We start from the raw sequence: 288358 nt of genomic DNA, 5'->3' as shown, positions 1-288358 counted from the left end.
TCAAATTTTTTCTTCTATACATGTTTTTTGTATCCTAGGAAGATCTTGCCTACCCTAAATTCATAAATATTTTCCCTTATAATTTTTCTTAAAGTTTTATACTTTTAGGCTTTCATATTTAGGTTCATAGATCCTTTCAAGTTATTTTTATGTATGGAAATAAAGGGTTGAGGTTAATTGTTTATATACGCTTACCAGGTGTTCTAGTGCCATTTGCTGAAAACACTATCTTTTCCTCTGCTCTTGAATTGAGTTTATATTCTATAAAATGCTAATGTTAAATAATCTTTCAAACCTCAGTGGACCATATATGTGTGGTTCTATTTCTAGATTCTCTGTTTTATTCCAATGATCTATATGTCTTTCCTTACACCTACACTGCCTTGATTACTGTAGCTTTAGAAGAAGTCTTAAAATTAGGTACTAAACGTCTTACAGCACTGTTTTTTTTTCTTTTTACTTTTCTAGGTCCTTTGTACTCCTACATAACTTTTAAATTTCAATATCCAATTCTTCATTTACATCAGGTATACATAGACCTGAATTTTTATATATACCTTGTGTTTTCTAATCCTGCTAAATTCAAATACAAGTTCTAGGGGCTCCTAGAGATTTCTTAGTATTTTCTCTGTAGATGATCATTTCATCTACATATAAAGATTTTGCTTCTACCTTGCCAATCCTATCCTAATTGTGTCATTTCATTGCCAGACTACTTTGGTTTAGGCCTATGTTTCAAAGTTTAATGGACAGATGAAGAGTAGGCATATCTGCCTTTGTTCTCCACCTTAGGGAGAAAGCATTGTATCTTCTCCATTTATATAAGGCATCTTTGCTGGAAGCATGGAGTACATGTCTTCAATCTGTTGAGAAGGTTCTGTTCTACTTCTAGTCTCCTGATAGCTTTTACCATGAACAGCTGTGGAATTTAGTCCAATACTTTTTCTCCACCTAGTGACAGGATCATATGCTTTTTCCTTTCCTCTGTTAAAATGCTGACTTTTGGGGGTGGATCTTCCAATGCTGAACCAACACTGCCATCCCTATAATAAACCTACTTTCTACATACTGCCAGATCTGGCTTCTAATAGTTTGTTTTGTCACATTTCTATCTATGTTCATACTTTTTTCTTCTATTATCTTTATCCAGTTTTAGAATTAGCACAATGTTGGTTTCCTAAAATGAGGGGAGAAGTGTTCCTTTTTCTTTCTGCTTTAAATATTTGATATAATTTATCAATTAAAATGTATACAAGCCTGCTGTTGTCATATAGGTAGGTTTTCAAGCTAGAAATATACTTTCTTTAATAGGTCCTATTCAAATTTTATATTTCCTCCAGAGTTAGTTTCATTACTTTGTCTTCCAAGATACTTCTTAGAAGTTGTCGAATTTATTTCAAAAAGGATTTTTGTAATATGCTTTCTATATCCTTTTAAATTCTGTAAAATCTGTGGTAATATCTCCTAGATCTTGATATTGTAATTTTAAAAATGTATAATTGATATTGTGAAATAGGAAGTAAAGGTCTAAAGGAGCAGGGGAAGTGGGAGGGGTAGGGGAAAGGAAAGAAGGAAAAAGAAAAAATATGAGAAAAGGAAAAAAATGGAAACAAAATCTTTGCAAAAAGAGAAGGATGGAGGGGGTGAAGGGAGGGCAGAGGAAGGGGGAAAAAATAAGAACCAAGATACTCATGTAATGGTACAAGATCCCAATGATGAATGTAACTGCATTTTATACCTAAAATGTACCAATAAACTTAATGGGGGGGAAAAAAGATCCAGGACACAAAGGAAACTTCCCTACAGAATCCTACATCTTTGGTAAGTCACTCAACCTCCTGAGCAGGGAGATTCTTGGGCACCAGAGGACAAATGTACCATGTGCAAAAGGAAGGTCACAACGGGAAAAATCTCCCATTCTCTCACTGAAAGCAACATGGTCAAGCAAGGCCATGACCCATCCTGATGGCTGACACTGACAGAGGAACAAAGAGGCTCTGTGCATGGTTCCAAAGTAATCCCTGAGGAGACTTAACTGACCTTGATAGAAAGCAAGAGGTTCAAACTGATTGACACAGGTCTCACTTTAACTTGGTCTTAAATACCCAGCAGAAAAGAATAACCAAAAAAGGTATAAAATAATGCCATAGTAATAAAACTAGACATAAAAAGGGGCTCCAGTTACTGACCCCTTCTGGCAGTTTCTAGCTACACCAGTATCTGATCACAGTTATGGATCATTAGGAAAAAACTATGGTAAAATGTCTAAGAGCTCAGCTAGAGTTTTCAATTTTTAAGTGAGATTTGTTCTTCAAAATGTCTCTTATCTTCTTACAGCTAAAACTAGAGAGATTTATGACAAAGTGTCAGACGTATACACAATGTTTATTAATGAAAAAACTCTAAGAGACACCAAGTTACAATCACTATTCCAATTTCTAAGTGTGACTTTCTCCCCAACCTGACCTTCCATTCTAGTGTGCTCATACGTAGATTACACATGCTCTAAGTCTTAAACATTATGTTTATTTTTGCCTAGAGGCTGCCAAATTCCAAGCAGTCATACAAATGGAACCAATGACAAATGTGCTAGACTTCTTTTCCCCGGATCCACCAGATCAACCTTATAAACAGCTTATAGCTGCTAAACTATACAATACGACTTCTATGTTGGGTTCTGAAGTCCCCTGGACTTTCTCCTTATCCTCTTTGTGGGAGGCTATTACTAGTCCTCCCAGTGGAAACCCTTGTTGGCCATATTCATAGCAATCCTGCTGACCTTATAATTTGTTCCATGTATTAACTGTTTCTTTGGCTTTGTCTCCTCCAGACTCAAAGCTATACGGCTACCAAGATGACAATGCCTGGCACCTGTTGAGGGCCTTTAGATAGACTCTGTAAAGTAATTAGCTGCTGATCACAACTACAACCCTCTTCAGATGGAAGTAGCCATAACAGTCTCTGCCCTTTGCCCCCTCTCAGCAGTTAGGGGTCCTTCTTCAGAGGGGGGAATATTGCAGATAGGTAAGTTAATTAGATATCTTGAAGGCAGTTAGACAGGACCAGCCCTTCAGTAGCCAACACAGCAAGGAGCCAACATGGAGAACAATTGAGCCACAATCACTGGTTAGCATTATATAAAGAAAAAGAAGTACTACTTCCCCTAGAAATAGATAGCAGTGATTGATATTCTAAATGGGAAATTCCCTGTATGTGACTTGTCTTCCCATTGGATCCCCATTTAATCACTATTACCTGGGTGACTGCACTTGTAATCTTATTGGTTGGTCATGGTTTTGTCCCACCTCATGCCCACCTTGTAAATATCCTTTGGGTCTTATAGTTTTGTGCCACTTTGTACCCGCCTCACCACATGGCTCTGCTGCATAAAACATCTTTGAACCATGGGGTGGGCGGGCAGCCCACTTTCCCATCCCCCTTCTGTCTCAAGCAGAAGCTTTCTTTCTCTCAATAAATTTTTCCTACTCTTAAAAAAAAAAAAAGAAAAGGTTTGAGAAGCCCAAAAGGAAAGATATTGCAATACCCTTCCCCTCCTTGCTCACCACAAAGAAACACCACAGTCACCAGGAATGAACCACTCTGCACATGTTGTCCACTTGCTTTCTTCAATCAGCCTGCTCCTGTGCAAGGGACTCATGAAAAACACATCTTTATTGATGCAGTGGACTTAACAATGTCTTGATTATAACGAAGGTTACCTCCCAAGGCTAACCAGCTATAATCCTGCAAGTTCCCTTTTCCAGCAACAGTAACCTACTCAGCCCTGGGACAAGACCCTGTCCTCAAGGGGATGAGTTCTCATGGCAATCCAGAAAAACAGAGGTTTTCTGCCATAGAGTAGTCATTTGGGTTTACCTCTCCCTCTCCTGTCCCATGGAATCGCCATCTGAGGGCTCATGAGGCTCTGTGTAGCACATGGAATTCCATGCAGTGTTGGCTCTCACCAAGGGTTCACCTCAAAGCTGGAGAACTGACCTGCACGGGATTCACTGGCTTCACTCCTGATCCTTCTGAAATAGGCAGTGTCATTAAATGCAACAACAGACCAACCACAAATAATATGTACTTCGAGAATTTCAGGCAACGTTACTTAGACCTGTTCCCCTAATGACAATAACAGAAGGAAGATTTGGCTAAAACATTAAATGCACCAATTATCAGGCCAAAATCTAGAAGAATGCCTGAATTTAGCCTATATTGAAAATTAAAGTGTGAAAATAACTTTTGCCCCAAGGGCATTTTTAGTACAATCCATTTGGATTTCAGCTCTAAAGGCTCAGAAGAAGAAGGATACAAGCCAAGGTCCATGACCCGCCCAAAGTGAGAAGTTTTATAGGAAGCACTCTCTACACTAAGGTAAAAACCCGAAAGGAGTTTGCTTGCAGAGCAGTAATGAACTTGTATTAAAGCCAGTTCCCCTGTCATGCCTCAGAAAACCGCAAAGAATGTTGTTCTCAAACTGGGCACACAGTTCTCATCCTGAGAAATGGTGACCACATAACTAGTCCTGGTGTGGTTTCACTTGAATAAGCCAGAGAACCTCAGACCATGAACTGAGTTTGAGAGGAAATTTACAAGAAGGTTAGTAGCTGACCCAGATGCTAGTAGCACAAAGAAAAAGCTTCTCTGTAGGAGGAGACATGTTGTACCTAGACTTGGAGAAGTCCCGAAAAAATAATTTTTCAAGAATCATGACCACCATAAAGTCAAAGATAACCAGGCACACAGAGAAACATGAATAACACTTAGCAGGAGAAAAAGTAGGCACCAGCCATAAATTCTCTCAAACTTCACATATTAGAATCATAAAATATACATTCAAAAATAAGTATTACATACATCATGTGTTTGAAAATATCTGTAGGGGAAAAAGGAAAATATTACATAACAGACTTGAAAAGGAACAAGTAGAAAATGAAGAAAATAAAAAATATAATAGCCAAAATAAAACACAAAATTAATAAACAAATTTACTTGATATCAGACAGGGCATAGTAAAAGAATGAATTAATGAATTAAAAGATAGATCTGAATAAATTATTCAGGCTATGTTACAAAAAGACTAAAAAATAACAAATCATAAAACAGAGTAAGATAAATGGAATATAGAATGAGAATGTCTAGGAGTTATTTGATCAGAATCCTAAATTGCATGGAGAGAGAGAAGAGACATAGAACTGTTTGAACAAACAACAGCTGAGTATGAGAAATGATAAAAAGTACTGATCCCAAAATGGAAGCTTCCCCAGAATAAAAAGAAATAAATCCACACGCTCTCTCTCTTACTCCCATTACTCCGTACCATGGACATAACACACTTAGTCAAAACTCCAGGATCTTTTTCTGCATTTGTGCAGGTAAAAGTGTGTATGCAGATTCTAGAATGTAGATTCGAGGGCTGTGGAAGAACCACGCTTCTGCCTTAAGTATTGCCTGTGTCAGTTAAACCTTTCCCAAGAGCGCTTTGTTGCTATGTCAGGGTTACATCTGTGATTGCTAATTGAGAAGTGAGAGGAGCCCCAGTCTGACACTGAGAGTCACAAACCTTTGGGGACATGTGGACAAGGGAAGAAGGCAACATCTTTAGATTATGACTACAGTACCACTTCATTACTGCAAAAGCTTCCCTTCCAACACCAAAAATCCTACAAACACTGATATTATCCCCTTCCTACCGGTGGAGAAATGGAGGAGTAAATAAAGCCCTTGAGTCACACCGTGTTTATGGTTCAGTAAGCTTCAAGTGCAGTTCACTCCTGCTCCAAAATCTATGCTCTCAAGCCACTCAAAATTTTATTCACAAGTCCCTCATTTCTGTGACCCAAAGGGAGGAAATACCACTCTGAAAATCCAAATAAATAACTTGCTTTAATGACTTATTCTATACCAATGTGTAATAACTTGTAAATCATTTCTATTATTCATGCTAAAGACCTTAATATGGTTTATAAAATACAGTCAGATCAATTTGCCACTGTTCTCAACTCAATACATCTTCATTTTACAGCTGTTTATTTACACCATGCTTACTCTAGGTCCACATGATAAACTCCCTTTTTGATTTAAGCAGCAAATAAAGAGGCTTCAACTAATAAAAGATAAAAAATGTGTTATGGATGGATTGCCAACTCTAAATATTGGGGGATGCAGAGAAAAGAAAATTTCCCCAATGCTGGCCTATTGCAAATATTCACTATATATTGAATTCCAACATAGGAATAGGACTCCAGGGGTTCAGGTTCATAGGCTAAACCAGCATGGCCAGAGAGGAAAAGTGCTGTCGTTTTTCAGAACTGGAGGTCTTGCTCAGCTGTTATTATTACACTGTGCATCCTTCACCTCTCTGAAGTGTTGCTTTCCCATCTGGAAAATGTTTTAGAAATCTCATTCTTACCAACTCAAAGCTAGTAAGAAAACAAGGCAAATGAAAATGTTGTAGTCAGTATGTATGATAAATGACAAATGAATTACACGGTGGAGGCTGTGGAAGAATGAGGTCCTGGGGACAGCAGGAAAAATAGAGACAAAATCTAGGCATCTCCACCTGCAGGTAGAGCCCCTCCCGCCTTCAGAGCTCTTGCCTGGGACTCTTCTCCTCTTGAAGAAGCAATGGGAGACGTGGAAGCAAATTTTGTTTTGCTTCTGAATTGTTTACTTTTCTAGAGACCTCTGGAGTGCATTTATAGACTTTGCCCTTGAAGATGGATTTTATTTCTTGATTATTACTCAAAAGTATCACCCTTCCCCAGGAAACCACTCCATCCACCCTTTCAGGTTTTAGATTTCCATTCTCCAGAACTAAGGGATTTCTTTCATATTAAAACTGTACTTTCTGTGGTTTTTAATCGCTGTAACTTCTGTGGGGATATGCTACAGTAGTCATAGAAAATGAATCCAGTATCATTCAAAACATTGAGACTAGATGAAATCACCAAGATGGTGAGTATTGATACAGAAGAGAAGAGGGTTTAGCACTGAGCCTGAGGCCATGCTGCTTTAAATGGCCGAGGAAAGAGCAGGGTCCAGAAAAGGACAGGCCTGTAGGAGGAGGGAGGGGAGGCCGTGTCCTGGGAGTGTGTCAAAAAGAGCAGACGTGTGTGTCAGGTGCTTGATGACGCTGGGACTCACCAGTGGGTTTAGCAATGCCAAGGTCATTGGAACTTTGACAAGAAAGGTCTCAAGGAAGCACAGGCTGATTTGGGTTGACTGAAGACAGAACTGGAGTGAAAAACTGGAGACCACAAGTACACACATAACGAGAAATGAAGTGACAGCTATGCGGGAAGTAAGGCCAAGCCCAGATTTTAAGATGGAAAGTGTTTCCATGGCGTGCTTATATGCTGACAGGAATCAAGATAGCATGAAACACATATTACATGAGAGAAAGGGGAAGTTGATGGGATCGTGTACAGAAATTTTTCTAACATTTTCATTACTCCATTCTGCCAAAATAACAACTAGGTAGTGAATTTTCTTAGTTATTTTTTTTCTCTGTCATTTTTACAAGAGAACATGAAAAAAACCTGCATATTGTCAGATCATAGTGCAATGAAACCAGAAATCAATAGCAAAAGAAACCACAGAAATTAAGCAAATGCATGGAAATTAAACAATACATTCGAGTAATCAGTGGGTTACAGAAGAAATCAAGGAAGTAATTAGATTCCTAGAATCAAATGATAATGCCAGCACAATGCAATCAGTATGAAGATTCCTCCAGAAGCCAAACTTGGAAAACCACTTGACCCAGCCATTCCCCTTCTAGGTAACATTCCCAAAGAGTTAGACGTCATATTACAGTGGTACCTGCACACCCATGTTTACTACTAAGAATAGCTAAGTCTTGAGAGCAATCTGTGTCCAGAAACTGATGAACTGATAAAGAAAATGTGGATTTATACACCATGGAGTACTACTTTGCCATAAAGAAGAATAAATTTTAGCCATTTGTAGGAAAATTAATGCATCTTGAGACCATAATGTTAAGTGAAATAAGTCATACACACAAGTTTAAATATTCCATGGTTTCTTTTATATGAGAAGCTCAGCCAGGGATTTAGCTCAGTGGTGGCGCCACCTGCCTTGCAAGCACAAGGTTCCAAGTTCAATCCCGGGTTAAAAAAAAAAACAAACCTCAAAGTATAAATAATTTAAAAAGCAAAACAAAAGATAAACAATAAGTAATAGGGAGATAGATCTTTGGCAAATGGGAAGGTGATCTGGAGAGGCAGGGAAAGGGAAGAGGATGAGAAAAGAATTAAGATGTGTTATGTACTCCCTATGATGAATACGATGATTATTAAAGTACTGAAAACATGTACTAATAAAAATTTTAAAGAAAAATCTTTTGGTAATCTTTATGATAAAATTGTTTCAATTAGAAAAATAAAACATTTTGTCTCAAAAAACTGAAATCACCAGTCTGTTACTGATACTGTAATGTTTCAGATACTCCTTATTCTAATTACTTATTTTTGGCAGTGTTGCAGATCAAACCTAGGGCTTTTTGTATGTTAGGCAAATACTACTACTGAGCTGCATCCCCAGCCCCTTATGTCAGATACTTTTGAATATTATAGATACTTAGCATAACAAATTTATAAAAATTCATCAACATTGTATTTCTATTTTCTTTATATCTCTATTTAATTCTAAACCTCCCAGAATGAGTTAAGGAGGCATCCATTCAGAGAAAAAAAATTATGTCACCTCACATAATTTTGAGCTTCCTGCCCCAAGGGAATATTAAGGTTTCTTGGCATCCTGAGACTACTCATTAACCAGACAAACTCTGGGTGTTCTATGTCCAGATCTATAAACATCCAGGGCAATACTTTCTTCCCTCTTGGTGCCAGGCTAGAGACAGAGAGAGAGAGAGAGAGAGAGAGGAAGAGAGAGGAAGAGAGAGAGAAGAGAAGAGAGAAGAAAAAGGCAAGAATGAGAGTATAACTGTGCTGTAAGTGAGGAGGATTAATGAGTGTCTTTTACTGTAACAAATTTTTATTTTTAATTTAAATGCTCAGCACCATATATTTTGGTTACACCTGGTACATCCCACCTTTTCAGAGGGAAGCATTTTGTGGGCACAGTACTCCATTCGAAACAAAAGAAGACCCAGAAAGAAGACTCAGTTCCTAGGGTGTGACTGCAGGACTGGCAGCTGCAAGGCCCTCTCTGTGGCCCAGGGCACTCCGGGTTCCCTGTAGGGGAACACAGTGGGTGCAAGTCCAGCTGCTTCACAGGCCAGCCCCGCAGCCTGACTACAGGATTCCACCTCTATTCTGCACCTCTAGTTGGCACATGGGATGGGCCAGAAGTATCCTCTTCCTTCCCCGGAAATAAATAAAGAACAAACAATTAGAACATGCACAGTCTACTTATTTAGAACTTGCTATAGCAAGGGAATTGGCTGCCATTATTTCTGCATCAGCAGAGAGTAAGGAGAGGAGAGCTTTATAGATGAAAACAGAGGGCTTTGGGTGTGCCTTGGGTCTTTTTTCTTTTCTTTCTTTCTTTCTTTCTTTTTGTACTGGGGATTGAACTTAGGGCCTCTCTCAGACTAGGCAAGTCCTCTGCTTCCAAGCTACACACACACACACACACACACACACACACACACACACACCCCTACCTCTTTTTAATTTTATTCTTCAGAGAGTTTCACTAAGTTGCCCAAGATGCCCTCAAACTTATGATCCTCCTGCCCCAGCCTCTCAAGTAACTAAGATTATGAGTAGTGGATCTTTTGTGATTAACTAAGAGTACATATTTGGTTTCCTCTGGTTAGTCCTACCTTGCAGATACCAAAAGTGTCAATTATTAAGTCCTGGCCATTTGGGACCAGTTGTTCTGGGAGTTATGCTTGTGTTTCCCAAGTTATTGCTAGAGGTAGGAATTTGACTCCCTGTACATAGGACTTAGAAGGTAGGCTGTCTCCTGGGCTGCTCAGCAGGCTGCAGGTCTGAGTTCTGCTTTTCTATATGGTCTGACCACGGTCCAGCTGTACACACAGACTTCCACGCCTATGCTGAATTCTGCTCGGAAGCCAAGATCAGAGCTGCCTTTAATTTTCATTTCTTTCATCTTCATTTCACTATGAGGCTTAGAACAATAGAGCTCTCGCATGTGACTTGCTTCCTGTTAAACATTTGTCCCCTTTGAACGTGCTCAGAAAAGAGGGCTGAGATGAGAACTAATTTGAGCATCAAGAACTCACAATTGTGACCAATTAGCGTTGCTCCAGGAAGAACTTGGGCAGCTCTCTTTCTCTCTGGAATGAACATTCTTCCCATCAGCAACTGTACCTTAAGCAGACCCTGGGATGTGCTGGCCAGATCTCCACTTGAGGAAGGATTTGTTCCCACTGGAGGAGCTCAACAGACAGAGCCCTGCTGTGAGCTCGCTTTGGGTCTGCCTCTCTGCTGGGAGCCCCTTGCCCTTGGTGACATGCTTCCCAGTAGATGCCAGCTCCTGATCCAAGCAGGTTTTGAAGGCACCATTTTGGCCTGAGGAAGACCACATCCCAAGACTTCTCAGGCCTGCAGCCCAGTTTCTTTGTTTCCTCTACTCAGACCTCACCTCTCCTTTCATAGTTGCAAGCTCCCAAGAAAACCATGCACCCCAAATTCCATATAGGCAGCTCCTCTGGAGACCACAACCTGTGAGTTTACTTAAGAGCCTTTCTGTAGTTGGCTCCAGGGTCTTGTCCCAGCAAGTGAGATTGGTCAGCATAAAGATGAACATAGTTTTAGCTCACAGCCGCGGTCCTCACTGCCTTAACCTACCTGTCTGAGAGCAAAACACACACACACACACACACACACACACACACACACCCAGAGTCTAACCATTGTGATGTAACCTGTTTTCCGACTAATTGTGTATGCAGACAGAGCCTTAAAAGAGAGAGCTCATTGCTTCCCTGGCTCTCACTTGCAGGGGTCTAACTGTAGCCCGGGGAACAGACTCCCCGTCCTCTGGCTAGAAGGGATGGGCAGCTGGTGCCCTGGTAGCACTCTTTCATCTGCCATGTGAGTGCCCAAGATGGTCTGGTCAATAACAGAACAGAAAAATAGAAGAAAAAAAAAGTCAATAGAAAGAGGAAGAAGATTGGATTTAGCAGATTTGTTGGTTTGTGTCATTCTTGATTTACAGTTTAACCCCCAGGCTCGGAGTCTCAGCCTAAAGCGAGCATTTAGCAAATCCTCGGTGGAGTGCAGAGCTGGTTTGGGAGCTGGCTGTCCAGGCTTCACGCGGGGCATGCTTAAAGCCATTGGTAATTGCAGGTCATGGCTCCAGACAGCTACTGGATTAAGGAGAAAATTTTTTCATCAGCGCTAAATTAAACATGATCCAAATCCTCACATGGCTAATATTTTGTACTTTTTCCTCATCAAAGGGTGATTTATGAAGCGGAGGAAGAGGACATTTGGAGCAAATAGCAAAGGAAATGAGCATGAGTATGGAAAGGAAATAAAATGTGTGGATTTAGCCTCCATTTGCTGGCAAATCGCCCCCTATAGAACTATCAGCAGCAATGAGCAAACACATCCATCAGGCAGACAGTGTGGCAGTGAGTCTGTGAACAGGAGCCAAGGAAGCAGCCACTGTCCCCTGTGCACCCAATGGGAAAGCATTCCAAAATTCAGAGAGCAAAGGCAAGAGTCCCTAGTTGTCCAAATGACCCTCAAGTGAAACCTCATTATTGCGAGCCATTATATTCCAGGCTTTGTCTGTCCTGCCATTAAGCTACAAGACTGTGAATATTTCAACTGACACGAACAGGCCCAGGGCAGCTTATAGTTTGAGGCATTGTAGAATCACAAAAGCAATCCAACTCCCTTGAAGAACATCAAATCAAATTAGATCAAGATGGCAGACAGAGTACAGCCTGCCTCCTCTGCTGCCCATGTACCCAGAAAATGGGGAATTGTGTGCGTGTGTGTGTGCAAGAGAATAATTGTTCCCCAGTGTCTTAGTCTACTTTCTCCTGCTATAATAGAATACCTGAGACTGAATAATTTATTTTTTTTTAAAGTTCATTTTGCTTCCCAGGTTTGGAAGCTGGGAAATCCAAGGTCAGGGGGAGGCATCTGGTAAGACCTCATGCTGTTTCCACTCCAAGAAGTAGAAGATTAGGCAGGTGTGTGCAAAAGAGAAAACACAAGAGGAAAGTACTGGCCTCACTTTATGACAATCCATTTTGTGATCATTAACCCGGTCCCCTAAGAATCAACCCAGTCCTGCAAGAATGGTATTAAACCCTCTTACTACCTATGAATACCCTTAATATCCTCTTACAACTCTTAAAGTTTCCACCTCCTGGAACCCCACAATCGCAGTCAAATTTCAACATGAATTTCAGAGAGAACAAGCCATATTCGAACTACATCAAGCAGCATTTAAAAAGAGAAGTAGTGGTAGCAATGGACTGGAAATATGACTAATTTCCAAGAGATAGAAAATAAAAAAAGATCAGTTTGGCAGAGTAAATGAGGGCCCAAAACTCAATTAAGGAGAGGAAACTATGAAAAATAGCAGAGGTAAGTATTTTTTAAGTCTGAATGTTCAGTTCTGGGGAGTTAGGGACGCTCCAGGGTTATGGAAACACTCTTGGAGCAATTTGAGAACCAGGTGAGATCACTTTGCCTTCCCCGCCTGGTCACTCAACACCTCCATTTCAACCAGAGGAAAGCATTTCCCCAAGACTGTAGCAGTTAGTTGGAACACTTGGGTTGAAGTGGCTAGTGTGTACCAATAGTGATTTCTGAAAAATAGGAGAATCAGAAAGTCTCACACTCAGAAGACAAAATATCCACATGTTCCACCAAGAAGCACATCCTGCTCCTCTCCAAAATCACTGGAGGCAGGCAGCTCGCAGCAAACATAATCACACAGATGCGTGGGCAAGTAACAGAAAGTACTGAAAACGAATACTTGGACTGAGAAGCATAAAAGACAAATAGAACGACTGACACACAATGAAATTAAGATAAAATATGGGGTTTTCAATGAAGTATAATTATAAACCTCAGAGTTCTAACAGAAGCTATTTCATCTATGAAATACAAATTAGTTATTTTGACAGAAAACAATTACAGATCTTAGAAAGAAAAGTATGTGATTATCAAAGTAAAAATCTTAAATAGACCAAATATCAAAATATGCACCACTAAAGAGTAAGTTATTATGCTGGAGGATAGAGTTGAAAAAATGTCTCAGAATTCTACACAAAAAGGAGAAAAAAGGGCCAGGGATTTAGCTCAGTGTTTCCGCCGCCTGCCTCGCAAGTGCAAGGACCTGAGTTCAATCCCCAGTACCAAGAAGAAAAAAAAGGAGAAAAAAAAGAATATGAGATAAAATTCTACAAGTATGAAGGATGCTTGTAAGAGTCTCAAAGTCCACTGAATCAGAGAGATTCAGTGTACTATAGATTAAACTTTTAAAAGACCTTTTATTGACCCTGACAAGTGAATGATAAAAGAGAAGAGGAAAATGTAGGAGGAAAAGAGCAAAGAACATCCTCTGAACTTGACTTACCAAATACTGAAACAAGCTATAAAATTCTAATAACATATGGTTATTAGATATTGGGTTTTGGTATATGAACAAACAAACACAGGTTGAAAAGAGCTATAATCACTATATTACATGGGGATATACAATGTGATTAATCTAGGGATTTAAACTATTCTCCTTTTGAGAGTGTCTGGCTTATTACCAGGGCTTCATGAAGACCGATTACCAGGACTTCGTGAAGACTGAGGACCTAACCATGGAGCATCAGGGGACCATGTATCCTGAGTTTCCCGTCATGCACCAGGTGTTGTCTGGCCCATCCAGCAATGAGACTGGGCATGATACTCAGTATCTACTATCAAATGGAAATGGTATTTATAATGGCTTTGAAATCTGTCGGGTGGGATAGGCTGAGGGACATTTTCCACAATTCCCTTCCTTATATGCTCCTGGTTAGGATAGGCCAAAAGAGAAATTCCTGAGATATTTGGAAGGCAGAAAAGAAGAAGCAGTAATCTGTGGTGCAAGCAGAATTGACTCACTTCATTAGTAAGAAGCAGCCCCTGGGCCCGCAAGTGCTCTACCTATCCTACTTCCTCCTTTAACTTTCCTGTGTGTGAGGCCAGATATCACTCATCACCTCCAGGATAAAGGGCCATCAAGGACAGAGGCTTTAGTTCATCCTCATGGAGATGCAGGTCTCAGAGGCCAAATTTCAGTCTACTCCAGATCTTCTCTTTCTAATTGCCTGTTACCCAGACATGCAAATACCATGGCCTTACACGAACTGTTTAACCAGCTTTCATACTGTACAACCAATTCCCTATAACAAATCTCATATGTATTAAACCCCTTCTGGTTCTTGTCTGGCCAGATCCTATTGATACAAGGATATAAGAGACTGAGTTCAAGAAAATCCAGAAGGTACAAATAAATTTCATGAGCAGGTGACTCAGACTCCCTCAACACGAACTCCAGTTACAACTGTCTCTTGTTCCTCGACCCACTCCAGTGATGTTCCTTACAACCAGTTGGCTACAGAGGAAAAACTTCAGTGGGATATGCTGGTACCACCAGAAATTGGAAAGCTGCCGCTCTACAGCCCTGCTCGGGAACAACACTGGAGGACAGGTGATGGGGAATCCTCCCGGGAAGAAGTTTGAGTAGCATATGTCCAACATTCCTGAAGTGAGATGGCCAGAACATGGATCTACACTGACTCATAGGCACTAAGTTATGGGTGTTGGTCAGGGATTTCCATGTTTCGAGGATAAGTGACAAAAAATCTGGGAAAAACAAATCTGGGTAATCTAGAAAAACCTCTCAGGCTATGAAATATTTTCATCTCCTCTAAATGCTCACCAAAGGAAATTCACTATAAAGGTAACTCTTAACCAGGTGAACAAAAAAGACATGCTCTGTGATGTCAGTCTTCTTCAGATCCACAGTCACTTGTAATTTCTCCATTCTTCTACTGTTTTTCTCTCTAAAATTGTGATACTCAAATTGAGATGAGTTTTCCCCCAGGGGTGCACATTAGTATGTATAAAAACTCAAAAGTCCAATATATTCAAACTCCAAAGTAAACAGTGTACACCTTCCTTGAACCAATTTTTTTCAATGATTAACAATTTCAAATGTTATCCAATTTTTTTGAGTGACATGCGACTGGGAATAAAATTCTCTACTTATGGCTTTGCCTGGCTCCCACTTCCCCTCTTCTGACCAACATGGCAGCTGCACACAACCAAGGATGTCATTGCCCACTAAATTGCTCTGAGTACCATAACATGCAATACTGAGCAATAAGCCAGAATTTTCCTCAATCTCTTCTAAAATACTGGATAATGTTTTAGATGTTATTTTGTTGTAATTTGGTCTGTATCTGAGGATCATTTGAATTTACAAAAGAAATTTGAAAACGTTTTCTTCATTGCTTCCTATTATAAGGTTCTTAACACTATTTTTAAAAGGGTAAATTGTTCAACAAGTACATGTTATTGTACAGTAATAACTCTGAACAAACTGACAATAAATGAGACCCATTAAGAATGTAAAACATAATTAATGTCATCCATTTCCTTAACTGGTCCCTGCTGCTACTAAAGGAGATGGGCAATAAGTAAAAGAAAACAGATTAAGTAGAGCAGAGTCTTTCAACAGCCCCACAATTGTTATTTGGGGCTGGATCTTTGGAGTAGGGCATTGTGGGACATGTAGCTGTGTCCTTGTCCTCTACCCACTAAATGCTACCAATACCTTCCCTGCCCAGTTGTGACAAAATATGTCCAGGCATGGTCTCCTGGGAGGGAAAACTGTCCCACACCTTCAGCTACTAAGAACCACAGATGTTCTACAGAACACAGATGACATAGAGGCAGAAGCTAATAATGTCTTTTTAAAATAGATACATGTTCTATTTTGACCCTTCTCTGGCTTCAAAAAACATCTCATGGGCTAGGTGTATATCTCAGAGTGGAGCACTTGACTAGCAACACAAGGCCCTAGGTTTGACCACCAGCACAGCAAAACAAAATCATTTGGCTATAAAATAGTTGCCTGTGTCTGCCGACAAAAAACATACAGTTGGTCCTCACCATAGAGTTGTTTTTAAGTGAAATAAAGAAGAAGTGTAATCTCCTTTCTCTGGAGCCCTCACTCTTCTTTGATAAGAATCTAATTCCATTCCTTTGAAAGAAGCTACTTGGAAAGGCTGCTTGCTTTTTTCCCCCACATACCAGAAGGGATTTGGTAGGTAAAGTCTTGTAAACACTACTAGTCTCAAACAGCAGCCAGTTACCCAGTCACCCCTGAGGTGAGACCCATGCTCTTTCCTTTCCCTGCCATGGCATGGTGGGAGTCTTAGGTGGCATCTGACCCTGCACACTAAGAGACTAGGGCTGACCCAAGGACACGTTTACAGCACACCAGAACACCAAGAGCAGACCTTGCTTCAAGAGTCAGTGGTGTCATATCAACAATGCACTTACTCAATTCCAACTAGGTGGATTGTGCTGAAAATGTGTATATCCCACACGTCCAAAAGTAAAACCAAAGTCCACAGATAAGGAGCCAAAAACCCTTGATTTTCCATTTAAATTCCTTTTACTTGAAAGGTCTGCACTTTTTGCACTGCCCAAGACAGTGTGCAACCCTAGCATGGCTCACCGTGTCCCCAGGTTCCTTTACATTCTGTTCTTATTTTTAGGTTTTATTTCAAACCTGAGGAGCCCAACTTTTCCAAGGGGAAGGGAAGAAATCTGCCTTGTAGGTGTGGAAAGGAGGGAAGGAGGGATAATTTACAGCAGAGAGGGAGCACGACCTACCAAGGTCCCAAGTCACGCAGAACACGCCAAATCAGCCCGTGCCCCGGCAGCAGTCCACTGGACCCCCCACCCCCACCCCCACTCCTCTGTGCGGCCACCTGGTTCCACACTGCAGGGACACAGAGGACACTGGACCACCAGACCATGGTACTGAGTCCCGCTGCTACTGGCCCAGAGGTAGGGGCTTCTGAGCCGCCGTCCCACTGCTCCTGGTCCAGAGGAAGGGGCTTCCCAGCCACGATCCCTCCCGCTGCTCTCAGCCCACAGGAAAGGGCTTTTGGGCCACCTTCTGTCCTGCCACTCCTGGCCCAGAGGTAGGGGCTTCCCAGCCACCATCCCTCCCGCTGCTCCCAGCCCAGAGGAAAGGGCTTTTGGGCCACCTTCTGTCCCACTGCTCCTGGCCCAGAGGAGGGGGCTTCCGGGCCACCATCCCTCCCACTGCTCCCAGCCCAGAGGTAGGGGCTGCTGAGCTGCCATCCCACTGCTCCTGGTCCAGAGGAAGGGGCTTCCCAGCCACTAAACCTCCCACTGCTCCCAGCCCACAGGAAAGGGCTTTTGGGCCATCATCCCTACAGCTGCTCCTGGCCCCTGTCCCACCTCTCTCAGCTCAGAGGAGGTAATCCATGCAGGCGCCAACAGCCCCCAACCCAGTTGAAATGAGTAAACACTTAAATAAGTCTCAAAACCAGACTTCCAGATCACCTACAAGCAACCCCAAAGGGAAATGAGATGGAACACTCTGATACTCAACCACCTGGACCCACTCAACAGGCAACAAAAGGGGATCTGGAAAAAATGAAATCAGAAATAATTTCTCAGAAAACAGGAGAAATTCTGTCCCTAGTGCAAGACATGATTAATAAATCTAGAGAGGAGCTCAGGAACATGATGGAATCCCAACATAGGAAACAAATGGAATCCATACAACACATGCAAATAGATTTCCAGGACATGAAAAACTCCACTGAAAGTCGACACAGCAGAATGAGCCAATGTGAGGACAGAATTTCAGATATACAAGATAAGATTGCACTTAGTGACCAGGAAAAGAAAAATTGCTTCAAAATTATAAGGGAACATGAGAAATCAATCCAGCAGCTGCTAGATGATGCAAAAAAGAATAACATAAGACTGATTAGAGTCAATGAAGAAACAGGAGAGAGTGCAGATGACATAAAAAAATCTCTTCACAGAAATAATGGCAGAAAACTTCCCAAGCAGGGGAAAAGAGCTTGACATACAGATAAGTGAGCCATATAGGACTCCACATAGCCTTGATCAATACACATAGGCATATAATTGTTAAGATTCCAGAAACACAACAGAAGAACAAAGTTCTACAAGCAGTTAAAGAAAAGAAACAAATCACATCAAAAGGAAAGCCCATCAGAACTTCTCAACACAAACCATCAAGTCAAGACAGCTTGGAGTGACATATTCCAAGCCCTAAAAGAAAACAGCCTCCAACCCAGATTGATGTACCCTGCAAAACTATCTTTCAAAATGGATGGAGAAATAAGATACTTTCATGACAAAGAGCACCTTAGGAACTTCGTGAATACCAAACCAGCACTCCAAAGAATTTTACATAATATCCTAGGAACAGACATTGAGGATCACAACCCCAGGAAGCAAAGCAGAATGAACCCATCTGGCATGACAAGAAATTAAATGGAAAGGGGGAGAACCCAATAAAAAGAAAAAGTCATGGCAATGACAAGTCAATACGTTTCAGTTATAACCATCAATATTAATGGTCTCAGTTCACCAATCAAAAGAAATAGACTGGCAGAATGGGTCAAGAAGCAAAATCCAACAATATGCTGCATACAAGAAACACACTTAATTCAAAAGGAAACTCATAGACTGAAAGTTAAAGGGTGGAAAACAATACTCCATGCTACAGGAACCCAAAAAAAGCAGGAGTAGCTATCCTCTTTACAGATCAAGTAGATTTCAAATCAACACTGATTAAGAGAGATGAAGAAGGACACTACATTCTTGTGAAGGGAACAATCCAAGAGGAAGAGATGACAATCATAAATATCTATGCACCAATCACTAGTGGGCCCAACTATATAAAACAAATACTAATGGACATGAAAAGTCATCTATGCACTAATACAATTGTAGTGGGGGACCTCAACACCCCACTGTCACAAATAGATAGATAGATCAACTAGACAAAAAATAAGTAATGAAATACTAGAACTCAATTGAACTCTTGAACAAATGAACTTAACAGATGTTTACAGAGTCTTCCACCCCACAAAATCAGAATACACATTCTTCTCAGCTGCACATGAGTCATTCTCAAAAATAGACTACATACTCACACATAGAACATGTTTAAGTAAGTGCAAAGGAATTGAAGTTATCCCCTGTATAGTATCAGACCATAGTACAGTGAAATTGGAGATCCATAGCAAAAGAAACTCAAAAAATTTCATAAACACTTGGAAATTGAACAACACACTTCTGAATAACCAATGAGTCACAGAGGAAATTGAAGAAATAAGACAGTTCCTTCAATTAAATGACAATGACAATACAACATATTGGAATCTACGGGACACAATGAAAGCAGTCTTATGAGGGAAATTCATAGCAGTGAATACCCATATTAGGAAAACAGAACAAGCCCAATTAAACAACCTGATGCTGCACCTCAAGCTTCTAGAAAAAGAAGAACAGGACTACCCCAGAGTTCATACAAGGGAGGAAATTATAAAGATCAGAGGAGAAATCAATTCAATGGAGACTAAGAGAATGATACAAAAAAAATCAATGAAGCCAAGAGTTGGTTCTTTGAAAGAATCAACAAAATTGACAAACCCTTAGCCAACCTTATCAGAAAAAGGAAAGAAAAGACTGAACTCCATGCAATTAGGAATGAAAAGGGTGAAATTACAACAGATCCAGCAGAAATCCAGAGGATCATCAATACCTACTTCCAGAACCTATATGCCAATAAGATGGACAACACAGAAGAAATGGACAGATTCCTAGATACATATGAATTACCAAAGTTGAAAGAAGAAGACCTAAAATTCTGAACAACCCAATATCAACCAATGAAATTGAAAATGTAATTCAAAACTTATCAACTAAGAAAAGCCTGTGCCTTGATGGCTTCACTGCTGAATTCTACAAGACATTTAGAGAGGAACTGCTGCCACTACTGTTTAAACTTTTCAATGAAATTGAAAGGGAAGCAGTACTCCCAAATTCATTCCTGGAAGCAAGCATCACCTTGATCCCCAAAGCAGAGAAAGACCCAACTGAAAAAAGAGAACTATAGGCCAATCTCACTAATGAGCATACATGCAAAAATCCTTAATAAGATACTGGCAAACAGAATACAGAAGATCATCAAGAACATCATACACCCTGATCAAGTGGGATTCATCCCAGGGATGCAGGGATGGTTCAATATATGAAAATCAATCAATGTAATACACTATATCAATAGAGCCAAGGATGAAAACCATATGATTAACTCCATAGATGCAGAAAAAGCATTTGACAAAATCCAACATGCATTTATGATTAAAACCCTACAAAAAATTGGAATAGATGGTCTCTACCTCAAACTGATAGAAGCCATCTATGAAAAACCAACAGCCAATATCATACTAAATGGTCAAAAACTGAAATCCTTCACACTCAAATCAGGAACAAGACAAGGATGTCCACTATCACCACTCTTGTTCAATATAGTTCTGGAAACATTAGCCATGGCAATTAGACAAGAGAAAGAAATAAAAGGAATAAAGATAGGAAATGAAGAAGTCAAATTGTCATTATTTGCAGATGACATGATACTCTATATAGAAGACCCCAAGAACTCCACCAAAGTCTTCTAGACTTAATAACCAAATTCAGTCAAGTAGCTGGTTACAAGGTCAACACACAAAATCAATAGCTTTCCTCTACACAAATGACAGACTCACTGAGAGAGAAATAGGGCAAATAATTCCTTTCACAATAGCATCCAAAAAAATTGAAATACCTAGGAATCAACCTAACAAAAGAAATAAAAGACCTCTTCTCTGAAAACTATGGCACTCTGAAAAGAGAGACTGAAGATGATATCAGAAAATGGACAGACATCCCCTGCTCCTGGGTAGGAAGGATTAATATAGTGAAAATGTCCATACTTCCAAAACTGCTATATAGATTTAATGCAATTCCAATTGAGATCCCAGCAGCATACTTCATAGACCTCGAGAAAACAATCCAAAAATTCATTTGGAGCAAGAAGAGACCCAGAATAGCAAAGGCAATTCTAGGTAACAGAGACATGGCAGGGGGTATCACAATCCCCAACCTGCAACTCTACTACAAAGCTACTGTGATAAAAACAGCATGGTACTGGCAAAGAAACAGACCTAAGGACCAGTGGAACAGATTAGAAGATGCAGGAACAACGCCAGACACAATCAGCCATCTCATCTTCGATAAAGGAGCCAAACACCCTCACTGGAGGAAAGATAGCCTCTTTAATAAATGGTGCTGGAAATATTGGGCTTCAACTTGCCAAAGATTAAAACTAGACCTATATCTCTCACCATGCACTAAACTAAAATCAAAATGGATTAAATATCTAAATATTAAAATAGAAACTCTGAACCAGTTGGAACAGAGGTTAGGTAGAACCCTTGAAGACATCAGTGTAGGAAAAGATTTTATGAACAAAACCTCCGTTGCCCATGAACTAGCACAAACAATCAACAAGTGGGATCTCTTCTTATTAAAAGGCTTCTGCACAGCAAGAGAAACCACCAGCAGTGTGAAGAGACAACCCACAATGTGGGAAAAAATCTTCACCTGCTCTTCCTCAGACAAAGGTCTACTATCTTGAATCTATAAATAACTTAAAAAGATCAGACCTCCCAAATTTAAAGACCCAATCCAAAAATAGGCATCTGAAATGAACAGACATTTCTCAGACAAAGAAGTAAAAATAGCAAATAAATACATGAAAAAATGCTCCACATCACTGGTCATTTGAGAGATGCAAATGAAAACAATGCTGAGATTCCACCTCACTCCAGAAAGAATGGCTGCTATCATGAAATCAACCAATAACAAATGCTGGTGGGGCTGTGGGGAAAGAGGAAGCCTGCTCCACTGCTGGTGAGAGTGTAGACTGGTGCAACCACTGTGAAAATCAGTATGGAGATACCTCAAAGAACTAGGACTGGAAGTCCCATTTGACCCCACTATTCCCCTGCTGGGAATCTTCCCCAAAGAATTAAAAGAATCATACCACAGTGATATATGTGTGCCCATGTTCATAGCAGCACAGTTTGTAATAGCTAAAACTTGGAAACAGCCCAAATGCCCATCAACTGGAGACTGGATCAAGAAAATGTGGTTTTTTTATAAAATGGAGTACTACTCAGCCATAAAAAAATGAGAAATTAGAGACATTTATAGCTAAATGGATGCACATTGAGGCGACACTCTTAGGTGAAATAAATAGGACACACATGAATAAATACTGAATAATTTCTCTGGTGTGAGAAACTGAAAGTGTAAATAAAGACTAAAATGTATGATAGGTAATGTGAAATAGGAAGAAAAAGGGGAAGGGTTAGGAAAGGGGAAGGAAGTGGGAGGGCTAGGGGAAAGGATAGAAGAGAATGGGATTAATATGAGAAAATGGAAAAATAGGAACAAAATCTTTGTAAATAGGGAGGAATGGAGGGGCAGAAGGGAGGGCTGGGCAAGGGTGAAAAATAAGAACCAAGAGAGAATATGTAAAGGTGCAAATTTCCGATGATGAATGTCATTATATTGTATACCTAAAATGTACCAATGATTAGAATGAATAATCAATAATGCAAAATAGGAAGAAAAGGTCCAAAGGGGTAAGGGTAGTGGGAGGGGCAAGGGAAAGGAAAGAAGGGAAAGGAAAAATGCTGAGAAATGGAGAAAATGGAAATAAAGTCTTTGTAAATAGGGAAGAGTGGAGGGTGTGAAGGGAGGGCTAGGAATGGGGAAAAAATAAGAACCAAGATACATTATGTAAAGGTACAATTCCCAGTGAGAAATGTAATTGTGTTCTATACCTACAATGTACCAATACAAGAATTTAATTAAAAAAATTTTTACAGCAGAGAAAGCACAAGCACTGTGTGCCACTCAACACACCCTTCTTTGATGTTTGACCTTCACCTTGTCCCGTGAACATGATTTGAACCCAGTAATCTGGAGAATAAATCAGGCTATATGTAGACTAGACATATTTTTCCAGAAGATCCTTTTTTAAGGAAGCTACTCAGTTTGTTCCATTAAATTCATCTGATGATTACTTTGGCTCTGTGATTTTTTTCCGTAAAACTCTGGTACCTCTTATTTCACATGTATTCTCTATATCAGACATCGGGAAGCTGGCCTTGCTAATAATTTTACAAAAAGGAAGACTAATAAATAAAAGGTCTCAATGGTTGGCGTAGTTCTAACTGGATCTCAGCTCTCCAAAGTTTCTCTGAGGGTTCTTAATATTGGGTTTATTCTCCCTCTCTGCTGCTCATGATGTGGTTATAATGCTGCTATGGAGAACTATGCCATGTGTTTTCTCCGTCGCTCCATCTTCCAAATGAAATGCACATTTGAAATAAGAATTCAAGGATTATTCTTTGACAAAGCTAACAAAAGTTCCTCACTATAAATCTTTATTTAAACTGAATATATAATGTTTAATAGATAAGGATGCCAAGTACCAATTACTTCTACAGCCCCAAAAGTTTAAAAAAGATAGGACTTTGCAGCTAAAATATGTGATTATATGGGGGAAAGTGCTGAAATCTAAATGTAATCTTTCCATGAACATCTTATAAAAAACTCTATTTAAGGAAAATTGATTTTCAGTGGAAAACTGAGATCCCAGGGGAAAACAGTAGTCCTGATTTACTGTCCATCTGAAGGGTCTCGGTTTTGTGAGGAGTTTGCTGACACATCACAAACATGACAGTGACAGAAAGGTATGCAGGCTCTCAGTGGTGAGCTGAATGGGAGAAAACAAAGCACAGTCTCAGGAGGAATGTTCTTCCTGAGCATGAATATTGACTATTTGAGTCCTTCTAAGCCAGGAGAATAGTAGACAGAAATCTAACTTCTAAAAGGTTTTATCGTCTTCAACTCAACTGTACAATGATTCTGCTTTGCAGAAAAAACCCTCAGATTATCACATTGTCTTTCAAGCAAACCTGCTTTGATGCTTCTGTTATTGTTTTCTTCAGAGATTTGGCCCTCACAACAGTGCATTAAATGCTTTATATAGCTGGAATCTCAAGAGTTAGATATATGCATAGGGCCTTGGCCTCAAAAATGGGAAAGCCATAGGGTCACCATATCATTTGCCTTAAACTCGGTGCTGTCAAGAGATAGCAAATGAGCACAAAGAGAAATCTTTTCCCTCTCGTTCCCTTCAGGTCCCAAGTCCTGACCCAAAGCTGATAGTAAGAAGACATTGAATTAAACACTGATAAAACTTCCTTCACAAGCCCAAGTCATCAAGGTCTCAGGAGAATCCAGAACAATACATGACCTACAAACCTACAGGAGTGACTTAGAAAATAGAAACCAAATGACCCAGCACTGTGGGTCAGAGGACACGGACAAAAGCCCCATTACAAACTGAAGTGGACTGCCAGGAACAAAGAAGGATCACAGCGGCTGCTGGATGGATTTCATTGCCCTCTGGATCAACTGAGCTCGGACCACTTCAAGCCAAAGGACATGTTTCAAATCCTGGTGATGATTCCGTCTCAGCTCACTCATTCAAAGCCCCAGACAACAACTCTTTATCAGTATTATTTTTTTTTTGAGAGGAAAACAGAGTCTTTCTTCCCATAACTTCTGTAGTTGCTGAGGAACAAGCAGGAGGGTCACTGTCTTGATTATTATGAAAGTGGCCTTGACTTCTCTCAATAAAAATCTGAGCTCCACAAAGGAACCGCTCTGGAGCAGCCCAGCGTGGGCAGAACCAGATGCCCTGCCGAGTGTAGGTGGTGACTCTGGGCATAGGGAGCCATTTGCCCATGCAAAAGGGAAGGGCCAAAATGAGAGGAACAAAGTCTGGAAGGACACGAACTGAGGACCAGAGCTAGCTTCCTGGATGCAGAACTAAAGGAATCTTAGGGGCCTTGTTTCTGAGCATCTAATGCCCCCTGGTTACTGTCTTGAAATTCTTAAAACTTTATCTTTGAATTTTGGATTTGGTAAGTGAAGTCCAGAGCAATAATAGCTCATGGAGAGGGGCTTGGAGCCTCAGCTCACCTGCAATCTCTCCTCGTACTTTCCCAGGCTGTGCTTGACCTTCTCCTCCCCACTCACAGCCAGCCACTGCTGTCACCCTCTGCCTGCAGTGGGGCCTGGGCCCGAGCAGGGAGAATCAGGTAGAGCCCAGAAGCATGTATGCTGTGGCGCCTCAGAGCAGCCTTGTCTGCGGCTGCCTTTAGCCAGTGGCATTGCCACAGCACATTAGGCAGTCTCTTGGGCCCACTCCCATCAAGGATGCTATTACAGAGCACCTGGCGTGGAGCTTGGGGCCACTGACTGTGAGAAATGGAGATGGACCTACTTCTCTCATGCCTCATCCTCCCAAGCTTGGCATCTGGTCCAGTGGGTGATGCAGCTGATAGGTCCTGGAACTTAGCAAGGTGAGATTCCCAGTCTAGGGTCCCACGAGAAGGTCTAGACTCACCTGGCCAGTGTTCCCAGGCCCAAGAGAGTGTGACATTAAATAGAAATTTTAAAACATCACAAAAAAAGGAGAAAAATCATAGAAGAAAGGAAAAATAAGGCTTATCTTTTAGTACCTTTAATTGCACTTGTTTTCCTGCTTTTTGACATAAAGGGTCTTGCGTTGTTATTGTACATCAAGTCTTGTGAATTGGGTGGCTAGCCTTGTCTAGAGCACTCAGAAGCTAAAGATTCCCCACAGCAATAACTGTTCAAGGAATTCCTGGGAGATCGGGAAAGGATACAGTACTAGATTTACTGCTCTCCTGGAGAATGAATCCTAAAACACGCCAGTGGAGACAAAATTGTAACTGTATATTCCATACAACAGACATAAAACAAACTGGCCAGTCCTAGGCAGAATCCTGAGACTAGTAGTTGAGTAGCTAGATCAAGGTATTTCCAAAGTTGTATCTATTTAGACACTTGAGTCTCTCAAATCAATAAATTCCCTTTACTGCTCAAATTTGAATTGGAGCCCTGTAGCATTCAACGGTAAGTGTCCTGAGTTACACAGGGATCATGGTTGCTGGAAAGGTGATTGGCCATCTCAGCCCATGTCTTGATGGAATTTCCATCAGCTCTAAGGAAGGGGCAGAGTAGGGGAGACACACACCACATGTGACCACCCTGGTTCTACCTCCATGGGACCATTCCTGTCTGACTAAAGACCATATCCAAGAAAAAATTTAAGTTAATTGAAAGTTTGTTCCAAAGTCTATAGATATGATGGGAAGATAACTCTGAACAATGGATCGACCGGAAGTTAAAAGGCAAACGGAGTCTAAAGAATAAGGGGAAGTAATAATAGTCATGAGGAAGGGGAGCTTGACTCCTGTGGAAGCTTTGCCCTGAGGTGCATAAATGATTCATGACTTTGGCAATCATTTCAGAGCAATTTTGGAAGGAACAGAAAAGAGTAAGCTGCTCGGTCCAGGGAACAAAAATTATGACTGGTTTGATGACACAGACAGAAAGAGGTGTTCACAGGTTGAATTATGCAAGTTGCTTAGGACCTTGACTGTATATTGATATCGCTGCTGAAAATAATCCCAGAGGCAGAACTGTGTTTTCATTTTACCCTGAAGCACCCTTTTATGTGTTAGCAGACCTTGCTCTTGCAAATGATCTGTGGTATGTCGTGTTGTCCTCAGTTAGTGATTAACACATGCCATGCTACATGCTGTGCTAAGTGCTTTACATACTTTAGATTACTCTTCCCATTCTTCAGAAACTGGGCCTTGGAGAGTTTAGGCATCTTGCCCAATAGCTCAGCCCAAACTGTCAAGACCAGGTTTGTCCAAATGCCCCCCTTGGGAATCTCCGTGTTCCATAATTTCTCACAAGCCAAAGAGGCCCAGGGTGCTCACAGCTTCCACAGGAAACTTCTGTTATCCTTTCAGCCTCTTGACTTGTCAAAAATATCCCTGTGAGTTCAAAATAAAAATTTACTTCATCCTAACAAGACTAGAAAAATAAAGCTAGAAGGGCTTGTGGGAGCTGTTTTTTTGTTTTGTTTTGTTTATTCTTCTCGCTTTGTTTTGTATTTGTGTGTGTCCTCGTGTGTGTGCGTGCGTGTGTCTGTGTGTGTTACTGGAGACTGAAGCTACAGCCTTCACACTGAGCTATATCCCCAACCCTTTTTGTTTTTTACTTTTTATCTCAAGATAGGGTCTCACGAAGTTGCGAAATTGCCCAAGCTAGGCTGGAAGTTGCAATCCTCCTGCCTCAGCCTTTCAGAGTGCTAGGATTACAGGTGTGCACCACCATGTTATTTTCTTTCAAGAAATTTGTTTTAGAAGACTGATTTTAATAAAAGTCAAACTATACTTACTGAGCACAAAATTTTGCTATATATATTTGAAATCACCTCAAAGCAAATCCTGAATATTTGACAGATGCCTGAAAGTAGTGTAGACCACCTGTGGTGGTCGCTGGATGTTAGATGGCTCTAACTCTCCATAAAAGACTATGCAAGACTCTTTTGTATCCAATACTCCTTTATCTGGGTACACAAGCTTTCTGCCATTGTTCAAAATGGTCTTTTTCCTGGTCTCCTCCAATTAACAGACTTATTTTTAATAACTAAAGGAAAGCACTAGTTATGTTTTCAGCTTGGTGGAAATTGAAAATTTCACTTACTAAAACGCCACCAAGACCCAAAATCATGTGAATTTGCCTAGGCGTGGCCCCTTCACCACCTGCACAGAGTGAACACTAGAGGGCAACGTTGATCCTCAAATAAACGCTCAAGAGAAAAACTAGGGATGTATAAAATTGCTCAGTATTCTTTCTTCCCTTTAACATTCCCTTTTGGAAAAAATTTTCCATTTTCCAGTGGCAGTAAGAAATAATATGTTCTGTATATTCCACCTTCAACCCAACGTAGCCGAAAACCCGGTCTTACTGTCCTTTCTGCTTTCTGGGCTTCTAACTCGGTTGGCAATACCAGCAGATGCCAAGGCAGAAATCTGGAAGGCGTTCCCCTGTCACCAGCTTCTCTCCCTTCATTTGAAATGCGTGTTCAGTTGTTTTCCATCCTCAACTGACTTTGGTTCTGGGAGCGAGCGCAGGAACCTGATTGATCTCACCCACCGTTGTCTCCTCAAAGTCTGGCGCCTCAGCTGCCAGGAGCTAGGAGCTGAGAAAAGCTTGGTAGACAAATGTCACTGAATGCACTCTAGACCCCTTCCTTTCTCTCATTCCCCACTTTCCAACAGGCATCTATTGATTCTACTTCTAACTATGTCTTAAATTCACCTCCTGCCTCCATAGACAAAAATTCTTTGCTTAACCAAACTTTTAACAGGCTCCTGACTCTTCTCCTTGGCCCATCTGTGTAATTCCTTGTAAAATCCAGTCTTAGTGAGATCTCTGCTAAGTCAGTTTGCAAGAACCCTGAATCCTCTACATCTGAGCAGGATCCTCATCACCTACCAACCCCTGCTCTCCCTGGCCTGTCTCAGCATGACTATCACTAGGTCATTCTTGCTGGAATCCCCTAATTCTTGATGCTACCTCTTAGCAATTTTCTATCCACCAACCCCTAAGCTGCTTCTTGGCTCTCAACTCTCACTTTCCCAAGCTGTATGCAGAGTCGAGCCCAACTTCTCTCCCCCACCGCAAAGGTCAATTTCTAGGCTTTCTAAAGCCATTGCCAAGGTGCTGAATAAAGTCGTCCTTATTGTGCTCTGACAAGCATCTTTGAATAACATTTCCTTTAACACTACCTCCAACAATCTGCCCAAGCCTTACTCATCCTTTGCATTAACTCTTGCAGTAACCTATTAACCAGAACCTCCTTCCACACTGTCTAGCTCTCCCCCATTCTTTTGCATAACACCTCCCCTTTACGAGTATCAGTTGTCAATCTTAAAAGGTTTCCCCCAATGTATCAGAGTCTGGCCTCCTCTGCTAGGTCAGAAGCCCACCAGCCTCCACTCTCCCTGCCATCTGTGTCTGCCCAGTTAACTGCCACTCACCCCCACTGTGTGGGGCACACCTCCAGGACAGCTCCCGCCCACAGCTCAGGAGCTCTGCCCAGCTGTCTTCCCACCTGTGTCTTCTCTTTGTGTCCCAAGAGCCTCTCCAGTGCTTCTGTGGTGACAGGCCCTTTCAAAAATGCTTTCTGAACTACAGTTTGTGCAGAAGACATCTCAGATCTGACTCTGCAGGGCTAAGTCCCGAAAGTCAGGCTCGCCCTGGAAGTGCTAGGACATGGGCGGCCATCTTTTGTTACTTTTCATGTCTGCTTTTCATGTCTTTTGAAGGGCTTGAATTTTTATTTTCATAAGAATGTCTAAGCAGTCTTTCTCTACATTATACATCAAAATTTTGTGGTACCTCAGTTAGGAAAATTGAAATCCAACCATTGCCTGAATTTTCAGTTTACCAAGACCTGAGGGTTTCCAGCTTCTTGATTGGGAGGGGGTGAGTGAACTCAGTGAATTCTCCTTGTCCAGACCCGGAGCGCCAGGTGGATATCCAGGGTGTTTGCTATGAGCTGACTTTGCCCTCCAAAATTCACATATTGAAGCCTAATTAGTACCCTGAATGTGACTGTGTTGGTCAGCCTTCCATTGCTGGGACAAAATATCTGACAGGAGCTGGGATTTATTTTGGCTGTTTCCAAGGGTTTCGTCCATGGTTGGCTGTCTCTAACATCATGGCGGAGGAAAGCTGCTCAACTCAGGCAACAAGTAAGCAGAAAGCAGTGGAAGAGCCTGAGAGGAAGGGGTCAGGGACCAGATATAGTCCCCAGGCCACGTGCCCTTGACCGACTTGTTCACCTCCTGATAGCCCATTCAGCTCCGATGGAGTTGACCCATTGAAGAGGTCAGTGCCCACACAACCCAGTCACCTCTGAGAGTCTCTTAATCCAGTCACCTGACAACCAGGATTAAGTGGCACAGTGATCAGAGTCAGAGATAGGGTTGTTATAGCAGTGATTAGGTTCTGATGATATCCCCAGCCAATCCGGTGTCCTTATAAAAAGGAAATCTGAAGACACAGGTAGAAAATGAAGCAAAATGGTAGCCATCTACCAGCCAAAGACAGAAGCCTCAGGAAACATCAACCCTGCTAACATCTTATCTCAGACTTCTAACCCCCAGAAGTGCTGTTTATGCCACCCAGTCAGCGCTACTTTGTCACGACAGCCCTAACAAGCTACTTACCTCACCAACAGCTACCTTGTCTGTCCTGTCCACTCTATGCCTTTCCCAACAGTGGGATCTTACTGTGCACACTGTTCCACCATGGCATTGTTCATCTACCAATAAGTGATCATCTCTCTCATGGTGGATTGGCCATTTTGGAGGTAACAGAACATTCTACAGTCTTTTCTTAAAGGAAGTGTGCCTTATCTTTCCAGGACACTAAACAACACAGGGTCACAACAGAATTATTTTGAAAGGGGCTCCATGGATGCCTCAAGCCCATCAACCCACCTCCCCACTTTTATTTTTTGGATTGGGAAGGATGAGAGGGAAAAACGGGTAGACCTAACACCCTCAAACTCTCTTTCATGATCCTCCTCTACCCTTTAACGTCCCCTACTCCCTCCTGTCTGTGTCAGAAGTAGAGATTAATAATCCCTCCTTGGTGGGGAACACAAAAGCCTAAACTGTTCAATTGCCATAGGCCTTAAGAGACTCTATTTTAAATATTGTAGAAAGGAAAGGTGTAGTCTAAGTAGTAGCTTGGTGCTTATTTGGGGCTAACTTGCAAATATTATGTTTGTAAACCACAATGCTATGTGGCTTCCTATATTGTTATTATCTATAACATAAAATGTGACTTACTGGATCCATGTAAGCTGAGGTAAAATGTGATGTATTATATTGATACTACTCTTCTGCATATCTGTTTGTTTTACATTTGGGTTTGTTTCCTAAATTAGAAAGAAAACATCTTATAAACTTATTTTATGCCTTATGTAAGGTTTTGCTTGTGAGAGACACTATCTCAAAGTCAGGCGGCTTCCAGAGCCCTGTTCAAATCTCAGCTCTGCCACCAACAAACCAAGACACCTGGGGCAAATCTCTGTCCTCTCTGGGTCTGTTTCCATATTTGGATATCTATAACATGTCCAGACTAGAAATACATTTCTCAGGCATTTGAATGAAAAGATGAAATACTAAGTATTCTGTACAGTGCCTGACACATAGTAGATAAGTATAGACATATAAAAAATATAGATATTTAGACATGATAGAGATAGATAGATAGATTACTACTACTGCCCCTACAACTCTCCTCTTAAGGAAATCTCACATTAAAAATAAAGTTTATGTCTTAGGTATATAGAGCATGCAATATCTTGTCTTACTCTTCATTCTTTAATTGGTAAGAAGAACATGACTTAGAAAACAAAATTTGTAAAAAGTAAACTATAGTGTGAACACAGAAATTTTTAACATTCTTTATTGCTGCAACAAGAAAGTGTCAATGAATGCTTTAAAAATTCCTTTTCTGCTCAAGAGAACGCCTTTTTATGAACAAATCCATTAACTGCTGCTGCTCAGTTTTATTTAGCCCATTACTAAATGTCAGTTTTGGAAAGTAAAGACAGATAAGAAGCAGAGAGTGACAAAGGTTGATGTCTCTTGGGCCTAAGGCCATAGGGACTGACTCACCACAGATAAAGCTGAGCAGACTGCAGCTCTACTCATTGATATTAATGGTCTATACTTTTGGGTACCATAGGCATTTCCACCATGGCTCTGTAAAGTCACCTGTGTCTGTGTAATTTGGAGGAGCAACCATTTTAAACAAAGGCACACTCCTCTTACCAAAGTTTATTTTAGTATTTTAAGAACTGAAATAATTTAATTGCACCATTGAAATGTAAGTCAGCCATATTTCCTAGCTAATCTGAGCTTTCCTTTTGGGGAAAAATTATATCTCACACTTCCTTTGCTTATGAAACCAACTCATTTTTGTTGCCTCTTAATTTTAATTTCCACCTCCTTTCTCTAGTCCACACTGTGGTTTTGAAGGATTCTGTCCCCCTCAAATCACCTTTTATTATCATGTCAAGTTGTAAGACCAAGGGCCTTACGCTCCGAGGAGCTGAAGTGGAGCACACCCGGGGATCCCAGCGGTGCCTCCAGAATGTAAGACCAAAGGCCTTACCAAACGCTCCAAGGAGCTGGAGTGGAGCACACCCGGGAAGGAACACACCGGCCATGTTGGGAAACAGACCTTTATTAGTCTGGCCAGACGGCACTCCCGAAGCAAAATAACTCAGAGAGGCACCTGGCTCAGAGTCCGAGGTTGTTTTATAGAGGGTTAAGGGGGGGGGTTAACATGTGGATTCACAGAAAAAAAAAGAACAAAGGTTAGTGGCTCATTGTCACATGCTGATGTTCAGCAGACATCCTGACTGACAGTTACGACCACCCTGTTTACAGATTGTCCTATAGATACTGGGCCCGGGGACATTTGGATTTAGGGCAAACAGATGGCTGAGTAACCTCGCCCTATTACTGATTGTCCGTTGTCCCGAGGCAAACACACTCCAACCATCAAATTTACAACAGAATCTAGGGGAGTAATTAACTTTTGAATCACACAGTCCCACATTCCCCACTGATTTTTTTTGTAATTTAAGTAATCTTACGCATAAATGTAGGCATCCATTGTATACAACAGCATGATAATAATAAGCTAATACATATGATTATAATGGCAACAAATAGCTGTTTCAACCATTGTAGATTGGGTAACCACGAAGTCAACCATTTGAATAAGTCCCCGCCATCTTTACCATGTACTTTTTGAGCCAGATCTTCTAATTGTTTTATCTCTTTTACAGGTATAGAACCATCCCATTTGCAAGGAAATATGGCAGTTGTTATATACAATTTTTTTGTTTTACACGGCAGGACATTTCTTTTAACCGTTTGATCCTTAAACATTTAGTTGTACAATTTTCGTATGCAGCACATTCAGTTTTATTTGACATGATCACTTTAGGCGTATACAATTTTACAGCATTTTTAGGCTTATGACATGTGACAGGTCCCCAATTATAACTATCTATATAAGTAAGGTTCTTTTTTTTTGGAATATCTTTAAACAGAGTATAAGGCCGTATTGACTCTAAAGGGGTGCATACCGGGATAAGACAATTTCCTAATACATAATGGAAATTTACATCAACATTTAAACAGAATTTAGATAGATTAAGGGAGTTTGCCAATTGAATCTATATATTTTTTTGTGTAATCTAACTCTCCTGAGGGCAATACTGTCAATGTCTTAGAAAATATTATCATGAAGGCGAAGCATATCCAACCCACTCCAATCTTAGCTTTTGGTCGCCCGGTTGGCTGATAATCTTCCATTTGTCCTTTTTGCTGTCCGCGGGGGTCCTGGTTTTAGATGGTTGCGATGTATCCAGGCAGAATGTCCAGCCACCTTTACCACCAAGGGAGTTGACAGGACAATAGGACCCGGTCCCTTCCAATGAGGTTTCAGGGTCTTGGAACCAAACTTGTGAATAAAAACCAAATCTCCCGGCTTAGCTGTCTATAATAAGCATAATTTCTCTCCATTGGGGCTGTAAAAGGATTAAAAATCTAACAATTTGTTTTAAACATTGGGCTTAAAAACTTAAAACTTTTTTGAACTCAAATAACTATTGTCTTTAGTTATACTTTTCCACTGGGTGTTTAAGACCAAGTTACGGTGAGACCTATATTAAATAAATCAACCTCTTGCTCTCTAACAAGGTCAATTGAATCTCTGTAGGCGCTGTCTTGGAACCATGTATAGAGCCTCTTAGCTCCTCTGTCAGTGTCAGCCATCAGGATATGTCACGGCCTTGCTTGACCATGTTGCTTCCTGCGAAAGCATGGGAGATTTTTTTTTTTCTCCAGGTGACATTCCTTTGGCACACTTTCTGTTGGATCTTTTACTGTTTTGGTGTTCAGCAACCTCCCTGCTCAGGAGGTTGGGTGACTCACCAAAAATGTAGGAACTTGGAGATGGTTCCCTTATGTCCTGGATCTTATTGTTGTAGTTGACCTTGGAGGGCCAGGGCCAAAATATTGGCTGCCTTCTTAGCCCAGATACCTCTTTAGTTTTGGTCTCTAAACTTTGGTTGTTGAACACCCAGAAGAGAAGATCAATAACATTAGCATTGTAAGAGGAGTAGTGAACTCAACTATTATAATTTTACCTGGATATAAGCATTTTGGAATAAAAATATAAACTGTTATTATTGCCAATGATAGTTGTTCTTGTGGTTGAATCCCTGAGTAGCTTTTTATAGGATGTCATCTAAGGAAAATATATCAGCATACAAGTGTGCCTATTTTCATAGGTGGCTGGAGCATAAGAGAAGGGCAAATACCTGAATCAAAAGGTTTTTTTTTTACCATAAACAATGTTAGAAGACCCATACAATTAGATGGCATGAATACATTTTGTACACCAGAAAAAGAGCAGTAATAAATATCAGAGTTACATAAAACCTTATGTTCTTCACTGTGGTTTGGTACCAAAACCATCTTTCTAATAACACTCTTTTTTATGACACAGAAATTAAGCTTTTGAAGATGACCAATGTGGACATATTACAATAACATATTCAGAACGTAACCAATGTAAACATTTTACAATCACACATTTAGCGCTTAAACATCAATGATAACCAATGTAATCAATTTATAACATATTTAGAATTTAAACTTCAATGATAACCAATGTAATCAATTTATAATAACACGTTGAGACAATATTTGTTGTGGTGTGTCTCCCATAAGATTATAAAAATTACTAGGGGGTCCCTTTAGTGAATTAAGACCAGATAATTATTTTCTGGGTGGCCACTTCTTTATTCACCAAAGGGAATACCCACAGTCTCTATTTATTTTGACAAACAAAGAATAAGAATATATATATATCTTTTAATTTTACAACTGTTTATTGCAATTTGATTATTGTATGTAGGTGACAATATATATTACTTTTATAAAATAAATCTCGGTGGCACTTTGATCAGTTAGCAACCTGGGAAGGAGGGCATGGCTTTAATTTAATAACATTTATCTGTAAGCCAATTTCTGGAGATTTTCCTTTTTCGGGAAGAGGAGGGGAGAGAGAGTTTCGAGCTCTGGGCCCTGCTTTATCAGAGGAGAGGATGGCTCCACATAGGGTGGAGGTCTTATAACAAGATCTAAGGGGTCAGGATCTTGTGAGAGCACCGGCTTGGGAGCCCGGGTTTTGGCCTCTTGGGGTTCCCTTGGGGCCATAACCAGAATGTGAGAGTTTGTTCGCAGGGAACAACGCTGCAACCATGCCGGAGGCTCTTGACAAGCCCGAACCCAGATATTTATATATGGAAACTGATCAGGATGGCTAGGGTGCCCAGTGACCCTTTTCCATACCGCCCTGCAGAGACCTGGGTCAAAAGAGCCCTCAGCTGGCCATCCAACTCCGAAGGCTGGCCATTCCAATTGACACAGGGAGCGAAGTTTTTGGCTAGAAAATTTAACCCTATATTCGTTCTCCTGTTGGGGGGGGGGGGAAGCCAATTTAAAATTAGTGAGAAAACAATCCAATGGGGTATTTTTGGAGCAGGATCCTCCCATCTCGGTCCTGATGGTTTGGAAAGAAATACAAAATTAAACACACAACAGACAGGACACTAACGCACGAATGACAAGACGAATAGGCGCCACAACAAAACTGAAATTAAACCTTCCCTTATTCCTCGTCAGGAACCTCGGGGTCAGGGGAGGCTTACCGGCCCGTCAGCCACCTCACTCCTGACAACAAACGGTTGCAACCGGCCAAAAACTTACCTCCGGAGGTTTTCTGAGGTCTGTGCCTGAGTCTCCTGCTGGATCCCGCCATAGAGTCTCGGCTGAACCGGGGTTCCTTACCCGGGCATCTCGCTGGGGCCTCCAAAATGTAAGACCGAGGGCCTTACCAAACGCTCCGAGGAGCTGAAGTGGAGCACACCCGGGGATCCCAGCGGTGCCTCCAGAATGTAAGACCAAAGGCCTTACCAAACGCTCTGAGGAGCTGAAGTGGAGCACACCCGGGGATCCCAGCGGTGCCTCCAGAATGTAAGACCAAAGGCCTTACCAAACGCTCCAAGGAGCTGGAGTGGAGCACACCCGGGAAGGAACACACCGGCCATGTTGGGAAACAGACCTTTATTAGTCTGGCCAGACGGCACTCCCGAAGCAAAATAACTCAGAGAGGCACCTGGCTCAGAATCCGAGGTTGTTTTATAGAGGGTTAAGGGGGGGGGGGGGTTAACATGTGGATTCACAGAAAAAAAAAGAACAAAGGTTAGTGGCTCATTGTCACATGCTGATGTTCAGCAGACATCCTGACTGACAGTTACGACCACCCTGTTTACAGATTGTCCTATAGATACTGGGCCCGGGGACATTTGGATTTAGGGCAAACAGATGGCTGAGTAACCTCGCCCTATTACTGATTGTCCGTTGTCCCGAGGCAAACACACTCCAACCATCAAATTTACAACAGAATCTAGGGGAGTAATTAACTTTTGAATCACACAGTCCCACATTGTGTCTAGCTCTTACCCAGAATTCCCTAGATTGATGATATGTCTGCTGAGCCCAAATAGTCTATCCATAACTCCGGGACTTCTGAAACACATCTTCCACAGAGAACAAAGAATCTGGGCCTGACCTAAGACAGCATTCCCCCCAGAATCACACTAACCCAGAAAAATTCCTGACCATTTTTGCTAAGTGATTTCCTATGCTCCTCTCCTCTCAGAAGGTGATTTAAGGAATGAAGTGTAAGATAGTATATTTTTTTAAATATAAGGAAAGAGGAGGCCTGGAAGAAGTCTGGCTTTTATTGTTGAGAAATTACTTTGGGCTTCACTCTGTCCCTTCTCCTTGCCTGCCCACATCACTGCAGCAGGCAACTACAGGAGTCCGATAGAGCCAAAATCCACTGACTACACAGAACCACAGTGCTTCTGGACAAGCACCACACTCAGCCTTTGGGTGACGCAAGACAGTGGTACAAGTTAGTCATGCACAAACAAGAGTGGCCTTTGACTAGCTTTATTTGCTTGGATTCCAAGTATCACCACCTACACTGTACCAAGCCTAGAATGGTAATGACAGTCCTCTTTCCTTTCTTCCTTGACCCAGCAATCATTTATTGAAAAACACTTGCTAGGTACAGCCAGAGGATGAATAAATAAAGCAGTATCCGTGGTGGTCAGTAACTCAAAGTCAACTCTAAAATAAACAATATGGATGGACAGGATGGACAGGAAGTATCAAAGAGGAACTTCTAACTCAGAGAGCGCCGGGAGGAAGGGATGTTCGTGAAGACTTCCTGGAAAAAGGAAGAGCTTGAACTGAATCTTATACTGGAAATCTCAGAGATCCAGAAAGATCAAAATCTGTTTAAATGTGTAGTGAAGTCCCAGTGATTTGAGGAAATGACCTCTGCAGCCACCAGACTCCACAAACATCCTCAATTCCCATTGGAAACTGGGCTCCAGAGCTGTAATTTCTCTCTGGGATTAATTTTTGGCCACTTGCTTTCATTTCTTCTCCTCATAGGAATAAAGCCATAAATCCAGTTCACAAAGTAAGTATTTCTTGACTTTGAAAACTTTGGTAAGGAAAATATCCATTTCCAACTCAGTCAAATAATGTCCTCATAGATGCATGTTATCACCCTTCTGCCAAAGCTATTATAGACGTAGGCTGTGCTACTTGGACAGACTTGAAATAGGAGCATTAATCCCAACAGGTGTGTCCTGATGTGATAATTGCTTTGGGGGCAGGTTATTGTCTGCAGCTCCTGGTCCTAATTATTCAGTTTAAAACACATTTTGTGTATCACACAAATCACTTGGAAAAATAAAGCCTTGGTGAACTGCCTATAAAATTCCCAGCACAAGCTAAGTCATATCCTTAAGTGTTTCATTTTTCCACTGGACCCAACTTCCCTACAGCTTTTTTTTTTTAATTGAGACTTTTAATTAAAGGCAAATTTTATTACTCTTCCTCTAAGGATGGAGAAACTGAGCCACTAGCTTACACTGAATCACCATAGTTTCAGACTTAGAAGCAAAATCTCCTGGTAAGTACTAGTTCGGATGTCTATCCATTAGATGTTATTTCCTCTTACATTCTCTTTTAGTCAGATGTGTTTCAGTATTTGTAAAATAATGCAGCAACTCTCTACAGGGGAAGGCAAAAGAAAATATATATTATTAAAATGGGTTTGAGGACTGTTCTATCGTTGCGCATTTAACTATACAGTGCACTATACATAAAAATCATGTCTTTTTTTAGTCCTTCTAAGCAAATATGTATGATGCCCTCCAGATTAGCATACTGGGGGTATAAACTAAGCTTATTTCCGTTCTCCGTAAAGTCACATTTTAGGGTTCCATTAATATTACTTGGCTATGCTCATGCAAATACATTGGCCCATTAACTTCTAATCTGTCTTCAACAGTGAGTATTCACCAAGAAATACACAGTCAAAGGGAAAAGTCCCTGGGGACAGGGCAGCTCTCTGGGAGCTCTGTGACCCCTCTCTCCCCTGCCTTTCAAGAAGCCCCACCTAAATGGTTAAATTGATAACTGCTAAATCTTTCTTTAGATTCCCAGAACTCAAAGTATCTATCTGACAGCCTTTGTCCTTAGGCCTTAGCTAACTAGCCACAGGAGGTCGAAGTCCACCGCAAGGTTCCAGCCAGATAAAAAGAAAAGGACGCCCTTCAAAGGGTAGCAAAGACCCACCTTCCGGCCCACTGTCTCACTGTATCTCTTTCTCCTCCCCACCAAAACTCTTGTGCCCTTGAGCCAGCTTTCCGAGTAAAGTCTCCTTTCTTGCCTCAGCACCTTGCCTTTCAGCTGTCATAGGGGTTGGCCCGGCGACACTTCCGCTGTTGAGTGCTGAAAGTGTATTCCCCCGCCATCCCACTTCCTATCCTCCGCCCTCCCGATCTGGATCCCCCTGAACCCCTCAACCCACACTGACAGCCCCTCCAGCAGCAATCCAGGCTGTGTTCAATGACCAGCAGCTATAGAAGCACATGGAAAGAAGCAACATTTCTCTGCTGACCCATGGTGCTCACCAGCTCCAGTGCCCTGAAAATCAAAAGTGAAAGCCAAGTGCCTCCACCGGGACTGCAGGGGGGACCCTTGACAGGGAGAGGAGCTTGCCCCAAACCTCCTCCCCCACCTCTGTCCCGGCCAGCAGGACAAGCCACCTGACCGCTGGGTGAACCTTCTCTGGTCTCCGTGTGAGCAAGATTTGCCAGCGGTGGCAAAGCTGTGGTTGTGAGCAGCCCCCTCTTTCCTTCATGATAAGCAACACAGCAGGTACAGGCTTATACCTCTGTCTTCACCTATGATTTGCTGTGAACCCCAAACAAATCCTTCCATTGTTCCATCTCTTCCATCCATAAAACAAGGTTTTGAAATCCTAGTAGAAAAGCAGAGGACTAACGCTGCCAGTGATTTTGTTGTTCATTAATTAAAATATGAATGTTCAAGATGTTGAAAGAAAAAGTTAAAATAAAATAGATGTCTATTCTTTTTTTCTTTCTTTCTTTCTTTCTTTGCTTTTTGGGAGGCAAGATCTTGCTGTATAGCACAAGTTGGCATCCAACTTATGATCATCCTGCCTCTAAAATAAAAATCTTATCATAACCCCTCAAACGCCCTTATGAGACGGACTCTGTGCACACAGAGCTAATGGTACCAACCCCTCCTCCATTAGTAGCACATTATTACCTCAGTTTCACAGAAACAGAAGCTGAGGTTCTGGGAGGATACTGTAATTGGCCAAAGACACAAAGTCAAAACTGACTGGGCTGGGACTCGAACCCAGGTCTGGGACTTGGGAGCATGCATTTTCCATCAATATGCCCCACACCTCCCTTTCTGCTGAGGCTTTGCAAAAGCTTCAGGACTCCACCCACTCCACAATATCCTGGTGACACTGCACTGACTGGAGCCAAAAAGGCCTGAAAATTTCATATCAGGAAGGTTGCTGTGCTCTACTGCAAGCGTCACATAGGCAAGTTATTTAAGCTCTCTATGCCTCAGTTTCTTTACCTATAAAATGTAGATAAAACGGATAACATCTACCTTATAGCACCATACAAGGATGGAATAAAATAATTATGAAATGCACAGTACAAAATAGACCACATGGTTAGCGATCACACGTATCAGTGCTTCCTCCATTATTGTGTTTATCATCATTTCAATTGGCAGCACATTTCTACAAGGTTTTTTTACTCCTTCTGCACAGCAACTTTAACTTTCAGAGTGGAAAGAAGCAACAAATTTAGATCAAAGTCTACTTACTGAGTATAATCCGCTGGTTTTAGCTGATTTGCTCAACCGAGGAGGGGCCGAGGGTGGTGGAGAGAGACCTCTTTGGTCATTACCACTAGATGGTGCTAATTTATTACAACCCACCCACAATGCTTTCCATGTAAATTACACAATAAAAAATGGGCATGAGGGCTGGCAGGCACCAGGGAGTTATTTTCTAAATGTTGCCCATTATTCAATGTCTGGCACAAAGGTTCCATAGTAGTTCTCACATTAGGCCATGCATTACCCTGCGAAGAAGAGACTGTTCCAGTCGCTTTACTAGATTGAAGACAGCTTGAATTGCTGTCTTTTGATTTCTAATTAGGGTCACACAGTCCATGTAATAAATCTGTATATTATTTTTTTGCCAAATATAAAGTACAATGAATTCCTGCTGTACAAAAAGTGAATTGATGTAAGCAGAGATTTGTGAAGAGTCTTAAAAGTTTTACAGTTCATTGTTTCCTCTATTAAGAAAAAAAAAAAAAAAAACACGCAATGTCCTGGAATTAAAATGTCCTCACAGATTATAATTGGACAATAATTTGTGGTGAATTTTCCCTGCTTAATTTGAGGAGTGAATGCCGGCCATGTCTCAAGTTTCCCGTATCAACAGTCCCCTATTCCGCCCACAGATGCAAGCCCAGAACACATCGCAGGCTTGTTTCCCTGGAAAGGTCATCCCAGGATCCTCGCTGGTTGCCGCATTCTCTAGACCATGAAATGCTTGTTGTTGCTTCCTGGGACCCACAGGTGGGAGGGCTCCTCAGTGTTCCCTGTCAGCTGGGACTCGGCTTCCCCAAATTGCACCCTTCTTACTTCTAAATGGAAAAGTTCTCTCTCCACACCCACTTCTGATTGCACAAGAGGTGTTTGGGTATCTCTCAGTCACAAGTATTCCTGATGAGGACGGGGCTATTTGCCAAAGGGAAATATCTTTTCTGTTCTCAAAGCCAAAAATAATTTCAAAAAGAACCTGTTTTTAATTTCTTGTTTTCATTTCCATTCGGGCATGGCGCAGAGCTTTTCAAAGCCGTTCTATTGTAGATTCTAAGTAGGAAGGAGATAGGCTTGCCTGGGCAGCTCCAGCAAGATTCCACACTTCCTGTCTTTTGTCTTCTAGCTCACGGTCCTTTGCACATGCATTTTTCTCATGTGGATCTCCACACCCACGCTGTTGCTAGACATGACAGGCAACTGCTGTGATTCCCTATCAATAAATAGGATCTGATTTGTCCAAGACAGAAAGTTAGCTGGTGTTGCAGCTGGGACCCGAATGCAAGTCTTTGCTCTGGTTTTCACCCTCACCCGTCACAGGTTGCTTTTTAATCACTCTCCTCCTTTGGTTTTCACTAGAACTGCCTTCACAGGTATGTGTAGTCTCTGTCAACTAAATTTTGAGCCTAAAGATAATGACCATGGCTAATAAACTTACTGTTCCTATAAAGCCTACAATACTCAATATGTAATCTCTGGTTGGGCTTATATTACACAAAGAATGAGATATTTTTTAAATAGGAATTTTATAAATAAAAGGATGACAAAGTCTATAAATAAAAAGCTATCTTATGTATATACCTTGAAATCTACATAAAACTGCATTCTTAGCTTCCTCTAAGAATGCGGGAAAAACGCATCACGGGTGTATGAGGGAAAAACACATCTGAAGGGGGAAATCAGCAATTTTTTCTAATTTATTTTAAATGGAAAAAGTATGTCAGTTCAGGGCAGACTCATTTCCTATTCTATATTCATTGTGGGTTTAGGTTATAATTTAGGACGACAGCAAAGAAACTGGAGTGTTTTGCTGTTTTCCTTTGCTAAATGACATGATTTAAGTACAAGTAAAACTGTGTTTCTGTGGGTTTGCCTCCATATTTACTCTCTGCCTGACTCCCATTTTCCAATGTCTCATAGTCTGGAGAGGAAGTGTGGTCTGGTGGTCAGAAAAACAATTTAGGAGACTAGAGTTGTGGCTTCTATTCCTGTCTCACTCCTTGACTCATTATAAGATCTTGAGAGAGCCATTTAATCATCATGAGCCTCAGTTTACCCATTTTCCAACTTAAAGATGTTACTCAAATATAATCAGATCATCTGACAATGTAAAATTAAAAAACAAGTTAAAATTTAAAAAAATAATAATACCATATGAATATGGAGCTTCATGAAATGGGTGGTAAGGGCTACAGAAGAAAAATAGGGTCCTCTGATTAATTTATGAGTTGAAAGGAGTCATCAAAGATGTTTCTGGTCAGTATTGATTCTGCTGGCTATGGATACTGACTGGGATCTTAGCTATAAAGCTATTTATGTAGAAAGAACATCCAATAACCAAGAGTTTAGGTAGGAGGAGTTTCAGGAATTTGGGAATTTTTTCCCTGGCCTCCAAGGGAAAATGTAACTGAGTGCAGCACTGAAATTTCAGTTGGGGTTCACCCTGATAGCCATACCAATAGACCCTCTTGGGAAATGCCATCTGGTTGGGCTATAAATTCAAGAGGTACTTGAGATCTTGGTTTCTCTTCATTCATCATTTTCTCCATATTACCCTACTTCAAGAAGAAAAGCTATAGTGGATGGAAACCCTGTTGAGTCAAAGGAGAGTACTTTACAAAACAAAAATCAAAGTCATTCCAGCTACTCACACACAGAATCATTCTGAGCTAACAACAGTCACCCAAGAGAATGGAACAGAGATGCACTTAGAATATACTGTTGGCTCTAGTATTGGTGTCATCACGCTAGGATTTATCACCTCCCTAAGGTAAATCAATATTTCACTATATTTCTGACACTAAACCTAACATTAGTAGTTATTATAAAAATAACAACGATTTACTAAGTAGACACTAATTTCTAGGTGCCGTGCTCTGCATATTCTATACATGACCTCATTTAAGTCTCTCTCAAATCAGGTAAAGCATGAATGTTTATCCCCATTTTACAAACAAGGACACTTAAGAGTGAGGAATGAAACGCAAAGTTGAGTCTGGAGGACATGACCTTGACACCAAGAGATGCCACCTCCTGCCAACTCGAGCAGGTCAGAAATGAGCTTCCTCCAGCCCTTGTGATGGGAGAGGCAAAGGACTTGAGGCTCAGTTCACCTTCCGTTCCAGGAAACAGTCACAGACGAAGGCCTCAGTGGCCACCAAGTGCCCACACTGTTCTCACTGCTGAAAGAGCAGGTGAAAGACTAGAGAGAGTTCCTGTCTGCTGCTCCACACAGCAGAGTATTCTGGGATGAAATAAAGAAAATGATAATTTAGGATGTCAGAGATTTGTAGTATTCAGGTTCGTGGAAAAGAAGAGAAAGGGGAAACAGTGCTAATTCATCTGTACACCTACAAATCGTGAATTACGACCTGCTGAGAATTATCCATGACCACGAATCCTACATGAATCATGAGAGCCAGCATGTTGAAACTAAGAGGTCAAAGAACACAAGAGGGAAAAGACACATGGGGTGAACAGCCATATGGAGCCTCAAATAGCAGGGAGCATACGCCTGGAAAAATCACCAAGAGCCCAAAGGGAACTCAAGGGCCAGAGTACACAGATGCTGTTTTTATCTTTCTTTGCAAAAGAAAGACTTTGAGACAAAACACAGAATGTAGGAAGGAAGCTTTGATAGAGCCCAAACCAGTACGTTTGACAACAAATGGAAGAAGTGTTAATTATTAATTATTCCAGGAGCAGCAGGTAAACCAACCCAGGCAAACGAAGGCATGCAATCAATCTAAGCTGTGGGAAAATATTTAAATACAAGAATAAGTTATGGTAGAGGAAGCTGAATAGTGATGACAGGTGTACATCTGTAAATATACATGTATATATATACGCATATGTGTATGTCATAGAAAGGAAGAAAAGGGTACTATAAGGAGATTATGTTGGAGAAACTGGTTAATGTAATCCTGGAACTGATTATAAAATTGGCACATTGGCAAGTTATGGAAGTAAGAAAAGGCTTTAATTCCCCAGAAACACTGGAAATTTCCATCTGAAAATCAAATCACTTGACAGATGTCCAGATTTAACTTCCTTGCTTACAGTGTCACTTCTCAGAAAGTAAAGGAAGTGAAAAAGAAATGACTTCTTCAGATGTAATTCTCCCCAATAATGAGGAACCTCTGGGGGATGCAGATCTGTGTCTTGCTGCAGATCCCAACAGTTTCCAAAAAGAGTGGGAGGATCACTCAGACCACCAGGGTGGCTGAAGAGGGAAGAGAAACCTGTGACAGTGAAAAGCAGACAACACACAAGCCCTGCAAGCTCCATGGCACAAGGCTAAAGAGGCAAAAATAGAGCTGAAGACACATAAACCAACCTAAGACCAGGGAAAAGGTCTAAAGCTATGAAGAAGACTATCTGTGGAGCAAGATGGAAGACATTCTCAGACATGTCCACCCCTGACAGGACTGTCCCACAGGACAAGGATAGAAAGTGGAAGAGCCACGGGATTCCAGAGAGACAAGAGAGCACTTCGCTTCCCTACTCTTTCTCAATAGAAATGCTGCATAGGCAACAGGGAAGAGTGATGGTTTTATACACGTACATCAGGCTGTGTCCCAAATATGAAGTTTAAACTTTGAGGAAAGTGTGACAAACTGAATATTGTTTAGAGCGCAATAAAGAGCATGAAGAGTATCTCAAATGAGGCTATTTAAACTGGAGAAGAAAACCCCAAGGGAGAAGATGATCCTTGCCTTAAGAATCTTTCTGAAGGAATAAAATTACTTTACAGGCACCAGAAAACAAAATTCAAAGGTCACTTTTTGACTTTATAGACAGCCACACATCCTGAAGGTTAGCATTCTCCCCAAAGTGGTTTAAACGCATAGCATAGCCCCCCCACCCCGACATTAGACAAAGGCTGAAAAGAACATTTTGTGGAGAGTTGGTTACCTCAAATACTCTTTGTCAAGAAGACAGGCTACAGGTATGAATCCGAGAATAGACAAGATGGTTTGGAAGAGATCAGAGCATTTATCAAATGGCTAGACTTGATGATTTCAGCTCTCAATCTCTACCTTCTTACTCTAAGGGGAAAGTCAAACTCTATGGGTCACTGTACCTGGCAGGGACCCTCTCTTGCCTTCTGGGAGGCACAATAGCATCATCAAGAACCTGGACATGGAAGTCCATCACTCTGCCATGAATCCCAGCCTTACCTCTTAGAGCTTTGTGACCTTGGAGAAGTTACTTAACCTCCTCCAGTGCATCTGTATTCTCATGTCTGAACTAGGAGAGATGATACAAGTGCCCACCTCTTAATACTGTTATAAGAAACAAATGAGGCGATTATGTAAAGTGTGTCAATGTCTAACATGTAATAAGTACTCGATAAATTTTAACACTTATTATTGGTTAAATTAATAACTGAGCTTGGACAAAGGAGTATATGTAGCTACAATTTCACTTTTGTGCTTTGTCTATAAGTTGAGAATCATTGTAAAGTGCAATCAATTTACATTCCAAGGTATGCATTTGTGCTATCATTGGTTTTGACTGTAAAATATCTAGAGCACTGAGCCCGATGAAATGTCTAAATTTCTTGCTTGGCAGATCACAAGAAGTTTATGGTGACCGAGTAGCTTCTGCTTTCAGGGTCAATGACCAAGCTCTTGGAGGAGCCATACAGAGTCAACCTTTATGTGTGGAAGAGGATGCCATAGAATGGAATGGCTACCACTGTTTTCTCAACTTCTTAATATCAAACGGATTCAGGGAATTATTTCAGCTATATCCTATTAAAAACATTACATAAAGAAAAGGTTAAGTGCATTTTTAAGCATAGGTCATAGGCATTTTGATGATTTCCAAACCTTAAGCATCTTTTTAAAACCAGGTTAGAAGAGTCTCTGGTACATTGAATGATGTTTTAGTTACTTTCTCATTGCTGAGACAAAATACCCGACACCCAAAGTTAAAAGGAAAAAGGTTATTTAGCTCACAGATTGTAGAAGTTTCAGTCCATACTCGGTAGGCTCCAAGACAGGGTGGCACATGACAGATGGGCAACAGTTCATGGTGGCTGACAGGAGATAGCAAAGCAACAAGGGAACCTTAACATCGTCTTTCTTCCCCCTTTTATCTTATCCAGTCTACGAGGATTAGGGTGGCACCAAACTAATCAGTGGACTGGTTTAGTTATCACACTCCCTTAATCACAGCATCATGCACTTTAGATTCAGCCATCTCTGAAAAAGTCATCTGTGATCACATGAGGCTTTGGGGGGGGACATCTAGACCCAAACCATAACGAACGAATACACGAAATAGAATTATATAATGTTCTATGTCAACAAAATATTTTAAACCATTTTAAGGGCACCCTAAATTAAGGAATGATATCTTCTTGACAAGGTATTTATGTGGAAACTTCCTAGAGATTTTTGCATGGTTATATTTCTGGACTTCCTCTACTTTGCTCGAAGCCCATTGCAAGTGCCTGACTTAGCATGTACAAAGGGACTAAAGGCTATGTGCTGCTTCCCTCAATTGGTCTGGAACTATGACTGATTTTGGATAAAATGGAAATAGTCTAATGAAAGAGAAGACCCTGAAAAAATAGTGACAGTCATGCAGGACACCCAGGTTGGACACCATCTCAAGTACAGTTGTGTACCATTTTGATGACAGGAACATATGCTGAGATATGTGTGGTTAGGCTACTGTATCATTGTGCAAATATCACAGAGTATGTATTTGCACACACCTACACTACATGAGATGTGTGTGTTTGTATATATGGCACAGTCTAATGCTTCTAGGATCATGATAAGCAAAAGAACTCGAGGTTAAACCAGGCACAAGAGAAAATGAATGAACATGAGATACAGTAACCATGAGTTGTACGAGCCTGCTGCTAGAACAACACTGCATACTCTTCTATAATAAACTTGTTAAATAAGTATAAGGGCTACAATCTAAAATAACAATTAAAAAGTACAGTAAATACATAAACATAGCTGTTTATTATTATTATCAAGTATCATGTGCACAATTGTATGTTCCACACTTTTTATACAGGTGGCAGCAGCTGGTGTTTACACCAGTATCAACACAAACATATGGTAATATGTCCAGCCATGACATTACAACTATAACATCAGTAGATGACAAGAATTTCTTAGCTTCATGTTTACTCTTATGGGACCACTTTTGTATTTGTAGTCCATCATTGACTAAAATGTCATTATTCAGAACATGACCATACAAATAGAAGTGTGTGGAGCTAAAAGAGATTTAAGTTTCACACATTGTTTACTAATATAGCAATAACTAATTGTGTGAATGTTCATGCAACAAAAATATTTAAATATATGTTGTAAAAATGTTTGACCTGTCTTAATTCAGTCATTCTATGAGTCCCTGAATCTTCTGATGAGTTGCCATGCTGGATCTGACCCCTGCTATTTTCATATCTAATCCCCTTTGACATATGGTTTTATCTTTCATCATGATCATTCCTATAAATGGATTATTCCATGGTGCCATGAACTTTACTCCAGTGGCCTACATTGGCTAAGGAGAGCCAAGTGTGCATGTCCCTTTGCGTCAACAGTTTCAATGAGAGTATGTGGGTAGCTTGATATAAGTCCTAAAAGAAATATTGAAAAGAAGAAATCAACAAAGGCTACAAATCAGTTAGTCCTAAACATTTGCGTGAACACCACTGTCTTTGCTTCCTTCCCTGTTGTTCTTAGGAATGGTTATATGACTGAAGAACCCAATGGATTGTCACGTTCCCCTGACCTGCCACTGCTACTGGCAAACTCCAACTAAGACCTGTCCCATTGGTGAGGATCCTAAACTGATAACAATGTGGTGGTTCAGACCTGAAGGCGCTGAGTCAGTGTGTGTGAACATATAATTCGAGTGGGAGCATGAGCAGCTGTGTTGTTTAAAATCACTGACAATTTGGTATTGTTTATTATATAGCATAATCTTGCCTATTCTGATTGATTGTATCTACTCTGTTGTCTCAAATAAGTTACTCCATGGTGGTGGGAATGTAAACTAGTACAACCACTACGGAAATAAGTATGGAGAGTCCTCAGAAAATCAAACTTGGAAAACCATTTGACCCAGCCATTCCCCTTCTAGGTATCTTCCCAAAATAGTTAGATGTCCTATTACAGTGGTATCTGCACACCCATACTTATAGCAGCACAATTCATAATAGCTAAATATGAGAAGCAGCTCTTACGTCCATCAACAGATGAACGGATACAGAAATGAGGTACACAGTGGACTATACACAATGGCATACTACTCTGCCATAAAGAAAGACAAAGTTAGGTCATTTGTAGGAAAATGGATGTACTTTGAGACCATAATTTTAAGTGAAATAAATCAGGCACACAATCTTAAATATCACATGGTTTCTCTTACATGAGCAAGCCAAAGTAAAAATAAAGGGCAAAAAAAGAGATAATGGGAAATAGGAAGATAGCTCTTTCTCAAATGGGAAGGGGTTCCAGAGATGGAAGGAGGAAGAGAAAGGACAGAGGATGAAAAAAGGGGTTGAGATGTTTTATATACATGTACCAACTGCACACAAGGAACGTAAACATGGTGTACTGCAAACATTACTAATAAAGTAAAAATTGAGAAAAAATTACTTCCTCAACCTCGTATTGAATACTAACATCTCTTCTTTTTTTTTGGTACTGGGGATCGAACATGAGTCCTTGCGCTTGGGAGGCAGGCAGCGGAACCACTGAGCTAAATCCCCAGCTTAACATCTTCCCAATATAAAATCTGTGAGGAATTTGCCAGAATTAACATTTAAAATGTGGAGAGACAATACATTCTAATAGAAAAAAAATCTCACTAGCAGTTATGAGCCCTGTCTCCAAGTCCAGTTCTGTATGGTACTGAATCTCTTTGAACTCTAATTTTTTTCCTCTATGAAATGAAAAAGTGAGACTAAATAACTTGTAAGTCTCCTTCAAGATGTAAAAAATTACTTGATTTTATTGAAAAACTTCAAGGGAAACAAATACAGGGCACGCTGATACTTTAAATCAGTTCTTTTCAAACTTTATTAAGCAATTTGAATCACTGGAGACCTGGTTCAAAGGTGGGCTCAGATATAGCAGGCCTGGGGTGGGCTAGAGTTTCTGCATTTAGTTTCTCAGGTGACGCTAATGCTGCTGACTGGTGGGCCACATCAAGCCTTCCCTGGAATGAATGTAGCCTCCTTTATTCAGGAAGGAAGACTCATTTACTCCAATGAGAGATAGCTCAATTGTAGGCAATCATACAGAACAAATAAGACAAAAATGGACTTCACAGAGATTAAAGCATTAATATTTCATTCCTCATTCCTCAACAAAGCAATTAACCCACAATAATGTAAAATATTTGTTTTGATTTTAGGAAAACATCATGAAGGGGATCCGTGCTTTCATCTGCTTCATCACATAATTAAGGAACATGACGCTCATTACAGTAAGTGGCATTCAAAGGACAATGGCAAGTGGGTGGCAATACTGAGCGTCCCTGAAGGACGGCCTCTCTCTCTGTGAGCCCTCCTCCAATGGCTGCCCTAAGTCACTCAGCTGGAATTCTGAACATGAGAAAACAGTCAGATTAGTGATACCTGGGTCCTCCAAAGTAGAGCCTGAGTTCCACTTTCAGCTTTGTAGCCCCTAAATCTCTCAAAAGACTGAAAATGTGCTCAGCTTAATAATCTTATGGATGTTCCTCTAAGTCACTAAACTCTGTGTCAATGCAAAGAAAATGACTAGTGTCTCCAAGAAAATCCAAATCTGCCAAACACAAGTTATTCTAATTCAAATGATTTCCCCAAATGAATTAAGATATGTTAGGCACATCTACCAACTCCCTATGATGAAAGTAATCACTATGTACTACAAACGTGTACTAATAAAATTACAAAAATTAAAAAAGCAAAAGATGCTTTATTAAGTAGCAGAGCCTACAGGTGTTTTAAATGACAGTTTACAGATGCAGGACTATTTGACAGACTTCTGCCTGGTTGCACAGGCTTGACCAAACCATACCCCTGACTTCACAGTAATGCAAGACCTTATTTATTTTATGGGACTGAGTTTCCAGACCCCAGTTAGCATTATGGTATGCATTTTCCATATTTGTCACAAAGTGAAGTACAGTTGAATCTCATTATTCATAGGTTTCACATGTTCAAATTTATCTACTACTTAAAATCTATTTGCAATCTCACAATCAATATTCAAGGCACTTTCTTGGTCACTTCTGGACATGTGCACAGCAGCAAAAAATTTGAGTCACCCAAGGTCCTATGAGGTGACATCTGCCTTCATTCAGTTCTCACACTGTAAACAAATATTCATTTTATGGTTTATCTGGTCCAGCTTTTTTCTTTCTATTGGTAATTTTGCTATTTAGTATGACATTCAAGCATAGTGCAGAAGTGCCATCCAGGGTTCACAAACCCAAGAGTCTGTGGTGAGCCTCTTGGAGGAAATACAGCAAGGTCTGCTCAGCCATGAGCTGCAGTGCTATCGGTCAAGAGCCCAGCTGATGAACCAACATTACATTTTTTTCATTTGGAGTTTTGAGACAAAGTCTTGCTTTGTAGTCCAGGCTGGCCTTCAACTTTCTATGTAGCCCAAGCTGGTCTCAAACTTGTGATGCCCCTGCCTTGGCTTCTTGAGTGCTGGGATTGCAGGCATGCACCACCACACCCTACTTACCTGAGGTCTTTTACCTGACTGTAAAACACACAGGCCAACAGGAAGTACAAAAGCATTCAGGCCCCTGGAATTGTTCCCAACCAAACCTTCCTCAGGACACAAGACAGGTGCTGTCCAGGATCCTGGAGCTGCAAATAGGATAAGACAGGCAGGTTCCATACGTCTTCCTAGGGTCTCCTAAGAAGAACTGGCCTCCAGCTGCCAACCGAGGTAACTGGTTTGACAACACACCCATTAGTGGCTTCATTCCCTTTCTGTCTCACTTCCTCCACCGCTTTCCTACAGTCATTTCTCAGGTAAGCTACTTGCGCTCAAGTCCTTGTCTCAGGGTCTGCTACTGAGAAACCCAAACCAAGATGCACCTTTACCCCCAAACTGTCAGAGCATCTCAACTGAGGTGATTCAACAGCATCCAACATCACTGAGTATAATAACAGGCAGCTTACGACATACTCATGCCGGTGACACAAGGTGGTCCCATCACAGGGCTCCAGAAGCTCACACTGGGGACCTACCTGTGGGCAAATCCCTTTGTGACCCCTCCAAGCTGCTATAGAATCTATAACAAGGGAGACCCTCACTAGGCCTGCCACATGGTATGTGCTCCAATATCAGTTGTTCTGTGAAGGAACACACAGGAGACTTTTAACCTCCTTTCATAAGTAGTGCAAAGCCATAGTGAGGTTTTGAGCAATAAAACAATATAAATTGTGTTTATGAAGTTGATCTAATGTTGACATAGTGGATGAGTAGGAAGGAAGATAAACTTTGTTTTCCAATTAACTGAGAGAATGAAGAATTTATTTAGATATTTTAATCTAAATAGATTTGGAAGCCACAGGGGGAGGAGATGAGAATGTACCAGAAGAAAATCTCATAATGAACAGAGCACATATCTACTGCCCACCCTGGTCACTTGTCACCCTCGACCCAAAGCTCTGTAAATAAACCTGGAGAGCAAAGGTCCAGGCAGGCCAGGGATGGAGGAGCAGGGAATTTAGCCTCCTCCAGGCTGTTGATGGGCAGCACAGTAGCAGACAGCATCCTGTGTGAGGGGAAACCACTGGCAGGAAGCAGCCTCTGTCTTTAGGACTTTCTAAGATATTTATACTCCCCACTGTGGCCAGCAAACACAACTGGTGTAACTTGGATGAAATTGTAATTATACAGGATTTTAATGATTTAAATTGCTGTGGGTGGAGAGGGGAAGCCAATAAGGAGGGACCAAAGGTTCACCCAAGTATAGCTCCCTGCTCGCCCTGGCTCCTAGAAAAGCTGCATTTCGGAGGAAGGTCTCAAGGTTCACGGTTTAAGGTAGAGAGAGCCACATAATTCTAGGTACTGGCTACAGCCTTGGCTTTGTCAATATTCAGCCTCGCCACAGCAAGGCAATGAGTTCGAAGATCTGGGGTTGATCATCTTGCTATAAAAAGGATTATGGGGAACTCTGTCATCTCCTCACTCCCTGAGTTTCATCAGCCATTTTCTCTAATCTTCCTTCTCTTCATTGCTGCTGTTTGCTTCTAGACTCACCTACAGTGCTCTCTCTTATCAAGAGCTGCATCATAGGATAGCACTCTGTTCTGACTAGAAAAAACTCACTGTTGTCTTGCACACCACGAGAGGAAGGCTAGACTGGTCTCAACATGGAGTTCTAGAAGGGACCCCAGTGAGACTCTCGCCTGGTGAAGATTTTCCTGAGGTCTTCCTGGCCTAGGCAAGAGGGGTTAGCAAGGCTGCTAATGACACTTTCCAGGGAGCTCAAATGACCCTTGCTTTTATTACCACATGACATTATTTGACGACCTACAACATCCAACTCCTCAGGCTGAGGGGTGCTTTGTAAGATAGATGACTGAGTGGACCACACAGCAACAAAATATGTGTTTTCCTTCCTTCAACCACTTATTGAGAACTATGGAGGCAAATTCCCTGAGGACATGATAGGGGTCTGATCCTCCTCCAGTCATTGATAATTTGGCAGAAGACAAGATGTAGGCAAGAATGACAACATAGCAAGGTGTTCTGATAAAGACCATGGCTTCAACTAGGGACTCAGGAAGGTCACAGACAACGTTTAAATTTGGGACTTGGAGGATGGGTAGGATTTTCAAATGAAAGATAAAGGATTCCAGGTAAAATGAACAGAGGTAGAAATGTATTATGTGAGGACATTCAAGGAGGGGAAATATTTAATTTTCACTAAAGTATAGGCATGTTAAAAGGGGTAAGACTAAAAGAGTTAGATTGGGGATGGAGTTTTGTCTCAGAGGTAATGGAAGGCAATGAATGTCGGAGTGCCTGGTTCAATGCCTCCCTTGGAAGATTAGAGCCCCTACCTGGAGGGGTTAGGAATCATTTCGAGCTGAAGCTAATTCCCAGTCTAGGGCCCATTCATTGTGTGGGGGGGGCAATTTCACAATCAGAACTGAGCCTTAAGGCAAATAATGTGGCAGCAGGACAAAGAATGGATGACAGAGGCGGAAGGCTGTGGGCATGGGAGCCACAGGAGGCCCTCATAGCTTCCAGGAAAGAACTGGGCATCTGAACTGAGCTCTTGGCAGTGGAAATGTGAAGGAAGGTAAGAGACCCAGGGTAATTGTGGAGGGCAAATTTACAGGACGAGATGACTGTTTCACTGTGTGGGCTGTGGCAACCAAAGAGGAAGAGTCAATTCCAAGGTTGCAAGCCCAAGTGACTGGGAGCCCTTTTGTGTGCAAAGAAAGCTGCCCACTCTTCCCTCAGCTCCTGGCAGTGCACCTTCCCTCCACCCTGCCACCAAGCACTCCCACAGGTCCTGGCCCCATGTCAGGGCCTGCACAGATCCCTTGCTCCTTGACATGTGACAATTTGCACTGTCAGCCACACTTCCTTTCCTTGCTATCCTCCTGCTTGGATTTCCTGTCTCGATAAGCTTTTCTTACTGACTCAGTGATTAGCCTTCAGTCCTTGAAAATGCAACTGTTTTCTAAGCTTATATTCTTTTTGTGTTAGTGACATAAAGTAGAAACCCAGTTCAAACAATTTCAAGTGTAAAAGAGAATTTAATGGTCCCCAAATTTGAAGTTACCTTTAGGAACAGCTGGCTTGGGGATTCTAAATTGCCATCTCTCTCTCTCTCTCTCTCTCTCTCTCTCTCTCTCTCTCTCTCACACACACACACACACACACACACACACACACACACACACACACACACACACACACTTCCATTGGCTTCACTTCTAGGCAGACTCCACTGGTCAGGTGGCCTCCAGTTGTTCTATGGCCTCCTGGCTCAACTGCTCCAGTGGAAGTTAAAGTTCTAATGTTTCCAACAAAAGTGCTAGGATTGTGTTTTATTGGATCCAATCAGGTCAGGTACATTTCTAAACCAATCACTGTGGGCAGAGCGATGGAAGGTGCTGATTGGCCAGGCCTGGCTGGCAAGTAGCCAGGGTTGGGCTCATCCAAGTCACATGAACTAAGAGTTGGAAGGAGGAGAAACTGAGTTCAATTCCCAGTACCAAAAGAAAAGAAAAAAGTAAGTTGTGTCATTGTCGAGGGTACAGGGACACCAGAGTGTACTTGCTACAGAATCACTGGGAAAGATTATTCAGCTTGAGAACAGAAGCCAAGATTTTAAGAGATGTTAGGTCACCTAGGAAGCATCTGGGTGACACTGGTCATCTCCAAAACCAACCAGTGTCACCAAACGTACACCATCTCTCCCCAGCATAAACTCTCCAGTCCATACATTTTCTTTTTTCTTTCTAAACAACCACACTAAGCTACCAGGCAGCATGCTAAAAAAAATATGAGAATTCCATACCAATCAATGGAAATTGCCCACACATCTCTGAGGTCTGAATCGTTCCTTATTGATTAAAAAACCTACTCAAGTGAAATATTACAGTACTAAAAGAAGATGTATTACTATATCCTCTTGCAATATTTATCAAAGCTACTGTGTTTAACAGACCAATTTAATCGAGGCAATTATCTACTGAGTATTTAAGAATAACAATAATGATAAAGATTGCCCCAGCCACCCATCAATTAATCTGCCATTGTCCTGAAAACAACCCATATCCAAAGTGACTCCTATGACAACTCTGCAAGAGAAATCCCCTTTTGCACAGGACTCAGGGGTAATGGGGGTGGGGCAGAGAAAGAACAGAATTTTAAAAACAACATTTTCTAAATTAAAAATTTAATATTATATTTGAGGACCATTTGAGACTCATACCCAACATAATACTAAATACTATACCTTTTTTCCAGTTAGTCCAGCATTTCCAGTAGGTATTTTGTTTGTTGATTTTCATCCAATTTATTCCAAGTATACATGAGAAGGAAAGGCTGGTTCCCTCTGTGAACAAGTTGAAAGGAAAGACTTTATAGTCAGTCATAAAAATGAGCCCAGGTACAGATTTTATTTTTGTTGAAAATGCACCATCAGATAGATAGAAGTCAACCTTAACAAGACCATAAAACAGAGAGAGGTGGGCAGAATGAGCCTGGCCCTGATTCCCAGAACAAAAGAGCTCCTTGTGCTCAAGGCACAACTCACTAGGTGGGTATTCCGTCCTCCGGAAAACATGAGTCTTCTTCTCAGAGCCTGAAAAATAATGCTACTTCAAACCACAAACTATTTTTTATGTGTGTCACTACTAAAATACACACAAGCATTCCATAAACATATATGAGCAAAAAGAGCAATAGGGAAATGGGACAAAGATGACCTAATTTGGAAGGTAGAACATGAAACCTTGAATGATCCAAGGTCAAGAGACCATCAAACGTATGTATGCAACCTGCCATGTATTTAATCATTTAGCATCCCGTGAATATGCTCTTTTTACATGGTCTGTACACAAATTGGCATTGGTGATTGCAAAATGCAAGAGGTGAAAAGAATTTCCTAACAAATAAATCACTTAAAATGCCAAAAAGAAAATTCTCCTAGATCAAACGAGAAAAAAATGATGTTGGCAAAGATGTGTTTTATTAATTGCCCAGAGAAATTGAAAGATACTGTAAATAGACAAGTTGTATTCTGCTTCACTATAAAAACATTTTTAAAGAACATACCAAGAAGTGTCATCTCGCTTACTATTCATTATCAGTATTGTATTGCTGAATATTCTTATCATCTCAACCTAAAACCCAAGGTTAACTTTTTAGCTTTTTCTCAGTCTCTCTTAATGGCAAACCTAAAATGGAATTTAGCTTTAAAGAGGTCTTAGAAACTTCATTCTTTTATAATCAGTGCATATCCACAGCTGGAAGAATATGATGTGACAGATCAAAGATGGAGTGGCTCTGTTGTGATTTCCTCTTTGTGACACTGTCACTCTATAACCTTTTCATAGTGGTTGTGATGCACTATTCCACAAAAATAACAAGTAAAGAACAGGCTGGTCTTGTGCAGCTGTTGAGAAGAGAGTCAGAATTTCAAAACCCTGATGCTTCCTATGTCATCAGTTTTTTCTGTGGGTCAAAAAGTTCTTCAGCATGTCCACTTTCTGTTTGTATATCCATTAAAATGTTGCTGTCATTTTTCTTATAGAACAGTGGAGCCAGATTTGAACAAGGAAGGTCCCAGAGATCTCTGATCTTTATTTCACAAAACTAGAAATGGAAATCTGAAATTTGAAAAAGAAAGAAGGAAAAGGAATTTTTCCAAGATCACAGAATAGCCCATTGTAGTGCAAGGACATGAAACCAAGTCCCTGGACATGTCACTGAGTGCTCTTTCTTTTATGGGAAATAAATAACACTGGGCTGGGGATTTAGCTCAGTGGTTCTGCCACCTGCCTTGCAAGGGAAAGGTCCTGAGTTCGATCCCTGATACACCCCCATAAAAAAGAGAAATAAATTACACTGAAGTTGTCAAAATAATAAGCATGTATTTCCTTGTACCCAAGATGCTAATGAGAGAGTATGGAAAATCAGGTGTGTGGACGGAGAAGTTGTCTTTTTAAGTACATGGGAACATTTTGTGGCACAGCTTTGTGATCTAGTTAAAGAGGCCATCAGTGAAAGTCATTGCAAGCTTATAAAATTTTTTAAGACCTCTCCTAAAAGGATATTCTGATAAGAGTAATCAAGGGCTCCCCACACACACAGCAAAGATCACATTTTAGAATTGCTTTATAGAGTACTGGGAAGGCCTGGTGGATATCGTTTAATGGCCGCTGGACACTCTCCTGTCATTCTATTGGCCTTTCCATCTATTACCTTACAAAACTATGGTCTCCGCCATCCTCGAGCTTACTTACCCTCAGGATGCCGTTTCAAGCCAGAAGCTCATGCAAAATAGAAAAGTCTATGCACAACCCATAAGTTTTGATAAATAAAGGCAAAATAATCTAAACTGTCACTTCATCAGCATTCACTCAGTATCTACTCTATCCCCAGGACTGTGTTACATACTGCAAGTCATTTTAAAAAGAAGAATCAGCTTCAACCCTTGCCCTGGAGAGTTTCACACACTTTAATAAACTATTGTTAGTGGAATGGAGTGCTGAAGGAGTATAGGGGAAAGTTACTCATTTTAGGAGAAGGAACAAAACCAAGAGATCATCTGATAACTTCAGAGAGGAGGAGTTTTACTATTTATTGCTGTTTACAGGAAACCCTAAAACTCAGTAGTTTAAGAAAATTATGACATTTACTTTGTTCCTGAATCTGCAATCCACTTTAGGCTCAGTGGAGATGACTTGTTTCTGCCTCATTCAGCATATGGAGCTGCCCCATAGCCTTGGAACTGGAGTTGCACACAGGTGCACTCATTCACATTTCTGGAGATAGAAGCTCATTGCTTGGGACATCACCTGCGACTGTCAGCCAGAACACCTATACGTGCTATCTATCTCCATGTTACCTGGGCTCCCTTACAACATGACTGGAGTTTAAAAGTAGATTTGCTGAGTAGGGGAAGAGGGAGAGGGAGAGAGAGGGGGGAGGGAGGGAGGGAGGGAGAGAGGTGGAAGTAAAGAGAGAGGGGGAAGAGGAGAAGAAAGAGAATTATACTGGCCACTGTCTTTTATGACCTAGCTGCAGAAGTAACACAATCAGTTTTACCACATTCTAGTCACATAGTCATAAGAATATTGTCTACCACCTGATGGAGAAATAGTAATGCTTTATACTTTTAAAACTTTTAATTGTGGTGGTAAGGATCAAACCCAGCACCTAATCCACCCTAGGCAAGTGCTGGTCCTGGAAGAGTGTATGGGATTAGAAATATTTTTTTGCTGGGCCACTTTGGGGAAAGTAAAATCTACCACAGAGGGTAATTTTTGAAGTACACCTCGAAGGATAAGTATGTTTTTCCAGATGAAGAAAGGAATGTTTTGACAGAAGAAAATAACCAGGTAGATGGTAATGTATATATGTTATCTGACCATAAATAATATTGAAATGATAGGGAAAATAGTTAAAATATATTATTTCAGAACCATTTCTTCACTAAAGTAAGAAGGACAACCATAAAATGTTATTTCCATCCCATCATGAACTCTTTAATATGATTCAGACACTGTAAACATGAATTTTTTATTTAATCCTCACAATAATCCCCATTAGTAAATATTACAGCTTCATTTTATTGAAAAAGAAACTGAGTTTCTAAAAAGTTTGAATAGTTGCATTGCTATTACGAGGAGCCCATTGCCACTCTGTCAGATTCCAAAGCCTATCAAGACTCTGGTCTTGATAACAGTGCTAGTCTAGGAACTGAAAATGAGAACTAAATCTGAACCAAAAATCTAGAACTTTTATATTGGTTGAGGAATTTCCAGTTGGTGAGCACATAAACCTTAAAATCTCAGTATCTTAATACAACTGTAAATGTTGAAGTGAATTTTCTGACCAACAAGACTCTCCTTCAAGCAGTAATCCATAGACCTATGCGCGTTCTTCCTTGTGGCCCCACTGTCTGCCACAGTTTTCCTTCATGATTGCCCTGACAGGGAAAGAGCTAGGAGATTTTTATGATCCAGACCTAGTGATGCTCCCTCATTTCCGCTTGCATCCTATTGGCTGAACTCAGTCACATACCCATACCTACAGCAAAGGAGGCTGGGAAATGTGTCTCCACCATAGCTGCTTTGTGACCAAAATTACTCTCACAGAACTGTGTCATCTCCTTATGTTGAAAGATTTTATAGAAATAAGTAACTGTTTCATTCACCTTTTTGCTTATTTCTCCTCATAGCAAGATAGGGGATTCAGAAACTATTAGGCATACAATCTAAAGACAGACTCATCAGTAATCATTTCCCATGTTTGTTTTTAAGCAAGGCAATAGTCCAGGGAAGAGTTACAGGCTGAATTAGCTATTGCCAAATAGATAAGTGAATAAAGATTTTAGATTTTTCAATAAGTGAGAAAGCTTGTAATGAAGAATTAGCAAGGAGTAAAGACATAGTCACATGTAAATGATATTAAAATCATCCCACATTTTAGATTTCAGTGACTTAAACATGTATACTAACTACCTTAGCCACCTTTACCAAGAGCTTCCATATCTGCCCCACGTGCACATTACCTTCCTCTAGGAAGTTCACCTGAGTCACAACTGCCCCTTGTTCTTTGAATAGACCTATGTCTGTCTTGAGATCCTTACACTGGAGAAAAAGATTTCCCAGCAGAGGAACCAGCTAGAACTTTTCTGGGAGAATTTACAACAAAGAAAAGATAACCCACAAGACTGTATAGTTTAAAAGTGGATATTCATGCTATGGAGCCAATTTTTAAACTTTGTCTGCCCAACAAGAGAAATCTAAAATACTGCCCAAGACCAAATGATAGGCTTTACAGGAGAGTCACAGACCATTGAATGGTTCTAAAACTGAAATCTTGTTAAAAATTAGTTTGAGGTTAGCTATTTTGGAGCAAACAGAAAGACTTCTTGATAATTCACATAAAGAAAGAATGTATTAACAGAACTTCTAAAGCTGAGAATCGTTCCTCTTTTTCCATATCCCACCCATGCTAACATGGGCATAAACCAAAAGCACTAAATTATAATGGGCTAGATTTGGGTCAAGTATTTAAAACTGTGGGGATTTTGTTTGTTCGTTTCCTTTTTGTTTTGGGTACCAGGGATCAAACTCAGGACCTTGCAGTTGGGAGGCAAGTGCACCACCACTGACCTAAATTCCAGGCCCTGGGGATTATTTATTAATAAGCATAGAAGACAATGAGAAAGCCTTCGCTCTACTTAACAAGAACCCTTAAGGCAGAGATAAAACATACTGGGGTAGATCCTTTTATACTCCAGTTGTGAATATGCCATGCTTTGGTATGAGCTGGGATCAGATGATATGATCCTAAAACTACTAGTGTCTCTGGTGGCCACATTTCCACTTGAGACCATTCTCTCTCAAAAAACTCCCTCACCTCCTCTTGAACTAGGCTGCTATAGACTGAATGTGCTCCCCTTAGGCGCCCCCCAAAAAAGTTCATTGGTTGAAACCCTAATCCCTATTTCAATAATATTTAAAAGTGAGGCTTTTAATTAAGTCTTAAGGGTGGAGCCCTTATGAATAGGATCAGTGAGTGCCCTTTTAGGAAGAGACATGAATGAGAGAGCCCTCTCTGATATGTGAGCATACAGCAAGATATCTACCTGAAAACCAGGAAGAAAGACCTTATCAGGAACTGAATCAGCCAGCACCTTCATCTTGGGCTGCTCAGCATCCAGAGCTGTGAGAAAAAATACAATTTAAGTTCCTAGTTAGTGTTATCTATGGTAACAGCCCAAAATGACTAAGAGGTTAAAGCCAGTATCAGTCCAATGCTAAAAGTAGAGTCTCAACTCCTCCAATGAGCTCTTCCTTAGCACAGAGAAAATGTATGCCTCTCACTTTATCTGTGTTTACAAACCCAGCAAGTTTAAGGTAGAGACAAAGGTACAGCAGAAACAAGCTCAAAGTGCTCTTCAAAACCTCAAGTACATCCAAAATACATCCAAGTGCATCCAAATTCAGTAACACAATTATGAGAATTTCACCCTACCCATTACTCAAGTACAAATTTATCTGTTAGATGCTTCCTTTGATGTTTTTCTCCTTCAATGCCTCAGCAGGAGGAAAACATTTATTTAATTTAAAAAGCCCCAGTATGCTCTGCAGTGTAGAAAAAAATCACAAGTAATCCCAAGGTTATTCAATAATCATTTAGATGGGAAATTAAGTTGATTCTGTCAACTTAGGGCACAAAGGCATGTAAGTAATCCCAATTGTAATCATCTAGTATTATTATTTTGCACTTCCCACCAGTATTAGTTATAATACTAAAAAGGGGAAAATGGAAGCAACTCAAACAATGGGAGGATAGTTCCAATAATCGTCATGATAACTGACACCTATTAAGAGTTTGTTTTGTCCTAGGACTACACCTGTGCCGTTTAGATGGTTATCTCATTCAATCATCACAATATCCCAACGTCTCATATGAATAATTTGAGACTGACCTAATTAGCTCACCTGAGACCAGGACTCCAGCATCCTTGCTTTTAAGCACCACACAATGTGCCACAAGGTCAGATAAATCCTCCTCTCTCGATGGGAGCATTCCCAAGAGAAGAATGCAAAGCTCAGGGCAAGGTGCAGATGGATGAGACAGCTCACAATTAGCAGTGCTACCTTGGAACATTCCAGAAGGGCATCGCCGAGCTTACAGGTGGAGACTGAAGCCTCACCACAATCACTTTGCCCACTGGCTTACCGGCTTGTGGAGGCCCACAGAGAACTGGAACAGAGAGGACCTGCCAGGCACTCACCTCGGGAAGATGCATTTCAGAGCAGTGAGAAAACGGCTGGGAGGGGGCCCAGTGGAGGCAGAGAGACAAGCTGGGAATTTACAGCAACAGCCCAGGCAAGAGATGGGACAGGCTTAGATGAAGCAGTACTGGGCAGCAGGTGCTAAGTTCAGGAAACGTTTAAGAAGTAGAGTCAGTCAACATGGCAGCGATTGCATGTGTGAGGAGGGATCTAACCTGTCTTCCAAAGTCTGACCTAGATGACTTTGTGGATGGCATTGAAATAATTAAAAGAGGACCATGCCCCAAAGATCTAATGACCTCCCTCCAGGCCCCACCTCTTACTTCCACACTGGGAGCCAAGCTTCCAGTACAGAAGTCCTCAGGGGACACATTCGAGCCATATCCAAACCATAGCACCCTCTCTTCCCAATCAGAGAATTATTAGAGGCTGAGACTCAGGACTCTCATCTTCACGGGTGAAATGAGAGTCCCCTCCATGGTGTCAGCAGAGGCCATATGGAGACCCTGGATCTCCGTTCCCACCAGTGAGGCTGAGGCACCTCTACTCCTGTGGCTTAGGAGGCCAGAACCTTCACTACCACCCAGTAGTAAGCACACGTCCACATAGCGTCAACAGAGGCCACATGGGGAGCAACAGTGAGACACTCCCTCTTTCCAAGGCAGGGTGGTATCACCTGAGGCCTGCTAGGAGCCTGAAATCCACCTCTACCCAACAGTACGAGCCCCTCCCCTTGGGGCATCTGAGCAACCCATGTGGAGAAATTGGGCTTTTGCTGCCACCTGGTAATCAGGGCAGTAAAAGGGCAAGTTGGAGTTTCTTCTCCAACTTGATGTCATAGGAAGCCTGCTAAAAAGGATTATTTAAATCAGATCCAGGGTTACATAACATAATACCCAAAATGTCTAGGATAAAATAAAAAATCTCTCATCAAGAACCAAGAAAATGTCAGATTGCATGAGAAAAGATAATTCACAGGTGCCAATATCAAGATAACACTGATGTTGGAAAAATTATAGATTTGCCACTAATGAACAGCCATGCTACCCATGCTCCAGATGTGTGAGAAAGAAGAGGGCTAGGATTAGAAGACTCTTCTTGTTGTATAAATGGTGGAACATCAAATGGCCAAACCAGAATTTATAAAATGGCAAAATGTTACAGGATTTGAAGGATTCATCTCTTCCCAGTATTTAAAAAGTGTCTACAGACACCAAAAAGCTAATGCTCATGAACCATTGCCCTGACCAGAAACAGAACGAGAGGAGTCAGGAAGGTGCTTGAGTAGTTCCAGCAAACAGTAGTGATCTAAGTCATCACAATGGAAAATGAAAGAGGGAACATGTTGCGGCTATCTTGATGATGAGTTAGACAACAAGACTGAGGACGAGGAAGGGAAAAAATGGTGAACAGATTTCCAGCTCGGGGAACAATGGATTCCATTTCTGGCTCAGAAATTCATGCTTTAACAAGCTCTATTGGGAAGTGGAGCCAAGAGTATTGAAAGTTTGAGCCAGCCTGGGCAACTTAGAAAAATCCCTTCTCAAAACAAAAAGTAAAAAGGAATGTAGCTCAGTGGTAGAGGGCCCCTAGGTTCCACCCACAGAATCAGAAAGAAAAAAGAAAAATAAAAACAAGTCCTGTAGGTGATTCTGATTCTGATGTACATCAAAGGCTGAGACCCAAGGATTGAGGGAAGTTCATTCCTGGAGAGAAAGAGAAACTATTTGAGAATGTGAAGGACAGGTGAGAGAGAATTTTGTTTTGCAAAATAGGAGAGATTTTTCTTGTGCTGGCGTGATACAAGAGAGACTGTTTAAAAAGAAGAGACTTCATGCATAGAAAACAAAAGAGATAGTGCTGGAGCCAACTCTTGGGAGAAGTAGAAAGCAGATGGTGACCATTGTGAGATACAAAAACATGGAAGCAGCCTAAGAATTTTGTCCCAGTGTGGGCACCCACTTGCCCATTAGGGAAAGAGGGATGACAAATCGGCTTCTATTACTTCAACCACTGCTTGCTCCAAGAATCTCTGTATTTCTATTTATTGTGTGACTAATATCTGCAGCTTTTAGGAGCATTTTATGTCATCTGAACTTTGAAATCTAGGCTGGCCAATGCAATTTAACAGCTCACCTAGACCAGGTCTCAGGGTTATTTGGAGCACTTGAGCATAACTTCTCAACCATTTTCAGAACGAGGAACCCTGGATAAGGGATTTGCTTCCATGCTTGGAATTCAGTCTCTATGAGCCTCGGGAGAGGCCAGAGAGAACAGCATTCCTAAACCAAGGGTAAAGGAGGAGATGATGGCCAGGGCTTTTTCCAGACAACATGAGTAGCGGACGCTCACCCAGTGGCTTCAACAAAAACAATATTCCACCTTCTAGAGTGATTCAAAATGTCAAATACAGACAAAATTTAATGGAGAAAATGAAGATTTGTCTGGTAGGAAAAAAGGAGGCTGCTAGTTATGACAGCCACCATTGGTAATGTTTATTTTGCTTTTCCTCTGGTTGAGCTGGTCTGCAAAGCCTGGACGCACCCAGGGAAGAGACAGTTGCAAAACAAGTGTCTGTACAGGAGACCTACAGGGAGCCTCAAAGACTTTTAACTCTCAGTAACCCCAGTTCTGAATTTCTTTTTCTTAAAAATATGGTGCGGAATCTTTGTGGTCTAAGCTTTAGGTTGACAGCCTTTTTAATGAAGACGTCCAGACTCTGGCAAACCAAAAATAAACAGAACTCCAGACCAAATCACATTCTCCCAGGGAGCATCATCAACATCACAGGAAAAGTAGGCAATTAATATCCTTTCTAATGTTTTTTAGAACATCTCCTAGCACTGACCAAGAAGTGAAAATGAACGCCATATCCAGGCATTAATCCCGAGCACCAAAATCTCTGGTGATAAATTCTATTTATTCCTAGCTTTGACAAGATGAATCCCTAGTCATGTACTGTCCTGTTTCGAATGATTGTGATTTTATTCTCTCCTAGCCACACTTCTAGGAAAGGAAACCATGCATGGTAAAATAAACAAATAATATACACACTCATTCTTGTGTCTATCTATACCCTAGGAAAGAGTGCACGCTAGCTCTTTCCCTCTTTATCCTTCTCACCTTGGGAGGAGAGGGACCAGGTGTGCAGGCAGCAAACTGTTTGGCAGAGAAAATCTTCTTTCACTGTAGATGCTCATGAAATGCAACACTGCTCATTTGGTTTTCTAGAAGTAAATCCAGTGCTTTCCACCAGATAGCAAAGTGTCATAAAGTCATAACTAGCACTTTCAATAGGGAAAAAATAGATCAGGGTCATCTTAGTCTCTTTCTCATCACTGAAACACAATACCGGACACCCGTAACTTAAAGGAGGAAAGGTTTATTGAGGCTCACAGCTTTTAGAGGTTTCAATCTATAGTCAGCTGGCTCCAAGACAGAATGGCATGGTACAAGAGTCTGGCATGAGGGAAGCTGCTCATGTCCTGGTGGCCAGGAAGCCGAGAAATAGAGGAAGACCTGGGGAGGGAGTCATCCCCTTCTGGGACATACCTCCAGTGACCCCCCCTTTCTAAACAAGCCCCTCCCCCAACAGCACACTTAGGTCTGAACTCATCTTTGCATTAATCAATGTATGACTACAGCACCTCTATGATCCAATCACTTTCCAAACACTCCACCTCTGAACAATGAGACCTTCAGGGGACATTTAAGACCTAAACCATAACAAAGAGAGATGGGTTAGGATGAGATTGGATGGGATAGGACAGACAAAAAGAGGAGAAGGAGAGGAGATGAGAGCAGAGCAGAGGAGAGGAGAAAGGAGAGGATAGATAGGAGATAGCATGACAAGAGAAGAAAGAAAGAGTAAAAGAGATGAAACAGAAGACAGGTTGGAGTGGATAGGAGAGGGGAGGATGGAATGGAGAGGAAAAATGGATAGGATTGGGTAGGAGATACATTGGATTGGATTGGATTGGGTTGGATTAGAATATATTTAATAGGAAAGAGTAGAAAATATCATAAGTAAAAGGGCAATAGATCTGTGAAACTTTTATTGAAGTTTGGTGTACAACCATGTGCTTGCACACACACTGCAATTACGTTAAGTCACAATGCAAAATGAATCTCTCATAATCAAAAACCACAGTAACAGTTTGGTAATAAAATATAAGTTGAATAATAGAAATGAAACTTTTTCACCCACGAATAAAGAACTGCTTGTGTCAGCGTCACACAACACAAGGTGATCCGGGAGCAGGGTCAGAACATGGGACACCCACCCTTGCTGTGTGGGGTTTCTCCAGCCCTGTGACTCTGTGGTGTGGTCTCTCTGACCTACTGTGCAGCCCAGTGCTCCGAGGTTAAAGGGAGGTGAAAGCAGGCAAAGCTCATGACTTGTTTGCCAGGTTTCTCAGAAGGACTTCGTCCAGATCTACCCACCTGCAGTCAGCCCACATGGGCAGACACCCCCGCTCCCAGCTGTCATCCAGCCTCTGAGGACACCCATGGACAAACTCATGAGCGCAGTTTGCATTTTCTTTTCTATTTTTTTCCCCATTAATTTTACTGCTACGTTTTAGATATACAATACAGTTACATTCATCATTGGGATCTTGTACCATTACATGAGTATCTTGATTCTTATTTTTTTTCCCTTTCCCCTGCCCTCCCTTCACCCCCTCCACCCTTCCCTATTTGCAAAGACTTTGTTTCCATTTTTTTTCTTTTCTCATATTTTTTCTTTTCCCTTATTTCCTTTCCCCTACCACTCCCACTTCCCCTGCAACTTTAGATCTTTTCTTCCTGTTACACAATATCAATTATACATTTTTTAAATTACAATATCAAGATCTAGGAGACATTACCACAGATTTTACAGAATTTAAAAGGATATAGAAAGCATATTACAAAAATCTGTTTTGAAATTAATTTGACAACTTCTAAGAAGTATCTTGGAAGACAAATTAATGAAACTAACTCTAGAGGAAATATAAAATTTGAATAACACCTATTAAATAAAGTATATTCCTAGCTTGAAAACCTACCTATATGACAACAGCAGGCTCATATACATTTTAACTGATAAATTATATCAAACAATTAAAGCAGAAAAAAGAAGGAACACTTCTCCCCTCATTTTAGGAACTTAACATTGTGCTAATCCTAAAACTGGATAAAGATAATAGAAGAAAAAAGTATGAACATAGATAGAAATTTGTTTAACAAAACAAACTATTAAAAGTCAGATCTGGAAGAATGTAAAAAGTGGTTTTGTTATAGGAATGGCAGTGTTGGTTCAGCATTGGAAGATCCACCCCCAAAAGTCATCATTTTAACAGAGGAAAGGAAAAAGCCATATGATCCTGTCACTAGTTGGAGAAAAAGTAATGAACTAAATTCTACAACTGTTCATGGTAAAAGCTATCAGGAGACTAGAAGTAGAACAGAACCTTCTCAACAGATTAAAGACACGTACTCCACACTTCCAGCGAGAACGCCTTATATAAATGGAGAAGATACAATGCTTTCTCCTTAAGGTGGGGAACAAGGGCAGATATGTTTACTCTTTATCTGTCCATTAAACTTTGAAACCTAGGCCCCACCAAAATAGTCTGGCAATAAAATGACACAATTAGGATAGGATTGGCAAGGTAGAAGCAAAATCTTTATATGTAGATGAAATGATCACCTACAGAGAAAGTACTAAGAAATCTCTAGGAGCCCCTAGAACTTGTACTTGAACTTAGCAGGATTAGAAAACACAAGGTATATATAAAAATTCAGGTCTATGTATACTTGCTATAAATGAAGAATTGGATATTGAAATTTAAAAGTTATGTAGGAGTACAAAGGACCTAGAAAAGTTAAAAACAAAAACAGTGTTGGAAGATATTTAGTACCTAATTTTAAGACTTCTTCTAAAGGTACAGTAATCAAGGCAGTGTAGGTGTAAGGAAAGACATATAGATCATTGGAATAAAACAGAGAATCTAGAAATAGAACCACACATATATGGTCCACTGAGTTTTGAAAGATTATTTAGCATTAACATTTTATAGAATATAAACTCAATTCAAGAGCTGAGGAAGAGATAGTGTTTTCAGCAAACAGCAATAGAACACCTTGTATCCATATATAAAAAATTAACCTCAACCATTTATTTCCATACATAAAAATAACTTGAAGGGATCTATCAACCTAAATATGAAAGCCTAAAAGTATAAAACTTGAAGAAGAAATTATAAGGGAAAATGCTTATGAATTCAGGGTAGGCAAGAACTACCTAGTATACAAAAGACATGATGTATAAAAGAAAAAAATTGATGAATGAAATTCTATCAAAATTTAGAACTTTAAATGACATCATTAAAATGAAAAGTAGTCCTTAAACACACCATATTTACAATGCATATAACCTATGACCAGAATACATAAAGAGCTCTTACAGCTCATTAATAGACAACCCAATTAAAAAGTAGACATAAGAAGATGATAAATAGCCAGTACAGCACAAGGAAAGGTATGCAACTCTAGAATCAGAAAAATACTAATCAGTACAATAACAAGATTGAATTATGCACTCATTAGGGAGATGAAGTTTAAAGTTTTAAAAGGCTTGTCATGACTTTTTCTTTTTGTTGGATTCTTCCCCTTGCATTTAATTTGTCACGCCCAATGGATTCATTCTGCTAGGTTTTCTGGGGTTGTGATCCTCATTGTCTTTTCCTAGGGTATTGTCTAAAATTTTTTGGAGTGCCAGTTTGGTATTCATGAAGTTCCTGAGGTTCTCTTTCTCATGGAAGTATCTTATTTCTCCATCAATTTTGAAAGAGAGTTTTGCAGGGTACATCAATCTGGGTTGGAGGCTGTTTTCCTTTAGGGCTTGAAATACATCACTCCAAGCTCTTCTTGCCTTGAGAATTTACATTGAGAAGTCTGCTGTGATTCTGATGGGCTTTCCTTTGTATGTGATTTGTTTCTTTTCTCTCACTGCTTGTAGAATTTTGTTCTTCTGTTGGGTTTCTGGAATCCTATTATATGCCTATGTGTAGATTTGTTTTGATTGAGGCTATTTGGAGTCCTATATGCCTCACTTATCTGTAAGTCAAGTTCTTTTCCCGGGCCTGTGAAGTTTTCTTCCATCACTTCTGTGAACAGTTTTTTTATGTCATCTGCACTCTCTCCTCTTTCTTCATTGACTCCAATCAGTCGTATGCTGTTCTTCTTTGCATTGTCTAGCAGCTGCTGGATTGATTTCTCGTGTTCCTTTACAATTTTAAAGCAATTTTTCTTTTCCTGGTCACTAATTGCAATCTTTTCTTCTATATCTGAAATTCTGTCCTCACATTGGTTCATCCTGCTGCACAGACTTTCAGTGGAGTTTGTAATCTCCTGGAAATCTATTTGCATCCTTTTTATGGATTCCATTTGTTTCCTATGTTGGGATTCCATCGTGTTCCTCAGACCCTCTATTTTTTTATCTGTGTCCTCTCTAGATTTATTAATCATGTCTTGCACCATGAGCAAAATCTTTGCTGTTATCTGAGTAATTATTTCTGATTTCATTTTTCTCAGATCCTCTTTTGTGGCCAGTTCAGAGTCCAGGTGGTTATCAGATTGTTCCATCTTGTTTCCCTTTGGGGTTTCTGTAGGTGATCCAGAAGTCTGCTTTTGAGGCTTGTTTACATGTCTTCTCATTTCCACAGTGGGGGTGCTTTTGGCACCCACACGGCTCACCTTCTCTGCCCTAGGAGCTTGGGATGGTGGTGGGGGAGCTTTCTTCCAGGTGCTGGGACTGGCTCAGCTTCTCTGCCCTAGAAGTTTGGGATGGCAGTGAGGGAGCTTCCTTCCAGGTTCTGGGACTGGCTCACCTTCTCTGCCCTAGGAGCTTGGGATGGTGGTGGGGGAGCTTCCTTCTGGGTGCTGGGACTGGCTCAGCTTCTCTGCCCTAGGAGCTTGGGACGGCAGCGGGGGAGCTTCCTTCTGGGTTCTGGGACTGGCTCAACTTCTCTGCTGCAGTTTGCATTTTCAATGTCAAGTGATGTTTTAAGAAAACATGGAAGTGTTACTTTCCAAGAAAATGGTCACAAGAGGTTCAAACACACAAAATCTCCCATTTGTACTTTCATCCTCAATCAAGACAAAAGGGGCTAGTATAAAAATTTTCCTTTCCATGAAGCAAGATCCACCACCAGAGGCTGCAAGGATGCTGTGGTCAGCCAGCAGGACGCCCTCACTACTCCAGTGGCGTTCCTCAGGGCCCTGTGCCCATCAGCTCACTGGATATGCACTGTGAGGCCCTGGATTCACTGCCCATTGGCATGGAGTGTGAACAGCACTGGCTTTTATTTGAGCAATAATATTGTAGAGTTGCTTTCTTTCTTAGAACTCAGTCAAGATAATTTCACCATGAGAATAACACCAAAACATTTAAGCTTTCCATTTCCTTTTCGTGTACAGTGATAGAATTTATAGACCTTAAGAAGAAAGCTGAAAGGTTTTACAAGGAATATTTATCATGCTCAAGGAACATCAAAGTATCTAAGTGCTTAATATGTTCATAACCACAGAACTTATATTTCAAAGTTACATTGGATAAAATGCTACTATACAAGAGAAGAGAGGATTAAAATTAGTTTTGGTACAAGAAGAATTTCTACTATCCCATTTGACAAACTACATTTAACAAATAAATTCAGTAATTTTTCCCCTTCATATTGCACTTTTGCTAGCTCAATGTTTAGTAAACAAGGAATAAAATCTAAGCCTAAATTCAAATTTATTTCCTTTCTTACTGACTGCATATTGCTTTCATCCTCATTGCATTCATTTTGTGCATCCCAGCACAATAAACACTTAAGAGTATAAAATTATGAAACAAACTAAAGAATCTATATTGAGTAACATTTAATGTTACTCCACCTGTAAAAAGTATGAGGCAACAATGAAAGTTTCTGTAAAATAAATATTGGTTGGCCAAGTGAATATTTTTACAGTTTTGTGGCTCTATTTTTTTGCATTGTCTTTTTTTCTAAAAGGAAGCATTGCTTGCAAGTGAATAATTCATTCTTACAGAAATTTCATTCATTTTGCTATTTTTAAATTAAGCATTCTTTCAAGCTAAATACAGATCACACACTCTCAAAGCCATTCCCTACATCTTATTCTCCAGAGACGAAGGACCAGAAGGAAAGAGATGGTTGACTGAGAGGATAGACACTCATTCTGTACAGCTGTCATGAAAAATAAGAACTTTCAACCCTGGAGTCTAGTGTCCCAAGCCCATGTTGCTACTGAAGGGTTCAGAACTTGGAACAAGGAGAGGAAGACCTAGGCTCTCTCACACCCAGGAGTCCACTGGGTACTCAGAGTAGACCATGCAAGGCAGGTCCTCAGGACTGACGCCACTTATAAGGAATATGCTGCTCAGTGCTGCCTGATATCTCTGCCCAGACCAGAGGAGAGTGTTCCATGACCAGTGAGGATGGTAGATCTCAGGTATCAACATGGCAAGGAGGCGATGGTACCCAGGTATGCAATCAAACACTGTTCTATGTGCTGCTGTTTTGTAGATCTGGTTAGCATCTGCAGCCAGTTGACTTTAGAGAAAGGAGACGACCCTCTATAACCTGAGTGGGCCTCATCCAAACCACTGGAGGGCTTAAGAGCAAATCTGAGGTGGCCCGGTGGCAGGTGACATCTGGCATTTAGACTTCAGTGTGTTCTCTGGCCTGACAGATTCCCAATTGCTCTTCCTGACCATCCACCCTTGGGAGGGCCATCTGACCAGGCCCCATGGTGGCTGCCTCTATTTCTTTGGCAGAATCCTGACTGCTAAGCTGTCTACTGCTCTTAGATTATATCAATCTAAATTCATCTAGAAATAAAGTGCCTCCTTAAATGCTAAATTTTTGTCAATTGACAAATCCCAAAACATTGGTTTTTAAATTTTAGAACACAGGAGTGGGGCCAAGTGGGGCTGAGCAGTGCAGGCTAACTGGTGCCTGCTTCCTCAGGCTTGCTCCAGCAGCTTGTGACCAAGACAGGCTTGCGACCAAGACAGGGTGAGGAGGACCACCCTGGGCATACCCACCAGCTGCCAGCTTGGCCGAGCAAGGCCAAGCGGGGCTGAGTGGGGCCCAGTGGGGCCAAAAGGTTGCAGGTTGACTGGGACCTGCTTCCTCCGGCTTGCTCCACCAGCTTGCGACCAAGACATGGTGAGGAGGACCCCCCCCCGCCCCCGCCCCGGACATGCCCACCAGCCACCAGCTTCACAGTGCAGGAGCCTCCAACAACAGGCACTGCCTCCTCCCACCGCCCCCCCACCTCTGGCCTTTTGGCTGTGCAGCTACATGGTTCCACACTGCAGAGGCACAGGGGGACATAAAAGTCATTGTCCTGAGCTGCAGAAGTGAACAACAGAGAGAGGGCCTCTCTCAGGCTCCCTGATGAAAACAAGCCCACTGGAAAAGTGAAGAGAATCTCTGCAATAAAAGCACACCAGACCACAGTGCTTGGTAAGTTGGAGGGATTATCAGCTCCCATTGGAACCTGGACTTTCTTCAGGGGAAAGGCAGCTGAAACCTGCAACAGAAACTTGCAGACTGTAACCCTGCAGGAGGACAGGGAGCTCAACTTGGGTCTTGCAGCCAGAAATCTGCCTGATTCTCACGTGTCTGGGACTAGCTTACTGAGACTCATTGACTTATAACTGCACACTGCTGCCCATGTTGTCTATTGTGACAGCAGAGACATATCCTGAAGGAGGCCCTTCATTTTTAAAGGTGATAGATTAATAACTACCACAAATTGTCATTCTCTAAGATGTATTTGATACTATGGTGTTGCTGATTGAATCACTTGGGCTAAGGTGTTGTGATTGAGCTAATCAGTTGTCCTTCCTGGTATAATGAAAATGAGATAGCCTCAGAGCCATTAGAGACTCAAAATCTAAAGACCAGCTATATCTGGAAGACACCTCTGAGAATCAATCATTCCATAAGGGTTCTAAATACATCAACAAAGATACTTACAATAAGCAACTTCAAAATATCAACCCAGGAACTAAACCAAGCACAGTACCAAAATCAAAAATGAGAAGACATTTAAGCAAGTCACAAACTCAGACTTTCACCCCACAAAAGGCAAATTCTGGGGGAAATTAGGTGGAAAAGTCTGATAATCAACCACCTGGACACCCTGAACTGACAGCGCAGGAAGTAACAAAACAGATGAATGAGGTTCTAGAAAACTTCAAAGTACAAATAATCTCCCAGATAACTACGGAGATGGTGACCAGAATGAAAGACATAATTAGAGGCTCTAACACAGAAACTGATAAAAAAAAAAAAATAGATGAACTCAGAAACATGCTGGAAGCCATGAATGCCCAGCATAAAAAGAAATGGAAACCATGATCACCCAACATAAGAAAGAAATGGAATCCATGAAACAGATTCAAACAGATATTCAGGAGGTTAAAAACTCCATTGAAAGCATGCAGAGCAGATTAAGTGAATCTGAAGATAGAATATCAGATATAGAAGACAGGATTGTGGTGAAGGACCATGAAAACAGAGATTTCTTAAAAAAAGTAAAGGACCATGAGAAATCAATTCAGCAGCTGCTAGATGATGCAAAGAAGAATAACATTAATACTGATAGGAGTCCACAAAAAAACAGGAGAAAGTACAACTGACATAAAAAAAAAAAACTGTTCACAGAAGTAATAGTAGAAAACTTCCAAGACAGAGGTGGAGAATTGAACATATAGATAAGTGAGGCATATAGAACTCCACCCAGCCATGATCAAAAAAAATCTACACCTAGACATATAATACTCAAGATCCCAGAAACCCAACAGAAGAACAAAATCCTACAGGCAGTTAGAGAAAAGAAACAAATCACCTATAAAGGAAAGCCCATCAGAATCACAGCAGACTTCTCAACACAAACCCTTAAGTCAAGTAGAGCCTGGAGTGAAGTATTTCAAGCCATAAAAGAAAATAACTTCCAACCTAGACTGTTGTATCCTGCAAAATTATCTTTCAAAATCAATGGGGAAATTAGATACTTCCATGACAAAGAACACCTGAGAAATTTCATGAACACCAAACCAACACTCCAAACAATTCTAAGCAATATCCTGGAAAAAAGCAGCAAAGGTCACAACTCCATGAGGCTCAACAAAGGGAAGCCACCAGGCAAGGTAAGAAACTAAAGGGAAAGGGGGGAAAAGAAATAAAAGCCAACAACAGTAAAACATCATGACAAAGATGAGTCAATATCTATCAATTATAACTATCAATGTTAATGGCCTCAATTCACCAATCAAAAGAGGTAGACTGACAGAATGAATTAAGAAGCAGAATCCAGCAATATGCTGTATACAAGAAACACACCTAACTCAAACAGAAATTCATAGACTGAAAGCAAAAGGATGGAAAACAGTTCTCCATGTGACAGGAACCCAGAAAAAAGCAGGGGTAGCAATCTTATTTTCAGAAAAAGTAGATTTCAAACCAAAACTAATTAAGAGAGACAAAGATGGTCACTATATTCTTGTGAAGGAAGCAATCCAAGAAGAAGAGATGACAATCCTAAATATATATGCACCAAATACGAATGCCCCCAACTATACAAAACAAATATTAATCAACTTGAAAAACCAAATAAGCACTAATACAATTGTAGTGGGGGACCTCAATACCCGACTATCACAAATGGATAGATCATCTAGACAAAAAATTAACAACAAAATTCTAGAACTGAACCATGCTATTGAACAAATGGACTTAATAGATGTTTACAGAGTGTTCCACCCCACGAAATCAGAATACACATTCTTTTCAGCTCCACACGGGTCATCCTCCAAAATAGACCACATGCTAGCTCATAGGACATGTCTAAGTAAATGTAAAAGAATTGAAGTTACCTCCTGTATATTATGAGACCATAGTGCAATGAAATTGGAGATCAATAACATGAGAAACTGCAAAACTCCCACAAACACCTGGAAATTGAATAACACCCTCCTGAAAAACCAATGGGTCACAGAGGAAATTAAAGAAGAAATTAGACAGTTTCTACAAGTAAATGATAATGTCAGTACAACATATAGGAATCTATGGGACACAATGAAAGCAGTTCTATGCAGGAAATTCATAGCACCAAATGCCCATATTAGGAAAACAGAGAGAAGTTAGATAAATAACCTAATGCAGAACCTCAAAGTCTTAGAAAAAGAAGAGAATAACAAACCCAAAGCCTGCACAAGAGAGAAAATTATAAAGATCAGAGCAGAAATCAATGCAATGGAGGCTAAGAGAATGATACAAAAAATAATGAATCAAAGAGTTGGTTTTTTGAAAGAATAAATAAAATCAATAAACCTTTAGCCAACCTTATCAAAAAAAGGAAAGAAAAGGCTCAAATCCATGCAATTAAGAATGAAAAAGGGGAAGTCACAACAGACCCAGCAGAAATCCAGATCATCAATACCTACTTCGAGAACCTGTACTTTAATCAAATAGAAAGCACAGAAGAAATGGATGTAATCCTAGATACATATGAATTGCCAACGTTAAATGAAGAAGACACAGAAATTCTAAAAATCCCAATTACAATAAGTGAAATTGAAAATGTAATAAAATATTTACTAACAAAGAAAAGCCCAGGTCCTGATGGCTTCACTGCTGAATTCTACAAGACATTTAAAGAACTAACGCCATTACTCTTTAAAATCATCAAGGAAATTGTAAGGGAAGCAAGGCTTCCAAATTCTTTCCTGGAAGCAAGTGTTACTTTGCTTCCAAATCCAGGGAGAGACCCAACCTGAAAAGAGAACTATAGGCCAATCTCACTAATGAACACAGATGCAAAAATCCTCAACAAGATACTGGCAAATAGAATACAGAGGGTCATCAAGAAGATCATACACTCTGACCAAGTTGGATTTATCCCAGGGATGCAAGGATGGTTCAATATTCATAAATCAATAAATGTAATACACTATATTAACAGAGTCAAGGACAAAATCCATATGATCATCTCAGAAAAGGCATTTGACAAAATCGAACACCCATTCATGATAAAAACCCTAAAGAAAATTGGAATAGAAGGTCTTTATCTCAACCTGATTAAGGCTATCTATGAAAAACCAAAAGCCAACATCATACTAGATGGTCAAAAACTGAAAACTTTCACGTTAAAATCAGGAACCAGACAAAGATGCCCACTATCACCACTCCTGTTCAATATAGTTCTGGAAACATTAGCCATAGCAATTAGAAAAGAGAAAGGAATAAAGATAGGAAAGGAAGAAATTAAACTGTCGTTATTTGCTGATGATATGAATCTTTACATAGAAGACCCAAAAAACTCTACCAAAAGACTTCTAGACTTAATTGACAGATTCAGTAGAGTAGCTGGATATAAGGTAAACACTCAAAAAACAATAGCCTCCTTGTACATAAATAGCAGACTCACTGAGAGAGAAATAAGGGAAACAATTCCTTTTACAATAGCTTCCAAAAAAATGAAATATCTAGGAATCAATCTAACAAAGGAAACTAAAGACCTCTACACTGAAAACTACAGCACCCTGAAAAAGGAGATTGAGGAGGATATAAGAAAATGGAAAGATATCCCTTGTTCCTGGGTAAGAAGAACCAATATAGTGAAAATGGCCATACTTCCAAAACTACTATATAAATTTAATCCAATGCCGATTGAAATTCCCACGATATATTTCACAGAACTAGAGAAAACAATTCGAAAATTCATTTGGAACTGGAAGAGACCTAGAATCGCCAAAGCAATTTTGGGCAACAGAGACATGGCTGGGGGTATCACAATCCCCAACTTGAAGCTATGCTACAAAGCTACTGTGATAAAAAAACAGCATGGTCCTGGCAAAGAAACAGACCCAAGGATCGGTGGAATACTTTATAAGATGCAGAAACAACTCCAGTCATACTCAGCCACCTCATCTTTGACAAAGGAGCCAACCACCCTCACTGGAGGAAAGATAGCCTATTTAATAAATGGTGTTGAAAAAACTAGATTTCAACCTGCCAGAGATTAAAACTAGACCCATATCTATCACCATGCACTAAACTAAGATTGAAGTGGATTAAAGATCTAAATATTAAGACAGAAACACTAAACTTGCTGGAAGATAAGTTAGGTAGAACTCTTGAAGATATTGGCATAGGAAAAGACTTTATGAACAAAACCTCAATAGCATGGGAACCAGAAGAAAGAATCAACAACTGGGATTTCATCTTATTAAAAAGCTTCTGCACTGCAAAAGAAACCACCAACAGAGCTAACAGACAACCTACAATGTGGGAAGAAATTTTTAGCAGCTGTAACTAAGACGAAGGGCTACTATCTAGAATATATAAAGAACTGAAAAAAATCAGACCCCCCCCAAATTCAAAGACCCAATTCAAAAATGGGCATCTCAAATGAACAGACATTTCTCAGACAAAGAAGTAAAAGCAACAAATATATGGAAAAATGTTCAACGTCACTGGTCATTCGAGAGATGCAGATGAAAACAACACTGAGATTCCACCTCACCCCAGAAAGAGTGGCTGCTATCAAGAAATCAACCAATAAGAAATGGTGGCAGGGGTGTGGGGAGAAAGGAACCCTTCTCCATTGTTGGTGGGAGTGCAGGCTGGTGCAACCACTATGGAAATCAGTATGGAGACACCTCAAAGAACTAGGGCTGGAGGTCCCATTTGATCCAGCTATTCCCCTGCTGGGTATCTTCCCAAAAGAATTAAAAGAATCATACCACAGAGATATATGTGCACCCATGTTCATAGCAGCACAGTTTGCAATAGCTAAAGCTTGGAAACAGCCCAAGTGCCCATCAACTGGAAACTGGATAAAGAAGATGTGGTTTTTTTATAGAGTACTGCTCAGTGATAAAGAATGAGAAACTAGAGTCATTTATAGCTAAATGGATGCATATTGAGGCCATACTCTTAAGTGAAATAAATAGGACACACATGTGTAAATACCGAATAGTTTCTCTAGTGTGAGAAACTGAGAGTGTAAATAAGGATTAAAAGGATTAATAACTAATAATTGATACTTTGAAATTGGAAAAGGTCCAAAGGGGTAGGGGTGGTGGGAGGAGATGGGGAAAGGAAAGAAGGGAAAGAAAATATTATAAGAAAAGAAACAAAATGGAGATGAAATTTATGTAAATAGGGAAGGGTGGAGGGGTGAAGGATATACAGGTAATGGGGAAAAAATAAGAACCAAGATACATCATGTACAGGTACAAGCACCCAATGATAAATGTAAACATATTATATACCTAAAATGTACCAATAAAAGAATTTAAGCAAAAAATTAAAAAAATTTTTTTAATTAAAAAAATAAATTTTAGAACATAAAGAAGCAGATCTTGAAAGTGACTTTCTTGGAAGGGGCACCTCCAGCAGTTGGGTTTCCACTGCTGCTAAAGGGCTGTCGCCTTCAAGGCAGAGGGAATACGAATGGACTGTGGTTTCTAAAACACCACCAAGACCAAAGTGGTCCAAAATAAGTACGGCCTTATACATGTTTAAATGAAGTTGAAATTGGTTTCAGCCCATTTCCCAAATTGCAGCTGTTCTTCTACAATTCCACCTTACCTTCCTTATTTTGTAATTTCCTAGAGGGTTTCCCCTGCATCTGAGAAGTTTCACTCTTAAATTTTACACACAATCACTGATGAGTCTTCATGGTCCTTTCCTACCCATGAAAAACTACAGCTTTTCTTCCTGCTACATTCCTCCTTAGCCAAAATAGGCCCCTATGGCTGGATGGTTTTATTTGGTTTTATCCTAAGAGAGTTTAATATAAGCTTGTCAAGAAAAGAGACAGCAGTGACAGTTAAATGAAAAGTGGCACCCATTAATGTATTTATAGAACACCATACGCAAACAGACAACAGATGGGAAATATTTATACATGAACAGCACACGAAGCTTTAGCAGTAACAGATTTGTCAAAAGGCTGTGCCCTGACAAATAATTAGTAAAAGGAAAACCCAAAGATCAGAGGAGCATAAAATGAGGTCACTCATCCTGCCACCTGACTTCCCCTGGAACAATCTTCCAGCCTGAATACAGTGGCAGAGGGTGAAGGCAACCAGAAAGTGGACATGCGAACACCTTCAGTTACCCGTCTCCCCACCTCAGTGGGCTGTGTGGATCCATACCAGAAGTGGGATGTAGCAGTGTGGTCCCTCTGGTCATTGCAGAAATGAAAGGATCGCTTGCTCTCTGCTCTAGACCCTGCCAGAGCATGATATCCTACTGTTGGAAGACTGTTTTTTTCTTTTCTCTCTGTCATAGCATGCTTCTCCCAGCTCCTTATTTCTGCTCTTCAGGAAAAATTTGCTGCCTGTCATCACTAAAGTCAGTGTTACCCTGGGCTCTCGGAGTTTGAAGAGTTTGGACTTTCTCAAGCTGTAGAATAGTTTGCAAATCAAAAGGATTTCTGGCATCAGTAGCAGGCTGGAGGGAGGAAGGATAAGATGAGTTTTATGGCTGGAGGACCGTCCCAGCCTGCTAAACACACTCAGGCAGTCACCTCCTTTATTCATGTCACTCTGGAGCTGCCCTGGGTCACAGGAGTGAGGTACAGTTTCATACCATGTGCCAACTCGGAAGAAAGAGGATCAGGAATTAGCAGTGGATTCACTGAGATGAGGCAGCCTCTTTATTACTTCTCTCCACATACAGATTCTTTCAGCCATGCATACCAGTTAGCTTCTTAAATGACCACAGGCTTCCCGTGCACCACAGAATATTTGTATGAAAAGCGTAGTTACAGGACTTTTGAATCTGGCTGTACGGAGTAGTTATGAAAAACTTAAAGAACAGATAAAATATTTTTTAATTTAAAAAAAAACTTTTAAGGCATAAGAGAACTGCCAGGGCCACCAGGCAGAATTTGAGCTCCAGATCCAAGAAAGAAGGGAAGCGTTAGAGGTGAGCCCGACTTTCAGCATTCTCAGCTCACCTTCATGGCAGATGTCCATTCCTGGTACTGAGCTACAGACTGAGACTGGGCAGAAGATGCTCAAAGGCAGAGAAGCTAGCAGAGCTTTAAGCAATTTGGGGGGACTAGGAAGACAAGATGGAGTTGATGGCTGCGAAAGTGGCCTGGAGATGCCAAAGAGAAGAGGTTGCCCAGAATGGACCCAACCCACAGCAATGCCTTTCCCCAGTATGTTAGATTGAAGATTGCAACATGAAACTCTCAGAGGATCAGTGATCACTGTAAAGTGGTGTCATTAAATGATTATTAGTTTTATGAAACAGTAATAATACCTTGTGACTGAAGATATAGATAATTAAGCAGCACAATAACAATAAAATGAAAGGGGGTAAAAGGGGTGAAAGTGCTTTAATGCCTTAGCATTATCTTAGAAGTGGTAAAGAATGTATTTATATTAGGCTGAAATAAGTCGAGAATATTTTTTAAACCTCTAGCATAACTTCCAAAAAACAGCATAAGAACATCTTATGGGAAAAATCTTTTTTTAAAAACTGATAGGGAGGATGACAACTTTTTTAGGTTGTTTAATCTAAGAGAGAGAAAAAAAGTGAAAGAACATAAATGAGCAGAATGAGAGGATAAGTACACAGAAAAACTATTTGGGTGACACGGTTCTTATTGTCATTATCTATATGTATTGTACATCATTGTGTGAGCTGTACTTTCACCTATGACTAACAGCTCGCTAAGTTTGCTTACCCAGCAAATGTGTGAGTAATGAATCGTAGCTGTGATGCTAGGGTGACACTATTAAGCAACAGGAATTTTTTAGCTCTACTATAATCTTGTAGGACCATTGTTGTATATGTGATCCATCTTTAAACAAAAAGTACATGGAAAGTTATTAAGAAGCAATGTCAAGAGTTGGAGGGTTCTTGCCTTACTGACATGACAGGATTCTTGTTGAAGTCAGGCCAGGGCAATTATATATTGACAACAAAAGAGGAGTAACTTGTTTAGACAATGAGAAGGATGTAAATGTGTTTGTATACCTAAAATGTACCAATGAAAGACTTTAAGAGAAGGATCAGAAACCACAAATGGGGGTTCCTCTCTAAACTATTAGCAATGTTCTTGCTACAACTACCCGCTATTCAGGCCCAGGACAAAGGACAAGGACAAAGTCAAGGCCTTCTTGAGAAAAGGATTCAGAAGACTAACTAAAGTTTGGTCAAAAAGAGAACCTTTGTCTATGCTCAGGTAACTTCATCGGGGATTTTCTCTAAAGGTTTAAAGAATAAACCTCTTTCAAGTATAGAAAAAAAGCCACACTTCCTAACTTATTTTAGGGGGCCAGCATAAACTCAATGCCAAAATCTGAACAGAATATTACAAAAAAGAAAACTATACATCAATCTCTCTCATCCACATAGGTGATGAAACAGAAGAAAAGAAACAGCAAGAAAAAAGCACCCCTTGATGTCTGGGAGCTGGTTTGCACTATCAACGAGGCCTTGCTGTTACTAAGAACTGGCTGGGACCCAAAGTAGGCCTTGGCATTCTCCTGGTGAATGTAAACTATTTCACAGAGTATATAAGGTAACTCTGTAACTGTGATATCAAGACAAAGTAACACCTCTTGATAATCATGTCTGAACATAGACAAAGAAAAAAATCATTGTTCAAGCCAAAAACTAACTAAATACCCTCTCATGTGGCTCCGTAAATGACTGCTGGGTTTTTTTGTTTTTGTTTTTGTTTTTCTAGTTAACAACTGTGATCTCTGCACTCTTCCAGACTTTTGGCTAAGATTTATTAAGACGCCAAGTTATGGAATGTCATCACATCCCAGTAGCATGACTGGACAAAGCTCCATTTCCTTGAACTCTTCCTGAAAACATCAAATCCTATAACCTATAATCCTTCCTAAATCCCTTTTCCTGAACCACCCCATGGTTCTTACTGTGTACCGTCTCTCTTGTTGCAATGAGCAATAATTCCAATTTGTAGGACTTCAAATGTGATCCTGGTGGGCTTTGGCAAAGATATTGACAAGATCCAGACTGTTACTCCAACATTTATGTATCAAATCCAACAGTACATAAAAATAACAATCCATTACAACCAAATGCTGTAATATAATGTAAGAAAATAGGTAGAAACAAATCTGATATATTTTTAAGACGTACTCTAAAAATTACAAATTTTGAAAGAAATCTTTAAAATCTAATTTAGTAGAAAGCTGTGTCATTCTAATGAATTGCAAAGCTTAATATTATAAAGGTATAATTTATTCTCCAGTAAATCTACATACCAGCAGGGCTTTTTGGGTAAACTGCAATCTTATTTAAAATTTATATGGAAATACAAAGTATCAAGAAGATCCTACATTATCTGAAAGAAGAAAAAATAGAGGTTTTACATAAGCAGATATCAAGACACATTAGAAAGCCATGGCAATTAAGAAAATGAGATACTAGTTCAAGGACAGAGCAACAGACTTATGAAACAGAAGGCAGTGCAGAAAACTGTCACTGGATTTTTTTACAAAGGTAACACATCAGATCCAATGAAGAAAGAATGGCCTTTTCAATAAATTGCACTGGAACAGTTAGAATTTGTAAGAAAAGAAAAATCTTAAAATCTCTACTTCACATTATACATAATAATCAACTCCAGATGGATTGGAGCTGTAAAAGTAAATATAAATACCATAAAGATTTTACAGTGGAAAAAGGATTATCTTTATGACCTTGGAATAGGCAGAGGAATTTTTAAAGACACAATAGCAATAACTGCAAGTTGATGGATAAATTCAACTTCATTAAAAGTAAGAATTTCATTTCACCAAAAAGACACCATAAAGAAAGTACAAATCCAAATGACAAATGGAGAAAAATTTGTAAAGCACATACTCAAGAAGGACTCATATATAGATGATATATAACTTTCTTTTTTTTTTGTACCAGGAATTGAACTCAGGTCCTTGCACTTGCACAGTAGGAGGCAAAACCACTGAGCTAAATCCCCGGCCCAGCTTTCTTTAAGTCAATGAAAACCAGACAGATCATCCAATAGAAAAACAGGCACGGAACTTGAGCACTTCACAAAGGGAACATCCAAATAACCATGTAAACATATGAAAAGGTGACATCAGTCATCAAGAGCATGGGAAGTAAAGCTACAAGGAAAACTCACTGTATACTCAACAGGACGCCAATTTCAGATGAGAATAACTAGCAATTGGACTTTTCAAAGACTGCTGTTAGTCATGTAAATTAGTACAATCAATGTAAACAATTCAGCCATAGCTACTAAAGCTGAACACATACTTCCCCCATGGCCAACAATTTACTTCTAAGTATATTCCCAAAAGCAAATGAGTACATATGTGTACCAAACAACATGTACCAGAATGCTCAGAGAAGCACTCTTCACAGTCACCAAAAACTAGAAACAACTCAAAAGTTGATAACAGTAAGTGGGCCAAGTGTAGTTTATTCATACGAGACAATGATATGTGAAAACAAGAATGAAAAGACAAGAAAAAAAGAGAATAGAAGGAAAAAATGTAAACAAAGCTTTTGTAAATAAGGAGGGAAAGAGGGATCAAATGGGGAAAAAAAGAAGCATGATGTATCATGTATGTACAGGTACAAATTCCCTATGATGAATGTTATCAGTATGTATATCTAAAATGTACCAATCAATGTTTTGCAAAAAAAAAAAAATGAATGAGTGTACTCCATTGAATGAATGGATCTCAAGACAAAATGCTGAACAAGAGAAATCAGACACTAAAGAGTACCTACTTTATGATTTTATTTCTGTAAAATTCAAAAACTTACAAAACTGGTCATCAGTGACTGAAGTAAGACAGAGGCAAACTTGACAAGAGGAGAGTGAGTAGAAGAAGTAATGAGGAGGGATTCTGGGTTGACAGAAATTTTCTATATCATGGCCTGGATGTTATTTATAATTTATATTCACCTAGTGAAAAAGTCATCATGTGTCTTTCTCCATTTTTGTTACTATTTAATTTAAAAGTTAAATATTTATTTATTTATCAGTTTTGGGCATTGAATCCAGGGCCTTGTGTATGCTAAGCACATACTCTATCACTGAGCTACACTTTCAACCCCAAAAGCTAATTTTTAAAATTAATTTTATTGGTACATTTTAGGTATACAGTATAATGACATTCATCATTGGAAATTTCCACCTTTACATAATCTCTTGGTTCTTATTTTTTCCCCATTCCCCTGCCCTCCCTTAAACCCCTCCATCCCTCCCTATTTACAAAGGCTGGGTTTCCATTTTTTCATTGTCTCATATTAATTCCATTCCCTTCATTAATACATTAATTTTTAATGTAGATTAATACCTTAATTTTTTAATGTATCAAAATGTACATTTACTATTACATAAGAAAGCAGTAAATATGGAGGGAGGATAATTATTTCTTCAAGAATACATAAATGTAGGACTGCGGAAGGTGTTGATTCAAATTGGGAACTTTGGGAAGCTAGAGAATTATACAGATGCTCAAAATGCTTCCAAGACGTTATACAATTCCTTTGAGCATTTATAGTGACCTTTTCTTTCATTGTTTTTCCTCCCATTCTTTCCACTCTGCTCAATTTTCTAAATGCCCTAAAGAAATCTACATAATACAATACAAAAACTGCACTGTTTATTCCTGGGCCATTGACACATCAAGGCCTGAGCAAAAATAATAAACTCTTAAACCAAAATCTCCCTCTCTTAACTATGACAGTACCACCCAAAGCACCACAGTGGCCCAGAAATGGAAATGTATGTCTTTCCCTGAGGAACTCTACAAAGGCTGCCTGTGGAGCTGCCAAGGGCAAACCTTCCAGGGCACAATCCTTTAGCAGGAAGAATTTGGTATCATCCTGACTGTTTCTGTGTAGCCTAGGTTGATCCCACTGTAGAATGAGTGGATAGCATACAGGGGAGATGCTACTGAATTTAAATTCTGGCTGTTTCTAACTGGCTCATTGGTACTACCCTACTTGTGGAGCCTCTCATCACTTAATATCTTTGTCCACAATATGGATATTTGACTGGCTGGTCACTAAGCCCCTTCACAGTGCAAATATTCTTAGCTCTGCTCATGGTGCATCTTTTAAGGTGAGTGTTTATTTGGCTGGTTAGTTTTAAACCTTGATAACTTGACCTGGGGCTCTAAAGCAGAGCTAGGTATTGGTGCCCCCACTGGATGACACTTGGCAATGCTTTGCTGCACATACTGGGATGTTAACAAGACGTTTTGAAAAGATGCCATCCTTGCCTTGTTCCCTGCCAGGGAACCTGTGTTTTGAGAACCTAAGAATGTGTTTCTTCTGGTTATTGTGTTATTTAAGCTTATGACTTCTGGTTTTTCATGTTTTTTATATAGCACTGAATATAATAGTGCACAATAATAAATAGAATGGAGCCAAAATATAGCACAATTCTTTTAATCCAACTGGTCAGGTAGTCAATAAACAGGAAGAAAATTTTTACTTCTATTTTCCAATTGTTTGAACAGGATGTGGTTTCCAATCAGAAACAATTTAAATTGTTCTAGGCAAAATTAAAAACCTGTATCTAGTTAATATGTTACAGGAATGGAGCTCTCCCTAGTCACTTCTGGCTGTATGAACACATCAGACAGTTCCCAACCTTAACTGTTCTGAGCATATTACTCCCAATCTACTTATCAAAGTTCCCAATAACTCAGGACCATGTCCAGATTCCTACTCGGCCTTCCCAAACCGCACTCAACACTTGCACTTCACAAACTGAAACAATCAACCTCTTTGAACTTCTTGAAATAGTCCAAGGGCAGACTGCACTTTGCTAGTGCCAAACACTAGAGAACTTACTAGTGCCAAACACTGTTCTGAGGAGCAGATACGCTGGTGAACAAAAATAGACCCAACTGTTGACGTCATGCAAATAACACTCTAGGACAATCTTAAAAGTATAGGATAACTAGAACTTCCTCTTACTAAGTGAAAGCCCTTCATACACCTTCCATCTAAAAAAGACCTCATTAATTTTGTATTCAAGAGGATAGAACTTTTGGATCAAAAAGAGAAAGATCATTCTTAATCATTAGTGTTATCATGCAGATTTGCTTCTATGTGCTAATATTTATTTTTAATTTTTATTAGTACATGTTTGCAGGATATGGTGAATAATTCATCATGAGAAGAGCCCTGGGATTTAGCTCAGTGGTTCCGCCACCTGCCCTGCAAGCTCAAGGACCTGAGTTCAATCCCTGGTACCAAAAACAAAAAATCCATGAATCATGAGGAGTTGGTGCATATAGATAAAAAAAAAAACATTTAATTCTCTTTACATCCCCTTCCCTGCTGGCTCCATTTTTCCCCACCTTCCCTCCCCCCTCTATCTCTTTTTTTCCTATTATCTATCTATATTGTATTTTGCTCTTTGTTTATAGTTTGGGTTTTTCATATAAGAGAAACCACGTGATATTTAAGCTTGTGTGTCTGATTTATTTCACTTAACATTATGCATTCAAGGTGCATCCATTTTTCTACAAATAACTCATATGTATCTTTCTCTATGCCAGAGTAGCACTCCGTTATATGTAAATACAAGAGTTTCTTGATCTACTCATCTGTTGATGACTATATAGTCTTGGAACTTCTAATTTCTTCCTGATTTCTTCTGTGACTGATGATTTGAGGGTTTTATTTAATTTCCATGTGTTCACATAATTTCTGTGGTTTCTTTTACTATTGACTTCTAGTTTCACTGCACTATCATCTGATAATATGCATGGGATAAGTTTGACTCTTTCAAATGCTTTATAGCCTAGCATGTGTTCTGCAGAAAATCCCATGTGCTGCTTAGAACGATGTATATTTTGTTGTTGTTGGGTAGAAGACTCTAGATATCTATTAGATCCATTTATTAGAAGGTATGGTTCAACTCTGATTTCCTTGTTGATTGTTTTGTCTAGTAGATCTATTTGTGACATTAAGGTATTAAGGTCCTCCATTATAACTGTGTTAGTGTTTATCTGATTTTTTTTTATGTCCAGTAGTGTTTATTTTACAAAGTTAGACACCCGGGTGTGCAGTGCATACATGCTTACAATAGATATCTCTTTCTGTTGAATTGTTCCTTTAACCAATATGTAATGACCTTCTTTGCCTCTTATGATCACTTTTTGAAATTTATATTGCCTGAAATCAGGATAACTACTCCTGCTTTTTTCCAGATTCTCATAGAATGATGTTTTCCAAACTTTGTGATTTTTAATCTGTGAATTTCCTTTTGGATTAAATGTGTTTCTTTTATACAGCATATTATTGTGTTTTGTTTCTTGGTCCACTATGCCAGCCTCTGAATTTTGATCGGGGAGTTGAGACTGCACGTCGAGAATTATTACTGAGAGGTATTGACTTATTCCTGCTGTTGTATTATTTCCCTGTTGCTGGTCCCAACCACTTTCTGCTTAACAGCTTGTCCTGCCTGATGTATTCATTCTATTAGATTTTTTTTATATTATCGACTTTATAATCTCTTTCTAGGATATATAATTTTTTGTACTGCTGGTTTGGTGACCAGAAATTTCTTAAGGTGCTCTTTATCATGGAAACACTTTATATCTCCATCAATATTTAAAGAAAGTTTTGCAGTATATATAAGTCTGGGATAGAAGTTGTTATCTTTTAGGGCTTGAAACATTTCAGTTCAAGCTCTCTTGGCCTTTAAAGTTTGTGTTGAGTAGGCTGCTGTAATTCTAATGGGTTTACCTTCATAAGTGATTCATTGCTTGTTATTTTGACAATGATATGACATAGAAAAGTTCTCTTATTTAATATCTCAATGTAAATCATTGAAAATTCAATTGTTTACGTTCTTCTAAATTTTTACTTTGTAGAATAGTGACTACAGGATGGTTATAAATGGGTATTCTGAATATAATATAGCCTACACACTTGAAATATTCACAGAGACTCTTCCACTATTCTCCTATAAGGATTGCTATTTTCTATCTAGTGCTGTTCATTATAAGGTCAGAAAACTACTTTCACCCATAGATAGCTGATTTTTAAAAGAGAAAATATACCTGTCATTAATACAGGCCTTTGACAGTGGTTGCTTATTGTTAAGAAAGATTTTCTTAATATTCTGTCCCGTAAGTTTGGTTGACATGATCTCTGTTCCACATTGCCCTATGGCAGTGTGAATCTTTCATTCCCATGGATTTTCTTAGTTCAGTGGCAGGTTTTTCCAGTTGTTGAACGTTCCACTGCCATTGTCTTCTATTTGACTGAAGCTGGTTTGCCTGACAAATCCAAACGCTTCAGAATTGCACCATATCTCTTATGCTGTGCCTCTATTTCTTTTCTTAATTTTTCATGTGTTTTTTTTCTTCTTCAAGAAAACAAGTTGTTTCACAGATAGTCTTTTACAGTTAGAATTTTATTCTTTAGCTGTGAAATATCTTCCTGTATTTGTGTTATTCTGTTTCCGCCTGGATTTTGGAGGTCTTGCCTAAGTTCCTCTTTCATCATCTTTAGTGTTTTAATGAGATCTCTTTTTTCATAAAGTTCAGTCATAAATGACCATTTTCTTTTTATTTCACCCAGACTATCTTTATGAGCCCTTATTTTTACATAATATGCATTATATCTTTTCATCTGTTCACCAAATCTTCTTGAGCTGTTGCTATATCAAATTTAAGCTTTATATTTTCTGCATATAAGGTCTTGATTTGAATTTCGAGGCATCCACATTGAAGTTTGGAATTCTGTTTCTGTTTCTGTTTTTTTGGTACCAGGGATCGAACTCCGGACCTTATGCTTGCGAAGCAGGCAGCGGAACCACTGAGCTAAATCCCCAGCCCTGAAGTTTAGAATTGCGAATGGCAGCATCTTGCTGATAAATTTGCCTCTCTGTTTCTTTAGTTTCGGCAGACTGCTGCTATTTGCTTTTCAAGTTCATGAAGTTCATTCTGTAAATGGAACACAGCCGTTTTGCTTTGTTCTGTTTCCGATGTTTGTGATTGTTGTTGCTTTGCAACTTGCTCTAGAGCATCAGTTAATGAAGATGTGTCTTGCTTACACGTAACTTCATTAAGAACTCCCTTGCCGTCATTCTTCCCTTCTTTGTTGCCTGACATTTTCTGTCTGTACTCTCCTCTTTTTCCCCTTTTGGTTCACCTTTTTTATTCCGCTCCTTTCCGGCGACTGCCCGCTTCCTCCCCGCGGAGGCGCCTGGCTGTGGCCAGAGAGCCCTCCGCAGCTCCTCCTGCTGTTCCTCTTCCTGGGCCGGGCGGTGACCGCTGGCCCGGCGCGCCCAACCAGGAACTAGAAGTTTTCTTTTGTTGTTATCTGAGGTTTGATACACCTCATTTGTCTGTATGTGCAGTGCTGTCCCGATATTTGGAAAGTTTTCTGCTATTTTTTCTGTCAACGGGTTTTTTATGCCATTTGTGCTGTTTTTTCATTTTCACTCTTTCCAATTAATCTTATATTAGTCCTGTTTACATCATCTAGCAGCTGTTGATACAGTTTTCATGTTCTCGTGTTGTTTTAAGGCATCTCTGAACAACTGGTCTCTGACATCAGCCTTATCTTCTTCTAATTCTGATATTCTAGCCTCACATTGGTCCCTTCTGTTGCCCATACTTTCGATATAAATTTTAATCCCTTGCATTTCTGTTTGGAACCATTTCATGGCCCCTAGTTCTTTGCTAAACTGCTCACTTGGGTTTTATATCATTCGGTTTAGCTCAGCTACCTTTCTTTTAGTGTCTTTATAAGCTCCCTGATTGTTTCTGTAATAAACTTCCATTATCTGATAGGCTGTATTTCCTGTGAGCCTGCAGAGCTCCTCGCTGATCTGGTTTTTAATCTCTTGTTGTCCTTTCAAATAACTCAGCTGCGTGGCATTTCTTTTCCTCCCCCTCAGTGCCCCATGGATTGGCTTTGGGGATTTAGGAGTTTTGAAAAGCATTTTGTTGTCCCACATCCTTTGTTTTTGTTTATTTTGTTTTATGCTTGGGGAAGCAGTCACTTATAAAGACTTGGTTGTCAGTTTGGACATTTTAGTCCGCTTTTTAGTGATGCACTCAGGGTATGGCTAACTATAGTCCTTGGCCTCTGTCCCAAAATCTGATCACCTCTCTTAATATGGGACAGGGCGCTGAAGTATGATTGTCCCAGCACCCAGTTCTCCAGGAATGGACCACAATACTGTTAATGTCACAAAGGTAATCTCAGTATTGGTATACAGAAAAGCCTCTTAACATCAACCATGAGACCCTGGCAATATCAAGTAAATGATCAACAGTAATATTGTCTAAGACAAACTGAGTATTGATATACCATAAGAACCAATAATGTACCACCCTTAACCTTAGACAAGAAATCTAGAATTTCAGGATAAACTTTAAGATATACCCAATACTGACATATAGAAAATATCTACTAAATGCAATAACTGTACCACTATTAATGAGAGAAAAGAATTCAATAGTAGTATCATAGAGTTAACTCTTTAGAGGTTAATAAAGCTTTGAGACTATACTATTAAATATATGGGGGATTGGGAATGGAAGAACTCAAAAAGAAAAATTTGAAAAATTAAACAATGGGAGATAAGAAGGAAAGAAATGTGAAACAAAGGATCCTATTATGAGATAGAAAGATATTTATAGAACTAGGTAAAGGCAGCAGAAAAAAAAAGCCAATGAGAAATAGAAAATAAAACAAAAAAGGGAGAAGAAAGAAATAATATAGAGAATTAAAAATAGAAAATTTAGAAGGAAAAAAGAAAGAGAAAATGGGGAGTAAGAAAAAGAAGAAATGAGTCCCAAAACAGAGAAAAAATCTTTTTCTCTCCATATTTTTGGATGAGTTGTTTCCTTTTAAGATCCACAGCTTTGGAGTCCATCAAGCCTTGGTATGCTCCACCTAGCTTTGTGGCCTGTGGGTTTGTGAGGTTGTCCCCTATTCCAGACCCCCGTTTACCCCCAGGCTATGACAATGTCCGTGCTGAGACATGTCCTTGCTCACATTAGTGGAGAGGAAAGGCAGTCAGAGCTCAGGTCTGTGCTGAATGTAGGCAGCAGGGGAAGGGATCAAATACTTCATGCTGGCAGGCACTTTCAGACCCAACTGTTTCTGAGCACAACTTAAGCTCCTTGGGGTTAGGGGCCTGTGTCCTTCCCACCCTGAGTTTAAACCCTCAGGGCATCTTTTCTAGCCTGCTCCCTGTCTGCAGCCATCTCCCATGGCTGTCCCTCACCCAGTCACTGTAGGAGGATAACACTGGGGTCCTTGAAGTGAAGTGGTTTTTGGTTGTTCTGAGTCTCAGATTTATTTACTTTTTTCTTGTATATGTTTGCAGTATATAATGTTTACATTCCTTGCATGGAGTTGGCGCAGGTACCTAACACGTCTTCATTCCTTTTTTCATCCCCTGTCCTTTCCTTTATTATGTGTAAATGCCAGATTTTCTTTATCCGTTCCTCTGTTGATGAACATAGAGGCTGCTTCCAAGATTTAGCTATCAGGAATTGTGCTGCTATGAAGAGGGTTGTGCGTGTATCTTTGTAACATGATGTCATTAACTTTTTGGAAAGCTTCCTAGGAGGGGAATAGCTGGGTCAAGCGGAATTTCCAGTTTTCGTTTTTTGAGGAATCTCCACACTCATCTCCATAGTGGTTACACTGTACTAGTTTACATTGCTACCATAAATGGAAAAGTGTTCCTTTTTCACCACAGCTGTGTCAGCATTTGTTATTATTTGATTTCTTAATGGCGGGTAAGTTGGAATCTTACTGCTGTTTTAATTTGTATTTCTGTAATGGCCAGTAATCTTCAACATTTCTTCATTTATCTATTGGCCTTTTGTAATTCTTCTGTGCAGTGTCTGTTCATTTCAGTTGGCCCTTTCGGGGGCCTTTTATTGGGGAGGCCTAATGTTTTGAGTTCTTTGTGTATTCTAGGTATTAATCCTCTTTCTGCAGGGGAAAACTGGTCATCCACATGCAGAAGATTGAATCTAGACCCGTACCTCTCACGATGCACTAAACTAAAATAGAAAATGAGTATAAGACTTAAATATTCCCTTCCAGAGATGGCACCTGATCAAGCATTCTGGTGGTATGGTAGGTACCCAGGCTTGACTTCCTTTCTGGCTGCTGCCTGCCATGTGGAAGTGGTTCTTTTATAGCACAAGCCTGGGCTGTTTTTGCAGTTCACCAAGGCCATTTCTCCTGCATGTCCAAGCCCGGGGTGCTTACCTTGCTTCTGGGGAGCCCAGTTTCCTTCCTGTCCCTTGAGCCTTCAGATCCAGGTAGAGAGTCCAAATGATTTCCTTCTTTTCTCTGCACTGTCTTTCCAACTTCTCTGTATCTTCTAATTTTTCCTGTCAGTTCCATCCCAATTTCCAGGGATTTGCTTCTCTTTTTTCATTGACTAAATTATTTTCCAGTGTCTGGTTTCTGGGTCTCAGAAAGGCTGAATTTTGCTACCAATTTTGTTGCCAGTTTCCTTCTCTCTTCTATGTGTTAATACTCATAGGATACCAGTGCAAAAGCAAACATATAACTCTTAAAAAGCATATATAAAGCATGCAGACCTTCAATTTAGTTTTTAGCTAAGTAGTGTGAATTAAGATTGAGGAATTATATTTTCCAGGAGAAGATAAGAAGAGATGCAAATAGATGCAAGAGTCCGTGTCACCTTGCTGGGTGGGTAAAACAGCAGAGGTGGGGCTACAACACAGAAATCTAAGACATTTAAAAAATGGAAAAGCATTTGATTAATGGAGGAGAAGAATAGTTCTCTTACATCTTTGTTTTGGTGCTGATTTGTAAGAAAAGATTGACTTAGTTCCCAGGAAGTTCTTGCTCCCTGTAGGGTCCAGAGGAGGAGTCTAGAGAGAGACAGCTCGCTCACAGGCTCACGAAGAGTCAACTCATGTGGCCAAGAATCCCAGACAAGGCTGGATGCAGCCAAGGTGAGTGACAAAGAGGCAGGGAGTGAGACAAGCGGAAACTGGAAATCTCGGTGTGAAATGCTGATTCATTCCCTTGTGTGGGCAATAAATCCTCTCAAGGGAATTCCAAAAATGTCCTATTATTTGACCAAGTACAATGCCCACTTTGAAGAGGGGTGCATGCATTGTTATGATTTCTTAAAACAAATCCCATGGCATAATTCATATATTTCTCTAATAATAAACAAGGAAAGAAAGAAAATTCCAGGAACAAATGCTGGGCTTTGAGTTGGACAGAAACCACTGACTGCATATAAGATCTTGCATACAGGATCACAGGTAGGGTTGTGTGCCTTCAAGGCAGTCATCATTTATGTGAAATAGAATTTAACTGTTGGTAGAAACAACTACCTAAGTAGAGATCAACAGATAAGGAAGTCTGTGTAAATATGAGGTATATTTTGTACCACATCAGGTATTGAGTAAGTTACCAGGGGAGACAGTAACTTGAGAAATCAGGTATCTGAGGAATTTTCCTAGAGGAAGTCAGATCTTCACTCTATGACTCTGACATACCTATTAGTTCATTTGATGAATTGTTGAAGAAGGATAAAGTCAAGCTGGGGAAGAAGGAACTTTAAATAATGCGTGATTCTTTATAACTCCAAATGCAACTTTATAGGATTGGTTAGAGGACTATAGGATTTAATGAATGCATGTGTTTTTAAGGCTAGAATGTTTCTGCTCAGGGACATCATTTGTAGTTTGTTAAACAGGGTGTCCCATTTCTATGAAAAAAATAAGCATCAATACTGTTCTCATACTGATGTTTTAAAGAACAAATCATTCCAGATGAATAACACTTTTCTGCAAATATATGTCCCCAAGTGGTGTATGCATATTGGTGAGCACTCACCTGAGTCCTAAATAACAATAAGAATGTCTGAAGTTAAACTTTATCATTCTTAGTTGGTTTTAGCAGTCTACTAAATAATGCAATTTTGTCATCTCTCCAACCTTGCCTTTGAGTGAGGATTTGATAAATGTCACTTTGAAGAAGGTGAAGAAAGTGAACTATATTTAATGTGACAGATGTAAGGAGGTGTCAGCTTGAAGATTTGAAGTCAGGTAATCCTTTAGCTCCTGCCTCTGTGAACACCTATTGATCATCCAATTCTCTTGCGACCATGAAATTGGGAGGAAAAAACTCTGAATAAGGGTACTTTGGTTTGTGCTGTTGAAAAGACTTCAGGTTTTCAGTTCACCTAACTATTATTTATTTTTATTTTATTTTTGCTTAGTGGAACAGTAGAAGTATATTAAATGATCTTATTCTCAAATCCTGCTTGTTGAATAGAAACAGAATAATGAATTCAGAAAGTTATTTTTGAACCGAGCTGATGTCACAGTTCTAACCTGCTGAGCCAAAATTTATGTTGAGACATAAAAAGATAACCAAGAAATAATGTCTAAGATTAAAAGTACATCTGATTTGATATGATAGGTTCGTTTTCTGAAGAAAATGCCCTCCATGGCTCTGGGAGGTCCTCCGGCTCTATGAGATTTTCGTTAGATATTGTCTCGTCATTTACCCAGAGGTGCTGGGCAGGAGCAGAACGTCCCAGTACCTGTTTCAGGATATTACACAGGGTACTTCACTTCCTTGTACCTTCAGGCCACAATGTGCTCCATGAAGAACTAATTTTCCCTTCAAGCTAAATGTGAAGTTCAAACGATGACTACAGTCAATGAAAGAAATATCTGAGTTTCATCTTTTTTTAATTCCAAAGCATAAAGGAAGAATAGAGTCTATCAGAGGTCTCTGCCTTCTCTGTATTAAAAACAAAACTAAAAGGCAGGAGTCATGCCCTGAAATTGAACTTTCAGAAACTATTTTCACAGAAGCTTATGCTCTAGATTTTATTTTCAACAGGGAGAAAAGTTAATGTCATGAATGAATTGAGTTAGGAGCTTTGAAAAATAATCTCTTTTGACAAATCTGGTTGACAGCAAGTTTCTTGTTTTGATTTCTTCTCTTAATCATAGGAACAGCAAGTATAGGGCTTTACAGAAGGACCTTCTCAGTGATATACAAGGTCCTTCCTAGGCATTTTGAGATTAAGGAGTAAAAGAAAAAAAACGACTTCACTGTGACTGGGAAGAAGCATTGAGCACATTTTTCCTACGAACCCCTTGGAGTCACTACCCTCAGTTCCACTTAGATATCCATTAGTCATGGTTCATGGTTAAATGATCAGTAGATATTTTTCTAGATAGTTTTTGTGCTTTGTCATATGCACAATGTGTTGGTTTTACTGCAACAAAAAAATGTTCATTCAAATGTAAAAAGGGGACAAAAATAAGAAAAGGCCAAAGACTTGCCTCTCAGATGAGCTTGATATAATATTATAACCAAATTCCAATGAACTAGGGGAGCAAATTATATAACAGTTTAGGTAGTTTGTTCAGATCTGGAATGTACCTGAGATCATCTCAATTGCTAATGGAAGCTTTGGGTTCTCAGATATTTCCTTCAGAGAATGGAACACTAAAAATAGTTCTTCATACTAGCACAGCTGTAATCATAGACACCATAAACAGCTGCCCATCTGCTGGGTTTACAAACAAAGACAAAATAAACAAGGGTTTATCTTATTCTAGCAAGGCTTTGTAAGGAAGGTCACTTTCCATGGCATCCAAATATACGTAACAGCTTGCTGATTATCTCTTTCTTATCAGATGAGAAACAGCTCTTTCACCAAGAAACAACTGGGAGAGGAACCCTGCTCCACTGCTGGTGAGAGTGTAGACTGGTGCAACCACTGTGGAAATCAGTATGGAGATACCTCAAAGAACTAGGACTGGAAGTCCCATTTGACCCAGCTATTCCACTGCTGGGGATCTTCCCCAAAGAATTAAAAGAATCATACCACAGTGATATATGTGTACCCATGTTCATAGTAGCGCAGTTTGTAATAGCTAAAACTTGGAAACAGCCCAAATGCCCATCAACTGGAGACTGGATAAAGAAAATGTGGGGTTTTTTATAAAATGGAGTACTACTCAGCCATAAAAAATGAGAAATTAGAGACATTTATAGCTAAGTGGATGCACATTGAGGCAATACTCTTAAGTGAAATAAATAGGACACACATGAATAAATACCGAATAGTTTCTCTGGTGTGAGAAACTGAAAGTGTAAATAAGGACTAAATGTATAATAGGTAATGTGAAATAGGAAGAAAAGGGGCAAAGGGGAAGGAAGTGGGAGGGCTAGGGGAAAGGATAGAAGGGAATGGGATTAATATGAGAAAATGGAAAAATAGGAACAAAATCTTTGTAAATAGGTAGGACTGGAGGCTGGAGGGCTGGGCAAGGGTGAAAAAATAAGAACCAAGACAGAATATGTAAAGGTGCAAATTTCCAATGATGAATGTCATTATATTGTATACCTAAAATGTACCAATGATTAGAATGAATAATCGATAATGTAAAATAGGAAGAAAAAGGTCCAAAGGGGTAGGGGTAGTGGGAGGGGCAGGGGAAAGGAAAGAAGGGAAAGGAAAAATGATGAGAAATGGAAAAAATGGAAATAAAGTCTTTGTAAATAGGGAAGGGTGGAGGGCGTGAAGGGAGGGCTAGGAATGGGGAAAAAATAAGAACCAAGATGCATTATGTAAAGGTACAATTCCCAATGAGAAATGTAATTGTGCTGTATACCTACAATGTACCAATAAAAGAATTTAACACACACACAAAAAAAAGAAACAACTGGGAATGCTCCCTAAGAGGTTAGTTATTCTTTAACACTAGCTAATAAAATTCCAAGTCTGGAATACCTACAGTCTGCTACAATGGTGGAAGCTCAAACAGGGTCAATAAATTGCTCAGAAAAATAAAAATAAGTATGACTTCAGAGGTAACATTTCTCTCTTGTCAAGAATTCAGGCTCATTATTTTCTGCAAAAGTCATCACAAGGTACAACCAATCCCCTCAGTATACTTCAGCTGTAGCTTTCCCCTTGCAGGTCCCAAAAGAGTAGAAATCTTCTTTCATCACAATATCTTCAACTGGAGTTGTCGGCATAGTCTAATGGAAAAACTGAGAATGGGAATGGGACTTAAAGTACATTACTGCAGTACTTTGTCTATCCATGTAGCTGACACTTCCTGGCTCCACCTCATTTTCTAGTTCTTTGTTCCCCCAAAGAAATGGTAAGTTTGGTAGCAAAACAGATCTCACTCACCCCCATGTCTCTCCAACTGCTGTCCCACAACATCACAAGGTAACTACGTGGATCTCACGCTTTGCCTCATTCTTGTTCAGCACCATGCACCCACTGGTACCCAGCCAGCAATAGTAGTGATGTTGGTGACAGTAAAATAGTCATCATTGTAGTGGCAATTAGCATTATTTGGCTGCCTTCGGTACACCAGTCATTGTGCTAAAGCACCTTCTATATACTATCTAATTGCACCCTAACAACTACTAGGCTGTAGATGTTCTTTTTCAAAAGAAGAAACTGGGGACGGTAAGTAGCTCTCTTACGGTCACACAGCTCATCGTCGATGGAGAGCCTGGACTTGTACCTAAGAAGATTAACTCGAAAGCATGCTGGTTTTGACACTTCTGACATAATACTTTCAGCAAGTTAATAAATGAAGCAAAACAGGAAACTACAAATTGCCATTCTCAAGGTCTGCCTTGCTGTTAGCACATTCTTTGGTTTCCAGGATGCCACTATTAAAGAGATATTATGGCTCATACTAACACTTGGAAACATATTGGAGTTTCACATATGTTCCTGGAAAACTAAGAAATAGCTCCCTAACTTCCCTACCTTGGAATTTGTGTGCCAATTTATGGTAACAAATGTATGTGTGTCAGGTTGGGTATCCCATTTGGAAAAAACAGAGGCCACGATCCATCCTTCATGTACCTCCCAAAAAATATACACAGAAATCTCAAAATAAGCCCATTAGTGCAGCAACAAACAGAGAGTGTATTACACATTTCTTCACACTGGTGAGTGTGAAACCTGTCTGGGTGACAAGAAATACAAAATGGCAGATATTTTATTGTCACCAAGCAGGGTAACGAGGAATCTCCTCTGCAGTCTGTAAGTAGAGGTTACACAGTGTCCAGTGGTTCAGTCCTTCCTTATTGCAGTGGTCCTGGTGGCTGACCCAAAATGCACTCTGCCACTCACATCTCAATCCAGGAAGACAGAGGATGGGACGTGGGTCCCACAGTCTCTTTTGAGGACAGAGAAATGCTGGAATGAGTGAGGGGACAAAGACGCTTTTTTGCTCTGTTTTTCACACCTGAAAAATAGAGCAGAAAATGTTTCCAGGCTACAAGAATTTTTCCTGAAAGTCATGATGCAAGCGTGATTTAAATCTTTTTATTAAGTCATCACGGCTCTTTGTACTGTCAAAAGTATTTTTATATACTTCACATTTGATATTCACCAGCATCCTGGAATTCCAGTAGGGCTTGTATTAACTTCCTTTAACAAGTGAATGAGCTATGATTCAGAGAGAGCACATGACTTGCAATTATTAAAGACACGGCTAAGACCGAGGTCCCCTGAACTGTGTCTCAATGCTTTTCCCCTTATCCATAATATCTGTGGATTGGGTATCAGTAGCAGAGTGAAAAGGGCATGAACTTTCATTTCAGCTCTGCACCCTCCTGCTACAGAGTAACCATGTCACTTAGACAGCCCACCTGTACCTAGAACACAATAGATGCTCACAGATAATTTTATCACTGTAGTCTTCGCTCTACATCAGGCATGTGTTCCCGGAGCTACCTGGTTGCCTGAAATGACAGATAAAACAAAACCTATATCACTGTGTTTTTCCATGCTCATGCATACCTATAATAAAGGTTAATTTATAGATTAGGCAGGCATAGTGAGAGGTTAACAATAACAACTAATAGAATAATTACAATAATATACAACTCTAATAAATGTTATGTGACTATACATAACATTTATTATAATGTTATGCTTGGTGGTTAACCCCAAAATACATTCTACCCCAAATGATTAGCCATGTTATATTAGTCAGCTTCGAGTTACTCAAAGCATCTCATTATACTTCCACCTTCTCACTTGTAGGAGATACGTTATAGCTTCTCTTTGGCATATCTGAATTGTCAACATCATTATTCTTACCCTTCAGGGACATTATCAAGCAAAATAAGAGTTTCTTGAACACAGGCATTGCAAAAGCATGACAGACAGTCTAATAACTGAGACAGCTACGAAGTGACTAACAGGTAGGTGACATAAACAGCGTGGATATGGCTGGGATGGCATCAGATTTCACCATATTACCCAGCGTGACACACAACTTCACAATTAGCAATTGTTTATTTCTGGGACTTTCCATTTAATATTTTCACATTATAGATGACCACAGATAAATGAAATCAGACTACACAGCACTGTGGGTAAAGAAGACTACTGTACTTTTGCTGTTATTACCAGTGACCATCCTTACCCACAATGGCTTCATTATACTGATCCGCAAAGGCACAGTCTTATATTGGAGAGTGATTATTAAGCATAAGTTTTTGCTAAATTCAAACAAATAACCTTTAGAATATTTACTTATAATGAAATTGTATCTGATTTTTAACCATCATTACCTTTAGCCCTTGGAATCATAAATGGCCTCCCCATGATTGAGTACGTTCATGTAGAAGCTTTTATTATTTGGTTGGTTGCTTAGTTGTGCAATTTACTTATCAAGGAAGTATCAGGGGGTAAAACTGGCCCTAACCAGAATTATCATACTCATTAACTACTAATTCCTGGAAACAATCAAATCTTAAGGGCTTCCTACACTTTATGGGCTCTGGCGAGACTGAGGTGGTCCCAGGTTGCTTCACTGGTATGATGTCTACGTAGGGCACAAGAAGGGCCCTTAGGCTAAATCCTGTTTCTCTTCTCCCTGGTCTTTGTGTGAGCTAAACCCACCAGGCAGCTCTATCTTGGCCACTTTGGTATTAACTTGATTTGGGTTGGCCCCAGTCCAGCCTCACAATACTAGAAAAGCACATGGGAGAACTGGACAAGGCAGCCGTTGCAGAAGACTGCAATACTGATTATGCTTGAAGCAGGCTACAAGCCATGCAGGCTATGAAGAGTTAACCTCACAATTGGCTTGTTTTGAGAAATGAGTCCAGCCGAAGCCTACATGCCAAAGTCAGAGTAACTTGCACCCAAACTCTGTTTTCACAGGTAAAACCTTCTTAACTAGAAAGCAATGTTAAATTATAATCATGTATTTTGTCTATTCTGTTCCTAATTCAAGAATGCTTTGTCTTTTTTTATAAGCCTTGTATCCATTAATGTCCATAGAAACCACATGACTGCATACTCACATGTTGTACTGCCCTTGCATGTAGCTTTTCTTTACCCCCAATTGATTACTAGTAAAAATTAGTGGCTTGGACTGGCCAGGGCCTTTATTGGTTGCACTGGCATTGGTTGTCCTGGCACCCTGCTTTCTGTCTTTCTTAATTCTGTCTTTTAGTTTTTTTCTCAGGCCTATGTTATATACTGAGCAGGAGACTGAAGCCTACTGCAGAGATTTCCAGTAATGTTTCAGGGGCCTCCATTAGTCCACCATAACAATACATGCTGATGACCTCATTTACTCCTCCATTGAACATCTGTGTAGAAGAATAAAAAATTTCTCTTCTTACCAATTTTTCCATGGCAAATGTAGTAATAACAATGAGTACAAAACTTCAACTAGTCCTAAGGGTTTTAGTTAGAATGACCAGCCGACTATCTCTACCTAAGACAGAACTGGTTTGTGCCTATTGTTTGGTATAATTAATAGCTCTTTCCTCCTTCCTCAAAAGTTTCCTAGTTTGGACAGTTAATTATGAGGTCTCCCAAGATTAAGTTGCTTAGGAAGTGACCATCTGTTCATTGGTCTAAATACTTTTTGGTTGAGCTATCCTCAAATCACCACCATGAAGGTTCTGTTGGAAGAAAATCATCAATGCATTTTTACAGGGATAAGTTATGTGATATTTCACTTCCATTCCCTATCCCAGCAGAAATGTATCCAAATAACTGTTTTTATAGGATTGTTTTATGAGTTCATGTAATGACTAATTTCCCTGGCATTAACAAGGAATTAAAAACACAGTTTTTGACTGTGCTGCCCCAAACAACTCTTAGGTGTCCTGGTTCCCTCTCCTCCCACTGGTAGTGGCTGGGGACATTGGGTTCATGCCCCAGGAGTCCAAGAATGGGGTTGAGAAATGGACTCATTTTTAAAAATTAAGTTATTGATTGCATTTTTTGCATTGTGAGGTGATATAGTGATGCTAAGGGCCACGAAATAATAATCAGCATTTAGTTTCCTCTTTTGCTAAATTCCTTTTAACTCTGCTTGTCTTCTCTTCTTCCTATTCTTCTCTCATTTCTCCAACTGTCAACTATTGGCAGTTCCCTATTCCTCTCCCTTTTAAAATTTATTTTACATAACTACAGAGAACTAGAAGTTCCTAAGAAAAATAGCACTCTTACTAAATGAGTGACCTTGATTTGAAAAAACATTTTGAGTTGATAGACTCATCTGAAAGTACATCCAACTTTTTCCAGAGTAAGACACAGAGCCTTGAGGCAGTCATTGTCCTCCTCCTAGGAAGACTACTCCAACATTTCTAGGTTCTTAAATATGTGTATTACATGCAATAAGCTTGCCCAAAATTCTCACCAGGGAAAAGCAGAACATTACTGAATCATTGGCTTTAGTTTGCGAATTGGAATAGATGGAAATTTTTCTGAAAAATCCATTACCTTCAGTAGAGTGTGGAATAGAAGTTGTGAAAATGAACATCCTAGTCTCACTCCCATTTTTCCCACTGCCATTCAATATTGTACTGAAAGTCCAAGACAGGGAAATTTGGCAAGGAAAAGCACTCAAAAGGTGTCCAAACTGAAAAGGAAAGAATAAAACTATATTTGTTTGCCTGTGACATGATTCTATATATATAGACAATCCCAAACAATCCAACAAAAATCTATGAGAGCTAAAAAACAAATTCAGCAAACTTGCAAGTAGAAGATCAACACATAAAAGCTAAGTTGTGTTTTTAACATATCCATAACAAACAATCTAAAAAGAAAATTAAGAAAACAATTCCATTTACAAGAGCATCCAAAAGCAAAAAAATGTAACAATAGAGTTAACCGATGAAGTGAAACCTTTGTACATTGAAAACTATGAAACATTACTGAAAGAAGACCTAAATAAGTGGAAAGGTATCAGTTTTCATGGATAGGAAGGCTTAGAGAAAATATAGGGCTGGGAATGTCTCTCAGTGATATGTACTAGATGTGCTAGTCCCTGAGCTCAATCCCTACCATGGCAAAATGTAATCTTTAAAAGATGGCACTATTTCCCAAAGAAATCTACACTTTTAGAGCAATCTCTATCAAAATTCCGATGGTCATTTTTGCAGAAATGGAAAGCCAATCCTCAAATCTTTACAGAATTATAAGCGGTTAGGCATAGCCAAAACAATATTGAAAGAAGAAAAAATAAAGTTAAAAAAACTCACACTTCCTGTTTTCGTAACTTACACCAAAGTTACAGTAATCAAAACAATGTAAGGTGAGTTATAGCTCGTGGTAGTATGTTTGCCTCTTATACATGGAGTCTTGGGTTCCATACTCACCACCATAAAAACCACAGTACCAGCACAAGGGTACCCACATACCCCAATGAAATAGAATTAATTATGTACAAATCATCTGCAATATATATGGTCAGTCACTTTCTGACAAGGGTACCAAGATCATCCCATGGGGAAAGAATGGGCTTTTCAACAAACAGCTCTGAAAAAAAAACTATGTAATCATGAACAAAAGAATAAGTCTGATCCCCTACCTCATTTCATAATCAAATATTAACTCAGAGAAGATCAATGGCTTAAATATAACAACAAAAATAAGATTATTGAAAGGAAACAAGGGGGTGAATCTTCATAACTTTAAATTTGTCAAGGAACTCAGATTTGACACCAAAAGCATATGTAACAAAAGAAAAATACAGTGCCTCTTTTCGCCCGGCACCATACTCCATTCTTGAATACATCCTATATCTACCCTAATAAATCCTTCTCATGTCTCTTTTAAAAATAAAATTTTTTTAAATTAAATAAAAATGGGTGAAGTGGATATCATAAATATTAGAACAATTGTGCATCAAAGGGATCTTATCAAAAAAAGAAAAAGACAATACATATAATGGGAGAAAATATCTGCTAATCATATATACAATAAGGGCTTAGTATCCAGAATGAATAAACAACTGTTATAGCACAAGAAAAAAAAAGACAAAAACATCCAATTTAAAAATGAGAAAAGAATTTTAATAGACATTTCCCCAGAGAAAATATACAAATGGTTAAAAAGCACATAAAAACATTTTTAACATCATAGGTCATTAAGGAAATACAAATGATAACCATAATGGTATTTATTACTTTCTATCCACCAGATGGAAGAGAGAGACAGAGGGTGAGACAGAGACAGAGAAGGAGGAGGAGGAGGAAAGAAGGAAGAGTGGGAGAAAAGGAGAGAGAGAAAGAAGGAAGGGAAGAAAAAGAAGGGTGAGGGAGGAAGGGGAGGGGGAGGAGGAAAGGAAGGAACAAAGGAAGGAAGGAAGGAAGGCAAGCAATCAGTGTTGGTGAGTATGTGAAGAAACAGAAATACTAGCAGAGTACATTGTCAATAGGAACTTAGAATGTTGCAATCACTGTAGATAACAATTTAGTGGTTCTTTAAAATGTTAAATACAGCTGGGCATGATGGCATAGGCCTGTAATCCCACCACTGAGTGGGGCTGAGGTAAGAGGGTCTCAAGTTCAAGTCCTGTCTGGGAAATTTAGCAAGACCCCATCTCAAAATAAAAATTTCAAAAGGGCTAGGGATATAGTTCAGTGCTAGAGTGTCACTGGGTTCAATCTCCAGTACTGACAAAAAAAAAGCTAAACACAGAATTACTATGTGACCCAGCAATTTCACTCCTAGGTATATACCCCCAAAAGTGAAAACAAATATTCAAAGAAAAACTTGTCCACAAATGTTCAAAGCAGCATTATTTACAACAACCAAAAGGTAGAAACAATTTAAATGTCCATCAAAGAATGAATGGATAAACAAATTGTGGTATGTTCAAACAATGAAATATTTTTCAATCATTAAAAGAATAAAGTACTGATATATGCAACAACATGGATAAGCCCCCAAAATACTATGCTAAGTAAAATAAGCCAGAGATGAAAGATTACATATTATATAATTCTTTGTATATAAAATAGGCAAAATAGGCAAATCACAGACAGAAAACAGATTGGTGGTTTTCCAAGAATGAAGGATACAGGAAGAGGGAGGGACCACTTAATGAGTATAGGCCATTCTCCAAATGAGAAATAAGTAGTTGTTGCATAGCATTGTGAATGCACTAAACACCACCATATTTGCACTTTCATTTGGTCAACAGCATGTTTGGTGAATTTCACTTCAATTTAAGAAAATCATTACTTTGTTGGTAATAGTATATTTCTTAAACTCCAGCCCAATATTTCCAGTTCTTATATTCTCTCACATTAAATATCAGTCACACTGGATTTTTTAAAAAGTAACTGTCAAGAGCTGCAGTTGTGGATTAGTAGAGCACATGCCTAGTATTTATAAAGCCCTGAGTTTAATCCCCAGCACAGAAAAAGAAAACTAAATCATTTTTCAGGGATAAAAACTTTTTTTTAATGAAAACGTATTTCCCTTAAAGCCATCTAATGGTAATAGTCAAAAGAATTGACACCAAAATGGCAAATGATAGTATTTCCCCACTGTTATTTTCAAAAGAAAATTGTGTTCACAATGAAGCAGGAGATTAGGGTGTGGCAAACTGGCTGGGCAAGAGGCTGTGGCCCATCAATCACAGGATTCGGGGACACATTCAGAACAGTTCCCAAAGCTCTGCACCTGGGACCAATCAGAAAAGACTATCTTCAGTTCTTCTCAGGAGACCTCAAGCAGCATTTTGATAGGATGGCCTAAATATGACATCAGCCTGAGGAGTGGGAGATACAAAGAAAAGCTGGCTGCCCTTAAGCTCTTGACCCCTGTGCTTTGTAATCTGCTCTCACTCTGAAGAGTGCATTTCTTTTCCTACTTTTAGTTGGTCACACTCACTCTGCAGAGCATGTTTCTTTTCCTACCTTTAATAAATGTATGCTTGTTTTACCCAGTTCTTTATTCAGGACAAGAAGAACCTAGAAAGAATCTCTAGAAGGCATTCCCAAAACACCAAAACTGAGTAACAACAATACAACTATTGATATGAATCCAAACATGGAAAATTCTTTACCAGAGCCCAATTTGTCAATACCATGTTTATAAGGACTGGATTGTCTCAATCTAACAAAGAGGTAAGAGCCAGGTACAGTGGTGCAAATCCAGCCTTCTTATGAATAGAATCTTCTGTGATCTTTAGTGTTTGGCTTCTTTCAGTTAGCATAATGTTTTCAAGGTTCATCTGTGTTGCAGCATGAGCTTTATTCATTTTTATGACTGAATAATAATTCAGTATATGAATATAGTATAATTTGTTTATCCATTCATCCCTTAGTCTTTTGAGGTGTTTCCACATTTTGGCTACTGTGAATAGTATTTCTATGAACATTCATTCATGTACATGTTTTTATTTCAACATCTGTTTTTTATTTTCTTGAATATATATCTAGGAATGGAAATGCTGGGTCACACAGTAATTTTATGTTTAACTTAGTGAGATACCACCAAACTTTTTCTTCAGTGGCTAAACCATTTTAGATTCCCACTAGAGTATGAGTCATATTTGTTATGTCTTTAGTTTTGGGGTCCATTGTAAATTTATTCTGAAAGGATTTTCAACCAATATGATTTCTTATTTTGTTTCTACCAATTTTTTATATTCTCTACTATTTATAATAACAAAAGGCAAGAAATAAATGTCCACATATAGGAAATTGTGGAAATCCAGCGTGGTAATTAATGGCATAAGTCATTTCAGTCTTGTTACTATATTTAGTAATCTTTTAATCTTCATATAGATAAATAATATATATATCACCATTTCCCAAGTTCATTTGACAAGACACTCTTAAAACTTAGTAAGAAGCTAGGTGTGATGGCACATGCATGTAATCCCAGCACATGGGAGGCTGAGACAGGAGAATAGCAAGTTCAAGGACTCCATAGGCTCCATATGAGACCCTGTCTGAAAAAAAAAAAACAGTAGCAATAGGAGCTAAAATAAAATACAAATTTGAATTTCTATTAAAAAAGAACTCCAAATTTAACTGATATTTTGTGAAATTTTAATAAAGCAAAAAATAAATTGGAAAATAATTACTTTTTAATATGAAGAAAAATGATGCACTGAGTCCCCTCTGCATATAAGATGCAACATAAATAATAGCTAATAAAAGAGCCAATCTGCAATTAAATAGTTTCCATTTCACCCTCAGAGTAATTCTTTGAGGTCTCTGCACCTGATTTTTTTTTTTTTTTTTTTGGTACCAGGGATCAAACTCGGGTCCTTGCACTTGTGAGGCAGGTGGCGGAACCACTGAGCTAAATCCCCGACCCCCTGATTTTTTTCAATCTATAATAAAATAAAAGCTTGGTAAGATTAAATAAATAACCTCTCAAAATGAGCCCAAGTAGTTGGAATTGGAATTTGAACTTACTTCATTATACTGAATCTTAAAAGTATACAGCCATACCATCTTGAATGCACCTGATCTTGTCTGAATCTCAAGATCTCAATAATTCTGCAAAACTTATTAGTATTACCTTTAAAATATTTCTATCTTGGTTCATTTATACCACACACAATATCTCACTTCTCTGTTTGATCTTCCCTTGTCGGCTATAGACTATGGGAAGCAGGTTTGTGTAATATATTGTTTGGTACCTTAAGTACATGAAATAATATGACTAAGAGATTCTGAAGTTGAGGAGCACAGCAGATACCATAGATTAGTAGTCTTCAAAGGGAGTATCTGTGTCAATTTGACAGCCAATAAAAGTCTACCTCAGTGTCAATGACAGATGGAATGTCACATGTGTTAAATAGCCTTCTCATATCTAATTCTTAAATATAAATTAGTGGGCAGAAAAAGCCATGACTAGTATTTTCTTCTACAGAATAACATATAGTATCTCATAAAACCCATTTGGAAAATGAGTCCTTTCCATGTGAGAAAGCATCGGTGAGCAACTTTGCTAGAGAGGAAGTTTGGATGCTTAGGGAGGTAACAGTCATTCATTCTCAATCTGAAGACTCTCCATTTCCCAAAGCTATTTTTTCACTCATTACCTATACATGGAAGCCCCCACAAGTAGTTTTCCTTGGAAAACTTCAAAAGAAGAAGGTAAAAATATGGCTTGCTTTCTGGTCTTTTTTGAAGTAAAGAAAGAAATATAGAGAAGTCAATGACTTTCATTCAGAATCAAAGCTATTTATAAAGAAATGGAATTCCTCCTAAATTCTGATGGAGTTGTCACAATTTGACATTATCTAGAATTAGAAGTCAGTCACCTTATTGGAGAAATGAAAATATGGTGGGGCAAAAGAAGCTAAAAGAAGCTGAGCAGCTACTACGGCTGGAAGGCTCAATGCTCCACAGGTACCAATAATAATATTTTGTCCCCATGGAGCAGCTGTCAGCCAGGACACTCAAAGATAAAGGTAGTCAGAGGTACAAAAGTCCTCTATGTGTTCTTGAGATAGCCAGAGTGGTGCTGAGAGCTTATGGTACAGCAAATTTAGGTGGAAGAAACCCACAGAAGAAACAGTGATGCAGGCAAAAAGAGAAGCTTCCAGTTTTGTCCCTCTGTCCTTTCCCAGACTCTCAGCCAGGGGTCCACAACAGTCCCCAGTAAAGAGCCTCATACCCTAGAAGAAATTTTGTCATCTCATTCAACAAAAGTCCATCCTAACTAACAGCTATGTGCCCTATTAAGATGGGTATATTAGTCTATTTTTATTATGCTAATGAAACATCTGAGCCAGGCTACATAAAGAAAAGAGCTTTATTTAGATCACAAATGGAGGCTGAAAGTCCAAACAGCATGGCTCTGGTGAGGGTCCTTCTTAATGCACTACACCATAGCAGGAGTGCATGTAAATTTCTGTGTCGTCTCTGTCCTCTTATAAAGCTACCAGGATTCAATCATGAGGGCTCCACCCTAATGGCCTAATCTAATCTCATCACTTCCCAAAGACTCCAATTCTAAACTCCATAATCAGGTTGTTTCTGACCTCTTCATAAGACTAACATAAAACTTTGGGGAACAGACTCCTTCATGAGTTGGGTGGAGACACCACATCCAACATAGCAATAGGTGTCTGACAATTTTACTCCCTAATTGGCCAAATGGTTCTCTCAACGGGTATTGCACTTGAATAGGACTCCAGTGTTCCAAAGAGATGGACTTCTAGTAGTAGGTATTGTAGATGAGTAGTAGAGCAAGCCTGGTAGGATAGAAGGACATATTCGGAAGATAGGAAATCTATATGAACTTGGAGTTGATCACCAGACATTCTCCCTGGGCCTGGATTTCATCATCCGAAAAACAAAAGATAGCCAGTAATATCCAGGAAGTCCTCTTTCCATTCTAGCAATGGAAGATCTCTAGAGGACTGTGGTACTCTCCCAGTACTGGAGAGCCAGGGGGCCATCTCTGCCTGTGGGGCAAATGCTGCTGAAACAGGGCATATGACTAGGAAACAAGCACAGGCTGAGTCAGCCTGGAGGTTAGGAAGGGCTGGCCAGCCGGATCTCAGCCCACACTGAGTGAGAACATGTGGGTGCTGGAGAACGGTCTCTCACACCAAATCTCTCACCACAGCTGTCTGTATTCACCTTCCCTGCCATTCTTGGAGATGAGATGCAATGAGCAGAAAAACAGCCGAAAGCAAAGGCAGTGACTAAGCCCTCTAATTATGAAGGGGGCTCTACCACTCTCTACAAGCCATCAGTTTTACTGGACTTCCATGTCTCTTGAGTTTCCTGACTGTGAAAGATGCCATGATTTCCACCTGGAGTCAAATGAATAATACAGTAAAGAGAGCACTGGACAGATTCTTGGGTAATTCTGATTCTATTTCCTGAAAATAAGAAGGTATGTGTTTTTTCTTAAAATAGCAACTTCATCCATCATACACTACAAATTGTCCCTGTGGCTGAAGACCTGTGTTCAACATTACCAGACCTCTTCGCCCGCACACCTCGTTTTAAATTTAAACTTGAAATAAAACTTTTTATTATGGACTTGTTTTTTAATAGTCAAAAGTTTATGACAGTGGATGAGTGTGTTTCGTAATTCTTGCTTATAATGGAAGCCAAAGTTAGACCTTTAAAGCAAATATAACGAGCTAACAACCTCTCCTTCCTGTGGTTAAAATGATAGGAAGTGATTTATAAACAGACATCAGAGTTAGCTCAGCTAAGCAATATTGGTTTTGGTTGAATTTGGTTAGTATAATCTAAAACTCTTAGAAAACTAAAATAAAAGTATAATTTTTATCCTCAGTTAACAATGAGATTCACAATCCCAGAAAGAAAAAAAAAGACAAAAGAAAGAAAATGGAGATTTAATTCAATTTTTTGTTTTTACTTCTGTGATGCTGGGAATTCAAATTCTCACATATTAGATAAATGGGGATTGAGATGAATATGTATATATCCTTTCTAAAATTTGGACTTAAATGTACAGTATAACCAACAGGTGTATCAATTAGGTATTAGTGGTCTATAATTCAAATCTTGGTACATAAGCTAATTATCAGCAAGAATAAGAATTTGACAATAAAAAGCAAATATTATACTCTTCTAAAAATCAAATGAGTTGCACTTGAATGTAAAACACTACACATAACCATGGGAATGAAAATTTTAATAAAACCATAAAAATGTTATTGCCTTCTGGAGATCAAGCCCATTTTCCAACAATTAATTGATTCAAATAGAATTGTTGACCTTCTTCATTTGGGCCCATTTTTAATCCTTGTACTGAGAATTGAGCAAGATCTGTTAAAGAGTCTTTTGGGAACCACTAATCAAATTAGTGAAGTTTAACTCTTTCTCTTCAGCGAGGCGGCCGAGTAGCAGATGCAGAGATGCAGATCTTCCTGAAGACCCTGACGGGCAAGGCCATCACCCTCGAGGTGGAGCCCAGTGACACCACCAAGAATGTCAAAGCCAAAATCCAAGACAAGGAGGGCATCCCCCCTGACCAGCAGCGTCTGATATTTGCCGACAAACAGCTGGAGGATGGCAGACCTCTCTCTGACTACAACATCTAGAAAGAGTCCACCCTGCACCTGGTGCTTCACCTGCAAGGTGGGATCATCGATCCGTCCCTGCACCAGCTTGCCCAGAAGTACAACTGCAACAAGATGATCTGCGCCAAGTGTTATGCCCGCCTGCACCCCCATGGTGTCAACTGCCATGAGAAGAAGTGTGGCCACACCAGCAACCTGCACCCCAAGAAGAAGGCCAAGCAAAGCTCTCCGCCAGCCACTCTGGAAGGGCACCACCTGCCCAAGTGCTGTGGTCTTGGGCCCTGAAGAAAGTTTCCCTCCACACTTGACTGGAGCAGCAAAAAAAAAAAAAATAGTCAAGTTTATATCTAACATACTAGAGACTCTCAAATATTTCTTGATCATACTCTACACCACTCACACTAACCAAAAAGTATTATCTTGGCCCCAAAAGAGAATATCATATTTTACATGTCACTAGAAATAAGTACATAAAAATCTTTGTGTATTAACATCATCAGATTAATAAAGCTTAATAGCTAAACTTATTTGAAATACAGAACATATAATACGCTTTCAAATGATACTGATCAAATGTCCACCATCCCCAAGAATCAAGAAAAAGGAAATGTAAAAAAAAAAAGGAAAAAGGAAATGTTTAAAACTCTTACAAGTGCATGAATTAATTATAGTACAATGACATACATCACAGATTGTTACAACTGAAGATACCCAAAATAGATGAGAAATAGCTTTCTTTTCTATGGCTCAAGTTCATGGCTGAGTCTCCAATAACAAAAGACAGAATAACAAGAGAAAAATGAACAAATTTAATGCAACTTTAATGAGACACAGGAGCCTTCAGAAATTAAGATCCAAAACACAAGTAACTTATGTATTTGTTATACTAAGGTTTGATGAAGTGAGTAGCTATGGAGAAGTGTGACTAGAGGAGAGAAGTGTGATCTAGCAGAATAAACTAGGAGAAGTTGGCCAGACCTGTTTGTTCAAATTCTTCCATGTCCCTATGTCCCTATGTCCCAGAGACAAGAATCTGTTCTTCCAGGTTTAGGAAGGGACCTTCTCAAACCAGGGTCTGGTGACCTGCTTCAGGGTAGGGGAAGGTGAAAGTAGTTTTCTTGCTTCTCCGGTTTTCTCAAATGCCAGGATGCCATATTTATGGGTACACATCCTGAACCTTATCATACCCAAGAAAGCATACCCACTACTTGAATACAGACCAAGGAGCACAGCTTAAAAGATGTAATCAAGGTGGTTAGTTTCATCAAATAAAACTTTTGGGTAAACAGTTGAATTTTCAAAATTTGAATAATGAGAGAAACAGAACTTGGAAATCTTAGGTCCCAAGGCAGAATGACCGAAAGGTGCTAGGGTGGAGGTGATGCAGGAAAAAAAGATACAGGCTTATCTTTTAGCAAACAGCCCTATGCGGGTGAGGTCAGGTAAACCAGATGGTTTCCACTGCCACTCAAGGACAGAGCACAGCACAGGGCAGGAGCAATCAAGGACCAAAGGGGAAAAGGGAATGGTGAATCAGAGCCCTGGTCCCCAGACACTACCAGAAGGCTCGGGGATGTTTCCAGGACAGCATATGACATTTAGAGGTGTCACATGAAAGCTTCAATCAGAGGAGAGCGGGAGGCAGAGACTGAATACCAGATATTGCAATAGTAAGAACACAAGGCAGCAGGGGAGGGCAAGAAATAGGTCCTCATAAGCAGACTGATTGCAGTTTACCCTCTGACTTGCTTCAAGCAACCTTCCCACATAATGCCTGGTAGATAGATGTAAACACCAGACCAACATAGCGATAGCCCCTAAAGATGTTAGCCATAGGAGCAAATCTCTGGAGAAGCTTCCTGGTTCTAGGGAAAACCTGATGAGTTCATGGAAGACACCTAGGAACAAATGAGGATCTGCCTTTGATGGGAATTCCCAGCCCCAGACATATCTTGTCTCTGCCAGAGCCATAGACTCCTGAAAACCTACGGTTTGGGGCCAGGTGAGTCACTAGTGCATTTGTGCTACTAAAGTTTTCCCTTGCTGGCATTTGAATATAGTGGCCATTCAGAAAAAACAGTTCCTAGCAATAGCTGGGGGCAGGCCAACATTCTCAGCTGGAAACTATAAACTCACTTTATTTGGGGACATCTAAGGCTTCAGGGCAAGATATGATGAGTCCAATAAGCGCTGACATCTTCCCTAAAATATTTCCAGAATCCCCCACCTCTAAGCCAGTCTCAACACCTGCATTTGAATCAAGCCCTCCTCGGTTCTTGCCTGAATTACTGAAACACCCTTCCAACTTGCTGCACCAAGCTTACTGCTCCACACTGTGCTTTTTGGTAATGCCTTAAGAGGTACTCTTGCCATGGAAATGACAAAAGAATCCACCAGGATTCTCTCTCCTCATGTGTCCTAAAAGCCTGCCTGTGAGTTCTCATGGGGAGATCCACTGCCCACATGCTGAATGCCCACCCAGAGTGATGTAGAAGCGAGGGAGAAAGTGCAGAGTCTATGTAAAGAGGTGGCCATTCGCACACTCTGCTTTGATCTCCCAGGCGGTTGCCCTGGTGCCATACTTGTCCCCAGTATAGCAGACACCAAGTGGTGCACATCAGATATCTCTCTGTTCTCCCCTAGTATGCAACACTTTAATTCATGTCATCTTTCTTCTCTTCCATCATCCATCCTCTCATTAACTTAATATATATTCATTCAATAAATATCAGTGACCACATATACATGCCAGCCAACGTTCTCAGAGATAGAGATATCATACCGAGCAAATATTGAAAGGACAGTGATTGCCTTAATTCTTGCTGGCTCACTGCCATGGCCCACAGCCTTTCTTAGCAGCTGACCTCATGCACACTTGAAATGCAAGAATGACAGAACACCAGAAAGCAGACTATTTCTGAACTAGCCTACACTGAGGCCACGTGTCTGCAGAATTCTCCTAGGGGGGCTCTCACTTGGAACTGGTTTTCAATATTGACTTCTGTCCTGGCAACACAGACTTATTTCTTGCTCTGTCTGGTCTAATCTCAGAGCCCTGGACAGTCTTAGGATGGGGGCTCTCACATTGTCCACCTACGCTGGGCCACTCCTGGGGATATCCTATCTGGAGCTTTCTCTCTTCAGTTACCAAGTATCCCCCGGGAACAGCAGCTGGGCATCACTCACTTTTATAACAGCTCTCCCAAGTCACTCTTTTCTACCCAAAAGTGAGAAAACAGCCTTGAATTTGGGCAGAGCTAAGTTCCAGCCCTGATTCATTCAGCGGCTGTGTGGCCTTAGACAGCTGGTTCACATCCATGGGCCTCTGAAAATGGAGAATTATAAGCATTATCTTGGCAAATGGTTTACCCTGTTCTCAGCATTTCACACACTACCTGACAGCAACCTTTGCAGGTGCTTTCCCATCTGCAGGTGCAGAAACTGAGGCACATGGAGGCAAGTGCCGAGGTCCGTACAGGATGCCATGTGGCTTTTCTCCAGACCCCAAGCTCTCAAAAGCTCTCCTGCCTGGCTGGCTCATCAACAGCTGGCTCTGAGTAACTTGCAAATGCCACCTCCTCCTCGGTCACTACTCCCTGCCTCCCCCAGATGAGCTGAAACTAATTTTCCAGCTCTGGGTCATCCTTCAGGATTGAACATGTACTCAGACAAATGTCTGAGGAACAGGAAATATTGAAAAATAAGCCTTTTTTGACCTTATCCAAGAGCTTCTTGCTTTGTTGATGGGATGTGAAAAACCAAGATTGCCTTTTGCCTGCCAAGTGCAGTCTACTGTTTTGAGACAGGTCATCGAGAGTAAGTAAAAATTATTACTTTCATTATAAAGTGTTCCCCTTCCGCTCTAAAACTCCACGATTCAATGCACAGCGCTGTAAGTGATGGCCTGACAAAATGACTTCCTACCATTTGCTCGGGTGAAAAGTTCAGCACTAGGATCTCACAATGCAGTAACTGCAGCCATTACCTTGAAGGATCAATGTGCAGGCTAATGTGACTGCGTCATGCCATTGCACCAGGTAATGACACACGGCGGAACCTAAATCATAAGAATCAGTTACACACAGAGGGAACAGACAAGAGAAGCATTGGTGGCCTTAGCCAGCTGGGATTAACCTCTCCGGGGTTGCTCAAGCCATGCAAGCTCAGAAAAACCAAGAAGTTACGAGTTCTTGATTTCTCTTCCAACAATCCTTGACTACCAGCTGGTCTAGTGAAAGGTGAACTTTGGAATCAAACAAACCTGTCCTTTAGTCCAGGATTTGCCCCTTACCAGCGTGTGACCTGGGTCCTGTTCCTTAATTTCTCTGACTCCATCCCTTATGTATAAAACAGACATAATCAAGCCATTTTGTTGGGTTGTCCCCAAAAATGAAAGAAAATACAGCAAAGAAGCCATAATAGTGTATGAAGTATGCAAGACGCCCAGCAAATATGTCTGACCATGTCTAAGAAGTACAAAACCTTGGATGAGGTCATTTTCCTGGGTCTCTCTTTCATTAGTAACTTAACAGTGTTTGTAAAAGATTTTTACAGTAGGCACATGGAATTTTCATACTCGAAGTACAGGAAATTCTGTTTCTTTCTGACATCCTGTTAACCAGACTGTCCACCCATCCTCAGTACAATTATAACTGTTAGTCATGACCATGACCCCTGAGACATTGTTGTCTACTGCAGTATCTTCTGAATCACCAAAAAACAGATTGAATTGTGTTTTGAATGGCACTTTTCCAAATGTATGCTATGATGTTGTTTTTTGGAGACGCATTTGCCAATGTATTATTTTGGATGGAACCCAGGACCTTCATACTGAGCTATACCCCCAGTCCTTTCGTAACTTTATTTTTAATTTTGTTTTAATTTTATTTTTAATTTTGATGCAAAGTTTTGCTAAGTCACTAAGTTACCCGGTCTGGGCTCAAACTTGCTATGTTTTTGCCTCAGCCTTGCAAAATGCTGGGATTACAGGCATGTGACACTGTGCCTGGCTTCTCTTTCTGTTAGGTGAAGACATCGTAAAATAGCAACCTCCCCCATTTCTCATTCATTCCTAATTACTAGTTGAGAATAACTATAACAAGAGTTAATGAAGCTGCCTCATCATTGACCTGCTTCCTGAAGGTTTTAAAATCTGCCAACCTTCAAAGAAAGTTGTTCAGTGTTCACAGTTCCAGCACACACAAACCAGGAGTAGTCACAAAGATGTGGATCCCCCAAAGGGACCCTTTAACGAGAGACTGGCTGCTAATGTCACCAGCCTTGGGCACAGAACATTCTGGAAAAGGGGATTCAGAGGGGCCAGAGAAAAATACTCACTATGGTATTCTTATCCCCCTATCCAGTGACACACTGATGCCAAGGCAGAAGTTTTTTTTTAATTAGCTACAGTATGTGGGCTTAAAAATCTTCTCTGACATAAGCAGAAAATATAAAAAGTGATCGTACTATTATATGGATTAAGTCACTTTTTGTATTCCTAGAAATGATTTTTACTGTGTTTTATTCATTCAGCAAGTCTTGATGTCATGTCTACAGGTGCTAACATTTCTGTTGGACTGCCACATCTGCATCCTGAATATACCTTACATTTTCAAAAGTCATCCATGAAAATTACAATGTTTAAGAGAAAAAATAGGGTTGGGCAGACCACTCCAAACCTATGCAACTTTGTAAGCAGAGTCCTCACGAAAACAATAATTGGTTCCTGTGGAGATAACATGAAAAGACCAACCAAGCAGCTCAGCCTGGCTGGAGGCCCCCACTGGTTATTAAAAATGCACAGAAGGGCCAGGGATCTAGCTCAGTGGATTCACTGCCTGCCTCACAAGCGGAAGGACCCGACTTCGATCTCAGGTACCAAAAAAAAAAAGAAAGTAAAAAAAAAATTTTTTTTAAGTAAAAAATAAAAATGCACAGAAGTATGGCCACTTTGACTACATTAGTTTTGCTTACCAGAAACAGGGACTATAGTTCCATTTTCTGATGTCTTCCTTGATAGCCTTTCTCAGAATACTGTAGTTTTTGTTGTAGAGGTCTTTCATTTCCCTTAGGTTAATTCCTAGGTATTTAATTTTTCTTGGTGCTACTGCGAATGGTATTTTTTTCCTAATTTCCTCCTCAGTGGGCTCGTTATTAGTGTACAGGAGCGCTATTGACTTTTGTGTATTGATTTTGTATCCTGCTACATTACTGAAATTAGTTCTTAATTCTAAGGGTCTTTTGATAGATTTTGGGGGGTCTTCTACATAGAGGATTGTGTCATCTGCGAATAATGATACTTTGACTTCTTCCTTTCCTATACATATCCCATTTTAGTTCTTTTTCTTGCCTGGATGCTTCTGCTAATGTTTTGAATACTATGTTGAACAAGAGTGGTGATAGTGGATATCCTTGTCTTGCTTCTGATTTTAGAGTGAAAAGGTTCAGCTTTTTCCCCACGCAATATGACGCTGGAGGTAGGTTTGTCATAAATGTTCTATTTCCTTCACTGTTTTTATCATAAGTGGGTGCTGGATTTTGTCAATCTTTTTCTGTCTACTGAGATGGGCTGTCTCCGGAAAGATCACAAGGAGCCACTACATCTCAGGGAAGGTTGGAGGGAAGGCAGGCAACAATTTCTCAGCCAGCTTCCTGTCTCCTGCTCTACCTTGGTAAAGTTGACCTCATGGAATTCCGCTACCTTCTGGTGTGGCACATGCCCCGCTTCACCCCACAGAGCTGCTGCAGAAACCAGACCCTCCAAGGGTCCAGTGGAGTGGAGAGCACTGCAGCTGTCACAATCTAACACCCACCTGATGCGACCACACCCAAGGGTAGCTGAGATGACTGGCAGTTGGGAGATCAGGCAAACACCCAAGCTGGCACTCAGGCCTCTCTGGCCAGAAGGAGGGGGTAGGACTAATCAGGCTTGGAAAGGTCAAAATTGGGTTCAGTGCCAACCTTATTTCCTTATCCGTGGATTGCACGTGAGCAGATTCGTGCCCTGACAGCTCATAGAACAGTAAAACAGATGCGTGATGAACACCCATGAACCTGACCTCTAGGGTATAAACTAGGTTCCCACAGGGCACACTGGGACTTATCCTACCCAAATTCCTGTACCCTGCACCTACTCTAAGCTTCAGTGGATCTCAGAATGCTACACAGCCTCCAGAGCTCTCCAAGTCTTCACAGTGGGTAAAATCCATGATCCACAATTCAGCTCAAAGGTCACCTTTTAAGAGAAGTCTTTTTCAGGGGCATCTTTTCCAAATCAAAACCTGGCACCCTCATGCCCTTGGTCATATTCCTCACCTCTCTCTGCTCTCTGCTCCACTCCATTCTCTCCAGTGCCCACTCCTGCCTTTGAGGACCAGGAAAAATGACTGCAGCTGGGAAAAGAGAAAGGGATAAGACAGGGATCACCTTCCTGAGGAACCAATTAGTACTTCAGCTTGGTCATTCCCAGCGGACACTTAGCAATTGCTTTCAGAAAAGGTTTGCAGCTAAAGAGTTTTCTGTGATTTGCCTAGGACTGCCGTGTACCTGAATGTAGGCTTCACCAAATGTTTCTCAAATAATGCATTTCCATGCCTTTCTGCACTCAGACACTTACCAGATTTTCCAGGGTGTGAGGATTAGAGATGACTCATCATTTTGATCGATAGATAGATAGATAGATAGATAGCATACGCCCATGTATATACAAGTGAAAAATACTGGCTGTCTTGATCCATTTTTTGTGACTGTAATGAAATACCAAAGGCTAGGTAACTTGTAAAGAAAAGAAGTTTATTGTGGCTTATGCTTCTGGTACCTGGCCAAGGGACCATGTCGGATGACAGAGTCCCAAGGCAGTGTGGGGCACCACATGAAAAGACCATGTAGGTAGCTGTATGGGGCCTCCACAGTGGCTCCATGCCCATGACTCACCCAAACATCACCCCATTGAGGGTACCCTGCAGGGGCTTTGACCCTATAGCAAATCTTTCATGGGTTCTCAAGCTTTCCTTTAATATCCTGTGGGAAGCTACCATAGCCCCATGACTCTTACCTTTGGCACGGCTGCAAAACTAGCATCAAGTAGGGACACTGAGGTCTGTCACTAGCATGAGCTGTGTCTGTGCCTTCTTGAACCACAACTGCAGCAGCAAGAGCTTTGCTCACTGAAATTAGTGGGGAAAATCCCAAACCTATGGATAGCACCCTGAGCTCAGGCCCTGAGAGGCCTGTGTGCCTGTAATGGGAGAAGCAGCCCCGTGGCTTTCTGAGAAACCCTCAGGCATTTTACTGATTGTCCCTATGATTAGCATTCCTGTGCATCTCCTCAGTAAGTAGCTGTTTGACCTTCCTTCCTCTTCTGAGCATTCTTGGCTAAGCTGAGAGTTTCTGATCTTTCTGCTCTGTTTCCATTTGCTCCTGAGTCTTACTGTAAATCTCACCAAGAACAGAACTCTTGAATATCCTTGCCACAGCTTGAGTGCTTGGCTGCTTTGAAATCTTTCCCAGTGGATAAATTGGTCCGGTGTTTTCACGTTGGGCTTCCATAAGTCTCAGGACATAGACACGATACAGCAAGTTGACTGCCATCCTAAAACAAAGATGTCCTTCCCAATTTCCAACAGAGTCCTCATTACCATGTGAGCCTCGCTCCCTGGTCTCCTTGACTTCCACGCACTCACCAGAATCCCCTGTCCTACTTCATTTACAGCATTCTAGGCTCACTCTATGTGGCCACTCCAAACTCTTCCAAGCTCTGCCCATTACCCAATTCCAAAGTCAATTCCCCATTTTCAGGTATTTGTTAGCAGCAAAAACTCCATTTCTCAGTATGAATTTTCTAAGTTCATTTCCTGTTACTAGAATGAAATGCCTAAGGCTGGGTGAGTTATAAAGAAAGGAAGTTTATTTTGGCTCACAGTTCTAGAAGTCCAAGCTTGAGGGCCCCCAATCTGGTAATGGCCTTTTACCTGACAGAGTCCCAGGGTGACTCAGGGCTTCACACAGCAAGAGACAAGGACTATGCGTGTGCGACTCCTCTAGTCTCTCTCCCTCTTCTCAAAAAGTTACCGGTCTTCACTTGTGGGGGCCCCACTTTGATAGCCTTATGTAATCCCAATCATCCCAAAGACTGCACTCTAAACACTGTAGTCAGGTTAAATTTCTACCTTCTTAATACTGCATGGTGGGGACTACATTTCAACACATAAACCTTTGGGGGAACCACACCAGTGGATATATTGGGGGGGGTTATTCCCTTTATCTTTATGTCTATATCAGATGTTTGTTTTATGTTAATGCTTGAGATACTAATAAGTGGAGAAACTGATACTAAGTGGAGATGTACCTGTGTTTTCACTTCTTACCAATTGTGGATTGAATCCCACCCAAGGGACCCTGTAGAGATATTGAGTAACAGCAGTCACCATGACCTCTGTGGCACTGCCTTTTGCTCAACCAAGCTTCTCATCAGGGAATGAGGCCTAACCAGCCACAAGGGTCCTCCCAGATCTCTTTAGCCATCACTATGTACGTCCACTTCCATCTCTTAGCCTTGCTTTCCATTTACTGGCACCATGCCTTAGCTGGCACATCCAACCAAAAGCATCCAACAAATCAAATGGGTAGGTACCGAGCCAGGCTTCTAGCTTCATTAGTTTAACCCTCAAATGAGTCAGTTGCCTAGATACCATTTCATATTCCAGCTTTTGCCTGATTGTCTTTCTGTCAACATGGATGAGCTAGAAAGATTGTAGCAAGTGTTCACAGAAAAATAAAAACAAAAACATAAAAGGAGGAAGAGAAGCTTCCACAAACAAATAAAGTTGGGAAAGACAGGGTTACACAAACACAAAAAGACTTCTTCATGCAGGACTTTTAAAGTCTTTATGTTGCAGTGCATTCATTCTCCCTCCATTAGAGGAATGAATGCAACATGTACTATTTCTCTCCCGGCCCCACTTTATATTTTTATGTGTCAGCTTGGAGGTGTTCGGGGTTGAGAATAACCTTTAAATCTCTGAACTTGGAGTGAAGCAGATTGCCCTGTGTGATGTAGACGGGGCTCATCTGAGCAGACTGAACAGAACCAAAAGCCTGCCTGGCCCCAAGAAAGCCCAGATTCTCCAGCAGACTCTCCCAGCTTCTTCTGCACGTGGGCTCTCCCAGGTCTCAAGCCTTCTGGTCCAAATCATAGGCTTTGGACTTGCCAGCCTCCATAATCACAGGAACCAATCCCTTGTCATAAATGTCTTTCCATATACGTACATCTTACTGGTTTCGTTCCTTGAGAGAACACTGGCTAACATAGCCAGAGAGTCCCTTCTTCATGAACCAACTATTAACATTTTGTGAAACACGAGAGTTCTAAGAAGAATAACAGTTAGAGATCTGTGTAGATCTGCTTGTCTCACAAACATGGGATGTTGGTGAGTGGGGGGATCTGAAAAAGCGAAGCAACCTGGGCAACTATTCAGCATTACTGATTGTGATGCTTTCTACATTACTGCAGCGTTCATTCACAAGATAATTATTTTTACTTCGGGGAGGGGAGTAGTACAGGATTGAACCCAAGGCCTTTCCACTGAGCTACATTCCTACCCCCTTTTTATTTTTTATTTTAAGAAAGAATCTCACTAAGTTGCTAAGTTGCCCCGGGCTGGGTTTGACCTTGTAATTCTCCTGCCTCGGCCTCCCTGAGTCCTGGGATTACAGGCGTACACCAACCCGGCCCAGCTATGGGATAATTTTTAAAACATTACATTGCTAATTCATACACAATTTGAAAAAGTAGAATAAAATTATAACACAAGTATAAATACGGTCTCAGGAATCTTTAAGAGAGTTTTTTCATTTGGCACACCTGTATCCCATTAAATACACATGACAGCTTTTCTCAGAGCATTAATCAGCAGGAGTGACAGGAACCCTTTCTGTGATGTATTCAGGATGACAGACTGGCTACATCAGCACTGGGATCTGCTATGACTCAGTTGGCAAGTGCAGACTAACTCCCACCTCTCCCTGGGCCGGAAGGCAACTTGCAAAGGAATTTTAAACAGTCCTCCTCTTCCACTAGCAAAGAATAATCTAGTCCTTGAATCAAAAAGACACTAGGATGATTACACACCCCTTGCTATCATGCATGATATAATCATAAAGGACTTTAGGTTTTTCATAACAGAATTACCACCAACTGATCTTAAGCACAGAGCATAATCTTTTGTTGGTTTTGTGGGGGTGTTTTTGCAACAGCTAGGGGAAAACAACCTTCCTTCTTGGAATGTAATATTTCAGGGACTAACATCCTAAAATCAAAACAACTATGTAAAATAGTCCTGACATCCAGGAAGCTCTTCCTATGGAGAGAAATGGAAAATAAAATACTGACTTATCAATTATTTTTAATTTAAAAGATACTGGTGGGGCCAGGGATTTACCTCAGTGGTTTCACCACCTGCTGCGCAAGCACAAGGACGCAAGTTCGATCTCCGGTACCAAAAAATAAAATTAAATTTAAAAAATAAAATAATTAAAAGATATTGGTTCCAGAGAAGCCCATTTTGCTAAAGCAAGCCCTTATGAATATAGATTTTGTAAGTATACAGGTAATATTTGCAATAGTAAAAAATTACCAGCTACAATTTTAAATATTTTAAATTGTTAAAATTCAACAAAGTGTTGTTTTGAATGAAGACAGCATTTAGCCAGGCTAGGGTGTTATTCAAAGCATATGAACCTCTAGATCCCCTCCGCTAAGGCTGGCAGTCCCGTGAGATCCCCTCAAAGCTGGGCTTCGCCATCTAGGATGTGGTTCTTGCCATACAACACCCGCAAGGGATCATCTGAGAACTCCCCAAAGCCAAATCTTTTATGTAATTCAAGAAAAAGGCAAATGAAAAAGCATGACTTTCGGATGTGTCTCACCTCCACAGAAGAAGGGATACCTCTGATCAACATTTTTTTTTTTTGGTACCAGGGATTGAACTCAGGCCCTTTTCCTTGCCAGGCAGGCACTGTACTGCTGAGCTATATCCCTGGCCCAACATCTTTGAGATTGAATAGAAAGTATGGTCAGACTTTCTCTAGGCCATTAGGCATCATACAGCACTCTTCAAAGAATGCCCTTGCTGCTCCATTCCAGCTGAAGTGATTACACAGCATTTCCAAAAGAGTACTGGGCTATTATTAAGATATAGGATCCTTTCTTTTATTATTACATCGGATTTTATTAATATGGCAGCAAGGTATTAAAATAGTCACTCAATATCACCGTATGTGAATTTTACAATGCTTACAAAAAGGGTCCTTGAATAGGAATTTAAAATATTTTTCAAGTACTTTGAGTCTCCAGCAATGAAAGTAACTATATAATGAGAAATATATTATTTCAATTGAGAGTCTTTTATAGAAAAGTAATGGGTTTGGAAAAGTCCTTAAGGCAAATAACTCTATTCTGGCAGAAATCACAAAACTCTGATCTAAAGAATGGCATTTCTTATTGAATGACTCCTTGGAAACCTGGCAGGCATTTTTCAAAGCTTGATCACAGGTTGCCCACTTGTTGATTTCTATTAGCATCTGATTAAAATAATTCAAGAAAAACTAGACCCAGGAGCACCTTGCCCTAAAATTTCTGCCCTGGAGCCATTACCCACAAGCCCAGCCTAGAGGATAGAAAACTGGCCAATTACCCACTGCCCATTATGGGCCGCCAGCAATATAAGCCACACAAAGGGGACATAAGCCACCCAAAGTCAGGGTGACCACTTGGGTGGCATCTGTCCTTGAAAATGAGGCCATGTCACAGTGATAACATAAAGAAGAGAGGAAGACAAATTATTTTTACAGAATAGTTTTGACAGATGAGCAACTTGTCTATAAGGAGTTTATGTAGATGGAAATATCCTATAAGGAGTTTATGTAGAGTTGGCTCCTAAAGACGGTTTAGGCTCACTGTGTGATTCAAATCTACATATGAATGTTTATCCAAGAACAAATCCAGGGCGGGAGATTTAGCTCAGTGGTTTCACCGCCTGTTGCGCAAGTGCAAGGACCCGAGTTTGATCCCCGGTACCAAAAAAAGAACAAATCCATACGTACTCTGGGCAGAGTAGAAGGAAGGGTAAGAAGTAGAAACAGGCCCGGATTTCCAGAGCCTTCATGCGCCAGACAGCCTGGAGAACTGACTTGATTTTCTATGCGTTAAATGTACTTTCTGGGGCTGCTGACCTTGGGCTCAGTCTCCTCAGAGGTCCAGAGGACCGGAAGAGCCCACGAGCTTGGCCCGAGCCCTCTAGGGCAGCTCCAGGCTCACGGGCAGGGAGTACTTTGAGCTGAAAGAGAGCGGGATGACCACAGGGAAGCGAATCCTGTGGGCGGCGGAGCTCCTCATTCAGAGGCAGCTGCGCGGGGAAGAAGTAATGAAGGCCTGGGCAGGTGGTGGCCGTGAATCTGGGAACGCCCAGCAGTGGTCGCTGAGAATAAACACGCTCCCATGTTATTCAGTGCAGACACGGAGAGGACGACAATAACATCCTGACCACAACAGAGGAGCAGCAAATGCAGGCCCACCAAATAGGGGGCTTTCTTCCCTTGATTGTTCAGCGGTGGAGCCAGACACCGTCTGAGGAAGGGCAGGCCCCGCCCTTGGCTCCTTGCCACTGTTTCCCCAGCAGGGGGCCCGGGCCAAAGCGGCTCTGGGCCTGGGGGTGGACTCCTCAGTTAATCCCCACTGCGGACATCTACCCCTGTTCACGTTATCTTACTGAATTAAGGGGCAGGGGGCAGAGGGAAGGATGGGATTGATAATAGGCTCTTTAGTATCATTGGGGTTATACGACCCACAGACTGGCAGGCGCCAGCATAGCGATCAACACACATCTCTTTGCAAATTTGCAGTCATCCTTTGTAGTAGGTACTGCCTTGTTTCATATGAATTTTGAAAAAGAGAGAGTATGTTGATGTGAACATGAGAACTGGATATTTTACAGTTGATTTGTGCATATTCAGTGGAGGAGTAATGGTGAGTTTTGTTCAGTTTTGTTTGCTTGTATCGTGTGAATTATTAACGGATATCGTCTTAAAGTTCATGGTGTCTTAAGGTAAAGGAAATGTGAAGATTCTATCCCCACATTAAAAATGGGACTGAAGCAAAAGTAAGAACAAGGTCTCAACCCTAGCAGCTGAGAAAACCTCCCCATCTCGCCTACAACCTCAACTCAGAACGACACTCTGTTTGGCATACAAAGGAGCTTATGTCCACAAAGGAATCGCTTACCCAGATACCGAGAGCCACCAAACCAACCCAGCCGAGACATCAGCAGTGTTCATCAGGGTGTGAGTATTTGCTGGACGAGCATCATTTCAGCACCCATCTGCTGGTGTCATGCCAGCAGCCACCCTCCAGTAAGTAAGGAAAGTCTATCCCTTCCTTCTTGGAGCCAGACACCAATGGGAGAGAGAGACATCAAACACTAGTGAGCAGATAAACTAGAACTACAAACTACAAAGGATCCCAAGCAAAACCACAAGACACTACGATAGTGTTAGAGTCCAGGTGCAGTCTAGGGTACTGGGACAACCTTTCCAGAAGATGTGAGTTTGAGTCCATCTCTGTGATTCCTGTAAGTCAGGGCAAAGGAGAAGTTTGAGATAGGATTGGCTGGTTCAGAGGCCACTTCCAGGAGGAAGCGACAATTCCAGACAAAGGAAACAGCATGTGCAAAGGTCCAGAGGCCAGGGCGATGTGCTGCTTTGGATGTCTACAATGGCACCTCAGTTCTCAAATTTAATACTTTCTATGATTCTGGTCACAAAAAAAATTGGATGAGAACCAAATCAAATTCAATGGTTAGATTCAGCATTGAACTTATGGGGAAATGTGATTTGATTCTCATCCAGTTTGGTTTGTGACCAGAAATGTGGAAAGAATTAAGTTGGTGAATTGAGGTACCACTGATTATAGAACAAGGAGGCCTGAAGAGGAGAGATTGAATGAAATGAAACTAGACAGATTTGTGACTCATGGAGAGGGTGTGACTATCCTGAGAGCAATAGGATGCAGCTACATTTAACTTGAAAATGTGGATTGGATGGAAATCTTATGGTGCCAGTTGGATATGCAAGTAATTATGTCCTTGTAAGTGTATGTTTCAAAGCAGTATGGCTGGGTGCCATGGTACACACCTGTAATCCCAGGTACTCAGCAGGCTAAGGCAGGAGGATAACAAGTTTGAGGACAGCCTGGGAAACATAGTGAGATCTTTGTCACAAAAGAAGACAAAGGAAGATGCAATGCCCTTTTAAAATAATTTGGACATATTTCTACAAATACCTTCGAAATAAATACATGGGCCATAACAAACAAACACATGCCACATGTACATTAAGAGGCCAGGACTAAATCTTCAGTTCCCCACCAGGTCATATGCCACTCATCAGTAGCTGCCTAACTAGAATCAATTTCAGATATAGAGAGGTGTCCCCATTCAGAAGAGATTTGTGTTAATTGTAGTGGACATCAGGGCTGGATTATCTCATTTAGAAAACGACAGACACTGAAGGTGAATACATGTTTTTCTCTGAAAATATTGTCCCTGACTTCCTATTGATATAAGATAGCCACAACTACAAAATAACAGGTTGCCCTTCCTCTGTGAAGGAGGACTGCAGTCCACGTTAGCCACAGTGTAGGAGGAGGTGGGCAGTTACAGGCAGGCCTCCGATGTAATGACTGGAAATGACTGGACCCAGCAGAGGGAGGGGTTGCATCTGAGGTTCCCACAGAAGCAAATATTGGAGAAATCGCCCACCAAGCCGGTCCTCCAGTTGAAAGCCACTCCCTTCCTGAGTTTTGAACTACTGTTGAAGGAAATTCAAAAAAAAAAAAAAGACCCAGAAGACCAGGAAAAACAAATTTGCAGTAGAGGTGGGGTAAGTTTAGGAGTCTTAATAGTCAATAGAAGAACCTTGAAATATATAAGTTGTGATGAGTGTGTAAAAGAGTCCAACCTTTGGAAGAACCAACATGGCAATGTGTATCAACAGCCTAAAAAATGTACATAGCTTTTGAACTTACAATTCTCTTCCTAGAAATTTATCTTAGAAATAATCAGAAATATACAAAGTTCTCAGCCCCATTATCAGAGCTACCAGAAGTCAGAAACAATCCAGATATCCAGCTATAGATGCGTGATGGAATATATTATAGTACGTGTAAAAGATGAACTATTGTGTAGCCACTGATAATCTTTTTTCAGTTTAAATAAAGGCATTTTATTTTTAGAAAACCTACATGACATGCTTTTCTCTTTAAAAAGGATTCCTTCGCTCCAAATATATCACAGTCAAAGAAAGTGAAGAGCTCCAAATGACATCAGCTACAGAGTGTAGGGACACACATGTGACCCCAGCTTCTTAGGAGGTTGTAGCAGGAGGATCAAAGTCAGCTTGGCCAACTTAGTGAGACCCTGTCTCCAAAGCACATAAACAAACAATAAATAAAAGAGGCTGGGGTCATTGCTCAGTGGCAGAGTGCTTCCCCAGTGTATATAGCATAGGTGTGATCTCCAGTATCTCTCTCTCTCACACACACACACACACACACACACACACAATGCCATCAGTCCCTTCTGTGTTAGGCCCTGGTATAAATGACAAGCAGCAGTTAATTATGGTGATAGGTAATTGCCAAATTTGTTAACAATTTTCTATTTCCAAACTATCCTTTACAGTGGCATATATGAGGATAGGGCTGGGGTATAGCTCAGTGGTAGGGCACTTGCATAACATGCACAAAGCCCTGGCTCCATCCCCAGCACCACACACCCATGCACCCACACAGCATATACGGGATCGCATCATCCTCACAGCCTTCTCAGAAGAACAACCATGCCTTCCAGAGTCATGTTTTCACCAATAAAGATCTGGTAGGTTTTCAATTAGCAAGGACATACTTATTTGCTCTGTGGCCCCACACATAAAAGGTATTCCTCTTTCTGATCGCCCTTCTTCAAATTCCCCTTTGCTTGATTTCATGTAACTTTCACAGCATTTCTTACAGTCTTCTTTTGTGAATTTGGCGTCTTGCAAAGGATGGCTCAGTTGGCATCACACTAGTGATTCCTGTGCGGCTTTTCTACCTTGCAGAGCCTCTTCCGCCTCCAGGGGGAGCCTTTCCTAGTTGCCTGGGTTTGGTAACATCTCCATCCCAGCCGCAGATAATCACACAGCGGCTGGAAGGAGACAGCACCAGCATGGCTAGGAACCCACTGGAAGAAACAGTAGAGACAAAAGCTGATGATTGTGGATTTAAAGGATATTTAAAGAGCAAATATAACACATCAAATTTAAAAAGCACTTTACAAAACCATATATATATATGGAATAACTTCAAATATGTATCTAGAAAATGACAGTGGTGGTTCTATCCACATACTAGTCACGGGCTTTTTAAATATGTTTTGTTTTCTCAATTTTCTACACTGTGCATAAAAAGTTTTTTTAAACAGGGGAAAGTACAGGAAAATGATGACTACCTTACCTAGGTTTGACTATTGTTTTGCTTCAGAAAGTAAGACAGGAATCGAAGGTGACAGGTGAAGTTCGAGTCTTCTCTGCCACCACTCCACAAACTTGTCTTCCTCAGGGCACACCCACCTCGTCTGTGCCCCTGGGTGTCTCTAGAAGCTCCTGCTTTCAGGAATATCGTATAATGTTGCTCTTTGTGTTCCTCAAATTTTACATAAACTTGATCACACTGCAGCGTCCCCCTCTCCTTGGTCATTGGGTTTCCGTGAGCTGCTCAGGCTGCTGTGTGTCAAACCAATTCATTTAAGCGCTGCAGAGTGTTCACCAAACAAACCTACCACACTTAACCTCTCTACACCCTTACTCATAGCCATTTAGGCTGTTCCCAGGGCTTAGCTGTCACAAATAATGCTGCAATTATTCTGAGCTTTCACAATCAGAAAAAAACAGTCATTGGGTTTAAAACCAACAGTAGGCTCTGGAGAGAAGATGACAGGAGGTATGGCTGCCCATGGGCAGGAAGCATTTCTATTCCAAGCCTGGGGTTTCTTACTCCAGTTGTGCAAGGGGCCTCCACAAGTCACTCCCTGGGGGTCTGTCTGCTGCTGTGATGGTCCAGGGGTCCTTGAGCTGGTGTCCTATGACCCTACACACACTTTGGCACCTACGCCTTCAACTGCTGGATGTGGACACCTAAAGCAGCCCCGTCCCCGACTCCTTCCAGGAGTAGCAAACACTTGGTGCTGCTTGGATCAGAACCACCTTGTCAGCTTGTTTTCTCCTCACGACAGCTTCCCGGCTCAGCACCATTGCGATCCCCGCTTTTCAGCTGGGAGATGAGGCACAGAGAAGTAAAATAACTTGCTCGAGGTCGCACAGCTCAAAAGAAGTGGAGCTGGCCTGAAACCCGGGCAAAGTGACTCCAAAGTCTGCATTCTTAACCCCCATGTTGCCTCCCATCATTTTCCACTGGCCCTGTCCTTATCTCACCGCCCTCTTTACAGCCTTGCCTCTCCCTTACTTCAAGGGAGAGAAGCAAGGGTCTGGGCCTGGACTCTGACTCCTCTCTTCCTAGCTATCAAGCCTCCAGCTCCTGTGTGCAGGCTGCCTTGGCCCCTTCATCTCCACCGCCACCTCTCCTGCAAGTCCATGTCTGACTTGTAATTCCCATCTCGAGTTGTTTATGTCCTAAGCATCCTAGTCTCTTTCTCCCTCCTGTGTCACAAAAGTGCCACCAAAGGAGTGGGGACAGGAAATGAAGTGGGAAATCTGCAGGCCGTGCCTGTTCTGTCCTTAGAGGACGTCTGTGTAACTAGTGTGAGGAGGAGGAATCTCCCTGACAATAAAAGCAATCAAAAACCTGCCGGCTTTCGGGAAGACGTGGGGTAACACAAACAGCTACTTATTAGTGGGATTGAGTGATTTTTCTGCATCTGTTTAGCTCATTGCTTAAAAAAATACTTAGGAGGAAGTAGGGAGATGGATCTCTCTCAGAGGGTAAGGGGATCAAGACACAGAGGGAGAGAAGGAACGGGCATGAAAAAAGCAATGAGGATGTGTTGTGCACATGGACTGACTCCACACAAGGAATGAAATCATTACGTACTGCAAACGTGCACTAATAAAATAAAATTTAAAAATCAAAAAGGATCAATCTGGTAAATCCTATTGCTTATTTTTTTCAAAAAGAGTTTATGTGTACTATTTATTTGTTTCCTGCTTATTCTCTCAGTTACCAAGAGAAGTGCGCTGTGAACTTCTTTAGCTATGATGTGATTTGAATAGTTCTCTTTTCAGTTATGCTGATTTTTGCCTCCTGTAGTTTAAAGCCATGTTGTTAGTTGCATGCACCTTAGGATTGTTCTGTGCTCCTGTGAAATAGCTCATTTTATCAGTAAGAAGTGTCCTCTTTCCTGATAAACCTTGGTCTGATACTAATGTAGCCACAAAAGTCTTTTACTGGAAGTGTTTCCTCAGCGTATTACTCTTTTTTCTTATAGTCAACCTATCTGTGAGATTCTACTTAAAGTATGTCTGTTATAAGCGTCATTTAAATTGCTTGTCCACCAGCATGATATGACAGTTTCTGTCTTTTGTTATTGTTATTGCTGTTGTTGTTCTTGGTGGTGGTGGCAGTGGTGTATGTGTGTTTCACTCAGGATTGAACTACATTCCCAGCCTTTTTAATTTTTACTTTGAAGCCAGGTCTCATAACAACAAATTCAGTTTATCAAATTGAATTTGAATTTGATTCTCCTGCCAGTGGCTCCTAGAGTGCAGGGATTGCAGATGTGCACCACCATGCCTGGCTTTTGTCTTTTATTTGCAGTGTTTGATCCATGTCTTAGTTACCCAAGGTTACCATAACAAACTACCACAACTGGACCTAAAACAACAGAAATGTACTCCTAGAACTCTGGATGCTAGAGTCCAAAATCATGGTGTTGGGATCTTATGACTTGGACCGAGGGATCTCATCCAAGCTCTGGATTCTTATTCTGGAAACACTTTTTGGGTCTTTCGTTTCACAGCTGGATCACCTGTTTCCTAATTCCGTCATAGAATTAGGAAGAAGACCAGAAGTGGAGTTTGGAGGCACAGCACCTGAACTATTAGCCTCTGTTCCTATTTCATAAGAAGGGGCAAGATAAACAAAGGCAGCATTTAATCTGTACCTATCGTGTATTTTATGTGTGTACAAGACCCTCATAAACATCCTCTCAGGAAGGAAACTGATGGAAACCCTTTGCTTTTAAACTTTTTTTTCATAAGCCAGGCATAGTGGTACAAATCTGTAATTCCAGCACTTTGGGAGGCTAAAGCAAGAGAATCACAAGTTTGAGCCCAGCCCGGGCAACTTAGTGATTTAGAGAATTCTGTCTCAAAATAAAAAAATAGAAAGGACTAGGGATGCGGCTCAGTGTGAAGGTGCTAGGTTGAATCCCCAATACTGGAAAAAAAACTTTTTTCTTGAGCCACTCAACTTAGCAAGTCCATGTGAAATATTTTCCACCCAAGGAAGCCTTCTGCTTCTCACCCCGCTTATGCAACGCGACTATATAAAGCTCAGAGCCTTGAGCTCAGACGAGTTCTTGTCCTGTCCGTCAATGCCGGACTGCTGGGTGTGTGGGTGTGTGTGTGTGTGTTTATGTATGTGTGTGTGTGCTGTCTCTTGGGTGGATCTCTGTCTCCTTGCTCGATAACACCGCTCATCTGGGGTCCAAGAGGACACTGTCCGGTTTATTATCCAGACACCTTTTACCTGCTTGAAAAATCACCGCTTTTCCATCCTGGAGTGTGTTCCAGAGCATTTCCCACAGGCTCTGGAGGTGTCCCAATGAGCATGGTGTCTTGTGCAACCTGGTGATACCAGAACAAGACTAAGTGGAATTTTCCAGCAGCTGCTACAGAACCAGTGCTCATTTGACTCGCTCTACTCCGGGAGTGACAGCAGAGTCCCAGCACTCTGGGAGGCTGAGGCAGAAGAATCTGTAAGGTTAAGCCCAGCCTGAGCAACTCAGTAACTCACTGAAACTCTGTCTCAAAATAAAAATAAAAAAGGCCTGAGAATGTAGCTCGGTGTGAAAGCCCTGGGTTCAAACCCCAGCATCAGAAAAAGAATTAAAAATGAAAGCTTTGCTAGCCAGGGAGGCATATCTCATGCCCGTCCAATGTGGAGTGATCAACCCTGGTTCTTCACTGAGGTGGATCCTGGAATTTCAGGCTTGGTGTTTCCTGGCTGCAATGAGTGGTGTGACTGAGAGAAGGAACCTGCTGTGCAGGCCCCATGGCTGGTGCAAGAGGAAACACCCAAGCTTGCGTTGGAGCCCATGGCAGCATGGCAGTCTTTGAAGAACAAAACACAGAAAGGCAAAGAAGAATATGGAGCTGTTAGTACCAAGCAAAGGCCAGCATCCCTGGAGCCTGGCCAGCCGATGTGGGCTCAACTTGGGCAATGACATCCGCTCTCACTGTCTACTCTGGGGCCCTGCTGACTGGAGAGGAGGAAGCCCTTGGGGTGGTGAGGGCGCCTGCCAGGACCCACACCTGGCAGGAGAGTGGACCTCAGCTGGCTCCCAGATTTACATGGGGCTTTGGGTGCAGAAAGGGGAACAAGAAGAGGTAACTTCCCAAATTAGAGCCTTCTTCTCGGAGAATGGCCATGGAATATTGACGATAATTTGAAATCTTTCATGCTCTCTTGTTGAAGTCCTGTCCCTGAGGAATCAGATGGCCAAGAAGAGCCAGAACGCACTCCAGATTGCCCCAGGAGGAGGAGCGTTACTAGAAGTAAAAATCTGCCAAGTAAATGGCCCCGCTGCCTCCTTAGAGCCGACGGGGGACTGGCTACCCTGGCTGTTACGGGGCTCACCGTATAAAGCTGCATGTTCTTCACTTTCTCATTCCCGCTGTTTCTATGTGTGGCCGAATAAAATGAAGTGTTCTTTCCAAATGCAGTTTTTAAACCAATAAACATACTATTTTTACAGAGAAAAAATAAAGGTGTCACTAGGGCCACATGGCCTTGGGAGGCTCTCGGGGAGAATTCACTGCCTCTTCCTAGATTCAGGTGGCTGTGGCAGAACAGTGCCTATATCCCTGCCTCTGTCATCACATGGTTGTTTTCCTTCTGTGTGGATCTGTATCTAAATTCTCCCTTCTTCTAAGGATATCAGGCATCTGATTCAGGGTCCTACCTATTTGTCTTAATTTGAGTGCTTCTACAAAGACTATTTCCATGTAAGGTCCTATTTGCAGGTGCTGGAGATTAGGACGTGACTATATCTTTTATGGGGGCAAAATTCAACTCATTACCATCCATTTACATTTAACATAATTACCGATACTGTTGGAGATGGGGAAATTTTCCAAGTGATACAGGTCAAAGCACCTGGTGAGCATTTTTTTACCCTAATTAGTACAGATTACAATTACGGAAATAGAAGCCATATGTCAGACCCTTTCAGTTCTGCAGTTGACCTCAGTTGTCCATTAGAATGAAGCAAATCAAAATAAATGAGTTGTTTTCATTCCAGTGTGGCCAGGGTGTTATGATCTTTCTAGGTTATTGTGCCTGGGTTTTGTTTGTTTGTTTGTTTGTTTTGCTCTATTTTAGTCTGGAAGCTGTTCAGGTGTATCCTATTGCTACTCAGAGCCTTTACTTTGATGTTGGCTGTCTCAGATCTCTTCCCCTCCTACCCAGCCCTTCCACTATCCACAGGGTTTTCTACATAAAGAATGAATCAGCTCTTACCCCATTCCTCTAGCCAAACAACTACAAAACCATTTTTATATGGCCCAATAGTACGTAAAATGCAAAGTTCTGATCATTATGGCTTTTTAGCAAAGAAAAAAAGAGGATGTAATACCAGCCGGGGAGATAAACAAAAGTGTCTGTCTGCAGTAGTAACACAGGGACTGAATACTGAACTCTTGGGTCTGAGCAGTTCACCGTCTAAGTCCATCCTGTCTTCCAATCGAATGACCCATTGCACATCGCAGGAAACCCTCTGTTCCATCTGCCCTGGAGTCCCTCGCAGAAAAGCCGTGCTCTTCTCTGCACATCATTCTGCCTTGAAGAGATGCACTCCCCTGCATCTCACTCTGTCCTAAACTTAATTGCTTTTCGGTTGTCTCCCTGGGCCCCCTGCAAGTTCAGGGCAAACCCTGTGTTCCAGCAGGCAGTCCTGCCTGGCCCGGCTGATGCCCCCTTTGCCTTCTCTCTTCCTCTATATGCCTTCATTGCTGCCCTCTTGTTTCTGGAGTTATGCACATACAAGTCTGCTACCCTTCTTGATGGCAAGCCTTCTAAGAACAGTTTCTGTCCCTCTTCTCTCTGTGTTGTAAAATCTCAAGTGCTTTCCAAGGAGACAGATGCTGAGGGTATTGGCTTGGTGTTTGAACTGTCTGCCCATATTCAAAGTCTGTGAATGCTCCGATCCTGTCTTCCTCTAAAAATTAATGAATACGTTAATATAAATTTAGGCTCAATCCTTAGTAAAGAAATACTCCTGTTTCATTATCTCCTCTGCAGCCAGAAATCCTTGTCTCCTTGTCATTATTGAAAAATGTACAGATGTGGAATGCTACCAGATGGGATTCTTGACCATTGCTAATTTCAACATTATCTAGTTCAGGTGGAAAACAAGCCATTATGTAACAGACACCATAAATTTAACACTTAGCAAGACAGTTGCAGTGGCTTTCATCACGTGGAATCTTTCTGATATTCCTCTGAAGATTGTTACTTCATAAAGGTGGCTTTTAAACTTTTGAGCTACTTAGCAATGGGGGTAATTTTACTGTCACAATGGTGGAAACTCTTGGCTATAAAACATGTCAAGAGTTTATTGAGTGCAATGATTCATGACTCACCTGGGGACAATAAAAATGAGGTCAGTCATACACCAAAGCCTCCCTCTGGTCACAGTTCTTGCTTCACTGTGCATTAGATTTCACAATCTACCACTGCATAAAATCATACTCTTTGTGTAGTCGTGAGTACCAGATTAATTCTGCTGTGTAGGGTAGAGTGTTGTGAAATGTGGGTAAGGAAAAGATTAAGCATACCTGTATTTATCATGTTAGTCATGCTAATCACCAGATAATGATGTGACCACAGTAAGAAAGGCATCCCTTGTGACTCTTCTGGAATTAGAAAACTGTGAGAATTTCATTGGTTTGCCTGCCACTTCTGGGTAGACAGTGGCACATTTCTGATGACATTGTGGGAGTTTGGGGTTTTTGTGTTTATTTTGGCTTGGGTTTTTGCTGCAAGCTCAATCAACAGGTAAAATAGGCCTTCTCTGCCCTTGTATTTCACCTAGCAACACCCCAGGGACCCCCATTATTTAGGACTTGTTCTCCCTTGCCCTGTTCCCTTGGTTACAAACCCTGGTGTTCCTAGGCGTGTCCCTCTTACCCTGCTCACCTCTTCTCCATCCCCCATCCAGAAGTCCTAGCTCCCTAGTTCTAGTTCATTGTGTTCTGCTTCCCCGGGAGCAGTCATTCCCAGGCACTAGAATGTCTCAACAACTTTTTTTTTTTAACATGGGATTCCAAATCAGTTTAGTCAGTTTATTTTTCCAAGAAAGAATGTGTAAAACAACCACAACCACCATTAATTACTCTCACCATTATTTCATGAAAGGAAGGTCACTTGAGTGTCCAAAGAGAATGGAAATGATCTTGAAGTAGTTCTCTCATTGAAGAAATTTAATTGTTGTGTTACTACTTCCCTCATATTCAAGACTAGTAAATCCTTGGTCATGAGCAGGCCCTGGCTGTGGACCTGTAGCTCAGAATCATTATTCTGGACATTAGCACATTCTCCCAAAGCTATGACTAGCCACCTACATTTTATGATACACATAAAAACTGTGAGTGCTTGTATTCATGCCTTCATCCATTCATTCATTCATTCCAAAGTTATTAGGAAGACCTCCAAACACAAAGACACTTGTATCTGAGGTCCAGCTCCCCCACCTGACAACTGGATGACCTTAGGAGAGTCACTTAGCTGCTCTATGCTATCACTGCTGTTTCTACAGAATGAAAAGACACCAAAACTTGACAGCATTGTTCTGAGGATTGAATGAGGATTAGCAGAGAGTCTTTGTTTCAACAAAGCAATAATTTATAACTAGGACTGCTTATAGAATGGCTACTAAAACTATAATTTGTACCTATAACTATAGGCCAGATAGTGCCTGAAACTACGAAGACACAGAATCAAAGTTTCCACCATTTTTTTCCCCAAATGCTTCCCAATCTCCGGAACACTCACCAGCAGTTGGCCAGAGCCAACAAGAGCAGTGTGAGAGTGGAGACAAGCAGTGAACGGGAGGCCAAGGCGAGTCGTAGAAGATGGAGAGTCGGCACAAGACAAGATGGAGAGGCCTCTCGGGGGTGAGGCCTACGCAAACTCTTACGGGACATAAGTCTAAAACCAAACAATAACAACCAACTGGGCTTTTAGATGAGAATCAGACCGAGTTATAGTGCCATGCCTCCAATGTGCAGATTAAAGTCCGGCAGACCAAACTCCCTCTGCTATCCTGGCTTAGGCTGCGTACTGATTGAAGAAATGGCTGCCTCAAGGCAGTAATTTCCCTTTGCCTTCCAGCCTCCACTCTCAGGAAATCCTTTCCTGCCAATTCTGACTAAAAAAGACAAACTCTAGCAAAAAAGAAGAGGAAGTTGCACTGGGTAGTGTTCAGGAAATCTCAAACGTAGGGCTGTTGGGGAAACCGACGTCTGGGTGGCTGGCAGAGTCTCAAGGGGCACTCAGCCCTTGCCGCTCAGTGAGAAGTGAGGCATCGCCCACAAATCCGGGCCCCACGGACAGTGCTGAATGAAAGTCTGCATTTTAACGAGATCCCGCAGGACTTTAGTAAGTACACTAGGGTTTGAGAAGCACTAACAAAGCCCAGTTCTGGCAGAATAAGAGACAAGTGGACAGGAAGTGAAGCGCATGAGCCTTCACACTGGCTTGGATCAATCTTACTTTGATTGGATCACAATCATTGCTCATTTGCATATGTTAAAGGACAATGGCTGCTGGACAAGGAAAGGCTCTGCCCTAGAAACATTTGACTTATTACTGCCCTATTATGTTCCTTGTTGCCAAAAGAACAACCCCTCCCCCATGATCTCATTCACAATTCCAAACAACCTATCATTTCTGGCTTTTTGTTTTTGTTTTGTTTTTATTTATACTGAGATCACACAAGTCCTCAGGTTCAAGTTCAGGGCTCCTTCATCAGCCAAGCACCCCATCACTTTCCCCCATGGAGCAGATGGTCCTGCCTGGTCAGATTCTTCGTGGCCCAGGTCTAGTTCATGCCTCACGGGCACTGAATGGAGTAGCTAAGACTGATGAATACCAGGAACTCCTGATGAACAGACCAGAAAAGCTACTTCAGTCTCTGGGCAAGAGGCAAAAGCGATAAAAGACTGAAGGACTGCAGTGGAAATGCCCTGTGGGAATAGAGGCTTGGGCACCTTGGCTGGCAAAGGCAGGACATAGAAGCCAGACCAGTTCCTCCATAATTGGGAGCTCCTGGGGGTAAAATTGATTGCTAAATGGCCCCAGAAAGGGGACACAGGCATCCTGGCTCCACACAGAGAGAAGGGGACACTAACATTTATAATATCATCTAGGCATCATCTGGGGCCTTTACATTTGACACTCTTTGATTTCCTGATGATACTCCAAGGTCATCATAACTCACGAGTCACAATAAATGAAAAGACTGAGGTTGGACTAAGGAAAATTGCCAAAGTCACACAGCCAGTAATTGGTAGCATTGGTTTCCACCCACAGCACATTGTCTTTCCACCCAGACACCAGCAAGGAGGACCCACAAAGTGAGCCCTCTCCCCCTCGCCCTTCAGCTGATTCTCTAAGCTACTCCACACATTGGTTATACAGTTTGAGTCCCTATAATGCAAATATTTGAAATCAAAACCTTTTTAAGTGCTTATATAATTACATGGTAGTCAAGATTTCAGATGTCATAGGACTGGGAATATAGTTCAATAGATAATGTGCTTAGCATACTCAGGGCCCTCGGTTCAATACCCAGCACCAAAATAATTCCAGATTTTGGAGACTTTCAGATTTTGGATCAGGAATGCTCAACAGTTAAGTTTATATACAAATACTCCAAAATCTGAGGAACTCACAAAGCTGAAACCCTTTTCATCCCAAGCATTTCAGATAAAGCGCACTCAACCTGCATTCTGTTAAATGTGGTATTGCACACGAACTTGCAAGACTGGGCACCTAAGGAAGAGTACACATCAAACCTCTAATCCTTTCTCACTGCTTTCAGGTATAACATTATATAAAGGGTTGAATGGTAGACTCTCATGTTAGTTACCTTTGTGTCACTGTGGCCAAAATACCTAAGACAATAAACTTAAAGGTGGAAGATTTATTTTGGCTCATAGTTGCATAGGTTTCAGTCCATGGTCATTTGGTTCTGTTGCTTCCCGACCTAGCAAGGCAGAAACCAAGGTGGAAAGGCATGGTGCAGGAACACTCCTCACCTCACAGTAGTCAGAAAGCAAAGAAGGCAGAGCAGGGACAAGCAATCCCATTCCACATCAAACCCCAGTGACCCACCTCTTAAAAACCCGTGCAACTATGAACTCATCAGGGCATTCTTTTTTTTTATGAGGTTAGTGCCCTCATGATTCAGTAGCCCCACTTCTGAACACAATGCCTTTTGGGAGCTATTTTTTCATTCAAACCATTACATCCCTCAAATAGGTGTCTGAATCCTAAGCCCCAGGATTTGTAAATGTGACCTTTTTTAAACAAAGGATGTTTGCAGAAAATTAAGCTAATAATCTCAACATGAAATCATCCTGGATGTGTAGGGTAGGTTTAAAATCCTAACACAGTGTCCTTATAAGAAGAAGGCAGAAAGAGATTTAATTTAGTGATACAGGGACGAAATCAGGTGAAGATGGAGGCAGAGATTGGATTTCCACTGCCAAAGCTGGGGAACGCCTGCAGCCACCCAGAGCTGGAAGAGGCAGGGAATATCTGTGCCCTGGAACCTTGGGTGGGAATGTCCCACTGCTTGCACCTTGATTTTGGACCTCAGATCCCTGAAACTGTGAGGGAATACATTCCTGCTGTCTGTTCTTAGTCTTTTAACCACTCAGTTTGTAGTACCTCATCATGACAGCCCTAGGAAACTAATCTATACTGAAATTACCAGTCTTTCATTTTTTTAAACTATCATCTAAAAATCTGTACTGACACCAAGAGCCTTATACTAAAGGCTAAATAAAGCCTTACACTAAAGGTAAAGGGTAAAGAAAACTTACAGTGAAGCCATTTGGCTTTGGATCAGGAAATCAAGGTTTGAAATGTTATTCTTATAATATTCAGAAATTTTAAGAATATACAGTCAGAAAATTTTATATATATATATATATATATGTATATATATATGTGAATGACAGGCTCAGCCTGGTGAATCACACTTGTAATCCCAGCACTCCTTGGGCAGGGAGGCTGAGGCAGGAGGATCCCAAGTTCTGCCTAGTGTGGACAATTTAGCAAGACCCTGTCTTAAAACATTTTTTAAAAATTTTTCAAAAGGCAAAAAAAAAAAAATCTGCAAAAGACAAAAAGTAGGACAGTTCATTAGCCACTTTGTTCTCAAGAAAAAAAAAGAAAATGTCATTTCATGCAAAATATTTTGCTGTGAATAGATAGAATTATTTAGGGATGAGGATTATGTATGCTATTCCTGTAGTATCCTAATTACCTTTTCTTTATGCATGTAGCATTAAAGAGAGAAAATGAAAAAGAATCTACACAAAGAGCTTAGATTTCACCCACAAATCTGTGTCGTAGCCTGCAATCTGTCAGAAAAGCCTGCAAATGCCCCCGCCGCATTTTTTGGTATAAACACTTTTTATTTTGAGCCTTTCTCTTTCTCTTATGCTAATAAGAAATCTTTAAAACAAGCATGAGCTAAAACAGAAGATAAGCGGTAAAGCAGACTTCTCTTAAATGCTCTACATGATCCCCGCTCTGGCCTCATTTTGAATCATTCTCAGCAAACTCTGCAACAAGCTGTCGCCCTCCAGAAGGAGCTGAGCTGGGCCTCTCCAGAGCTCGCCTAAGCTTACCTGGGAGCGAAGGAAAAGCCCAGGATGCAGACTGAAGTGGGAAGGGGATACATGGCCCTGGGAGTGCTGGTCACAGAGCAGGGGACCCAGGCATGGTGGAGCCTGAGTGTGAGTCCTGAGCTCATCAGTGAACAGCGCGAACCTAGGCAAGTTACTTTTTATTAAACCAACAACTTAAAATTGTGCATTTAAAAAATTGTTATTTATACTGGCCTGACTGCAGTCCATACTGATTGCATTCATCGTGGGACCTGACACATGTACAGGACACATCCTAATCATTTCTACATCCCCTTCCCCTCCCCTCCACCCCCTCCCTCCATCTCTTGGGAAAAATGTGAATTTTTACCGTGTACAATGTGATGCTTTGATATACGCAAGCACTGTGGAATGACAAATCCAGCTATTTAACAAACGCATTATCTCACATGCTTATCTTTTTTGGGGGGTGAGAAAACTTTAAATCTACTCTTCTGGCAATTTTCAAATACACAGTATGTTGTCATTAACTCTTTCCACTATGATGTACGATTGATCTCTTCAACTTATTCTTCCTGACTAACTGAAGTTCTATGTCCTTTGACTAATGCCCCCTCCATCCTCACCTTCAGCCTCTAGGGGCCACCATTTTGTTCTCGCATTCTATGGATCTGAGGTTTTGTTTTGTTGTACCTCATGTGTGCTAGGTGAGCTCTCTACCACTGAACTACATCATCTAGCCCTCTTTTTTATTTTGAGACACAGTCTCAGCTGGCTTTGAACTTACAATCCTCCTGCCTCAGCCTCTCAAGTAGCTGGGATTACAGGTGTGTGCCTGGCTGAGTTTGACTTTTTACACTGACACGTAGGCGAGGTCATACTGTCTTTGTTGTTCTGTGTTTCTTGTTTTGAGCCAGGGTCTCACTATGTAGTTCAGACTGCCCTTGAACTCACTGTAGCCCAGGCTACCCTCAAACTTGCAGCAATCCTCTTCCCTCGGCCTCCCAAACTCTGAGATTACAGATGCGCGCCACCACGCCCAGCCATATTTATCTTTCTGTGCCCAATGCATTTCATTTAACATAATGCCCTCAGGACTCATCCATGCTGTTGCTAATGACAGGGTTTCCTTCCTTTTAAAGGCTGAATAGTATTCCATTGTGTGTATATATACCACGGTCAGTGGACACTCAGGTTGATTCTTCTTGGTCAGCGTGACTAGTGTTGCAATAGACATGGGAGTCCAGCTGTCTCTTCATTATGCTGATTTGATGCCCTTTGGATTTGCTACAATCCAGCAGTCCCACTATTGGAAGTATGGTAGTTCTGTTTTTGAGGAACTTCCATACCTGGAGACAAGCAGCTTGAGCCTCTCTGAGTCCTAGCTTCCTCGTTTGTAAAATGAGGATTAATAGTGTCCATTGCACAAAGTTTTGAAATCCGCGTTGCTAAATCCTGCAGGCAGTTCTCCTTATCCTACTCAGCTTACTAGTACTCTTGGCCACTTTCTCCTGTTGCCGTTAAAGTAACCACTGTCTCCTCCTATTCCTGCAACTCCCCTAGCATGTGCCCTCTTCCTAGGTATGGGTGCTACACTGAGATTTGGTCCTTGGACCTCATATTTTCTCACCCCCTTGATCTCACCCAGCCCATCCTCTCCCCCATCACCTTCCTGCTGAAGACTCCTGAATCGAAACCCAGCCTCATCTCTGAGCTGCGGACTACACAGTCCGCTCAGCCCTTTCTACAGCATACCCACCTGCTGTCTGCTGGACATCACATCTACTGGACCATCCACTCCCAACTCTTGATTCCCTTCTCCAGACCAGCGTGGCTCCTCTTCCCACACTGCCTGTGTCAGAAGATGGTTCCCTTAGCTTGGGCTCAGGTTTTGGCTTCAGCTTCTTTCCTTGTTCTTACCTCATATCAAATCCATCAGCAAACATTGCCATTATAACTTCAGAGAACACCCAAAATCCACCATTTCTCCCTCCTCTGGGTTTATCTGGGGACTTCAAACCACACCCTTCCCCTCCTAGCCTGTTGCAGTACCTTCTCTCCGTCCCCCTGGCTTCTACCCTGTGTCCTCCCCACCCATTTCCCACTCAGCCAACAGAGTAACTCCTTAAAGACTGAAGTCCAAATATCCCCTGGTCAACATACAGTGGCTCCCTCATTTCACTCAGACTCCCAGGACCTGATCCCTTACCACTCTTCCCTTGCCAGTCCCTTCTCACCCCCAAGGCTGGGCTGTTGCCTCTGTTTCCAAAGCAGACAGATACCCACTCCACAAAGCAGCCTCTCTGGGACTCCTTGTCACCCCATCCCCATGCAAAATTACATTTCTTCATCTACTTGGTCTTATACATGTGTCTGCTTGTTATCTGTCTCCCTACTAAAGTGCAAACTCCATGAAAGCAAAGGCTTTGATTGCTGTATCCTTAGTGTCTGGAATTCTGTTTGATACATTCATAACTAATAAACAATTGAATGAATGAATGTATGAACAAATGAATGAATGAGGCAATGCATGGAAAGTATAGGACATAGCACATCATCAATAGGCACTATACCTGCTGATGTGCTTGTTCTTTTTTTAGGAATTATTATTTGTCCAGGAATTTTATGCCCTCTGCTTCTCTCCTGGCCCTTTAAGGTTTTTTTAGCCTTCCTACTGTTATGCTCAATCTTCTCCACTGGGATCCTGAGAACAGCAAGAAGAAAGTAACAGTGACTACCATGGCAAGAAGAATGTCTGCAGCTAGCTCTCCTCTGTTATTACCAAGTTTGTTTCTGCCAGATATGCACCTAATGATGGTGATGAAATGACATGGCCTTCAAGAATCATCAAGTGCCCTGGATGTGGCTTTTTGGACAGCCTCAACACAAATAACATGTTCTGTGATTTTTTTTTTTTACACAGTCTAGTTCTGTAGTCCAGGCTGGCCTGGGACTCACTGTGTATCCTAAAATTGTCCTTCTGTCTCAGCCTCCTGAGTATCAGTATTATAGGTGTACTCTCACACCTGTCCTGTGATTTTTATGTACCAACTCTCTTAAGTCATTTTTCTTGTCTCTGAGACATAATACTTGACACCCAAAACTTAAAGGAAGGGGGAAGTTTATTTTCACTCATGTTTCAGTCCATAGTCAGCTGGCTCCAAGCCAGAATGGCATGGCAAGTGGGCCTGGTGGAGGAAAAGCTACTCACATCATGACAGCCACTCATGTCATGGCAGCCAAGAAGCAGAGAGAAGGGAGAAACTGGAGAGGGAGATATACCTTCCAGGACATGTCTCAGCGACCACTTCTTCTGGCCTAGCCCCATGTCCTAACAGCAAACAGCTACACCACCCCTATAATCCAATTATCTTCCAAAGGTCCCATGTCTAATTGCATGAGGCTCTGGGGGACATCCAGATATAAACTTTAACACTCCACTCCTAACTCCCAAAATTCTCATGGACATCTCATTATGCAAAATGTATATAGTCCATCACTAAGAGGTGGCAAAGACCTCATAGTTCCAGCATTACTGAAAAGTCCAAGTCCGAAGTCTCTACAGAGACTTAAGGCAAACTCTTAGCTGTGAGCCCCTGTAAAAATCAAAAAGAAATTTAAACACTGCCAACATACAACAGCACTGGGTAAACATTCTCATTCCAAAAAAGAGAAACAGGTGGTTAGAAAGAAATCAGACCAAAACAAGACTGAAATCCAGCAGGGCAACCATTAAATCCTTTAGGTTTATGGGCAGCACTTCAGGCAAGTCATGACAAAGAGATATTAAATCCAAAGGACTTGGGCCTTTGCCTCTATAGCACTGACTACAGCATCCCTCATAGATTCCAAGTTTCTGGTTTCTCTAACTTTCTAGGGTCTCTACTGCACTTTTGGCTTCACTCTCACAGCTTAATCCACTGCCCTTTCAGGGACACATTGCTTGGCCTCCCAGATCTTCTTCTGAAATCTGGGTAGAAGCCTTCCTGACCCTATTCTTGCATTCTGCATGCTATGTGCCTATAAAACCAGCACCATGTGGATGACACCAAGGTCCGCCACCAGTTTGAATAGTAGCCAGGCCCTGTTGTACCATGGCTGCAGAGGTCTCCAAGAGCCTGGATGGCTGTCTCAACCCCCCTCCCTGAGAGAATAAGATAATAAGAAGAGAGAGTTATTTTGGCTCAGTCTCAGCATAGTAGGCTAGCTCCAGAGGAAGACATCATGGCATAGGTCATGGTAGAGGAATAGCTGCTCAACTCATGGCAGAGAGAGAAGGGAAGACCTGAGAAGGGAGTCATTCCTTTCTAGGTTATGCCTCCAGTGATCCACTTCTTCTAACCAGTCCCACCTCTGAAGAGCAAGTCAGCCATTTCATCCTCATAATCCAGTGAATTTCCAAAGGTCCCCCAGAGTCCAGTCACCTCCAAAGGTCTCACCTTTGAGCATATGAAGCTCTTGGGGAACATCTACACATAAACCATAACACCAGTCAAAACTTTGATATTTCTGTCTCCTTTATACCCCCTCAGACTGACTCTGAAAATTAGCCCCCCAATTTTTTTTTTCGTTCAGGAAACAACATATTTAGTAGGTATTACTCTGTTTTGGACATTGTATAAAGTTAAATATATTGAATTTTGTGAAACCAAGGTAAACTCTGGGAAAAGCAAATGAACTGATAGGGTTATTTGCACTAGAAACTGGGACATAAATCTAACTTGTTATTGATCTACACGTTTTTTGAGCTTTGCACTACATGTTCTGCATGGACACATAGAGGAGTGAGCACACACTCAGCACATTTTTGCAAACACACTTTACAAGAACTTAGTAGAGTCCTTGGGCATCATTGGAACAAGAGCAAGATGCTCTTTTTCTGGGATGGGGCTGTCAGCAGTTGGCTCCCTGGGGCTGGTAGGCAGCCAAGCCAGACTGAGATAAGGCTGTCAGCAGACAATGTTCATGGTCACCAAGTAGGTGCAGACAGCCCTGGCAACTGCAGCTGACCTGGCCAGAGCCAAGCTCAAGCCAAATGCCCACCTGTGGCCCCAGTACTGGGAGGGACCTGGAAAGTTACTAAGCCAAAGGCCAACACAGCTGGGTCTCAGTCCAAGACTAGTTGAGCCCCTGTCCACTGAAGGGCAAAACACTCTTTTGGAGACAGCTTGGCAGGATTCTTAGACAGAAGGAGACCAAATCACTGACTCGGGGAAACCAGACCCTCTCTGGAGGGACTAAGCCTTTTAAGGCTTGACTGGAACATTCTTGGGTGGGGCATTTCACTGAAAAACAAACAACTTAACAGTTTGTCTCCATCCAAAACAAGTCTCCCTGTGAGCAGCCCACCATTGCCTCCTCCTGGAGTCTGGACAAACCTGAAGGCGTCTCATGAAGCTCCAGTCTTTGCCTTGGCTATGAGGATCTCTCTCTCTCTCTCTCTCTCTCTCTCTCTCTCTCTCTCTCTCTCTCTCTCTCCTCTCTCTCTCTCTCTCCTCTCTCTCCTCTCTCTCTCTCTCTCTCTCTCTCTCCTCTCTCTCCTCTCTCTCCTCTCTCTCTCTCCTCTCTCTTTCTTTTTTGGTACAGGGGATTGAAGTCAGGACCTTGTGCTTGCAAGGCAGGCAGTGGAACCACTGACCTAAATCCCGGGCCCTATGAGGATTTCTTTTGCCTAATTCCTGGCCTTTTGGGGAGCCTCACCCGACTGCCCATTCCAGCCCGCATGCAGTCCTACCTCAAGCCATCTGGGAGCTTCCCTCCTGAGCATCTGTACCTCTGTCCACCTCAGAGACTAAAGAGGGATAAAGAGTCCAGAAGTTGAGAGAACTACCTTTGGAATCAGAAGCCTAAAATCCTGTGCTACCATTTTCAGCCATGTGGATGAACAGGCCTGCTTAATGAATGAATGAATGACTGTGGGTACTTTCCTACATTTCCATTTCCTGGGAACAAGGTAGTAGGATCCAAGGGCTGTGCCCTCTCTCTTTCTCCCCCCCCCCCCACGGCCAGAGAAGGAGTGCATCTGAGTTCAATTTCCCGTGGGATAAGGCACAACCGAGGTCTCCCATGGCCACATAGCTGGCCTTTTGCCACCTTCCTCTAGACAGCCAGCTCCTAGGCTTAGTATGCTGGGCAAGGTGAATCCAAGATACTTATTTCTTTGGGCAAGGCTACCCTTCCTCTATAAAAACAGAGATCCTGGGTGGGTCCCTCTTGTAAAACATGAAAAAGCCCATGATAGGTGCAGTGGTGTCTCATCCTAAAAACATCTCAGTGTTAGAAGCAGAGGGAACAGGATTTTGAAGACTCAGTTGGAAAAATAGAATGTAAATTATCTCACTGATATTTTTATGTTGATTATATGATAATGGTATTTTGGAGTATTTGGTTAACATTAAAATTAACTCCATCTGTTTCCTTTTTCATGAAGCTACTTGGCTAAATCTATGCATTTCCTAATCCCTAGAACCTGACAATATCACCTTATATGGCAAAAGGCTCAACTTTTTTCTTTTCTTTTCCTTTTCCTTTTCCTTTTGAGATGAGGTTGTTGGGGACTAGGCTACTTAAATTCAGATCTCAGTTTCCAGGCTTTTGATGTTGTTTTTGGTACCGGGGATTGAACTCGGACCTTGCAAGGCAGCCACGGCCCCACTGAGCTACATCCCTGGCCAGTTTCCAGGTTATCTTGCCTCAGAACAGTGAAGTATGTGAAGGCCGCATGCCCCTGGCTATGAGTGGAATGTGGAGAACCCAACACTGCTGAGGCAAGACAGCCTCTGCTGAGAACAGTTGTCCATATACAGGTATTTGGGTGTAGAGAAAATCTGGCTCCTCATGAACTTAATCCTTATCCACCCATTCTCTATAGTTGTGGGTCCATGAGACATGTGCTCCCCCCACCCATGCTTCTCACTGGCTAATAAAAGCAAGTCAACCTCAGAGTTTTATTCCAGTTTGTCCACTAGGCAGATTTCCTCCCAGCCCCGCTTTGTATCTTGAAAACTGTTTCTGTCTCTTTTTTATTCCTTGTCCTTCCTCCCAAAAGGTGGCTGCAGCTCTCCATACATAGTCTCACTATTTAGTTCAAATTGGCCTTGAACTCACTATGTAGCCCAGGCTGGCTTCAAACTCATGGCAATCCTCTTGCCTCAGCCTCCCAAGTGCTGGGATTACAGGCATGTGCCACCATGTCGGCATCATCATTTTTGCAATGGAAAAAGTTGAAATTCTCTAGGAACTCCCTGTCAGGACCTCAATATTGCTGACAGGCTAGACATGACCTTGAGTTGTCTTCTGTTGGAGGAGTCCATTTGCAGTTGTAACTGAAAAAGTTGGGCCTTGTTATACAGAATCATCTTTTTGTTTGCTTGTTTGTTTGACTGGGTTGGTGGATGGTTTTTGTTCTTCTGACACAAGGTCCCATTACGTAGTCTAGGCTGGACTCAAATTCAAGATCCTCTTGCCTTAGCCTCCCAAGTTTTGGGATCGCAGGAGTGCACCACCTTGCCTGGCTTAGACAGAGCATCTCTGAGAAACTGCACATCGGGGATGGTGTGAATGGGTTACCCAGCCAAGGTGGGTGGGACTTCTCAGCTGCTGCTCTCTGGGGTACACAGTCACTGTGGACAACAGGACCTGATCCTCTGACTGATCTGATTGAACCAGGGCAGGCACTCGCCCCAAGCTGAGGTACTCAAGGGCCCTTTTGTTAAAATACAGACCTGGGAACCAAAGCAACCTAATAAGAGCTAAGATCAGAGGCTATATACCTGGACCAGAAAGGCAGAGGATCCCGGAGTGGAGAGAGAGGGAAAAGGAAAGATTAAGTCACAAAGAGAATCCTGATGATACTTCAGTCCCTGGTTCTCATCTCTTCCTATTGGACATACCTACGTCTTCATAGTAAATCCCTCTTTCTAGCTTAGAGTGCGGAATAGTCTGCTTTCTGTTCCTATAATGAAACCCGAGGCCAAGTAACCTATAGAGAAAAGAAGTTCATTTCGAGTCATAGTTCTGATCCAAGATTGAGGGCCCACATCTGACGAGGCCTTCTTGTCAACAGAGTCCCAAGGTGGTGCAGGCATCACATGGCAAGTCAGGGAGCATATGTGTCTCTCCAGACATTCCAACTTCTTATAAAGCCACTGGCATCCAACCACAGGGCTCTGCCCTGAGGACTTTATCAAATCCTACTGCCCTGTGAAAGGCCCCACCTTTTATCTTCTTAATTCCTCACAATGAAGCTTTAACTCTAACTTGGGTTTCGGAGGGCACAAACCACACCAGCTGCCTTAAGCTGATGTCCCTTTCATTCAGCCAGAGACACCTACCTTCTCATGACTTGGTTGGGAGACGTGAATGTAAGAGAAGCAGAGTTTGAGAAAGTGCCGCCAAGGCAGACCCATCACTGCTGCACCATGTTCCTGACTCCTGCAGCCTGCAGAAACCTTCACTCCTGCTGTCTCTACTCCCATGCCTGTGTGCATGCCCCGGGCCTCAGCTAGCCATCACTTACTTCACTTTTGAGAAGCCACAAATATGTCTGCTCCTTCTCCAGGAATCATTTGCTTTTGCCTGTGCCTTTTTTAGAGGAATCTAAGCAAGCACTGTACCACTAAGCTACATCCCCAGCCCTTTTATTTTGTGTGACAGGTGCCCAGGCTGGCCTTGAACCTGAGATCCTCCTGCTTCTGCCTCCTGAAGAGCTAGGATTACAGGCATACATCAGTTTCTGGGTCTGTCTGTCTTGCTTTCTTTGGTGTTTTGAGACAGGGTCTCACTAGGTAGTTCAAGTTGGCCTTGAAATCACTATGTAGATCAGGCTGGCCTTAAACATGCAGCTTCTCAAACATGCAGACTCTCCTGCCTCAGCCTCCGGAGTGCTGGGGTTGCAGGGATGCACCACCACACCTGGCTCCTGTGTCTTTTAAAACTAAAGCACAGGGCATACCATTGGATTGAGTCACCTCTAAATTATTTGAAGTTGAGTTGGAATGTGTAGCTCAGTGACAGAGTACTTGCTTAATATCTCAGTTACTTTCTCATTGCTGAGGTTAAATACCCAACACCCACAAGTTAAAGAAGCAAAGGTTTATTTTAGCTCACAGTTTGCAGAGGTTCAGCCCATAGTCGGCTGGCTCCAAGGAAGGGTGGCATGGCAGGGGGCCACTGCAGAGGAGAAAGGGCTCATGGCAAAGCAGGCTGGAATCAGCCATTCTCAGGGGAGCAGGAGGGTGACCCACCTCTTCCCACTGGGTTTCACCTCCCCACATCACACCCAGCTATAAACCCATCAGCAGACTAATCCACTTTCACACACCCAAGACCCAGTCATGAAGCCCCACCTACGAGAGCATGAGGCTTTGAGGGACATCTGGATAGGAACCATAACACAGCATGACCAAGGGCCTGGGTTTGATCCCCAGCACCACAAAAAGCAGATACAATTACTGGAAGACTTGCTCTTTTGTGTCTTTGAATGTCTCACAATCCATACAACTCTACTGATTGCTCCCCTAAGTACATCCAGCCTGGACACTTCATGTAATTGCTGCAGTGTAGCTTTCATTTCTAAACAACATGGAGTGTAGCTTTCCTTGCAAACTAAACCCAACCAGAGGCAGTACAAGGAGGTGGTTTGGATCTAAACTCGCTGTTCCTGATCTCCTTATCTATAAAATGAGGGTGATGATAAATAATTCCTACCTTAGGGAGTCATGAGGATTGCATCAATAATGCATGTGATATGCATAACATTTTTCCTGACCCGGAAAACACTCAGACCACGAAGGGTTACTAATAATGATACAACGGGTGGTGCAGTTTTATACTCCAATCTCCCCCATCCTCACTGGCCTGTCACCAGCTACCTACGTGTTAAATATGCAATTCCTAGTCTCATTCCAGCTACTTCCATGGAGTTCTGTGCTCATCCAACCTCTTGCTTGTTCTCAGCCTCTTGCTTGGTTCTTGCTGTTACCCACCTGCCCTGGACGGGCTGTGGGATTCTCCACAGGGACCTCCACAGAGCTCACAGTCTCGTGAGTAGGGAAGGACTAGTGTCCGCATACAGAATATGTAGCTCATATGGCCACAGGCTCTTTGTACAACCTGCATCCAAGCCTCCTGGAGTGCTTGGGCAAACACAATCCTCAGGACACATCTCTACCTAGAGCGGGTCTCATAAGCTCTGGGTGAGGACTGGGACTCTACCTTCTAAGCATACTAATTTTAAGATGCCCTGGCTTGATGGTTAATAGCTTTATGAATATCAATGTTGGAGAACCAAGTTTACTGCTTATTAGTTGTGAGACCTTAGACAATATGCTGAATGTTGTATTTAATACACACACACACACACAATGCACACACACAGACTGAATAATAGCAAATTCATAAGGTTATTTTGAGGATTAAATAAAATAATGACACTGTATTTATTCTATGACCTTATATATAGCCTATATTAGTTCTGGTACCTCACAGAATTTCTGGGAATTTTCTACATAAACTCATGTGATCTGTGAATGAAGAATTAGGGTTTTTTTTTTCCAGTATGTTTGCCTTTTATTTCTTTTACATGCTTGACTGCATTGGCTAGGACCACCACTACTGTGATGAAGAACGGCTGTGAGAAGGTACATCCTGCATTGTCCCCAAACTTAGGGGGATCGTGTTCATTCTGTTGAACTATAATATACCTAACATCTTGTCCCATGCCTGGCATGCAGTAGCGCCCAAAAGAGGTTGCTGAATTAAACAAAGTTAGATCTATATAAAGATAAAAATGACATTGGTTTCATTGGTACCTCACTCAACCACTGCATCTATTATAAAAACCTATAATTAGTAAAGGGATACGACATTGAAATTAAAATTAAATTAGAAACTTTTTTTCCAGTACTGAGAGTTGAATCCAGGGCCTTCACAATGAGCCACATACCCCCTGCCCCTTTTTTTGGTACCAGGGATTGAACTTAGGGACCTTGAGCTTGTGAGGCAGGCAGCAGAACCACTGAGCTAAATCCCTAGCCCTGCCCTGCCCTTTTTGAGCCAAAGTCCTGCTAAGTCACTAAATATCCAGGGTAGGCTAGAAATCATAATTCTCCTGCCGCCACCTCCCTGAGTACTAGGACTGCAGGGCTGTACCACAGCACCCAGCTAGAAGCATTTTCAAGGGTATGACTCCTCTAATGGAGTTGGGAATGTAGGGATAAGCTATGTACTTAATGGGAAGCTGACACTGCACTACTTGCTTGTCTGATAAGTTGGTACCAAATCAGTAACCCTAAAAAGAGAAAACAGATCTAATTAAAATGCAGTGACAAGTCAAAGAACCATTGCTTGTCTTCCTTGTCTCTAGGATAGAAAGTGTGAGAAAGAGAATTGATTTTTAGATATTATCAAAATGCAAAAGAGGTCCAGTCAGTTTTAACTGTGTGATGGAAAAAATAACATACTTAGTGCCTTAGTGATTAAACTTTTAAACATAAAAATCTTAAGTAAAACTCAAGAGATGTAATAGTATTTAAAATAGTTGCCACCTCAAGAAATTCAATGTTTGGTGGTAGATATCAGACTTACACACTAGAAATAGAAACTAATGTGATCTCTACTCTTTTTGCCAAAATATAAAATGGAAAAGAAATTATCAAAAGGAGCTAAATTTACACAGATAATCTTTTTGAAAGACACAGTATTTCAAAAGAGCTTTTAAAAATTTAGCACACCTTAGACAGCAAGCAAGAATAAGAATGTAAGATTTATAAAATATGTTTAATTACAGCCATTTTATGTTATGTTCACCCTTTAAATAAAACAAGCAGACTTTAAAGAAAGAGTGGGAAAAGGACAATAAAAAGGTAGCTACATTTTGATTTCTGTTTCATCTCTCTGTTCACAAAGAATTGCCAGACCTAAGGTTTGCAGAGTCAGGATGAATTACATATACACTAACATTTTACATGTCACCAAGTAGCAAATCATCAACTGCTCACCTTTGTAAAATACCTTACTTCCAAATTCCTGAGAGTTAATTAGTGGTGGTGGTGGTGTTTTTGAGTAGCATTAACAGAATTTATCCAAAAAGTTATTTTTGTGGTTTAGGCCTTTTTTAAGAGGTAGAGTTAATATTCAACCAATATAAAATAGCATCAGGTTACATAATTGACCTGGGAATGGTCTCTCCAAACATTTTATTGACTAGCAATTATAGCGAAATAAAAGTTTATAAGGCATATATAGAGCTGTGCTTTGATTGAAGCTGCCTCAATCTTTCCTTCAGAATAAGAAGGTAATAAACAAGCAAAACACTTGTACAATTTTTTCTGTCTGCTATCCACAATTTTCCATTGGATTCAGTTTAGTTTTTTCTTAACATGGAAAACACAAAGCTTTCCAAAGCCAAAATCAGATAATAAGGTATATTCAGAGAAATCTTTCTTCCACTGTGTTCTCATCCTGCTTTCAAAGATAAATATTTAATAAATTCTGAGCCTGTCTTTCTCATGTGTCTTTCCACAAATATCAACAAATTCACATGTGTACGCTGGCCATGCAGTTTCCAGCTCTCCCTTTGTCCCCAAAAGAGCACGCCATTTTACAGTCTGGCACATTGCTTTTTCACTAGAATATTTTGCACATCACTCCAAGTCAGAAATTTTCCCTGTTCTTTTTTTTTTTTGGTCCTGGGGATTGAACTTGGAACCTTGCGCCTGCAAGGCAGGTGGCAGAACCACTGAGCTAAATCCCCGTCCCTTTCCCTATTCTTTATACATCAAACAGCTGGAAGCATCTGTGTGATCCCTTTAAAACATTATCAAAGAAGTCATTAAAAGTGAGAACTGTAACTCTTGGCAGAGTAGCTCTGCTTATCTATATCACATTTCAATTTTGGGATAATTTTCCTGTGTGTCTCATCTCCTGCTTTGCTGACAGCACAAAAAACTGATTCTGATCATTTGCCCAGGGAAACCAGAGCTAGGTTTTGGGCTGGAACAATCCAGACATGGCAAAAGTAAAATTTACAGTCGAGGAGAAGGAAACAGTTTCTCTTTTTGATAATACCTGGACAGAAATCATGACTTCACCGAAAGGATGTTGTTTATCCAACATAAATAAGTTGGTAGAACTGAAGACGTTCCCTTACCACGCTCCCAATGAACCATGGAGCAAGGGGGCACTAGGCCCAGATGCAGACCAAAAGGCTCGAGTTTACGCAGAATGTACTGTACTGCAGGGGACTTGTGACTCATTTGAAAGCTAGACACCACTCTCTGGGACTAAGTCTTCCATCGAAATTGTTAAATAAATGGGTAAATATGTGATATGGGATAATACGTGACATGGGATAATTATGTGACCAATGTAAATAACCCTGTAAGATTAAGCTTATACCAGTTTGCACCGCATCTGCTTCCAAGCCATGCATGTCACCACCAACACAATCTGATGTCACCAGGCCCCTCGGGTCAGGAAGCATTCTAGAACTGGATAATCTTATGGATAGTTTATTCTGTCCTTTGCAGCAGATGTCCCATGGGTCACCTTAAGCTTATTCATTTAAGATCAATTCCAGAAAAAAAAAAAAGGTAAATAAGAAATGTACATAACATTTACTTTTTTTTTGCATTATCTTCTTGCAAAAATTGGGATTAACGATAACTTTGGGCACTAAAATGATATTGCCAGTCATTTATAAAACTTACACAAAAAGGCGATTCTTCTATGCTCTTCAATGGTACCTTGTTTTTCCAGTGTTTTTTATATTTCAAAAAACTTTTTTCTTTATAAACTTACATATGCTTATTATGTTAAATATCAAAAATAGTCTAACTTATTTTCTTCTAGCATTTCTTCCTACATGTACATCTATGTCTGAGGACAGAGCCTGTAAATCTCATAACGATCTTTGGCCAAAAGTATTCTGATAAAAGACTTTTTAATGGAAGATAAAGGCAGAAGATGGTGGCACACACCTGTAATCCTAGCACTTGGGAGGATGAGACAGGAGGGTCATTGTGAGTTCAAGGCCCGCCTGGGCTACATAGTGAGTTCAAAGCCAGCCTGAACTACATAGGGAGACCCTGTCTCAAACAAACAAATAAATAAGCAAAAGATAGAAGCTGTATCTTTCAAAAGACAACCTGCTCTGCACCCAAGTAATTGTGAGATCACTTCTTGCTTTCTGGGTGATTTAGAAAACTTCCTTCTCATAATAATCACGTATTCTGGACTTATCTTTTCAAACAACTACTAAGTATTAAAAAGACAGAGTGGCAAAAACCCCCTATCAAATCTGTGATCTGATTTTGTCTCATTAAAATGTCTCATTCACTTCCATGTTTCCTTGGTGTTGTTGAAATTCATAGTGCTACAGCTGAGTGAGCCCAAAATAGTCCAGGTTCTTGTGTATAACAAGGAAAGAACTGCCAAGCATATACCTGGTAGTATGTAGTAAGTTTATTGAAGATCATGGAGCATCAGGAATAAGCAGAAAGGTGAAGGGGACAAGAAAAAAAGGGGCTCAATAACTCAGGCTTCCAGTATTATAGGGTCAGATGCCACAGATCCAAGGAGCCATCCACCATCCACTGTCTCTCTCTCTCTCCCTCTGATGTCAGCAGTCTGCTCACCTCCTAAACTTAATCCTGGATCATCACTGGGGTGCTGCGTGGTTTATGGTTGAATGGAGAGAAGGGAAGTGGCTCACACAACTTCCCTGTCTTAGGATTATGGAAGCTGGACAACCATTAGGGTGGTGTGGGGCTTACAGTTGGAAGAAAGAAGGGAAGGGAATAACTTAGCTCCTTTGGTTTTTGTTTTGTTTTGTTTTGTTTTGTTTTTTTGGTACCAGGGATCGAATTCAGGACCTTGAGCTTGCCAGGCAGGTTCGGCACCACTGAGCTAAATCCCACCCCTTGGCTCCTTTGTTTCTAACTGTACTAACAGTGCTCTGAAATCTGAAAAGTGTTCTTTTCCTTAATTAAAGATGACACTGCTGAATCACTCATTACAAAAACACTCATAGAATACTGAAGATACTGAAGCATGGGTGACGACCTTTCATTATTGACTAGAATTTTCCCACTATTCCTTCTTAAGACCAAAATATTGCATCACCAGCAGCAGAGATGTGGCAGCCTTGTCCCCAAAGCAAACTGGCTTTGATGACAACTGATCTAGGGCCTCATCAATCTCACATTCTGGACAAAGGATGGTGTCATTAGACTGCTTTAAGTGAAATGAGCTACAGAAATCTAGGCTAACAGAACGGATAAACCATGAAGTTGTATTTGCTTTAGAAATGAACTCTTTCCTCCAGAGAATTCCTTTAAATAACCAGTTTCTTTTGTGGACTTAGAGTAATAATCAACTACATTCAAATATGCTTTTCAGGAACTTGCTCCTGAGGAGACTTCTGCACACAAGAACTTTGTTTTGCTGGGGAAAAAAAATCTTTTAAATGTTGCTATTTGACACATTTAACACAATAAACAATTATCAAAGTTTCGTTTTAATTATAGGTGATGTAATTTGGGGTTACAAGGAGCTGTAAGATAAATTAGCTTGCTATTTTTCAAGGCCTTGTTCAGACCACGTAGAATTTTAAAAGGGTAAAAAGGTCTTTTAAAGGGTATAAAGTACAGAAACGTTTAAGACTCTCAATGTAGTAGTGAAATACCTTCATTTAGGACTTTCAGATCACAGGCTATTAATACAAACTCCAAAGCAAAACTGACTAACAGGTTCATTCCTAACTACAAAACATCCTACTGTTTTAAGTTACTTTTCTCCTTGCTGAGACAAAATATCCAATACTCACAAGTTAAGGGAGGAAAGATTTATTTGGCTCACAGTTTATAGAAGTTTCAGTCCACAGTTGGCCAGCTCCAAGGCAGGGTGGCATGGAAGAGGGGCATCACAGATGAGAAACAGTTCATGGCAGGCAGAAGACAGCAAAAGCAAGCAAGCAAGGGACGAGACAAGCCTCTTTCTGTCCCCTGTATTGTATCCAGGGTCCTGGGATTAGGGAGGGGCCCAATCAATCAGTGGACCGATTTAGTAATAACACACCCTTAATCCTAGCATTGCACCATGAATCAATCACACACTGGATTCAGCCACCTCTAAAAAAGCCCCACTTATGGCTGCATAAGGCTTTGGGAGGACATCTAGACACAGGCCATAACACCTACTATCTTCTCTCCCCATCTCCCCAACCTGGTATTTGGGGTTGAACCCAGGCAGCTCTGAGCTACATACATCCCTAGCCCTTTTAATTATTTTATTTTGAAACAGGGGCTTCCTAAATTGCCCAGGCTGGCCTTGAACTTCAATCCTCCTGTCTCAGCCTCCCCAGTAGCTGGGATTACATGCACTGGACTCTAGGCCCAACTTCTCTATTACTTTAATAATAAATTACTCCAATTCATTATGCTTATTAAACTTTTTAAAAGGTGTGTGTAAGGGGCACAGAATAATAAGATCAGGACAGGCTAAATAATTTGGCTGGCCCAGTACAAAATGAAAACACACAGCCCCTTGTTAGCATACTAAGAATTTCAAGCAAGCAACTGTGGGCTGTTAACCCAAGCGCAGGTCAGAGCAGATCTCAGCCTCCTGCCACCGGGTGCTAGGCGGGGAGGGTGCTGACTGTCACACTCCCGAGCTTTGGGGAAGCCACCGGGCCCGGCCCGGCTAATTACCCGGAAATCGCTCGGAAGCGCAGTGTTGTGGAACCACAGATTTTCCCTTTATTTTTTCCTTCCTTTGAAAGCGAGGCTTTGCACATTCGCATTTTTCTTTTTCTTGCCTTTCTTTCAACAACATTCGCACATCTTTAGCAAACTACCGGCGACAAGTCTGAGCGCCTAGGAAGGCGACCGGTCCCGCTGACTTCCGGGACCGCGGATCACGGTGCCGCCTGGAGACCCGAGGGGGCGCCTCGGCTCGGTGACCTTTCCCGGGCCTGTCACGCCCCACGGGGCGTCCCTCTCTCCTGGCCCCTGGCTCCCCGAGCTGGCTCCCCAGCCCCGGCTGCCCTGACGCCCCGAGACGCCGGCCGGGGCTGGGTTTCGCGGGGCGCCCTCCGTGCCGATCGCGTCGCCCGCCCGCGCTTCCACGGCCGCCGGGGCCTCCGGGGACCCCAGGGACTGGGCCGCCCGGACGACGGGAGCCCCGCCCCGCCCCGCCCCGCCCCGCCCCGCCCGGTCCCGCGCCGCCCGGCCCCGCGCCCGGCGGCTGTGCGTGCGCAGCGCCCCCCGCGGCCGCCCCGAGTGCAGGCGGCACGGAGGAGGCGGAGCGGCTCGGCCATCCCGTCGCCCACCCCCGGCCAGCGTCCGCGCCTCCGCGCCCGCCCCTGGCTTCCTCCGCGCGGCGGCGGTGGCGGCGGCGGCGGCGGGGCCTCGCGCGCGCGGTTATTTATTTATTTCCGGGCCCGGCCGCTTATAATGGAGCCGCTGTGCGCGGAGCCGCCCGCCGCCGCCGCCGCCGCCGCCGTCCCTCCTCTTTTTTTTCCCGGCAGATCTTTGTTGTGTGGGAGGGCAGCGGGGATGGACTTGAGCTTGCGGATCTCCTGCTAGAGCCGCCCCGCTGGGCGAGGGCGCCGCAGCCGCGAGGAGGAGCCGCCGCCGTCGCCGTCGCTGTCACCGCCGCCGCCCCGGCCTGCGCCGCCCGCGCCCCGCTCGCCCTCGCCTCCTCGCCGAGTCCCCTCGCGGCGGCAGATGAGTGTGGGGTCAGCCCACGGCGAGGACTATGGTGAAATTCCCGGCGCTCACGCACTACTGGCCCCTGATCCGGTTCCTGGTGCCCCTGGGCATCACCAACATAGCCATCGACTTCGGGGAGCAGGTAAGCCCGGGGCGCCCCCTGCCCGTCCGCACCCTGCGCCTTGCAGCTGGCGCCCGCTCGTCCTGCCTCGGCCTCAGCCCCAGCCAGGAGATGGGCAGCGGGGAGTCACCTGCCACCACCCCCTTCTATCCTGGAGCGGTCGATGGGTTTGCCGCTTGTCAGGGTGACTTTTCTAACACCCCATTCCCTCCTGTCTCCCAGTTATTCAGGAGACTTTTCCAGCTCTCTCTGGAAAATGATGAAAGACTGGGTGGTGTGGAACTTCACCTACAGAAGGGTTGTAGTGCACAAGAGGAATATTATGTAATTTCTGATTATGTAAATCTCAGTCCATAACTAACGTGTAGTTTCTAGTAGCCTAAGTGCTGGGAGGTTTCACTGCTGGGTGGTGATGGGGGGGGGTTGATTTGGTCGTAGAATATTCTGAGTTGATGACCCAGGTACTTCTAATTTTTGAATATTTGTTTTGTAGTCTAGGTAAGGACTAGGGATATCCCAAACGTGTCTGGTTAAGTTGACTACTGTGTATCTGTACATGGAGATTTCTTTTTTCTTTCTTTCCTCCCCCCTCCACTTGGATCACTACAGAAGGGGCACACGGTTGGGCTTGGTGTTTCCTTTTCACGTTTTCCCCGTGTAGCATCATTGCAGTTGGAGCCCTACAGGCTCTCCTGCGGAGGGGCACTGGTACCCCGCACTTTGCCCGTGAGGACCGTGTTTTCACAGGGCCTCCGGCGGGATGCGATTGCATTCTCAGGCTGAGGACAGGATTTGCAGATAGGAGCTGCATATTTTCTGAAGTTTAACTAAGACCTGCCTTTGCAAATTGGATCATTTCCGTTGACTGTGCTTCAGAGCTGTTGGGGTAAAATGCTTTCATTTCATTATGAGTTTTCTTGGGTCAGGGAGTTCAGGACAGATGGACACATGTAGTCCAGCCACCCATGGGCAAGTGCATTGGCCTCTCTGTAGTCAACAATGATTCATGTATCAGTAATTTACAAATCCTAGGGTGCAGGGGTGACTGTGGGGAATACAAAGGCAAACACAGCGTCTGGTTCGCATGCTTTGCCGGTGATTAAGATATGCAAAATCAAAAATAAAACACCTCATTAGCTTTTTAAGTCTGGCTTGTCAAGAACAGAAGGATAGCAAAATCATTTTAAATATCTTTCAGATGATTTCCTATGGCTATAAACATCAGTTTGTGGATTTCCTTACAGAATGTGGACGGAACTTTTAGAATGGGAATCCTGCTCCGTGCAGGATTCTGCTGAAAGTTGAATAAGCTGCATGTATGTGGCCGTGTGACAGGACTGCACACAAATAGCTCAGCGCTCCCAGCCTGGTGTGGATGGGCCACAGAGACACCTGGTACTGCCATCCATAGCCTCCTGCTGTTCTTCGCTAGCACAGACTACTGCATGTAGATTTCTCTGTCATTTTATAGATCAATCAAGGAAGAAAACCAAATATTGTTGAGTACCTATTCTAACAAAACCAGCAAAGCCTATCATTACTCTTTATGTGTGTAGTTATGGTAGTAATTTCCGAAGTTGGGGATTGGGTTGAATTCTACATTGGAAAAAAAAAGTTACATGGATTAGAATGACTGCTTTTTAATATTAAGCATAACCAGCACGGCAAAGAATAAGAATATACCTATTATTGAAGAGAGGAAAATAATGTTGGTAGGAACCCACAGATACAGAAAGTGCTTTATGCTAATTACACCTAAAATTGACCTTATGTCCATTTTTACAGATTGAGGAAGTAAAGTACGAGTGGCTTCCTTTCACTGATTGAGCTCCTACTGTGTGCTCATAATAACTTGGCACATGTTATGTCTGAGGGAAGAGTGAGAGGCCTGCTAAGTCATTTACCCACAGTCACAGGCAGTGAATGACAGAGCTGAAGTTCAGGCACATACTCACCTTGGCCCTCCTCCTAGCTCCCTCCTTCACTCAAGCTTGTTGTGCACTATTTGCCCAGGAGTCTTAGAAACTTAGGAATATGTTCTAGCTTTTGTGATTCTCAGTTTAGGTCTGAATTTAATCTTAGTTGTCATATCCTGGACTTTATTTATTTATGTATTTATTTATTCGGGTTTTTTTTTTTAAGACAATCTTACTATGTAGTTCAGCCCGGCCTTGAACTCACTGTGTAGCCCAGGCTGACCTCAAACTCATGGCAGACCTCCTGCCTCAGCCTCCAGACTGCTGGGATTACAGGCCTGTGCCACCACACCTGGCTTGAACTTTATTTTAATTTTAATTTTTTTTTTTTTTTTTTTGGCAGGTTCAGCCTGGCCTTGAACTCACTGTGTAGTCCAGGCTGCCCTGGAATTCACTGTTTAGCCCAGGCTGGCCTTGAACCTGTGGTGATCCTCCTGTTTCAGCCTCCCATATGTTGGAATTCCAGGTGTACACCACCATGCTCGGTTCATATCTTGAACTTTAACACATTCACAAGGGCTGGGGATTTAGTTCAGTGGTTCCTCCGCCTGCCTTGCAAGCGCAAGGACACGAGTTTGATCCCCAGTACTAAAAAAAAACCAAAAACATTCACGACAGGGCCATAATTCATGTGTCTTGCTGCTGGGCAGCTCTGAACCACTGGTGGTCCGTGCATGATTGTCCCATTGAGTGGCATGGGACAGTTCCATCCAGTGGTGCAGGCTGCCCAGTGGAACAGTCATTCATGTATCACTGGTGAGTCAAACCAGCAGAAATGGGTTAAAGACTTAATAGACATAGGACCATTATAAAGTCTCCCAGGAAAGGGACATTGTAACCAGGAAGTTCATGTAAGAAGAGCTGAATTACTCAGATAATTAAATCAAAACCATACCTTGTTAATCAAGTTGGCATAGCCTTTTTTCAAGGGAAGAAAATACATAACAATTGATAACTCACAATAAAATTACTTAGAAGTCGGCATTTATCATTACAACAGTACAGATTGCTAAGGAAAGAATAACACTGAGATATATTTTTAAATGCATTTCTTTGAAAGTATCTGCAAATGTCCATTTGATTTCTTTGTGTTCAAAGGACTGTTATCGCTTTAAAACTAAATTCGGTACAAAGTCCCTGAGTTCCTTAAAAACCAAGTCTAACAAATTATATAGAAAAAATTAGGGAACTTTTTTGAAAGTTACAGTACTTTAATAGCACATAAAGTGTTAAGGGGAACATTACTACGAAGACTTTGAAAGACAAGAGTCACAGTTGTTCTCACTTAGCAAAAAAATGTGTTCTGTGTATGCCAGGTAATCCACTCTTCTGGCCTCCCGTGATAACTCCAGTTATTTCACAGGGCTCTGAATGAGTCACTGAATTTGGTAGGGTCTCCTGTGACCCTTCCAAACCTGCCATACTATATTTAATCTGTGATTGAGGAGTTTTGCATATGAATTGTTACAATTACCGGAGTAAGATGTGTGATGTTCCAGTGTTTCCTCAGTCTACTCTCTCTAAGGTAGGAAAGCCCCTTTCTCATTTGGGAAACCTGGAATTGGGCTTTTAATTAGATAAGAAAAGATAATTAGATTCAAGCAGATTAGATAAGAGAATCTCATACTAATGACACAAAATGAAAAACAAAAAAGAGAGAAACCCAGGAAAATGAGGCTAATGAATGTTCTTCCTGTGTGTCGAGTAGAGAAATGAACTCTCTGTCCTCCAGAAACAACAAATAAAAGTTTTCCATTAGCCCAGGATGTATAGCAATAAAAAGGGGCTGAGGCACCCTGTATGGCACCCGGCCCTACTGGGAAGGGGCCCCGCCCCGGCCTCTGAGCTGCTCAAGAGAAGTCCCCAGGCAGAGCTGGCCTTGAGTTACCCAAGTGTCCCTGCATGGCCCACTTTTCAGAGTGCTTAAAGGCAGAATTTAAATCCCCAGCTAAGTTTCTAAGTGTTTCCCCTTTTCAATCTAGTTTATGTTAGTTAATTTAATAAAGTAAATTTCATAATATGGGTTGTTCCTAATCATAAAGGTAATGTGCTGTTTAAAGTTTAAGTACTAAAAAAAAATAGAGGGGGGAGCACCTTTAATTCTACTCTGGCAAGAGAACCCCTTTAACAATTTGGGTATCTCCTGCTCACTTACTTTTTAACACAATTGAGATGTTTGTGTATCTGTGTGTGTGCGCGCGCGCGTGGGTGATGTTCCACAGAACACAGAAGCATTTCCCCACATCATATAAAACTATCTCGGTGTGAGGCCGGGCTGTGTGTAGCTCAGTCCCCCTCCCCCACCACACGTGCAGAAGTACTGAAGTATGATGTTGTAGGGCAGCGTGATATCTGATGACAAGAGCATGTCGTGCCTGCCTTTGCTTTATGTCACCCTATTGTTTAAACCCAGGCTCCTTGTTTGCATTTTGCAGTATAAAGTTTCAGTGAACAACTCTGTGTAATAAGTGGATAATGTGCTTTCTCTGACTGCCTTGGGTTTTATGCCTGGCATACTTTGGTGCCTATTTCAGTTTCGAATTCGTACATAGAAAATGAGGTCATGCCATTCTTGCGGTCCATACTCAGTCAAGGACACTGCAACCTCATTGGTCTGATTGATCTTCACTTGCCTACTCTGTTTCCCAAGTCTCTTTGGACATACATCTGCATTTAAAGTCCCCCTCTTTAGGTCATTTGGTTGAGCACTTTGTTTTGAGAGACACAAAGGCACATTCTTGTGGTTGGTTGGTTGGTTGGTTTATTCATTCATTCATTTTTTGGTGGTTTGATGATCAGCCTAAATACTACTTTGTCAGAATACTTCTTTCCAAGCATGTCATTTGTACATCAAGACAGTGTTTACATCTCTTTCTAGTAACACAATGAATTCTTTAAAAGCCATTTTGAAGTATACAGTGTAATATCATTTATAGCTCTGTAGCATTTGTTAGATGTGACAGTCACACAGCTTTACATTAGTGCTACATGATTTGGTATCCCTTTTCAGTCTTCCTTGTTTAAATTGCAATGATGGGCAGGTTGTATTGGGGTGACAGGAGGAGAGATCTTGGATGGACAGTCATTCCTTCAGTGACCTGTTTGAGTCAGAATAAATAAAAATTGTTAAACTTCTGGTATAACAAACTAGAATAACTTGAGCACGTCTACATGTTTTTAAAAGGTAAATTGAGCATTTTTTGAGCACTCATGACTCTTGCATTCGCTATGCAGCTGAAATAAAGAAAACCCTATTTTCTGCAACATTGTCTGGATATAAACTAAGCATATTTTCTTAAACTAAGCATAATTTTCTTGAGAACTGAAGCTTGTTCTTTTAAGTGAAAATCATGGAATTTTCTTTTTTCCATTTGAAAACTAGTGTTGACCATCTTACCTATGTTGCGTATTTCTCTACCTTCTTATATAAATATAGGGTGTAAATCATAATGTGACATTTTTAGAGGCCTGTCGATGTCTGTCTCATGCTGAGCAATTGAGAAAATCCCCCCACAGATGACACTCAGACTAGTCATTGAAGAGTTTGACACCAGCCAGGGGAACTAAGTTGACGAGCCCTGAGCCCTGTGTGGCCATTATTCTCATGGGCTTCTCGAGACCTTGGATGTATTGTGGTTGTTTGTTTGTTTAATTTTTAGGTCACGTATCCACTCTCATCACTTTGCAACTAACCAGCAAACTGTCGATTCTCTCTTCTTGCTGCACAGTGTGCCCACCTAGCCACTTCAGTCATAATGGCAAAAATGCAATAAAAATAGCCAATACACGTGGAGTCTTGTTTTTTAATTTTCTGCTTTCGCTCTGTTGTGGGCCCAGGAAACTAAAGTTCATGAGATTGCGAGGAAAAATGACAAATAAATAACTTTGGAGGCCTCCTTTGGGGACAGCTTATGTTCTCTTTTGCCACACTCGTTTTCCATCACTAATTTTACTTCTGTTTGCGGGAGATTCTAGAGTCAGTGTCAGTGAGGTAGAGACCTTTGAACAGAGCAGGAAGTGTCGCTGTGTGTGACGCAGCCCTTGCCCTCAGATGGCTCAGATCCTGGTTAAGGAAATGCCTGCAGCTCCTTTTTGAGCAGAGTGCCTGATCGGGTAGCACAGCTTATTATAACCCACACTGCTGTGCTCAGTAATTGCAGCTGAGCAGTAAGTGTGTGGGGCTGGCAAAGAAGCAGAAGATGTTTGGACAGAGCTCTTCTCATCAGGATGTTGGACCCCCTTTCTTCTTCCCACGTGCTCTTGCCATCAAAGTGAGCAGCACTAGTCCACAGAGATGAAGGCACAGTGACAAGAGAGGTAAACAAGCAGGCTCCATATCAAGCCATGCAAGCCCAAGTCTTGTTTTTGTTTGCTTGTTTTGGCTGTTTCCGTGGCTTTGGAGTCATTCAGTTCTCTGTCCAGCAACCAGCTACCATTCGTGATGCTATGAGAACTGATGAGTTTACAGTGACAAAGACAACTTGTAGAAATTATCTCAGTCACCTGGGTTTATGCAACTTTATTTGATTACTTCTTCATACCACACGTGTTTTCAGAGTCCATCCAGGGAAGACAGGTGGCTTGGTCATTTGAACAGCAAAGGGGGTGTGGGTTCCCACAGATAAAGAGCTATCTGAAAACAGCTGATACATCTGGTTCAGAAAATAGCTTGGGCTCCTTAGGGCCAGCTTGACCCGCTTGGCTACTAGGTGGGGGACACATTACCTCACAGACCCTTGCTGGTTTTGGATTTTTAGTGGTATTTTCTTTTCTTTTCTTTTCTTTTCTTTTCTTTTTTTTTGGTACCGGGGATCGAACTCAGGTCCTTGCGCTTGCACAGCAGGTGGCGAAACCTTTAGTGGTATTTTCATAGGAACAGTTCGGCAAGGCTTGCGGTGACTGACACTTGGCTCTGAGAGGGGCCTCTCTGGATAGAAGTCGCCCCTCTGAGAAGACTCTTCGGTCTTCTCACCAGCATGGTTGATTATCACTGCCCCCACCTTTGGGGGTGGAGGTGGGTGCAGGTCCTCATCCTGGGGCCCACAAGCCAGGAGTTGCAGCCCATAAACCTCTACCCCCAGCCCAGTGTCACCCGCTGGGTCTGAGCAGTCCCTCCTGTCTGCCCAGAGGTGGGCTGGGTTGGAATTGTAAGAGTGGGAATCCCGAGGGAGAAGTTTCAGAAGGTGACTTGAAAAACAATGCCAAGAGACTTCAGGACATTTAGCTGGAGTTAAATGGCTGGGAGCAGCACAGCTGTTGGAAAGTTAATGAGACTTTTTCTAGGGAGCAAGATGAGGCAAGAGCGAGCAGAGCAGGAGTCAGCTGTGTGATTGCAGTCTTCCACGAATGCAAGGAGTGAAGGTAGCCTGTTTCAGGAGGGACCCAAAGAGGAGTGTTTGTTGGGAGCTTTTCATTTTGGTAGTCCAAGGTGAGCACGTGTTCTGTGAGAGCAGCATGCTCCAAGTTACTGTCCACTAAAATCATGGTGTGTCCACGTCGCAAGCTTGTCAAAACCCCTGTTGTGCTTTTTTGTGTGTGTTTAAATATAACATTAACTAGAGAGGGAACCATTTGAGTCCCCAGCTATCATGTTTTAATTTGCCATTTGGCTTAGGTGTGGCTGTTTTGTTTCTAAGACTGGTTTTAAGATGATAAGAAGTTCGTGTTCTTTAATGCTGCCCCTTCAACACCGGGAAAGTTGTTGTTGGCCACTGGGTCCTACATTTAAATAATGCGGAGAATATGAAATAGTAGATTACAAAAAAAAACACTTCTGAGTGCTTTTTAGTTTGGCAGGAAATTCGCTGTGGCTGGGACATTAGGCCTCTCACGATGTGTGGCCTAAACTTGACATTTAATAAAGACAAACTGCACAGAGGAGACTAACAAATAACCACTCTTAGTGAGAAAAGGTAACTCACCTCCATGTGGTTCTAGCCAAGGCCAAGGCCACAGTACCCAGAAAGAGAGCTTGCAGCCAGCCTGATAAGGGAGTCCGGGTATTGCCTTCCTCAGCTTCAGACTTCACATCTGGGTGTCATGTTCCCTCATGACCTTCCAGAGACCTTGTTGTCTCTTTGGGATGGGTGACAGTTTCAGATGCAGCATTGCATCACCTAGAAGATACTCCCAGAGCCCGATGTGCCCAGGTGCACCCCATTTGTACTCCCACACAGAGGCGTTGTAGGGAAATAGCACTGAGTGTGTAGCAAGTGGCCTTCCTAGCAAGCCAGTGTTTCAGCAGGGAAGAGGAGGGAGCGTGGGATTAACTCCGAGGACAGCAGGGGCTCACAGAAGGGCCCTCAGGCAGTCAGTGGCAGTGAGCATCAGTAGCTGAACTGCAGAATCCCTTTTGTTTTTCTGAAATTTTTATTTACTGTGCTGTGCCTTCTTTCAGAGAGGGATTGGGGACACTGTTTTTCTTTCCTCTTTTAGGCAATGAAGTGTAAATTACATACAGTGGCCTGTACTGCTCTTAAGTGGACAGGTCAGCGAGTTTTGACAGATGGCAAATATAGGCCCTTATGTAATCAACACCCATCAGAATATGGAACATCTCCATCAGCCCAGAAAGTTTTCTGGTGCCTCTTGGCCGTCGTGTTGACCACCTCTCCTGGAAGAAACCATGATTCTGATTTCTGTGTCAGCCTTTGTAACTGCTCATACAGGATGACACACATATATTCAGCCCTTGGAGAACTGAGTTTGGGGCTCTTCATTGTTACAGTGCATAGCACCATTATTTTTTTCTATCCCAAAACATGGTTTAATAGTGAGTATTTTAGTAGCTTTTAGGCAGGCAGAGAGTTTGATATCCTTTGTAAAATAACTTTTTCCCTTAATTTGCATTATTTGTTTTTAATTCTTCCAGTGATATACATCTTGATTTGTAGGAGCAGCTGTTCATTTTGATCAGAGTTGGTTAATAATTTAAATGTGTTTTTAGAACATAAAACAAAATATGACATAAACATACAGTGGATTATTCAGGCTTCAAATGGGATGAAATTATGATGTATGTTACAACATCAGTGAACCCGAAAAACATTATGTTAAGTGAAACAAGCCACAAAAAGACAACTGTTGTAAGATTCCACTTGAGGTACCCAGAATGGTCACATTCATAGAGATAGAAGATGGAATAGTAGTGACTAGGGGTTGGAGCAAAGAGAATAAGGAATTGTGCAGTGGTATGTTATAGAGTTTCAGTTTGAGGTATTAAAAAGTTCTGGATGAGCTAGATGGTGATGGTTGTATAATACCATGAAAGTATTCAATCAAGTGTAGTGAACTATACATGTAAAATTCTTAATGATAAATTTTTATCTTATATAGTCTCAAAATTAATCATTTTCACATTGCAACTATAAACTACTGGAAAAGCTTGTGGTTTTTTTGAAGAGGAGCTCCACTTTTTTAAAAAAAAACTACATTTATTACTTTTATAATTTATTTTTATCATAAAAAGAAGGAATATATAGGAATCAAGAAGAAAGTAAGAATTTTATTCAACAAACTCACCACCTAGAGATCTGTAATTTATTTTAGTGCGTATCTGCTCATCTCTTTTCTGTGCATATCATTTGGAACAAAATCGTAACCTTTTTCTGCTTTGTATCAGGCACTTTCCTTTGGTTTAAATATTCATTTGAAATGTGATGATGGATCCTTCTAGCATTCTGTCACAAGGATGTAATATCATTTATTTAATCAGTTCTTTGAGGTTAGATGTTCAGGTTGTTTCTCTTTTATTCCCATATACATGAGGCTATGAAACGTTTTGTACAGAAACATGTGTACGTGTTCAGTTATTTCTTTGGATGAACACCTAGAACTCCTGATCATGTGGGAACCTGTTCACAGCTTGTGCTGAGTGACACCACGTGTTCCTGCAGGAAGCTGGCTCCCCTTTACCTGGGAGACACCGAGTTTAGATGTGTGTCTGTCCCTGGAATGCATTGGTTGTACCTTCCTGGGAGGTAACGTATGGACTGTGACCTCTACACAGAGAATCTGCATTTTAGTTCTCAAGCCATGCCACACGAATGCCTTCATATAATTTTTTTTATTAAATGTCCTTTTTAAATGTTGAGCCATCAATGAAGTGTTTCATAGTGTAATACCTTAAGACTCTTTTTGGACTTTCCTTCTTTTCGGTAAGCACATTTTGAGCAAATGAGTACTGCCAGAGGGCTGGACATAGTGTGGGAGGGCAGGGATTGTGTTGTTTTTACTTGCTTGTATTTGGGCGGAGGTACAAGGCATAGCCCTTCCTCTCAGCCAGGCCCTGTGCTAGGTGCAGGTGGAGCACTTTGGAAAGTCACCTGTCCTGCCTCAAAAAGGAATGGGTAAGTAGGTGAGGACCAAGGAGCTGGCCTTGTCTCACTGATGGCCGATACTTAGTCTCCTAGGAGAAAGTTTGGTGTTGGCAGTTTTTCAGAGAGATTCAGAGGTAGTGATATTTAGAGGAAACAGAAATGGAAGTATTCTTTGTTCTCTCATGCTCACTGTGTCTTCTTCCATTTACTCGGGTCTTAACACTTAAGAGTCTGTCTTGGAGAAACGGGAAAGAGGATAGAAAGAGGAAAGGTCTCTGCTGAGGTAGAAGTGGACCGTGTTCCTGTGGTCTCTTCTCTCTCCCCAGTAGTATTGGCACAGCTGAGAGAGCTTAGTGTGCAGAAAGCAGCATCACCAGGACCCCAGGACATGACCTCTTGTCTCTGCGTCCACTGGCTCTGTGACCTTGAACAAAGAGCTTAACCTCTGTGGACTTCAGCTTTCCAAACTCTGAAATAGTGGAGATTGATGGACTTTTTTTTTTTTCTTGGGGTACCAAGGATAGAACTCTGGACCTTGCGCTTAAAAGGCAGGCGGCAGCACCACTGAGCTAAATCCCCAGCCCTGGAGAAGACATTTAAGGCTGGACTTTCTCAGTTGTGTTGCTCTTAAATTGTTACTAGAATTTAAATAATGCGTGCTTTTTATTTTATTAGCACTTGTTTGCAGTACATAATGCTTACTTTCATCGTGGGGAATTAGTATATACACACAATACCTCTTATTTTTTAATCCCCTTCCCCTTTCCTTCTTCTCCCCTCCCTCCCTCTTTTGGTCCCCTTGCCTTTTGCAAAAGTTCTGTTTTGAAATACGTTTAGTTTTCTTTGCATTATAGGTTACTGTCTGACACAGGACTGGCAGTAGGGCACCTACCATATGCTATTGACCCCTTCTCTAAGTAAGACATGCAAGTGGGACCGAGCCTTTCCCAATTTTGTTAGGAAGTTACACACCAAGGTGCTTTGGAACAATGTGTGGTGCGTACTTAATGAGCTTGGAACTCACTTCCCCCAGCACTTAAAAAATGTTTTGGAGTTTTTCCACTGTTGAAGAATGGAAAACATCGAGTTCAGAGGACAAGAGTGCATTCACAGATTTTATCATCTAACAATTGTTTTTTAGATCCCTGTGATATCCCAGGTACACTGCTCATCACTACAGATAGAGAGGGGAAGCTAGGCATGATGGCAAGGACCTGAAATCCCAGCCACTTGGGAGGTTGAGGCGGAAGTATTGCTTGGGCTCAGGAGTTTGAAGCCAGCTTGGGCAACTCCAAAAAAAAAAAAAAAATTCAAGCTGTCTCTCTGGTAGGGCAAACAGAGCAACAGGCACCTATGGAATGATGGGATCAGGCCTGAAAGAGGGACAGGACAGGGCTTGCTTGCGCTGGAATCCTTTAGGTGGAGCCTTTAACCCGTCCTCAGGTCAGGGACAGTCTGTTCAGGCTGAGCTCTGAAGGGAGTCATGTGTCCCCACTCTGGAAAGTGAGAGAGTTCCAATTGGGGAACGATGCCTAGAGTGCTTGGAGCAGGGAACCGGACCAGGAGAGTGGCAGGTGAGCACAGCTAGAGCCCAGATTGGGAAGGGGCAGTCAATCAGGGCACAGAATTTGGATTCAACCCTGAGCAATGGATAATAATACAAGGCCCTCACTAGGGTATGGTGTGCTCAGATCTGCATATCTGACAGACAATTTTCATTTCAGTGTGGGTGAGGAATTAGAGGGAGGTGAGACTTAGGCAGGGAGACCAGTTAGGAGGCTGCTGTGGTAACCACCCAGGAGATGGTGGTGGTCTAGATTTCGGGTAGGGGGACAGGAAGGGCTGACAGAGAAGCCACTTGAGGATCAAATGGACTTGGCCATGGATGGGGTGGAATGGGATTGGAGGGGGTGGATGATGGTGCCACCAAACTTTGAAAGAACTGAGTGAGAAAGAAGAGCTTTGTTCCAGCCACTGTTAATTTGTTAATAGGCGAAATCTTTTAAAATGGTTGCCAGAAAGAATACAACTATGAACGAGCAGTGTGAGCTGCCATAAACGCTAGATCTCCCTCCTCTCTCTGCCCCTTCCTCCTTCTCCCTTCTCTCCACTTCTCTCCTGCAACAGCTTCAGTATGTTCTCTGTAAATGGCAGCTTTCTTACAGCTCCTTTTTTACCTAAATGCAAATGCTACGAATATTCATTTATTCTTTTAAAATATAAAAATGTTTTATTGTAATATGGTCAGTTCTCAGCCATTTGGAAATGATATGGAAAACTCAAAACTATTTATGGATATTTGGCACTGGATTACGTTGGTACTTCAGGGGAAGCAAATTTATTTGCGCCCTCGTTGTGCTCTGCTAAGGATATTCCAGTTGGACCAGGTGCCTAGTGACAGCAGAGGGACGCCATCTGAAATTAAATTTGATGTAAGTCCTTGGTTTTCTCTGTTTTCTAGCTGCTCTGAATTTGCTGTGTACATGGTAGGGAGTAGACTAACCTTTGAGGCTCCCTTTTATGGTTTGCTCTCGGTATCATCTACAGCTTACAATCTGGCTATAATTCATGAAATTTGTTTAGAATTCATTTTCTTATAAAATAATAGTATACACTTGATCTTAGCCAAAAGGCTGAGAAGCGATTATATAAAATAATATTATAAATTTTGGTTAGGTTTCCAGGCCATTCCACCATAGTTGCATGATCCCTGGTGTTATTAAAATATTACCTAGTTGCAGTGAGGAGTAGTAGAAAAACACAGCGTGAAAAGCATTGTAATTGGGAAAAGCACTGTTATTGGAAGATATTATTTGTCTTGTCTTTAAGAACAATTGGCTTAATAATTACAGTGTAAAGCGGGTGATAGCAGTTTGGGGAGTAGGTTGGTACCAGGGGCCTTAGAGATTCAGTTAATTTTAAATCAGAACGTCTTCTGGATGCATGTGAGTCGTAGCTGTAATTATGATCATTTGGAAACTCATGAATGAGAGCTGAGTGAGAGGCGGCTCCCAGACCCACCTTGACAAGACTTGGAGGGAGGAGGAGGACGCTGGGGAAACAGACCTCCCAGGGTGGAATTAGTGGGTGGGATTGGGATGAAGCTCCAAGGGAGGCTGGTCTCATGCAAAATACTGCAGGGCTGCTGCTTCCCCTGCTAGCGCCCTACACGCCCCACAGCATGGCTCTGCTGTAATTGGGGGAGAGGAAGAAAATGTGCTTCCGCCAGTCACATGGAAGGACATTCTTTGTGAGAGACAGAAGTCATTGCCTCTAACTTGCTGTAATCTAATGGACTGGTGAGTTTTCAGCTGCTACGGCCACATTAAGGCAGCTTAGCATTGAAAATAACTCACTTCTTAGAAAAACGCTTGTTCAGATTGTCACTGTCAGTAGCCACCAGGACTTTAACATCTGTGTTCCCTACCCTATAATTTATTGTGACCTCAAATGTCCTGTGTGCCTGGAGAATTTCCAAGGACCCTGCTACTTTCATATCACGTTTCCCTTTCCTTGATAAGTCCTTAAGTGGCATGCAGTTCTATTTTTCTATGCTATTGCAGTGTTTTCTAGTGAGAGTGTATTTTAAAACACATACCTGTATCCATCCGTCAGGCTCACCTGTACCTCCATTCAGTTGATATTTTCTTGTAAAATAATGCAAAAAGCAAACATTTAGTGGAAAGAGAGACTCATAAGGTACTAGGAAGTTGAGCATTTAAATGGGAATTTGGGAAGTGAAAATATTTTCTGTAATTTGGCCGTATCCACTTTGTAAAAAGAATATCTCTAATTATATAATTATATCCATTTCGTTTTTGGAGGTAAGAATCAATCATGTTGCCGCCAATGTAAGACAAATAGTTTGGATCAATGCTATGGAAAACAAATGCTTAAACCAGTGTTTTTCTTTTTAGTTCAGCAGAAGTGGACAGTCTTATTTTGGGACATAACAAAATAGGCATTGTCTTTTCTTGTCTGGTGCACACTTCTTGGTTTAAAGTATGTTCTCGTTCAATGTCGTAATTATTCCCTAATCCAGCAGCCTGCCCAGGAAACAGGGCTATCCTCAGTAGATGTCTGAAGAGCTTGTGCCTGGATCTGAGAGCCTGTTGGTCTCTGGCCACCTTAAATCCTCTCCTCCAAGCTGATCACCTCCTCCACTCCACCCTGCATGGTGCCTCTTAGCAGGGCTCCTCCTGGAGCCTAGAGAGGCCAGAGTTGGTGTCACAGAGACCCACATGGAGGACAGAGAGCTGCCCGGAGCCTACCATGGGGGTGTGTAGCCGCCCCTGACTCTGGGGGCTCATGCCCTAAGCCGCCTCCCTTCCCCTTTCGAGGGTCTGCACTATCAGTGAGGAAGGTGAAGCACCCCTTCCTCCTTGAGGTGTGGGGCCCAATTCAGCATCACTTGTAGGCTCTGCCCCAGTCCCCCTGGGATTCAGTTCTCACATACTGGCTCTCTCCCTGAGCACTCGGGGCATGGGCTCTCATATGTACCCTGTCTCTCTGCCCCTTTGCCCTGCCTGGACTAACATGAGCATGATTCTCCAGTCTACACAGAGTGTGACTTTCTTAAAACCTAATCGTCAGGTGGAGAAAGCACTTGGTGTAGGCTCCTGAGCTTTCATTGGCTGTGCCTTCTGGCAGACAGCACTGCAGTCTCCCTGATTTTCAGTGCCTTTTCATAAATCAGGTCTATTTTAAAGATTTTTTTCCCTTCCAAGCATTCATTAGTTTCAGATTAAATTGCCCAGATTGTCTCTGTGGTGAATTTCTTTTCTCTCCACGGCAGCCCCTCCAGAGGAGGCAGAGAGGGAGTCGCCGAGTTCATTCCATCCCATCCTTCCAGAGGGAGGTACTGCCACACCTCCAGCTTCCACGGGGCCTCCACATCTGTCTGCCCATCATGCCTGGTGCCCTGAGGGCCAGGCTGCTGTATAACCCACCTTCTCCCCAGCTTCCCTTTCCTTCAGGGCCAGCACACAGTAGGAACTTGAGAAGGGCTGGAGGGAATTAAATGCAGGAAGTGAAGGAATGACTCAAAGTAGCACTTTGTCACAGTGAGGGCAGGGGTCCCCATCTTCTGTCAGATGGCGCACACTGTGCCCTCTAAATAGAGGGATAGTGAACCAAGTTTATTAGACATTCTCCTAAAGACACACCGTGGCACACACATTAAGCACAGTTGTGCATCAGTGTGCAAGAAAGAGGGCTCACTTCAGCCTGAGAGGGAGGAGCTCCTCTTGGTGCTGAACCTAGAATTGGGAGGCCAGCAGTGGCCTGGACTTGATACAGTCTTTTCCGCTGGTCCTAATGTAGGTGCCAATCAGACCAGCCACCTTGGAAAACATGCTGAAGAAAGGAAACATGCCTTTTGTATGAGGTGATCTCCCTTCATGGAGCCAGGTCTTACAGAGGGGCTCCTTGGTCAAGAGACCTTAACCCTGCCCTGGGAAGGAGCTGTTGAGGGAGGAGGGCAGGAGGCGGGAGAGGATGTGGAGAGGGCTCCTGAACACCCACCCTAAAAAGCCACATGGAAGACTGGCTCTCCTGAGCTCGCACATCCAGGTGACCATGCAGGGCAGTGCCTTCCTGGAGCTTGTCTGACTGACACATGTGTATTTTCATCAGGGCAGAGGGGTGGTCCTGCACATCTGCGATTCAGACTTAGCAAACCAGATGTGAAGAGCAGCATGCATGTGTTGTTATTTTGTTTGCTACTCTCTCCTACTCAAGAGCATTCTGTGCTGCACTTTTGCACTTGGGGTCATCCGGATGGGCTGTGGCCAAACCAAGAAGCTCTTAATGTGCCTTATTTTATGTCAGATCATAGTATCAGTCACAGCAGCGGAAGTGGGAGCAGGGGAACAGAGGGTTACACTGGAGTACTGGTAGTTAGTACTGTTGATAGAGCCCGCCTTCCCTCCCTCTCTGTCTAACGTGTATCTTCATAACCTATGGTAATTTTCTGTGCAGGAAATGGGAAATATGAGCAGCCATCGTTTTGAGGTTACCTGTGTGTAGTTGACATTGTAAGAGGGAAAGCCCTTGGGTATAAGGATTCTGACTTTGTTATATCACCATTTCACAAAGGGAAAGAATAGTCAGAAATAGAACTACAACTCCTTCCCTCTCCCAAATCCAAAGGAGATGATGAAAGAGAAACTGTACTTGGGGCTTCACCCAGGCAGAGATCTGGCAAAGGGGAGATCTGATCTCTAGGACATACTAGTTTCTTAGCGACTGGGGAACAGTCGGAAAGGCACAGAAATAACCATAGTGTGCTTTTAAATCATAACTCTGTTTTGTAAATTAACCCCCCCCCAGCCCAGAACAGTGATACCTACTCATTTGGAATTATTTTAAAACAAAATGTTCCTTTTTTGAGGTTATTAAATCACTAGTTATGTAACCTTGGCAACATTCTTATGGTTTTCTGTTATTTGAGGTTTCCTTAGCGTGTTATAAAATATTTACAGGCTACTTGAAATAACCAGATAATGTAAAAAATGAGATAGAGTTCAGGTTTTTGAAAAAATTAAAAAGAAAAAATAAAACCTTAAAGGGTGAAGCATGGATTTGCTGTAGAGGCAGAAGTGGGGCTTTTAAAATAAAGCTTCCAAAATAGGAACAAAATCTTTGTAAATAGGGAGGAATGGAGGGGTTTAAGGGAGGGCTGGGCAAGGGTGGAAAATAAGAACCAAGAGAGACTATATAAAGGTGCAAATTTCCAATGATGAATGTCATTATATTGTATACCTAAAATGTACCAATGATTAGAATGAATAATTGATAATGCAAAATAGGAAGAAAAGGTCCAAAGGGGTGGGGTAGTGGGAGGGGCAGGGGAAAGGAAAGAAAGGAAAGGAAAAATGATGAGAAATGGAAAAAATGGAAATAAAGTCTTTGTAAATAGAGAAGGGTGGAGGGCTTGAAGGGAGGGCTAGGAATGGGGAAAAATAAGAACCAAGGTGCATCATGTGAAGGTACAATTCCCAATGAGAAATGTAATTGTGTTGTATACCTACAGTGTACCAATAAAAGAATTTAAGAAAAATTAAAAAATAAAATAAAGCTTCTAATCCAGACTGGAAGAGAGTGCAGCACAATTAGGCTTTTAGTGGCTCTGGATTCCAAAATATAGAAATAACATGCTTTTGCATGTATGTTTCTTTTTTCCATAGCACCTATGCATGTGAGCATTTTTCTCCCATCATCTCCATTTTGAGGGGCTCAGGGGCTTGTCTGTCTTTTGGTCTTTGGATTATAGGGGTGCAATGAGATAAAGGGGAATAAATGAACTTAGCAATCTTTCAATAATTACTAAAATTTATAACTTACCTCCTTTTCATAATAAAATATTCTCTTCCTAATAATTATTATTATTACCAAAAAAAGATACAATAGTGACAGTTTCTCTTCTTCATAGAAGAGACTGATAAACTTTTAAAAATTTAAGAACCCTTATTGTATTTTCTGTGGCCATTTTCCTAGTGTCTCAGAGCAAGTCGTGGTTATTTGAAGGCACATGGTTCTCCCATAATGACCAGGAGAAGATATCTTTCTCCTCAGACTGTCAGGGAGACTGAGCCCCTGTCTACAGGCACAGAATAGAGACTCGTACTCTGCCAGTCCACATGCTTTGGCAGCCTGAGCAGTAGATTGTCATTCACCTAATGTGCCCCAAGCAATTGTGATCCAGAGGCCCTGCTGAGAATGAAAGGACAGGCCTGCGCAGAGCTGGTTCACAGGAGTTGCGAGGAGCCTTGACATGCACTCCTTGATTGCAGCCCTTTGTTCACCCAGCAGCCTGTCAACCTGCTCCTTGTCTTTGCTGCAGCTGCCAAGTCCCGGAGGACCACAGGGCAGGTCTCTCCCTGCTTCTGCAGTCAGACATCACACAGCATCTCAGCCTCCCCAGCAAAGGAGCCTTTTCCCCAAAACAGTGACAACCGTTTTTTTCTTCAGTGATCGCTGTTTTCTTCACTGGCCACCTAATCATTAATTTCGAGACGCCTACATTCCCCCCTCTTTCTTTCCCCCAAAATGGATGCAAATAATACAACAGACTTTGCTCCCATGAATGAGCACTGTGCCTTTAGTGGTTTACTGGCTTCCTTCCGACCCTCAAGAGCAACACAGTGCTTAGGATGAAGTCCCCTTCGTTTTATAAAATAACCTGTAAGCGGATAGCTTGAGAATCACAAGCCCGGGTTTCATTCCCAGCAGTACTCTCGCTGTGTGTACCTTCTCGTACTTGTAAGTTAATCGTGTTGGATGATGTAAAGTAAGTCTTGGTAGAAATAGCCCAAGGGAGAGTAATCAGTTGCTTCTCTGGGGCTTTACCATTTACGCTTGAGCTACCGTTTTATTTCCCAAATAGGATGTAATTTAAGAAGAAACCCTTTAAAAAAAAGCTGAGTGACTAAAAATCATATTACATTGATTATTAAGTAAATCGAGTGGCCCAAACTCTCGCAGCTCTCAAGCTGCACAGATGCAAATGTTGTTGTAAGTTTGTGCTATTTCCCCTCTACTCTGTGCGTGAGATATGTCATGCCATTGCTTGTTGTTTGAAAAACACAAGAAAAGTGGTGGAAATGCCATCTTAACCATTCTATTCATGGAAATCGTATTGTTACACACAGAGATAACGATCTTTAAACTTTAAAACTACAGCCTCTTCCTAGCGGTTTGACCTTCCTTAAGTCTGATTGACCAAAAGATACTCAGAGGTTAGAATGCAGCTGCATCACAAATAGGAGACTGATTGGAAGCTTCTGTGTTGGCCTTTGGAGGGGCTTCCTGCGGCCATGGTTTGCATTTCCAGCATAGTAATCTGTTACCTCTGACCCACAGCTAGTTAGACCGATCCTTGGTCACCTTGAAGCTGTGGTCATTGGCCAGTGTTCCAAAGCATGTGAGGTTTCTTTACACCTTAGAGCCTGGTGTGGGGAGTCATGTTGGCCTCTGTCTGGCTCCCACGGGACTGGAACCCACCGGAACCCCCTGGGTTGCTCGTCCTCGGGCCACAGTCAGAGTGAGTTCCTGACCCGGATCCTCTGGGAGGTGCAGACCCTGCAAGCCCATGGGACTGATGATGAGGGCAGGGGACAGCAAAGTGTACAGGAAACTCTCAGGAAGGCTCTCTGGGATATGCACACATCATTTTGCTTCATCAACTTTGTCCCATCTCCTCTTCTTATCCCTTCTTAATGAAACTAGCAAGGTTTAAAAAAAAAAAACACTTGTTTTTCTTCTGCCATCAGTGACACCTTCAAGCCTCAGTACAGTGGACTCAGACAGGGGAATGGAAGCAAGATGTTTCTAGACGTACTTTTTCATTCAAACAAGACTCTGACCACATTTACTAAATTAAATAAAAAGGTAAAATCATACTCATGTGCGTTCTTTATCAGAATAACAAAATAGAGAAGGTATTGGAAAGCAGGTTTCTATCAACACAATTAATCTGTATGTTAAACGGTCAGATAACTTATTAAAGTCTGATTTGAAAGTTCAGTTGAAGAGAAAAGGGTTTCTTCCTTTCACACTTAGGTAACCGGGACCAGAGTTGCAGGAAGAAGTTGATAATGGGATAGATTGGTAAGTGATTTCTCCTCTGCGGGGGGGAACATTTTCAAGTAGAAAATTGATACCAATCCTGTGGCTCTAGTCTTCCTGAAAGATACTCGAGGAAACTTGGAGTTTTCTAAGGCCAAGGGGAAGAGCTTGTCCTGTACAAAGAAAAGAGGGAGGCATGAAAGGCAGAAACAACTCTCAGACTCAAGACAAACACGAAGAATCCTTAAAGTCTGAGGAATGTGCCAGCGAACATTCAGAATCTGTAGGCTCCTCGCGTTAGAGACAGTGGAAGGGGCTTTCATCAGCCACCTGTGTCTAGGTGGCTTGGCTTCCATCTGCAGTTGGAAATAGAGCGAATATAAGGCTATCACTGACTGCTGCTGCTTCTCCAGATCAAGGCATTGTAGCTAAGACATCCTAATGAAATCTAAACAGCCACCGAGAAAGCATAGCAAAGTGAGAGCCAGTCTGAAGTGCCAGAAGGCTCCGATTTCCATAGAGAGCAGTGATCTTTTAATGTCTTTCTTTACACAAAAGACTTCTTCTGAATGGAAGTTTGCTTCTTTGAGCTGGTAGCCAAGAAATTTGCTGGAAGCACTGAAACAGTATGTGTTACTGCAAACACCTTAGGTCAGAAGTAAGGTCAGAGAACCTGGCAAGTGGAGCATCATTGTGCTTTTTGAGATGAAGCAAGCCTGTTTGCTTGTGGGGCAGAGAAAGACAAATTACCAGAAAAATACGAAAGATTCAGGGTTGTCCCAAGGTTGCCAATCAGGGGAGTATTAAGAAAAAGGCTTTAGATTACAGCTGACCTCTGGGGACTAAGACTCAAGGCACAATGAGACAAATCACTGCCAACAGAGTCGTTCTGCTCTGCATCCAAGTTACTCATTTGCTCCACTGTGAAAGTGAACCTAACTCCTGGTCAGTTCTTATGGATGATGCAAGAACACCTCATTATTCCCTTTATCCTCCTTTTCTTTTCTTCTTTTTTTTTTTTTGGTTCCAGGGATCAAACTAAGGACTTTGCTCTTGTAAGGCAGGCGCGGTACCACTGAGCTAAAATCCCCAGCCCTATCCTCCTTTTCTTAGACTAAAAAGAGGCAGAGGAAATGTGTTTATTACAAAAAATAATCACATCTGGGTATCTAAAATAGCTCGTGCTTACATTTACATTCTGTATATGCAACATGGGTGCCCTCCGTGTGTGGATGGTGCTGTTGAGACTGTCATTGCAAGATGGGCTTTTTTAACTGTGTCCCTTCAGTTAGCCTCTCTCTCTTATATACTCTTGCTTTATCCTCCCTCACCCAGAGAATAAGCCAAGAGCCAGAATACACTGAGGAAGTAAGAAGTGAGCTGCTAGGACGAGGCAGGAGCAGTAAAGCCCACCTTAATGCTGAGTCCCTCCCTTCCTGCTTAGGCTGTCTTTTCCCCAGATCTGCTCATCTGCTCTTGATTCAGTGCTGCCCAGTTCATCTCCTCTACTACTGTCACATGGCTTTCCCCCATCTGTGGCCAACACTGGAGCGTTGCTTGGGAGCGGAGCTCATCGCTGCGTTCTGGCGCATTATATAAAATCAGAACCCCAGTGGGGTAAAAGCCTCCTTTGTTAGGGAGCCCAGTGGCCCAGGAGACGGGCTGTGTGCTGTGAAAGCAAAGGCTACGAGCAGACTCAGGAAGCAGCATCTGTGAAGGTCTGATCACCCAGGGCATCTGGCCACTCTTCAGTCCACCAAATGCCCCTTTACCTTGAAGCTCTCAGAACTGTCCCGAAGTCGAACCCCAGTGGGAATGGCACGACAGACCTCGAGGTGGCTGAGTCGAACAGGTTTTCTACCTAGAAGCCTCTGTGCGTTCCGCCTTGTAGTGTTCAGCACATTCTGCTCCAGGTGCTGTCACTGAGAGGAGAAAGGGAGGGGGAATCCCGATCCGCGCTGGCGCAAGCCACCTGCCGGGTTCATACGACCCTTCCACGTGTGTCACACGTACTCGGGCTAGACAGAGGAAGTCTGCCACTCTGCTCCTGCAGACGTGATGTGCTCAGAATCCAGCCCAAGAAACTTAGCTGCTCTTGCTCTGCATGCTGCAGCCTTTGGTACTCTGCAGTCCTGGGTGAGCAGTTCTTTTTTGTTCCCCCAGGTGTTATGCAGATTGAGACATGGCCAGTCCCCGAGGAAGTCCCTAGAAGGCCTAACCATGCTAACCAAGACCGGTAACAACCAGGCTGTCCTTGGGCTCCATAGACATTGCTGAATGGTGCGGCCCCTTCAGGCCACTGTTCCTGGGGTGATGCCTGTCTGTTGTGTCCATGAGCTGGGGCTCTGATGTGGTTTGCGCCTGCTTGAAACACATAAGCAGTCGCCAGGGCCGGCAGGTGCAGGGATGATTGTGAGGGTGCTCAGGCGTGTAGGGAACCACACCCCCGCCATCAGGCAGCTGCAGTGAGGTCAGTGTAGTAGGGAGGACACTAATTAGCTGTTTACCATCTCTACCTTAGGACAGGCTGGAATGGTATTTTAAATTTCCACCTAGTGAATAAATAGCCTGGTGTGTATCTATTCCCTGGGACTATAGGGAAAGCACCTATCTGTTTAGGCTTTTATTATCTTCTGGGGGTAGAGGTTTATTACCCCTTTATAAAGCACTATTTATTTTTCTTAAAGCTAAGAGCTTTGGAATTGACTTAATTCTAAAGAAGGATTTGGGTGGACTAAATGATCACATACAGACGGATGCTACAATGAAGATGACTCTTGAAGACACTGCTGTGCTGAGACAAGCCAGTCACAAAGCGACAACTGCTGTACGATTCCCCTCATACGTGGTACTTACCGAAGTCTGCTTCGTAGAGATAGAAAGGAGAACGGAGGACGGCAGAGACTAGGGTGAGAGAGTAAAGGGAGTCAGCGTTTCGTGGGGGCAGAGTTTGAGTTTTGCACGGTGATAAAAGCTCCGGAGATGGGTGATGGTGATGGTGATTGTGGCCCAACAATACTGAGTGCCACTGAACTTTATTCTTGAAAATGGTAAATACTGTGTTTTTACAGTTAACCATAATTTTTAAAAATAAATTTAAAAATAAGAAATTTATCACATACCTTACACATTAACTGTTTTTCCTTGGGTCCCCTTTTGTCCAGATTGAAGAGGCCTAAATTGTTTTGTGTTAAATGCAATTTTTATCAATAAATTTTATTTTATCCCATTCCCCCCTCAAGCTCCCTCCCCTCCCTATGTACAAAAGCTTTGTTTCCATTTTTTCTGTTTTCACTTTTTTTTTCTTGTCCTTTTTTCCTTTCTCCCTCCCCCCTCCCTTATTCCCCTTCCCGTTTGAACAATTTCTTCTCATTTCTCAATATCTTTTATACATTTTAGTCCTTATTTCCACTTTTGGTTTCTCACACCAGAAAAATAATATGGTATTTAAACATGTGTGTCTGATTTATGGTCTCAAGGTCCATCCATTTAGCTATAAATTTCTGAAGCTCATCCTTCTTTATGGCGGAGTAGTGCTCCATTGTATAAAAAAAAACCACATCTTTTTTATCCACTTGTCAATTGATGGGCATTTGGACTTAAATGCAATTTTGTACATTATATCTTCATTGCTCTAACCATTCTACAGTATTTGCTCAATTCTGCTGTAAAATCTTGTCTCCTCAAGAGTGATTGTCAGTGTCCTCAAGCATATGAGTCATATACATCCACCCGTAGCACTTTCAGGACAGGTTCAGACATGTACTGTAGAGCAGGAGAAATATGATTATTTAATCAGGTTATTCAAAACGCACACACAAATGTGAAGCAGCTGTGAGTTCTTTTTAGAGGCTTCACTCTGAAAAATCCCATTTTCCCAACATTGCCCACTGTCCTTGATGCCCTTGGAGCCACCTGCTGAGGTCCCCGGGCTCTCTGCAGGCATCAGAAGCCTTCCCTCTTTGGCCGGCAGTGAGGGAGTCAGCTTGGGCATCATTGGAAAACCAGGAGGAGCTCATTTAACCTGGTAATTCAGTGGACTTTAGAAGCAGAATTTGAAAATACAGTGCTTGCTAAATCAAATCATTTGCCATTTCCAGAAACGGTCTTATGAAGCAAATCTACAAGAGCTGACTTCTGCTTGAAACAGGCAACTAAATGAGGCATTAGAATAACCATCACAAATCATCAAAATGAACAGCTCACTTTACCTTGGGTCCCACTTCTAATATAGTAAAAATTAGATAAGTCAGAATTTGGTTGGGCTCTGAATCCAGAAAAAGGATAATCCGTGTTTGTGAATTTTCCGTGTTCAGCATTCTCATTCCCAGAACATTGTAGCAGAAGCAGCTTCTTAATGTGGTTGTGCCTTAAGGCAAGACAGAAGGGGGTGGTGACCAGCCATGCCCGGCAGCGGTGATCCAGCATTCCTCCTTTAAAGTCTGTAAGCCATACTAGGGGTTCAGAAAGAGGGAAAATGATTATTTAAAAATACTGTGGAAATTCTCTGTGCCTGCCAGACACTGCACTTGTTGAGAATGAAGATGCTGGAGTCTTCCAGAGCAAACGTGATGTGTTGCCAGGTGCGGTGGTGAGAAGAAGGCGGATGTTATCCCCATCACTCACATGACCAGAGCCTCCTTTTTCAGTCATGCGGAGCCGCTCACCTCTTCCCTTGGTTACTGGCCGGTGTCTCAGTGACTGAGGCAAGGTCCGAGGATCAAGCACAGAGACGTGAGGTCTTGGTCATTTTGGTGGGTTGGCCTGCTTTGGGCTAGCTGGTGCTTTGTTTCTACCTGACGGGCCTGGGTGTTCTTCTGTTTTTCCATTCTTTCAGAATAAATACTGGCTCCCACAGACACCATGACGCACATCATGTGTCCTATTTAGGGTGCAGAACTAGAGAATTGAGGATGATGGGCTAAAAAGTGAACGACGTTAGGGCTTTCATTGCTTCCCAGTGTCCTGTTGTTTCTTCAAGGAAAAAAGATCTAAGGCTTTGTGCACTGCAGTCTTGATTACAGCATGAAGTAATGTGAGTTTGGAGACTAATCAAAATCTGGCCAGCTTTGAAAACAAAACCAAACACAAGACCCCATTTTATACCACGGGGGGAGAAATCCCAATACTCTCTGTATGGTTGTTTATTTGTTTTGTGTTTGTTTCCTTGGGGGGTTGGGTTATAAAGTTCTAGCTCATTTATGTTAGCATTCCTTTTACTTGTCTTCAGTATTCTGAATGTTAAGGATTTTTTAAATGTCATTTTCCTAGCCAGAAATGAAAAATACCAATGTGTAGCTTTCTGAACTCAGTACTTAAGTTCAAGCCTAAGGATCCATGTCAGGATGTGAAAAATGCGAGTCCTATGGTCACCAGGCCTGCATCGAGCCCTATCACATGTTTTGCTTTTAAGACCTTCACCCCATGACGCTCATACGACGTAGCCCCAGTGGTTAAAAGTGAGGTGAAGATCATTAGGATACCTGGAGCAAACCTTAAAAATTTTAGGAACCCTTTACCGCCTGGGTTGTTCACAGAGTTTGTAGTGCTGTTTGCAAACATCTGGGTGCCCACTGCTCAGCCATAGGCATTCTCTGCCTTTGAGTGAATAGCAGCTTGGTTCCTCCGCCAACACACACAGGACTTCAGGGCCAGGAAGGGCTTGGCTGGGCGTGTGCCTGGGCACACCTGCAGCTTGTGTACCCTGGCAGAAAAACTCACCTGAAGAGTGTTTTGTTATGCTCATTAAGTGACTTACTGAAAAAATAAACTGTTGCTAAATTTTCCTTTATCAAAAAGTGTACAGAGAGCCTGCTGCTAAGTAAAATCATCCGGTCCGAAATGAGGGAAAGCCCCCTGGGGACTGGTTGTTTGTCTTGCTGCTTGTCCCCTCGGTCTCCTCTGTGTCCCCTGCGTGGGGCCATGGCCCTGGCGGCTGCAGCTCACAGTCACCACCATAAGGCCTTTCCCGTTCCAAGCTTACACACGAGGAGTGTGGCCCTTGAGCTCAGGAGACATGGGCTTTTCTGAAGTTGGGTAGGACTGCCCTGGAGCATGATCCTGTCAGAAGACAAAGAAGGTGACTAGTTAAGCAGAAAGACAAACAGGAATAGTAGTTCATAGCCAGTAGTAGCATCTGCCAAAATCTCAGCAGCCAAAAATCCCTAGTAACACGGTATTGGAGTTTTTGGATGGAAAGCAGGACCAGATGCAATTAGGAGAGAGTGTAGGATTCATGCTCCATCTACCACCAAACACACCAAGACGTCTCGAGGATTAATAGCCCCATTGTAAAAGTGGTTTTCGAGTCAATGGTGCTGAACTCGGGAAGCATTTTAACATGTGCCCAGCTGGCCATGGGCAGAGACCCGTCGGGCTTTTTAAAGGTTTCCTCTTACTATGGGACAGACTCTGCCAAGAGACAAACTGTTCTAATGCTTAAGCAGAGGTGCCGCGTTCATCTCCAGTCTCAACAGAATGTTAAAAATATATGGAAGATTTTAAAATTTAACAAGCTCTGTACAAATCTAGAATTTTAAAAATCTTGTTAAAGTATCAGAAGTCAGGGTGAATCTTGCTTCATTCGTTAATTTTAGTGATGTAGAAATTTTTTCCTCCACTTTGGCTGCCTCTTTTTAGAATAGTGTTTGTCTTTTTTTTTTTTTTTTTTTTAGTGTTTGTCTTGATGGCAATAATAGCACAGTTATACAGCTCTGACGATGGCCGAGCGGCTCTGAGCACCTTCCCTGTATCACCTTACCAGGCGTCTGAACGATCCTATCCTGCAGCTTCCGTAACTGTTATAATGTCCTCTCTCCAAGCAGGGAAGCCAAGACACAAAAAGTCAACTTGCCTGAGACCACACAATGGATCTCTGTGTCTTTTAAGAGGCTCAAGAAATTCCCCAGTAAATCCCTGTAGTGTATGGGGTTTTTCCTGCCAACATAACAGGGCCCTTTTCTCCCAGCACTCTGGAGCGTGCATGCCCTGGCTGTAGCTTGCAGGTGTGATAAAGGCCATGGGCATCATGGAGGGCTTATTTTTCAGACTGTGCCTACCCTGAGCATCATATGGATGCTGTCCCCTGTGATGCAGGGTCGGCTATCTCCATGTTACAGATCCGAGCACTGAGGTTAAAGACATTTGATAACTTGTCTAGGGCCAGACAGGGAGCTCTTATCTCCGCCCAGATAAACTAACAGTAGAGGTCTTGTTGTTTACCACCTCACTAGTCCTCCTTTCATGGTACTTTGAGATTTTGTACAATCACTCTAGTTAGCCTCTATTCTTCATTTTTGTGGAAGGCGAGAGTGTTCTGAGTGCAGTCCAGGTTGGTGCAGGGAATGCATGTCAGTATGACCCCTACGATCCCCATATGGGTTCTGCTTGGCTTCCTAATTCCTTTATGCTGTCAACTCTAGGGTAGTTGAAAGAGTTTGAAGACAAGAGAGAGAAATTAGAGTGGTGCTGCTGGACTGCAGGACCCCAGAAATGCCTTTGGATCAGTATTTAGCTACCTGGATAAGGGAATGACCCATGAGGGGATGCAGTCATACACGGCATCATTTTTGGTTTTGCATAGAATTGTAGGCTAAGTTGGGCCTCTAGGTCAGTTTGGCTCCTTCCCTTGGCCCAACACAGTCCACCTGGGGCAACATCTCGGCTGCTGTGGAAAGTATCTGGCAGAGGTCACCTCTTGCCTTTGAGGTTGTGCAAGGAGCAAACACGAGATAATCCTCACCCTTCTTACTTCTGATCGATCCCAGACCACATACCCAAAATAAGGAAAGAGCAAACAAGAATCTTATTTTGACCCAGCTTGCTCCAAGTGTTATAAAGCTTGGTTTTCCTGACAGCCCAGCCAGCTCTGCAGGGGCGTAGACGAGAGCTTCCACTAGTCTGTTCCCCGTTAGGAGTAGTTGCTACCTTCCTGTGTGAATGAACCCTGCTCGAGACCTGAGCTTTCCAGAGCAGAGGTGTCAGACTGTCAAGAGAGGGAGGATATATCTTAATTCTCCAGTGGGATTTCCAAAATACATGGCCATGCCAAGGTTTAAGAACGGAATGGACGTTTCCCTGCCTCTGGATGTCTGAGCATCTGATTCATCTTGAGCCTTAAAATGAACCGAAGGGGAACCGTTGCCCCTGTGGTTCTGTGTGTTTCCCAAGTCCACCTGAGACGTCAGGAATAACAGCACCAGTTGACAGACACCCCCTACCCAGGCCAGGTTGGCCAAGCCCGGGACCCACCACCGGGGCAGGACTGTGTGACTGCTCGGCAGACTGGAACCATGCCAGCCCCAGAAATTATCGCTTGTTCAGTTGTCTCGTTACGTCTTAATTGTCAGTGGAAGGTAGGCTGAAAAGCATTCTGGGGGCCCCAGTGTCTCCTTTTCAAAAAGGGGAGGTGTTGATGTGTTTTCAGTTTCTCAGTAGCCCTATTCTTTCCAAGCTTGCCATTGCTTTCACAGTGGAGCAGATACCCTTATCCTCACTGTGAAGCTTGTTTCAGCCTCCCTTGCTCTGGTATTATAAAGACTGGTATTTCCCACAGCTCAACAAGCTTTGCTGGTAGGTGAGAGCTTGAAACCTAGAAAACTAAAGCAGGAGCAGAAATTAAAACTCAGGTTGGCCTTTGTTAGAAGCTTAGCTGCTCCAACTAACCCCTCCTTTGGCACTTTTAATATATTGGCATTTCCAGTGACTTCTCACACTTTGTTTTCTAGATCACCTGAATAGCTTCGTAAATCTGCTTACTGAATACAATCTATTTTTACTTCTCTCTGTGTGTAACTACCCTTAGTCCTATTAACCAGCAATTTAATAATTGACTTTGGTTACTGAACTTTTTTGGAAAGGATTCTCCTTCCTTATAATCTAGGAATTTTTTCTTTTCTTTTCTTTTTTTTTTGGTACCAGGGTTCCAACTCGGGACCTTGCACTTGCAAGGCAGGCGGTGGAACCACTGAGCTAAATCCGTGGCCCTATGGGAATTTTTTCTTTCATTGTAACTATTTTGGGAGCTTAGAGCAAATCATAATAATGGAAACAGTATTTATTTGGACCTGGAAATCTGTCAATTTCCAAGACAATAAAATTTATGTCTATGGCAGCAACCTTTTAATAACTTTTAAACATTTTTGTTACATTTTTAGTTTTTGAATTATGTCCTGTTTTGGAAAGATCACTGCTTAAAGACTGATTTCTTAGTATGATTTTTAGCCTAGAAAATATTTTTTTTAAAAAACCTGTAGTTGGAAGTTACTCATCTAAAAATTGCTGTTCTTGGAAGGGGGCTACCAGGAAATTTCATTGTGATCTTGAGTAGAGCTGGTATTGTTGGAATTACAAACTATTGCAAAATATCCTGGGGAACTGGATATTTTACTGGGCAAGGATTTTTTCCCCAAAAACAAATTTGAGGGAAAGTTTTAAAAGCAAAATATCTTTTTAAATTATTAATCCTCTTCTTTGAAAGTTATTTCTGTTCCTTGTCTTTGTTAATAATTTAATTTAGTGAAAGAAGGGATTCATTTGCTGGAAATGATCTATAGTTTGGTTTCCTCGGCTAGTGAGATTAATATGCGAACTGAGGGCAGATTGTTTCCAGTTCTGCGAATAAATTAGTTGCATATGTTTCTCAACATGTGCTAGAGGATAATGAGTCTTACGTGAAAATTGGACCCTATAAATCAAGTAAGTTTGGGCAATGTGAGGGTGCCTGCAGTAAAGATGACTTTCAGTCCTGTGTTTCCAGGGTGGGCAGTGTGGTATGTGGGACTCTCCTCAGGCATTTGACCATTGGCTCCTTTTGCACTGTGGTAGTCACAATAACAAATAGTCACATGCCACGTAGTGATATTTTAGTGGATGAGGACTGCATATGTGATGGTGGTCCCTGATGATTGTATCACCTTAGTGACACTGCAGTCAGTTCAGTTTGTGTAAGTGCACTCTGTGCTGTTTGCACGATGAACAAATCGCACACTGATGCGTTTCTCAAATATACCCCATCATGGAGCGCCATATGATTATGTATCTTCACTCTTTTCATTCTCTCCACAAACATTGGAGCCAGGCATTGTTTACATACAGGTAAGGAAAATGAAACACAAAGGGTCTAAAGACCGTGTCTGAAGTACACAGCTAAGGTAGGTTGAGGAACCATGGCAGGGTGCAAACTGCAGTCTAGCCCTAGAGTTCGTGCTCTCAGCCGCTCATCTAGACTGCCTTGAAGTATAAACTGCACATATCTAACGCCTGCCGTTGGATTACTCACCTGAGTGTTGTGTAGTGTCAGTCTGGGCAGAGGTGAGGAGAAGGCTTGCTTTCTGTCGGGGGTCCTCAAAACACCTACTACAGCACGCCTCACTTCCACTGTTAACCAGGTCCTCAACAGAGAGCAGGCAGTCAGTACCTCAGTCATTTTCTTTGGCTTTCTGGGGCCCCCAAATTCAAGAATCTTTCTCTGAGCAGCCTTAATTCTCAGGACTTTGTTGTATCTCTGCTCATATCTGAGGACTGCCGTCCTAAGACCTATCTATCTTGGGATCTTGCTCTGAGAGCTGATAACTTGGCAGTTTGATACATTGTATCAAGTTTCTCCTTCCCACAGATTATCTTTTATTTCAACAGAGGCCTTCCTCAGATTGCAGTGTGGTGATCTGAAATGGTAATCTGATTGAGAGCAGTTCCCGACATCCCCAGGAAGGTGTAGGAGTCATATTTGTTTGGATGGAGAGGAATGTTTCCCACACCTCAGATCACATCACATGGGCCCATTTCCACATAGATAGGATCAAGCATGTTAATTATAAACTATAAAACACATTCCATTGTTTTCCAGGCTGTTGCTGAAATGTACAACATGTGCCCTTTTTTTTTGAGGTACTGAAGATTAAACCAGGACTTCATACATCCTAGGCAAGGTCTCTACCACTGAACCGTGAGCCACACCCCCCCACCCTGCAGTGCCCTAAGATAACCTACTACCTACTTTATGCTACTTTGAAAAAACCACCATGGTAAACCCACTGCACAAGTAGAGATTATGCAGTACATGACTGGTCAGTGTGAATACAGCCTGGATTTTCTTTTCATAATCAGTTCTTTGGGCCCAAGCCATGTTATCAAACCTTCAACAATAAGGAAAATATGCCTGTGAAGATGCTGCTTGGTCTAGACCAGTAATGCGAACCTATGGCACACGTGCCGCAGCAGGCTGTTTGTGTCATTGAAAGCTCTAAAAGGTTCGCCATCACTGTTCTGGACTCCAGATACACTACTGGAAAATGTCAGCTTATTACAATAACGCTCATCCCCTTACACTGTATCCAAATCAGATGTAAAAGAATAAGCTAGAAACAGCATTGCCCGAGTCCAATCGTATGTTTAAGGTCTGAATCACTCAAGGGAATTTCTTGTGTGATCATCACTGAGGTTTTAGTTAACTGGTGACTCTTACTGTCTATTATAGTGAAGAGAATAGGAAAACCAAGCAGTTCTTATTCAGTACCAGCTAAGCATTCGGCTTACTTGAGCTAGTCAAAAATTTGCTATAGCCAGGGATCTAGCTCAGTGGTTTCGCCGCCTGCCTCGCAAGTGGAAGGACCCGAGTTCTATCCCCGGTACCAAAAAAAAGAAAGTAAAAATTTGCTACAACTCCATGAAATATGTGTCATTATCATTTCTTTACCAGTCAGCTACTGGGAGAGTCGAGTGCTTTGCCTAAGGCCACACCTGGTGGCAGAGCCAGGACTTGAACTCAAGTTCATTCATTTTTAAGAACTACATGTTGTATATAACTAGAAACATTTATTTTAATAAACACAAGCTGAAACCCCATTATTCTTCTTTCTGACTCCTGGTGGTCAGGTTTCCAGAAATGACCCAATCAAATCATCAAAAGATGAATATGCTATGCAGTTAGGATTCAGCCTCTACTGGAAAATGTCAAAGTTCTACAAATAATACAGGCTCTGAGATACGAAAGGAAAAAGTGTCAGATCCCTACTTTATAAATAGCCTGCCAAATGCTCAGGAAGGGTGTATTTGGGCACATTGCCTGTTCTCATGCAGCAAATCAACAGGGATGCCTGGCGCACCATCTCGAATCCACTTCTGCCAGCCAGTGCTGCTCACCCCTTACACACCAAGTGTGTCTTAGGAGCCAGCCTCTGAAAACTCTCTCCACAAATTCAGGGTAGGTAGAAAGAGCTGTTGAACGTTTCCCATGTTTTTTCTTCTTTTTTTCTCCTTCCTTTTTCTCTCCTTCCTTCCGTAGTTGACAGTACTGGGGATTGAACTAGGCCTCCACACTGAACTATATCCTCAGCGCTTTAAAAAAAGCTTTTAAAGACAGAGTTTCACTTAAGTCCACAAGTTGCCCAGGCCTAGACACTTGCAGTCCTTCTGGCCAGCCTCCCAGGGTGCTGGGATGACGAGTGTGCCCCCCACCATTCTGAGCTTCCCTGTGTTTTCTTTAGGCAAAGACCTGAGACAAATATAAGCTGCCCTTTCTATCCTCAGGATAAATAGGAGATAGAATTCATCAGTAAGGTCAGTGTTTTCATCAGAGTTTATTTTCTCATAACTGAATAATAATTTCAGCCAGGAAAATATCAGCCTCGCCTTTAAAATGACTATTCTCAATAGTAGCAAACTGGCCTTTTTATGTAAGTCAGGAAATTATCACTGTGTGATTGCTGATCTTGTATTGCAGTGTCTGGATTTGAAAAGGAAGGTCACTTATCATGGGGTGCTTGGAGAATGAATTAATATGAGGAAGCACATTGTTTTAAATTCAGTAGCACCTCATTAAATGATGAACTCAGGTACCGATGACAGACTGAATACGGACCTATGGATAACTACTAAACAATACATACATATATATATATATTTCTTTTTTGGGGGGGGGTACGGGGGATTGAACTCAGGACCTTGTGCTTTCGAGGCAGGTGGCAGAACCACCAAGCTAAATCCCCGCCCCTACTAAGCATATATTTTGAAGTGGATATAGTAGGGAAATTTGCTACATGGACGTCTTCCTGTGTGCTTGAGGCTGCCCTTCAAAGTGACCCTCTTTTATTCCCTGGACTCACTGGGCAACTGTGTTTTCCTGGCACAGTGCTGCATTAGCGCAAGAATATATTGCCTGTCCTCGCCCCCAGGGTTGGCACTACCTCATGCTGTTTACACATACCCACTCAGGCCCAAGTAACCCAAGGTGGCATGGCTCAAATAGGAAGTAAGGAACACATGCCGCCATGCCCACGGAAGAGGCCAAACTCAACACACCCCTGGGCCGTGGGCAGAGGAAGTGGTTGGAAAGATATTCCCTAAGGGCTTGGGATATTTCAACAGTGGGAGTGGAAGTAGGGAGTGACTGTGTGTGTCTGTGTGTGTGCATGTGTATGCACATGCAGATTTAGGGATACAGCTTTGGCTGTCAACAAATCCTACCAAGCTAACAAGATGTTTAAGAGCTCAAGGTTGGAGGACTCTTTCCAAACTCCCTCCCCACTGAGCAGCATTTCCACAAGCTCTGTCTAGTAAGGAATCTAGTTGACCCCACTGGTAAAGCCCTAGTTCCACTCACCACTTTAGCCCCAGTGTCCAGCCACTTGGCATTGAGAAGTCACCAGTTGTGTTGACTTTAGCATCAAAACTCCCACATCCCGGGGAACCCTCAGTCCTGGGCACACTAGCTCAGCTGGTCTCTCCAAAGGCGCCCATGTAGAATCCTTTCCTCAGTAGGTGTCAGTGAAGAGATGGTGAAATTGCTCCTTTTTTTCTCTAAAGGACTGGATTAGTCCTCTTTTTCATTACTGAGACAGAAAACCCAACACCCACCACTTAAAGGAGGGGAGGTTTAATTTGGCTCACAATTTAGAGGGTTCAGTATATGGTCAGGTGGCTCCAATGCAGAAACATCATGATAGGCTGGCACAGCAGAGGAAAGCTGCCCACCTCATGACAGCCAGGAAGGAAGCAGAGAGAGAATGGAGGAGCTAGGGAGGGAGATACAGCTGCCAGCAGCACACCCCAGTGACATTCCTCTGCCAGCCAGGCCACACCTCCTAACAGCATATTTAGCTATGAACTCATCAACAAATCAGTCCACTGATAAGTATAGTATCCCCATGATCCAATCACCTTCCAAAAGCCCAACCACTGAATACATGAGACTTTTAGATGTAAGCCATAACAAGGACACACTTGTAGATGAAGTGACTGTCTTCTGATAAAGAAAATATAATTCAAAGGGAAACTGTGGCCAGTTGTTACAAATGCTGAGCCATCCATAATGTGATAAATGAAAAAGCATTGAAAGCCATTTTTTAAATTACATAAGGTGGCCTCATTTTTTTTTTACACTAATGTAATATTTAACAGTACACTTCAAAACAGTATTCTTTCAAGTTTTCACAAAGTCTTATGATCTGTAGTTGGAGAGAATGCCTTCCATGAAGCATAAAGGCAGGAAACTTCTGGCCCAGGATGTAGCATCCCAGGTGAAACAGTGCCCTGGCTGTGTGATGAGGCCGGTGCAGAAAACACCCATGGTTTCTTTCAGTAGATGTTTAATAAACATAAGCTAATCATTTTCAGAGATCAGGGGTTCAAGAAAAAATAGTATGTGAAATTGCTTCAATTCCAAAGTGATGTTCTCAACCTGGATTTCAGCACTTCCTCCAGAGTTGACCAGAATGGTATGGGGCACGTTCCTGCTGAAGTAAGCGTTCCTGATCAGACTACAGATAGAGGTGGCACTGTGGTGTCCATCTCAGGAGACCTTGGGGAGGTAACAGGACACCTTGAGGAAGGGTGGAAGCTGCATGGAACCAGAAGCTAAGAGATGGTTTTGTTCTCTCTGAAGAAATTTAATTCCTACTTGGAGAAACTTTAAAGTTTCTGTATGTGATCACATGTCATTTGATGACAAGGAAATGTTCTGAGAAATGTATCATTAGCCATTTCCATCAGTAGTATTGTGAACATAGAGTGTACTGACACAAACCTAGATGGTGTAGCCTGCTTGTATCATTAAAGGCTCCAAAAGAAAAAGCCATGGATTTGAGTATCTGACTGCCAGCGTACAGGAGTTCTTGGGTCTAGACCTCTCTCTTCCTCTCTCACATTTCCAACACTCACATTCCATTGGCCAGGACCAGTCGTGTGGCTTCACCTAACTGCAGAGAAAGCTATAGTTTAGCTCTGGGGCTCAGGAAGCAAGAACATGGATATTGGATATATGGATAAACCAGTAGCCAGTTGAGATTTTGACCTCAAGTAATGGTTTCTCCATGAAGCACAGGCACTTTTTCAGTTTAATTTTAAGAATGTATCTGAAAATCTCCCTTATTTGACATACAACATGTAAATTTCAGTGTTCATGAAGGAATTCAGCTGCAATATTATTTCTGAATGAAATAATGAAAGCTAACATCTGTGGAGAGTTTACTGTGTACCAAAATACTAAGTACTTTGCATGTTTGATCTTTTTTTTTTTTGGTACCGGGGATCGAACTCAGGTCCTTCTGCTTGCGAGGCAGGCAGCGGAACCACTGAGCTAAATCCCTGGCCAATGTTTGATCTTATTTAATAAGATGAAATGAATTTATTTAATTCCTACCATATCCTTTATGAGGTAAGATCCAGAATTATCCACATTTGATGGATGAAGACTCTGAATTACAGGGAAGTCATTAATCCAGATAACCAAATAAGAGTTGAAGAATCACAAACAGGAATAACAAAGGTGCTGTCAGATCAATCTTATTCATTATCCCTTTAATCCATAACCTGACTACATTTAGAAGCCAAATCCAGACATCCTGCTGAGAGGCTTAATCTGGTACAAGATGTTCACTCAACCTCGTATAGCACCCACTAATTTGGCATAAGCTGGGTGGTTTGTCAAGAAAACCTGATACATATGGAAAAACACACATTGGTGTGTACTTTGTCATTTGGTTTAATTTATTTGCTCAACAGGCTAACCATGCCCACATTACTTTAACCTAAAAAAATGGCTTTAGGGCCTTAACCTCTGCTATCTAGTTATCCTTGAATAATCAGTTAGGTCCTTTGCTTGGCTTTGTAGTTAGTATTTTAATCATAGAAATTAAATAATCTGCTGTCACTGGTATTTGAGCTTTAATTTTTTGAATACAACATGATAGAGAAAAAAGATAGGGCACAATTCTGTGAACCCCTGTGGATGGGCCATGTTGAGACTGATCTTTGAATTAGGCACTTACTTTCTTAAAAGATTCGTGTGATCAGTTAAGATGAGTCAGCTCCTTACTGACTTTATCACTTCCATAGATTGGGGACCCCGTGTGGAACTAAGAACTGTTTGTAAAAGCACTGACAAGTGGAGATATAAACAGATGTCAGATGGGAACAGCCCCAGATGTGTAACAGTACAAAGAGCTTTGAACTGGCATGGAATAGCTGAGTAATTGGAATTCCTGTGAACCAGCATATCTACTTAGACACTCGTGGCCAAGTCACAAGATAGTTGGGAGATTGTCCAGTTGCTTGTGACCTCATCTGCCTTTTGAAAATCTTGGTGATGGCAGCCAAACACAGAAAACATCTGTTCCTCAATATTTGCTCTGTGGCCACGTGTGTTTTTTGCTTTCCATGGTGCTTTGACTGGGTATTATAAAAATATGAAAAGGTAGACAAGACCTCATATCTGTCCATGACAACCAGCTGATAATCCCATGTCCTGTTCACTTCTAGATCTCAAAGTATTTTCCACTGTGCATTTATATTCTTTGTCACATTTGTTCTTCACAGTAATTTTCAGAGTTGAGAAGAGGATTTTGCCCACCTTTTTGGGTGTGTAACTGGAGCATGATCTTTGATAAGCCAAGTTCAAGTCAAAGGCAGAAAACAGAAGTGTCTAGGGCAAACTCCTTAGACTGAAGCAGTGGTAATTTAGTAGAGACTTTTAACTTGGGACCTCATTCTTATAGCCAGGGACCCTTTTATAATAGTCACTCACTTATATCAGCCATTAAATATTCTCACAGATAGCAGGGCTTGTCATTGTGTTTATTAACTTACACTGTTTAGAAATGATGGCTTTTCTTTATTATAATGTAGATATTCCTATTCTATGACCTGATATTAAGGATCTTGTTTGATTCACTGGCATAATGAGCTGTTTTATTTTAGATTTCATACCTGTAGACATGCCTTATCATCTCCTAATTCAAATACAGCTTAATTATAACATTAAAGAAGAAACTACTTTTTAATATCTCTATTCTTGGGAAAAATCACCGAGCTTTGGGTGCCCTCTGGGCTTCTAGTCCAGTTTTGGTTTTGTTTTCCAAACAAGAACAAATGGGTGCAGCAAATAAGTCAGTTCAAGGCTAGACCTGCTTGAATCTATTCTTTCTTCCCATTAAGACTTCTGAGAAAAATCCATTTTCATCACTGTTTAATTTTTTCCTATTCATATTTCGTGAGAATATACTTTTTTCCTCTTTCAAGGAAGGATGGTCCTTCTGGAAACAGATGGTTTCCGCCTGTGTATCTGTGGAGAAGTGTAATGGAGATGGCTTTGCTCTGCAGTCCGGCCATCTGGGAGTTGTGCAGACTCTTGGGCAGTGGAAGGTACTCTCACACACCACCTACTCGTTCGCTGGGTCTCTGCTTCCTGTTTATCTGTGCGGCAGCAGCACGGGAAGAAAGGAATGTTTCAATGTGGAAAAGACTTCTTGTGTGTCAGAGGCCATGAACTTGAGAGCCGTTTGTGAATTTTGATCTCCAGTTTACTTGAAAACATCCACGTTTTTTCTGTCCATCTCCCAGTTATAGAATTATTTGTAGGTGGCTCACCCGCTCCGTCTCATGCTGTATCACTTTCTTGCCATATAATGTTGTCAGTTGTTCATTCCCACAGCAAATTGTTCATTTTATAAACAGGATGCCTCCTATTTAAAAATTGCTTTTAGTTATTACTGTTACTTTTTATATCCTGGCTAATAAATAATGCTTACATTTAAGTGAATCACAGTTCAAAGCACTTAGGACCAATAGGATAAGTGAACAAAAGTCATTTCCTTTCACTAGAGTATAAAATAGTATAGATTCAGGGTCCAGGGATTTAGCTCAGTGGTTTCACCGCCTGCCTCGCAAGCGCAAGGACCCGAGTTCGATCCCCAGAACCAAAAAAAATTAAAAAATAAAAAATAATACAGATTCAGCTCTCTGACTCTTTGGGCAACCGTTGCAGTGATCTTTCAAAGTTTATACTTTGGCCTTTGCAACAAATATAGTCAGTGTCAGGTGTGAGGTTGGATGTTAGGTTTTATTTAGTGTTGTAAAATTACATAGTAGCATAATTAATATCAGCAAGATAACCTCAAATTATCCCTGCTATTTAATGGCAGGTTCATAGAGCACAAGAAAAAGGCAGATGTGGTTTTCATGTATTTCTTGGATTCGCGGTCATGAAATTTCCAGTTGTTTGTTGGCAGTTTTTACTATTGAGGTATTTCTTCTGCATACAGACTGTGTATCATGAAAAATAAAGGCCACTCTCTTTTATATATGGTAAAAAGATTATGTAGCAGTCGAATCCATATCTGAGCAGATGGGCCCATTGTAGGGTCATTATGTGATTCCGCTGGTGTGCTATTTCTGAAGTGTGAAATATTCATTCTCTTCAGATGGCTAGGAAAAACCGCCTCCCCCAAGGAAGTGTCTCATGGGCACTGTCCAACAGAAATGGAATAGGAGCCACATACAAAGTTAAAAGAAACAGGTGAAATTAATTTTAGTATGATGTTTTATTTAACCCAGTAATATCCAAAATACTATCATTTCAATGTGAAGTCAGAAAAATGAGTATTGATATATTTTTCTTCCTTTTCTAACCAAGTCTTTGAAACCCAGTGCGTATTTACACTTCCAGCACATCTCAGTTCAGACTCACCGCTTTCCAATCCTGAGCAGACACCCATGGTCGGTAGTTGCCCATTGGGCAGCACCGGTCTGATAGCCTCATATCGGGGAAAATCTTAGTGGTTTGGTTGGAGCTTTAGATAAGAAAGAGAGCATGTGATATGTGCATTCATTTGCACATAACTAAATACCAGTTCTTGAAAAGGAAAATGTTGACAGGAAATTCTAGAAAATATATTTCTGGTGTTTCTTTGCACAGGTTGAATGCTGTTCCATAGCAGAGTTGACTTTATTTCCATGGAAAAAGAAAAAAAAACACCCTCATATTTCCTGTTAGTCATTTCCTCAAGGAAATTAAAAATCCTCATCAGAGAGCCTCAATGTAAAGGATTCCTTTTCCACTCATTTATCTGGGTCTGCTGTTGCCATGGCCACGTAGATGGGATGCAGTGGATATTAAAGACTCTAGTTACAGTCACATGGCTTTCTTTAATTGTCAGATTACTTTTCAGCTAATGGATGTTTTTATTGTAGCAAACTTTTCCCTCTGAAAATGTGGAAGTTTTGCTGAAGTATTTTTGGAAGATTTATGTTTTGATTTAGTAATAGTCAGAGGAAAAATGGCACATCAGTGCCATTTTGAGTGTTTCAAAGCCCTCACAAGTATATGTCATAATTACCCAAAACACTTAGTGCCAACTCATACCAGAACTAGCCACAGAGCCTTTACCTGTTTTGATTTTCCTCCCTGGTACTTCCCTGGAATACAGACTATTTTATGTCATTTTATTTTCAGAATGAAAGAGTTATCTTCCTGGCCAGTAGAAAGGGTTGTCATCAACCAGATGGTCCTTGTTTGGAAGAGGGTAGGACTTTTGAATTTATTACTGTTGATTGGAGATGGAGGTTTTGCTAGATTATTACAAGGGATTATGAAGGGATTAGAGATATGTGCTTGGAATTAACGTGAAACATATCTACAAAACGGCACATCTCTCATCCATATGATGTCAAGCTCTCATAAGCCCTTGTTTTCTAAGCTTAGTCACTTGCACTTCTTTTGTGGTAGTAATTTATAATGATTCTCCCCTTGAACAGACTTCAGTAAGGATTCAGCAGAAATCCTGATGAGGCTCCGTTTAGTGAGAATCCTTTCGTTTGCTATCTTATCACTCTGGATATCTAATCAAGTTCCCCACCTTTTGTGTAAGACCTTTGGATTGCCTTCAGCAATTCCTCTACCACTGCTATCTCCTCTTAGTAATTTTCCATCCTCTGATCCTTCACTTTTTGGTTGACTATAAATCTCCACTTACTCTTTTATTCAGAGTTGAGCTCCATCTCTTTAACCTGTCCCCATAATGTTGATCCTTATTGCAGTAGTCCCTAATAAAGTCTTCCTTGTCATTTTAACAAGTGTCAAAAGAACTTCATCTTTTTAACAAAGTGATCCATATGTTGCATAGAAAGTTCATAGGTTGGGCCGGGGATTTAGCTCAGTGGTTTCACTGCCTGCTGTGCAAGCGCAAGGACCCAAGTTCGATCCCCCGGTACCAAAAAAAAAAAGGAAAGTTCATAGGTTAAAACTTAAGGACAGTTTTATAATAGAGCAGATACTACAATTGATCTCATCTTATCCAAAGGCTAGGAATCAACAGGGACAATTTTATTGTAGAAAGATACATAGTAAGTTCTCATTTCATCTCATTAAAGAAACCAAAAACACTACCTTGACTGGCTGATATAAATTCTGTAGTTAGAATTGAAGCTTGTACTTAGAAAATTCATTGTATATCAATACCATATTATATAGACATTTTATTATATTTACAGTGAAAGTGTAAAATCGGGTCTAAAGCATTATAAATTACTTATTTATAAAATGCTGAGTTTCCCTAGTCTCAATCTTGTGGAATGTTCATGTTTTGAGTTAGCATGGTCAGTGGAAAAATAGCACATTTTTTCGGGAATAAGATGTTCTTAATTCACACCGTGGTGTTTGGCCCGAAATTTGTGGGCAAATATTACCCACTGATACTGTATACTGAGTTGCAAAGGTTGTTAGAGATTAGGCTTAGTGTATTTTAATCCACTTGTAGGAAATCAGTAGGAGTTTTCGTGGAAAGTAGCTCTCTACGGCAGAAATAAACCTCCTGAAGTGAAGGTGCTTTAGAATTACAGTGTAAGCTCATTGAACAAACAGTTTAACTGCCAGGAAAGCCCATGTTGGGAGAGCTTATTTCATTGGAAAGACCGGGCCCTTGCTGGAGATTTTCATGACCACATAATAGCAATATAGTCCCAGACAGACATTGATGCGTAGACTTGTGTGCCAGGCAGTTCCCTGCCCAAACGTCTTTCCTTGATGCTTAGTTATCTTACTAAGTTAGGCAAAAGAAAGTGACCATGAGAGCAGGATAATACGTCGTTGCAGTATTTCATTTTTCTGAAGATGGTTATGGAAACTCCTGGAGAGTTACCTTCCAAGACTGTCTCTCCTCTTTCTGGATGCTGGACGCTGTGTCGGCTCATGTTAGGTGAGGAATTAACTCACATCGGCACCTGCTGAACAATTCCCCATGTGAGGTTGGGCTCTTAGTGCCTCCTGGTGAAACCACTTTCAATGTTTATGTTTAACCCTCAATAAATTCCTGTGCAATTACTTTTAGAATAGAGTATTTCATAATTTAAGGAAAGTAGGTCTTTCTAAAAGCAGAACTTAAGTTTAAGTTGTAGATTAAGGCCTTTGCCCAAGATATCTTCTGTGAAATATCCATTCTGAGCACATTTCAGAATGTCACAGATCAGAGTGATAGTTTCAGTGAGGCTTTTTATTTCTTTGCGAGAGAACTCAGAGCAGAATGGCTGCATTTCCATTAGGAAAGTGGCAGTTTGAGACTAGGGTCATAGGGAAGCCACCTTGTCCCATATGTTTACATGAGTGTGACTCTTTCTCTGCTTCTGCTTCACTTTGTAAAAAACTGGAACAGTGCCAGAAGGGAGAGAACTAGAGGTTGGGAGGGGGGGACCAACTTTCTGCCCTGCTGGTTCTGCTGAGGAATAATGAAGACTTACATATGGAGGTGGTCAAACCCTGGGCTTCCGTGGAAAGAGAAAAAAGGAAAGATTTCATCAGAATGCAAAATGAATTGTAGCTATGTATTAGAACAGACTAGTGAGATAGGTAACAAAATCCTTCTAGCTATTGCTTTGTTTAAATTTCATCCTTTCGTATCAGCTTCTACCTGATCAATGTATCCTAACAGACTCATCTTTTGCCCTGAAAGTGTGGGTTGATGCCGCCGTCCAGGTGAATCTTGTCTCTGCTGAATGTTGATGTTACAGGTTGTGTAGCCCAATCTCTGAGCCATTGCTGCCGCTGGAAAATGGTTCTCTAGACAAAATAGCTAGGGGAAAAAAAGCAACCTTTTGGCTCTTCACACTTGGGAACCTAGGTATAGAAAGTGACGGCAGGTGTCAAACGTTGTAAGGCCAAGCCTGTCTTCTTGACCAGTTCTATGAAGGGTAAATACGGTGGAAGGATGAGGAGGAAGGTGAAGGTCACGTGACAAATACAGTCTCCCAGTAATTCAGGAAGACCTGTGCTCTATCTTCTTAAATTCTCTCCTGCTCTTCGTTTCTTCCTTCATTCTTTTTCTGCTGCTCTTCTTCCGATCCTTCCCTGTCACTCATTTCCGCTCATGTGTCTCAGTTGCCATCATTTCGTCACCCGTAGAAACCCGTCTCTTCGAAGGAGCACTGTGCCTGGTTAGACAGCCTCTGCCACTTCTGTCCCCTCCAGCCTGGAAGGAAAGCCGTACTCAGAAAGCCGGACAGAATCAGCAAGCTTAGAGTCATCATTTCTGCCCTGCAGTGTCCGATCCCAGACTCTTGTACAATACGTCCTTTCCATCTGCCCATTTGGCAAAAACAACAGAAAACAGAGAGCTCCTGTCTAAAGCAATGGAGGCATTTTATTCAGTGAAACATTTGAATTTGGAAAACATGCAGGTTTTATATTATATCTTAATTTAAGAACTTTATCCAACAGAAATGTGTGATATACGTATATTAAAGATACACAGAGGGCTGGGGATGTATCTCAGTGGTTCTGCCTGCCTTGAAAACACAAGGACCTGAGTTCAATCCCCAGTACCAAAAAAAAAAAAATCCACATCAAGGAGAAGCGTGAGCCCCCAGCACGTGCCCCTCTCCTTCATCACACGCCAGTGTGTGATGAGCGCTTTCCTCTTCCCTGTGGGACACTGTGTCACCTCGCATGGCGACCTAAGCTCGTGGCAAGGCCTGCGCTGTCAAATGTTCTTCCTCTTGGGTGGGAGAATTTGTGGCAGCTTTTCTTGGGACCAGCCTATTACAGTCTCCTGAAGAGCAGCCAGGTGGAGTTGATGTGACTGTCCCAGGAAAGGTGGCTGAAACACTGGGGCTTCTTGAAAATATGGACACTGAATCCAAACCTTTTGTGATCGAGCCAGAGACAAGTTGTCTGCAGGGCTTTCAACTCTGTTCTCTTCCTCTCGTGCTGGGCTCTTTTCCTTTCTGGCGCCTCAAGTTGCTGCTGCTACATCAGCTTCAAGAGTGAGAGCACTGTGAGAAAATAATCACCCACACAGTTCTCTGAGGTCTGTTGTAGCTCCTCTCCCATTTCATCAAGCTTCCAAGCCAACTCTCCTTTTGTCTTGTATCTCAGGAAACTGAGCCCAGAGCGGTTGCTTGCCAGAGGTAACCACTCAGATGTGGCTGATCAGAAGTAGAAATGTCCCCCTGAGACAAAGCCCCCTTCCTCCAACCACTTTATGTCAACAAAGTAAAATGCTTTTCAGTTTGGAAAACAAAGAAATTCTGCATACTGTGCTTTTCACATTATAATAACAATGAGGGATGTTTTGTAGGTCAAGAACTTTTAAAAATTTATCTTCAGAGCTTTTCAAACTGAAACCAGATTGGGCAGAGTCTTGAGTGCTGGTGTACTAACAGAAAAACATAGGGCCTGGAGATCGGAATTGGCATTGTCAACCACACACCTGTCCACCGAGGGCAGGTGCCTGGTTGCTTGGCCAGAGGCCTTGGTCTTCACCTGAAGAGTGGCCAGTTTCAGCCAGGCAAGATTCACAATGCTTTTTGACTCAAGTTTAGCAGTGCAATCCGCCCTCCATCTCCACGGGTTTCCCAAACAGTACAGTATAACAGCTCTCTACATGGTATCTACACAGTATTAGGCATCATCAGTAACATAGAAGTGATTTACAGTGTACAGGACAGTGTGCATAGTCACATGCAAATACGGTATCATTTTCTAAAGGGCCTGAGTGTCTGCAGTTTTTGGTATTGGGCCGTTTGGTCCCTATGCCAGCACCTCTGTGCTCTGGGCGCTCGTGGTCATTGTGTCTCTGCTTTGGGTGTCTGGGGTAGCTGTGGCTTCCCCCTTTTCTGTTTGTGTGGAGGAGGCATGGCTGGGGTTATTATCAAATAAAGAATACTCTCTGATAGGGGCTTTTTACTCTCCGTAAAAACTGACGGGGGTGGGGGGCGGCGCGGGGATTTAGCTCAGTGGTTCCGCCACCTGTCTTCCAAGTGCAAGGTCCCGAGTTCGATCCCCGGTACCAAAAAAAAAACAAAACAAAACTGACTCCGACATGAGCATCGGAGAACTGGCACATTGCTAGGGAGATATGGAAACAGTGGGCTCCCCGGAAACCGTTGCAGACCTCCAGGTCCTCATGCTGCACAGTGATGATGGTGATGGATGGGAAGAAGCAGAGTTGGAACAGCTAGGACTCAAAATGACAGAATGGCTGTCAGCGAGCAGCTGCAAGCACTGCGTGTGTGTGTGAGAGACACACAGTGCACACACACGTCCACACACATACGCACAGGTAAGCTGGGGCTGGGCACATATGCACAGTAGATTTCTGGGGAAACACCCCTGTGGTGAGAGCACAGTGGGCATCAGCACTTAAATGTTCAAATGAGGTTCACCCCAGGAGATGGAGACACACAGTCTTTCTGAAAGACCTCAGCCCAGGGTCCGCACCAGCCCAGGGAGTGTCACTAGATAGAAGATACTGAAAATAGAATGAAGGACTCCGGTGGCACACAACTATAATCCCACTACTTGGGAGGCTGAAACAGGAAGATCACTAAGAATTGGAGGCCTGCCTGGACTGCATAGTGAGTTCAAGACCGTGCTGAACTATACAGTGAGATCTTGTCTAAAAAAAAAAAATAAGAGATAGAGATATATTCCTTTCCTTTTCTAGAAAACCAAAAAACTAGAATATTGTACACAGTTTGTCCCTCTAGAACTAGTTTCCGAAGGGCCACATGACATGTTGGGAAGGACAGAAATGAGATCCTAGAATGTAAGAGCCTCTTCCCAGGGTTAGGGCTCTGGACTTGACATGCCACAACTCTATTAAATACTCCAGTCCTGTTGGTAAATACAGACTGAGTCAAAGAGCTTAGGCTTTGTTTAGTAAATACCTCCATCCTGAGACTAGGAACTCCTCCCACTCTCTATGAAATCTGAAGAAAGTAAACTTTCCTTTAGTGAAAGGAGGGAGTAGAAACGGGAGTGCGTGCCTGTTAGTGAACTCTGTCTCATCAGGAGGGGTGGAGGTTGGGAGTGTGTGCTGTTCAGATACAGTCTGCACTGGGTGGATGCAAGCGTACCCCTGAATTTGAGTCAAGGAGTGCTATAAGGTGCACCCTGAAATCAGAAACAGACTACATTGGACTGAAAAAAATAGGATCTGACTTAACCCATCCACTTCAGAATCCATTTGTTTACATTTTTAGATACCTGATGTTTGCCAGAAGCTGATACATTGAACACACACACATATGCACACACACACGCATGCACACCCTGGACTCTGATCTAGTGAAAGGGGCAAACATAACTCACTTTTTAAAGCAATGTAGCAATGAAATAAATGTCAGAATGTCTTTAGGACTTGAGAAAGGCATGATTGGTTCTGATGTGAGGAATGGGAACTCTGCCCTACAGATCTTAGCATCTGAACTTCCTTCATCTTGAATAATTAATGGGGCTGAGATAAAGCAGAAAATAGGAAGTAAGAGAGTCAGCCAAGGAAGCAGTCCATGCCAGGGAGGGCCCAGCCGAAGGTGTGATGCTCGGGCCTGGGGAGTCCATGGGGGAAGAGCATCCCCAGATCACCCCGGGCAGGAGTTGTGTGGGTGGCAGCAGGAGTCCTTCATGGGTTTAGGAGGTGGAGGTGGCATGACCTTGTCTGTGTTTTAAGAAGACAATGCTGGGGCCGTGAAGCAAATGGAGAGCTAAGACACTGTGGCAGATACAGACTGGGGCCCGTCCCTGTGGTGCTAGATTCTGAGAGATGCCCGAGGGAAGAGCCAGGCATTGGTGGCCGTCCTGGTGCACAAGGATACATGTCTTCTTCCCTTGAGACTGGGGTTTTCATCCCAACACTGCATACCTGAGGACAAGATCGTACTTTTTTTTTGAGATTGGGGGTCTTGCTGTGTTGCCTGAACCCTGGGCTCAAGCAGCCCTTCTGCCTCACCCTGCCCATGCCTGGGACTCCGGACAGACACATGCCACCAACCCTGGCTATTACACATTTTAATTCGTTTTCCTCCTCCGTTCTTTCTGTGGCTCTTTTAAATTTGTGTCTTGGCCAGAAATAACTCTTAAATTGCCACCTGAACTTAACATTTCCCTGGGAAATTCAAGTGACAACTTACTGTCATGCAAAAAGTTTTTGCCAGAATTATTTATGGATGTGCTCTTTTTCTTTTGACCTATTTTATCTGGAGACCTACTCTTTATCTATGGATCTATTTTTAACACCATCCTGTATTGTCCTAAAACTTTTACAAGCACTGAGAAATAGGCTACACTAGTAAGGGTCTATTCAGGGTCTATTCAACCCTATATAAATATGACCTAAATGATTACACTCAGTAAAACTAGACCATAGCACCTGCTTGTTCAGCTACTGCAGAGACGCTTACTGGCTTATCACATGTCTGCTTCAGAAAGACCGTCAGTTACTTGAGAGCAAGGGCTGTTATTTATTCATCTTTTAGTCTTCCTCGTGTTAAAGAAAGATTCCTTCTTACACTTACTAAAGCAGAGAAGAGAAACATCCCATATTATGGCTAGAGGTGTCAAGATTATCTCAATAGGAGAGAGAAGTCAGCTCAATCCCAAATACAGGAAGTGGGGGTTTAGAGTCTGTGAGCTGAGTGAGGAGTCAGAGGGAGAAAATTGTGGACAAGAAACATCAAAGGTAGGAGGATTCCTGCTGAACCATCCTAATAGAATGCTTGAAGAAGGCAGGATTCTTGATGAAGATTAGGGTAGGGGTGAGGAGCTTGATTAAACATCAAAGTGATCACATATCAAGAGTGGGGGATTCAGGCCTGGGATTTAGCTCAGTGGTTCTGCTGCCTGCCTCGCAAGCGCAAGGACCCGAGTTCAATCCCCGGTACCAAAAAAAATAAAAAGAGTGGGGGATTCTCACCAAACTGACTCAGAAGGATTCTTGCTACAGCTCCACTAGGAAGGCTGAAGACTGGGCCCAAGGATATGAGGGAAGGCTCCACCTGGGCATGGTAGTACACACCTGTAATTGCAGCACTCTGGGAGGCTGAGGCAGGAGGGTCTTAAACCCAAGCCCAGCCTGGGCAACTCAGCAACTTACAGAGACCCTGTCTCAAAATTTTTTAATTCTTAAAACGCAGTTGCGGATGAAGCTAGTTACAGAGGCCTTGGGTTCAGTCCCCAGTATCACCAAAGGCAGGGGCGGGGTGAGAGGAGCCTGATAAAGTTTGGTCAAGAAGATCACATTGGTCATCCACCAGCCCTAGAACCACTTGTTCACTGTGTCAGGGGCTGGGGGTCCAGGGTGCCCCTGGGCTCTGTTTCTAGAGCAAGAAGCATCATCAGAGCCAGGGCACGGCCATGAGACAGGCAGCAGAGGAAAGTGGATTTTCAGAGTTTGGTTCCCATTAGAAATATTTGCTCCAAATTTGGGACTCAATATACTTACGTTTTGGCAAAAAAAAAAAAAGAAATTGCGTGTTTGGAGTTTTCATTTTAAGTTAGGAAAACATTAACCCTTAAAAAAGTCTGTTTTACCTTGGTATTTTTAAACTTTGCCAAGTCCTTTCTTTTTTAAGGCAAATGCTCTTAATAGAAGCAACTCCCTATAGGGTCAAATAACTAAAAGTATTTCAGCAAGAATTTTAAGGAGGGAAATAAATAGAAGAATGGCCTATATTCATAAAGTGAACTAGGAAATATATTATTTTCTATAATCAAACTTTAAAAAAGGTACTTCTGATGAGCCACAATAGTGTCTTTTATTTGTCCTGATCTCTTTAGTTCTTGAAGGATTAAGGGTAGAAGAGGAAATTGAATTGAGATGGATTCTGTTGAGCCTGAACTCTATGAAATCAAGAAGGCCGAATCCCAGCCTCAGGGCCTGGCTGCTGTGTCTGATTTGGTTGTTTAGCTTGGAAAAGGATTAGTAGCCCTGTGACATTTGTTTAGCAGAACACAGGAACTGGGGAGAAAGTGGGAAAGTTCCTCTTTGCATGAGACCCTAGGGACTACCAGGAAGGAGGTTTCATCTGAATTAGCAATGTGTTAAAATGTTAGTAGACTAAAATTTCAGTGCATTGAAAATCAAAGTTTCAGTGTCCTTTTGTTGTTTTATCACACAAGGTTAATTGTTCACTGTGTTTGGGGACAGTGTGTAACCTAATCAGAATGCTCTTAAACTGTTAGTTCCAACAGTGCACACACCCACAAGGCTATTCAAAAGGATCTACAGAATCCTGGGGGTTTTATGAGCTGAAACCAGCAATCCTGCCTCCCGCCAAGGAGGCTTCCTATGGAAAGTGTGACGTTTCTGACCAGCCCGTGAACTTAGGAGTCTGGGTGCTACTACCAGGTTCTGGGCTGTACTTCTTGGTCAGGCTTGTCTTTCCTGACTCTTCTGTTGTGCCAAGACAGATATGAAGGGACTGAGCTTGTTTCACTGGCAGAGTTGAGACTTTGAAACCCAAGTGACTGCTTGGTTACCAGCCGCCGAAAGTGCTGGGAATGCAGTGCGCCCGCTCAGAGCAGTGAGGTTAGCTTAGGAGGCTGCGTGGGCTGCACCGCGAGATCATGATCTGTTCTTGCACAAACATGATTTATCCTTTACTTTTTATAGTCCGTTTATTTCCCACCTACCTGTTTCACCCTGCAGTGCCCTAATGAAATCATAAATCTCTGTAACATGGTATTTTGTCACCATGGAAATAATAGCATCGAATCTGGAATTTTATGAATGCACTGTGCCATCCAATAGTCTAGGTAAAGAAGAGGAAAAACATGACCTTGGCAATGATTTGCAAGTTTCGGTCTCATCTTACGTCTCTTTGGCTCTTGCAGACTTTTAAATTTAGAAACAAAAAGCCCATCCCAGAATAATAAATTAGGGAGTCAGACACAAGCAGTGGCTTCTGAGGGACAGAAAGTAGAAGTGAAACATGCAACTGTCTCTTTGGTTTTTTAGAGCTGAAAAAAAACCACTTCTGCAACCTGAAATTCCTGGTATAAATAGCCAGGCGTTAAATTCATGGCGAATGTAATTAGTCATTTTATTTGGCATACATGAAATTCAAAATCAATGAAAGTTAATTCTGAACTTAATGCCACCATGTACAACCACCCTCGTCATTATTGTACTTTGGCGAAGTTAGTCATCTTCATCCTTTCATAATACCATTGTTGTTCTCCTCTCCCGTGAAATTCAGAATTGTGTCTTGGTTCTTCCTTCCCTTAGAAGGACTCAGAAGCTGTTGGTGGTACATAGTACCTGAGAAGTCCAACCAACAGGCTCCGAAGCACCCAGGGAATGAAAACAGAGTGTGTCAGTGCCTTGAGTTCCGCTGGCATCCAAAAACTGACATCCTGTGTAGGACCCTTTGGGAGCAAAATCCTGGTTTCAGAGCTTAATTCTGTTTTGGTCTTGGGAGCCCAGTGCCCACTTTTGGGTCACATTGAGACCAGACTGACTCAGAGGAAGGATCCCTCCTATTGAGTCATCACCCACCACTTCCTGTGTACCCAGAGTTTTCTTTGGAGGTCTCCTTCCAATTTAAGTGGCCTCTGGACTTAACCTGGAGGGACTGGAAACTCAGAAAGATGAGAATCAAACATTTGCAGATCATATTTGCATCTGCATTTCATATCTACAGAAAGGCATCTTTCCATCCCATGAGCAGTTTGTATGAAGGAAAAATAAACAACTGGGAGAGAAAAAAAACAGAGCTTTCTGTTAAGATGTAGACACATCTGATCAGAGCATATAAACACTCCCCAAAACTGTGCTGCTTCATTGGCATGTAGACTTTCTGTAGGGAGACACAGTGGCATTCAGAGATTTATAATCAAACACAGGCATGGAAAGATGTGCCTACAAAGATGGAATGTATTTTATTCGGTTACCCTGTCACACCTGGCTCAGGTTAAGGATTGGTACCTAAGGGAGCAATGCTCAAGGGATATTATAACCCATCAGCCCTCACAACTTTCTGTGTCAACTTCACAGCAGAGCAGGGAAGCATCATGGCAAACCACACAGGAAGCCAAGTCGCTGTGACTCTTGGTGATAATTGGTTTTATCCCTGAGCAGGGAGGAGGAGACAAGAAACATTTTCTCACATGGAATAAAAAATAAAAACAAGAATTTTTGTTGTTGTTACTACAACTCTATTTGCCAAATTCAGGACAAGCAATATTGTTCAGAATGTAGAGAATTCATTTTAAACCTAAAATAACAGGGGCTTCCTGAAGTAGAGGATTCTCCAGTGAAAAGTATGGCATCCTGTGTTTCTTCCTGTTCTGTTACTTCATCAGGGATCTGTTCTGGGATTAACTGAGTCTTTCCCCAGCATTTCCTTTTCCCACTTACAAGAGGTCACAAGAGGACAAACCAATGGTGCCCTAGGACAGATCACATCCAACAGAGAGCCGCCATGGCCCAGGCCCATTAGAAGGGCCTCCGAGAACAGCATGCACAGGAACTTGTTCTGCACTGTTCCTCGTGCTCCAGTCATCCCTGCCCTCCCGCCAGCAGAAGGTGACCCCGCACTACAGCCGCAGCCAGGCCTCCTGACCTCCTTACAGAAGGGTTTGTAGCATGCGTGAGAAAGTGGCAAACACCAACTGGAGACTGCCATATGACCAGCACTCTGTTGGACTTCCAGGTAGTTGTTAAATGGTCAGTATTAAAATGGCGTGAACATTCCACTCAAAACAATAAAGTGTCTTATTTTAACCCTGAATAAATAGTAGGTGTGTGTAGATAGATTTTCATTGCACTCGTGTTTTTAAATAGCTGGGATTATTTCCGGGCACATCCCACTGCTCCCAGTCTCAAAGGCTTTGTGATACAGTGTTTGGAGGTCTTTTAAAATGTTTGGGGAGGCAGTTGTGAGAAGGAAGAGATACTACATAGAGGGTAATTCTCTTTATCTGATTAATGTTTTAATTTTATTCAACACCCACTGAATTAGGCAGCTTGAACCTTAAGAGTTGTTAAAACAAGTGTGTTGAGATGGCAGCAGTGTGGAAGAATTGAAAATCACAGTCACGGTGTTATACCCAACATGCCTGTGCCTATGTATCTACTTGAATGCTTGTTTTAACTATGTATCTACTTTATAGTACCTTAGTTTTATACATTTAGCTTGTGCCCCCGTGTAGATTATGAACAAGTCAGGAATTACCTTTAAATGTTACACATACCTTCTCTAAACACCTGGCTAACCATCACATGTGGAAGACTGTCAGCAGCCTTTTGAGTCACTCTGGTTAGATAAGGAGTCCGGTTTACCTGGCAAACACCTAACCATGCTTGCTGTCCAGTGGCAGTGCCATTCTGACTTGAGGGGGCAGGGGAAGATAAACATGTTACAATTGATTAGAACATCGACAAAATTATTATACACCCAGCTTTGATAACATTGTGTCAGCTAATCATGTGAGCTACTAATAAGGAGAGAAACGTTGGCATAAGGTCCATAGACAACAACAGGGTCATTAAAGTCAGGCAAATTCCATATAAAAACCAAGAGCAAAAAAGGCCAGTGTCATCTTGCTCATCCCCAGATGTGTCAGGCCAGCATGCAAGCATGCGGAGAATTCCATAATTAGAGGCCGTTAGTGGTCATCAAAACCACACAAGGTGACCCAGCAGCTCTCCCAGTATCCCAGGGCCATTTGTGCTGGAGAAAGCCAGCCGCCAGGCCTGCTGCTCCTCCACCCGCGTCACCCTGCTTGACCTGTCAGTGAGCTCCGAGATGAGGCTTTGTTCCCATATTCCCCTGCTATCCACACACCTGCTCAGAGTTCATCCTGTTTAGGAAAGTCAGCAGGGATTTCTCAAATTTGTATTCCAGTCTTAACCCTGGCGAGGCTCCAGCCCCAATTCTCAGTGCATCCTTGACAATTCCATTATTTTTACTGAAGAATCAGAATGAGTATAGAATAGGTACACACTCTCACTGGGGATGCCTCCTTCACTGCTTCATACTTGCCACTCATTCATAAGCTTTTTAAAAATCTGTTCCTTCTGGGCCAGGGATTTGGCTTAGTTGTTCCGCTGCTGCCTGCCTTGCAAGCGCAAGAACCCAAGTTCGATCCCTGGTACCAAAAAAAAAAAGGGAAAAAAGAATCTCTTCATTCTGCCATTCAACAAATGTTTATTTGGCACCAAGGACACAAAAAATAAGTGATGCCTCTGCATGCCGGGACCTTCAGTCACCTGGGAGAGACTAGGGAGTATGGTTTAGGGAGAAGGGGAAGGCGTGGAAGTCGGGGAGATCTGATGCAGACCAGCACGCAGGCTCGCTCTCGACTCTAGCTGCATGCTCTGGGGTGATCTAGGTAGTGTCTGTACCTCTCCATCTCTGGCTCTGTGGAATGGAGGAAATAGTAGATCCTCTTCATAAGATGATGGTAGTTCCAAGTGATAAAGCTCTCCTCAGATTCCTTGCCTCTAACAAATGGTGCTTATCATTGCTGTCGCTGCTGTGGCTAGTTGTAGAGAGTGTTGAATTAGAGGGGCATGGAGAGACAGCATGACTTTCAAGCTCAGGAAAGAGCACTTGACAGAGGGAACAGATCTGAACCACTACCATGATCATAAATTGAAACTTTGATTTCTCTAAGATTAAGGGAGGATAGAAGAAGAGGTGTCAAGTACAATAATTTTAGGCAAAAAAGAAAACAAAAGAAGTTAGAGAACTTAAAGCCCAGGAGGAGGGACTTAACACTTTTTCTCTGTCTGGCATAATAATAGATCTTTCGCTGCAGCCCGAAGCACATACACTGACACTCCAGCAACTACAAGACATTTCATGGCTGACCCTGAGTAACAGTTCCCAGTAAGGAAAACACCACTCTGCCATGATCAGGATACTTGCCCAACATCATTCTGCAGTTGCTTTCAGAGCTAGCATGTTTATTAATGTCACTCTTTGCAGGTGGGTGGGGGTCATGCACCCACTCGGCTGACATTTATTGAACACCTACTGTGTGTGCCGTATAATTCATTAATCCAGGGCTGGTGTCATGATGAGCATCATACATGCACTGGAAGAATGGGAATGAGGTAGCAGGAGGCAGCTGACCTAGGGGTCACAGGAGGTGACACTAAGATGAAGAAGAGAGGAATACAGGGCAGAGGCAGCAGGAGGGAGAGTGCAGAGAAAGGGAGAGCCTGTGCGAGGGAAGAGCCTGCAGGACTGAAGCAGACACCTTGTGTCCCAGGGCTAGGGCTCCAGGAGAGGGAGAGGAGCCAGACCTCAGGGCCCTGAAGACCAAACTGAGAAGGCTGGACTTTCACGTAGGGATGATGGGAAGCCATGCAAGGGGCAGCAGAGCAGGCTCAGCTCTGCATCTCAGAAGCTCTGTCTGCTGCAGCGGACTGGAAGGGAACAGACAAGGCCAAGAGATGAAGCAGTGCCCAGCTTCAGCAAAAAACATGGGCGATCGTACCAGTCTGTGCTCAGCCTTGCCGATGGAAAGAAATGGATGATTAGGGTAGGTTTCTGCGCGCCAGGTCAACTGGACTAGATGATGGATTAGAAATGGAGGAACGGGGAGAGGGAAGCATAAGGGACACGTAATGCTGAGGTCTGGAGAGCATGGCCATTAAGGAATGGAGCCCTGAAGGAGCAGCCTTGGGAGCAACTAAATGATGAGCAGAGATTAGAGCAGCTGCCGGCCACCCCAGTAAGGTGGCTGGTGGATGGCTGGCTCTGCCCATGTAGGGCCAGGCAGAGAGCCCAGGTAAGATATGTCCCAGGTTTGGATATTATCATCCTGAAAATAGGACTTGAGGCTCTAGAATAGAGGAGTCCTCCTGAGGAGGTGGTCACCGTGCTCTTCTGACGGCAGTATACAGGAAGGAGTGCGTCCTGTTTTGTAGCCCAGTCTGCGTACACACCACGCACGCATGAGGCCTCACTGCATGTATGTGGGATGGCATCTTTCTGTCTGGTTTACAAGAATGCGCATTGGCTGTGATGTTCTAAATTGTCTTTATGACACAGTAACGCCTTGGGGGATACGGAAGATGAGAAGAGCCATAAAAGTTGAGAGCTGAGCTCTGGAGGCTTGGCATCAGCACTCTGTTTCCTTGTACTCCTGTTGAATCCATTTACCCCACTCTGCTTCACTTCACAGTATGGCAGAGTTCAGGCCAACATTTCCCACAAGGCCCCATGATGACTTGTGACATGCACCTCAGAACAGGCCCCGAAGGCAAAAGCATGTGGGCAACTCTAAAGCCATTGTCCCCTTGGAAACTTGTAGCATACTTTAGCTGGTGTATTAAAGTCTGAGAAGTTTTGGAGCAAAAAAAAAGTTAAACTGTTTCCTGAGGTAATTTCACTTCCTAAAGCCGTTTTTGTACATGGCGTCCGTTAATATCTGGACGAAACAGAGTTCTTTGAAACTCAGCATTGGCTTGCCAGTGTCCAGATCTAGGGTATTTCAGAATGAATGCTGGTATTCAGCAGGTCAGGCATTAGGGAAGGATTGGAAGGCAGTGGAATTTGTTTCCAGAAAGAGAATTTTAGAAGCTAAAGAAGGCATTTAACAGGGTTCTATATGAACATAAGAGATGGGTAAAACAACCTCATAAAGAGATCTCTTAGTCCAGTGATTCTGTTGAATCTTCTGAAATGTGCATATCAAATTACACTGACAGCGCAGATAGAATTTTTTAATAAAAAGTCACACGAAAAAGTCATACTTCTTTTTTCAGCTGAGATCCATGGTGACAATTGAGAAGGAAAATGTATTCAAAAATAATTTTGGTTATAAAAGGCTCCATCCAACTGGACACTCACAAAGTGTCAAGTTGCAAAAGACGTAAGTCACCAGCCCCTCCGGCCTGGGCTCATCTCAGGGTACTGGCTCTGAAACATCTGGGGTATAACCTGTCTGTGCAGCAGTCCTGAAAGTAACAGTGTTCATCTGAGAAGTGTGAGAGTTTGCGTAAAGCCTTTTCTTTCATAGATTTGTCATTAATCAATTTGTGGGATTTGCGCATTATTTTCACTTAAAATGAGTTTAAGAAACACAGTGTATTTTTACAGGGATGTCTCCAGGTCAGGATAGAAGTTGCATCTACTTTTTTTTTTTTTTCCCAAATGCTGCCTCTTTAAATAGTGAGCGGCAGTCATGAATCACAATTGAATTTCACTACTATGATTGAAGATAAGCCTTTTTTCACCTTTTTGTTACTAACTACATTTTCGTATCAGGTTGTAGTGGCTGTAAGTCAGTGACCAAGCTTTGCATTACCATTGGCATGCAGGGAGACAATGGGAAATGTTTCTGTGCATGAACTTGGAGGGTTCACTGCAGAAAGTCGCAGCTGTTTGCCATGGTGTCTGATGAGCGGGGCCTGGCGGGACAGTGCCGAGGCCAGGTGTTTCTGTCACTCGGTCAAGCAGTCTGAGGCTCACACTGCTTCTGGGCGGCACCTTCTAGTTCCACTACAACAGAAAATACACAGGACAGCAGAGGAAACAGAAGAGCATGCCCTCCACAGCCCAAAAGGCCTCTTTCTTGCTGCTCCTTGTGCTAAAGCCAATGCAATAGCCATTTCCTTGAAGTCCTAGGACAATGTAATGCTAAGTGCAACTTTAACCTAATTCCAAGAGAAGAAAACTGGTTACCTCCAAACCTTATTTTATAAGAACTTGTAGCAAGCCCTCTCGTCGACTTATTATGCTTGTCACCTCCATGGGAAGGATAATTAGGTGTTCCTTAAGAAGTCATCTGCCGGTGGGGGCTAGCTTTTAACCATAACACATTTCCAGATCAGAGCAGCTAATAAATCTGAGAACGTTTGTCTTTAGACTGTGATCTAACAGTAAGCAAAAGGAGGGTTTTTTTTTTCCATAGGAGAACTGCTAAGTAATTACAGTGAGAAAAAAGAAAGGAAAAGGAGAGAAAGGGCATGGAGCGGAGCATCCCTCAGGATGTCTGAAACACCCTCCGTGTGCAGCACCAGCTGTCTTTTGTCCCTGTTCCAGGTCGGGACTGCTTCCCCCCATTCCGTGTGTCCCCACTGCAACTTCACTGTGAATTCATTGTCCTCAGTGGGCACACAGGACACTGTAGCGTCCAGTTCCCTGTTGAGTAATTCAGCTCTTTCCAGGTGTCCCCTGGGCCTAAAATAAGTATCCTTTGAAAACGGGTTCTGCTGCCCCAGGATGGGCTGGTGTTCCCAGCACACTGCCCAGCGGAGCTTTGCTGCTGAAACTGTGAGGTCTCTGCAGAGCCTGCACAGAGGTTATTAGCTGCTCAGGAGAACATAGCCCTGCAGCTAGTTGCATGGACTCCTTCACATCCTAGAGAGTTGGTTCTCCCCAGTGTAAATAGATCCTAGCGATAGTTCTGTTTATTCCAACACAAGGCCGCCATCAGATAAGTGTTAGCTTAGCAAACACATTTGCTTTTCAGGCCGGAATGGATCATTGGTTAGCATGACTTCTTCCACTTCGAGAAAACATTTTTCCCCCAGTGGGCAGTCACTCCATTCAATGTTCACCAGTCAGCAACACAGAAATGCAGCAATGGCAGATGCAGAGGGAGAGGACCTGCTGCCCATTAGATAGCAAACGTCCAGGAGCCTGCCCTTCCAGGGCCTGCTTGCAGCCTCCCACGGCCACACGGCTGGCCAGGTCCCTAGAGGTCACTTTCATACTTCCCGGACAGACTCCTTGGGCCTGGGTTTCTCCAGGAGAAGAGGAGCCACAGGAGGGAAGGCGAGGACAATGCTGAGACTTACAGCAACTGAACCTGTAAATCTCCCAGTTGGGGCTCCTTGGCCCTGGGCCTGCTTGTTCTGCCTGCTCATTCCCTGGGCATCTCCTGGATACCTATCTCTTACCACTTACCTGCCCCACCGCTGGGAAGTTGTCCCACCGGACATCTTGTGGTCTCACAGGCCTCTAATCCCCACAGTGCTTACCCTTCTGTCAGTTCTGCGTGGGCCCAACCCGAGGGAATTGTGGGAGCTCCCATGAGCTGCAGTGCGAGCCACCAGAGGTCAGGGGTCATTGGCCATGCACAGGCCCGGGGAACAGGATCTTGAGAGTTACCACCGCACACATGTGGAATCATGGGGTTGACTGAGTGTCCTGCTTGGGTGTTTGGTATCTCACAGCATCCATCTAGGCATCTTTCAAGCCCAGCCTGACTACAATTGCATCCTTCCCTCTTTAAACTTGGGTCAGAATGTCCACCTCTCTTTCATTGTAGGCTTTGTTGTAACTAAGTATTGCTGTATTTTCATCTTATACAACTTCAGGAGCAGGTAGTCAGCCCGGGTAGCATTTTCAGCTGTTCTCCAGCACTTCTCAGTCTCAGGTAGTGATACCCTGCTGCCCCCTCAGCCAGCAGCCCTGGGATCCTTCTTTTCTTTAATCAGTGTTCACTGACAGCCTTCTCCCCAAGGGACAAAAGACAGAGGCCTCGGGACACTTAACACAAGAGGCAGACATGAAACAGATATATAAGGGTGATCAAAACATACATGAAAGCCACATCACCATTAATCCTCCTCAAAATCCTCCCCCTCTCTTCAAACACACTTATCCCATCATTCTTGTCACTTTCTGAAGCAGTTCTGGAAGTCCTCTTTCATAAGAATCTTTATGTGGTGTAGTGAAAACACAGTGAATGGAAAAGCAGGCAGGCTCATCAAAACATGACACTGTGTCCTCGTCTACCTTATTCACCAGGTGTGGCACCATGCAACTTCTGGCTCTCCCCCAAAGTCAGAATGGCCAGGAAAGGTAAACTTTTGAATCAATTCAGAGCATCAAGCCTCCCGTGGCAGTGTAACTAAAGACATTCACAAGAGGGGAGTTCCAGAGCTGCTTCAGAAAGTGGCAGGAATAATGAAGTGTGTTCAAAATGAGGGGTGTGTTCTGAGGGGAGTTAATGGCAGGATGTCTTTTACTGTAATAATTTTTTAAATTAAACATTCACCGTATTTTTCAATCACGCCTCATCTACCTTGGCTGCCATCCTCCTTTTCCACCACCAGCATGGGTCCTGCGGGAACAGCTCTTGCCTGGGTACAGTGCTAGGAGTTGCCTTCTGCCTCCAGTCTTGCCCCTGTCACCCACTACGCACATTCCTACCAGATCAGTCTTTACACGTTACGTATACACTCAGACCCGCAGTCTTTCCATCACCTGCTACGTGGGGTGAGCCTGTACCAGCCCTTCCACGTCGACCCCACACTTCATTTCCCTCCACTCCCCTGCACCCTGCACAAACCCAGAGCAGCTGAGCTCGGCCCCTCCTGCTGCCCCACTCGGAGCCCACCACTCTCCTCTGCTGATCCATTACCCCGCCGTATCTGCCCCAGCGCACACAGCTGGCTATTAGGATCACAGTCTTCCATAGCATGCTTCCTCTTATCGTTGTAACCTCCTTGACGGTAGGGATCACCTCTTAAACCCCTTTCATGTGATCGATCCGCACTCCTTGCGTTTTAGGGACCACCAGGCACCTAATAGATTGGGAACAGATTCTGTTGAGCAGCTGCCACACAGGCCAGCTCACCGTGGCACCTGTGTGGCAGAACCTTGCTGGGATGGAAGGGAAGAGTCGCCAGGTAGGGGGAGCCTCTCAGCTCCATGAGTTTTCACTGGAAGCTGCTTTGAAAATGTAAAGCCAGGGGGCCGGGGATTTAGCTCAGTGGTTCTGCCGCCTGCCTCACAAGCGCAAGGGCCCAAGTTCAATCCCCGGTACCAAAAAAAAAAAAAAGAAAGAAAGAAAATGTAAAGCCAGTACTCCAGAGCACACACAGTGCACATTTCCTGCTAAAACTATCAGATTAATGAGGATAAATATTGAATAAGGAAAAGTTACATTTTGCTTAGCTTCTGACTAGGTGGCTGCATTTATTCAAAACCAGTTTTTCCTCATTTTTTTAAAGCCAAGAGAATTATTTTTAAGAGAAAAAGGAAAATAAGAGAAGGCTTATTAAACCTAAAAGACCCTGGCTAACCAGCAGAGGGATTTGGTAGAGAAGATGCTTTTAGAATAACTTCTTTAAGTCTGTAATTTGCATTTTTAAAGAAAAATCACAAAGTCGGTACTACAGTTCCAGAGTCATTAAATCTCAGACATTTGGGGTCAGCACAGTCACGTGTAGAAGCCTGAGCCAATCCATCCCAGAGTTAGGGCCCTTCTGTTCCCTCAGGCCACAGGAAGAGGCTCTGAAACTCTGACCTAGACGACCAAAAAGTATCTGAATCTGTCCATAGGCCATGGCTGTTTTAAAGAGCAAGTACTTTCCAGAAGATTCTTAGATGTTCCAGAGGCCTTCATGACCATACTCAGGATGCCCAGAGCCAGAGCCCCATCCTGAGGTCCACTGGGACCTGGACCCTGATGGGATGGGGCCTCCGGATGAAGATTCGCATGTCCATACCATCATTGCGTCTCCACTCCTTGTTGGGTGGAAACGAGGGGCTTAATGCTTTACCTCCATTGGCACGTAATGTCAGTGAACCCTAAAATCTGTCCTACAGGAGAGCCTTGGGGGATCATTCCCATTTTACTGAGAATATTGAATCTTAGAGAGATTGCCATGTGCCTAAGACAACACAACTCAAATATAGGGAAACTCAAATATAAACCCAATGGTCCATGGGCTTTCCAAATCATTTGGAGGATTTAGAGGCCAAACTCCTATGAGCCCCATTCTTCCTCACTTTCACAAGAGCTAAGCCCCCCTATTTTAATGGGTTTTCAGGAGGATCAAACAAAACATGATAAGTCATAAGAAAGTGCTCAGCACAGACCCCTGTATACCCATAGGAGGGTCCCTGCAAATAGTTGGCCCTTCATACAACTCAGCTCTGTTTTTGCAAGGATGAATGTGAAAATACGTTTAGATTTCCACTTAGCACTTTCTTTAGTATATACTTTACAAAAAGAGAGAGAAAGAAAAGAACCAGTGAATAAGTGATTTGGTCTCATTCCAGATATATTTTAAGGTTCTCTCCCTTTTCAAAACTTACAGCCAATGTCAACAAATACTTAGTTTGTCTGATCTTTTTGTGGTCTCCACAGAAGGTGAATTGAGTGTTTTTCAAAGTTGGGACATCCTGTTTTTCCCTGATCAGTGTTTTTCTCTTTGAATTCTTCAATTTTTTCATCAGCCAAGAAAACATGTATCGCAGTCATATGGGGCTATTCTCAAGTTCCATACGTTTGAGATGATTAAAAACTAGGTGATAATATAGCTTGTCATATTTATCTGTCTAATATACTTTCATCTTCACATGGAAGTAAATAACTAAAAGAAACATTTTTCCTCTGTAGTTTTAGAAAGACTAGGGAGAGAATCTTTATGTATCTTGCCTTATAAAGAAATGTCATATTTTATATTGTAGAATTGGAAGATATAAGAAAACTTTAAAGTTTTAAAAACTTTAAAACAGAGTATATTATCAGAGGTACTAATTTTATAGCGAGAAAAATCTGTGTCCTATCCAAAGTCCACTATTACTATTTTTTATCCTTAAAGGCTAGTTTTTAAAATCTGCATTTAGCCCTTTTGAAATGTAAAAAACAAGCCTGGGAGATTCCCTTTGTGGGTAAAACAGGAAGGGCTGTTGACCATAGTGTTAGGTAGCTGTTGCCCAGCCAAAATACTAAACGCTTCAGAAAATTTCTGGTTGGACACACCTTAGAAAAGGTGCTTAGCTTTTTCATCCCTGCCACTCTAGAACCCCAATGGGAGTTAGAATAACTGCACAGGAGCCAAATGTGATACCACGCTATTAAATTTGCTTTCCAAAAAATGCAGTTAAGCCCAAAGAAGCCCCAGAGAGGCCTGGTGAAATAATGCTAACATTGAGGCAGGAATGATTTTTAAATTCTTAAATAAAAGCTGTCATGTGTAATGCCAAGTGAGTTTAGATGCAGAGGCCCAGGTACATCATAGCATGTGATGTACTCTTTTTCCCAGTTATTTCCCAGTTATTTAGTGGAGCACATACCATCACACTGTCCCAGAGGCCCCTTTTCCACCCACTTTCTGTCTGTGTGATAGCTCTAGTCACCCTACTTGCATCTGAGCACCCTTCAGTGATCCCCCTGTATGCTCTTCTCCTGTCCTCCCATCTTCTCCATCTTCAGCGCTGTGGGTCTGCCCTCCTTACTGTCTTACAAACGTGCCCCATCCTCATAGCAGCTAACCAGTCAACAGCCGTTACTTATAAAGCACTAATTCTAACATTTGCTACTGGAGGAAGGGTAGCCTCTTTAATAAATGGTGTTGGAAAACTGGCTATCCACGTGTAGAAGATTGAATCTAGACTCCTATCTCTCACCATGTACCAAATTAAAATTAAATTCAATCAAAGAACTAAATGTTAAACCAGAGACTTAACCTGCTGGAAGACAAGATAGGCAAAACTCTCGAAGTCATAGGTGTAGACAAGGACTTTCTAAATATAACCTCAGTTTCATGGGAAATAGTTCCAAGAATCAACAAATGAGATCATATTAAATTGAAAAGCTTCTGCACAGCAAAAGAAACATCCAACAGAGTGAAAAGACAACCTATAAAATGGGAAAAAAATTTGTTAGTGGTTCATCAGAGAACTCATAAAATAACTCAAAAAAAGTAGACCCCCCCCAAAATAAAAGGCCCAATCAAAAAATGGGCAAGCACAATCAGTACACTTCACAGGTGCAGTACAAATGGCCAATAAATATGTGAAGAAATGCTCACCACCCCCGGCCGTTAGTGAAATGCAAATTAAAACACTGAGATTCCATCTTAGCCCAGAAAGAATGGCCATCATCAAGAAATCAACCAATAACAAATGCTGACGAGGCCGCAGGGGGAAAAGGAAGCCTTCTACACTGTCAGTGGGAATGAACTAATAAACCACTATGGAAATCAGGATGGAGATTCCTCAAAAAGCTGAAACTAGAAATTCTGTTTGACCCAGCTATTCCCCTTCTAGGTATCTTCCTGAAAGAGTTAAACATGTCATATTACAGAGATACATGCATACCCACATTTATAGTAGCACAATTCAAATAGCTAATCTTCGAAGTAGCCTGTATGCCTGTTAACAAATGAATGGATAAAGAAAATGTGATGTTTACACACCATGGAATACTACTGTGCCATAAAGAAGGATAGGCTTGTGTCATTGGAAGGAAAATAGATGTGCCTTGAAACCACAATGTTAAGTGAAATAAATCAGACACTTAAGCTTAAATATCACATTGTTTTTCTTATGAGAAGCCAGATCATTCTCAGCAGGGAAGGAGGTCAAGAGGGGAGGGGGAGGGGGAGAGGGAGGGATAATGGATGAAAAAAAGGAATTTGGATGTGCTATGTACCTGTCCCAACTCCACACAAGGAGTGTAAATATTATGTACTAGTAAATAGTAGGAGTGTATAAATAGACTGAGTGTGGTGTATCTGCCTGGCCCTGGCTCTTCACTGACGCACGTATGTGAGACAGTGGCCATCCAAAGTGTACAGTCCACATGGCCCTGGTGCCCGACAGAGCTGACAGATGTACCCCACGCACTGAGCGGGTCGGAACGGATGGAGTCGCTCTGGGAGTAAGCAAGAAATGACCGTAGTACCTGTGCCGGGAGCAGCTGTGGGCTCCGACTGGTGAGAGGGCCACTTCTGACAGGGGACTGGACCTGGGCCTGTGATGGCAGAGGCCGGCCTTTCCGCCGGGTGGACATCACAGCCACGAACTCGGAAGGCTGGGCTTCATAATCTAGAGTTTTTACAAGGGCACACTGAGAGTCCTGTTCGCACTCCAGAACCCCAGGAAGCCTTCTTGACGTGCAGACTGGGCTAAATGTCTTTATTATAATCGTGTTACCCGCTTGTACACAGATTATGATTAATGCTGACATTAAAGGGAGCATGAGGAGCTTGGACAGGCAGCAGCAGGTGGGAGTCAAGCAGAGAGGGCCCCTCTTTCCTCACTCCTGAAGGTTTCGGAACCTCGGAGGTGTCCTCCAGCCAGCACACAGCTCCTAGTATTCACACGTGTGTTTAACACTGTCCGAGATCACTATGTTTTCTAGGCGAGATGAGCAAGGTGGTTGTCTGCTTAGAGATAACATCCCGGAGATCTCTCAAAGCACGCCAATAACATAGCATTTGCACTGCCATTCCGGGGTGGGAGGCATTTGGCTTTGCAACCTAGGAATTTAGGTATTTCATTTATTTTGTGTACCTTGATACAGGTGCCTTTTTGTCATTTTAAACCAGTAAATGTTCTGCTCTTTTAGTAAGTGAAGCAGTACAGATGTGTGTGAAGTCAATAATTTGCTTCTTTCTGCCCCCATGTCTCCTAAATAGCCAATATTAACAGCTTGGTGAATGTCACTCACCAGCTCTCTGCTCATGCCAAATATATTTGCACATTTTTGAGAATTTTTTTTTTACGTCTGAATATACCGTTTCTTGAGGTGCAGCTTACTTCTACCCAACACTTCATCATGGGCTTCCGACTAGCTCAGCATGTCCAGTTTCACTTCATGTTCTGTATAGAATGCTCCCCTGTAAAGATGTACCGTAAGTATTCAGCCTGTCTCATCTTGGTGGACGGTCACAGTGTCGTCAGCTGTCTGCCATTACAAAGTCTGCTCTAATGGACGCCTTTGTGTGTTTGTCATTAGTGCTGGTACTTTGTTTAGACAGATTCCTGAAGGGAATTGCTGGATCAAGAAGTTTGGTGCACTGTTGATACCTCTTGACATGTCCTTTTTCCTCAGAGCTCCAGCAGTTTACATGCCTGACAAAACTACACAGTTTCCCATTATGCCTTATCTCTGCTAGCACTAGATTTTACCCACTGTTTTAATGTCTTTAATCTGATAGCAATCTTGTTTCAACTTTTATTTCCCTGACTTGTTGAGGTAGGGCATCATTGCACATGCGTGCTCTCCCGTGTTCCTCCTTCTGTGAGTGCCTTCTCTGGGGCTGTGAGGGATGCTTTTCTCCTGTAGGAAGTTAAAAATCACTTTGCCTAGGTCCAAGTGAAAGCTCAAACTGCCGGAATTCTGGACGAAGCTGCATTACATTTACGGGTGAATTCAGACAGATCTCTGACATGTTTCGCATCAAGAAACACAGTTTAGGAATACTTAAATTATTCTAAAAAATTTTATGGCTTTTTCTCATTTATAATGGGAAAGAGGCAGTTTATGAGTCTCGTGTTCTAATGAGTTTATCAGTAGTCTAAAACACGGTCCTTCAGAAATGGAGAAAGAAAATAGACTTTCAGTTTTCTTTTTTCCTCGACACTGATTACTTTTAAATAATAAACACACAGTAAAGGGTTTTATTAGAGAAGACCAAGAGCACTAGTCTCCTGTCTGGGGTCATCAGGGCCTCGAATGGAGCTGCTCTAACTTCAGCAGATGCCTGTTCTGGACACTCACCCCTCTGTGCCAGTGAAAATGACGAGGCAGAAAAGAGGGCCATAGCATTGAGAGTCTCCCCTGCCTTTTCTTGGGGAATCTCCCTGGAAACTGGTCCAGGATCTTCACTGAGCCGCAGGTCCCGGAGGACGTCTTTGTCCAGACCGTGTGGTACTGATCTGCCACCCGTCACTAACTCCTGAGATCATGCTCCTTATTCCAGCCAACAGGAAAAAAGTTTTAACTCAACCTAACAAAGGTGCCATATAAGGACCTCCAATTCCTGAATGAAAGAGCCACAACATAAAATAACCATTTCCTTTAGTCATGGTTAATTTTTACCAAGTATCTGGACCAGTCGCGCATCATTTCTGTGTGAGACACAGACCCCTTCCCCTGCTCCGCCGGCCTGGTGATGATGGAGAGGTTTTCTCTGTCCCTGCTGCCCCTCCCTGGCTTCCCTCTCGTGTTCCCAGGAGGAGGCACCAGCACCAGACCAGCAGGATCACTGAGGCTGGCATGGGCACCACCATGTATGAACCAAAAACCTTGCATGGCATCTCTTTGAGCCTTGGTTTCCTTAGCTACAACTTGGGGATTTTCTGTACTCGCTGTGTTGTAGCATTGTTAGATAAAAAGCAGTGAGATGAAATGTGACGTCATGCCCAAGTGCTTGTGCTACCACTTATGCAAGACGTTGTTGTTCTTCGTGTGAGCCATGAGCGTTTCTGCAAAGAGTTATTGGATTCCACCACCAGATGCACCTTCTGAGGCAGCGGCGTCCTTCCAGAGCCCGAGAGCAAAATGGGTCCCTTTGTCTCCTCACCCATGTAGGTGAGAAGGCTAAAGCAAAAGGTTTTTATAACTCTCCAGGCTACTCTGATTTTCAGAGAGACAAGCCCTGAACTATAGCGCATCTATATTTACAGAATGAAATTGAGCACATGCATGTACTATTTCATATATGTATGAAATAGTAACTGACGAAAATGTGTTCATTTTTCTAGCTTTAGAAATTTTCAGAGCACTGTAATTTTATCCACATGATTCTCTGGCTTATTACTCTATTGTGTCACTGTTTTAGGTGAAAAGTAGTAGGCATAAAGCGTGGTCACAAATCTAAGGACATAAATTCAGGACATGCAACTCTTAAATCTCTGCTGCAGCCAATGACACCATCTGACCCCTTCCTGATTTGCTTGTGCCATGATGACATCCTCTGTCCTTTCCTCTGCTGGGTTTCAAACAGCTTAATTCATCAAGATGATTTTACTTTACCTAGAATAACTGTAAATCAGTCATGTAACCCAGTGACAGCAGGAGGGAGATAGGCAGTAGGAATTGGGGGTGGGGAGGTAATGACAACCTCGTGTGCTTAGCTATGGACAGCGTTACTGATTCCTGATGGGCTGGGCGGGGCTTCATAAGGCTCCTTATGGGCCAGATGAACCAGCTTGTTGATTGACTAACTCTTGCTTTCTCAATCACTTCCCAAAGTCAAGTTGAAAGCCCGTGCCCTTAGAATCATTCCCAAGACTCGGTATGTGCCAGATGCATAAATACCAACAGTGAGTCCTAACTGGACCCCCACACAGGAGTGAGACTCGCATCAGAGAAGCAATCAGAAACATTAGATGAGTGGAGCATACCGAGATGATGCACCTGCCATGTGTAAGAGCTGCTCATAGGCATTCCCATCCGCATTTTCCAAGTTGCCGTCGGGAATCTCTCAGGGTCCCCTTCCCCTGGCACTGGCAGTGGCTGAGCTCTGCCAGGCACCCCTGTGTGGCTGTGTTCACAGGCTTCGGACTCTGCGCTGAGCTGCTCCATGCGGATTGCAGAACATCGCTGACCTGGTTCCTTTTATTCTCGATTTTCTTGGCTTCAAGAGATGATGTCCTCATTGGCCACCCTGAGTTCCTCCTCTGTGTTTACACCTGTCACGTGGGACTTTGGGATTTTGTAAAAGGAGTCTTTGCTCCAAAGTTCCCTTCGATCTGATAGTCCTCTTAAAGTATTATTACTGGGCAGAATTTAGTGCCAGCCGTAGTGTCCAATGCAAGGTGAAAGGAGGGCCCGGTGGGGTGTAAGAAAGCGAGGCTTGGGATCAGGGTCTCTGAGGCTGAACCCTGGAGTCTTCTCCCAGCTCCACGTCTGCCTGGGCAAGTGACTTGCCTCTCATGCACCAGTTTCTTCACAGACCAGCTGGGAAATCATAAGCCCCTCTGGAAACATCATCAGGGGAAGCAAAGATCTCAGAATAGTGTCTGCCAGCGTGCACACACTCAGTAAGTACCCACTGCTCAGATGTTTCCACCATCACTATTATCACAGTCATTGGCTTTCATAGGGTCCACATACAAATAGCCTTCACTTTCTCTCACTTAGTACAAATGCATTTGCAGCAGTCGCTGGTAGGGCTAGAGGTGTAGCTCAGTGTAGAGCACCAGCCCAGCACACCAACCGAGGGTTCAGTCCCCAACACTGAAAGGAGTTAAAGGAGTGGAAGACAATAAATACCTCTCTCACTACTGCAGTTACATCAGGGAAAGTTGTTGAGATTCAGAGCTGCTCAGAAATCCCCAGCCAAGGTTAAGATGCTAGAATAATCCAGAAAAACGGTTGTTACCAAGCAGGGAGGAGGAAGTGTAAAGAGCTGGTAGAAAGACTCCCCAGATCCCAGAGTTAATCTTTTATTCCAGACTATCACTTATGGAATTGTTGCTACTGCAAAACTCAATTCTGAAGTGAACAGGCATAATCTTGACATTTCAGCCAAGAAATACCATTTGGGAACCGTGTATCTTTATAAATATGAAAAATTTAGTAGGAAATACGGGGATTTCGGTAACAGTGAGAAATGTTGGTATTTCAGTAACAGTAAAGGTATGATGACAACAAGGTGAGGAATAAGTAAAGATTCTCTCTCAAGTGTCACAGGAAGGCTTTTTTTTAAAGGACACTAGAATTTTCGTAATACATTTTCTTCTTTGTCAAGCCTTCTGCCATCTTGAATTAAAGTTAAATTCAGTTAGGTGAAAAGGTTCATGTTTACATGAAAAATCGAGGACCAGAGGAGGACCCTGTGACACTAAACTCTATCCTTAACAAACAAACATACCTTTGGATTAGGAGGGCACTCCCTGCAAATGCTTTTTATTTCCCTAGACATACTAAAGAAACCATCAGGAGAAAACTAAGCTAACCAGACTTCATCATATCCTCTTGGTAGTTTGTCTCTGTTCTTTACAAAAATTTCTCTCCAGGTTTGGGAAGGGACAGAAAACACCAGTGTCATATTTTAGCTTGTCCAGGGTCATCTCGGGGTTTCAGGAAGCACTAAATATGGACAGCACTGCACAGAGAAGTAACCGTGACTTCTGAAGAGACCAGACTGCGTCTGACTGCTGCTGCCTCTAAACCACAGCCTCGTGTGTGTGTGTGGGTGTCAGGTTCTTGGCAAGAGTGCCAGCTAAACAGAGCAAGGCTGTCTCGTTTAGAGCAGTATAGATCCCTGAGAAAATAAAGCGTAGCTGGAAAACTACCAGGAAGACAAATGATCTAATTTAACCCAAACTGCTTTTTGAAATACAGACAAACAGAACAATGACAGTGGAAAATTACAGGAGCTCAGACTCCCGGCGAAGGTGGCAATCCAAGATGATCGAGGGTCCGTTGTGGTTGGAAGAACCTGCTCCTCAGGTGGCTGTGCCGAGAGGAGTAGTGAGCTGTGTACACTGCTGCAGATACAAACTCTGAAGATGTGGAGTTGAAGGAAGATGTTTTAGATTGTATTTCACCTGCTACAACAGTCAGCTTACTTCACGTCGCAATAGGAGTAGCAGGAAGATCGCGGCTGTAGGCGGAAGTGTCAGTCATCTCTTTTCAAAGGGATGGAAGACAGTCTGGGCTATTTCCTGGTGAGACAAAATGATTGTCCAGACCTCAGGTCTCTGGTTTCTCTAATCCAGGAAGAGGCAAGTGAAAGAAGTATTCTTCTTACTAAAAATAAAAAACGGGACTCTCAGTATTTCACATAATCATCTCTTGCTATTTTAGGAAATAGTACCAATTTCCAACTGGTTGCCTTGTTGCAGAATTTGAAAATCCATTTCCATATGAGCCACATGGTTGTTTTTCCCCAGATGGACATGGATGTCAGGTACAGGATCAGGCCCCATACCAGTGGCACGTCCTGAACTGCACACCTCCCTCCCAAGTACCCCGAACCCCAAAGGCACTATCTTTCAGAATTTGCACACAACTGCCCTGGTACCAGTCAGTGGCACTCAGCCCTAAGCAGGGTTCTTTCAGCTTCTCCCGGGTCAGAAAAGACGGTTTTATCTTTGGCATGGAAATCTGATATTCTTCGGACAACACCTAACTTCTACTGCAGGGTTAGACTCCACAGGGAACAGTTTGTCCTGTCCTCATTGACATCCAAAGGAAGTGAAAAAGAGGTGCCAGAAAAACGTAGCTTAAGCTTTACACGTCTGAGGCTAATTAAGTGGCCCAAGCCTGTGTGTTACTGTCCCTGTGTCACACTCAGGCAACCACTGAGTGCCTGGTGTCACATGGCAGAAACAGCAGGGGACGCTCCTGCTCCTCTACTGAGAAAACATCAGAATGACAAGGACACATGCGATGCTGCTGTCATCACTGCATATTTGAAGGACATAGATATAGATTCTATTGAAAATTTAGTTTTTTAAACCAGAAGACTAAACCTGCATTTGGAGGATTTTTATTCACGAATGACCAGATGTCAGTTACAGACCACAGCAGCACGCGCATCTGTTCACGCATTGAGTTCAGGCGATCCTGTGCTAAGTAGAGCAGGGAAGGATGACGAATACGCCCAGGGAGTGCGGTGAGGGGTCTGGGATCTGTGCAGGGTGCTGCAAAGCACACAGGACCGGAGGTGGAGAGAGGAAGGTTGGGGCCAAGCAGGGGTTGCCCTTGGAGATGGACAGGGACCTTTGCAGTGTAAATCTTGACAGGAAGGAGCCAGGCAAGCAGCAGAGATCAGATGGATAGGAGAGGAAGATGGGGAACTTTCAGAAGGCTCCTGAGAAGGTTGGAGAAACCTACCTGCCCAGCACCCCATGCATAGCCTCAGGCTTGCCTGGTCAGACTGGCCTTTCCGTTGTAATAGGACCGAGGAGGTGAGGAAGGGTTTGAAACAGGTATGTTTCTGTTTAGGGAGAGAAGCAATAAGAAATGTAGCCTCTGCCTTCATCCTTATTGCAGATGAAGTAAGAAGCGAGGTTTTCCGCTGAGCAAGAGGGAACCATGTGGGCCTGAAACACTGAGCGAAGGCGGTGGGGAAGACCAGAGGCTGGCTGAGCAGCCACAGCCCCGGGAGGTTGAGGCTCTGCTGGGGTGGCCACAGACTGCTGTGTATGTGAGTGCGGTAGCTCGCAAAGGCCAAGTAGAAGTCTGCAGATAGAGCTCAGAGCACGAGAGGTGAGTGGTCAGATGGATCCTGGGTTAGAGATATGCGGTCAGTTGTGGGCATTGGCAGAGTGTGGCCAAAGTGGTATGCAGGAGGTGTAGGCTAGAACGGCAAGGAAGGGAGAACAGGAGGCGGTGGGAGAGAGCAGGGAGCGACATGTTTGAATAGGAGAGAGCTGGCCTCACAGAAGATTGAAGCCCAGGGGTTGATTGTCATTGAAATTTGAGAGGTGGAATAACTCAAAAGAGAAAAGAGAGAAATCAAAGGTGCGACCCCAAGAGATAGGGCCCTAAAGCAGAAGAGAGATCATCAATCATCAGTACCAGGGAGGTCCCCGAAGCAAGACCTCTTGGTGGATGGGACATACAGCTGTTGGCACTCCCGTCCCTCCAGAGCTGGGGTACAGAGGAGACGGTGAGCCTCATGGCAGACGCCCCATGCAAACCACAGTAGCCAGAGTGAACCTGACCTCTGCGTTTGAAACTGAGGTGAAACCAGATGCAAATGTGTTAGGTGCTGTGAGTGTCGAGCAACAGGGAGTTTGTAGAAAAGCCGAGAATGGTCAGAAGCAGCCACAAGAGCCACTACATTCGCCCCAACCGGGAAGCAGGAAGGGTAGGGTTAACCCCACACCTTGTGCACGCTTGTGCCCGACGCCAGCACTCTCTTCAGGCCCCTTCAGGAGTCTCACCTGGGAGGTGCTGTCCGCAGCCCAGGGCTGTGCAGGGTCACCCCAGGGAGGGAGAGAACTTCCCATGAGTGTGGCTGAAGCAGGGAACAGCACCTCAAGGGTCTCACCTGGGGCTCACAGCCACGGCCGAAACCACGAGGAGGAGAGGAAGGGAGTGCTGTCCTCACACCAGCGCACGCCTCCACCACAGAGGCCGTGCTGTGGCTCCCTGGCTCCACTTCTGTACTCAGCTCAGAGAAACAGCCTGTCCATACATCAGTGCCTTGGGCTTCCCAGACGGGAGCTGAGCTGGGCAGTACCTGCACCGGATCTGAGAGAAGGATCTCCGCTGGGCCTGAGCCTCGCGACACAGCCGTCCTCCCGCTTGCAAGGGCTGCTCGTGCTAACTCCAGCGTAACACAGCGGCAGGTTGGGGGAGTTGGTGCCCTGTCCTGCAGAATGAGGGTTTTCTGGTCTCCAGATCCCACGTTTAAAATGTCAGGAGCTCCTTTAGGATTTACTGATCTAGACAGTTCATAGCAGTGAGACCATTTCTTACCAGTGGGATGTTGTAATCATTTCCCTGGGGGTTACAGTTTTTACTTTTTAATATCCTGTGGATTTTGCAAAGTTACTGAGGAAAAAAAAAAAGACAGGCAGCAGAATACCATGAGCAGAAGATGCTGAGGGACACGAAGGCGTGTGACTCACTGGAAGTTTTCCTGGCACAGGTGTGTATTTAAGGTAGATGCCCCGCATCGCCGTGTGCCCCCAGAGTGGAGGTCTGCAGCGTGAGGAGAGCCCCGTGCTGCACTTCTGGGAGCAGACAGGCTGACTTCGTGTGTACAGCACTGTTCCATCTGGCTCTAATCAGAGTCAAGTGCCTGGTCTTGAACTTGCAGGTAAACGGCTGTGCTTGTCAATGTCCTGGGCCAGAAGTCTGTCTCGGGGCCCCATTCATTCCAAAAACATTCCAGTCACTTTTGGAGCTGACTCTCAAGACCATAGCTAGGTCCGTTTACCCATCACAGCAGCTGTTCCTCTTGGTCTTGGCTAGAAGCGCGGCTCCGTGAGGCGTGGCGTCACCAGAAGAGTGCTAGGCTGCCGGTTAACACCGAACCACAGCCCAGGCCCCGTGGCGTGACACCGAAGCCCGCGCAGCCTTGGTGTGTTGAGGTCGATTCCAGGAGTGCTATAGGGTGGAATCCGTGGTTCGCTTCCCTTCTTTCTGTGTCCTTGCCTGGTGATCTCATTTATTCCCCCAGCTCTAAATATCCACAACCAGCAGCTCCCCTGTGCTCCGGACTCACACATCCGCTCTCGTACTTGACTTCTCTATTTGCGATTCTAATGGGCATCTCAACCCCATGATCAGGCTTCCACTGGCGCGTGGCCTTTTCTCCGCCTTGTTCCCATCAGTAAGTAGCCGCACCACTCGGTCGGTGACTCAGTGTCCCCCACGAGTCCTCCTCCTCCTCAAGCCCACCACGTAGTCTTTCCCTGGATCCCATGACTTTGCTTCCAAAGTGCTTTTCAGTCAACCTGCTGTCCATCTCTACCACCTCACCCTGGCCACGTCACCACTGTCTCTGGCCTGGATTCCCACAGAGCTCTTTTTTGGACTGAGCCCAGGGTCTGAACACTGAATGACACCCCCAGCCCATTTTTAGTTTATTTTGAGAGAAGTTCTCCCTAAATCCCTAAGTTGCCCAAGCAGGGCTCGAACTTGTGATCCTACCACCTCAACCTTGTAGAGTGCTGGTATTACAGGCCTGTGCCACCTCACCTGGCCCAGAAAAGCTCTCAACTTCCTGCTTTTCCCCTCACTCTCCAGACCACTCCCACCGCTGCAGCCAGCATGAACCTCTGTCACACCTCTGCCAGGACCATGCGTGGGTTCCAGCTGGTCACGGAACAAGACAAGTTCTTCCCCCAACCTGGAACAATGCTAATACTGCCCACTGTTCGAAACGTGCCTTTTCACCCACTCCCTCACACCCACTTCTCTTCCTGACTCCTGCCGCTCCTGAAGCACCAGAGCCTTCTGCTCCCTGGAGCTCTGCCTTCCTCCTGCTTCTCATCCATCTGGCTCCTTCTTGTTCTCTGGCTCCCAGCTCCGTAGAGACAATGCTTCGTCTATCTAAATAAGCTCCCCCGAGAGGTATCCAGCTCATTGGTGTATTTCGTTCTTCAGAACACATCACAGCAAATGGTTGTACTGCTTGTGTGCATTTTTACTTCATTCTTTCATCTTTCATGTTGTAGGTCTGGGATGTAACAGTGAAACACAGGTCTCTGCTCCCTGGGACTTAACATTCAGGTAGAGGAGGTGGACACTAAACATAAAGTACGCATGTGGTGTGACAGGCAGTGACCATGCTTTGAAGAAAAATAGGGTGAGCAAACGGAGACAGATGGCATGTACAATAGGTGACCAAAGGACATGTGAGAAAGTGCAGACCGGCAAGAAACCATCACAAATAAGTAGCCGATAGGTGGCTTACACATGAAGTAGTTTTGAAGCAAGAAACTATTTGGAGGAAATTAATTTTGATCCATGTCTTAGAGCATAAGTTTCAGGAAGATTAAAAGGTAAATGTGCACATGAAGCCATGAACTAGAGCAGAATTATCTTAGGTATGGATGGGTAAGAGTGGCAAAACCTGGAAGTATGGAAACAAGCCCCATAAAATGATCGATAGGCTCTATAATAACTGAATAATTATGATATCAAAAGAAAATCATGAAATTAAAGAGAAGTTGGGGGAAATACTACAAATGAGGATGATAGGGGCTAATACCATTAAAGTGCCAAAAACTAAAGCTTTTTTCTTACATTCTAACATATCTTGAAATCAGGATAGGTTCTTCAAATAATATGTATATTTAATGTGATCGATAGAACATTAAATCAGTGATATATCTTACAAGCAATAACATCTCATCATTAAAAGTTTTCTTGTGGGTGTGAAAATGAGGACAGATACTAAAGTTCTCGGTAGCTGATCGCTAACTCGTGTGCTCATTCAGCAGACTTCCAGTCTCACGGTGGTGCCAGGTGCAATGTGTACAGTGGTGAACAAAATGGACAAAAGTTCCAGGTACCTTTTCGAGCCAGGCAGTGCTTGGTGCTCCGCTCCCCATGCCCCCTGCTGTATCCCATCTAAAACCACTGGGCTGTTCCAGGTAGAACAAGTCCCTCGGCCTGCTGGGCAGCTGAGTGATGGAGCACATTCCAGCTCAAGCCTGATGCCCCTGAGCCCTGTGCTCTTTCCTCAAATTACCGTAATTGTTGAGCCAAAGGAAATTCTCTCATCGAGGCTTGTAGGCAGAATTATCATTACCTGCGCCTTTCCTCTTCCCACCTGCCTCGGCCCTAGGTGGAGGACTCATATCCAGGAAATGGAAAACATTGTAGTAGGTTCCCCAGCCAGAACTGATATCCTTTCAGCAAAAATAAAGTTGTGCCAAGAAGACACAAAAACAGTCTGGTCCTGCATTATTTAGGTGTGCTAGCAGGTGCTCTTGAAACTTGTGCTAAATAATATATATTGTTTAAATTTTAACACGTCTTTGAGGGATAAAAACAAGTAAACAGTTCACAGTCACACGTTTGGAGAAAGATGGCAAGAAAGAGACCAATCTCTACAGGTTCTTGATGTCTGAGAGACGACTAATTGGAAGCTGTCCTCCCTTGAGTTCTCTGGAATCAAAGCCTGTGTGTGTGGAATCTTTCGTGTTGGAGTTTAATGAGCCGGGAGCCAGATGGGGCCCTGGAGAGAAGTTCAGCGAGGATTGGTCTCCACTGGAGGCTGCTTCCCCTGGTCCTGTGGGAGCTGCTGATCATGAATGGTACCAGAGTGGCCCATGTGCAGGGAGGGGACCTCATCCTTTATACCCTGAGCCAGCCAGCCACCAGCATCCTGCTGCATGGGGACCCGGGGGGGTCAGGTGTGTTAAACCCACACAGAGTGGCTGGGGACTTCGCTCTGAGGAGGATGCAGCTGGGCCAGGCACACTGCCAGTCTTGGAGCTCTGGGAGGGGCACCAGCAGTGTCTGCTACCAGTCTGAAAGGAGTTACTGTGGTGGATGATCGGATGTTAAGTTTTGACGCATAGCAAGAACCCTGTGGCTGGATGCAGATATTGAGCACAGGATTTGTCATCAGGGAGTTTCTTGGTTTTAATTTTGTTTTAGGGTGTTGAAGTATCTGATTAGCATCAGTGCAAGAGAAAATTAGTTTCTAAGAGAAGTATCATGGCAGGGGTACTCCACAAAGGCTGAGAAAGCTCCTGAGGAAGTTTGTATGTTATTACTGACAAAAAGGAAAAGAAAATTCCAGATATAATTAGAAACAGTGATCAGAAACTAGCTCATATAGTGCCAACCTTGTCAGAGGGATGAGAATAAATTTCTAGTTATCGTACACTTTCATGTAGATTTTTCTAAAATCAGTTTTAGACAGTGGTTATTTTCCTTTAAACAGTTTTCCCCTCTAATAGGGCTTTGCAAAGAACGTTCAATTCTATAAGTGTTCATTGTACCAGGCAGCTGTATTTCCTAGGAAAGGGGATAATACAAAATGCAGGCAAAGAATTTAAAGCCCTTGAGTTTTGCTGTAATATTAGTCCAACCTGTGCCTGTGCTGGGCATGCTGACAGTATTGTGTTAGAAACCAAAACCCACATCAGCCTTTGACTCTGAGGAATAACTTTCAGTGTGACATGAAATACCTCCTTTCATAGATTCTGAGGCACACTCCACCTCAACACACACATGCACACACGCACACACGCACGCACACGCACAGTCTGTAGCATCTCTGCCATCTGGATACATCTTACAAACAATTGGCATCCAATTGGCTCCCAAAGTGGGAGCACTTTTTTCTTTCTTAATGGTATAAAACTAATAATGTACTTTACAATTGATGATTTCTTTGACTTTGAGTCAGACAGTAGATTGGGTTTGTTTTGTTATAATTAGTATGATTCTTAAATATTACATGTGTTTGAAGATTGATTGGCTTCATTTGTTGTATTTAGCCTTTTCTCTTTCATGTATCTATTAGCTCAACTTTTAAGTGTTGTGAGAATAAGCTGTAATGGGCATGGCCAGGTAGTACTGAGGTCGGGCTACCGCTGTATGTTTGCAGAGAAGATTATGGGCCACTGTTTGCTTAAAAATAGGGAGCAACCAGGAAAGATGCATTTTTTTGTATTAAATTCTTTTATTGGTACATTGTAGGTATACAACACAATTACATTTCTTATTGGGAATTGTACGTTTACATGATGCATCTTGGTTCTTATTTTTTCCCCATTCCTAGCCCTCCCTTCACGCCCTCCACCCTTCCCTATTTACAAAGACTTTATTTTCATTTTTTCCATTTCTCATCAGTTTTTCCTTTCCCTTCTTTCCTTTCCCCTGCCCCTCCCACTACCCCTACCCCTTTGGACCTTTTCTTCCTATTTTACATTATCGATTATTCATTCTAATCATTGGTACATTTTAGGTATACAACATAATGACATTCATCATTGGAAATTTGCACCTTTACATAGTCTCTCTTGGTTCTTATTTTTCACCCTTGCCCAGCCCTCCCTTCAACCCCTCCAGTTCTCCCTATTTACAAAGATTTTGTTCCTATTTTTCCATTTTCTCCTATTAATCCCATTCCCTTCTATCCTTTCCCTAGCCCTCCCACTTCCTTCCCCTTTGCCCGTTTTCTTCCTATTTCACATGACCTATTTTACATTTAGTCCTTATTTACACTTTCAGTTTCTCACACCAGAGAAACTATTCAGTATTTACACATGTGTGTCCTATTTATTTCACTTAAGAGTATCGCCTCAATGTGCATCCACTTAGCTATAAATGTCTCTAATTTCTCAATTTTTATGGCTGAGCAGTACTCCATTTTATAAAAAAAACACATTTTCTTTATCCAGTCTCCAGTTGATGGGCATTTGGGCTATTTCCAAGTTTTAGCTATTACAAACTGCGCTGCTATGAACATGGGCGCACATATATCACTGTGGTATGATTCTTTTAATTCTTTGGGGAAGATCCCCAGCAGTGGAATAGCGGGGTCAAATGGGACTTCCAGTCCTAGTTCTTTGAGGTATCTCCATACTGATTTCCACAGTGCTTGCACCAGTCTACACTCCCACCAGCAGTGGAGCAGGGTTCCTCTTTCCCCACAGCCCCGGCAGCATTTGTTATTGGTTGATTTCACGATAGCAGCCATTGTTTCTGGAGTGAAGTGGAATCTCAGCGTTGTTTTCATTTGCATGGAAAGATGCATTTTCTTTTCATTTCTTCTGCTTCTGGATTGTATGGTAGAAACTGAGACGATTTTTACAAATGTTATCATGTCAGTTGGAAGAGTTAAAAATGATGAAGACCTCAGTGTAGCACTTTTTTAAAAAACACCACTATCCTGATGGCTGTGAATGTGTGCATTTGTCACTCCCAAAGAATGTACACACACACACCCCAGTGATCCCTCCTGCGAACTCTGGACTCTGAGGGACAGTGACGTTTTGAAGTGGGTGCATCCATTGTGACCAGAGGACACCCACACACTGAGGTGTGGGGTGTCAGTGGTTCATGGAGGCAGAGGGCAGTGGGGAACTCTGTAATCTCCATTCCATTTTGCTCAAACTGTTCTTAAAGATAGCCTGTTTTTTAAAGTATGCAGCAGACTGAAAGCCAGCTTTTCTGCTCAGGAGCCTGTTCCTGAAGACGGGGCAGTGGCCTGGAAGTTCCGAAAGTGTTTCAGTCCTAGAGTTCTCGCTCCCTGGACATCCATTCCCGCCATCCCCAGTGCCGTTTGTCTGCTAGGTGGGAGAGGCGGTTTGGAACCTTACAACCCAAGAGGGCCTCTCCTGAAGGAGGCTGATGAGAACAGAATCTTCTGTGACCACATCTTCCTAAATGAGCATTGTGCAGAAACACTGGGTGTGTGCGTTTGTGTGCGCAGAGGATTGTATTTCCTATAAATACAGCAGGAATCGCGTGAGCAGCACGCATTGACACATCATGACTTTTAAATAGCACAGTGCTCTCTCTACCACGAGCAGCACATACACAGTGTATGCACAGTATTTAAGGTTACTCGAGCACACACGAGCATACGCATAAACATGCCTTCTTTAAAGAAAAAAGTCATCGCCCACTGCATATAAACTGGTTGATTCACTTCCAGAATGTCCATTGCTATTATGTAGGTTTACAAATAAAATTTAACATACTGAGTTTTCCAAAAGTCAGCTTTTAACCAAAACTCCTTAGTCTCATTTTTGGATATTAATATAAAATACTTACGTTTCTTTCTTCTACTTTAGCCATAATGGTCAGGTATCTCATTGACACAAAAATTCTCAAACTGAAGCTAATATGGATGAAAATGAAAACCAATAACCTTTATCAAATTACAGTGTGATTTATCTTCTACCTGGCTTAGTGTTTCTATAGAAACGCCATCTGCTGAGTTTTATTTCAGAGGTGTGATGCCCCAAGAGGAGACACCATTTCTAATGCTGCTGTGGCTTCTTCTCCCCCTTCCAGGCCTTGAACCGGGGCATTGCTGCTGTCAAGGAGGATGCAGTGGAGATGCTGGCCAGCTACGGGCTGGCGTATTCCCTGATGAAGTTCTTCACGGGTCCCATGAGTGACTTTAAAAATGTGGGCCTGGTGTTCGTGAACAGCAAGCGAGACAGGACCAAGGCCGTCCTGTGCATGGTGGTGGCTGGAGCCATCGCCGCTGCCTTCCACACTCTCATAGGTAAGGGTCTGACTGCCACTGAAGCAAAGAGCTTTGAACATCTTCACTCCTCTGCACTAATTTGAACATATTTACCAGAAAACCGATTCCGTCAGTAGTTGTCAAATATTTCTCAGGAAAATTTCAAAGGATAAGAGGAATGAAATTTGTGCTCCTCGCTCAAGCAAATTTACAAAATAACTTTTCTGCAAAGTGATAGTTTTGAGTCTCTGATGCGTAAGTCAGAAAGGAAGTGATTTCACCCGCAGGTGATTGTAGGAATACCATAGCTTCCTGTAAGGTAGGTAGAGTAACAGGTGCTTTTGTTAAAGATCGACATGCATTCTTGTACCCAATTAGTATGTTGAGAATAAAAGTAGAACGATTGGTCTTTAGTATCAATGCATATCAGTAGTGAGAACAAATGACACATTGTTTTATTTATCAAAATTTGTTCATTCTTGGGCTTCTCTAACTGCTTTATTCAGACATGAGACTATAAACACTCTTGGCCTAACATTCTTTCATGATACGAGAAAGCTAGATCATGCAGACAGCGGATACCTACAGGCTCACCAGAAAGCAGATTCCTTCCGGTCTAGGTTCACCTGCAGCCCCAGGGTGGTCATGAAACCCTGAGAGTGTGATTTCAGAACTTGAGTAGCACATCTGCTGAAGCCATAAAACAGTGAACTTGCTTCGTAAACCTGTTGTGTGTACCTAAGATTGTTGCTGGTTGTATGAAAAGCATAAATGGCAATGGTTAACTTAAAGAAAACAAGCAGCCAGAAGACTAACCTAAACCCCTCACATGTATTCTGAGGCAGCTAATGTTTACTCACATAGTTGTGAGTCTCAAAGCAAATAGGGGAAGCCTTGTGTGGTTTTCATTTTTAACATAAAATAGAATTTTGTTCTTCCGTAAGAGGGGTGTGGAAGATAGCATGCTGCTGATGGACCAATTGTCCAGCCAAAAAGTTGATACTGATCATTTCATTCATTTGTGCTCTGAGCCCATGGTATGGGCAGTTAGAAACAGATGACTTTCTTTCCCTTGAAACTAACTCTGAGTGTTCCAAGAAAATTTCTGCTGCTAGATTTGATTGAGGCTACTTCCAAAGACGCTACGTGTATTCAGAAAATTCCATACATTTTTTTGAGATAAAATGTTTATCTAAATAGGCAAGTTAGTTCCCTTTTGCTCTTCCTCTTTTAACTTGGAACACTCAGTAAATGCAGATTCCCTGTGTTAGCTGTGGTTGAAAGAGACTTTGGAATGAATAGCCAATTACCAGCTGCCCATAACGAAGCAAGAGAAAACCTGAACACCCTGTGCTACTGAAACTGTTGTGAGGAAAATGTGGCCATTGAACCACACGTCAATGTCGTTTTCCAAGTTAAATGGAAATTTTCCTGTTTTAAAGTAGAATCCTAAAATCTCTAAAACAAAAAGGTTCCACATTCCAGTTACGTTTAATAGTTATTTGTATCACATTTGATACTTTTTGCAATGAAAGTTTTATTCCTTGCATCAAACAAATGCTTTCTTCAGTTTCGAAGAAAATACATCTCCATTTCTTTCAAACACCCAGAACTCACGTTTTAGGGATTTTCCCTCTCCTCCTTCACTGGCCTCATTTAAGTTTCCCACCCAGAAGTTCCGTCACTGTCTTGCTTTCTGCCCTCTGCTGCATCGTGCAGCCTTGTTCCCCTCCCTCCTTCCTTTTGTACTGAGCTGGAAGATCCCGCCCGTTCCTTCTGTTTCATTGTTGCTGTATCTTTGCAGTGCGTGCGTGCGTGCTAATGGCCTTCGTGTGGGGAGTGGTACATTCACGTCTCCCATCTCCGTGCTGCTTTAGTCCCCTCCTCCTCCATCTCCACCTTTCCTCGGGTCCCCTTCTCAGCCCCACTTTCCAGCTACCTGGTTCCTATCATCTCTCGCTTACTTTGCTCTTTAAATTATTTATATTTTTCGTTTCTCATGTAAGAGAAACGATCCTTTGTTGTCCATATCTTGGCCACCGCTGAGTGGTGGGACATCCCTCTGTCGCTCTCTGTCTCACTGTTTCCCTGCATCAGAGACCGGTTTCCTCCCGAGATCAGGGGCTACTTTCCCTGTCAGCTGCAGTAGACGCTTACACCCGTTTCTGCTTGTTAGTGGTGCTGGCGGAGCTGTTCACATTTCCAGCTCTGGGATAACTGTGCCGTGACGTGGGTGAAGTTGAAACGCAGACGCCGCGGCTCTGTGTGCCTAGGGAGCCTGGCAAGGTCCCGGGCAGTCTTCCCAGGCTGTGCTCGGGCTGCCGTGGAGATGAGCTCATCTTCCGCGCGTGAACAGCCCGCCGTGGGCGCGAAGCCACACACTACACGTTCATCTGACTTCATCCACACAGTGTAAATGTGCTCCAGAGAAATCTAGGTTTCAACTTAATTTCTCTCTGTTCTTTATTCTGCCAAAACCGCTTTGATTGCCATAAAAACTCATCCATGTGCTGTTTCCCTATGGCCTTAATGAATTTATTTCCTTTGCTCAAGTTCCTCTAACTTTTTTATGGCATTTAAGGAAAAACTCGTGAGAGGACAAAGCAGGAGAAGGTTCTTTTGTGTCTTGGGACCGAAAGCCTGTGTGGACTGGCTCTGAAAGGATGCTTTGTATCTCAGCACAACCCTTCCTAATTTTTAATAATCTTCTATATAAAATGAAGTCAAGAATTTGACCTTTTTCCCTAATATTTTGCTAGGGCTGAGAATGTAGCCCAGCAATTGAGCATTTGCCTCGCATGTGCGACGCCCTGGGTTTGATCCCCTGAACCACCAAAAACATTTTTTTTAAATTCTCACTCTCTCCATATAACATTTCTAGCGGTCGCTGCCTGCCTATTGCATCTCTTCTGTCTAGCATCAGACTCCTGGTTTTAGCACCCCCATGGTATTTTTTTTTTTTACTTAATAGCCACTTCCTTAGTTCTTTTTGCTTTACTTTCTACTTTACCTGTTTATTTGTTTTATTCGTTAACATATTAGTTACTTTCCCCCAACGTGATGCCTTTTGTGGGTGTAATTAATTTATTTCCCTTTTTAGATATTCCTAGTCTGATAAAATTCATCTGCTGTCCCATAGGATATCGCTAAAGATGAATGTGAGCCATTTTAACTGTATGGAATACATCATTAGTATTTAGAGCTCATTTTCCTGCTTTGGATGTTGGGGACTTTTTACCATACATCATCCTTATGAGAATTTCAGGAGTAAGAATTGCCCTTTGTTGCTCTCGATTTGGAAATAAGCGAGTCCCCACTTGTCCTGTATAGTAGTTCAGCAAAATATGTACTGAACAAATAAAACACACGTGTTGTTCCAGGGCCTATTGCTGAAAGTTGGGAGTAGCAGGGAGATAGATACACAGATTTGGTAGCGAGATATGTCTGCCCATCTCCCTGAGCAAATGTAGCTGAGGGGAATTTTCGTGTGGGTGTTCAACACTGACTTCTAGATTATGCAACAGGCTGTTTTCAGCCAGTGAGCACTGTTGAGATATGGCAGAGGTAAACCAAAGCTAATAGATGCCGTGTCCTCTGGCCAGAGACAGGTATTTAGCTAAAGGAGGTTTGGAGCCTGAGACTACAAAGAGCTCTGCTGACCACATGGAAAGCCAAAGGGAGAGCGGAAAGGGGGCAGGCAGGGAGGTACAGAGAGGAGCTCAGCCCAGAGAGCCTCGCTCTGGCGCACCTGTATCCGTCTGCAGGGTCCCTTGCAGATGCTGACACCAGTGGTTATTTTTTGTGTTGTCTTGGGGACAGTCGTATTGAGTAAGGCAGATTTACTCCAGTCTTTGTGTATGTTTAATACAGCTCTGACCAGTAGAGATCAACATGTTCTTCTTATTTGCATCATCTTTAGAACCTTGTGATCCCTGAAGGTATTGTTTCATAGTTAGAAAAACTTGCTGTATTTATAATTCTGCACCACGTCGTTCGTTATGAACTTAGGCTTCCTTCCAAGAGTGGGTGTTCTGTGACATTTCTAGAAGAAATCCTGATTCCAGTGTGATCTTCTCTAGCTTCGATTTTTTTCTCAGTCTGGATGAACTTGAATACGCCATACTTTTCAGTATTGATGGGAAACCCAGCAGCCCCTAGAGGGTCCTCGTCACTGAGAAGAGATTCAGACATGACCATGTCTACCTCTGAAAAGCCATTTGCAGATACAGCTCTGGAGCTCACTCACCGGGTATCATTTCTTAGTGTCAGTTCATGGATCACAGTAGGACGATCGAAATATGCTGAGGTCAACGAGCACTAAAAGTTCATTTGTTGTGTCATCCACTATTAATTGTGTGCCCCAATAAAGGAAAGAACCTTACTGAGGCCTTTTCATTACATTTGCTGTTGTGAAGGAATTCTTTTGGGCTGTGTTTTATGCTTGTTTTTCTTGACTTTTTTTCTTTCTGGCTTCCACTGGTGAGTGAGGCAGTCTCTCCTCCTCGAAACATTTATTTGCACGCTATGTGGGCTTCCTCAATGTGGCTGCAACATGTTCCACCAAGCGCACAGGCTCTTCCTCACAAAGGCTTGGGGAGGTGAAGGAAAGGTGGCTCTAAAAACCGTACTCAGTGGCACCCACCCTCCCTGGGCCCACTGCATAGCCACTTGGAATTGTGTTGGATTTGGCTGATTTGAAGTCTAGAAGATTCACTAGCTGCAAAGTTCCTGTCCATTGCATGTCATCCATAGCCTGGCTGTAGCTACCCAAGTTGCAAAAGCTGTGGAAGTATTTCTTGGCCCTTTTTGGGACCTGCCAGTCAGTCTTCCTTCTCAGGCTCATGATAGCCATGACTTGTGCCGTGGACTCATCTGTGAAACACCATATATAAAACTACAGAGTTTGCCACTGACAGGCTTTAATTCAGGCCAGTTATCACGGGGCAAGTGATGTCCTTGCTGATCTTGTACTTGATTTCAGTTGGGTCCACGTAATTTGCCTACAAGGAAATTAGTATTTCCTGGCCCCCTCATTCACATAGGAGCTGTTGCTATGGTTATGAGCTTTCTTTACACATTTGTTCCCAGCAGTGACCTGTGAGGCCTCTTCCATGCTCTGAAGCAGGCTGGGGATCTGCAGAACTCAGGGGAACTAAATTTCTGCAGGTCCTACTATGGGCAGGTGCAGTGATTCCTAGACCTGTTCTGGGTGCCAATCTCCTCTTTTAAATTTCTCCCTTATTCATGGGTTACAAACCATGTAAAGAGTGAATGGGTCCAGTTTGACATAATTCCCACCAACAAGAGAGCTAGGAATGAACAGTTTCACTAGAGCCTATGATTTGTTATCTTGAAAACACCCCAATATTTAGTGACTCAAAACACAAGTGTTTATTTTTGTTCACCAGACCACAGATTGGCTTGTTGGTGCTTTTGAACTTGGCTGGGCTCGTACCTTTGTGGTCAGTTGAGGGCCAAGAGGTGGCTCCGCTGATCTTGATGGACTCCAAGGAGCAGTTGGCCCAGGTGGCCTCTGCTGGGACAGCTGAGCTCTGTTGCACGTGACCTCTGTGCTCCAGGGAGCAGCACCTGGGATTTTCTTTCTTTCTGGATAGCCTTGGCCAGACTCCAAGTAAAAGGGTAGAGGCACACAAGGCCTCCTGAGGCCAAGAACTGAAGCTGCGTCATCACTTCACCACACACAACTGGCCAGGACCTCCTGCGGGCCAGTCCACACTCTAGGGCCAGGGACATCAGTTTGAACTTTGACAGGAGGAGCTGCAGAACCATAAAGAGTAGCAATATAAATAGATAATGTGAAATAGGAAGAAAAGGGGCAAAGGGGAAGGGGAAGTGGGAGGCGTAGGGGAAAGGAAAGAAGGGAATGGAATTAATGTGAGAAAATGAAAAAATGGAAACAAAGTCTTTGTAAATAGGGAGGGGTGGAGGGGTTGAAGGGAGGGCAGGGGAAGGGGGTAAAAAATAAGAACCAAGAGAGATTATGTAAAGGTGCAAATTTCCAATGATGAATGCCATTATATTGTACACCTAAAATCTACCAATAAAAGGATATACAAAAAAAAAAAGAGTAGCAATATAAGGAGTACAGAAGAATTGGGGACATTTTTGCTCTTGGACTTTCCCAGTTGCTTCTTTGAGAGGTGATGGATTTGTACCCTTCAATTATTCTATTAACTTTTATCATTTATCTACCTACCATGTGGTAAACACAGGCTTAAATCCTAGGTATCCAGACACAAGTGAGACCTGTTGTCTAGCATTTCAGATACCTGCAGCAAACTATTATGAGCCTTTCTCCACCAAGTCTTAGTGCCCTAAGTTAAAGTTTTGTTCCTGTGTTAAAATTTCACCTTTATTTCACTTACATCATGCACGGGTTTGGGGCCTCTCTCCCTGGCCTGGGCCACATTGGCACTTCTCATGCCCACGTCTTCCAGACAGATGTTGCCAGTACAGATTGTAGTTGAGTTGTATGTTGATGCCCCTGTGTTCATGTAGGAAACTGCAGCCATCACACCCGGTCCAGTTGGCACAGTGGCTGATAAAAGTCTTCAACACATATTTGTTGAAGTGATTCAGATACAGCCTTTCAGCAACATAAGCAGACATACAAATGAGAGACCTAGGGCTGAAGTTGTCTGCTCCCACAGAAAGCCTCATAAACAGGACTCAGCTGGCCCATAAATAGTACTGATGAGACTTTTAAGCTTTGATAAAATGGGAATTTGAATGAGAATAAAGATTCTAAAATTTGCATCTTGAGCCAGGCATAGTGGTGCACGCCTGTAATCCCAGCATTCAGAAGACTGAGGCAGGAGGATTGCCATGAGTTTGAAGCCAGCCTGTGCTCCATAATGAGTTTAAGGCCAGCCTGAACTACATAGCGAGGCCCTGTCTCAAATAAATTAATTGTTATCTTGGAAGCACACATATTATTTTGGTTCTAATTCTGGGCTTTTTCTCGATCTTTGTTGGCAAATATATGAAAATAGATTTGTTTTGATTAATGTTAATATTTCATGGTTTGCAATAGGTGCTAGTAGCTACTGGATGAGCAAGTTTGAGAATCCCTGATTCCAATAAGGGTCATCATCTTGGTTGGCTGAGACCAGAGGAGCCGTGGCTCGTAGGGCCAAGGTCCCCCTTGCTGTTACAGTGTCCTAAAACCTGCCTGCAGCCGTTCAGACCTGGTTTAATTTTGTTTTATAACTTTCTGCCCTTCCTGAGGGGTATGAGTTGTCTCAGGACAGCCTCAGAAAGGCAGCTGATAGAAGGGGAAGTTACCAAATGTTGCTGAAGCCAGCTCACCTGGTAATTATGGACTCTGCAAAGTACTTTGAGCAAATCACCCTGGCCAGCAGCTCTACCTGGAAACAGCTTGAAATAGCTCAGGGCCTGCATGGAGCGAGTTAGTCAAAGGGTAGGAGAGATGGGTGAGAGAGATGGGTGAGAACAGGTGCTGGAATTCCGCTCTCTGCTCCCAGGGTGGAAAGGACCTTTAGTTATGATCGGACCCTTCTCAGCCATGTAAGAGTAGAAGGAAGAAAATCTGGGAGGAAAAGCTTGCATCTTTGACCTCCAGTTCTCTCCTTGAGTAGCGGAGAGAGGAACAGCCCAAAATAAGAAGCAAAAGGAAGCAAGAGCAGTACGGGGCCCGTAAGCCCCACCGCACCCAGGCACCTGGGGAGCAGAAGACCTAAGAGGGCAAGGAGGCCAGGTCAGGTCCCCACCTGCTCCCAGAGGCGGAGAGGCAGGCTGGCTCTGCCTGAGGACAGGACTGGAGCCCGCTGAGCTCCGAGGCCTCAGTCCGGATGCCCTGCGTAAGGGCACTGGTGTGAAGCCTTAGCGGAAAGACCTGAGTAAGCCTCCTTACAGTGTGAGGAGAGACTTCCTTCCGCCAGCCCATTCCCAGGCAGTGCACGCAAACTGCAAGCCCTGCTCTCGACCTCTCCAACCACGTGTGCTGCCACCCTCTCTTGCTGCCATCTCAGAGTCTCGCATGAGGATAATTCTCCTCCTCAGAAGCTGTGCTCAAGCTGCCCCACAAACCAGGTGGCTGAAACAGGACCTCACAGTTCTGTGGGCTGCTCTGAGTGCACCTCTTCCCTGGCTGCAAACCCAGCCTGCAGCTCTCCACGCTGCCTTCCAAGGCCAAGGACAAGCCCCCACAATTCGCCTTCACCTCTGTGGGCCACTGACCCAGACCACATGGGTGTGACAGACGCCTGCGACCTCCGCGTCCCTTGCTGTACTAACCCCTCCTTCCCACCCCTCTTCTCATTCTGCCATGCAGTGCCCTCGCTCCTGGACTTCTCCTCCTGCTCCCCAGTGCCCCCGACGGCCCTGCCACCCTCGCTCCCCTTTGCAGCTGACCTGGTTTTCACCTCCACCCTCCTTGGAGGACCCAGAGCTTTTCTCCTGCATTGCTTGTCCTGCCCCCTCCAGCCCCACCTTGCTCTCTGAAAATCGCAACCATGCCGGCTTCCTGCCCCTTGAAATCATCTGTTTGCCCCCTGCAGCCACCGCGGTTCCCTCTGTGCATTCCAGTGTCCTAGATGCCACCCCCAGGACCTCACTCATTCCACATTTCCCATCATTCGAGAGCCAGGCGTGGTGGCACACATCTATAATCCCAGCTCTCGGGAGGCTGAGGCAGGAGGATCACCAAGAGTTTGAGGCCAGCCTGGGCTACATAGTGAGTTCAAGGCCAGCCTGAACTACGTACCAAGACCCTGTCTCAAAACAACAGCAGCAACAAAACCTCATAATTCAAGACTAATCCTGGTAAAGAATGGAGCATTATTTCTCTTAGAAGTTAACGTGGTAATAGGTATTCCCCAAACTTTGAAATGTGGGGGGATTATTATTTTGCATAACTGAGACTGTCCGCACTCTTGACTCCTTGGTTGTCAAGTGTGTTACTACTACTTAGAGTTACAAGTGAGTGAGAACAGCAAAAGGCTTTGCTGCTAGAGTGCTCGTAAAACACAGGAAAAATAAATTGGTATTTTCGTGTATAGTCCTCACTGTATCGGTAAGGTCAAAAATAGTTCAGTATTATGTTCAGTCTGCTAATGGTTTGTCAGGATGCTTGCTAATGCATCAGGAAGACCTTCCCGGTATATAAACAGGCCAAATGCCCTCATCCAAGAGTGTCCACCAGGTCCCAGGCTCACTGTGACAGATCCTCCCATAGGAGGGGCTTCCAGAACACCCCTGGATGTCACTTTCCACTGCCCAGCACTGTGCCCATAATGCCAGCCTGTACCATGCCAACTATACCCAAAGTTGCCACCTTCCTCCAAGAAGTTAAGTAAAACAACTGGAAAGACTGAAAAGCTAACTTTAAAACTTAAATTGAAAACACATGTTAACATCTGGACATTTTTTGTCAGTAAATAACTAATATATGTGAACATTTAGCTTCACAATTATCCTTTAAGCATTCTTTTACAATATTAAAATGATGTAAATGTGCAATCGTAGAGTGAATACAGTCATGCTGAGTAAACCTACAAAAAGCAATTCAGTGAATGAAGAAATCGAAGCATGTGAAAGGTGAACTTCCACTTAGCATGCAGAGGTGTTCATGGCTCACAGAGTATTTATAGATGACCCCATTCTATATTAATGCACACCCCACCAAAAGACCAGGGTGATTAGAACCCCGGGTGTTAGCCGTGAGCTCTCTGGGAAGCAGGGTGAGGTTTTAGGTGATTTTCTTACAATTTTTTTCTATTACATTTAAGTCGTTTGTACATTTTCAGGTACAAGGCATTTTTAAATATCCGTTTCCTAAATAACGCTATGTGTTTCTGACCCTTTGCAGCTTATAGTGATTTAGGCTACTACATTATCAATAAGCTGCACCATGTGGATGAGTCCGTGGGGAGTAAGACAAGAAGGGCCTTCCTGTATCTCGCTGCCTTCCCTTTTATGGATGCCATGGTAAGTAGAGGAAATCCTTGGCTTTTTTCTTTTCAGTGGTAAAATACACATAACATCGAAGTTATGGTAGCTCAGTGGCACCGCACCTGCCTGGCAAGTGTAAGGTCCTGAGTTCGGTTCCCAGTACCGGAAAAAATATATAAATAAATGAATAAACCATTGTTCTGGGGCCAGTTCAGTGGCAGGAAGAACATCCGTATTTTTCTACAGTTTTCAGAGTTCTTTCACCTTTCGAAAATGGAATTCTGTGTCCCTTGTGCAGCCACACTCTTTTCCCTTCACCAGCCCGGGACACGACCGTTCTACTTCCGGTCTCCATGACTTTGACCCTTGCTAGAAACACGGATGTACAAATACTTTTTCTCCAGTGCTGAGGACTGAACCTAAGAGTCACTGAGCTATATCCCCAGCCCTTCTATTTATATTTTTTATTTCAAGACAGAATCTTGCTAATTTGCCCAGGCTAGCCTTGAACTTGAGATCCTCTCACCCTAATCTCCAAATTGGGATTATAGCTGGGATTACAGGTTGTTTGGCCATGCCCAGCTACCAGTGCTTCTTTGAAAGCCTCAACATTTCTATTCTTGGGAGCATATAATCGGAAATGGAATCGCTAGATTGTATGGTACCTCTTTTTAATTTTTTTCCTTTGTCCTACGTGGCATGCAAAGCACACATTCCCCCACTGAACTATACCCCTAATCCATTTTTAATCTTTTGAGGTCCCATCATCCTGATTTCCTTGGCTTTTAACCAGTCTATTTATCAGTTTATTTTATGAGAATCATCTGTATTTGGCAAGCAGCAAGAATGTGATTTCTCTCAGGATCAAGGAGAGAATAGCTTTCTGATAAACTTAACCACTTACGTGACATAAGCACCTAAAGGTTTGGAATAAGAATCTCCTGAACATACTGATAGGACTTCATCACTTTAATAACTACATGAGCTAAGAACCACTTGTGTCCATAAATCCTTTGCACTGATCCTGAAGGTAATGCCGATGGTCATGTGACTGGCGTGACCTCCTGACTCTGAGAGCTTTCTGCAGGTGTGCAGCCTTACGCATTAGCCTGCTAGCTGGGACATGCAGATTCTTGTCTTAACTGCTATGAGGTCCTTGCAGGTTGGGATGATTGGGTCACCTGGACACTTGCACCTGGATTGTTTTTCTTGTCACCGGGTATGTTTCCTCTGGTGGTGGATGCAGGTGACTCAGGAAAGAGAAAAGGGCAGAGAGATCGAAGTTGGAGCCAGTGTCCCACACCCGAGCTGGCCTACAGGGACAGAGTTTGAGGTCTCTTCATTAGAGAAGCTTTGCACCCTTCGAATCCTGAAGAGTTGGGTCTAACTCCCGAGACTGAGGCCAGGACATTGCTCTGTTCTCCCTCCAAACTGGAAGTGGGAACCTAATCACAGAGAAGTACACTCAGTCCCACACTGGAGTCTGGGAGCCAGGAACAGTTAGTAAGAGTGAATCACAGACTCCTGCATGCCCCGTCTTCCATGGCCCTTTGGGTTTATTTGCTATGAGAAAGTTTCTAAATCACAGCACAAACTCAGCCTCCCTATCCCCAGAATCCCAAATCCTAAAGGCTCCAAATACAAAACTGCTCAATCACCAGCAGGGCGCAATAACTGGCAAATTCTGTACTGCACCTCCTGTAAAACCCTGTTTCATGCACAAAATATTTCAAATATTATATACAGTTATCTTCAGGGTATGTGTATAAGGTATATGTAAAACATAAATGAATCTTGTGTTTAGATTTGGGCGCAAACCCAAGATACCTCATTTTATATGTACACATACTCCAAAATACAAAAAAAACAATTCAAAATCTGAAATTCTTCGATTCCTAAGCATTTCAGATAATGGACACTCGCCCTGTCTAGCACTAAAACATTTGTGTTTGGTAGCCTTTTCTTGCATGTTTTACCTATAAATTCTCCCAAAGACCCTAACGTAACATATTACATAAAGACATTGCTAATAAAAAGCAAAATAATGAGCATTTATAAAGAACAAGTTATCTCCCCCTCCCTCCCACCTACACACACACACACACACCAGGCGGCGTGGCCCTGAGATGCTGGCTGGAGAGGTAATACTAGGAGGCCATGGAGCTTCCTGTCTAGGTGCTTTTTAGAGAACAAAGAAGCCCACGCGGTGCTGATTGCAGATGTTACCTGCAGCTTGCATTTCTTTGAACACTGGGCACCTTGGGACTTCCAAGCTGAGGGAGGCAGTGGAGGAAGCAGCTGCTGTAAGAAGTCCTGGCACAGGCCTGGGCTGTAGATCATCTTTGTGTGATTACGCTTAGCTCAGATGAAATGTTATTTCCGGGCCATCCAAATCTTACTTTCAAGGTAAGGAGGATGATCCTTAGACGGATCCCATTGTGAACCTCAAGCCTGTTCCAACCCCGCTGTCCCTGGGCTTGGGGGTCCTGTTGTGAGACTTTCCTCTTCATTTTCCTCAAGAACACAGAATGCCGGACCAGATCCTGGCCACACTTGAGGAGAGGAACATTGAGCCCTAGTGGGTTGGTGGGAACCTCTGATGGTGTAACAAATCAGGAGCAGCTTAGAGCCCTCCTCGAGACTCACTTCCTAGAAGGAGGGGCTGCTGCTGTGCCATGCGGGCTGCTCCAAGAGCCATCTTGTTTCCTCCACTCTTGCTGTTTATCCAGCCCCCTGCTGGGCTCTCACACCTCAGGAGCGCACCATTGTATATACACACACCTATATATGTTGTATTGAAAGAAGACATACGGTCACGCATTCCACAGCCACCAGACCAACTCAGACTTACCGGTCCTGGGCTGCCATGGCTTCGGAAGGTCGGAAGTGTGTTTCAGGAACGCCCAGTCACTTGTAACAGCAAGAAACAGTACAGTCTCAGCAGGGCATCTACTCATGGCAGTCTCTCCTCTCTGGCAGGCATGGACGCATGCTGGCATTCTCCTGAAACACAAGTACAGCTTCCTGGTGGGATGTGCCTCCATCTCAGACGTCATAGCTCAGGTAACCTCGGCTCGAGAGCCAGTCAGATCCCCCAGAGCCTCCCGGGAAGCTGAGCTGCAGCCCTGTGGAATGGGGTGCTCCTCACTTGGCCTGGGTTCCACAGCGCGTGTTTTCTTCTCTTCTAACTCTTTATTTTGGCATAATTTCAGATTTACAGAAAATCTGCAAATTTGCAAGAAGAGTAGAAGAAAATTTCCATTTACTCTTTCCTTGAATCCCTCAAATGTTGGCATTTTACCACATTTTCTGTCTCTCTCTGTCTCCCCCCACCCCATTCCTTTCATCCTGATCCGAGAGTGAGTTGCAGACAAGGTCCCTCGCCCCCTACATCCTTCAGTGCATTTCTAAAGAAGGAGAACACTTTCTTGCCTAACCTAGGTACAACAGTCAACACCAGGAGACTGACATGAGAAAATACTAATGGATTTAGAGGCCTAATTCAGATTGTACGGAAGTGGTGTCCCAGTGACGTCCTGTACGGAAAAGCAGCTCTTAGCTGATGAGCTGCACTCAGTTTTACGGCTCCCTAACCAGAAATTGCTTTGTAGCCCTTGGGCCTCATGACCACATGGTCGTGAAGCATGTAGGCCCTGTCCTTCCTGGAGTCCCTCGTGACTGGGTTCAGGTCACGGCACGCTGTCCATGGAAAGTTTGGCAAATGCAGGAGAAAAGGAAGCGGCTCTGGTTGATGTGTGTGTGGTTGTGCAAGAGCGAACGCTGTGCACACGGAAGTGTGGGAGCTGAGGCTGGACTGTTGCTGTGAAGAGAGTGTTATTTTAAAGGCAAGAAGAAGAAGAAAAAAGAAAAGAAGCAGAAAGCACTTGACTCTGCCTAAGATGAATATAGTAAGCATCCAAGGGGAGAAGGAAAAGGCATACTCGTGAAAATTGCTTTGCCAGTATGCCCGCAGCCATTTTCCTCCTCAGCTTTAAACCTGATCCCGGCCCCTGCCTGTTGGAATAAACAGGTCTGGTTTAGGAGCAGGGAAGCTGAGTTCAGATGCCATCTGGGCCTGGGCTGTTGCTGGTGGAGTAGTGATTTTAAGCCTTGTGGCCTGAGTTCCTACCACAGCTTGGTTGGTGGAATAATTCCATGTTTGTTCTTGGGCTTCCCGTGGCCCATCTTCATTCTTCTCATCTGAAAGCGTCTGTTAGTTACCTGATAGGGTGTTGTGTGCGCAGAGCCTGTTCAGAATACTTGGAGCTACCACCGCAGCATAAATAGTGGTTGCCTGTGGTAAGATTAAATGAGTTAATAATGCCTTGCATTTCAGTGGCAACTCTCATTAAAAAGAAAAACTGTCCTAAGCTGGTGGATTCCATGCAACAGAACAAAAAACTCTGGGTTTGGTTCAAGGAAGCAGTGCTTTTCTGTGCCACTAGTATTTTAATACAATTACAGTTGTTCTAATCCGTGACATTGGCAATGGATTTGTGAGAAATATGACAGTGTTGGCTGTATGCCATGGTCATCTGGGCTTTCTTATCTTTCTTGGTATCCAAGGGAAAATTCTCTTGAGGTTGTTTTCCCTTCCTGGAGCCTTCTGTCATCTGCCCTCACCTTTGGGCTCCGCGGAGCCCCAGGATGATCAGATCTGCGTCTCCCTTGGTTGTATAAACTCCGGAGCTCTTCGGCCTTCTGACCTCAGCCTTCCCCAAGTCCCAGCCTCCACCTGACCGAGTCTCAAGTCTTCCCCTTCCTCCACCGCCCCACCACCCAGTGCTTCTGCAGAAACACACGGCAGGATGAGGGACCAAGACATAAATGCCGGACCTCCCTCACCTCAGCTGCCCCTTAGAAACTGTTTTACACACACACACACACACACACACACACACACACACACACACACACGCACACCACTTCCCAGCAGATGACTTCATTTCCACTTCATGAAGAAAACTGAAGCAACCAAATTCTTCAACTTCCAGCCACTGAACCTGCATGCTCACCTTCAGATTGGGGTCAGTGCTAGTAATTGCTGGGCAGACACCTTGGCCCCAGAGATCCCAACAGACCAGGCTTGGCTGCCGGCCCTGTAATACCAGTCATGGGGCAGACAGTGGGGAAGGGCGGGAAAGGCGTTTAATCCGCACTGCCGTGCTGGGAGGTAAACAGGCTCAATCTGTCTTCGAGGGCTGGCGGGGATTCGGGATTTAGTAGAAAAGGAGAGCAGAGGCCAGGGTTAGAGGTTCTGTGGCTGGCTGCAGCATAGGTAGCACTGCTCAAGTCCTGGCCTAGTTGATCGGTATCTCGGGACTGGTTCTTTGAGGTCCTGGAACACCCGTGATAGCTGGAGGGGGAACTCTGGTTCCCATAGTGAGATGCTGGCTCCCGCCCTGGGGGGCAGCCTCCAGTCCTGTCGTGGGGTCATTGTTTCCACTTGGGGCTGGGTACCCTCACTATGGGGTGTGTATGAGGCTCTGCTTCCCCTGGAATCCAGCTGCAGGTTTAGGACAATGACTGGAGACTTCTAGGCGTTCGTTTGCTCCTGTAAAAGCTCTCAATTGGATGTCCCTGAAAATCCTGAAAATCAGTTGAGGAAGATGAGCTAGACTAGGTACATTTAAAGCGAACACACCTCGTATTATTAGTTTTTCGACAGACGCTCCCTAAGTGCTCCCTAGCACGCCTATGTGCAGCGCTGAGCGGAACCTAACCCAGAGTTTTAACGGAGATGAATCTAAAAATGAGGGCAGAGGCACCGAGCTCCAGCCTGCTTTCTGTCACCCATGCACTGCTCCAGGCTCAGCCTCTAAATCCTGGCTACATCATCTCCTTCTCCTCCTCGTCACAGGACAGGAGTTCACCCTCCACCTGCACCAGGGCCTGGCCAGGCTTTCCTGACCAGCATCAGTGACCCCTTCCTCCTCCGCACATCGCTTCTCTTGGCATGGAAACACACTCGAATGTGTGCAGGCAACAGCGAGGCACTCCCTCTGGGTCCCCGCGTAGCCCTGCAGCCGTAGTTCGCTCTCTCTCTGTGTCTTGCTACATGGTCACAGTTCTTGGGAAAGCAGTTTCTGAGCATGGGCTCCATTTTCTTACTTCCGTTTCCTCTGTCCCCTTTCCAAGGCTGGCTCCACCTCGGCCGGTCCTGCCAGGTCATTCTTACTCATGACCCTGTGCCATCAGGCCACAGGCAGCTTCCCTCATCTCAGCAGATGTCTCAGCTCCTGGCGCTGTGAGCTGCTCCCTTCTCTGTGAAACATTCCTCCCAGTGGCTTCACTGTCCTCTGTTTGTGAAGAATCTAACCTGCCCAAAGTATTTCATTATAGCAATGAAAAATAGACTAATACAACACCCTAGGTTTCTACACCTGTAACTCGGTTATGATCCCTTTTAAATATCTGTCCCCTCACCCTTTCCATGGAGCTCCAGACAAGGCTGTCTGCACTGTGGTGGGTGTTATAGCCAAGTGTGCTGTTAGGAGGTGGGGCCTGCTCAGAGAGGCGGCTCACTGGCCCTGACCTGGTAGGGTGTGACTTGCTTCCTGGCGGAGTTTCTTTCCTCCCTCCCAGGTCCTTCTGCCAGGCCGTTTCTGTGTTTAAACCTGCAGAGAACATAACCTGAAGCTCTGTGGGCCAGAATAAACCTCTCTCCTTTAAGTTGCTGGTGTCCAGTTTTGTCCCAGTGACGAGAAAAGTGACTAAGACAGAGTCCAGATGCCTTGTGACATTTCCACTCAGGTCTTTCAAAGGCATAATAAGCCTGGATTAAGCATCTTCTGAACCAAGCGTTTTGTTAAGTGAATTGAGGGCACAGCCATCCAGCCATATCCTAGAACCCACCCTAGAAGGGTCTTCCTTTGTCAGCAAGTCTCAGAGATCATGATGCCAGGCCTTTCTTTAATCTGCCCATGTCTGCTGCACCCACCCTGGTCTGAGGGGTCCCCCTCCCACCTGAACTGCCCTGTGTCCCCTCTGCTCTTCCCCACTTCAGCCACCGGGATCTTTTCCCAGGGAAATTCTGACCACTGTGCCCCTGCATACAACCCACTGGATGAAACCCTAAATCCGGATCACAGCACAGGTGCTGAAGACCCACGGACCTGCAGCCCCAGCACTGTCTCGACCTCCATGAGACGGTCCTCCCAGTCTCTCTGCAGGGCTGCTCCCTCTGCCTCGGTTTCCCCCTGCTCCTGCCTGTGCCTCAAACTCCTGCTCGGGCTGAAGGGCTCCGCTCGGCCCCCAGCAGCGGGCGCTTGCTGCATCACGTTTGAAGAGTGCCTCTGCCTCCTCCACAGAGTGTCAGCCCCAGAAGGACAGAGTCTGGGACTCCCTCTGTATCAGTGAATCCCAGCACCTGTCACAGGGCTGCCATGGGCTGGGTCTCCCTGGGAAGACCCTCACTCCTCAGAAAAGAACCTGACGTCGACGGCTGTGTCCGATTCACAACTGTAATTCTGCATTCAAATGCAAAGGACCCATGTGTTATTTTGAGTTGGTCAATGATACAGTCTGCCGTGAAGATGTCAGACGTGAGCCAAGTGGGCACGTGGCATCGGTCTAGTAGAAATTCAGGGGAGGCCATCAGCTTTCGGCTTTGGCCCTGAGCGCCCCACTGGCCCAGCCGTCTGCCCTCCTCCCTCTCCTCGGTCCCACTCACCCTGCTTCAGGCCAGTGTCTTGCCACCTCCACACGGACTCCCTGTGGTCTGTGTCTTCCTTCTCCTTCTCATCCGGATCCTCCTCCTCCATCCTGCCTGTCCGGCTAGTGTCTCACAGAGCCCTCCTGTCAGCTCCAGGTGCCTTCCGAGGGCTTGGCAGAGGCCTTGTCAATCTTCATATCTTCTCTGCACACAGCCAGTTTTCAGCCTTTAAATGTCACCGTCATGGGTCGAAGTGTAGGTTTGGGACTTGTGAAATTGCAGCTTGCTGAGGACACACTCCGAGTATGCACACAAGGGCACCCTGGAGGTCTTTAATTAGATACATAAATGGGCATCAGGCCACAGCACCGAACTCTCAGTCTCCTGCTCCACAGTGTGTCCCAGCGAGGCCTCTTCCAGCTGGTGCACTCGGAAGCAGCAGCAGTGGAGTCAGCCGTGGGCACCCTTGTTACCATCACCGAGCTCCAGGGTGCGCTCCGCGAGTGTGTGTGACTGCCTGAGTGTGAGCACTGCCCCACGTTGTCCCTGTCCTGCCTGGTTCCTAAGACCCTCTCTCTGTCTTGATAACGGACCATCAGGGTAACCCTTGGATCCAGGTTGTGCAGTGGTGTTGTGCTTAAAATGCCTGTTTTCCTGTGGGCATCTGGGCAGTAAGGTTGTGCCCAGGAGGATCCCCCTGCCCGCTGACCCCTTTGCACTCAGTGTACTTCCAGAACCTTGTGCATAAAGGCTCCCGGAAGGCTCTGGTCGGAGCCTGGACTCCGCTGGCCTCTGCGGCACCGGGAGGTTCACACAGGGTGAAACTCACTTTGGCAACTGAACTCTTGAATGGAGACTGGCATCTTATTAGGATTTCAGTCTCTCCTGATTCTGCTCATTGCAGCCTGTTCCACTTTTGTAAGTTAATATTTTAGGTTTCAACTTTGGTTGCCTCAGAATAATTACTGGTGGCACTTTGGACGGCGCTTTTGATGACTTCCGTCCTGGAAACGTTCACGTGCGCTTGCCCTTGGACTGTCGTGGACCACCACTGTGGGCAGCCTGGCATCCACCCTCCGAGGCGGGAGCTCTCCTGCCACTGGGGAAGAGGCGGGGGGGGGGGTCAAAGCTTCTAGATATTTCTTAGGCAAAAGCCTTAACCAGCTGTGAGTTTGCCTTAAAGGAATCTAAATGGCGAAGCTAACAAAATGGTGGGTATGTCTCTCCAGGGAACCTGAGCAGTCTGAGAGCCGCATCAAATCCCAGCCCATGTCGGGTCCCCCGGTCAGGAGGGCGGGCTTCTGCTGCTCAGCCAGTCCCCTCCTTCCGCTGACCCGTCCCTGAACTCTCTGGCAGGTTGTTTTCGTCGCCATTCTGCTCCACAGCCACCTGGAATGCCGAGAGCCGCTGCTCATCCCCATCCTCTCCCTGTACATGGGTGCGCTCGTGCGCTGCACCACCCTGTGCCTGGGCTACTACCGGAACATCCACGACATCATCCCCGACAGGAGCGGGCCCGAGCTGGGGGTACGTCGCCCCCGCACAGAGCTGAGGAGAACGAGATACTCTTCCACCCGTAGGAAGGGGAGCTCAGGACCCTACGCTTGTGCTCTGCAGTGCGGTACCCAGACCCAGGGGCTGGCTGGTGCCTGCAGGGAAAGGAAGTGGGAGGGCGAGTGAGCCACAGAGGTGGACGTGGTCTTAGAGGTCACTGTCCAGCCTCCTCATCACCGTTCGAGGAGACTGAGGCACAGCGCATCCCTGCAAGCCAGGGATGGATACAACATTTATGCCTCTCTTTCTCTCTCTCTCCCCCTCTCTCTCCTCTCTCTCTCTCCTCCCTCCCTCTCTCTCTCCCTCTCTCTCTCTCCGTCTCTCTCCCCCTCTCTCTCCTCTCTCTCTCCTCTCTCTCTCCCCCTCTCTCTCCCTCTCCCTCCCTCTCCCTCCCTCTCCCTCCCTCTCCCTCTCTCTCTCTCTCTCTCTCTCTCTCTCTCTCTCACTCTCATAAATTAATCTATAGTCAAGAAAGTTTTAGGACCCATAGAACCTATAGTGCACATTTTTGATCTTTAATCTCGTAGCAGGGATCCAATTTTTTTTCTTCTTTTTGCACTGGCCAATCCCAGTCTTTTATTCAGGTGCCTCCTACCTTTTATTCAGGTCCTACCTCCTAGGGACCAATCAGATCTGTCATTAGGGACCATAGGGCAACAGAAAATGTTAAGATACAGTTTCTATCTTTAAGTGGTTTTATAGCCCGCGTGGCAGGAAGGACCAACATGGAAGCAACAATTAGACCTGAATCCGAGACGGCACATAACTGCAAGGAGAGCGTGAGAGCCTCCAACACTGATGGAAGGAGCGTAGGAAGGTGGTCTGGGAAGCCTCTTCAGAGGTCAGGTTTGGCCTGTGCCTTCAAAATTGAGTAAGAAGCAAGTCAGACACATAACCTTTTACAGGTGGCCAGATATTCTGTCCATCATGAATATAAACAGTATCCGATTGCTGTGCATCTTTTCCTGCACATAGGTAGTGGACCTCATTGCGGGTTTTCGGTCTAGCTGTAGGCCGGTGTGAATGATCATACAGAACCCCGAGTAACCACTGCACTGTAGGCCACTGCGCCTGGCCCCCTCTGACCACACAGTGCTTCCATCCTGCCAAAGCAGTAATCGTGTTGACCACTCTCCTCCATCCAAGGCAAAGCCTTCAGTGGACTCCTACCTAGTTATTTCCACCATGAAATGAACCACATCAAATTGGCCTTGACAGTAGCAATCCATCTCTCAACATTGAGCCACAAGCAAAGGGAGATAAAGTGGCTGAGATGGCTCCGTGATGCACCTCTGACCCTCTTGAATAATCAAAACCCAGATTGTGTGGTGAAAGCCTGGCCTTGGAGGTGGCATCTGCTGTGGCTGCAGAGGCTCTAAGAAATGCCTGGTGCTTTACCATGCTTTTATTTTGTTTATGCTTCTAAACAGATCGTGTGACTTACTGTGAAAACTCTGAGAATCAGAACCTCTGGAGCCAATTTACACAGTGCTGAAATAATTAGGCACATTTCTATATGCTGACTGATTCAGAATAGATGATAATACTTTTTATTTGTAAGACTTACCTCCCACTGACATGGCTTCTAGCCAGTCACTGTGGTGACATAAACAAGGGCTGTTTCTCAGGCCATGAAGCTGGGTTCTGCCTTGACTAGACATTCCCTGTGTAGAAAGCAGTGGTTGGGATCCATCAGCGTTCAGTGTGCTTTGATTTCACACTACTTGGCGATTGTCTGAACTGATTCCTAATGAGACTGTCCATTTTATTTTAATTCAACATGGCTTTTCAGGGAGGCTTTTCCTTGTATTACTGTTAAGTGCAGTGAATCGACTCATGGTTGGCATACAAAGCAAAAGCTTTTGTTCTGAGGGGTGTTTTTCTGTTCTACTTCTAGAGCTTAGTGAACTTTCTGCCTCCGCTTCTTTTTTTTTTTTTTTTTGTTACCGGGGATCGAACTCCGGTCCTTGCGCTTGCGCAGCAGGCAGTGAAACCACTGAGCTAAATCCCTGGCCCTCTGTCTCCGTTTCTTAATGCAGGGAGATGCAACAATCAGAAAGATGCTGAGCTTCTGGTGGCCTTTGGCTCTGATTTTGGCCACGCAGAGGATCAGTAGGCCCATTGTCAACCTCTTTGTTTCCCGGGACCTTGGTGGCAGTTCTGCAGCTACGGAGGTAGGTGATTTGGGGGGTGTGGGCACTTGTCATAGCCTGGGGGTGGGGGCGGCTAAGACTTGTTTGTGGCTCATTCCAAGAGCTCCGGTAACTGCAGCTCTAGACTGTGTGACGCAGTCTCCCTGGCAAGCTGGAGGCACTCACCGAGAGCCCTTCGATTCTGTGTTCTCGTGGCCGTGGGGGGAGACATCCACTGCACCCTCTCACAGAGGCACAGAAAGGAGATATTGAAGGGGCGGAGCCACCCAGGAGCTGAGCTAGTACCAATGCAGGCTTTAACTCCCACCCCGGGGCTTTTCCATGTCTCCATGGCGTCCACGTGGGGCCTCTGCTGGAGCTGCACAGGACAGTGGAACATGCCGTGTGGGGCCAGCAGTGACAGTGCCTCGAGGGAGCAGGGCCTCTGTTTGGACCCAACCCACTGTCACCTGCTTGTGGCCACCCACTCCTGTGCCACCCAACCCAGCAGGACTCCATGTGGTGTTTGGCAGTCTGCCTCTCTCCCAAAGACGATCCCTGTATCCACGCGCTCGGAACCCAAGCAGTGTATCTGGAAACTGGCAGCGACTCCAAAGAACGAGTTGACTCACTTTTTCCCCCTTTCAAGTTGGGTATGAACAAACAGAGTGACTTCACTTGTTCCCCCTCCTCTGCCTCCTGGAGAATTAACTCAGGCTCTGGCCCCACCCGCCGGTCCTGCAGGAGGCTGGTGGCTGCTCATTAGGGCCTCCTGTGTACACGTGGCTGTGCGAAGGAGTGGCTGAGCCCTGGACTGCGCTGTCAGCAGGTCCCCGGCCGGGGGCATTGTGCCAGTTTCCATGTCCTGGGAAGCAGCTAATGTTGGCAGGGAAGCAGCAGCCCATAAATCAAAAACAGAATGCTTTCTCTTGCCTCAGTTTGTTCCCGGAGTTTGTTTTTAGAATCATGGATATCATCTTGGGTGGCTTCTGTAACACAGCAGCTTCTTAGGTTGAGGATGTAAAATTTCCCAGTAAAAAGCATGGGACACCCATGACCTGTGTGCTAGAATCCCATCTTTGCTTTCAAACAGACAAAAAGGGATGTCTCTGTACTAGCACCATTTGAAAGCTGCCAGCAGTGGCGTAGAAGCGCAGCATGTGGGTGCAGGGCTGAACTTTGGGGACCATCTGCTTATGCATCAGGCATTGTGTGCATTGCCTGGGCTCCCGTCACCCCCGTCACGTGGGGGGCTTGCCTGTGTTCTTCACATGCTGGCCACTGCTCCTCTATTCTTTAAAGGAGATGAAGCCTGGCTTCCTCCTTGACTGATGAGTTAAAGAGTTGAACTTTGCCACGCTGAGCACGAGATGCTATTTTCATTTTTCTTCCTTTTCATGCATATAAGAGAAGAAACTCATTTTCATGGAAACACATCAACAGCTGTATGAAACATTTATGAGCTTTATTAAATTAAACCTTAACTCAGGCCGTACCAAGTGAGCAGCCTGGAAGGAGTTGAGTTGGAAAGCAAGAGTGGCAGAAAGCCATCAACAGATGTATAATGTCAGCCACCTCAGAAGATGAAGATGAAGAGGTGTGCCCCGGGCGGAGACTCTGGAGAGCAGTGAGGACTCCCAGTTTCATTCTGAGATGGAGAACTGGGCTGGACTGGAGGGCCCTCAGTGGCACAGTGGAAAGAGCAAAGACTCCAAGGAACCGGGGTTGAAACCTTGGCTTCTCCAGCCAGGGCTCTGGACCTGCTTCTCACTGGGTTCTCCCGTGTCGTCTGCGCTCCGGCCAATCCTGTGCCAGCTGATGCTGGTCACCCAGTGTAGGGGGTCTGCCGCTGGCCCTGTTACCGGCGTGGCAGCTGCTGGAGGACCTTCTCCCAGTGTCCACACTAACGCTGCCCTCTCTTCTCTTGCAGGCTGTGGCAATTTTGACAGCTACGTACCCTGTGGGCCACATGCCGTACGGCTGGCTGACGGAAATCCGCGCTGTCTATCCTGCTTTTGACAAGGTGAGGCCTGTGCGGAGTAGTGTCAGAAACATGCTTTTTGAAGTTACCGTTTGGTAGACGGAGGCCTCCGAAGAGGCACTCGCCGTTCCTTGAGCCCAGCTCCTTTTGTAAGGTTAACAGAGGTCAGGGCTGTTGAAGGTAGCTGTGGAAACTGTCCCTGTGAAAACAACAGGTTGAGGTGAAGTTTACCTCCATGCCGAGCCTGTCATGCTTTTCCAAACTGAATATTCCTCTGGCCATTTTTTAGGTTGTTCCTATTTTGAAAAATTACTTGCTTGCAAAAGGGAAGATAAACTCTTAAAAATATTAAATATGTTAGATTGTGTTTCTGTAGCTTATTTCTTTATTCACCTAGCACCTTACTATCTCATAGCAGGTGGCAGAGGTGCAGACACAAAGCTGGGGCCGGAGCTCGCAGGCACACGGCTGTCTTTCTATGCCTTCCTGCTTGCACACATGGTCTGTGCAGCAAGACTTTGTCAGCTTGGTTCTGGTGGGGCAGACTTATTCCGGCTGAAAACCTGTGGACAGCAGCTGTGTCCTCCCCCAGCTGCTGGCCCCAGAAAGGGAGAGAGGCACATAACTATTATGATCTCGGTGGGGACATCCTGGGTTTCATTCAGTAAATGTCTGTTTCATTACAACTCCTTTATTGGAACCTGTAGGCTTTTACCTTCAAACAAATAGTAACACAACCTACCAAAAAGTAGCACATGGTGTTTGTTTGTTTGGGCTTTTTTAGTTCTTTTACTGGTACATTTTAGGTATACAATTCATTTACATTTATCATTGGGTGCTTGTACCTGTACATGACGTATCTTAGTTCTTATTTTTTCCCCATTACCTGTGTGCCTTTCACCCCCTCCACCCTTCTCTATTTACATAGATTTCATTTCCATTTTTTTTTCTTTTCTCATAGTTTTTCCTTTCCCTCTTTTCCTTTCCCCTTCCCCTCCCTTCACTCCTTCATCTTTGGACCATTTATACTATCAGTTTCTCACACTAGAGAAAGTATTCGGTATTTACACATGTGTGTCCTATTTATTTCACTTAAAAGTATCGCCTCGATATGCATCCATTTAGCTATAAATGACTCTAGTTACTCATTCTTTATGGCTGAGTAGTACTCCATTTTATTAAAAAAACCACATTTTCTTTATCCAGTCTCCAGTTGATGGGCAATTGGGCTGCTTCCAAGCTTTAGCTATTACAAACTGTGCCACTATAAACATGGGTGCACATATATCCCTGTGGTATGATTCTTTAAATTCTTTGGGGAAGATCCCCAGCAGGGGAATAGCTGGGTCAAATGGGACTTCCAGTCCTAGTTCTTTGAGGCATCTCCATACTGATTTCCACAGTGGTTGCACACGGTGTTTTAAATGGAAAAGAAGAAAATAGCCTGCCGCTTGCACCATTAATACATGTTGTTTTGCCTTGAATTTCCATAGTGTGGGCTCAGGGCCCTTCCTGATACTGTTTTCTCTTATCCCACAAAGAGCCCCATGCAGGGAGGAGAGGAAAAGCCTTCAGCAGGTCAGAGGTCCCCAGCAAGTCAGCTCTGGCAGAGCAGGCAGCCTTGGCTTGGAACCTGCACCTCCCCTGTCCTGTCCTCAGCTTGCCTGGGCACAGAGCCCTCAGAAGCCACTCAGGCAAGGGCAGGCCACAGGCTGCCTTCGCCCCCTTTCCTTCCTGCAGCTGCCTGCTTCTGACATGCCCCCTTTAAACTGGGTATGAGCTTTGGGAAGTACACCCCTGTACCCCACCTTGCACGCTGGACCAAGGGCGCCCCCCCAGCCTCTCGGGGAGTGGGAGTGGACCTCCTCAGCTGTCTGTCCGTTAGCACCTGACACCTGCTGCAGACACATGGGATACCTGGGTGCAGAGCTTCTCCCAAGAAATGCTTCTGACTGCGCCCCAGGGGCCCAGAGTCACCGACAAGAGAGCAGGCATTCTGTGTGCAGTGGGTTTAATGCAGTCTCCACGCAGAAATCACTGTTTTCCTTTCAAGGAACATACTATAGGGAGTTAAATTCTAGAAAACCAAAATGGATGGAAGTCTTGCCAAATTTCGGTTCGAGCTCTAGAGAATAAGATTGTGTAATGCAGCTTGCTGACAAGAGCATTTGCTGAAGTGGCAGCGCCTCCTGGCTGGAAAAACCCCAGCTGAAGCTGGTTCAGGCCGCCTGGAATAATAAAGCTTAGCAATACCATACTATATGGCTTCAGTAGGAGCCTCCCAGAACAATACTGTTTTATTTCTAACCACAAAGGTGAGAAGCTATGAAAAATTCCTTTAACGAGCGTACCTCTGGCCAGAAACTGGGTTACTCAGAATCCTTTTAAAACCTCGCCCTTTGTATCCATGCATGCCAGTGAGCAGCACCAAGCCACTTAGGGGAATCCCGTGCAGTCCCTGACATCTCAGGCTCTCTATGAAGACTCCCTGAATGTGCTGCCTTGGCTGTGGAAGTCCTCATCCTCTCCATGGGTTCCAGGATAAGCGATTCAAAATCTCTCACTTGCATGTGGTGATTTTAGCTAAGTATGAACTGAGAGCTTTCCACCGGTGCAGTTCTCATCTGTGAACAGTGTGTTTCTGAGCATATCGGCCAAGCCAAATGAAGCATCCCTGCTAATCTAGTGATGCCGGCATTTGTTTCCAACACGTGTCCCCGCCGGGGCTCCAGCACATGGGTGCAGGTACACTGTGCATGTGGCCGGGTTGCCTGACTCTCAGAGTGCCCTGTCTCACAGCAGCAGGGCACCCCAGATGGGTGGAGACAGAGAGCCCCAGCACGCTGGACGTGTGCCCTTCTCTGGCAGCAGCCCGTTAGTCAGAAAGGCAGCTGTGCTTCAGAGAGGGCACTTAAGAAAGTCGTGTAGAGCTTTGTGCTGCGGTGTCCTCGAGGGGAAGGGAGGACAGATTCTGTAGCCCCAGCCTCCACACTGAGGGAAATCTCGCCCTTCCCAGCAGGGTCCCGAGCAGCTGTGTCGTTGTTCGTTGCCTTAGCCTGGGTGCGGAGCCCAGTGTCGAGGTTGTTTCTGTCTGTCGGCTCTGGGCTCATTGGCTCGATAATAAGGCAGGGGTTCTCTTCCCTGCTGATTTTCCTGGCCCTGGGGCCAGAACATGGGATGGAGCAAGGTTGTGTGGCAGTGAGACCCAGAGAGCCTCAGATTGGTGACCTACCAGAGGACATCCGGGCCGTTGGACGAATTCACTTACAGCCGTTATAACAGATGCTCTCCGGGAGCCTCTGCTCGAGAAAGATTGTGGCACCAAGCGCTTCGGAGCCCGGGAGGCAGTGGGCACAGTGCTTGATCTCAGCAGTGCACAGCCCCCCAGGGGATGGGGAGTGTCAGACACGACCCCAAGGATCATCAGGAAGAGAGGCCCAGAGAGAGCTAGAAGCCAGGGGTCACAGGTAGGCTGCAAAGGGCATGGGCCCTGAAGAGACTGCTGTTAGGAATCAAGAGACCAACAGCAGCAGGAGGAACAAAAGCACCCGTGTGTTGGGGAAAGCAGGGAGTCCTGTTTGGGAGACAAGTGGAGAAATGACAAAGGGAAAGGGTCTGGGACCTTCCAAGCAAGGCCTGGTGCCCAGGGCAATTTAAGTCCGTTTGGTAGGGAAGAGAGCAGCAGAGGCCACCGAGCAGGGCTTGGCACAAAGCAAGACGACCCTGATGACTGGGCACAGCAACTGCAGGCTGCAGGGCCGAGGTCCTGGGCGGGGCGAGGCGGGCAGCCCGGTGCCCGGGGAGGCCTGACTCAGCGCAGAGGCAGTGTGGTGCTTTTGCGTGTGCGAGAATTGATAGCTGTCCAGAGATGGCCTTCCGGGCTGTGCCTTGAATCCACACTCCAGGCGCATCACATAGAACAAGATGCTTGCTGAGATCCCGGGAGTCAGCGGAGGATAAGCCAAGCCCCTCACCCCTGCCGTTCTCTTTCCCCAGAACAACCCCAGCAACAAACTGGCGAACACAAGCAACACAGTCACATCGGCTCACATCAAGAGGTTCACGTTCGTGTGCATGGCCTTGTCGCTGACGGTAAGGGGACCCAGTGCCCCATTCTGTTCTCTCTCTCTCTCTCTCTCTCTCTCTCCCTCCCTCCCTCAGAGGGAATTGCCATTTTCAAGGGAGGACTCTTGTATCCCTGATGTTTGCTGTGCTAGATTCATTACAACCTCTTCCCAACATGTAATTGACTGCTCTTCAAGGAGGTCATATTTAGGGGGGAAAAAGTCTACTGCTGTATTTCTCAGGACACCTCACATGATCCATGAAGGCAGACTTTGCCTTTAATTTGAATACTGCTCTTGTCTCGCTAAGGAATTTCCAACTCATTTTCTGAACATCCAAAGTCAGCTTTATAACCATCGCAGTCCTTTCCCCAAATGGAATCGGTATTATTTCAGTTTCCCTGTAAAAGTTCCTCTCCTAACCGCCCTATACTGGTGCAGCCAACTTACTTGTCCTGATTTGCCTGGCCCCTACTGGGTCTCAAGCCCTGTCTCTCTTCGAGGATATGGCTGTGAAGGACTGGGTGACACTGAGCCGTCACCAGCATCTGCCGGTGTCTGGGTACACATCCTTGAATAGGCAGCACACACTCTCCCTCTACCAGCTCCCATGGCCAAGTCCCATGCGTGAGGTCGTGTTCCAAAGTACGGGAAGAATATGTGCATGGTATGTAAGATGGTTTATGACAGGTATCACCAGCAGCAGAAAACCCAACAGTTACAAGCACCCTCACGTGGCAGACTGTGCCCTTCGGGGTGTAACGATGGAGACCATGATGATAAAGAGAATTATGTGTTTTCTGTCTTGCTCTGTTTTGTTTTTGTAATTCTAGGGATCTTTGCACTGAGCTACATCCCTGGCCATTTTTCTGTTTTTATTTTGAGACAGGGTCTTGCTAAGTTGCCCCAGCTGGGCTCAAATGCAGTCTCCTGTCTCAGCCTCCCATAGTGCTGGGGTTATAGGCATGCACCTGCACCCAGCTGAATTATGGCCATTCGTTTCCCTTGTTTGTTGTTGTGGCTACATCTGTCCTATTAAGTCCTGTTCGACACCTCCATTTGTATACACGATGTCAGTGATTTCCAGAAAGGCCCGGGTCAGTGCAGTGATGCTCATAACTAACCAGCCCTGTAGCTGAGGCCTGAAGTGTTAGGCTCTGCTGTGAGCAGAACACAGTACCTCTTGTCCTTACCATATCATAAGAACCATTCAGCTTCATGAACTGCATTCATAGCCCTTCAAATTGAGTCCTGCACATGTTTTAGGCCTTTAATGGACATTGTTGCAAAACCCACAGCTTAATATTTGCTCATTGGTCCAACAGCTGAATGGACTGTGATAGGGAGAGCAGGAGATGCCCCACGCACCACCGAGGGATGACCTCATGCTCTCAGCCAGCCCTCCAGGGCTGCCCCTCCCGCTGCGTCCTGTGAAATGCGGGTGTGGGAAGCCCAGTCCTCGGCCTCTTCGCTGGGTGGGTGGGGGATTTCTGACAGCAGTGTCTGCTGGAGTTAGACTGGTGACCCCAGGCAAACCCTCTCTTCCTTTACGGGCATTCTCTCTTCCTGTGGCGTACAAGTTTTTCCATGGTTCCCTAAAATATTGGCAAAACACGGAACAACTCTGAAACAGTTTAAAAGAGCATTTTAGGGAAAAACAGAGAAGTTTCTATTCCAGAGCAGACCTCGGCTTTTGGAGTCAAAAGTTGAGTTGAGTCTGAAGCCAGATTCTGTGACTTGACTCTCGCAGGCCCGGGAAGTTGGCAGCTCTCCACTGTGGCCGCCTGCCACTGGAAGTCACTCCTGTCTTCTCTCGCTGTGTAGACAACTTCCCACAGCAAGTGTTGAGTACAGTAGAGGACTTGACTTCATCGGGTGCAAGGACAGCCCTCTCTCGTGGTTCATGGGCATCAATTTGTACTGCTAAAAAATTATTCTGCAGCAAGTTTGTTTAACATAATGATAATTTAGGATCGAAAGAAGTGATTACACATCTCCCAAGTCAAGGTTTTATTTCTTAGATTATTCTAATTCTAGGTCTCTGTAGCTAGAAGTATCTCAAGGTAAATTTTCACTCAGAAATAAAGACTCAGAGGGCCAGGGATTTAGCTCAGTGGTTCCAGCGCCTGCCTCGAAAGCACAAGGTCCCAAGTTCAATCTCTGGTACCCTCCCCCCACCCCAAAAAAAGAAAGAAAGACTCAGAACTCTTTGTTGGAGGGGAACTTGGAGAACACTAGTCAGAACCTGTGATTTTTCAGAAAAGGAAATGACTCGGGACACGGAAATCGTCCAAGTACCCAGTAGTAGAACTGGCTGGAACTCAGCCTGTGGGCCCTGTCTGGTGAATGACACTGTCTCCAAAGAACAGGAACAAGGACAGGGTGCTTGGCACCGTGTTGGAAGGAATGGCAGCTTCCCCAGCACTGAAAAGTGTGGCGAGTGAGCGTGCAGCTCATGAAGTATCTCGCGTCTGGTGTCCTCACAGCAGTTCCGGCGATGGAGCCGATCAGACTTGTCATTAAAAGGCACATAAAGGGGCCAGGGATTTAGCTCAGTGGTTTCGCCCCCTGCTGCACAAGCACAAAGACCCGAGTTCGATCCCCAGTACCAAAAAGAAAAAAAAAGGCACATAGAAAATAGGTAAAGCAAGATTTCTCCAAAGTTAAGCGTTAAACTGTCACTATAGCGCATGCATAGCTTTTTAGTATATGTGCTGCCGAAGTTGGCACACACACCCATAGCTTCTTATGTCACTGCCATATTCATCGTCACTCTTACTCCCTAAACTTCATAACACAGGTCTGTGATGCAGCCCCCAGGCCTGCGATTGTGCTGACACCGGGAGGGGACACAATAATCAACCAATTCTTTCGCATGGGTAAGGGTCACAGAGGCACCCACACTGCTGTGGTGGGATTCAGAGGTGGGGTCGAGCCCCAGCACCACACACACCACTTAGCAAGTGACAATCTGCTTATCTATGCTCATTTTATCCTATCTTAAAGCTCTTAAAAGGCCGTTTCCTATTGAGTCTATTTTAATTTCTTTACTTTATAAACATCTTAATGTCTGGAAATAAACATAGCAGAAGTCACCAGAATACTCAAGAGCATCATGCTTCATGTTCTTTCCAGGGTATGTCTTTTTTCCAGTCCTTTTTTCAGTCTTTGCCCTGACTTCATCCTAAGCTTTTTTTATTTTGAGGTAGAATTTCACTGAGTTTCCCAGCCTGGGCTGGAACCTACAGTCCTCTTGTGTCAGCCTCCTAGAATGCTGGAATTAGAGGCATGAGCACCACAGCAGGCTTGCAGCATATGATTTTATGTACAAAGTAGGAGCTTCACAATGATTCACTCTGGGTTCAAGTCTGACTTTGCCTGTGAAAAATAAGGCTACACCACATTTGACACTTAATTAGAGGTGGAATACTGCAGTATATCTGTATTTATTTATTCCCTGTTACAGATTTTTCAGCTTAAAGTTAGATGACCTCTTCCTGCTCTAAAACTTTGTTCTGTGGTCATACTTTCTCCCAAAAGCTACCTTTAAATCACTGCATCTTAAGAAAAGCAGCCAATGCCACCCCCCCACCCCCGCCGCAGCAGAGGAGGAGCGGCAGGGAGGCAGGAGCATTTCCGTTTCCTGCTCCTGTTCCTGCATCTTGCTTACAGTCCCGTGCACACTCAGGTGCTGACTGACCTCTTCAGACCATCAGATGGGGCCAGGGCGTCTTTAATCCCTCCAAAAGATTCCCTTCAAAACTGCAGATCGTTGGGCGGATGCCCCCGAGTAGCAGTGAGGCAGTGGCCGTAATGCAGACTGAGGTCAGCCAGGTGGCCGCAGACCAGCCAGCTGCTCTCTGGGGTGAAGGAAGACCCGGGGACGCCGCTGGCCGGACAGCTCGGGAGGGCGTGCATGTCACAGAAAGCAGCCTTGTTGCTGACTGAACCGCAGGTGCGTGATCCAGGTGTAAAGGGAGAGGCAGAGCCTTGGGGAGCAGGCGGCCCCTAGGCCTGACCTTCCTGCAGAGCTGTGGTCCCGTCACGCATGTCCTAAAAGGCTTTTTCTCTTGGCGGGCCGTGTGGGGTCACAGCCTGGGAAGGGGGCAGTGAGTGCCCTTGAGAAGGGAGCCTCCTTAATTAGGGAAGGCAGCATTCTGGCAACTCTGAGCCTGCGGAAACTGCTCTCAAACCGTGAGGTCTGTCGTGGTCCCTCCCAGACTCGAGATTTGGGAGTAAGATGGAAAGCGCTAACCGGCGTGGGACTCATCTGCCAGACAGTGCTGTTGGTGGGAAAAGTGTTCAGGTGGGTGTCAGAACACCAGGCCAGTTTGGTGAAAGCCAACATGTTGGGCAGCTAAACTCACCAAATTTGCCTCTTTACCCAAAACATTTCAAAAAACAAAGCTGGGTGTGTTGGCACCCAGCTGTAATCCCAGCACTCTCAGGAGGCTGAGGCAGGAGGATCACCGAGAGTTCGAGGCCAACCTGGGCTACATAATAAGTTCAGGGCCAGCCTGAACTACAAAGTGAGACCCTGTCTCAAAAAACAAAACAAAACAACAACAAAAAAGCTCTTTCTGTAGTTTATACCAAATCATATTAAACAGCAAAGTGTTAACCGTTTGGCCGCTTCTAGTTGACCAGTTTGCATTTTGACTTCACAGACAGCACCTTAAGAGCACTTGATGCCGCTCTTCTCAAGCTCCCTGCTGCATTAGCTATGGGCAGCTGGTGCCCAGAGCCAGGAGAAGAAGCCATGCGGGCACAGGCCTGGCTGCTGCTGCGGCGTCCGGGGGGCTCCTGGCGAATGGGCAGGGCTGCAAGGGACAGGGGTCGCCCACACCTCCATGCCCAGCACCCCGTGCGCCAGACCCAGAGGAAGCCGGAGGAGGGGACAGAGGATCAGGGAAGGGAGACTGCATGCCAGAGAGATGGAGAAACCACGGTCAGAACGAACGGGGAGCTCGCCACCGAACGATGGAGCGAGATGGGGCGGGGCAGAGACGCGGTCAGGGCACAGCTGAGGGTCCGGAGCTCACCCAGGCCGGGCTCTGCCAGTCCCTCCGGTCCCAGTGCCGTGACTCTAGAAGAGATTGTGAAGACAGATTTTCTTTTTTTTTTCAGTTAATTTTATTGGTACATGTTAGGTGTACAATATCATGACATTCATCATGGGAAATCTGCACCTTTCCATAGTCTCTCTGGTTCTTGTTTTTCCCCCTTCCCCTGCCCTCCCCTCAACCCCTCCATCCCTCCCTAGCTACAAAGACTTTGTTTCCATTTTTCTTTTTCTCATATTAATCCCATTCCTTTCTTTCCTTTCCCCTACCCCTCCCACTTCCCCTTCCCCTTTGCCCCTTTTCTTCCTATTTCACATTATCTATTATACCTTTTAGTCCTTATTTACACTTTCAGTTTCTCACACTAGAGAAACTATTCAGTATTTACACATGTGTGTCCTAGTTATTTCACTTAGTTTATTGCCTCAATGTGCATCCATTCAGCTATAAATGTCTCTAATTTCTCATTTTTGATGACTGAGGAGTACTCCATTTTATTTTAAAAAAACACATTTTCTTGATCCAGTCTCCAGTTGATGGGCATTTGGGTTGCTTCCAAGTTTTAGCTATTACAAACTGTGCTGCTATGAACATGGGTGCCATATATCACTGTGTTATGATTCTTTTAATTCTTTGGGGAAGATCCCCAGCAGTGGAATAGCAGGGTCAAATGGGACTTCCAGTCCTAGTTCTTTGAGGTATCTCCATACTGATTTCCACAGTGCTTGCACCAGTCTGCACTCTCACCAGCAGTGGAGCAGTGTTCCTCTGTCCCCAATCCAAAAATGGGCATGTGAAATGAACAGACATTTCTCAGACAAAGAAGTAGAAATAGCAAATAAATATATGAAAAAATGTTCAACATCACTGCTCATTCAAGAGATGCAAATGAAAACAATGCTGAGATTCCACCTCACCCCAGAAAGAATGGCTGCCATCACGAAATCAACCAATAACAAATGCTGGTGGGGCTGTGGAGACAGATTTGCAAGAGTAGTAAACTGGACAAATTGATGGTTGGCTGAATGGATTATTTCGCAGGGCATTTGGGCTGACCCAAAAATTAGATGGCAGTGACATTTGGTTCAGGAGGATCTGTGAGGGCCACATGATTGTCAGCAGAGTGCACGGGGGCCCCTTGCCCAGCACTCCCGGTGGGGCCTCGGCCTGCTGTAGACACAGGGTTGGTCCGAGTCCAGAGCAGGTGGAAAGGCCACTTCCTCACTGGGAAGGGCTGCCTGTGGGAGAGGGGCAGGGTGTCTGCGGCAGAGCGCAGGGGAAGATGGCACCTCCTCAGCTCCTCTTTCCTCCTTCCTTTTTTTTCTGTGTGTGTGTGTGTATGTGTGTGTGTGTGTGTAGGTGTGTGGTACTTAGGACTGAACCAGCGCCTCCATAAGGAGCTACATTCCTGCTCTATCCTTTGTTTTTCGTTGTTGTTATTGTTGTTCTTGAGACACGGTCTCCATAAGGTGTCCAGGCTTGGCTGGAACTTGCATCCTCCTGCCTCAGCCTTGTGCCGTCATGCCCCGCTTCCTACTCCTCCTTCCCCTCCCCGCCATCTCCTCTCTTTCCCCCTCCTCCTCCTCCCCCTTCTCCTCTGTAATCAACTGTACCCCCTGGAGAACGTAGTCAGGTCCACCTGGCCGAGGGGCTGGATTAGGGCTGTCTGCTTGTGACACGACTCTCGCTAAGAAGCCCAAGGCTACGTTGCCCTTTCAGTTGCCTTGAGGCGCAGCTGTCAGGACAGACTCAGAGCTGTGAGGTCCGGCTGACTGGCACCTGCATAGGCGGCCTGGCTAGACTCCGTCCTTGGAACACTTTGCTGAGCCTGCAGCTCCTGGTGTCGCCCTTGGTCTCTGTGTGCCCAAGGACCTGCGCCTCCTAGGCTCGAAGTGATCACCAGAGCTCTGCGCCTCCTCCGTCTTGTCTTGAGATCCCTCCTACCCATTTTCCTCCCCATTCCAGGTTGCAGGGTCCTCGGTCTTGGTTGGTCGTGTGCTGCGGCGACAGAACAGCAGACTGTGCTGTTTATAATGGACAGAGGTTTATTGTTCTGGTTCTGGCGGCCAGAGGTCCCAGAGGGAGGGAGGGCAGCATCCGGCGTCACCCTGGGGCAGAAGGGCAGGGAGAAGAGGGAGCAGGAAAGGGGCCTTTCACAGGGACCGCCATGAGGCGCCCATCCACCTCTGAGGACAGAGCCCGCACGCCGAATGCCTCTTCAGGTCCCCCTTCAGGACCCTTAAGAGTGACTGTTGGACTGCCATGTGAGTCTGGGGACACCCTGCAAACCAGGGCCCCCTCGTGGAGAAGGAGGGTTTGGAACTCACCTCGGCCCGAAGGCCCTTCCCCTTCTCCTCCTACGCAGAGCACTGTTTGGAGGCACTGTGCCTCGACCTGGGCTCTTTGCGCACTCAGCCTGTCACCGCTGACCACTGTCACCCGGTCCCTGGGCGGTGCCTGACTCCGGAGCCACCCCAGCTGCCCACTCCCAGGCCATCTGGGAAGCAAGTGCGCCCGCTCTGGCCCTACAGGCCCCCCAGTGTCCTCCACCCCAGCTGCTGCTCCTGGGTCACCCGGCCTTTCACAGCCCGCCTGGGCCCCTCCATCCGTCATCACGGCTGCACCTCAGTGCCACCGTGCTTTCTGGCGGGCAGGTGCCTCCTCCTGCCCCCTCCCAGGTAGACAGCGCCCTGCGATGCGGCCACATTGGCACCGTTGGATCCGCCCAGGAGAGCGGCAGGTCTAGCTGTCAGCCTCTCGGGGCAGCGGCCTTCTCCTGCCCCGTCAGAATTAGACCAGTCAGGCTGTCACCAGGTGGGATCCAAGGAGGACCCTCAGAGAGGAAATGGGCACCTCAGCTCTCCCCATGGAGGAGGTTTGTGGGCGTTCAACATAGGAAGGGAATTTCAGGATGAGTCGGGGAGCGGCATCAGCAGACTTTAGAAGCCAGAGTTAGGAAGTAAGGGATTACAGAAAAAAAGCGCATGCACTGACAGAGTTCAGACTGGCCCATGACAGCCAGAAGGAACCAGTTTCGTGGGCTGCTGTGGTGGCTGGGGTCTGGCTGATCATTGTCTCCGTCCTGGCTCGTGGCTGGGAGCAATCCCTATGGCTTGAGGAGCGGTTCAGTTCCTGAGAGCTGAGTGTCCTTGCTTGGCAGGGCGCCTCGGTCCTGTCAGTCATGGGGAATCCCCTCTGCTTGGGGACGCTGATCTCCTCATGGGGTGTCCTGTGAGGCTCTGCTTCTCCTGGAACCTGAGGTGATTACAGGTTTGGGAGACACCTAGGGACTCCCCAGGAACTGGACTGTCTAACTGCAGGCTGGCAGCCGGCTGTGCCTGTCGGTCCTGAAAATGACTTTACTCTTGGTGTCCTCAGGCTTGAAGGAGGATGAGACAGACTAGGCACACTGGGGACAAATAGCCGTGTGTTACAGACACTCCTTAAGTGACTACCATGCCTGCTCAGCTCTGTGCACAGGCATCTGACCCAGAGTTTAAGGTTATAAAGGAGACAGATGCAGAAGGAAGGCAGAGATACTGAGCTCCATCCTGTTTTCAGCTACCACTGGGCAACTGCAGGCCCAGCCCCTAGGTCTCCTCACTAGGTTGTTCACCGTCTCGTCCCAGTTTCCCAGGGTCAGCCTGGCTGAGAGGGTGAAGTTGGAGCCTCTGGAGAGAGGAGAGGGTGACCACAGGGTCAGTGGAAGTCCCTTCCCGGGCTCCTTCTGGGGAAAAGAAACCCAGGCATGAACCACTGCACAGCTGACTCCCTCTGCTCACTGCCTCACTGCCCTGCAGAGGCCTGAGGAGCCCAGGTGGCACCCAGGAGCAGGCACTGCACAGCTGCAGAACATCCGGGTCCTAAAGTGTCAGAGCTTCTGGCCTGGGGGCAGGGGGCAGAGAAGGGAGAGAAGGGAGCAGTCGGTTCTCCCTGTGACTCAGGCCCTTTCCCTGAGGTGCAGATATTCTTGGAGGCTCAGTGGTAAAATTCTCGCCTCCCACGCAGGAAACCCAGGTTCAGTTCCCAGCCAGTGTCCAAGAATGCTTTAGGAATGGAATAGGATCTCTCCGAATGATATAGGGGAAATAATGTAACACCCAACCTTTTAGATGTCAAATACACCGAGTTCATGTTCCCCAAAATCAAAGAATGAATTCTGAGGAGCAACAGAGGTTAAGAGTCGGAAATATGTATTGAGAGATATAGCTCCTGGGAGGCAGGAGGGTCCAGAATGGGTTGCCTAGGACTCCACCTCAAAGGGGAAGTTTTACAAAGCACAACCACAAGGGTACCACGTGGGTTAAAGCTCTGATCAACCCATAAGGGTCCAAGAATAGTCGCTTGGGTAATAGTGATCCAATGGGGAAGCAAGTCACGTGGCGATGTCAGGAAGGGCTGGGTCCGAGGGTCTTGGTTACCCACCGAGGTGACTGATATCTGTCTAGACTTCATTAGCCCAGGTCTTCCTGCTTATCTTGTCCCTGGGGAGGTATGTAAGCCTGGTCATTTCCTCTTTATCCTGAGGCCTGGCCTCCAGTAGATGTACCTCCAGTCACAGCTGTAGTGTGTTTGCATCTCCTGCACTGACTCTCTAAGGCCCAGCCCTGACTGCCCATAGAATTTCTACCTTACTTAGCTGTCCAGAATGCAGATCCCCCTACTGTTGGCACTGCCCACAGTGGACAGGTCCTCGGAGCACTCCCTTCAATGCCCCACATAAGGTCTCTGGCTCTGCCTGCTCCAGCCTGCTTCTGCCTCTGCAAGACAGCAGGGTCAGGATACAGACAGTATTTCCAGCACCCCAGTCCCCCAAGGGGAGGACCTGGCCACCACCTGCTTCTGGGGGATCCGAGTCTCGTCCCTAAGTCCCTGTTGACAGATAAGGCAGAAGCAGGGCAGTCAGAGACCTGCCTCTTGTGTCCTCAGTTTCCCCAGGTGGCAGGCTCTTGTCATAATGCAAGGGCCTGTTGTCACTGCACAGGTCGGGACGGACTGCTCCAGCTCCCATCCTTACCTGCTACCCGTGTTTATTCAGTGCTCTGATCTCACCAAGAACTCCCTGGTCTTGATTGCATCTTGTCATCTGGACAAAGCTGCACTTCCGTAAAGCATGTTAATTCTGAGTCCTCAGATTGTGTGCTACAAAGGCCAGAATCCAAGCCCACAGTAAAAACCAAAGCCTTGGCCAGGACTCCCTGTTTCCCATGTTTGAAGCTGGGTTCCCAAGAATGACCAGGCTCACTTTCCTGTCACCAGACTCACCCTCGGGCACAGCTGTCACTCAGCCACCCGGGCCATGTAGGGGCCTGGTCCAGCCCTGGTGCCATGCTGGCCCTTTGTCCCCAACAGAGGCTGCCTGTGTGCGCCTTTGTTTCCGCTGGCCGCCCGCCCCCGCACCGAGGTGGAGACTGCTGCCTCATTGCTCCAGTTATCCCGCTGAGGAAAATGGCTCTCTTGTGCAAGGGGGGTGGAAAAGAGCACCAAGGTAAATGAACAGAGCTCACAGCTTTCTCAGGCCAAGGCACTGTGTCCCGATGGGCAGGAACATTCCAGAGCCTTAGGACATCCCAGAAACCGGAAGAGGTTTATGAATCTCAGAGGTTGAAGTTTCCGCCCACCGTTGGCCAACAGGTAATTTGGGACAAGTCACCGACCTTCTGTGGGGGTCTGTGTTCGCACTGTAGAGGACCAAAGAAGACGGCCAGCATCCCAGGAGGTTCTGAGAGTTACATGAAGTAACCTCCGGAAAGCTCTTGGCCCGTGACAAGTAACTGATTTGGTACGGTCTCTTCCCAGGAAGCTCTTCTCTCCCTTCGCTTCTCTCCGGAAGCATCCGAAGTCCAGCATTTGCTGTTGAAGTCAGCATGCCTTGTAGATTTGAGGGTTTCTTGGTAGTTGGCGGGAGCTCGGGAGAGATTAAAATAAGTAAGACTGGCCCTTAAAGCCCTGCTTAAACCCTCAGAATAAAATGCCTATGCAAGTGCACATGGATATTATTAAGACAGCAAATAGAGGAGCATGTTGTATTAACTTTTGATCTGTTTCAGAATTTTAAATTGTGATGAAGGACATGACCCAGAGTTTTCCGTCACAGCCATTTCTGACTGTGTAGTTGAGTACCTTCATGTGGTCGTGGGGCTGTCACCACCATCCATCGCAGAACTCTATCCTGCTAACTGGAACCTTCCCCCACTCCCTTGGTGGGCTTGGTGCGTGGCGCCCCCTGCTGTTGATGGAGGTTGTTTTCCCCCACCCAGCACCTGTGCCTTGCTAAGAATTTTGGGTGGTCTCAGATCTGAAAGACACTGAGTGTGTACAGGAAGGGTATGCATTTGACAGTCTCATTAAACCTAAACCATGCCAGGACCAATTTACTTTTCTCATTCTATCAAAAATGCTCATTTTTTACCGTGGCAGGTGGTGGTGACAAGGACTCTTGTGGAATTATTCTAGATAGATGTCCGTAAGAAAGATGATTATCAACAAGCCAGGTGGGGAACATTGGGTTCCACATAAACACTATGTCGCATGCTTCTTCAAGCTGCCGATGCAGGACGCCAAGCTCTGCTTCTGTCTGGAACAGGTGGGGGTGACTAGTGAAGCTCTTGCCGGCCCCCTGAGCACTGCCCATTGCCAAGCCCCATGTCCTTCCTCAGGCGCTTCCCTGCCTGCTGCGCTCTGCTCCGCTCCGCTCCCTCCCTCTCGCCGCTGCCCCTCAGGCCTTGTACAAGCCCACCCTGGATCCTTCCTGCGGCAGCCGTGCCAGGGCTGCTGGGCTCCCCGGCTACTGTCCACAGTGTCCAAGTTTGTGTTTCCGCCGCAGTGAGCCGAGCGCGAGGCCTTTCCCCCCAGCCGGGCTCGCCCCAGTGCTGTCCGTCTTGGGGCCCTGAGGGGGGGGGGCTTGTCACGGCGTGGGTCTTAGGAAGGACCTCTGTCTCCCCGTGAGAAACAGGCGTGGACGGCAGGCTCTCTGGAGACGCCTCGCCCCCCTCCCCACGGTGCCACTCAGCCAGCTCCTCTCCGCGCACGCCTCTCCCTCAGTCCTGCTGCTCCCTTACCATCCATGCTTCCAAATCAGACCGTGTCACTGCCTGGCTGGCCAAGCCCTGCAGGCTCTCTTCTAGATTAGAATAGCTCCCCGACGGGGCTGCCTGCTTCTGCCCACCATAGGAATCTGATCATGTCTCTCCTCCACCCACAGCCTGCTATGGTGCCCATCTCTCTCTGAGCAAGAGCAGAGTCATGATGTGATCTGCAGAATTCTTTGAGCGACACACACACACACACACACACACACACACACACACACACAGACACGGCCACCAAGACTACATGCACAGAATTAGAGGGCAAGCAGTGTTCCTGAGGTCCACATCAGCTCTCTGAGAAGCCAGGCAAGAAAGGAGTGTGTATCTTAGCAACCTGCCCTGTTTGGGCCCCTGCACCCCAGCTTTGTCACAGCAGTGTGGCTTCACATGGAGTGGCTGGGAACTGTTGAGATGAGAGCCCCACCACCACCACCACCACCGGAAACAAGACATTTTGCATCCCTGCCACAGGCACACATAAAGACCAACTTTATCCATGAACACTATACATAGGAGTTGCTTTATTTAAAACTGATTTTGTGATTTTTTTTAGACAAGGTCTTGCTGTGTAGTTCAGGCTGGCCTTGAACTCACTATGTAGCCCAGGCTGGCCTCAGCCTCTGGAGTGCTAGGATTACAGGCATGTGCCACCACACCTGGCTTCCCTTGTTTTGTTTTTTTTAATCGGTATTCTTTGTGGAAAAATGAAGTCAATCCCAACTTGCCACCTACAGCTGACTCCACTGTTGACATTTTCCACAGTCCTGTGAACCTCTTACAGCAATAATAGACGCAGACAGGTCATGGGCAGTGTTGGGCCCAGGGAGAAACTCTGGTGCATGGCATGACTTTCTCAGTGAGGGAGGCAGGGTGCTGATTGGCTCCTTGAAGTCAGGTCTTAGTCTTGGTGAGGACAGGTCTGGGGAGTGGCAGACCGCTCTGTGAAGGCCCTGTCCCATGGCAGAGGTCAGGGCAGTGGGGCCCTGCATGTGGAGAAACCTGCATAGAGCAAACTACAGAGAAACCATAGGTTTGGGATTCAAGCCAGGCCAGCAGGCTGCCGAGCCGAACTCCAGGCCGTCCATCTCCTTCTGTTCTGTATTCAGGTTCCCCAACAGCTTTCCCAGTGGCGGACTTAGACCTGAAGAAACTTCTGTTGAGCCTTTCTTTCTGAGTAAAACTCCAAATGAAAATGATGTCGAGGGCAACTATTTAATCCAGAACAGCTGCATGTATTTCCTTTTTCTGTGCAGAGGACAAGACTCTCTCATTTAATGCCAAATCCTGATTATTCAGGATAATGGAGAAAGCCTTGTAAGTTCCTCAGAAATATGGCCCATCCGCTTATGGAAACGAAGCCTCAGCAGAGCACTGGACAGTCTCCCTGTGGGACGGAGCTCTCCAAGGACATGAAGAAGTGGCCACTCACTGCGGTGGGCTTCCATGTTCTGCAGCAGCTGGCTTCTCTGAATCCCAGTCCAAATCCTCAACATGAATTATCCCTGTTAACCTTGACATTGACCACCTGGCCTAGGCAGTGACGTCTGGCGGGTTTCTCGCCTGTGGAGCTGCCTTTTTGCATCTTTCCACACTGTGCTCTTTAGAAGGAAGTTGCCACAGTCGACCCACACTTAAGGGCGCACCCACCCCGGGGAAAAGCCAGTGAAACTCTTGGAATTCTGTGCACATTTGTCCCCTCCTGCATTTGTCTGTTTATATCAGTATGGACTTGGGTGTGTTTACTTTATACTTTGATATATAACTCAAGACTGTATTATTTATTGTGTTGTTGAAACCGTGCCAGTTTTGGCCACTGGGAGCCCTTTTTGTGTCCCCTTGGCATTTCCCATTGCTTTGTTTTGAGCTCTTCCTTACTTTCTAGCACTATAGATACTTCAGGGTGATGATTATCTTGAATAGTCCCAACCCTAGTTCTAGAATGAGTCATTTTTCCACAAGGACCCCTGGTTCCTCTGATTGGAAAATAAATAGGAAAACGAAGACCTGGGCATGGGGTGGGTTGTTCTGTTTTGAAGGCTGCTTCCTAATGAGATGATTTTGACAGCAAACTGCAGCAGAAAACCCAGCCTGCCAGCTGCTTAGAGGAACAAATCCTGTTCGTTGCCAGTGGTTTATTAGGTTTGCATTCAGGTTTGGAAAAGTCAATATCCCTGGGTTCTGCAAATATTTGGAGAACACAGCATGTCATGGTCAACTGCAAGGGCATGTTCTGAGTCAAGAGCACTCTGGGTAAACTCAGTGACACTTTTCCTGAAATGTTGTCAGGTTAAATTCTAAAGCATCCTGTTTTCTGAAGCGGACTAGTTAAAGTAGTCTGATTATCGTGCTAAGACTCAGTGCTTTGCTCAGAGAAAGCTGCCCTGCAGATGGGCCGCATAGCCTTTGGCAACACCATGCCAACTTTGAGTTGCATCTAGTCGTTTCTAGGGGTGTGAGATGTATTGCCTTGGTGAAGAATTTGCTGGAAGATGACCCAGCACTTTCATACTCAAAGCACAGCAGACTTCAAGGAGAGGGAGAAAAGTGGCTTTGATCAACACAGCATCCCTTTCTTGTAGTTAGTTACCAGTGATTCTACAAGCCCTGGGCCCATGGCAGCTTTCAGTTTCCACACTCTCAGAAGCCCCCAAATAGACCTAGGGGTAGAGGCTGAAAACTCTGAAGAGGCATCCCTGTGACAAGGGACTTTGATAAGGGATCTTTAGGGTATGCCAGGCACAGGAGACGCCAGGTAGAAAACAGTGATTTAGTAGTGCGCGTCACACATGACACTTCAGGAATGTGGTGCTGAGCTGCTGTGCAGGAAGCTCCCACTAGAGATCCATCAGACCTTAACATCATGGTCGTGCTGTAGTCACCTGCCCAGGTGAGCTGACATCGATGCAGGTGTCTTAAGTGATGTGGGCACATACGCTACCACTCCATCCTCTTATTAAACTCGCTGCTCCAAAGGATAGCTGATCATTTCCTATAAGGCAGTGAGAGCCTCCAGGTGAACATTATCCGTGTGCAGAAGCCAGAGGGAGGAATTACCTGGCTTGTTTGCTGCAGAAGCACGCACACACCATCCTTCTCTCTGACATGCAATTACATTCTCCTTTCCCCTTGGTTTGTTATAACTTAAAGGCCACTTTACGATGATTTTGCAAAGCCCAGAGAGACTGCAACGTGTGTTCGAGGCATCATCTCACATTCAGATTACCCCTGGCTGCAAAATAAAGCATGCTGACGCTTCTCCTGGAGGCTGAAGTTCTGAGCAGAACATGGCCTTGTCTCCCATTCTCACCAGTAGGCAAACACGAATGGCCGTGCTCTGGGTTCCTAAGGCACAGATTCCTTCCAGACATGGGAAATATTTGGGGCCTAATGCAAAGCAAAGATGGAGGGGGGTTGCATCTATTTGTTGGGATGGGGTACAGATGGGGAAGTGAATCGCATCCCAGCACCATGCTTGGTGTTGTTTTGGAGTTACATGAAACTGCCACCATTCCTGGGCTGTAGCTATGAGTGACATCTCACCATTCTAAGGCAGGCAAGTTTGCAGCGGGAAATCCTGACAAGCCACTCAGCTGGGGCGCTTGATTAGTGAAGTCCCCGAGCTCGAAGTTGCTGGATCTAAGGGAGTGTTTTTCCCTTCATGTCAAAATAGGGTGTGAGTGTGGGCAGCTCACAATAGGATTAAATAATAGCACATCTGCCATTTTTAAAAAATTAGTGGGATATATTTCCCAGATGCTGGAAAACATACGAAAAAACTCTTGCGTTTATTTATAAGGTGAAACACATTTATAATAGATCCTTCAAGGTATTTTTTTAAATGTTTCAACATGACATAGTAAATAGTACCAGCCTGATTCCATGAAACTTAACTTAGCCCAAACATAAAAGATGTTACATCTAAAATTTCAGTGTTCTGCTCTCACACTACCAAAATTCACTTGATAATGTATTCAGTTTTATTTTGGAGAAGAATCACTTACATTTTAGGAAAAGAAGATAAATACTTGATGGAGTTGGCATGTGTTTAACGTTGTCTTCCAAAGTCGTATCGTTCCATTTTTAAGATCTACAAGGAATCTTAGAAGTTGGTTCTGTAAGGAGTGTCACCAGTAGCCTGCCAGCCCTCTGCCTCCGGCCACGGCCCTTTCAGCTCCCACAGGCTCTCTGCCACTCGTGGATGCATTGTTCCTATGCTAAACAGGAATAATATGGTAAATCCTCGGACAGATTATGACATTTGAGTCCTGGCTCCCTTCCTTTATTAGACATCTCTAGTTTTTCCTGGACTTAACAGTGGCCCTACATTTATTTTTCTTTAGCTTTCTGTGTACTTGACACCAAGTTATTCCTGCTTTCCTTCTTCATATAAATCGCTCACCGTCTGTACAGACACATTACAAATCCTGTTTCGCCCTGTTGAGGAAGCGTCCCTGGATGCCTTGCGCCCTGCTCCAGCGAGGCACCACCGACCTCGCACTGTCATTGCCTTCCTCAGATCCTTTGCCTCAGTCGTTTCCCTTTGCTTTTTTCTTGTGTTCAGTCCTGTTTCCTGTGTGAGCTGTTCAGCTGAGCAAACACCCAGTAGCTTCCCCAAAAGGTGTGCTTGGAAGGTAAATTGTTTGAGGTCATGAATAGTAAAGATGTCTTTCTTTTAAATACCCTGGATGGACAGCCTGGTGTAGAGATCTAGAAGTCATCTCCCCTGCAAGCCACTGCTCCCTGTCTCCTTGCTGTCGTGCTGAGAAACCTCAAGCTAGAAGCTGCTTTGCTCTGCCCTGTCCTCGGCCTGGTTGAGCAGCGCGTCCTGAGGGGCCTTTCCCAAGCACTGTGCTGCCTCCTCCTGATGGGCGCTACTTCCTCTTCCTGGAACGCCTATTACCCGAGTGTTGGACCTTTGGGGTTTTTTTGGGTTTTGGTTTTTTTGGTTTTTTGATACGGGGATCGAACTCGGGTCCTTGTGCTTGCGCAGCAGGCGGTGAAACCACTGAGCTAAATCCCCGGCCCAGACCTTTGTTTTTTTTAAATCTACCCTCCTTTCCCTGCCTTCATCCTCGGCCCTGTCTTGGGGTACCCTGCCCTAACTTCATCTTCTTCTCAGTTAGTGGATTTTTCATTTTTGCCTTCATCTTCTTAGTCTGCACTCCTTTTTTGTTCTAGGAATCAGCATTTCCATTCTGTTGTTTCGGGGATCTGGTTTCTTCCCCACCTCTCTCAGAGTATGCGTGAAACAGTCTCTCTCTCTGTATTACCTTGTTTTCTCTAAGGTTTCTCTTCCCCTTTTCTGGACTTTTTCACACTAGAGGGCTTCATGCAAACCCGGGCTCCTTGGTGTCCACTCCTTCCTGTCAGCAACGCTCTCACTGCCATTTGCAAGCTGTGACCAGGCTGGGATCCATCACCTGGGTAGGCCTTGCTGATGGCCACAGCTGCTTCTTGGGAGCCTCCACTTTTTAGGAGCATTAAGTCTTCTCTCTTGGTCTGCTCAGGTTCCTCAGAAACTGCCCACTCTGGGTCTCCTGCTTGGGGGACTCAGCTGGTTCCCTGTGTTCTGGTCTTGGAGGGAGGGGGAGTGGGAGGAGGAGGTGTTAGCAGCTGTCACCCATCTTAGTCCTTGTTTCCTAGGTAATAGCTCTGCCCTCATCCAGGCCAGCACCCTGTTTTCCCATGTCCTGCCGAGTCTGGAGAGACACAGCCCCATCAGCGGCAGGAGAACCATTCACAAATCTCTGGCTTCCGGGCCCCGCCTCCCCACACTTCCTGGTCTGTGGGGAGGGAAAGGAGCAGAGAGCTCCAGTCCCCTCAGTTAAGGATTCCATTTTCCACTTCCTTCGGCTTTTCAGAGTTCTAAATGTTGTGCCCCGCTCTTTCCCTTGTTCTGGTAACTAGACCTAGAAAAGCTCATGAGGATTTGCTCTTTCGTTATGTGTTGTGTGGCATCCAAATACTAGAGGCTTTCGGGTCACGCTTTTTTGTAAGGCTATAAAGATGACCTGAACGAGCACGTCCACCCAGAATGGACTGAGCTTTCCGGCACGCGGGGCAGGCGCTGACAGGAGCACACGCGTCTCCCTCCTCAGCCAGGCTGCCCATTCAGATACAGCCCACAGCAGGATCCGTGGGGCCAGGTGCAGCAAGTGGGCCGGACCCCTGCTGGCAGGTGAGAGCAAGCCAGGGCCATGCAGTGGAGGCCCGGGTGCGCCAGCCTCCTGACCGGGCAGCTCTGCCACCTCTGCTCCACATGACACCGCTCAGTTCACTCATCTGCCTTTTCCTTACCACTCTGCTCAATGCCTGCCCCCAGCTCTGTTTTGTGATGTTCTGGACCCCCAACGTCTCCGAGAAGATTCTGATAGACATCATTGGAGTGGACTTTGCCTTTGCTGAGCTCTGCGTCATTCCTCTGCGTATCTTCTCATTCTTCCCCGTCCCAGGTAAGGACGGAAGGATTCCTTCCCACTGTCCCTCATGCCCAACTCAGTCTTCTGTCTTCAGAAACGTCACATCACTCCAACAGATCGCCCCATCAGAAACATAAAATTCCACAGTAGATTAGAAGGATACAGAGACACGAGCTAGCAGGTTGAAAGTTCAAGAAATAAATCAAAAAGGCCTAACTTATTTTGCAAAGTTTCAAACAGTAAAAAGAGGAGACTCAAAAGAGTAGCATGAGGAGTTCTGGAGGGAACAGTAAGCTCGTCATTTGTCTTAACTGTGGTGATGGGTACTCAAATTTATGCATGAATTGCAGTTACTCAAGCTATATATTCCAAAAGCCAGTTTTACTGTGTGACAGGTTTAAAAAAAAAAAAAAAAGGAAATAGAGTGAGCAGACTGCTGAAACCTGGAGCTGTATGAAGAAAGAAAACAAGTTGGAGAAAAGAAGAATCCAGGGGCAAAGTTGAGGCCAGGTAGCCCATAGTCAGAGAGGAAAATTCCCACAGCAAAAACATAAACCAGTTTGGACCTTACCGAGATGACTCAGTAATATGAGGTGCACTACACAAGAGTAAGGTTGTGCTAGATTAATGGGAAAACCAGGCAGAGGAGTGGCTTATGAGTATTTATTGTTATAACAAATGGGTAGCAGATACGTAATATCTTTGTATTAATACACACCCACACACACAGGTGCCTCAGTTTATGAAAGCTTTTGTTTTTGAATAATTTAGTTCACAAACAAAAGTGTTTCAAAGAATTTTGGGTTTTGTTTCCAAACTGCATCAGTTGACAAACACAACTGGGACATCTTTCCCTCACAAATACAAACATGACCCATCTTTTCCAAAATTGTGGAACAAATTAAGTTCATGAACTGAGGTACCACTGTATGTATAGCAAGTGCTTAATTATCTGTATTCTGTTTCTAGAAGTAATTCGCCAAGCTGGTAACAGGGATTGCTGTGGAGCAGAACAGGGTCTGAAAAGGCATGATTAAGAACACCTTCGTACTGTATTTCCTTTTGCACCTTTTAAATTCCATACCAAGTACATCACCTAGTCAGGAATAAATTGCCAGTTCTGAGGCTGTAGCTCAGATGTTTAGTGAGCTTAATTCCTAGCACCAAAGAAAGAAAAATTGCCCAAAATAATCCACCTAAATCAGTAGTGGCGAACCTATGACACGTGTGCCGCAGTGGGCTGTTTGTATCATTGAAAGCTTTGGTTTACCATCACTGAGCTGAATCATTAAACCTGGAAGCTAGATTCTACAAAGCCACAATCTGGTTAAGAGATGAGCTCCAGAAGTCATTAGCCAGGGCTGACGACACACCTGCCAACCTGTGCTGTCCCCGAGTTAGGCAACAGTCAGTCCCCACTGTCAGGCACTAAGCCTTTTTGGAGGCCAGGTCTCGTGAGTGTTACCTTCTGAGCTGTGACAGGAACGATAGGGTGGCATCTGGCCTTTGTCAGGTAGACACTGGATGGGCCGAGCTTTGGAAAGCTCATGCCACCTAAGGAGCCCACACTAGAACAAGACCCACGCATTTCCCATGTTGGCCCCCAGGGAAGGGCCAGGTGCTTCTGGTGTGCGAGTCGTTAGTCTCCTGCGGCTCTAACCTCGCCCTGAGGAGCACTGTGAAACCAAGAATACAACAACAGGGCTGGGCGGGCAGCTCAGCTTAATGATGGGGCTCTGGGTTCAATCCAGCACTGCACAAACGAGGAAGAGGTAGGTCTGCCTCCAGCCCCTGGAACCAGTCGTGACCAGGAGCACGGAGGCACTGCCGGGGGGGTGGGGGGTGGGGCTCCTTCAAAGCCCAGCCCCTCCTCAGGCTTCACCAAGCCCCCTCCATCAAGGGCAGAGGGCTGGGCTCCGCACAGCGGTGCCGTTCTGTGGTTCGTGTGCTGCCAGCTGGATCGGGCTGGATGGGAACGCGGGCAGGAAACGTGTGTGATCAGCACCATGGGGAGGGGGTGCCCAAGCCTGGAGCAGTCAGGGCGGCTCAGGATGACGTGATGGGAAGTGGGGACAACAGCAGCGCCCCTTCCGTACCCGCAGCCCGCACCTCCTGGCCTCACTTGGCTGGTGAGAGGGAGCCGGCTTCTGGCCCAGGCTTCGTGCCCAGGCTTCGTGCCCACCCTTTCTCGGGGTTTCCCTCCTGGAAGTGCAGGGCCAGAGCCGGGCGGGCGGGGCCGGCAGGGTGGGGCGGGGAGTGGCTGGGGAATAAGCTCCGGCTGCATCGCCCTCTACCTGCTAGGGCTGAGGGGGGGGAACTTGGGGGGAACCTGCGGCCCCACCCCAGCCACTGAGAAGCGGGGCCGCACCCCCTGCAGCAAGGCCGGGTCCCAGCCGTGGGAGTGGGGTGGTCTCACGGCTGCCGCCTGGATCAGAGACGCCCGGCCGGGAGAAGCAGGTGGCAGCCGGCAAGGCTGATGAGCCTCCACTCTCAGTCACCGTCAGGGCCCATCTCACCGGGTGGCTGATGACCCTGAAGAAAACCTTTGTCCTGGCGCCCAGCTCCGTGCTGCGGATCATCGTACTCATCACCAGCCTCGTGGTCCTGCCCTACCTGGGGTATGTCATCAGGGGCTTGGGGCTGAGGGTCAAACTGAGCATCTTCAGGTGAAAGCCCCACGCGCAGTAGACCCAGGCATTGGGAGCCGTGTCTGTGTGCTGGCACCTTCCCAAGTGACGCCCACTGGGCACGGTGGGTACCTTCCAGGCCGGAGCCAGGCGGGAAGGGAGGAGTCGTCTCCAGCCTCCGGGAGCTCCCAGGCCCGAGGGGACAAGGCTGGTCAGCAGGGCTGAGCTGATGCTGGCGCAAGGAGCCCATGTTGGTGGCAGGAGGGGGCGGCTCAGCGCTGTTCTAGGTCCCCCGAGGATGGGTGTTAGGATCAGTCCTCCCCAAACCGTCTCTGGACTGTGCCTTTCCTGGGCCTGACCCCTGGGTGTTGGTGTCCCCTGCTGTGCCGTAACCTCTAACAGATGTTCACACCGCCTGCACATTCTCGTCCCCAGGGTGCATGGAGCCACCCTGGGCGTGGGCTCCCTGCTCGCGGGCTTCGTGGGAGAATCCACCATGGTCGCCATTGCTGCATGCTATGTCTACCGGAAACAGGTGAGAGGCAGTGACAGAGCTGCCCAGTCCCCTCCCAGGCGTCAGCGCGCCCAGCTCCATGTCCACACACATGGCACGGGATGGTGGCCATGGTGGGCGCTGTCCCCCCAGGATCTGCCCTGCCCACCACAACTCCAGGGTCAGTGCTGTGGGAGAAGCCCTCGGGGCCACCATCGCCTGGGCCTTCCGTAGATTTAGTAACAAAACAAGGATGTCACTCTTCTGTCATTATTTGCAGAGTCCGCCAAAAAAATGCACACACATTTCAGGAAAAGAAAAACTTGCATAAATAGTTTAATACTAAATGTATTGAGACTTGATGAGATTAATAGTAGTTACCTTTGGTATCTACAATTACAAGAGGTGCTCAAAGTGACGGCCATGAGTTGCCAGGGGTCTGTTAGGGCAGCGAACTGCTGAAGTGTGTACAAACCTTCTCGGTGGACTCTGTATATAGCACTTTGATTCAAAAGCGGTCATGTTTCTCAGAGGAGACAACTACAAGGCCAGATGTCTACTGTGGTGCATCCTAGTGTTACCTCCAGAGAGTTAAAAAATGTAGAAACTAAGTAAGAGTATTAACCATGCTAGAAAACCCTGAAGTGGCGATTTCACTTGCAGTGAGCCCCAGAAAACTGATGACACGACAGGGGTAGACATTCTAGATTCAAAGCCCAGGCCTGCAGGGAGGAGGAAAGCAGTTTGCAGGTGACCATGGGCTGGGAGTGGACAGCAATCTGCATTCATTTGAAAGGGCCGCAGGGGCCAGTGTCGGACAGTTTCAGAGGGCACAGGCAGGAAGGTGAGAGACGTGGCCCCAACATGCCGAGCACGGTGCAAGGCTCACAGATAAGCAAAGCAACAAGAATGCGCTGAACCAAGGTGCAGCCTACTGAAGTCACCCCAACCCTAAAGGGAAGGGGAATGAGTCTGCAGCTAACCCCCATCCCCTACCCTGGTGGCTTCTCCCTGTCACGGTTCTGCTGTGATGTCTCCCTGTCCACAGCCCCACTGACGAGTCCTCTTTGATCTAGAAAAAGAAGATGGAGAACGAGTCAGCCACGGAGGGGGAAGACTCCGCAATGACCGACATGCCTCCCACGGAGGAGGTGACAGACGTCGTGGAAATGAGAGAGGAGCGTGAATAAAGCACGGGACACGAGGGGGCACTGCGGGGACCGTTGGGACGACTCTTCAGCACCGTCTCCTGCCTCTCCCGTCGTGTCCTCTCCCATCATGCCCTCTCTTTCCCCTCCCCTCTCCTCCTCTCTCCTCCTCTCAACGAAAGAGGCCTTGAAGGTTTCGTGTAAATCCTCTAGCATACTGAGTATGCTCACACTGATGTGGGGGCCTAAGGAAAGGTCTTCACCGTGGCTTTGGAAACACAAAACCACTGACTTTGTGCCCCTGCTTCATGAAAACCCAAAAGATACAGCTGCCTCGTAGTAAAGTCTCTGCTCCCTGGATAATCGCCACTTGCAACCAAAGGACTGCGGCTGCACCACCGCCTGGCGGGCCTCTGCCCAGCAGGCCGCAGACTCTCCCTTTGTCTCTTTCGAATCGGCAGGTAAAGGCACAGCCCCTCTGACGTGCCTCCTAGCACATGGACTCGGCAGCCAGCCCCACCTCCCTCCCACCACGGACTCATCAGCTGCCTGCCACGCACATAGGTGGCCACGTGCTGCAGCCGGAGTCGTCGTCCATACTGAGCACCAGATCTGTGACCGCGCCGGGCTGATGTATGTATGACATAATCTCCGTAGGAAGGTCTGGATGCCACAGAGTAGCAGGCGGACACGGTCAACAGCAGCAGCATCTCACGTGTTTTCCTAGGTTTGAGTGAGCCGTCACACCCCACTGTGTGTATGCACAAGTTAACTTTTTAAAGTTGTCGCACAAGCCCACCTCCAGACGCCAGCACCCTTCCGCATGACTTTCCCCGAAGGCTTGCTTTTCACCTGCCTCTCCTGAAGGTGGCACTAGAGCGAGTTAAACGGTGTGTTCTAGCTTCCCATTTAGTTTTACCGTGAACTGAAGCTTTAAGTCATAATCCAGCATTCTAATGCCAGATTGCTCTCTCATAACCTTTGAAGTAGATTTATTACCTGGTTCTGCCATTCCTAGTCACAACTTTGCGGTACAGGTAATTCAGAGTGCACTACGGTACTTCTGTCTCACACACCATAAAGCAAGACATTTTATAAACAGTTATCAAAGTCACTATGTGATATTCCCTGAAATAATGCATTGGAAGTCCATTTAGTGCAGTATATTTTTCTAAGTTTTGGAAAGCGGGTTTTTTCCTTTAAAAAATTATGGACACAGGTCACTAAATTCTTGATTTAGTCAAAATAACTAGACTGAAAGAACCTAAACAAAAAAAATATTTTAAAGATATAAATATATGCTGTATATGTTATGTAATTTATTTTAGGCTATAATACATTTCCTATTTTCGCATTTTCAATAAAATGTCTCTAATACAATATGGTGATTGCCTGCGTGCTCGCATACCTACAGTAGAATTGTATCAGTGGCCATATCTTATTTGTGTAGTTTATTTTTACAAACTCCCTCATTTGTATATGAATGTAAGGATTGGTAAATGCAAGAGAACTATTTTCCATGATGGGTAACTGGAAATAAATGGGTCCACTGGTGTAGACAACAATGGGTATGAGGATGCTCAGAAGGGCAAAAGAGAAAAAGAAGAGGCCTTGCTTGCTGGTCGTCTTCAGTGCTGTGTAACCATACTGTTCCACACAGAAACAAGACTAAGGGCGTGACATCGGCGGTGGACATCACAGGGTTTCATTCACATCTGGATACCCAGTGCCCTCGGATGTGCCTACCACAGGGACAAGTCCCTGTGTGCTTCCTCCAAGTGGCTTCTCCATTTTTATCTATAAGTGCTGAAAATTAAGATGCATAGCTGCTTTGGGGTGGTTTCAGGGGCAGATCTGAAAAGACTGAAAAAACCCATCTAATTGTATTGGCTTTTTTTAAAGTACATGACTAGAAAATTAAACAGCAGTATTTTTTAACATGTGTGACTATTTCATGCTTCTGGGGTCAGAACTTAAAGATCAAATTGAAAAAGCAAATCCTCCCCCCCCGCCCCGCCCCGCCATCCAGGAAAGATCACCTAGCGACTCTTCACTAAGCAATTAGAAGGTGTAATTATAACTCCAGAGATGCCTTCGGTGATAAAGATTACTGAGCCATTGTGTTGTGTTAAGTTTCCCAGAGCCCAGGAAGCACGATCAGTCCC

General features: G+C 43.6%; 1 protein-coding gene, 2 long non-coding RNA genes and 2 pseudogenes across 4 annotated transcripts; 2 read left to right on the top strand and 3 right to left on the bottom strand.

Annotated features, from left to right (window-relative positions):
* Positions 1–88146: 88146 nt before the first annotated feature.
* LOC101705004 (coiled-coil domain-containing protein 122 pseudogene) lies at positions 88147–89140 on the bottom strand (annotated as a pseudogene).
* Positions 89141–101812: 12672 nt separating this feature from the next.
* On the bottom strand, positions 101813–156530 carry LOC147824468 (uncharacterized). The gene is made up of 3 exons (XR_015442192.1): positions 155377–156530; positions 117670–117746; positions 101813–101949 (listed from the first exon to the last, which is right to left on the bottom strand). It is a non-coding gene; the product is annotated as an uncharacterized LOC147824468 (long non-coding RNA).
* LOC101704659 (ubiquitin-ribosomal protein eL40 fusion protein pseudogene) lies at positions 110164–110640 on the top strand (annotated as a pseudogene).
* On the bottom strand, positions 133149–136439 carry LOC110349253 (uncharacterized). The gene is made up of 2 exons (XR_002395080.2): positions 135671–136439; positions 133149–133835 (listed from the first exon to the last, which is right to left on the bottom strand). It is a non-coding gene; the product is annotated as an uncharacterized LOC110349253 (long non-coding RNA).
* Positions 156531–156578: 48 nt separating the features above from the next.
* Ankh (ANKH inorganic pyrophosphate transport regulator) lies at positions 156579–288131 on the top strand. 2 transcript variants are annotated; one of them, XM_004845197.3, is made up of 12 exons: positions 156579–157371; positions 235857–236073; positions 245885–246003; positions 248947–249030; positions 254978–255148; positions 257215–257349; positions 259238–259330; positions 263285–263380; positions 281829–281958; positions 284420–284543; positions 284988–285087; positions 286122–288131. In XM_004845197.3, exons 1-12 carry the CDS (start codon positions 157276–157278, stop codon positions 286233–286235), a joined length of 1479 nt encoding a protein of 492 aa, XP_004845254.1. In that variant the 5' UTR covers positions 156579–157275; the 3' UTR covers positions 286236–288131. The 2 variants fall into 2 exon arrangements, with proteins under 2 accessions (XP_004845254.1, XP_021114286.1); XM_021258627.2 differs by lacking the exons at positions 281829–281958; positions 284420–284543; positions 284988–285087; positions 286122–288131 and adding an exon at positions 265103–276657.
* The last annotated feature ends 227 nt before the right edge of the window (positions 288132–288358 follow it).

This window comes from Heterocephalus glaber, unplaced genomic scaffold (assembly GCF_053883595.1).
Source record: "Heterocephalus glaber isolate CG9 unplaced genomic scaffold, H.glaber_assembly_v1.0 deba00001538, whole genome shotgun sequence".
In the NCBI taxonomy this organism is placed as follows: domain Eukaryota; kingdom Metazoa; phylum Chordata; class Mammalia; order Rodentia; family Bathyergidae; genus Heterocephalus; species Heterocephalus glaber.
This window is presented reverse-complemented; position numbering and strand designations above follow the sequence as displayed.

What these genes read in the sequence shown, in the direction of transcription:
- Ankh (XM_004845197.3), top strand. Translation starts at nt 157,276, where the DNA reads ATGGTGAAATTCCCGGCGCTCACGCACTACTGGCCCCTGATCCGGTTC. An exon ending in CTCATTCTTCCCCGTCCCAG is followed by an intron (nt 281,959 to 284,419) that starts GTAAGGACGGAA and finishes CTCCACTCTCAG; the next exon opens with TCACCGTCAGGGCCCATCTC. An exon ending in GCTATGTCTACCGGAAACAG is followed by an intron (nt 285,088 to 286,121) that starts GTGAGAGGCAGT and finishes TCTTTGATCTAG; the next exon opens with AAAAAGAAGATGGAGAACGA.